The 288,358-nt window shown below is 40.7% G+C and overlaps 3 protein-coding genes and 1 non-coding gene across 8 annotated transcripts; 1 reads left to right on the forward strand and 3 right to left on the reverse strand.

Annotated features, from left to right (window-relative positions):
* The first annotated feature begins 22,175 nt into the window (after positions 1-22,175).
* Positions 22,176-233,562, forward strand: BRAF (B-Raf proto-oncogene, serine/threonine kinase). Of its 4 annotated transcripts, none has more exons than XR_004057859.1 (19): positions 22,176-22,505; positions 107,895-107,996; positions 123,809-124,069; positions 151,115-151,218; positions 152,057-152,159; positions 158,856-159,004; positions 159,921-160,040; positions 166,350-166,509; positions 174,142-174,178; positions 178,243-178,379; positions 179,044-179,161; positions 182,473-182,557; positions 183,461-183,637; positions 200,645-200,691; positions 201,482-201,600; positions 205,302-205,433; positions 207,589-207,670; positions 214,414-214,548; positions 220,242-220,491. XR_004057859.1 is itself a non-coding variant. In XM_010359812.2 (19 exons), the coding sequence occupies exons 1-19, from the start codon at positions 22,380-22,382 to the stop codon at positions 228,382-228,384; spliced, it is 2,289 nt and encodes a 762-aa protein (XP_010358114.1). In that variant the 5' UTR covers positions 22,176-22,379; the 3' UTR covers positions 228,385-233,562. The 4 variants fall into 4 exon arrangements, 3 of the variants coding, with proteins under 3 accessions (XP_010358114.1, XP_030787790.1, XP_030787791.1); XM_010359812.2 differs by lacking the exon at positions 207,589-207,670 and adding an exon at positions 228,362-233,562 and having other exon boundaries at positions 220,242-220,395; XM_030931930.1 differs by lacking the exon at positions 207,589-207,670 and adding an exon at positions 220,746-223,427 and having other exon boundaries at positions 220,242-220,395.
* On the reverse strand, positions 73,739-73,845 carry LOC115898549. Its single transcript, XR_004058259.1, has one exon. It is a non-coding gene; the product is annotated as a U6 spliceosomal RNA (small nuclear RNA).
* An 8,658-nt stretch (positions 233,563-242,220) lies between the features above and the next one.
* On the reverse strand, positions 242,221-252,024 carry NDUFB2 (NADH:ubiquinone oxidoreductase subunit B2). 2 transcript variants are annotated; one of them, XM_010359809.2, is made up of 4 exons: positions 251,861-252,024; positions 245,782-245,926; positions 243,836-243,939; positions 242,221-242,298 (listed from the first exon to the last, which is right to left on the reverse strand). In XM_010359809.2, the coding sequence occupies exons 1-3, from the start codon at positions 251,956-251,958 to the stop codon at positions 243,865-243,867; spliced, it is 318 nt and encodes a 105-aa protein (XP_010358111.1). In that variant the 5' UTR covers positions 251,959-252,024; the 3' UTR covers positions 242,221-242,298; positions 243,836-243,864. The 2 variants fall into 2 exon arrangements, with proteins under 2 accessions (XP_010358111.1, XP_030787792.1); XM_030931932.1 differs by lacking the exon at positions 251,861-252,024 and adding an exon at positions 250,248-250,320.
* A 2,640-nt stretch (positions 252,025-254,664) lies between these two features.
* Positions 254,665-277,541, reverse strand: ADCK2 (aarF domain containing kinase 2). Its single transcript, XM_010359808.2, has 8 exons — positions 276,224-277,541; positions 275,727-275,873; positions 271,242-271,370; positions 269,330-269,425; positions 263,296-263,547; positions 260,882-261,010; positions 259,790-259,843; positions 254,665-255,122 (listed from the first exon to the last, which is right to left on the reverse strand). The coding sequence occupies exons 1-8, from the start codon at positions 277,154-277,156 to the stop codon at positions 254,982-254,984; spliced, it is 1,881 nt and encodes a 626-aa protein (XP_010358110.1). The 5' UTR covers positions 277,157-277,541; the 3' UTR covers positions 254,665-254,981.
* Between the last annotated feature and the right edge of the window lie 10,817 nt (positions 277,542-288,358).

Raw genomic sequence — 288,358 nt, forward strand, 5'->3', positions numbered from 1 at the left:
TGCTGCTTCATCTTGAACTTTTATGTTATGCAGATGACTTTTTCCCTTAAATCTTATGAACCTCTGCCAGCCTGCAACTTTTCTTCTTCAGCATCCTCACCTCTCTCAGCCCTCATAGAATTAAAGGGAGTTAGGGCCTTTTCCCGGATTAGGCTTTGGCTTAAGAGAATGTTGTGCCTGATTTGATCTTCTGTCTAGACCACTAAATCTTTCTCCCTATCAACAATAAGGCTGTTTTGCTTTCTAATCATTCGTGTGTTCACTGGAGTCGCATTTTTAATTTCTTTCAAGAACTTTTCCTTCGTATTCACATTTTGGCTAAGTGTTTGGCACAAGAGGCCTGGCTTTCTGCCTGTCTCAACTTTTAACTTGCCTTCCTCTCTAAGCTTAATCATTTCTAGCTCTTGATTTAAATGACATACGCGTGACTCTTCCTTTTACTTAAACACTAAGAGGCTATTGTAGGGTTATTTTATGGTAGGGTTATTAATTGGCCTAATTTCAAAATTTTTAAGTCTCAGGAAATAGGAAATCCCAAGAAGAAGGAGAGAGACGGGGGAACAGCCAGCTGATGGAGCGGTCAGAACACACACATTTATCAGTTAAGTTCATCATCTTACATGAGCGTGGTTCATGGCACTCCAAAACAATTATAATGATGATGTCAAAGGTCACTGATCACAGATCACCATGACATACATCATAATAACACAGAAGTTTGAAATAGTGTGAGAATTGACAAAATGTGACGGGGAGACACAAAGAGAGAATATGCTATTGGAAAAACGGCACCAACAGAGTTGCTCGATGCAGGCTTGCCACAAACCTTCGATGTGAAAACAGCACTGTCTGTGGAGCACACTAAAGAGAAGTGCAATACAATGAGGTATGCCTGATACAAAACAGATGAAGATAAAATGACGGAAAATAAATATTCTAGCCAAATATTAACCGGAAGTAACCTAAGTGTCACAGCAAACAAAATAGATATTAAGGCAAAAAACAAAAAAACATTGTCAAGGATGGAAGGTTCAGTATGCTTTCTTGTCTTGGCACCCCTGACATTACACTTATTTAGTTTTCTACTGATTTATTCTTTCCTGTTTCTCAGTGCTTTTTATGAATACTTTTTGTTGCTGTGACTTCTAAATGTTAGAGTGTTTCAGTCCTTAGAACTTGACTCCCTTTTCTTTTTTTTTTTTTTTTTTTTTTTTTTTTTTTTTTTTTTTGAGACGGAGTCTCGCTCTGTCGCCCAGGCTGGAGTGCAGTGGCCGGATCTCAGCTCACTGCAAGCTCCGCCTCCCGGGTTCACGCCATTCTCCTGCCTCAGCCTCCCGAGTAGCTGGGACTACAGGCGCCCGCCAGGTCGCCCGGCTAGTTTTTTGTATTTTTAGTAGAGACGGGGTTTCACCATGTTAGCCAGGATGGTCTTGATCTCCTGACCTCGTGATCCGCCCGTCTCGGCCTCCCAAAGTGCTGGGATTACAGGCTTGAGCCACCGCGCCCGGCCTTGACTCCCTTTTCTTAACCATCTTTAGTCTCTCTCTCAGTAGTTTCATCCAGATCCAAGACTTTATAAGAAGCTGTCTGGCCGGGCACGGTGGCTCAAGCCTGTAATCCCAGCACTTTGGGAGGCTGAGATGGGCGGATCATGAGGTCAGGAGATCAAGACCATCCTGGCTAACACGGTGAAACCCCGTCTCAACTAAAAAATACAAAAAACTAGCCGGGCGAGGTGGCGGGCACCTGTAGTCCCAGCTACTCGGGAGGCTGAGGCAGGAGAATGGCATAAACCCGGGAGGCGGAGCTTGCAGTGAGCTGAGATCTGGCCACTGCACTCCAGCCTGGGCGACAGAGCCAGACTCTGTCTCAAAAACAAACAAACAAACAAAAAAAATAGAAGCTGTCAGACCCTTTTCCATAAATGTTATTTCATTTTACACATCAACCAACAATATATGAGAATTCAAGTTACGGTTGTTCAAATCCTTGCCAATATTTGGTGGGGCTGTTCTTCTCAAAATTAGCTATTTTGGTGGAAGTATAGTAGTATTTCATTGTGACTTTATATTACATTTTCCTCATGACTAGTTATGATGAAGACTTTTGTGTAGTTATTAATAACTTTCTTGTAAAGTCTCTGTTCAAATTTTTTGCCTGTTTAAAAAATTGAATCATTTGTCTTTGTATCATCAAGTTGTAGAAATTCTTTATTTCCTGGGTACCAGTCCTGTCAGAAAATGATTTTATGACCCTCTCTTTCCCTCTCTCTCTCTCCCTCTACACACACACACACACACACACACACACACACACACACTATTTTTTGTTTTTGAGACAGGGTCTCACTCTGTTGCTCAGGCTGGAATGCAGTGGAGCAATCTCTGCTCACTGCAACCTCCACTTCCCGGGTTCAAGCAATTCTCCTGCCTCAGCCTCCTGAGTAGCTGGGATTATAGGCAAGCACCACCACGCCCAGCTAATTTTTTGCATTTTTAGCAGAAATGGAGTTTTGCTATGTTGGGTAGGCTGGTCTTGAACTCCTGGTCTCAAGTGATCCACCTGCCTTGGCTTCCCAAAGTGCTGGGATTACAAGTGTGAGCCACTGCACCCAACCCTATGACTGTATTCTTCCAGTCTGTGACCTGCTTATTCATTTTCTTAAAAGAGTCTTTTGATGAGAAGTTTCTAATTTTCATTAAGTCTAATTCACTAATCTATTCTTTTATGGCAAGATAGTTCTATGTTCTGCAAACCTTACCTACAAGTCGTGAAGATATTCTCCTATATTTTCTTTTATATGTTTTGTAGTTTTCACCTTTACATTGAGGTCTTTAATCAATTTAGAATTAATTTTTGTGTATAGTGTGAGATAGGTCTTAAGGTTTGTTTTTTTCCATAGCAATATTCAATTGTTCTAGCATTTTATTGATTTTCAATTTATTTATTCATTTTATTTATTATTTATTTATTTTTTGAGATGGAGTTTCGCTCTTGTTGCCCAGGCTGGAGTGCAGTGGTGCAATCTTGGCTCACTGCAACCGCTGCCTCCAGGGTTCAAGTGATTCTCCTGCCTCAGCCTCCTGAGTAGCTGGGATTACAGGCATGCACCACCATGCCCGGCTAATTTTGTATTTTTAGTAGAGACAGGATTTCTCCATGTTGGTCAGACTGGTCTCGAACTCCTGACCTCCGATGATCCGCCTGCCTCAGCTTCCCAAAGTGCTGGGATTACAGGCATGAGCCACCGCACCCAGCCTGATTTTTATTTTTTATAAAGACAGGGTCCGTTGTTGTCCAGGCTGGCTTCAAATTCCTGGGCTCAAGCGATCCTCCTACCTCAGCCTCCCAAAGTGTTGGGATTACAGATGTGAGCCACCTCACCCAGCCCATAATTTGTTGCAAGATTTTCCTTTCTTCATTGTATTGCTTTGGCGTCTTTGTTGAAAATCAGATGATGATATATGTGATTCTGTTTCTCAGATTTCTCCTCAGTTCTAGTCACCTTTTCGTTGATCCTTATAGCCGTACCACAAAGCCTTACTTTAAACTTATAGTAAATATTGAATCAAGTAATGTTAGTCCTCCAACTTTGTTTTTCTTTTAAAAAATTCCTTTGGATATTCTAGGTCCTTTTATGCTTCCACGTAAATTTTAGAGTGAAGCTTTTAATCAAAGAAAAAAAAGCCTAGTGGGATATGATGGAGCTTGCATTGAATCTGTAGATGTATTTGGAGGAAAACTGACATCTTAACAATATTGACTCAGCCAAACCACAAATATGGTATTATTTCTTCATTTAGGTTTTCTTTAATTTATCTCAGCTATGTTTTATAATTTTCAGTATAGAGATTTTACATATATTTTGCTTAATTCATTTCTAAGTATGTTATATGCTTTTTATTATTATTATAAATGGAGTGCTTTTTAAAATTTTCCTTTCCAATTGTTTGATACAGTATACAAATACACAACTGATTTTTTATATGACCTTATTATATGCAGGGACCTTGCTAAATTCACTTACTTGTTCTAGCAGTTGCTTTATGGAGGTCATAGAATTTTCTTCACATTCAATCATATTATCAACAAATACAGACTCAGCATTTTACATACCATCAATATTTCAATCACCCCTAAATCTCTATTTCTATTGTGGCCTCTTCCCTGGGCTGCTGACTTGTATACATACCAAATTCTTGACATTTTCCCTAGGCATTTCTTTTTTTTTTTTTTTTTTTTTTTGAGGCGGAGTCTTGCTCTGTCGCCCAGGCTGGAGTGCAGTGGCCGGATCTCAGCTCACTGCAAGCTCCGCCTCCCGGGTTCCCGCCATTCTCCTGCCTCAGCCTCCCAAGTAGCTGGGACTACAGGCGCCCGCCACCTCGCCTGGCTAGCTTTTGTATTTTTAGTAGAGACGGGGTTTCACTGTGTTCGCCAGGATGGTCTCGATCTCCTGACGTTGTGATCCGCCCGTCTCGGCCTCCCAAAGTGCTGGGATTACAGGCTTGAGCCACCGCGCCCGGCCGGCATTTCTTTTTATTTTGAATTTTTAAGATAAAATTTACATAACTTTATCATTTTAACCATTTCAAAGTGTACAATTGAATGAATGGTTTTTAGTATATTCCCAAAGCTAAGCAACCATCACCGCTGTCTAACTCCAGAACATTTTCCTCATCCCAAAAAGATATCCTGTCCTCATTTGTGATCATTTTCTATTCCCTCTTCCCCTCAACCTCTGGCAACCATGAATCTACTTTCTGTCTCTATGTATTTGCCAATTCTGCACATTTTATACAAATGGAATCATAAAATATGTAGCCTTTTGTGTCTGACTTCTTTCATTTATTTTTCTAGGTTCATCCATGTTGTAGTATGTATCAGCACTTCCTTCCTTTTTATGACTGAATAGTATTCCATTATATGGATGTATGACATTCATCAGCTGATGGACATTTGGGTTGTTTTTTCTTTTTCGCTCTTATGAATAATACTGCTATGAACATTCACGTACAGGTTTTTGTGTGAGCACATATTTTCAGTTCTCTTGGGTATATACTTAGGCTTGGAATTGCTGGGTCATATGAAAACTTTATACTTTGCATTTTTAGGAATGGCCAAATTGCTTTCCACAGTGGCTGTACCATTTTACATCACCACCAGCAAGGTATGAGGGCTCCATTTTCTTCACATCCTTGTCAAAACTTGTTATTTTCTGGATTTTATTCTTGTTTTAACTGCAGTCATCCTAGTTGATATGAGTTAGTATGTCATTGCTGTTTTAATTTGCATTTTTCCAAATGGCTTGTGATGTTGAGCACCTTTTCATGTGTTTACTGGTCATTTGTTTATCTTCTCTAGAGAAATATCTGTTCAAATCCTTTGCTTATTTTAAGATTGTGTTGTTTTGGGGTTTTTTCCTTTCTTTCTTTCTTTCTTTTTTTTGGGGGGCGGGGACAGAGTCTCACTCTATCACCCAGGCTAGAGTACAGCAGTGGTGTGAACATAACTGTAACCTTGAATTCCTGGGCTCATGTTGTCCTCCTGACACAGCCTTCAGAGTAGCTAGGACCACAGGTGTGTGCCACCATGCCTAGCTATTTTAAAAATATATATTTTTTTGTAGTGCTGAGATCTTGCTATGTTGCCCAGGTTGGTCTTGAACTCCTGGCCTCAAGTGATGCTCCTGCCTCAGCCTCCTGAATCATTGAGATTACAGGTATGAGCCACCATACCTGACCCTGATTACCTATTTTTTCTTTAGTTGCCTGTATTTTTGGTGTCATATTTAAGAAACCATTGCCTAATCTAAGGTCATAAAGATTTACACCTTTGTTTCCTTCTAAGATTTATAGTTTCACATTTACCTTTAGATCTTTGATACATTTTGAGTTACTTTTGAATACGGTGTAAAGTAGGGGGTCCAAATTCATTCTTTTGCATGTGAATATACAGTTGTCCCAGGACCATTTGTTGAAAATACTATTCTTTTCCTATTGAATAATCTTGACACCTTTGTCCAAAGTGAATTGATCAGAGATGTATGGGTTTTCCCCAGGCTTTTAATAGGTCAAGTGTCCAAAGAAGAACTTCTGTTTTGCCCCTCTGTAATAAATATATACAGGTCATCTTCATTAGATGGTACACAAATCATAAAGCTCACACACATATTAGCATAAGCAAGAGAGTAACATGGGGGCGAGGCGCAGTGGCTCTTGCCTGTAATCCCAGCACTTTGGGAAGCCGAGGCAGGTGGATCACGAGGTCAAGAGTTTGAGACCATCCTGGCCAACATGGTGAAACCCCGTCTCTACTAAAAAATACAAAAAACTAGCCGGGCGAGGTGGCGGGCGCCTGTGGTCCCAGCTACTCGGGAGGCTGAGGCAGGAGAATGGCATAAACCCGGGAGGCAGAGCTTGCAGTGAGCTGAGATCCGGCCACTGCACTCCAGCCTGGGTGACAGGGCAAGACTCCGTCTCAAAAAAAAAAAAAAAAAAAAAAAAAAACAAAAATTAGCCGGGCATGGTGGTGTGTGCCTGTGATCCCAGCTACTCAGGAGGCTGAGGCAGGAGAATTGCTTGAACCCGGGAGGCAGAAGTTGCAGTGAGCCGAGATCGCGCCACTGCACTCCAGCATGGGTGACAGAGCAAGACTTCATCTAAAAAAAAAAAAAAAAGAAAAAAAGAAAAAAAAAGTAAGACGGAAGAAAAACAAACTATGAAGAAAATACACCAGAGAATTGGTTGGAAGGTGAGACAGGTAAGAAAGGAGGTCTGGTTCATATGGGGTCTTTTAGTCCAGGGTATGCAGTATGGGTTTTATTCTAAACGCAGTAGGAAGCCATTGGATAGGGTTGTTGTTTTTTAAAAACATTATTTATTTATTTATTTATTATGTATTTTTTTGTAGAGATGGAATCTTGCTCTGTGGCTCAGGCTGGTCTCAAACTCCTGGCCTCGAGTGATTCTCCTGTCTCAGCCTCTCACAAAGTGCTGGGATTACAGGTGTGAGCCACCACACCCAGTCCATTGGATAATTTTGAGCAGGAAAGTAAGATAAAAGGATTGATATTTTTAGAAAACCATCTGGCTGCCAGGTGAATTTTGGAGCATAAAGTGACAAGGGTGAAAGCAAGGAGACCATTAAGATGTTATCACAGTATCTAGGTAAGAGACGATGATCCTTTAGATAATGTGGCAGTAGTGACAGGATGGAGAAGTAAAAAGATTCAGGATATGTTTTAGGGGTAAAGATTTGGAGGGGCCAGGAGTGGTGGTGGCTTATGCCTATCATCCCAGCACTTTGGGAGGCCAAGGTGGGGGGATTGCTCGAGGTCAGGTGTTCCAGACCAGCCTGGCCAAAATAGCGAAACCCCATCTCTACTAAAAATACAAAAATTACCTGGGTGTGGTGGCGCACGCCTGTAATCCCAAAATCCCAACTACTCAGGAGGCTGAGGCATGAAAATCTCTTGAACCTGGGAGGCGGAAGTTGCAGTGAGCCAAGAGATTGCGCCACTGCACTCCAGCCTGGGCAACAGAGTGAGACTATATCAAAAAAAAAAAGATTTGGAGGTAGACATAATGGATGGAGTGCTGTGGAGAGTGAGAAAGAGGACTCAAGAGTGATTTTTAAGTTTATGGCTTGAATACCTGGGTAGGTGACTGCTCAGTTGCTTCACTTCGTTTGCCTGAATGTGTAAAACTAGAGGAGAGGAAACAGTTTGGGGGGGTTGGGCAAGCTGGGAATTCATGTAGAGGACAGGCCTGGACCCTGAACTCTGCAAGAGCAGTCAACACAGGGAAATTAAGTTGCATGTGTGCAGATGGGTCTTGTACGTTGATAAACATCCTATGTGACTCTTACACTGAGAAGATAAATAAAAAGTGACTTCAAGGATGTGATAACAAATTCTGAGAATGACAGGAGAGGAGGAGGTGGGGGAGGAGGGGAGAGGAAGGGACTGAGGGGGAAGGAGGATGTGTTGAAGGTAGAGGGGGTGGTATGGGTATGTGGATATGTGTAGAAAGGATTATGTACTTTTCTCAATTCTGCATTAGGGTTACTAGAAAAGCTCGCTGCTGCATTGTATCATCAAGCTAGTCTTTAGGAACAAATTATATTATATTTTGTGTTTCTTTGTGGGGTTTTTCTTTCTTTGTTTTTTTGAGACAGAGTCTTGCTCTGTCACCCAGGCTGCAGTGAAATAGCTCACTACAACCTCCGCCTCCAGGGTTCAAGCCATTCTCCTGCCTCAGTCTCCCAAGTAGCTGGGACTACAGGTATGTGTCACCACATCCGGCTAATTTTTGTATTTTTAGTAGAGTCAAGGTTTCACCATATTGGCCAGGCTGGTTTTGAACTCCTGACCTCAAGTGATCTAACCACCTTGGCCTCCCAAAGTGCTGGGATTACAGGCATGAGCCACCCACAGCCGGCCTTGTTTTGTTTTATGAGACAGGGTCTCACTCTGTCACCCAGGCTGGAGTGCAGTGGCATAATCTAGGTTCACTGCAGCCTTGACCTCCCTGGCTCAGGTAATCCTCCCACCTCAGCCTCCTATGCAGTTGGGACCACAGAAGCATGCCACAATGCCCAGCTAATTTTTTGTATTTTTGTAAAGATGGGGCTTCACCATGTTTCCCAGGCTGGTCTTGAACTCCTAAGCTCAAGTGATCCGCCTGCTTTTGCCTCCCAAAGTGCTGGGATTACATGTGCCACCGTGTCCAGCCAAATTATATATTTGGAATGTGAATGTACACTAAACTAGAACCACTAATTCACTGAAACTCATACTTGAGAAATGTTATAGGTATTATTATTATTATTATTATTATTATTGAGACAGGTTTTTGCTGCTGTGTTTCCCAGGTTAGGGTGCAGTGGTGTGATCATAGCTCACTGCAACCTCAATCTCCTGAGTAGCTGGGACTGGAGCACATCATCACCCTCAGCTGATTTATTATTATTATTATTATTATTATTCGTAGAAGAGGGGAGGTCTCGCTTTGTTGCCTAGGCTGGTCTTGAACACCTGGGCTCAAGGCATTCTCCCACCTTGGCCTCCCAAACTGCTGGGATTACAGGCATGAGACACCATGCCCAGATATGTAGGTATTCTGATCAATAATATCAATAAATTTTGGGCAAGATATGTAATAATACTTATTTACAGTGTTGTTTGGAAGATTAAATAAGATTATGATTTATTTTACTGCCTGGCAGATAGTAACCTCCTAATTAGTGATAACTATTATTGTTAAATGTAAAAAGTAAAAGATCAGAATCAGCAGAAATTGATGGTAATGATAGCAGTATGTTAAATGGTGTATTTAATTAATGTGGGGTTCTTTTATTATAGTTCCTCTCTATGAAATTCATGGTTTCTATATTTTTAAAAATAGCTTTGTTTTTAATGTATGTATGTGTGATTTTTTTTCTTGAGATTTTACCTCTCTTTTGTAAGGTTGCAACAACAAAGAATGCCAGATTTCTTAAATTCTAGCAGCTTGTAGTGTTGTTTGCAATAAAACCATAAATAGTTAATGAGGCTGGGCATGGTGGCTCACGCCTGTATTCCCAGCACTTTGGGAGGTCGAGTCAGGTGGATTACCTTAAGTCAGGAGTTTGAGACTAGCCTGGCCAACATGGTGAAACCCTATCTCTACTAAAAATACCAAAATTAGCCAGGCACGGTGGTGGGCTGTAATCCCAGCTACTTGGGAGGCTGAGGCATGAGAATCATTTAAACCTGGGAGGTGGAGGTTGCAGTGAGCTAAGATTGCACCACTGCACCAAGCCTGGGCAACAGAGGGAGACTCCATCTCAAAAAAACAAACAAAAAAGTTAATGAAATGGAATTATTTTAATGATACTTAAATTTCAGTATATCAAACATGATTGTTTTATAAATGATCATACATAATTTTTAATACTTTTAAATTAACAAAGAGACTACCTATATACACAGAGAGAGAGGCTGCGCACACACGTGCACACACACACACACACACACACATACCCTAAGCATTGCCTATGTGTGAATATGTGTGAATTACTCCTGGTTTCCTTTTTCTCCATATTCTTGCTACTTTTTGGTCAACAATGTTTTCAAACTTACTAGAAACTTTATGGGTTCATTATTTAATTTACAACAAAGGTGTTAGTAAATGCAATCTACTTATCTGCTGATGATAAAGATTAATTTTAGAACATCCTTTGACTACAAAATAAGAACTGAACACTGTTCCACACAATACTCTTAGACAAGATAGCTTGATAACTGAGGAAACATTTTCTTTCTCAGTACAGGTTTGACTCCATTTCTCCCCCACAGTAGTGTGCTCTTGGTGCATCGCCTAGGCTTATGTGAACATGCCTGTTTGCTAAAGGCGTGGCATTTATTTGAAAGTTCTTATTTTGAGTTCATAATTGACAATGAAGACTGAATTAAACATAACATATTTATTTCTTGTCTTTCACCCCATTATTTTCTACCTGGCATATAATTGCTTTCTTTGCATATTCTGTGGCTTTTTAAAGATGTTTCTTTGGTATTTCTTATGATGTCCTTCTCCATCATCAGAGACAATTCAGACATATATGATGCCTTGTAGCTTCAATTGTCCACTGTTAATAACATAAAACACATGTTCTTTGAAAATACAAATAATATTTTTAAACTCTTACAGGTCTAACTAAGGAGAAATAAAGAGAATAAACATATATAGGATTAGGAATGAGAAAAGAGACATACCAGAGATAAAGTGATTAAAATAATTATAAGAGATACCACATATACATATATACTTTTGTGTCAATAAATTTGAAAACAGAAGGATAAAGAGATGATTTCCTATATAAACAAAACTCACCCAAGAAAGACACTAAACCGAAATAGAACAATAACGGTTGATGATTTTGAAAAAGTGTTAAACTCTAACATTGCAAAAATCACCAGAGACAGATGGGTTCCCAGCTGAGTTTTATCTATTCTTTATAGAGCATAAAATCTCAATGTGATTTATACTATTCCAGGCTGTTCAAAAAAAGATAAAAAGCCCATCAATTTATTTTAAGAAGTCAGCAAACTGTAAATCTAAACCCAATAAAGACAATACAAACAAAACCAAACCAAACCAAACAGGAAACTGTAGCTCAGTCTCATTCATGTGTACAGATGCACATTTCTAAATTTATGGATATTTATGCATGATTCCACACAATTACACTGAATTCAGAAATGTAATCAAGATTTTTTAAAGGTGGTTGACTAACAGAAAACCTGTCAATATAATCCAATATATCAACAGATTTAAGAGGAAAACTATATGATCATGTCAAGTTACATGATATATATGATCATGAAAATATAATTGATATAACTCAATAGCCATTCCTAACAAAAATTTCTACATAAATTAGATATAGAAGAAAATTATTAATATAATAGACTATTTACCAAAACCCAACAGGAAATGTCCTAAATAGCAAAATACCAAAAATTGTTTAATTAAAATCAATAACTAGTTGAATAACTACAACAGCATGCTATATCAGCAGTGTTATTACTTAACACTGTCTTGAACAGTCTAGTACCTTCAGTAAGAGAGGAAAAACAGTATAAGTATTAGTGGCACGAGCCAAGATTGCGCCACTTCACTCCAGCCTGGGCAATAGAGCAAGACTCTGTATCAAAAAAGGAGAAAGAAAGAAAGAAAGAAAGGAAGGAAGGAAGGAAGGAAGGAAGGAAGGAAGGAAGGAAGGAAGGAAGGAAGGAAGGAAGGAAGGAAGGAAAGAGAGGGAAAGCATTCACGTGCTTGGATGAGAAGACTACTATTAAAACATAGGAGAGGAACTGAGGAGATGTAGATCAGAAGATACAAAGCGGTGGATATGCAGGATGAACAAGTTTCAAGATTTAATGTACATGAAGACTAAAGTTAATAAAATTGGTCAGGCATGGTGGCTCATGCCTGTAGTCCCAGCACGTTGAGGGGCCGAGGTGGGTGGATCATTTGAGGTCGCGAGTTCAAGACCAGCCTGGCCAACATGGTAAAATCCCATCTCTACTAAAAATACAAAAAAAAAAAAAAAAAAAAAATTAGCCGGGTGTGGTGGCAGGCACCTGTAATCCCAATTACTCAGTAGGCTAAGGCAGGAGAATTGCTAGAACCTGGGAGACGGAGGTTACAGTGAGCCGAGATTGTGCCACTGTACAACAGCCTGGGCGACAGAGTAAGACACCAACTCAAAAAAACACAAACAAAAAACAAATAAAGTTAATAAAATTGTATTAGGGATGTTTGTTTAAAACAACAAAGTAGACTTTAGCTGCTCTTGTCACCAAAAAAGAAACTATGTGACATTATAGATGTTAATCTGCTTCACTTTAGTAACCATTTTACTGTCTATTTGTACCTGATAACATCATGTTTAAACCTGAAATAGGTTATTAACAATAACATCTATTTGTAAAAACATCTATTTGTAAAAACTAGATAAGTCAATTTTCCCAAAATGATGTGTAAATGTAGTTAAATTGTAATTAGTACTCAAACAGGCAGTGAGTGATCTGGATTAAATATCTTTAAGAGTTACACAGACAGGCCGGGCACAGTGGCTCATGCCTGTAATCCTAGCACTTTGGGAGGCCGAGGTGGGTGGATCACTTGAGATCAGGATTCAAAAGCAGCCTGGCCAACATGGTAAAAACCACATCTACTAAAAATACAAAAAAGGTAGCCGGGTGTGGTGGCAGACACCTGTAATCCCAGCTACTCAGGAGACTGAGGCAGGAGAATTGCTTGAACCTGGGAGGTGGAGGTTCAATTTTTTGAAGGAGGAGCTATTTTTTTTGTATTTTTAGCAAAGATGGGGTTTCACCATGTTGGCCAGGCTGGTCTCAAACTCCTGACCTACACTGATCTTCCCACCTCGGCCTCCCAAAGTGCTGGGATTACAGACTTGAGCCACCACACCCAGCCTACATTCATGAAGAGAAATTCTTACATGAACAGTACCAGCTACAAAACCACACTAATTCTGAATAATGTAAGAGAGATACATACATATATATATATATATATGCATCTCTGAATAATTAGAATATTTGCCTCCCAAGCCATTAGGTTACTTTAATGTATAAAATACATAAACTGTGATTGACATATATACTAGCAATCTAAATCATATATATCTATAAAATGTTAAATTAATATTTGGCCTAAATCATCTAATAATGAGCTATTAAAATAAAAGTGTAAGGAAATGATGAAGGCAGATGTTGAAACCAGAACTTCAAACCCAGGAGCAACTGAGATAGCCAGACAAGTATCAAAGTAATAAATAAAAGGGAAATATTCATATTTTCCTTCAGTAGAGGACACCTCATGTGGAAAGATGTGAAAGTGAAGACATACACATTTACCAATCTGCTGTTGAAAAACTTCTGAAGTAGCTGAACTCAATTACTAAAAATGATTACAGGGATTCACTGAAATATTTATATTATATCTGCAACAGAGAATAAAGGATAGAATTAGTATTTGTCTTTAAATAACAAAGTCAAAAGGTGGTAACTAATTGAGATTTTTTTAAAATTACAGGTTAAGTAGCTGATGAAGCAGAAAGTGGGAATTGTAGAGCTCAGTTTGGGACTTGCCAGTTTGGCAGTGTTTGTAATATATTCAGGTGCAGACAACTAGTAAGTAGTTGGATACAACAGGTTGAGGCCAGGGATAAATAAAACCAGTGGAATGGGTAAGAGGGTAGAAGGAGTTCTGCAATGGACTAAATGTTTGTGTTCCCCCCCCAACAAGTTCATACGCTAACACCATAATCCCCAATATTAGGAGGCAAGAGCTTTGGAGGGTCATGAGGATGAAGCCCTCATGAATGGGACTAGTGACCTTATAAAAAGGGGCACCAGAGAGCTCTCATGTCCTCTTTCTGCCATGTGAGAACACAATAAGAAGACGGCAGAGTGTAACACAGAAGAGGGCCCTCACCAGAACCTGGCCATGCTGGCACCATGATCTCAGACTTCTATCCTCAAGAACTGTGAGAAATAATTTTTGTCGTTTTGAAGCCACCCAGCCAGTAGTACTTTGCTATAGTGGCCTGAACTGACTGAGACGAGTTCTGTAAGAAAAGAAATAGGCAAAGAATGGAGCCCTGTGTTACACAAAAAGTTAAACTGCAGATGGTCAAAACTGATCCCATTAAGGAAACCAAGAAAGAACTGGCCTTCAAGAAAAGAAGCAGGAGTATGTAGCGTCATGACATCTAAAGCAACAGATGTTTTCAAGAAAAAGGAAACAGTCAAAAACATCAAATGCAAAAAGAGGAGCAACACTTCATATTGTGAGGCAGGAAAGGAGGTAAGAATGAACAAAAATGCATAGAAGTTTATAGTTGCAATTTGAAGCTACAGAGTTCATATCTTAGAGCCTATATTTTCTCTGTGAAGTGGGAAGCAAGATCTCATAAAAACATATCTATACCTAAGGATCAAACACAAGAGCAAAGCACAGATTTGAAAATTGGCATCAGAGATATTAAACACACAAAAACAGGCCAGGCGCGGTGGCTCACGCCTATAATCCCAGCACTTTGGGAGGTCGAGGAGGGTGGATCACGAGGTCAAGAGTTCGAGACCAGCCTGACCAACATGGTGAAACCCTGTCTCCACTAAAACTACAAAAATCAGCCGGGCTTGGTGGTGTGCACCTGTAATCCCAGTTACTCAGGAGGCTGAGGCAGGAGAATCGCTTGAACCCGGGAGGCAGAGGTTGCAGTAAGCCAAGATTACACCACTGCACTCCAGCCTTGGTGACAGAGGGAGACTCCATCTCAAAAAAACAAACCAAAAAAAAAACAAAAACCAAAACCACACACACACACACACACACACAAACAGAAAGTCTGGTATCTATAAAAGTGGGGGTACTATTAGATATGGACTCTTTAACAGTGTAGTGTATTTAAAGCTATCCTACAGTAATGACAAATGTTAAAACAAACAAAAAAAATCAAAGACTGTCATTGTTCAGATTATACAAACAGTCTAGCACAGTGGCTGGCACACGGTAGTTACGCAATAAATATTTGTTGAATAACTGAAGAAATAAAAAAATGGAACTAGGGGACACCATAAAAATATTTTAAGAAACCAGGTAAGGTTTTGCTGTAAATGTTTATAATAAAAAACATATATTCCAAATAAACACTTAGAATAATATACCCATATTTAATATATGGGAAAATTCCTACTTGATAGGTAGAGATACATTACAAAGTCTTATTAAAACTTGTTCAAAACCCATAAAAAAATGTTGTCTTGGCTGGGCGTGGTGGCTTACACCTGTAATCCCAGCACTTTGGAGGCTGAGGCAGGCGGATCACCTGATGTCGGGAGTTCAAGACCAGCCTGACCAACATGGAGAAACCCCATCTCTACTAAAAATACAAAATTAGCCTGGCGTAGTGGTGCCTACCTGTAATCCCAGCTACTTGGGAGGCTGAGGCAGGAGAATTGCTTGAACCTGGGAGGCGGAGGTTGCAATGAGCTGAGATAGCGCCATTGCACTCCAACCTGGGCAATAAGAGTGAAACTCCATCTCAAAAAAAAAAAAAAAAAAAAGGTTGTCCTGCAGACTCTTATTGTGTATGAATCATGATGCAAAATGGTTTAATTCCAAAGTATCAGAAAACAAAAAGCATCTACAGAATAATTCATCAGGAATAGAGTTTAGGCAGATAATGCAAGAAGAAGGTAACAATACGACAGTAACAGTAATAGATACCTAACATGTTGTTAATTGTCTGCAAGGAACATTCCTTTAGAAACTCATCACAACATTTTATTACCATCAATGTATGTTATTTTTATGTTACAAAAGAAAAATTTCTTTCAGCTCTTTTTGAGAAAATTTCAAATGTACAGAAAACTTAAAAAATAGTATTACAGGGCCAGATGTCGTGGCTTGTGCCTATAATCCTAGCACTTCAGGAGGCTGAGGCAGGGGGATTGCTTGAGGCCAGGAGTTTGAGATGAGCTAGGGCAACACAGTGAAACCCTGTCTCCACAAAACGTTTTCAAAATTTAAAAAAGAATAGCATTACAATTACTATATCCTTCGTCTAGATTAATCAATTGTTTTTCTTCCCCAATTGTTATATATTTATCACATTTTCTTTATTTCTCTGTCTCTATCTTTTCTGAACTACTTAAAAATTGAAGACATGATATTTCATCCCTAAACACTACTTCCTCATAAAATAAGGAAAGAACATTAATTAAATTAATTACCATTAACTCAAAATTATAACTTGGTATACAGCCCATATTTAAATTTTCCCAATTGCCCCAAAAATATCCTTGCAGTTTATTTTCTTAGTCAGGATTCCGTTGTTTCATGCATTGTATCCTTAATCTCTTTTAATCTAGAATAATCCCCCGCTTGACTTTTTTGTTCCTCATCATATTGAATTTTTGAAGAGTTAAAGTGATTTGTCTTGTGCCACATTCTGGATTTGACTATTTCCTTATGATTATATTCAGGTTAAGCATCTTTTTGGCACAAATACCTGCACTACATAGGTGACGCTTGGCACAAGCACTTACATAATGTTGAATTGTATCCGTTTGTGATGCTAAATTTGTTAGCTTGAGGTGACTGCCACATCTCTCCATTTTAAAGGTAGCATCTCCCTTTGCAATTGATAAGATCTGCGTGATGGTACTATGAAGCCATGAGACTGTCCTAGACCTCAAAAATCTTTCACCCAGTAATACTTTTAGCAACTCTTGATGGTTCTGACCTGGAGTAGTTTTTATATTGGTGGTCGCAAAATAGTGACTTTTCTAAATCTGTCATTCATTTTCTCTATGGTAACTAGAATTCGTCCTTAAAAGAAACTTTACTTCCTACCTTTCTTTCAACACTTTTCTTTCACACACTCTGTCTCTCTTTCATTATCATGGACTTACGGATTTAAAAAAATTAAATATATTGCAACTCATTCCTGTCATTATTATTTCTTATCTTTCTATTGTCCCATTTTGTACCAATGGGGGTCTTGTAGTTGGCTCCTTTTGACATGACCTAGTAGTCTTTAATAAAGTCCTTGATCTCAAGCACACCAAGGCTCGTCATATGCAAGCTCAATTTATGAAGTTCCTGCCCTAGATCTGGAATCACCCATTTCTCAAAGGAGCCCTGGTTACTTTTAGTGGAGAACAGCATTTCAAAATCAAGATGCAGGTAGCAGGTATACTTATTGTTACTCCTAAGCACCCCTTTCAGTGGGCAGAGCTAAGAATACATGAATACACACACACACACACACACACACACACACACACACACACACACTCCTATGTTCACATTGCTACCTCAAATTCAAATACAACACCAAAGGGTTCTTCTTCAGTTTCCCTTGTTCTATATTTATTTCTCACTTTTTCCACAGTAAAAACCCTGATTCCCAACTTTAACATACGTACTCATTTGGTTCTATTACACAATAAACACAACATTGTTTCAGAATTACAAACCAATATTGCTATCAATAACAAACCTTCTAAATAAAGTTAAAGGTTTACTTGTAGTTTGTTTTGTCCAAATTTGGTTGCAAGAAACCAAATTTGCAAGGACCAAATTTGGAACAGTATTCAATTTATGGGTCTATGTTTTAAGAAGAACATTGAAGAGTACACAGCAAGAAGAGAAAATGCTTGGAAGAGAAAATGCTAAAGGAAACAGTTTCCCTCAAATACTTAAAAGAAGTTACATAGAATAAGAAATAGGCTCATCCTGTGTTCCTCTAGAAGGCAAAACTCAAACCAGAATATAGATGTCATAAAGAGGAGGATTTCAATTCAACTTCAGAAACTGTTAGAGTTGAATGTACTGTATTAGTAAGGTCCCCATCATTAAAGTATTTAGACAGAGTCTGGAATTCCACACAGGGGTTTCTGAGCATTTCTCAGTGGGAGAGTTGCGCTGAATCAACTCTATAATTCTATTTTCTGGTCACACCTAAATAGCTTCTGGAAGCAGACCTCCATTAAACAATACAGGAAGTGTTGTTATTCATAATAATTACCTTGATTCATAAAGAAAATATTGAACTATGATCAGTTATACATCATTGAATCTGGTTGGCACTGCAGAAGCTTCCTAGAGGCTGCTTGCTTGTTTTCCAGTAGTTGATTATATCAGTGTGGGATCAGACCTGGCTGGGCAGGCCTGGCTGGCTGGTGGGACTCTCCAGCATCTATTATAATAGAATGCAGGATTCGAGATAGAAATGCTGGTAGGAAATAAACTTGCATCCGGGGAAGAAAGGGTCAGACCTGGCAGTAAAGCTCTGAACAGTGTCTCAGTCATCAGCTGAAGCAATGCTCTGAGCAGTGCCTCTCACCTAGATTTGTTTTCCAACTTCCTGTGAATACATGAATGCCTTAGGGCGAAAGGGGATTCTGAATAAAACCTAAAAGAGCTGTGTTGATTAAAATGTCTCTAAGACTTTAGAATGCAAGATAATGCTGCTTTGATGCCCATATGGCACACTACAACACAAAAGGGAGGTGTTCGGTTTTGGTTCAGAACACACACTGGTTTAGCCCATTATGGGCTATGGGCTGCAGGAACATTGTTTTGTGTAAAGGGTTTCAGCACATCAACACTGCCTATGGTAGCACTGGGGGTTTGGGGGAGGTGCTCAGAAGACAGGCTGTGTCCAATGGCAAAGGACTTGTATCTATTTTTGCATGCAGTGGAGGCCTCAGAAGCTGAAAAAAGAAGGTAAGGGCTTGTTCATTAGCATACTGTATTAGTCCATTTTCATGCTGCTGATAAAGACATGCCCCAGACTGGGCAATTTACAAAAGAGGTTTAGCTGGACTTATAGTTCCACATGGCTGTGGCTGGGGAAGCTGCACAATCATGGCAGAAGGCAAGGAGGAGCAAGTCAACGTATTACATGGATGGTAGCAGGCAAAGAGACAGTTTGTGCAGGGAAACTCCCATTTTTAAAACCATCAGATCTTGTGAGACTCATTCACTATCATGAGAACAGCGCAGGGAAGACCTACTCCCTTAATTCAATCAGCTCCCACCGGGTCCCTCCCACAACACATGGGAATTCAAGATGAGATTTGGGTGGGGACACAGCCAAATACTGAGATGTATCTTGGTGATTACTAGTAATGAGGAGAGAAAGTTGACTGGTGTAGAACCCTTTGGAAGAAGGTGTGTGTGCGGCTACAGAGTAGCCAGTTTATTATTCTAAACACGACCTGTGGTGGTTTTAAAACATGGCTGTAAATTATTTGACACTTCATTGAGAAGTGGGCTCTAATATATCCCCTCTCCTTGAATTTCAGCCCGACTTAGTGACTCGCTCATAATATACAAGGATGCAGCAGAAGTCATGCTGTGTGGCTTTGGAGGCTAGATCATAAAATGCAATTCAGCTTTAACCTTGTTTACTGAAACACTAGCATTTGAAGCCCTGAGCTGCTTCGTAAGAAGTCTGACTACTCTGAGGCAGCCATGCTAGGAGGAAACTCAGGCCGCATGAAGAGTAGGTTTAGGTATTCTGGCTGACTGCCCTACCTGAGGTCCCAGCTTCAACCACCAGCCATGTCAGAAAATATGCCCCCAAAGGATTTCAGTCTTCCACCATTGAGACACTCCCAGGCATTGAGTCTTCCCAGATGAAGCCCCAGATATCAAGGAGCAGAGATAAGCCATCTTTGCTATGCCTTGTCTGAATTCTGAGAGGGTAATTTTATATTTTTCAGAGGGCGAAAGTATAATGTTTGATCCTCACAATGATACAGTTAGGCAGGTTGGACTAGCATTATTATAACCTTCATTTTATAGATTAAAAAACAAAATAACAGGGATTTAAGCTTACCTGCTTTGCAACTATATAGCTAAGGTGTGGAGTGCTGACACTAAAATCCTCATCTTTGGACTCCAAAGCTTATCCTTTCTCTCTTGTTTCCCACCTGGACACTGTAGGACTTTAGAATGGCCTAAGGAAGTAAAATAGGATATATCCAGAATTTTAAGACAAGGTCAGAAAATGTCGAATGAGTAGAACACTAAGAAGAATCAATATTAAATGGATGAGATCAGTCATCCTATGGAGAAATAGTCATGGAAAATCTGAACTACAGATTGATGCTGACAAATAAGACTAGAATTCAAAATGGAACCAATGCGAGGAAAAAAACCCTTAAGACTTTTAATGTTATAAGGAAGTGTTATAATGATATAACATTTTTAGCAGTTAATTTTTAAAAAATGAAATAGGATAGAGAATTAAAAAAACCTCTTGCCAGTTGTGTTTCTGATGAAACGGAGATGAAAGGGAAAAGGTGTCATGACTGGCTATTTCAGTCTGCTTCTAAGTATGTCCTTATAGTAAAGGGTGCTTCAGATTAGTTTAGCTTGATTACATCATCCCTTATGATCATTTACTCTACATTTGCCAAGCCACTTTTTGATTTAAATTTATTTCCTCATGGAAACTTTCCTACTTGGAGGAGAATGTACAATGAAGTTAACAAAGCATATCATGTTCATGTTTTTTTTTTTTTTTTTTTTTGAGAGAGTCTGGCTCTGTTGCCCAGGCTGGAGTTCAGTGGTGCAATCTCGGCTCCCTGCAACCTCTGCCTCCCAGGTTCAAGTGATTCTCCTGCCTCAGGCTCCTGAGTAGCTGGGATTACAAGTGCGGACCACCACAATAGGCTAATTTTTTGTACTTTTAATAGAGATGAGAGTCCACCATGTTGGCCAGGCTGGTCTCAAACTCCTGGCCTCAGGTGATCCACCCACGTTGGACTCCCAAAGTGTTGGGATTACAGGCGTGAGCCACTGCGCCCAGCCTACAATGTTCATCTTATAGGTTATATTTTTTCAATGCAGAAGAATGTTAGTATTACGATTCATCAAGCAGCCTCACACACCAACCTTCACCTGAGAGTAATCATCAGCTCCCAGGCTTTTTATGGTGACCCTAATCAATATGAAGATACCCTGTTTCAGAAGTCAGTAGGACACCTTTCTATTTCTTGAATCATCCAAAATACAGTAAGGAGGTCGTTGGTGACTTTCCCCGTGATGGGAAGTACTAAAAGGCAGAATCCACCTAGCTTTTCATGACTTCATGTGTAGGTTACTTTGGTGATTCACTCCAGGCCATTGGGAGCCCACAGTAATTGTTTCTCGTTCCCGTTTCTCTCTTCCTTAAACTTTTCTTTTCCAATTATTTATTCTTTTTATTAGATACATGTATTTTTAATAATGAATTTAATTTCATTCTGTAATTGGGCTTATCAAAGATAATTGACCTCTTCTCTCCGAATTGTTTTCATGCGTATTTTGCAGAGAATGCTTGGAATATTCCGTTCATGAAAGGCACAAAGTACATAAAATATTTTGAGTGATTCTCTTCAAAATAAAAATTAGTTTTGATGCTTCAGTTGTCTAGAATGCTATGTGCCTTGTACAGGCCCTATGGCACGGAAAGTGCTCAATTGATATTTGTTAAATGAATGAATCTGGAAAACGAAAAATACACGAAACATTTTATTCCTCAACAATGAAGAAAAAGCTTTTAGACTTCCATTTAGACTCATTTTAACTAGCTGAATTCTTCAATGAAAAGAAAACAAGCCTCGCACTGCTAATTTAGCTGTTCCTAAATATATTTCCATCAAATTCTGCTTGGCTGTTTCAACCTTGGGGTTGAAGTCCTTATTTTTACGACACAGAGACGTTCATTGCAGTGGAAATAGCAAATAGTATTGGCTTCCCCGCCTTTCTCCCTCTAGGATTTCAACTTCTCCTCGAACACCAGCCCTGCTCTTCTAGTAAATCCCACATTACAGAACAGGCTGAGGACGGACGAGACGAAAGGAAAGTAGGAAATCGGAGCCATGGAAACGGCGGAGCGGAGGCAAAGTGTGAGAGCGCGGGTGGTTGGAGGGGAAAGAACCCTCCTCTGACGACGGCGCGAGGGCGCTCCACAGATTACGTCACGCACCGGAGTGACGTCACGACCGTGACACGCGGGTGACGCCGTTGCCGCGGCGACTTCTCGTCGTCTCCGCCCCCTTCCCCCGCTCCCCCCACCCGCACCCCAGCGTAGCGTCCTTCCCCCAATCCCCTCAGGCTCGGCTGCGCCCGGGGCCGCGGGCCGGTACCTGAGGTGGCCCAGGCGCCCTCCGCCTGCGGCGCTGCCCGGGCCGCTCCTCCCCGCGCCCCCCGCGCCTCCGCCTCCGCCTCCCCCAGCTCTCCGCCTCCCTTCCCCCTCCCCGCCCGGCAGCGGCCGCTCGGGCCCCGGCTTTCGGTTATAAGATGGCGGCGCTGAGCGGTGGCGGTGGTGGCGGCGCGGAGCCGGGCCAGGCTCTGTTCAACGGGGACATGGAGCCCGAGGCCGGCGCCGCGGCCTCTTCGGCTGCGGACCCTGCCGTTCCGGAGGAGGTGAGTGCCGGCGCCACCCTGCCGCCCTCCCGACTCCGGGCTCGGCGGCTGGCTGGTGTTTATTTTGGAAAGAGGCAGCGGTGGGGGCTTGGTGCCCTCAGCCACCTTCTCGGGCCGGCTCCGCGAGCTGGGAGGTGGGCATCGCCCCCGCGTCCCTCTCCGTCATGCAGCGCCTTCCTACGTAAACACACACAATGGCCCAGGGGGTTTTCCTGGCCCCCACCCCAGATGTGGGGATTGGGGCAGCGGTAGTTGAGCGGGAGGTTATCAATAGGGGGCGAAACTCAGGGTTGGTCCGAGAAGGTCACGACTGGCTGAAGTATCGAGCTCTGCATCTCTTCGATGTTTTCGTTATTTGGGGGGTGGGGGCGGCGGCGGCCTCGAGGTGGAGGATATAGGTTAGTAGCTGGGGCTGGGACCACAACCCGAGTTACTGTCGCGTGCAATTCTTACATGGTCGTGGGGGTGATGGGGCTCATCATTTCCTCTCTCTCCTCTCCCGGACTGCCCCCCTTCTCAGGCCGCTGCCCTTTTTCACTTTTCTATTTGGGGGGTTTCTCTTCAGCTGTTTTACCCAGCAAATGATTTTGATTTAGTCTTTACTTTTTCAATCCTGAATCGCAGTTTCCTATGCCTTTTCTGGTGTCTGGTCCTCTATTCCTAATGTTTGTCGTGCTCTGTCGCTGAGTGGTAACCCCCATTCTATTCCCATCTACTGCCCGCTCATTTTCGAGTTGTCGGACCTGCGTGTCTTCTAACCCCACTTCCCACTTAAGAGCATTTTTGCACTTCTCTTACCCTGGTCCTCTGAGGCTCTATACTTCATCTCACCACTCCCTAACATTGTTGTCTATTGTTATCTTCACAAATCCTCCTGGACACTTTGGAGCTACTTATTTTCTGAGCCCAGAAGCTGTCAAGATTCCATCAGGTTTCACTTGGCTCTTTTCGCCCTTGCACTCACTATTGGCACTTTTTGGCTAGTCTTCCATTGTGCATTCACACCTCTTTATTCCTACCCAGTTTTATAGTTCTGATTGATTTCTTAGTGTTGTCCTCCTTTTTGTCCTATTTTTTTCTTTTACTTTTTACTCTCCAGTCCTTGCTTCTCTTAGCCTGTTTTTGCATTAGTCAGCCTCTTAGCACTGTGTCAAATTATTTACGTTTTGCTTTTTATTACATAAAATTTATTACAAATATTTGGTATTTTATTACATAAAATAATGCACTTTATTACTGCTTTATGAATAAGCTATGGTATAGTAATTGTGTTTACAATTATTGATTAGGTAATGTGACTTACTCTGTTAACTTTGCTCAAAGTTCTCTTTTCTACCTACTATTGACATCTAATTTCTCAATTCTCCTAACGTCCCGTTCTTCTCTCTGCAATTCTTTTTTTTTTTTCTTTGCATCATTATCTTTGGAAATTCATCCAGTATGCTTACTTTATTCAGCATCAGCTTGTTTATGATAATGTTTGTTTTCTACTCTTTTATATCATCTTTATCTACATGCCCAAAATGTATTCTGTATCATCATTTGATCTGTTCTAAAATTTCTCATTTTTAAGTTTCTTACAATCATTCCACTTTTCAGTTTTTATTTTTGCTTAGATCGGTTTCGTCTCATATCTGTTCCTTTCCCCCAGCTTCTTCGTTTCTAAGGAGAAAGCTTTTCTCTACTTCAATTTCCTAGTTTATTCTGTTTCCTTCGTCTCCAGTTACCATTCATTTTGCCTTGTTTCCTGGCTTTTGGTACTTAACTTTCTGAAGCTTCCTCTTTTCTTCTCCACACCTCCACGTTCCTTCTTATTTATAAACATCTTTGTTTCCGTTGACATGGAAATTTATTTTTAGGATACATTGTTTTTAATGGATAAATACTAGGGGTCACATCTGCTGTCTGTTTTCTCCAGGAATCGGATATGCCTTTGTCTTAACCAGGCACAGGTGCCTCTGGGCTTTATTTTACTCTGTAATAGATGTGTAGTTTTGTTGAATTGTATCTTGTTTGAAGGCTACTACAGAGTGGAACATTGAGTAAAGTAATGGGTAGGGGTTATGAAATTGTAATTCTCTGATTATAAAATTGTTTATATTGGGAACTTTGTTGCAGAGTTATTAGAACAGTTTGCAATTCTGTAAAGAAGGCTTTTGTGAAGTAAAATCTCTACCCTTCTATTTTATTTGAAAGGGCCAGATTGTTTGCAACGGTACCCCCTGAAGAGTCTGATTTAATAAGTGAGAGCGACGGCAATGGATTTCTGTATTTGGCACGTCTTGAGCAGTTCCCATGTACCAACCTTGAGAACCTCTAGGCTAGCTGAATTTAAGTATAAATTGCCAGTAATTGGAAAGCACACTTACATCTTCTGAAACTATGAGGATACTTTAATTTTATTTGATTGAAAGACAATTGTTTCCCACCGTCCCCTCTACCCAGGTTTTAATGTTTAGTGGTGAACAGTAGTTTTTCTTCTACGTTTTCTTCTGAACTGATAATAAATGTATTTGGCTGGGAGGGTGACATATGATTAAAAAATGTATGTCTTGAATGTAGATATCGGTATTACAGATGATAAGATAAATTCCTCCAAGAAATAATTTTAAATTTGAAGTTGATATTCAGTAGAAACTGAAATGTGCTGTGGTCTTTTATTTGAAGTCTCTTATACACACTTAAAGGCATCTCTTACTATAAATTACATGGAGAGAATGAAAAGGTTTGCTTGTGTGTAATGACACATTTTATTCTGAAGATTTATTGTACCTAATAGTAAAATGTAGGTTGTTTTTTTTTTTTTTTTTATAAAAATTTCCCAGGGGAAAATTTCAGCTAAATAAAAGGTCTAATTTCAAAGGGAAAGCAAGTTCATTGTCAAAAATTAGAAAAATATAAGTACAAAAAGTAAAAAACATCAGTAATTTTGCCACTAAGATATTATTACTATAGACATTTTGGTGTATTCCATCTGTTCTTTTTTCATGCTTGTATAACACTATGTAGTTTTGTATTTTTAAAAAACTTAAAGCAAAACTTTCTGTGTATTATTAGATGCACTGTGATTTATTTAACCGATCATCTTTTTGGGGTGTTAGGTTGTTTTTAATTTTTTACTGCTATCAAACATCTTGAACATAGGATGTAGATTTTAGTCTTTAAAATATGTTGGGGAATGAACAGATTTCATGTCCTGTATTTGTAGTATTAATACTTTGTAGGTGCTCAAAATAGAATATTCTGGTAAATGACAGGTGCTTATTAAATATTTATCAAATGAATGTACTTATACTTTTGGCATTAAACATTTACATCTGACCGTTTATAATTACCTGATGTTTTTTTCTATGGCCATATGGTATGATATAGTATATGGTATAAAATAACTGTATGGTGTAATAAATACTTTTTTTTTAAGTGTGATACCAGAGTGATATTTATTAACTATTTTTCTTGTGCTATTTCTGTAGAAGGGAGCTTCTTTTTTTTTTTTTTTTTTTTTTTTTTTGAGACGGAGTCTTGCTCTGTCGCCCAGGCTGGAGTGCAGTGGCCGGATCTCAGCTCACTGCAAGCTCCGCCTCCCGGGTTCACGCCATTCTCCTGCCTCAGCCTCCCGAGTAGCTGGGACTACAGGCGCCCGCCACCTCGCCCGGCTAGTTTTTTGTATTTTTAGTAGAGACGGGGTTTCACCGTGTTCGCCAGGGTGGTCTCGATCTCCTGACCTCGTGATCCGCCCGTCTCGGCCTCCCAAAGTGCTGGGATTACAGGCTTGAGCCACCGCGCCCGGCCAGAAGGGAGCTTCTTACAATTGCATTACAGTTATAATTTTATTACGTTCTATTTTCAAGATCTGTGATCATCAATCTTAAACTGTTTAATTATCATAATGTATTGACTAGGGAATATTCTGGGATGGAATCTCCTTTATAATGAGGTCCACTGCATTAAAAATACATCCTTGTGAACCACACCAGGTTGGATTGCATCATAACCCTGAAAAGTGATATTCTCATTAATGTAGGTGTTGTGCAGTTTTGGCTATTGCTGTTAATACTTATCCAGATACATTCACAGGTGCCCTTTTGGCAAAAATCATAAAATAGTTGTTTGTCTTTCGTATTTCTAGTGTTCCCTTTCTATATTCTTTTCTCTCTCATTATTTACTGAACTGCCTTCTTTAGACATCCACTCCTTTTTCTGTTTAGAATATTATCTGCCAGTCATTTTGTATGTTGGCCGTTAAAGGAATCAATTGTCAGTAAACAGCTAAGAAAGGAATGTTGGACTGGGTGCTTGAATCCTTGAATGTAGTAAATGTGAGTGAGTGCAAACTTGATTTAATTGTACATGTATTTGGATAATAGGCCAGAAAAATTACATTAGGTTAACAGGCTGGAACAGTCTCACTTTTCTTGTTTTTCTATCCCTTACTTTCTTGATTATAATGAATAGAAGGTGGATCTGGATATAGCACCTGGAAACCTATGTTCCATGAGTGATGGGGAAGAGAGGGAGGGAATAGGTTCCTTTGTTTTTTGGCATTTTCTAAGACCTGATGCCCACCTTGTCAGAGAATGCGATTACTACTTTTGTGTTCTTCCTTTTCCCTTTTTCTCCCAATTATGAAATTGTTTTCTCTTTCAGAACTGCAGAAGTGTGTTTTGTTTCTTTGACACTTTGATATTGTTAGTTTAGCTGAATACCTAGTGAACATTCTGTGTCATACTCCCCTTGTTTTGTGATATAAGTACAAAAAGTAAAAAACATCTAATCTTTACATTTCTGCCTCATATTGTCCTTAAGATAAGCCTTTTTTTGTCAGTAGCTCTTACTAGATTTTCTCTTCATCAGAAGTTAAATTGTTTTAAGTCCTTTACTCATTCTTTTTGTCTATTTTAATGTACATTGATTATTCTGTAAAGTCAGATGTGGCAGTAGGGCTGAGTGTGGTGGCTCACACCTGTAGTTCCAGCTACTTGGGAAGCTGAGATGGGAGGATCACTTGAGCCCCGAAGTTCAAGGCTGCAGTGAGCCATGATCGTGCCACTGCACTCTAGCCTGGCAACAGAGTAAGACCCTGCCTCAACAACAACAACAACAACAAAAGCTTGGTTGTAGAACTTCCGAATTCAAAATAGGTGGGCCTATTTGGGAGCTTTTCTGTTTTTAAGGTGTTAAGTAGTGCTTTTTAAAATCATAGGGTTATACATAACTTCATGTTAGTATTAGAAGAAAAATATAGCCTCATTTGTCCCATTTCTTTCTTAAATTTTTTGTTTTTATTGCCATGTTTTTATTTTTCAATTTCAATTTTTCCGACCTAAATCACTAACATAATTAATTAGCATGGTAATCAGAAGAAACTCTTTAATACAGTCTCCACCCGAACATTAAGCAATTTTTTTTTTCCCCTCTACCTTTTGAGATTACTTTTGTGTCCATGTTTTCTCTTGGGCTTAAAAAAAAAAAAAACAAAAAACAAAAAAACTATTATTCTTATTCCTTCCCATATCAAAACTATACATATAGAGGAAATTTGATGCCCAGTACTACTTTTTCTGGGCCCTGGTGATATAGAATATAAAAATTGATACAGAATATAAAAATTGCTGTGAACTCAGTTGACTTTATATCTTCTGGAAGCTCTGTAACATCAAATAAAACATCGTGTTCATTCTTGTAATGTAGCTGCAGTTTCTGACAGCCCTTCTGGGACAAATGTACTATGGGACGGTGGTTTTCAAATTACACCAGAGCTCTATGAGAAATTTTCAAAAGCATTTTATCGCTGTAAAGAATTTTTTTTTTTTTTTTTTTTTGAGACGGAGTCTCGCTCTGTCACCCAGGCTGCAGTGCAGTGGCGCTATCTCAGCTCACTGCAAGCTCTGCCTCCCGGGTTCATGCCATTCTCCTGCCTAGCTTGGACTACAGGCGCCTGCCACCATGCCCGGCTAATTTTTTGTATTTTTGGTAGTGGCGGGGTTTCACCATGTTAGCCAGGATGGTCTTGATCTCCTGACCTCGTGATCCGCCCGCCTCGGCCTCCCAAAGTGCTGGGATTACAGGCGTGAGCCGCTGCGCCCAGCGAGAATAAAAATTTTAAATTGCACCAATACATATGTGAAACTGTTTTTGTCTGTTTTGTACTTTTTACATCTTCATCTATAATAGTACCTGGCACATAGGTACTAAAATATTTGGTGAAAGAATTAGTGAATAAAGCCTTACTAGATATGAGGTGGTCTGATTTTCTATAATGTTCTCTTCTTTTTTTGTGTCAGTCATAAAATCAGCTTATTAAATTGACAACCAAATTGGCTGCAACAGGCAGTTTAAAAAACACTGTTTTGGGGTTTCAAGGACCTTCTTCAGAGGTTACCCCAGGGCTCTGTTTAGTGCCTCTATACCAGGGGTCCCCAACCCCTGGGCCACAGCCTTGTACCTACCAGTCCGTGACCTGTTAGGAACCTGACTGCACAGCAGGAGGTAAGTGGCAGGCAAGTGAGCATTACACCTCCTGTCAGATCAGCGGCAGGAGCGTGAACCCTATCAAACTGTGCATGTGAGGGATCTAGGTTGTGTGCTCCTTATGAGAATCTAATGCCTGATGATCTGAGGTAGAACAATTTCATCCTGAAACCCCCTGTGCCCCCATCCATGGAAAAATTGTCTCATGAAACTGGTCACTGGTCCCAAAAAGGTTGGGGAGTGCTGCTCTATACCATAACTATTGAAGTTCTTCATTTATCTGCTTTACATGTTCGTTTCCTTGAAAAAAGGGTTTTATGGCTGTAAAAATTTTAGAGCTACTATGTATGGAAGAGAGGTTTGTACTGGCATAAATCTTCCCAGGTATCATCTGTGTAGAAAATTTCAACAACTTGTATCTAAGGCAGAGGTCAGCAATCTTAAGGGTCAGATGGCAAATATTTTAGGCATTGTGGGACATACAGTCCCTCTCACAATTCCTCAACAATGCTGTTGTAGCTCAGAAGTAGCTAATAGACAATATTTAAACAAATGAGTTTGACTGGGTTCCAGTAGTCATTTTCAGGACACTGAAATTTTAATTTTATATCATTTTCATGTGTCATGAAAATCTTCTTTTGATTTTTTTTCAACCACTTAAACATGTAGAAATTTTTCTCAGCTTGTGAGCTATACAAAAGCAGATAGTGGGCCAGTTCATGAGCTGAACTGTTCTGACTCCTGGTCTAAGGGAGACTACATATATTATATTTGAAGTTCTGAAAGTAAAGTGTAGGTAAGAGGTCTACAGAGAGTTCATAATTGCTACACAAAATTTTTTTATTTGAGAGAGAGTGGTGGAGTTTCATTGTATTGCCCAGGCTGGACTTGAACTCTGGGCTCAAGCAATCTTCCATACTCAGCCTCCCAAGTAGCTAGGACTACAGACATGCACCAAGCCCAGCTCCTAGTTCCTCTTTGCACTCAATTTCATCTTCTACCCTCAGCCCCTGGCAAACACTGGTCTGATCTCTAGTTGTGCCCTTTCCAGAAAGTCATATACATGGAGTCATATAAAAGTCACATCAGTGGTTTGGGGCACAGTGGCTCAAGCCTGTAATCTCAGCACTTTGGGAGGCCGAGGAGGGCAGATCACCTGGGGTCAGGAGTTCAAGACTGGCCTGGCCAACATGGTGAAACTCCCTCTCTACTAAAAATATAAAAATTAGCCGAGCATGGTGGTGGGCACCTGCAATCCCAGCTACTCGGGAGGCTGAGGCAGGAGAATCACTTGAACCCATGAGAGGGAGGTTGTAGTGAGCCGAGATTGCGCCATTGCACTCCAGCAGTTGTGAAGCAGTGGTTAAGGTTCATTCATTATTTTACATATGGATGTCCAATTGTTTCACGTTTATCAGAAAGACTAACCTTTTTCTTTTGGATTATCTTGGCACTTTTATTGAAATCAATTGCTTATGCTTGTGAGTTTTGGATTCTACTGTTTTATTGATCTGTATGTCTTTTCTTAGGCTAATACCCTACTACCTTAATTACCATAGCTTTATAGTTAAATTTAAAATTAGGTAGGTCCAGTTGAGAAGATTTTTAGAACTTTGACTTTTTAATTTCTTGCATTATCATACTTTTGGAAGGAGAAGACCCATAATTTTAATCAGATTTTCAAAGGTGTCTTCTATCCCAAAATACTTAAGACTTCAGTATATAGTTAATATATTTTTATCTTGAACTATGTGATGGTGAGGTTCATGAAAAGTGGCAGGTAAAAGTTGCAACCAAAATTAATTTCCTTATAAGAAATAAAGGAGATATTCTAGTAGGTTGCACAGAAAAGTCAATCACGTCCTTTTTACCATGTTGCAAAATTATGAGATGTAATCAAAATGTTTATAGGGGAAAGTGAATATGTTAAGATGTTTATTCACCAAAAAAAGTCACCGGAAGTGTCAATTAAGCCGTGAAAGATACTAGTTTACAATGTGTTATTCTCCATCTTATTTAGAAGAGTTCTTTCATTTGAAACCTATGTCATGTTCTGTGATGTTTCAGAATTAGTATCTTTATTAATCTTGGAGGCATCATTAAATCATTATGTTTCTGCTAAGGAAAGGCATATGGAGTAGTTGGTCATATTTCTACCTTTTTCAGTGGGGCCCATAGGGCCCCTTTACTTTGTTTTAAATTGCACTGATGATAGTTGTTTACTGGTTAGCCCAGGGAATGTCCCCACAGTGTAAAATGATGTTTCTCATCATGATTTTCATTTAATAATTGAAAAACAAAGTATCAGGAAACACATGTTTCTAGAGAAGAAGTGTGGAATACCTGACCACTAGAGGGTCAGGTGACAATTGGGAAGGTAGAAACTGACCAAGCTTTTGATCATGTGACAAGGAGTATCATTCTGTTATGCCCAGACCTTTTATTCCCCGAAAAAGACCACCAGAGACCAGAGTCAAAGCCAAGCGGCAAGGATCTTTAATGCAAGTTCGAACTTGGTCCCTCCGTTTTACAACATACAAGAGGGCCCTGAACAATGCGTGCGCTTGCCTTTTATAGCCTAATGTAAACAGGACTTGTAAAGTTGCAGAGGAACGAGGGAATTTTCTAGGTTACAGCATTACAATTGGTTAACATTTTAAGTCTATACATTTAGCAGTTTTTTTATTGGTTTCCGCGCTCTCACAAACGACTGTGCTCTTATCGGGGACTTTCCAGGTGGTGTCTTTCTAAAGTTGAGATATATGGTAGTCTTTGAATTGAGAGATATATGGTGGGGAGACATGTAGTGGGATGAGCCCAGTAAGTTGAGAGATATATGGAGGGATATGTTTATACTGGGCTCAGGAAGTTTGAGAGATATATGGCAAGCACTAGTAATTTAGAACAGAAAAAGAACAAGACAGGGACTTTCACAATGCTTGTCTATACAACATCTGAAATCTATAGATAACATTATCGGTTGGGTCCGGGGTCAACTTGTTAACTAGGCTCAAGGCGCCGCCCGGGCTGTCTGCCTGTGGATTTCATTATTTCATTTGATCTCTTTTATTCCTCCCTTTCTCAAGTACCTCTGGAGCCAATCTTGGGTCTTATAAGTCTGATTCTGTTTCAGCGTCTACAGGTTGGTATTGGGCTCTGAGGACCATGAGCTGTATGGTGTCAAACCTTTCCCTGACAAATTTCAAAATTCTGTTAACAACACACAAGGTCCTACGGTAAACAGAAATAGCAGACTTAGTAGGGGTCTAAGGAAGGGGGCCAGCAGAGAGAACATATAGGAATTCCACCATTGATTTGTAGCTGAGGCAAACTGCTGTTTTTTCATTTCTGTGCTTAACTTGCGTAGCTGTTGGACCCCGTTTTCTACAAGCCTTGATTCATTTACGTAGAAGCAACAGTCCTCTTTCAGGAACATACATGTACCACCTTTTTCAGCAGTGAGTAGGTCTAGGGCCCTTCGGTTCTGCAAGGTCACCTGAGCTAGGGATGTGAGCTGTCGTTGAAGGGAGGCAAGGGACTCAGCTGACTCCTCCATAGCTACGGCAAATTGTTGGTACAATTTGTTACTTTCTATGAAGGTGTGACCTAGGGCTCCCCCTGCCAGTCCGGCCGCAATAAGGGATGATGTGAGGGAAATTCCCGCAATGAGGGGGAGAAATATTGCTCGTGTAAGTCTCGGTCCAGGGGCTGGGTGACTGGCAGTACTAGTCCAGTTACCGGTGTACCCCAGGAACTCGCCGGCAGTTAGTAGAGTTAGCCGGGGAACTAATGTGACAGGAAGACACAGTAGGTTGGTAACAGAGGGGCCAGGTAAATGCTTAGATAATGTTCCATTGCACCAAAAGAATATGCCCGGCGGGGCTCTTAGGGAGGTACTAGGGGGCGTTACAGTGATGTTACAGAGGCTGGAGTTAGTGCCTGAAAAACAGTAGGGAAACTTTTCCTGACTAGGGTTCAGGTACAGTGGCACATTAAGAATGGGGGCGTCCGTGAGATTCTGAAAGTCCCTAGCTTGGGTGGAGGATTCCCAGGGCAGAGGGACAGCGGTTAGTGGTGGATGCCCTAGGGTGGCACACAGAAAGCAGCCAGACAAGCTGTGAAGTCCTGTAAGGTTGGCAAGTTCTAATCCTTCTTGTAATACTTCTAGCCAGGAGAAAGGGCGTAATTCTTGTGCTAGTCTGTCTTCCTGTCGCTGGATATCCCCATGGACCAGGGGCAGTACTTGAACTAGGCCACGCCACAGATAGAGGTGACTACTAGGCCACGTGGAGGAAGAGGAATAGTATACAGTCCCATGTTGAGGCGTGGTCCAGCGGGGGTCCCAAGGGTCCTTAAGTATCCAAGTATAGATACCGCCTCTACCCTGCTGGTAGAAGTTCCACCCGGATTGCTCGTTCCACCCTCTGACTGAGTGCATTTTACAGTAATTGTAGGGGCAGCCTGCGTTTTGGTGCCACCAATAGTGTTTACAATTGTACTTAGTCTGATCAAACTCAAAACATATTATTGGTGCCACTGGTTTGGCTATCTGAAAACCAGTAAAATTCAGCAAAATTGGGGCGCTGCACCCTGAGGAGGGACAATCAGCACTGGCCAATAATTTCCCAGGCTTATGAGGTTGCCCAGGGTGGGTTCGGTTTTCATAAAGCCAGAATCTCCAGACAAAGGGATTAGAAACTGGTTTTGTGTTTGCCCCCAAGGCCACTAGGGCGACTAACATTAGGGTTAGACTACCTAGCTGCATGTTTGCAGTGAGCTAGGCTGCCGGCGCAGGGTGAGTTTTAAGGGGTTGTTCTTAGCTTTGTCCACAGTCCACGTGGTCGGTGCTTCAGTCGCTATCGTGACGGGTCCGAGAAGGTCGGAGGCTGGGTCCACCGGCTTGAGGTGGGTGTAGTGGATCCACAACGCGATGCCTTCTACCTTCAGGGCAGTGGGTGTGGTTAGGAGTACTTGAAGTGGTCCTTTCCACCGGGGGTCTAATGTCTCTTGCCGGTGTCGCTTGACCAGGACCCAGTCTCCCGGCTGGTACGGGTGGGGTGTCGGTGGAGGTCCGGTCTCATATAATTCCTGCAGCTTAGGCCAGATTTCCTGATGAATTTTCTGCAAGGCTTGTAGGGAAAACAAGAGTTCAGAGACATTTTCTGTTTCAGATTTGAGCAGATCATCTTTTAGGCTGGGAACTAGGGGTGGGGGTCTGCCATACATGATTTTATAAGGGGTAAGGCCCAGTCTGTAGGGGGTATTACGGGCCCGGAACAGAGCGTAGGGGAGAAGGACCACCCAATTAGCGCCAGTCTCCATAGTTAATTTAGTTAAGGTCTCCTTTAAGGTCCGATTCATCCTCTCTACCTGTCCTGAACTCTGGGGCCTGTAAGCGCAATGTAATTTCCAATTAGCCCCAAGAATGGAAGCCAAATCCTGACTCACCTTAGCAACGAAGGCCGGCCCATTATCTGACCCTATCTGGATGGGAAAGCCATACCTGGGGAGGATGTCTTCCAGAATTTTCTTTGCTACAACCTGAGTGGTTTCTCTTTTGGTTGGAAATGTTTCAGTCCACCCTGAAAAGGTATCTACAAAGACAAGTAAGTACTGATATCCGTATTTTCCTGGCTTTACCTCAGTGAAATCTTCCCAGTAGATACCGGGCCTGGTTCCCCTGAGCCTTGTACCCGTAGCAGCCTGGGGTTGGGGATAGGCGTTGCTAAGCTGGCAGACTTTGCAACTCGTCAAGATGTTGCTGGCCGTCTCCGCTATGCGTCTGATCTTGAGCTTGGAGCGTCTGATCAGGTCTATCATCCGCCGGGCACCCAGATGGGTGGATCGGTGGATGTGTTCTAACACTTGCTGTCCTGATTTTTCTGGTAGGATAATTTGATCATTAGTATCAGTCCACCACCCATTCTGGATCTGTTTCAGGGGAAGTTTGTCGATCCACTGGAGATCTTGTTCTGAATAATCAGGGTGATACGGCAGGTCCCGGGGGCCCGGATCAGGGAGCTGGAGTGCAAGGAGTTGACTGGGAGCCTTCGCTACACTCCTTGCAGTTTGGTCTGCCAGAAAGTTGCCTTGAGCAGTTGGAGTGGTTGGCTTCTGGTGCCCTGGGCAATGTACAATAGCCAACTTTTCTGGTTTCCACAGGGCTGTTAGCAGGGCTAGGATTTCTTGCTTATTTTTTATTTTTTTTTCTTTAGCCGTTAGCAACCCTCGCTCCCTGTAAATGGCCCCATGTATGTGTGCCGTAGCAAAAGCGTATCGGCTGTCTGTGTATACTGTCAGTTTTCTCCCTGCCCCCAAGGTAGGAGCTTGGGTGAGTGCTGTCAGTTCGGCCCTCTGGGCCGATGTCCCCGGGGGCAGGGGTTCCGCCCAGATTACCTCAGTCTCTGAAGTCACCGCTGCTCCAGCATATCTCTGGCCTTGGTGTACGAAGCTACTCCCATCGGTGAACTAAACGAGGTCGGCGTCAGGAAGTGGGCGGTCCTGCAGGTCCTCTCGAACTCCGTGCACCTGAGCTAATATCTCGGTGCAATTATGGAGCGGCGCATCCAGGTCCGGGTTGGGCAACAGCGAGGCAGGGTTTAAGGTTGTTGGGGGCAGGAAAGTTATTCTAAGGGGATTTAATAGTAGTCCTTGGTAGTGGGTAAGCCGGGCGTTGCTTATCCACCGGTTAGGCGGCTGTTTGAGTACCCCTTCGATGGCGTGTGAGGTAACAACCCGTAATTCTTGTCCCAAGACAAGTTTATCAGCATCTTGTACCATTAGGGCCGTGGCTGCGATCACTCGGAGGCAGGGGGGCCACCCGGCAGCCGCTGGGTCTAACTTTTTTGACAGGTAGGCGACTGGCCTCCGCCAGGGGCCTAAGTTCTTAGTTAACACCGCCTTGGCGACGCCCTTACTCTCGTCCACGTATAAGTGGAAGGGCTTAGTGACGTCAGGCAGTCCCAGTGCAGGCGCAGAGAGTAGGGCGGTTTTAATCTGTTGGAAAGCCGACTCGGCTTCTTCTGTCCAATTAAACGGCTGCTGTCCCCGTGTTGCCTGATATAGGGGCTTAGCCAGCTCTGCAAACCCAGGTATCCATAGTCTACAAAATCCTGCCGACCCCAGGAATTCCCTTACTTGTCGGGTGGATTGTGGCCTGGGGATCTGCAGAACTGTTTGCTTCCGGGCGTCTGTTAACCAGCGCTGCCCTCCTTTTAGCAGGTATCCCAAATATGTTACTTCTGGTTTACAGATTTGAGCTTTCTTTGCCGAGGCTCGATAGCCTAGACTCCCTAGAGCTTGTAAGAGACTCTTGGTCCCTTGGATGCAAGCTTCTCGGGTCTCGGCAGCAATCAGGAGGTCATCAACATACTGTAGTAAGGTTATGTTAGGGTGTTTGCGTCGGTACTCACCCAGGTCTTCATGGAGGGCCTCATCGAACAGGGTAGGAGAGTTTTTGAATCCCTGCGGCAGTCTGGTCCATGTCAGTTGGCCGCTTATGCCCCTTTCAGGGTCAGTCCACTCGAAGGCGAAAAGCTTTTGGCTCTGAGGGGCTAAAGGCAGACTGAAGAAGGCATCCTTCAAATCTAAAACAGTGTACCATTGGTGTTTAGGGTTTAGAGTACTCAGGAGGGTATATGGGTTAGGCACAGTTGGATGTATGTCCATAACCCTCTTATTGACTTCTCTTAAGTCCTGTACAGGTCTGTACTCCCCGCTATTAGGTTTCCGTATCGGCAACAGGGGAGTGTTCCAGGGTGAGTGGCAGGGCCGAAGGACCCCTTGGTCGAGGAGCCGACGGATGTGGGGCGTAATTCCTTCCTTGGCCTCTGGGGCATTGGGTATTGACGCACCCGAACGGGGTCTGCCCCAGGCTTGAGTTCGACAAACAAGGCAGGACGGTGCTTTGCTAGTCCTAAACCTCCCGTTTCTGCCCAGGCTCCTAGATATTGTTGAAGCCAGGTTGCTATGTCCTGGTCAGGGGCCGCCTGCTCCTGGTCGAGCCGGTACTCGTCTTTTAAGGTTATGGTCAGGACGGGCACGGGCTGATTTTGGGAATCGGTCACGATGGGCCCCTCAGGGAGGAAATGGATCTGTGCTCCCATTTTAGTCAGCAGGTCTCTCCCCAGTAGAGGACAGGGGCTCTCAGGGATAACCAAGAAGGAGTGGGTTACATTCTTGGCTCCGAGATTTACTGTTCTTTGTGTCGTCCAGGGGTACTTCTTAATTCCTGTGGCCCCTTGTACCCACGAGGACTTGGAGGATAATTTTCCTTCAGTTTCAACTAGGACTGAGTGCTGTGCTCCCGTATCGACCAAGAACTGAACTGGGGACCCCTCCACTTGCAAGGTTACCCTGGGTTCGGGGAGGGGGACCGAACCCCGTCTTCCCTAGTCCTCGTTTTGAGTGACTAGTACGGGTGTAGACCTAGGGGGTGGTCCCCGTCCTTGTTGTTTCTTTTTGGGGCAGTCTCTTGCCCAGTGGCCAGCTTTTTTACAGCAGGCACATTGGTCTTTGTTCAGGTTGTTATATCTGGGGGACCGCTTAGGTTGGGTGTTCTCTGGCTGTAGATGCTCTTTTTGTACAACCACTGCCAGGACCTTAGTCATTTTTTTATCTGGAGTATCTCTATTATTATAAACCCGCTGGGCTATCTGAAGAAGGTCCTGAAGCTGTTTTCCCTCTAAGCCCTCTAATTTCTGGAGCTTCTTTCTAATGTCTGGGGTTGCCTGATTTACAAAAGACATTATAACAGCTGCTTGGCTTCCCGGGGCCTCTGGGTCCATAGGGGTATATTGCCTAAAGGCCTCCATTAATCTTTCTAAGTAGCTAGCCGGGCTTTCTGTCTTTCCCTGCAGAACAGAGTATACTTTAGCCAAATTGGTGGGCTTGCGAGCAGCCACCCGGAGACCTGCCATTAGAGTCTGGCGATAAAGGTGTAGCCGTCCCCTACCTTCTGCCGTGTTGTAGTCCCACGCCGGTCTGGACAGAGGAAAAGTCGCATTTATAAGGTCGGGGTTGGCAGTCGGTTGACCGTCGTCCCCCGGGACCAGCTTTCTCGCTTCTACCTGTATTCTCTCTCACTCCTCCGTTGTGAACAAGATTCGGAGGAGCTGCTGACAATCATCCCAAGTGGGCTGGTGGGTGAACATAATACTATCCAGTAAAGCCATTAAATCCTTGGGATAGTCTGAAAACCGAGCACTCTGAGTCTTTCAATTATATAGATCACTGGTGGAGAATGGCCAGTACTGGAGCCTAGGACTTCCCGTGTCATCTGGGGGCCCTATCTCCCGAAGGGGTAACGCCACTGTGGAGTCGGGCGGCTGGGGAGGGGGAACCCGCAAAGTACGCCCTCGCGTCCGCCCCGCCGGCCCCTCGGAGTTGCTTTCACTTTCAGCGGGTATAGGCACGCCGGCCGCTTCCCGTTCGCCTGCTCCCTCCTGCGGTTCCTCCCGGGGGGCGGGGACCCGAGGACTGGAGGGGTATGGAGGGGGTTCTGTGGACAGAAGGTCCTCGCTATCCGGTAGAACAGGATGGGGGGGGCAGTTGGTTGCTTGGATTTTAGCGGCCGAGCAACCAGTGCCTTACAGGGTTCAGAGGCTAATTGGAAAGGGGACAGCCAAGGGGGCGGGTTCCCGGCTATATCCTGCCATATGGGGATATATGGGATATGATCCGGGTGGTTATCACGCCCAGGCTGGAAAACTTTGGACTTTAGTGATGACAGGGAGACGGAATGTCCCTTCGGGTGGCCACCCTACGTTAAGGGCGGGCCACTCGGAGCGGCACAGAGTAATTAGCTTTCCCTTCCTGATGTCCATACCAAGATCATGGCCCCTTGCCCTAACATCCTTGAAATTACTTGTAAGGAGAGATAGGGGAGTGCTCTGGGTATTACCCATCTTGAACAGTAGCGCCCAGAGTGGCGCCTGGAACAGGTCCTGCAAGGGAAAAGTGAGTTGCTGGAACAGGTCCTGCAAGGGAAAAGTGAGTTGCTGGAACAGGTCCTGCAAGGGAAAAGTGAGTTGCTGGAACAGGTCCTGCAAGGGAAAAGTGAGTTGCTGGAATATCAACAATAAGTTTACGTCAGTCGCAGGCGCGCACCAGAAATCTGGGTCAGAGTTCAGGCAAGAACCAGATGAGAGCCGGGGGACGTCTCCCACCGGTCTCCGCTGGCTGTCCTATAGCGCGTCCGCCAGGACCTATGCCAGTTTTCAGCTTCAGACCTCGCGAGTCACAGATTGATTCAGAGCGGACTTAGAGAGCCGCGAATTCAGACAGGCTAACAGCCTCAGGCGGACTTAGAGAGCCGCGAATTCAGACAGGACACAGACAGACAAACATAGACGAGCCGGCTCACCTATTAGCGGATCGATTCTAGTGGATCCATTGACCGGGGGTCTGGTGGGCTTGGGGGAATCCCGGACGAGCCCCCAGATGTTATGCCCAGACCTTTTATTCCCCGAAAAAGACCACCAGAGACCAGAGTCAAAGCCAAGCGGCAAGGATCTTTAATGCAAGTTCGAACTTGGTCCCTCCGTTTTACAACATACAAGAGGGCCCTGAACAATGCGTGCACTTGCCTTTTATAGCCTAATGTAAACAGGACTTGTAAAGTTGCAGAGGAATGAGGGAATTTTCTAGGTTACAGCATTACAATTGGTTAACATTTTAAGTCTATACATTTAGCAGTTTTTTTATTGGTTTCCGCGCTCTCACAAACGACTGTGCTCTTATCGGGGACTTTCCAGGTGGTGTCTTTCTAAAGTTGAGATATATGGTAGTCTTTGAATTGAGAGATATATGGTGGGGAGACATGTAGTGGGATGAGCCCAGTAAGTTGAGAGATATATGGAGGGATATGTTTATACTGGGCTCAGGAAGTTTGAGAGATATATGGCAAGCACTAGTAATTTAGAACAGAAAAAGAACAAGACAGGGACTTTCACAATGCTTGCCTATACAACATCTGAAATCTATAGATAACATTATCGGTTGGGTCCGGGGTCAACTTGCTAACTAGGCTCAAGGCGCCGCCCGGGCTGTCTGCCTGTGGATTTCATTATTTCATTTGATCTCTTTCAATTCCAGTTTGGTTGGGTCACCCTGCAGTTAATTTTTTTTTTTTTTTTTTTGATACAGAGTCTCGCTCTGTCGCCCAGGCTGGAGTGCAGTGGCCGGATCTCAGCTCACTGCAAGCTCTGCCTCCCAGGTTTACGCCATTCTCCTGCCTCAGCCTCCCGAGTAGCTGGGACTACAGGCACCCGACACCTAGCCCGGCTAGTTTTTTTGTATTTTTTAGTAGAGACGGGGTTTCACCGTGTTAGCCAGGATGGTCTCGATCTCCTGACCTCGTGATCCGCCCGTCTCGGCCTCCCAAAGTGCTGGTATTACAGGCTTGAGCCACCGCGCCCGGCCCGAGTTTTTTAAAAAAATCCTTGGGTTTTTTTTTTTTTTGGAAGAGATGCTGTGTTGCTCAGGCTGGGCTTGAACTCTTGGGCTCAAGCGATCCTTCTGGCCCAGCTTCCCAAAGGGCTGGGATTACAGGCATGAGTCACCACACCCAGCCTCACCTTGCCGATTTTGAAACTGCACTTCCAGGGAGAGTAATACAATGTCTTGGCAGACTATTTTTAACTATTGTTCCAAAATTAATGTGTTTTTAAAAAGTAAAAAAGTACAGATATCTTTAAAAGATACTTTAAGTAGGCCGGGCACTGTGGCTCACGCCTGTAATCCCACACTTTGGGAGGCCAGTACGGGCGGATCACCTGAGGTCGGGAGTTCAAGACCAACCTGACCAACATGGAGAAACCCCCATCTCTACTAAAAATGCAAAAAATTAGCTGGGCATGGTGGCGCATGTCTGTAATCCCAGCTGCGTGGGAGGCTGAGGCAGGAGAATCGCTTGAACCTGGGAGGTAGAGGTTACAGTGAGCCGAGATTGCACCATTACACTCCACCCTGGGCAGCAAGAGCGAGCGAAACTCCGTCTCAAAAACAAAAAACAAAAAAACCTTTAATTATGTTTAAATTGGGGAATACTTTTGTTTTACATATTTTCTTGCACTAAATATATAACCTTTAAGTTAATAACACCAGAAAATTTTCACTTTATGGTTTTAGAACTGCTTAATTAAAATAAAATGTTAGGATACATTGAATTAGTCACTTACTTTGGAGTATTTTAAACAGTTTAACGTACTGCTTGGGGTTCTCAGTTGACTTGATATTTTTAAACTGTATTTTGTACCTTGTACCATTTATTTTGCAAAATAAGTTTCTGTTTGGGCTTATAGATGTGCTTTTAATATTAAAGAGGATTATTAGTGTCAGCTGTAAAATTTTAATTAAATCTTAAGTAGGTATTTTTTTTTTTTTTCTTTTGAGATAGAGTCTCGCTCTGTCGTCCATGCTGGAGTGCAGTGGCGTGATCTCAGCTCACTGCAGCCTCCGCTCCACCCTGGGTTCAAGCGATTCTCCTGCCTCAGCCTCCTGAGTAGTTGGCACTACAGGCGCATGCTACTATGTCTGGCTAATTTTTTGTATTTTTGGTAGAGACGGGATTTCACCGTGTTAGCCAGGATGGTCTCGATCTCCTGACCTCGTGGTTTGTCCGCCTCGGCCTCCCAAAGTGCTGGGATTACAGGTGTGAGCCACCGTGCCTGGCTGATTATTTTTATAGAGCTCTTGTTAGCCTAATTTCTGGTAATGTTTTATGAAGGTGGCTTAATTCCCATCATGAAAATTTCCCATCCTTTCTGTGACTAGCAAGTAGTTATTGCTTTCATAACTTTTTTTTACTGTAAAAAGATAAAGTGTTATTGATAGTTACTCATAAACAACTCAAAACATTTTTTGTTTTACACACATTAATACGTACTTCCATGGGAATAGTGTCAGAGCACATCAAATAGGGAAGAGATTATGATTCAGAGTAGTCTTTCTATTCCTATTCTAGAGCCACAGAAAATGTTCATCTTCCTTTAGTTTCTACAAGATTGCCTCTAACATCGATTCTATTCCACTGATATTCTTCCTGCACATGCCTTCTCATACTAACAGTAAGTCACATATCGCAAGTAAGTTTCATTATACATGAGAACTCAGTTGAATGCTTGCCGTTCACTGGCATCTCTTGATCCTCCTCCCCCTCCTTGTGGTGTGCACTGAACTTCTGGTAGGCCACATGTGTTAAGTAGATCATAGGAGTGATATGAAAATAAAGTGAAATGATGAATATGTAAAAGCCTTCACAAAATTATAGTAGTGTTTTCTGTTGATTTTTAAGACAAAAGATAAATACTATATATATAAAAGTTTCCTTTCAGAAGTCTTTGTTCTTTTTTTTAGAATGTACAATAATATGCTTAGCACAGGGCTGTAGTTGACATTTTTGGCAGTTCTTAATGTCGGACTGATGATTGTCCTAGAACTGTTTCAGTGTTAACTACATTCTATTAATGTTACTTTAAAACATTACTTAATTAAAGAAACATGAAGTGGCAACGTATTGATTCATGTGTTCAGTAAGCAATTCATGGGAAAGAGGTAAACTTTCTTTTTTTTTTTTTTTTTTTTGAGATGGAGTCTCACTCTGTCGCCCAGGCTGGAGTGCGGTGGCCGGATCTCGGCTCACTGCAAGCTCTGCCTCCTGGGTTTACGCCATTCTCCTGCCTCAGCCTCCCAAGTAGCTGGGACTACAGGCGCTTGCCACCTCGCCCAGCTGTTTTTTTTTATATTTTTTTTTAGTAGAGACGGGGTTTCACCGTGTTAGCCAGGATGGTCTCGATCTCCTGACCTCGTGATCTGCCCGCCTTGGCCTCCCAAAGTGCTGGGATTACAGGCTTGAGCCACGGCGCCTGGCTATAAACTTTCTTAATAACAGTAGAAAGACCGTTCCATTTATAGGAAAACTGGTAATTATGACTTGTGTTTTGGTATTTTGAAGCTGTGGTTGGCTGTGCACAGTGGCTCATGCCTGTAATCCTAGCACTTTGGGAGGCCGAGGCGGGTGGATCATGAGGTCAGGAGATAGAGACCATCCTGGCCAACATGGTGAAACCCTGTCTCTACTAAAAATACAAAAAATTAGCTGGTCGTGGTGGCGCATCCCTGTAGTCCCAGCTACTCTGGAGGCTGAGGCAGGAGATTCACTTGAACCAGAGAGTCGGAGGTTGCAGTGAGCCAAGATCACGCCACTGCACTCCATCCTGGTGACAGAGTGAGACTCTGTCTCAAAAAAAAAAAAAAAAAAAAAAGCTGTGATTAACATTTGTTTTGTCATTCATGCAAAACTACATTGGTGACTTTTGTATTGAGTCATTTCATAGGACAACAGGTGTTCATGTATTCAGTAAATATTTGACTGCCTACTATATGCCAGGTAGTGATCTAGGTGCTTGGTAGTACACTTGAAAACAAAACAAAGGTCTCTACCCTTATGTAGCTACTGTCCAGTGGAGGGGGGTGTGTGTGTATATTGGGGAATGGGACTGAGAAACCTTAGACGTACAGAAAGGAAATTATATAGTATGTTCAAAGGTAATAAGTACTATGGAGCAATGAAAGTTAAACAGGTTAGGGCTGTGATGGGCGTAGGTAGCAATTTAAATAGGGAGGTCAGGGTAGGCCTCACCTGAGAAGGGGGCATTTGAGAAAGGAGGAGGAGGTATTTCAGATAAACCAATTAGTTCTAAGGTTCTGTGTCAGGAATGTGCCTTGCCTATTTAAGAAATAGCAGGAGGCCAAAGTTGCTGGGGCAAGGTAGAAATGAGGGGATCAGGAAAGGATCTCTTTCGGTTATCTAGGCTGTATTGGTGAGAGCAGAAATAATGAGAAGTAGTCAGATTTTGGATGTTTTGAAAGTAGATTCATCCGGGCGCAGTGGCTCACGCCTGTAATCCCAGCACTTTGGGAGCCAAGGTGGGCAGATTACCCGAAGTGAGGAGTTCGAGACCAACCTGGCCAACATGGTGAAACCTTGTCTCTACTAAAAATACAAAAATTAGCCGGGTGTGGTGGCAGGCACCTGTAATTCCAGCTACTCGGGAGGCTGAGGCAGTAGAATCACTTGAACCTGGGAGGCAGAGGTTGCAGTGAGCTGAGATTGTGCCACTGTACTCCAGCATGGACGACAGAGCAAGACTCCTTCTCAAAAAAAAAAAAAAAAAAAGAGAGAAAATAGATTCAACAGGATTTGTTGATAGACTGGATGTGAGATATGCAAGAAAATGGTGTGAAGGGGGTGGAAAGGGTGCAGATCAGGAATTAAGTTTTGGGCATTCTAAGTTTGAGATATCTATTAACTGTTGAAGATATTGAGTAAGTAGTTGAATGGATGAGTCAGGAGTTTGGGAGTGAGGCTTTGTGGCAGAGACTCTTCACAGTAATACATGTCTCATTTTCTTCTTTAGATACACATCTAGACACCATTTTCCCTTGAGTTAGGTGTGGTCATGTGATTGAGTGGAATGCGAGCTCATGGAATATGGGCACAAGTGATGTGTGCTAGTACTAGGTCTGGCCCGTGCAAACATCATCCTCTTTTCTCCTTCTGTCAGGCTGGCATCTGGAACTGAGATGATTACTGAAGTGTGCTGGAAGCCATGTGTCCAAAAAATGAGCCTAGGTTCCTGAATGACCATGTAAATAAGGACCACCCTGTTAACCTGTTCAGCCACCTAGTACTGTTAGATAACTAAGAAATACACTTTGTCATGTTTGAATCTTTTTACCTTTTGGGTGTTATAACCATTAGCCAGCCTTAAATTTGGGCATTTAGATGGTACTTAAAGCTGTGAAGCTAATGTGTGCTCATCAAGGGAATGAATGTGGATAGGAAAAAGAAAAGATCCAAAGCTGGAAAAAAGAGGAAGAACCTGAGAGGGAGCAACCAGTGAGGTAGGAAATAAAATGAAGAAAGTTTATTAATAGAGAGTGGTTAGTCGTATAAAATGCTACTGCTACATCAAGTAAGGTGAAAACTAAGAGTTTATCATTGGAGTTAACAAAGTGGAGGTCCTGGGATTTAGATAGGAGTAGAGCATTGAGGTGAAATATTGAAGGAGATGTTTTGATTGAAGTGATTTTAAGAGAGAAGAGGAGGGGAAGTAAAGTTGGTGAGGAATTATCCTGTAAAGAGGAACAGAGAAATGGGGCCAGAGCTAGTGAGGAGAGTGGAGTCAATAAATTTTTAATGATAAGAAAAATAAGGGCATATGATGATAGGAATAAGCCATTAGAGAGTAAAACATTTCAGGAGGGAGAGATAAGAATTGCTGAAGCACTGTCTTAGAAGAGGCAAGAGGGAAAGGGATTTAGTGTATAAATAGGAAGGATTGGCTTTCTATAGGAGCGTCTATACTTTATGATAATAGGCCATAAAGCAGAGTATGTGGATACAAATGCTGCTAGGAAGGTTGATGTGATTGGTGGAGTCTATACACATTCTCTTCCAGTTGCTTTGGGTTTTTTCAGTGAGGTAAGACTTGAGGTTATCAGTCGAGAATGAGGATTGGGGATATGTGAAAGTAGCTCCGCAGAAGTATGGGCGCATAAATGAACTGGAAACAAATAGTAAAATTAATGGGCAATTTTTTTTCTTTTAAGAGACGGGGGTCTCACTCTGCTACCCAGGCTGGAGTGCAGTGGCCCAGTCATAGCTCACTGCAGCCTCCAACTCCTGGGCTCAAGTGATTTTCTCACCTCAGCTTCCCGAGTAGCCAGGACTACAGGCTAATGGCAATATTAAGTTATTTTATGAGTTGTCTAGACAGCATTATGGGTCTCCTAACCTTCTGGTACTGATCTTCAGATCAGAGTTAAATGTAACTTGCCCAGGCAGTTTAAACGCTCAATGTGAGTCATTTTCATTTGGACTCAAACATGGAATCATTGGGAAATAGAATATTAATTATTACTCCTTCATGAAGTACCTGCAACTATCCTGCCATGAATGTAAGCTAAATTTGGAGCGATCTGGTAACTACTTTTCTTTTAAAAACATTTTCTTTTTAAAGATACTAAGTATCGAATACTTACTGGTTTTTCTATGTAGAATAACATAATCTCGTCATTACTTTCTTTCACTCTCCAAATTTGACTTGTCTTTGCTCATGTTTTTCCTACCACCTGAAATACAGATTTCCTCCCCCTTCCCACCCTCCAAACCTTCCAGACTTAGCTCACCTACCATTTATTGTAGGAACTTTTTCTTAACCTCTTTCCAAGCCCTAGTTGATGCCTCTGCTTTGTGCTTTTGTAGAAGCCCAGGGTTTACCTTGTTTTGCTCACTGTATTGTATTGTGTTTTTTTTTGTTGTTGTTGATAAGTATGTGTTTTTCCTCTAGACCTGGACTGTTCAATCATACTTTCTGTGATGATGGAAATGTTCAGTGTCGTGTTAAAATGGTAGACAGTAGCCATATCTATGTGGCTACTGTGCACTTAAAATTTGCATAGTAGGACTGAGGAACTAAATTTTATTTCATTTTAATTAATTTAAAATTAACTAGTCTCATGGCTAGTGACTGCTTTGATCAGTGCAGTTCCAGACCCCTTCAAAGTCAAGAGTGTGTGGGATTCATACTTATGTTCTCATTGCTTAACAATAGTACTGTCTACTACTTAAATGACCAAATTCTTTTTCAGTACTCTTAGCCTGCATAGTTATAACTCACCTGGAATATGGCAGTTTTCTTCTCTAGATTTCTGTCTTTAACCATAGCTTTTCATTTTGTTTTCAAGATTATGTTGATTTACACAGCACTGAGTTCTTCAGTCCTGTGAAGTTAGCATTTTGGTTGGATGTGGTGGCTGGCGTCTGTAATCCCAGCAATTTGGGAAGTTGAGGCGGGAGAATTGCTTGAAGCCAGGAGTTTGAGATCAGCCTGGGCAACATAGCGAGCCCCTGTCTTTACAAAAAATTAGCTGAGTGTGGTGGCATCCACATGTAGTCCCAGCTACTTGGGAGGCTGAGGGTGGGAGGATTGCTTGAGCACAGTTCATGGCTGCAGTGAGCTATGATCGCACCACTGCACTCCTGCCCGAGTGACAGAACGAGACCCTCTCAAAAAAAAAAAAAGGTGGCCGGGCGCGGTGGCTCAAGCCTGTAATCCCAGCACTTTGGGAGGCCGAGACGGGTGGATCACGAGGTCAGGAGATCGAGACCATCCTGGTCTACACGGTGAAACCCTGTCTCTACTAAAAAAAACAAAAAACTAGCCGGGCGAGATGGCGGGCGCCTGTAGTCCCAGCTACTCGGGAGGCTGAGGCAGGAGAATGGCGTAAACCCGGGAGGCGGAGCTTGCAGTGAGCCGAGATCGCGCCACTGCACTCCAGCCTGGGTGACAGAGCGAGACTCCGTCTCAAAAAAAAAAAAAAAAAGGTTATTTTTTTCCCCTTTAGGACTGAAAAATTGGGTGTTACAAGATTACCTCAAGGACTGATCTGAGAACTGGGCATGGTAAGGAAGAAACTCAAGAGGCCAGGCTCTGGTTTGTGGGGGTAGGTGGGCAATTTCTGTTTCAACCAAAGCAGTTCTGCTTCATAAATTAATATATTGGAATTGTGCTTGGGATTTAATTTGGAGGGGAAAAAAGCCTTCTAAACAATAACACTGTTAATTGAAGAGACAAATCATGCATATGGCAGCACGTGATTAAGCACCAAATTGGATGACAGATCAAGAAGACATGGGATGTTGTTATGGGCTAGTGAGGTCTTGATGGAAGTTAAGGTTTAATTTAGGTAGGTAGAAGGAAGACAAAAGGATGTAATAGGCAGTGGGAATAGAATTTGCAAAGAATTGGAGTTGGAAATACATATGTTAGTTTTGATTAAGAAACAAATGAGCTGTTTATAGTTGAGCCAATTGTATGAAATAAAATTTGATGAAATTAGATGGGACTGGATTGTAGAAAAAGATGATAGACTGACAAAAAAGTGCACTTTATATTGTATGCAGTGGGATGAAATCCTTGGAGGTATTTTGGTTGTTACAAAGATGGAGGAAGAGGACACTATTAGCATTTAATGAGAAAGGATCAGGGAAGTCAGCCATCCCACAATGTGTTCAGGACAGTTTGCATGTTTAAGAATTGTTCCGGCCGGGCGTGGTGGCTCAAGCCTGTAATCCCAGCACTTTGGGAGGCTGAGACGGGCGGATCAGGAGGTCAGGAGATCGAGACCATCCTGGCTAACACGGTGAAACCCCGTCTCTACTAAAAAATACAAAAAACTAGCTGGGCGACGTGGCGGGCGCCTGTAGTCCCAGCTACTTGGGAGGCTGAGGCAGGAAAATGGCTTAAACCCAGGAGGCGGAGCTTGCAGTGAGCTGAGATCCGGCCACTGCACTCACTGCAGCCGGGGTGGCAGAGCGAGACTCCGTCTCAAAAAAAAAAAAAAAAAAAAAAAAAAAGAATTGTTCCACATCACCACATGACCTAGAATGACTTGCTGGACTTTGATGATGTAGGTTTAAAAAAAAAAAATGATCATATTGATCTGGGCATAGATGGTAACTCCATTTTATGTATGAGGCACTTTGTTGTTGTTGTTTTGAGATGGAGTTTCGCTCTTGTTGCCCAGGCTGGAGTGCAGTGGCACCATCTCAGTTCACTGTAACTGAGGCACCTTTAATATACATTAAGATTTTCAGAAATTCAGTTACCACAATATTGGAGGAATGTTCAAGTTTTTGTTCAGAACTTTATCGGGGGTACTCCACTGCTTTAGAAAATCACGTAATTGATGGCAGTGTCACTTGTGTAGTATTGGTGACCCAAATACTCTTCAGTCTGCAGTTGTAACTGCTACAGTCACAGTGCTTATTATATATATGTATAAACAACCCTCAATATGTTATTTATTATAGTAATTGCCTAAATATTATAAAATCGCACTAAGGTAGATTATCTCTGAATTATATGTATTTATTTATTTATTTTTTGTTTATGAGACAGAGTTTTGCTCTTGTTGCCCAGGGTGAAGTACAATGGCACAATCTTGGCTCACCAAAACCTCTGCCTCCCAGGTTCAAGCGATTCTCCTGCCTCAACCTCCCAAGCAGCTGGGATTACAGGCATGCACCACTGTGCCCAGCTAATTTTGTATTTTTAGTAGAGACGGGGGTTTTCTATGTTGGTCAGGCTTGTCTCGAACTCCCGACCTCAGGTGATCTGCCTGCCTTGGCCTCCCAAAGTGCTGGGATTACAGGCGTGAACCACTGTGCCCAGCCTCTGAATTACATTTAAGGATAGTATGGAGAATGTACAAAATAGTTGTTGTAAAAAGGAGAAATTGATTTCTGTTTTCAGTATTGGAGGACTGGGTTATTCAGATTAATCCTTTCGATGAAAACAACTAAAATTCTTGGAAACAGTATTAAAAAAAAGAAAGAAAGAAAACTTAGAGCAATTACAGAGCTGAAAAGATAGTGGGGAGCTGCCAGGCCAAATTCTAGGAATAAACAATAATCCAAATAAATAAGTGGGTTAAGTAGCTTTTGCCCTAAGGGCAGTTGCAAATCTGTAGAAGTTGGGCTTTGGTTTTGGTGGACCATTGGGGTGAAGACAACAGAAATCAAGGCCTAGAGTTCATCTGAAGTGACAGTCAAAAAGAATAACCTCAGTTTTAGATGGGACCCCAATGACTCTATCGTTAGGTTAAGGATGAAACAACTAAACTGTCTACACACTCCCATATCCAGGTGATTGCAGGAGAGGTTGAATGGAGCAGGAAGAGGAAAAGGAAGTTAAGAAAAATAAACCTTTCAAGTTGTGACCACAGTTTTAGTCTTCACAGTGATTTGCCTTACAGATTTGCTGTGTCTGGGTGGTCCAGGGACCCTCCATGATAAATGACCCTCCAGCCAGTTTCAGACTAGTATTACTTCCATGGCCTGGCAGATGGAAAGGCAAATCATCTGTGGAGAAAGGCCCTTCATTCCAGGGAATTGCTACCAGTAATTTTTCAAGGACAGTGAACAGTACATTGTCGCAAGTAATCAAACATAGTAAAAATAAAAAAATTAGCAAGCAGAATTACCTGAGAGATATATAATATGTAATATATGTGTAGAATTCTTTCAGCAATGTAATTAAAATTTGTGTAGGTTTATGTACATATACCTAAAAGTAAGTTTTTAAAGAGGAAAAATAATAACCAAGCATGCATCCGGTTGGCACTGTGAATAAAAAGAGAGCAGAAATAGATCTATAAAATCTTCACATGTTGCAAATATCAGAGGGATTTAAAACAATCACGGTTAAATTTAAAGAATTGGAGACAAACTTGAAGAACAAAAGACTCTTATAAAGTGATTTAGGGCCAGGTGCGGTGGCTCACGCCTGTAATCCCAGCACTTTGGGAGGCCAAGGCAGGCGGATTACCTGAGGTCAGGAGTTGAAGACCAGCCTGGCCAACATGGTGAAACCTCATCTGTACTAAAAATACAAAAATTAATGATGTGTGGTGACGCATGCCTGTAATTCCAGCTGCTCAGGAGGCTGAGGCAGGAGAATCACTTGAACCTGGGAGGCAGAGGTTGCAGTGAGCTGAGATGGCATCATTGCACTCCAGCCTGGGCTACAAGAGTGAAACTCTGTCTCAAAAAAAAAAAGAAGTGACTTTGGTTCATGCCTGTAGTCTCAGTACTTTGGGAGACTGAGGTGGCAGGGTCCCTTGAGGCCAGGAATTTGGGACCAGCTTGAGCCCAGGAGTTTGAGGCTGCAGTGACCTATGATTGTGCCACACTGCACTCCAGCCTAGGCAACAGTATGAGAAACTGTCTTAAAAAAAGGAAAAAAAAAGGCCGGGCACAGTGGCTTACGCCTGTAATCCCAGCACTTTGGGAGGCCAAGGCAGACGGATCACAAGGTCAGGAGATCAAGACCATCCTGGCTAACACGGGGACACCCCGTCTCTACTAAAAGTACAAAAAATTAGCCGGGCGTGGTGGCAGGTACCTGTAGTCCCAGCTACTGGGGAGACTGAGGCAGGAGAATGGCGCGAACCTGGGAGGTGGAGCTTGTAATGAGCTGAGATCGCGCCACTGCACTCCAGCCTGGGTGACAGCGCAAGACTCTGTCTCAAGAAAAAAAAGGGGGGTAAAAAAATCCAACTTAATAGATTTGCAAAAAACCAAATAGAAATTCCAGAAGTGAACACTTTACCAAATATACCTAAGAGGAAGGTTTAACAGGTTATACCTAGCTAAAGAAAGAGTTCATTACCTGGAAGACAAGGCAGAAGAAACTGTTTAGAATGTGGCACAGAATAAAAAAGACAGAAAATATTGAAGAAAGGTAAAGAGACATGGAAGACAGAGTGAGGTCTAATTTCTTTAATCAGAGCTCTGGAAAGAGAGGAGAAAGAGAATGGTACAGAAGTAATATTTCAAAAGACATTTCTGGCTGAAAATTTTGTAGATCCAATGAGAAACCAGTTGATTGATTTAAGAAGCTTAATGAATTTCTAGCAATATAAATAGAAATCTACACCCAGACAAATCATAGGAAAACTGCATAAACCCAGATACAAGGAGAAAAGTCTTAAAAGTAGCCAGAGAGAAAAAAAGATGTTTTTCAAAGAAGCAACTATGGACTGATGGTTGACTTGTCAAGAGAAAATCATATGTATTCTCAAAATAACTCCCAGTCTAGAATTCTGTAATTAGCAAAAAATTATCCCTCAAGAATGAGGGTAAAATACTTAGATGGACAAACCAGCAGCTCTTTCTAAAGGAAGTTACGAAGTATACATTAATACTTAAGGTGAAGGATTCCAGATAAAAGTCTGAGGTACAAAATCGAATGAAGAGCAAAGAGAGTGGCAAATATGTGGATGTACTGAAAGAAACATTGGCTGTGTAAAGTACTAGTAAGACCTTAATTAAAATACGTGACAAGAAGCTGGGCATGGTACTTTGAGAGGCTGAGGCGGGCAGATTGCTTGAGCCCAGGAGTTTGAGACCAGCCTGGGCAACATAGTGAAATCCCATCTCTACAAATAATATAAAAATTAGCTGGGTTTGGTGGTGCATGCCCGTAGCCCCAGCTGCTCAGGTGACTGAGGTGAGATCGCTTGAGCCCAGGAGGTTGAGGCTACAGTGATCCTTGGTCATGCCACTGCACACCAGCCTGGGCGACAGAGTGAGACCCTGTCTCAAAATAATAAAATATATGAGACAAGTGAAGGCAGTGTTCTAAGACCTTTGTATTGTCAGAGAGAAAAGTAGAAAGTATTAATTGACTTGCCCTTGGTAAATTATATGTTTTAATTTCTAGTTTATTGTCTAAAAATGTAGAAACCAGACTTTTACCTTCTAAACCAACAGAAGAGAACAAACGATTAATAAAAATTAATCCCGAGGAAGTGAAGAAAAGAAAGAACCAGTAGGACAAATAGCACAAAGTAAGATGTGTAGATTTAAATCTAAACATATCACTGGCAACATTAAATACAAAATGGATTAAATTATTCAGTTAAAAGCCAAAGATTGTTACACTGCATTTCCAAAAAAATGCAATTATATGGTGTTTATAAGAAATATATTTGAAACCTAAGAATAAAGATCAAAAGTAATTATTGCAATAAGACATGCCCTGCATATTCTAAGAGACAGTATGGTACAGTTAATATCAAAGGTGGACAGTAAGGCAGAAAACATTATTGGCAGAAGTGTCACTTCAAATGATAAAACGACCGATTCACTGTGAAGATTTTATAGCCTTAGTAATATAGTATAACCTGAAATATAGCCTTAGAATATTTATAGCAAAAGTTAACAAAACTACAAGAAATAGACAAATTCACAGTCTTGTGAATGGGGTATTTTTAAACAGCTCTCTAAGTAACTGATATAAGAAGCAAACAGGTTAGTTAGGATATGGAATACTTGTATAACGCAATGAACAAGTTTAACCCAGTGGGTGTGTAGAACCCATTCTACCCAGCAGTGGCAGGCTACACATTATTTTCAAGCATGTAGGATTTTGGGGGGGAAAATTGACTGAGTAATATGTTGTAAAACAAGTTTCAACAATTTCAAAGGATTGAAACCAAAAAGGCATTTTTTTCTGTCCATAATGCATTTTCATTAAAGATCTCTATCAGGGTAATTTTTAAAGCCTCATATGTTAGAAATCAAGGAACTATTAATACTTTGAAATAATCTGGTCGGGCGCAGTGGCTCATACCTGTAATCCCAGCACTTTGGGAGGCCTAGGTGGGCGGATCACGAGGTCTGGAGTTTAAGACCAGCCTGGCCAACATGGTGAAACCCCGTCTCTACTAAAAATACAAAAATTAGCTGGACATGGTGGTGCACGCCTGTAGTCCCAGCTACTTGGGAGGCTGAGACAGAAGAATCGCTTGAACCCAGGAGGCAGAGGTTGCAGTAAGCCGAGATCGTGCCATTGCACTCCAATCTGAGAGAGCAAGACACCATCTAAAACATAGTAATCCATGCATCAAAGAAGAAATCACAATGGAAGTTGGAAAATACCTTGAACTGGATGATTAAAAATTTTTGATTGATCAAATTCCACAACTTAATGTATCTTAGACCATTGAAAGTGAGAGAATCAAATATTATGTCTTGAGATATGAAGGTTCTTGACACCCCTCCCCCACCCCCCCAAAAAAGAAATACCTACCACCTATGAAAGATTCTTGATTGAAAAAAAAAATAACTGAGTTGGAGTTTCATTAAGCTTCTAGATCTACTGGGAAATTCACAATCATTTGTTCACTCAATGAGTCATAATTGTTTTGCTGTGGATGGTCTTGCCTCAATGTTGATGGCTGCTGGCTCATCCCTGGTGGTTACTGAAGGGAATACCAATTTCTTAAGACAACAGTGAGGTTTGTGGCATCAATTGACTTCTTTTCACAAAAGATTTCTCTGTACCAGGTGATGCTGTCTGGTAGCATTTGAACCACAGTAGAACTACTTTTAAAATTGGAGTCAGTGCTCTCAAATCTGCCAGTGCTTCATCAACTAATTGTATGTAATATTCTAAATCCTTTGCTGTCATTTTAACAGTGCTTGCTCACAGCATCTTCAGCAAGAGTAGAGTTCATGTCAAGAAACCACTTTTTTGACTCATCCATATGAAGTAACTTCCCATTTGTTCAAATTTCATCATGATATTGTAGCAATTCAGTCACATCTTTAGGTTCCACTTCTAATTGTAGTTCTCTTGCTGCTTCTACCACACCTGCAGTTCCTTCCTCCATTGAAGTTTTGAACTCAAAGTCATCCATGAGGGTTGGAATCAACTTCTTCCAAACTCCTGTTAATGTTGCCAGTTTCACCTCCTCCCATGAATTATAGATGTTCTTAATGGCATCGAGAAATGTGAATTCTTTGCAGAAGGCTTTCAATTAATGTTGCCCAGATCCATCCGAGTAATAACGATACCTATGGCAGCTATAGCCCAATGAAAGGCACTTCTTAAATAAGAAGTGTTGAAAGTCAATTACTTCTTGATCCATGGGTTGCAAGATTTATGTGTTAGCAGGTGAGAAAACATTAATCTTCCTGTACCTCTCCATCAGAGCTCTTGGGTGACCAGGTACATTGTCAATGAGTAGTAATGTGTTAGAAGGAATCTTTTCTTCTGAGCAGTGGGTCTCAATAGTGGGCTTAAAATATTCGGCAAGCTATGCTGTAAAAGAATGTGCTGTCATCCAGGCTTCATTGTTCCACTTACAGAGCACAGACAGTAAATTTTGCAGAATTCCAAAGGGCCCTAGGATTTTTGGAATGATAAATGAGCATTGGCTTCAACTTAAAGTCACCAGCTGCATTAGCCTCTAACAAGAGTCATCCTGTCCTTTGAAGCTTTGAAGCCAAGCATTGACTTAGGGAAATGTTGTGGCTGGTTTGATCTATCCAGATCACTAAAACTTTCTTTGTATTAGCAATTAGGTTGTTTTGCTTGCTTAAACTATTTTTCTTTTAATTCTTAGAGGGTCTCGCTGTGTTGGCTAGGCTGGTCTCAAACTCCTGGCCTCAAGCACTCCTGCCACCTTGGCCACCGAAAGTGCTTGGATTACAAGCATGAACCATAGTGCCTGGCCTGTTCTGCTTTCTTATCATTCATGTATTCACTGGGGTAGTACTTGCAGTTTCCTCCAAAAACTCTGCCTTTGCATTTACAATCTGGCTGTTTGGTACCAGAGGCCTGCCTTTCAACATGCCTTCTTCACTAAGCTTAATCATTTCTAGCTTTTGATCTCAAGAGAGACATGTGACTCTTGGTTTCACTTGAACACTTAGAAGTCATTGTAGGGTTTTTAATTGGCCTAATTTCAATGTTGTGTCTCAGGGAATAGGAGGCCCAAGAAGGGTTAGGACAATAGCTGGTCAGTGGAGCAGTGAGAACACACACAACATTCATTGAATAAGTTCACTGCCTTATATGGGTGTGGTTTGTGGCACCCCAAAACAATTACAATAGTAACATTGCAGATCATAGAACACCAAAATAGACATCATAATATTGCAAAAGTTTGAAATACTGTGAGAATTACTGAAATGTGACAGAGATATGAAGTGAGCATATGCTGGTGGAAAAATGGTGCCAACAGACTTGCTCGATGCTGGGTTGCCATCAACCTTCAGTTTGTAAAAAACAAACAAAAACCATTATCTGCTCAGAGCAGTAAAGCAAAGCACAATAAAATGAAGCATGCCTATACAGTTTATACTTTACAGTCATTGGTTAAATTTACTCATTCCTTTTAAGCATAAAAAATAATTATTTAGCACCTTTGTGCTGAGTTGTATGCTAGGCACTGGGATATAGAAATGAATGATCAAGGAGCTTACAGTTTAGTGGTAGAAGCAGATAAATAAATAAAGAATTAAGGACCATGTACTGTGATGAAAGTGTGCCCCAGATGCAGAAGAGTCACAGAAAAGGAGCACAATTCAATATGCTTTTAGGGGATGGAAGACAGATTTCCTAGGAAAGGAGATACTTAAACTAAATTTTAAATACTTAAGATGTACAAAATCTTTATAAAGAAGAGTGATTAAACCTTATTTAGAGACAGACCACCTAAATAAATAGTACACACCATGTACTGAGTGTGGATTGAAAGACTGAGTATGTTAAAAATGTTAGTATTTCTCAAATTGATAGTGGATTTATTGAAATCCAAATGCACATTCCTGTAGGTTTTTCTATGGAACCTAACAACCTGATTCAACAATTTCCATGGAAGTTTTAAAGAGGCAAGAATAGCCAAAATATACTTTTAAAACAGTAAGGTAGAAAGACTTCTTTAATTCCTTTTTCTGTTTGGCAAATTTTGAATGCTATATGGTAGGCACTGCTCATCTTGGTTATTACCTTGGTGAATGTGAGATCTGGCTCCCACCCAAAGCTCGCATTCAGATCCACTTGTAGTGATATCTAGGGTTTTGAATAGAACACTTCCTGAAATACAGGTAAGTACTGGGACTACCAACAAACAAACTTACAACATTAATTTTATTATATGATATTTGTATTTAAAATTTTTCTTGATCATATTTTTTCATGCAAACTTTCATGAATTGCTATTAATTTCTTTTAACATAGGAAGCTTAGAAATAGGCTTTGCTTATAATAGATCTTTAATATTTGTGTCAGTTGGACTATGGCTTTGTTAGAAAGGGAGAGGAGAATCTACTGCTGAGTGCTGTCCAAAGAGCAGTTACCTGACTGAGGAGAGAGGGAGGATGACCTTGAGGGTCTGACAGGCATGGGTTTTTAGGCCCAGCCTGTGGAGTGTCTGAGGGACTTATAAAAAGAAAAGGGACCCAGGCGCAGTGGCTTGTGCCTGTAATCTCAGCACTTTGGGAGGCCAAGGTGGGTGGATCACTTGAGGCCAGGAGTTTGAGACCAGCCTGGCCAACATGATGAAAACCCGTCTTTACCAAAACTACCAAAATTAGTTGGCTGTGGTGGTGCACGCCTGTAATCCCAGGTACTCGGGAGGTTGAGGCCCAAAAATCACTTGAATCCGGGAGGTGAAGGTTGCAGTAAGCCGAGATTGTGCCATTGCCATCTAGCCTGGGCGACAGAGCGAGACTCAGTCTTAAAAACAAACAAGCAAACAAAAAACAGCAACAAAAAGAGGAGATGAATAACAAAATGGCAGGTAATACTAAATAATGTAGATGAATTTTATATTCTTACATAGGGGTAGGTGGATGGACACCTGCTCTATGGCAGATTAGTTGAGAAAGGATACACTTGCTGGAACAATGCCTACCATATTAAATAAATGAAGCTAGACTTCCCCATCTGTTATGCGTAAAAATCAATTTCTTGTAGGTTAATGATTAAATACAAAAGGGGCAACCTTGAAAGCTTTTAGAAAAATAAAGGGCCATTATTTAAGGCAGAGAAGGATTTCTTAAAACTCAAAACACAATTTGACTACATTGAAAATAGAAACTTCTATTCATTAAGCGCCATTAAGACACTGAAAAGACAAGGCAAGGAGTAGAAGGTATTTATAACACACACTATTAGTTATCTATTGTTGTGTGATTACCTAAATCTTAGCAGTATGAAATAACATTTATCTCATAGTTCTGTGGTTCAGGAATCTGAGAGTGGCTTAGTTGGATGGTTCTGGCTTAGGGCCTTGAGGCTGTAATCAGTCAATGGCTGCAGTCATTTGAAGGCTTGACTGCTTTGTGCTCCCTCATGTGGATGTAGCAGGCCTCAGAAGATCCACTTTCAAATTTATTCACATGAGCCTCTTCATAGGGTCACCTCACAGCCGGTAGCTGGCTTTCTAGAAGAGAGTAAGAGAGAACACCCAAGATGGAAACCACAGTATTTCAAGTCTTGGAAGTGGCATCCCATCACTTCTGCCATATTCTTTTTGTTAGAAGCAAGGCAGTAACTCCAGCTCACATTCATGGGGAGTTTGTACAAGGCACAAATACCAGGAGGTGAGGATCATTGGGAGCCATTTTAGAGGCTACCTACTACAACATATAAATAATGAACTAGTATGAAAAATATGCATAAAGAATTCCAATGGATTACTAAGACAAAGAACACCAAATTGAAAAAAGGGTAAAAAATCCTGAGCTGGCATTTGAATTAAAAAAAAAAATTTAAATGATTGATAAACATATGAAATGACCCTTAATCTTGTTAATAATTAGGGGACGGCCGGGGGCGGTGGCTCAAGCCTGTAATCCCAGCACTTTGGGAGGCCGAGACGGGCGGATCACGAGGTCAGGAGATCGAGACCATCCTGGCTAACCCGGTGAAACCCCGTCTCTACTAAAAAAGACAAAAAACTAGCCGGGCGAGGTGGCGGGCGCCTGTAGTACCAGCTACTCGGGAGGCTGAGGCAGGAGAATGGCATAAACCCGGGAGGCGGAGCTTGCAGTGAGCTGAGATCCGGCCACTGCACTCCAGCCCGGGAGACAGAGCAAGACTCCGTCTCAAAAAAAAAAAAAAAAAAATTAGGGGACTAGAAATTAAAACTACAGTGAGAGACCATGCCATATAAAGTAGATTGGCAGAAATGAAAACATCTGACAATATTAAGCATTGGTGAGGCTATGGAGCAGTCTGAACTTTCTTCCACTGATGGATGGGAATGTAAATTGGGGGGAAAATCCTTTGGAAAATAATAGGATATCCTATAACCAGCAATACCACTCACTCTTAGGCATTTACCCTGGACTAATGGTTCTTGAGTGTGCATCAGAGTCATCTGGAAGGCTTGTTAAACCCAACTGCTGGGGCCACCCTTAGAGTTCCTGATTAAGTAGGAATGGGGTGGAGCCTGATGGTTTGCATTGCATTTTTAACAAGTTACTGCAGGTGGTGGGCTGGGGAATGGGGGAGGGTGCTCGGGATGTTGGTGCTGCTTGTCCAGGAATCATACTTTGAGAGTCAGCCATTGCCTTAGACATAGAGAAATGTGTGGATATGTGAAGTAGGAAGCATGTATATAAGAATGCTCAGAACAGCATTATTCATTTAACCCCAAGATAGAAAAAAAGTTCAAGTATCCTCAGTAGTGCAGTAGATACCATTGTGTGTTTACTTATGAAACAAAAAACTAGTTCAAATAGCTGAGAAAAAAAAAAAACCACACTACAGACAGCTCCTGCATCAATATGTATGAATCTCACAAATATATTAGTCATACCTTAGAACCAAGTCACAAAAGATTACATGCAACATGATTCTATTCATAAACAGTTTAAAAACAAATGCAGTTTATTGTTTAGGAATACAAATATAGGAATACAAATATAGAATTTTAAGTAGAGATACTAGAATTATAAGAAAAATTAAGGGAATCGTGATGACAAGAGTGAGTGATAGTGACTACCTCAGGGAGGAGAGAAAGTGGATGTGATAGAGGAGGGACAAATGGGAGACTTTTAAGATAATTGGCAATGCTGTTTCTTACCTTGGGTTGTGGGGTTTGCTTTGCAGTTATGCTTTAATGGAACGATGTTTTGCAAACGCTTCTCTACGTAGTTTTATAATAAAAAAGGGAAAATTTATCTCATTTTAATTTTCATCTCTGATTACTAGTGAGGTTGAGTATATTTTCGTGTGTTAGCCTTTGGGTTTTTTCTTAAATTGTTTGTAGACATGCCGTTTGTAGATTATGCTATTTGTTTTAAACTTACTTTTAGGTGTTCTGTTATGGATAGTCTTCTTTATCCATCATATGTCAAATACTTCCTTCTAGTCCTTTTTTATTTTTATATTTATTTATTTATTTATTTATTTGGCAGGCTTCCCACTCTGTTGAGGCCCAGGCTGGTGTGCAGTAGTGTGATCATAGCTCACTGCAGCCTCCTGGGCTCAAGCAGTCTTACAGCCTCAGCCTCCTAAGTAGCTGGGACAAATGCACACCACTGTGCTCAACTAATCTGAAAAAAAAAATTTTTTTTGTAGAGATGGAGTCTCACTATGTTGCCCAGGCAGGTCTCGAACTCCTGGCTTCAAGTGATCCTCCTGCCTTGGCCTCCCAAAGTGTGGGATTACAGACTTGAGACACTGTTCCTGCCCTAGCCTTTCCTTACAAAGAAGTTTGTTGTTGTTACTGTTTATGTGGTCAGATTTAGCAGTCTGTTTATTTATTTATTTATTTATGAATGAATGAATGAATGAATGAAATCTTTCCTGGCCGGGGGCAGTGGCTCACTGTAATCCCAGCACTTTGGGAGGCCAAGGCGGGCAGATCACGAAGTCAAGAGATCGAGACCATCCTGGCCAACATGGTGAAACCCCGTCTCTACTAAAAATACAAAAATTAGCTGGATGTGGTGATGTGCGCCTGTAGTCCCAGCTACTCGTTAGACTGAGGCAGGAGAATTGCTTGAACCTGAGAAGCAGAGGTTGCAGTGAGCCAAGATAGCGCCACTGCACTCCAGCCTGGCGACAGAGTGAGACTCTGTCTCAAAAAAAAAAAAAGGAATCTTTCTTATCCAGAGTTAAAAGCATATTTGTCTTCTGATAAATTTGAAAAATTTTGTTTAGGTATTTAAGCAGTCTAGTATTTGTTTTATGAAGATATCTTGGGAGAAATTATTTTCCCAACACCATTTGTACGTATGTGCACTTTTTCTCACTTATTTGTAAAGCAACCTCTCATTTCTACCAGATTCCCATGAGCCGATTTCTGGGCTATTTCTTAACCTGCTTGTCCATAACTGTCCACATTACTGCTTTATATCTTTGGTTTTGGTAATGCCAGTCTCTTTTGTTTATTTGGTGCAAACATATGCTCATTCACTCTTCCATGCGACCATTAGAAGAATTAGATTGTCAGTGTCCTTGAAGTCTAGGTATTTGGTTAAAAAAAAGAAATAGGTTGTCAAATTCTGTAAAAAGTACTATCGAGATTTTCATTGTGATTGCATTAAGTTTATATGTTACTATAGGGACATGTATATTAGAGATTTATAATCACAATGTTGAGTTTTCCAGTTCATGAACATGGTTTTTATCTTAATTTGTTTAGGTCTCTTTTTTTTCCTTTTTTTTTTTTTTTAATGGACTCTCGCTCTGTCACCCGGGCTGGAGTGCAGTGGCACAATCTTGGCTTCTTGCGACCTCTGCCTCCCAGGTTCAAGCGATTTTCCTCTCAGCCTCCCTAGTAGCTGGGGCTATAGGTGCACACCACCATGCCTGGCTTATTTTTTGTATTTTTAGTAGAGATGAAGTTTCACCATATTGGTCAGGCTGGTCTCAAACTCCTGACCTCAGGTGATCCACCTGCCTCGGCATCCCAAAGTGCTGGGATTACAGGAGTGAGCCACCGCACCTGGCCCACGTGTTTGTATTTTTAGTAGAGACAGGATTTCACCATATTGGCCAGGATGGTCTCGAACTTCTGACCTCAGGTGATCCGCCTGCCTCAGCCTCCCAACGTGTTGGGATTATAGGCATGAACCCCCACTCCCAGCTCTGTTTTTTTTTTCCTTATGGTTTGTAGTTTTCTACATAACGTTTTCATCCTTTTGGATGTGGAGGATTGGTTTTATTTGTAGAATCTTTTAGTGCTATTGTGAATGAGATGTTTAGAAACATACATTTTTTTTTGCTGGATATTCATATACAGAAGAATGAAATTAGAACCCCACCTCTCACCCTATACAAAAATCAACTCAAAAATGGATCAAAGACCTACCTGTAAGACCCAGAAGTACAAGATGAAACCACAGTGTGGTATCATCTGGCCCCAGTTAGGATGGCTGCTATAAAACTGTTAGAGGAAAACTTGGGGGAATGCACATCAAAACCACAATGAGGTATCTTCTCACCCCAGTTAGAATGGCTGTTATAAAAAAGACAAAAAATTAAAAATGCTGGTGAAGATACAGAGGAAAGAGAACTCTTGCACGCTCTTTTTCTGGGAATGTAAACTAGTACAGCCACTATGGAGAACAGTATGGAGGTTCCTCAGAAAGCTACAAATATTAGAGTTAGTTACCTGTGATCTAGCAATCCCACTACTTGCCATTTACCCAAACAAAAGGAAGTCAGTACATTGAAGAGACATCTGCATCCCCATGTCTATTGCAGCGCGCTATTATTCACAGTAGCCAAGATATGGAATCAGCTTAGGTGTTCAGCAACAGAAGAGTGGGTAAAGAAAATGTGGTTATTTATCCAATGGAATGCTATTCGGCCATAAAAAGGAAAAATCCTGTCATTTGCAGCAGCATGATTGGAACTGGAGGACATCATGTTAAGTGAAATAAGCCAGCAAAAGAAACTTAAATCTTGCATGTTCTCACTCTTACGTGGAAGCTAAAAAGAGTTGATTTCATAGAAGTGAAAAGTAGAACAGAGGATACTCGGGCTGGGAGTAGTAGGGGTAGAGTGGAAGCTCTGGGAAGATTTATTAATTGATACAAAATTACAACTAGATAGGAGGAATAAGTTCTAGTGTTCTGTAGTAGGATAGGATAACTATAGTAATACATAGTTTCATATAGCTGGGAGGAGGATATTGAATGTTCCCAACACAAAGAAATGACAAATGTTTGAGATGATGGATATGTTAGTTACTGTGTATTACACATCAGTATGTGTACTTTGTAAATATGTACACTTATCAATTAAAATTTAAATTTTCTTATTGGTGGTGGTATATGGGAAATCTGTTGACTCTTTAGTACATGGATGTTGTATCTGATTGTTAACAGAACATTTATTACTTCTTAAGTTTATCAATGGATTGTCCTGGATTGTTAAGTAACACTCATAAGTACAAATAATGATTGTTTTATCTTTTTATTTTCCTATCTTCATTTGTCTTCCCCCCACCCCTTATTGTAAAGCACTGGCTAGGGCCTCCCATGTAAGATTTGATAATTGTAATGATAACAGGCATCTTTATTTCTCCTGTCCCTGTGTTTATAAGTGAGCTTAGTCTATAGCTCTCTGAGCTGTTCCATAGTTTTGGTATCAAGAGCTGCTTCGTTTTCTAGAGTTTTCTGTGATTTTGGCCAGTTTTTATATCAGACCAAAGAAAGTGTTTCTTGAAAGTAAGTTCATTAGGCTTTAAGTAACCTCTGGGCCCATCCTTTTACGTGAGTTTTAGATGTAGATGTTATATACAGCATTTGTTCAGGGCTTTGGTTTGTGAGCCAAATTTCTTTTTAAATTTTTTTAAATAGATGAGCTTATCTCATTTATATTTTGTTGATAAGGCAGTTCTTCCACATTATTAATTATATTTTTCTTTGGGGGCTTTGTCTTTTATGGATATGTGTGTGTTTCCCATCTGATAGTTTTTGATGGTTCATAAATCTTATTCTCTTACTACCTTTATACATTTAATATCCATTTCTTGATTTGTGAAAATAATCAGGACTATTTTAACTCCTTGCTAATAAAGATAAGAAAACCAGTGCACTTATACCTCCCTTTCCCCAGCTACCATTAACAAAAATTTTTTTCCATCCCTTCATGTGGGATATAAACCTTGTCAATGAAACAAATGCATTATTTTTTACTTTATCCTTAAGTCTCAGAGTTACATGTTTCAATGGGATTAATATTCACCTGTAATTCTTTAAAACCATGACTTCTTGATTTCTGATTCTGCTGTTTTATTGATGTTTTCATCAGCTCGATTTTCCTATCAAGTAGTTCTGTTTTTTCTGAAGAATGGCTTCCTTTTTTGTTCTTCAGCCATTTCTTTCTGTTTCCACTGTGGCCTTCATTTCTGAAGTGGTCTTTTTATTACCTTCCATTTCTTTCTTGAACCCTGCTAGCTGACTTTTCATTTCCTCTTTTATTTTTGAGACAGGGTCTGGGTCTGTCACCCAGGCTGGAGTTCAGTGTTGTGATCTTGGCTCACTGCAACCTCTGCCTCCTGGGCTTAAGCCATCCTCCCATCTCGGCCTCTCGCTTAGCTGGGACTACAGGCATGTGCTGCCACACCTGGCTAATTTTTTGTATTTTTTTGTAGAGGCATGGTTTCCTCATGTTGGCCAGACTGGTCTCAAATTCACCTTGGCCTCCCAAAGTGCTGGGATTACAGGAGTGAGCCACTGCCTCCTGCCTCATCTCCCATTTCATCTGTTCTTCAATTTAGTTTTTTCAGTCATTTTTTTCCTCCCTAAAATGCATTTGTTAGTGATAGATGGGGATATATCAGACAGTTCTTTTGTTTCCTTGACTGACTTTTGGTGTTTATCTGTCTTTGCCTATTATGTTTTTTCTGTCATCCCCTGCTCCGTTTTATTGGTGGTGTGGAGGGGTGGGGTTGTTAACATTTCTCCTCATAGGCCCTTTGCTGGGTTGTTTCTTTTTGTTACTCATCCTTGTTGTCTTTGAGCAGAGTACTTCTATTTGAGGTTGCCCTTTGCTTAAGAATGTTATGGGGGTCGGGCACGGTGGCTCACACCTGTAATCCCAACACTTTGGGAGGCTGAGGCGGGCGGATCACAAGGTCAGGAGATCGTGACCATCCTGGCTAACATGGTGAAACCCTGTATCTACTAAAAATACAAAAAATTAGCCGGGCGTGGTGGTGGGCGCCTGTAGTCCCAGCTACTCTGGAGGCTGAGGCAGGAGAATGGCATGAACCCTGGAGGCGGAGCTTGCGGTGAGCCGAGATCGCGCCACTGCCCTCCAGCCTGGGTGACAGAGCAAGACTCCGTCTCAAAAAAAAAAAAAAAAAGTTATGGGGAACAGCAGGGAGAATAAGCCTAAGCAGGCATATGACCTTTTTCTCAGACATGTTGTCTCAGAAAGCTCATTCACCAAATCTGTTGTGTTCTGTACCCTGGGAATCCTCCATTTTTAATGTCTTTTTTCCCCTTCCTGCCGTTTTGGGCCAAGCCCATCCGTTCAGTCAGGATGAAGACTCCATCCAGGCAGGAGATGGGTGAGGCTTATAGTGAAGTTGGACATCAAATAAATTCCTGTTTGATGATTTGATTTTTAACTTATTCTGCTCAGCTGCCTTTAGCTTTTAACCTTTTATATCTTATGTTCAATAGTTATTCTCAAAAAGGAACTGGTTCCCAACATAAATTTAAAATTAAAAATTATCAGTTCTGTCCTCTAGCAAAGTGTAACTGCTTTTATTTTATGTGACGTGATCTCATGTATTGTTTTGTTCCCTTGATCATTTGGGGGTGGGGAAGTAAAGACAGGGAGGTCTGTGTTTCACTTTAAAAACAAAATCTAAACCAGGTAAGAACTCGTAAAATGTCATATTTCAGGTCCTCTGTGATCTTGCCCTTTCCTACCTCTCTGCCCCTACCCACTTCTATCAACCATCCTTGCTGTGTACTAAATGCTCTAGCACAGTATTTCCTAAAGTTTATATTGTGGATACTGAATATTCAAAGTGTTCTCCCAAAGATGGTTTCCATAGTTTGCAATTTTGGGAAATTTTAAATGTTCCTCCTTGTCTAACCTGTTGAGTTTCTAAGCTCAAATGAGGGGGGATACTGTGTTATCTAAATCTTATTTGATTTCTGTATTTCACATGTTAAAGGATTCATCTAAAAAGTATCTGAGTTGATTTGGCAAGCAGGTGATACCCTGTACTATATTATATAGGTCCCCTTTTGGGATTTCATAATTGGATATTAGCATAGTAATAGTTGAGAAGAACTGTAGTAAAGAAACTTACCTTCGTTTGTTTGTTTGTTTGTTTGTTTATTTCACACAGAGTCTTGCTCTGTCATCTAGGCTGGAGTGCAGTGGAACGATCTCGGCTCACTGCAACCTCCACCTCCTGGGCTCGGGCAATTCTCTTGCCTCAGCCTTCCAAGTAGTTGAGATTACAGGTGCGTGCCATCACACCCGACTAATTGTTTTAAAATATTTTTAGTAGAGATGGGGTTTCACCATGTTGGACAGGCTGATCTTGAACTCCTGACCTCAAATGATCCACCTGCCTTGGCCTCCGAAAGTGCTGGGATTACAGCATGAGCCGCTGCACCTGGCCTTAACTTTGTCTAAATTAGAATTGTATAAACTTCCTTGACTATGGAACATTGCTTGTGTGTAGTATATGCTAATATTCTTTGAAACATTTTAGGGAAATGCTGTTTAATACCAATCAAACCCTTGCATTTTTCAGGATTTTTCCTGTTGTTTTCTGGCCCTTTGTCCTAGAATGCTCTCTTCCTTCATCTTCTCCCCACCACCCAATTTTTTTTCTATTGGTTTCTGAGGTGATAGATAACTTGCCCTGCCGAGAGGCATTTGGAAATATTTTGATTGTCATGACTGGAGGATGCTATTTAGGATTTAATGCCCACAGGTCAAGGAACACAATGCACTAAAAGTCCTACACAGCAAAGAATTGCCCCACCCTAAATGCCACTTTTACAGTGGCCCTCCATATCTGCAAGTTCTGCATCCTAGAATTCACACAACTGTGGATCAAAAGTACTAGGAAAACAGTAAAAAGTAATACAAATACAAGATAATACAGTATAACAACTATTTATATAACATTTACATTGTATTAGTCATTATAAGTAATCTAGAGATGATTAAAGTATATGGAGAGTAAGTTATATACAAATCCCTCCCATTTTATATAAGAGACTTCAGTATCCAAGGATCATTGTATTGTAGGGTAGAGTCCTGGAACCAATCCCTTGTGGATATGGAAGGATGACTGTATACTCCTTTGGAGAAAACTGAAAGATTTCATCAACTTTTACTCATCCTTCAGAATTTAGTCCTGGTTATCTTTTCCAGAAGCTTTCTCTAAGTACTTTTGTTTTCCCCTCTACCCCACACCCTCTCATTTTCTATGCGTGGTACTCTCATAGTATTTTAGGCACATCTTGATTATTTGAAGTAACCACTTTGTAGTGTAGGAGTCTATAACTGTATACCTCCACTGTACTGCGAGTTCAAATCTTTCAGGGCAAAGACATTTTGTATCCTTGGTACATGATATATAATTAGTCTTTTAAAAAATGCATGTTACATGAATACATTAATAAATTAAGTTGTACTTTTAAATCAGAATTGTGGTATGACTCTTAAAAAACTGTTGCTTAGATTGCATTAATAATCTTGTGCAATTGTGGGAAATTATCTCATTTTATTCCCATAATAGAAAATTAAAATATGCTTCCTTTTGTTCAGGTATGGGTGACAGATGTTAAAGTAGTGTTTTATTTGGGTTTTGACCTTGCCTGTGCATCAGAAGTACCTGGAGAACTTCAGAAGGTACAGATGGCTGGGGCCTTTCCTCAGAGGTTCTGGTTTTTGAGGTTGAGGCCTTGGCATCTGGATTTTTAAAAGCTTCCAAGGTGATTTTTAATCTGAAGTCAAGATTGAAATGTCATTTAGTGAGACACTGATACGTAGCATTTTGGGAAGTCAGTAAACTTAAGAGTGAGAAGTTACTAAGTCATTGAAGAACAGTGAAAGAAGTAGGGATTTTTAGCTTAGAAAAAAAAATGGAGTATGTGAGTTCTCTGAGGGCTATAGGAATGTGTCAGTCTTGCTCACCACTGTATCCTCAACTCTCAGTATGAACCTGAGCACATAGTAGAGATTTGGTAAATATTTATTGGCTGACAGAAGAATATCTATCATTAGGTGTTTAAAAGATAGTCATTGTAGAACTACAGAGATTATCCCCAAAAAAGTTTTATAGTAATAATGTGCCACTTAATTTTATGATTAAAAATAATGAACTGGATATTTAATTCATTTATTATTTCAGTTTATTATTTACTTTGTGCCAGGCACTGAGGATTCCATTTGATTCCCTGGTCAAATCTATGAAGTTTATGTCATTCAGATAATAGGGATATGTCAAGAAACTGACACTTGGGGGTTAAGTAATTTGCCTAAGGTTACATAGCTAAGTGACAAGAGCTGGAATTCTTATTTTAAAGTCTGTACTCTTAACTACTATGCCTGACCATAAATCTTCACCACAACCTTAAGAGTTAGATACTGTAATTCCCATTTTGTAGTGGAAATAGGTTTAGAAAGGTTATGCAGCTTGCCTAAGGGCACATTGCTTGAGTGGAAGATTTGGGACTTGGACTCAGACATTGTGACTCTAGAGTCCATGCTATTAACTACCATGCTATTAGAGCCCCCTGCTTCCTATCGTATAACGTCCAACCATGTATTTTCATGAGATTATTAACCACAGTTGACAGCTCATGTTGCTCTCCTTATACCTTTTGGCATCCTCACTGACTTTTGACTGATGGTTTGAATTTGGATTATTGTCTTGAATCTCCTTAGTACCCTGGGCTGTGGTAGTCCTAGAAAATAAAACATTTCTTTACTAGGTTCTTTTTCTTCTTCATTTCTTTTTTCTTTTAGTTAGGATTTTAAATTAGAATTTTCATAAACTCGCTTGCATTAATACACTGATATCTATTAGCTTCAGTTATTTGAGACAGTAGTCTCCAGACTTAAAAATTTTGTGCTGTATCATTAAAAAAAAAATTGACCACATTACCCCTAGTACATATCTGTTTTATTTACGCTATATGTGTACCACTGAAGAAAATGGTAATACTTTATGAAATATGAACTTGTTAAATGAATTTTTTTAAAGCTAAGCTAAAAATGATACAAGTTTAAAATTATGAAGGGTGTTTTGGTCTTTAGCTAATGTTTCCAGTTATAATATACCATTAGGCCAAGCTTCGTTATAATACTGTATACAAATTCATATTTTAAGTAACCTGAATAATTTTTTAAAAATAGCCAGTTTCTTATCAGAGATTAAGTAACCTGGATAATTTTTTAAAAGCCAGTTTCTTGTCAGAGATTATTAGATTAGGGTTTCTCAACATTGGTGCTGTTGATGTTTTGCAATGGATATGATTCTTGATTGTGGGGTTTTGATCTGCAGTTGGGTGAATCCTAGGATGCAGAACTTGCAGGTAGGGAGGGCCACTGTAAAAGTGGCATTTTGGGTGGGGCAATAATACTATGCATTGTAGGATGTTTAGCAGCTTCCTTGGCCTCTGCTCACAAGATGCCAGTAGTACCCCCCAGTAGAAACATCAAAAATGCCATGAGACATTTCCAAATGTCTTGAGGGGCAAAATTGCTTCTGGTTAAGAACCACTAGATTAGATCATTGTTTTTGTTTTTGTTTTGTTTTCTTTTTTTTTTTTTAAAGACAGTTTCGCTCTTGTTGCCCAGGCTAGAGTGCAGTGGCGCAGTCTTGGCTCTCTGCAACCTCCACCTCCCGGGTTCAAGCGATTCTCCTGCCATAGCCCCCTGAGTAGCTGGAATTACAGGTGCCCGCCACCACACCCTGCTAATTTTGTACTTCTTGTAGAGACAGGGTTTTTCCATGTTGGTCAGACTGGTCTCAAACTCCCGACCTCAGGTGATGTGCCCGCCTCAGCCTCCCAGAGTGCTGGGATTACAGGTGTGAGCCACCGTGCCTGCTAGATCATTGTTTTTATCCTGTATTATGGATGACAAACAGCTTGTACTAGAGTAGGGTAAGTGTTAACTTTGATTTTTTTTCCCTCTAGCAGCAATAATGTTTTCTTCAGTATGAAGTTTAACGTCTGTTTGTAGGAATTCTTTTTAAGTCACTTATTATTATATAAGGTTTAGTTTAAACTTGGTAACATAATCCATACATTTACTTAAATCAATATATGGGAGTCATAGTATGTCACAATGAGATAAATGCAAGAGGAGAGCCCCTGTCAAGTGTTCTGCCGTATGGAATGCCCAGTCTTCAGCAGACCTCTTGACTACATGTGTCACATCCCTGATACTAACCCTAAGTTAGGGTGCCTATGTAAATATTAAATGCCGAGGCCAGGCATAGTGGCTCATGCCTGTCATCCCAGCACTTTGGGAGGCCGAGGTGGATGGATCACAAGGTCAGGAGATTGAGACCATCCTGGCTAAACACAGTGAAACCCTGTCTCTACTAAAAATATAAAAAATTAGCCAGGCGTGGTGGCATGCGCTTGTAGTCCCAGCTACTTGGGTGGCTCAGGCAAGAGAATCGCTTGAACCCAGGAGGTTGCAGTGAGCTGAGATCATGCCACTGCACTCTAGCCTGGGTGACACAACGAGATTCTGTCTCAAAAAAAATGAAACGAACATGGTGGCATGTATCTGTAGTCCCAGCTACTTGGGAGGCAAAGGTGGGAGGATTGCTTGAGCCCAAAAGTTTGAGCCTGTAATGAGCTATGATCACACCACTGCACTCCAGCCTGGGTACAGAGTGAAACACTACATCTCAAAAAATAAATATTAAATGCTGACTTTTTCTAATTTTCTAGATGAACACGTTAACTAAATAATGTAGCCTACCTATATCCCCAACAAAGAGTTTTCCTATGGGCCCTCAGGTGTATGTGCATACCTATTTTGTAAATGACTTGTTTGGCCATCACATTGTAACTTACTGTTCAATTTATGTCACTGCAGCCATATTACTGAAAAGAGAAAAGGAATTTTAGCTCTCTGAACTGACCTCCACCTAACCAAGTCATCAGGTTAACTGATGTTCTCCATTTCAAAAAATATTTGTGGTCAGATTAGGTGTGAATCATATTTAAAGGAAGACTGTTGGTCCTATATCGAAGATTAGAGAGTGAATGTTCATTTTACAGTTTTAAGTTAAAATGTTTAAGGTCAGTGTTTACCATTGCTCATGATTCCCTGATTTAACTGACCTTTTCAGTTAACTAGCCACTAGGCATAATTACATTGACTGTAGGGGCTTCTTTTGTGCCACACCAGTGTTGGAATTGTATTGATTTACTTGTGGAGTTGGAACTACAGATTCTCTCAGCAGCCTACTTGCTTATCTGGTTGTCTCAACTTGTAGCTGAATTATTATACAAAGTTTTCAAACTTTCTGTTTTGAAATGGTCATTTACTCAAAACCAGTGGCTTCCTCCTTGCTACCTTACAGGGTTGTTGTGAGAGTATTCCTCAGCAGTAGTTCAGACTCTCATTACTTCTTGCCTATAATTGTAGCATGCTTTTAATGGGATTCCCTGCCTCCAGTACCTCTCTGGCTTGTTGGTTAACATAAACATTATTGCCAGATTAAACATCCTGAAATATAATGTCTAATCAGAACAAAAGCCATTTATAACAATAAAAACTACATTAAAAATTACTTATGTCCTGCGCTTAGATGTGGTCTCTGCAATCAGATGTTCATTAAACAAATTATTTTAAAAAATACATAACGTACACACACACACGAATTCTGAATTGTGATATGTGCCAAAAGAAAAAATACGGGGTGATGTGAGAGCTCAATGAGGATCAAATATAGATTGGCAGGAGGGTGATGAGGAAAGACTTCTTTGAGAAAGTTAGATTTAAACTATCTGAAGAAGCCATGCTTAGTTTAGGAAAGTGCTAGGCAAAGAGTGTTCCAGGAAGAAGGAATAGCATGTGTGAAGGCTCTGCTCTGCTTCTGAAATTGTGGGAGCTTATTGAGTATGGCATAGAGTGAATAGTGCCTGATGAGGCCAGAGGTAGGCTGGGATGAGATCTTTTCACATCTTGCACTCTATACTAAGAAGTTGAGGTTTTATTCTGAGTGACTGGGAAGCCATTAAAGGGTTTAGGGAAGGGGAGTGTTGTGAATCAGTTATGTGTTTTACAGATTCTACTCTGACTACAGAATGGATGAGACCAGAATGGGAGTTAGAGCAAAAGAAGTGAGGAAACCAGTTAGAATTCCTTTTTAAGTAGTAGGTCAGAGAGAAAGGATGATAATTTTAACTAGAGTCATGACAGTAAACAAGGTAACACATGAAGTGATTATGTCATAGACTATTACCATTACCCTGTGGAGGAAGTATGAGCAGAATAAGATTTAGAATAAACTTATCCAAGCCCATCTAATAAAGTGTGGTGTGAGGAACTGAAACAGTGGGTGTTTAAGGACATTTGGTCTTTGTCTCTAAAATAAAATCCAAACTCTGTTGAAGATTTTTCAGTCGACTCTTATTATCTTTATCCTCTCCCAAACTCTTACTCACCTATGCTATAACCATACCGAACTATTGCAGTGAGTATCATGAACATGCTCTGTACCCTGATGCCACTGATGATTGTTTACTATGGCTGGAATACTCTTACTCCCCCACACACTTAACAAAACCCTACTCATTGTTTAGGATCCAGATCAAATATGAATGAAGCCTTCCAAATTTGCCTCTAGATTGACACTGCCCATTTATCTTCTTTTAACCATAGTAGTTCTTATTAATATCACATTATAGTATATTATTCAGTAGATTTCTACATAATTGATTATGTGCCAGGTACTCTGTGTAGACATTATGGACATATCCACATATAAAAATAGACACAATTGCCACATTTGTGAAATCTACATTCTAACACAGACCTCGAAGGAAATCTGGATACAAATATGTAACTAAATGTTAATAAGAGGTATGAAGGGATAGTAAAGGGTGCCTGCAGGTTTCTGAAACCCTAATAAGGCCCTTGAGGTCAAAATTATTTTCATAATCCTACTAAGATACTATTTGCCTTTTCATTTTCGTTCTCGTGAGTATATAGTAGTAATAGGATTTATGATATTGCAACAAATTGAATACAGAAGGTGGGAGAATCCAGATATCTTTTGTTAAGGCAGACATTAAAGAAATTGGCAAAAAAAAAAAAAAATTTAAAAACAGCCACTTTGGGGCCGGACGCAGTGGCTCACACCTGTAATCCCAGCACTCTGGGAGTCCGAGGTGGACAGATCACTTGAGGTCAGGAGTTCAAGACCAGCCTGGCCAACATGATGAAACCCTGTCTCTACCAAAAATACGGTAGCCAGGTGTGGTGGCGCCGCCTTAATCCCTCCCTGTAATCGGAAGGCTCAGAGGCAGGAGAATCGCTTAAACTCAGGAAGTGGAGGTTGGAGTGAGCTGAGATTGTGCCATTGCACTCCAGCCTGGGTGACAAGAGCAAGACTGTGTCTCAAAATAAATAAATAAATAAAAATGAATAAGCCACTTTGCCTTCTCATTGTTTTTTGATGTTTTGGAAAATGTGGTTATTTTTTTCATTAAAAAATAGATCACTTTTGTTAATTCGTTTTCTTGTCATTTTAAAGTGAATTTTAAACATTTCTTGGTTATAATTTTTAATGTGGTAAATACTGATAGCAATAAACTACATAGATAAACGCTTTCTAGAATCCTCCATAATTTTTAGGAATATAAAAGGGCCAAGTGTGGTGGCTAACACCTATAATCCCAACACTTTGGGAGGCCAATGCAGGAAGATCCAACATAGCAAGACCCTATCTCTACAAAAGACTTAAAAATTAGCCAGGCATGATGGTGTGTGCCTGTAGTCCTGGTTACTTGGGAGGCTGAGGTGAGAGAACCACTTGAGCCCGGCCCAGAGTTTGAGATTATGGGGAGCTATGGTCATGCACTGCATTCCTGCCTGGGCTACAGAGTGAGACCCTATCTCAAAAAAAAAAAAAAAAATTATGTTTATATACACACACACACACACACACACACACACACACACACACACACAGATTGTGAAACCAAAATGAGAATCCCTGTAATGGGGATCTTATTTAAATTGGGGGCTTCTAGAAAAGTGAAAGATATCTTATGTCTCTGTGAAACACTTATGTTCTAAAAATTAGGAGTGTGGTTTTCTCCATATTTCCAAAAACTGCAATTCTTTTTATATAATGAGTTTGTTGGTTGTATCTGATTTTTTTAAAAAAAAATTTAATTTAAAAATTTTTTAATTTTTAAAAATGTGGAGTGCTTCATGAATTTACATGTCATCCTTAGGCAAGGGCCATGCTAATCTTCTCTTTATTATTCCAATTTTAGTATATGTGCTGCTGAAGCAAGCACCAAATTTCGTTATCAAAGTCTACTGTAGATGCCCGTTCTTTCTTTAATTTGTGGTTTGGTTGAAACCTTTGTTGGAAATACCGTCTTATTTCTGATTGGTGTAGGAAATAGATCTTGATTCAAATTCCTCTTTGGTATGAAGCTGGGAAGATTACCTATCCTGCTAAACCTTACCATTATTTATCTGTAACATGGAATACATTTTATCTTACTGTGGTGTAATGATTTAATGAACTAATGTATGTGACCTGATTAATAAGTGACCAGAACAGAGACAATCCATAAAATGGTATTTTTTTTTATTTTATATACACAGCACATATATACTGGGGTTAGTTTCAGTTAGTGAGCAGAGAGGTCTGTGGATAAATCAGGATATAACAATCGTCATTCAAGGACGTATTCACCATTCAAACAGTTTATCAGAAGGCAGACAGCCAGAATGATCTGCTGTATGGTTATTCATCTTTAGAAAAAGGAACAGAAAAGTTGGGCTTAGAATATTTTAAATAAGTAGCTCTATGTTACAGTGTAGATGATTTAGGGATGGGATAAAGTTTTATATGTCTGGCACTGCAAAAGTGCCTCACATTTACTAAATGAATAATATTAATTAACTAGAGATTCTTGAAAACACATTTTTAGAAGCCTTGAAAAAGATGTATGCTACACATTAAAGGCCAATCCTGAGAAAGCTTACATGGCTAACTGGAAAAATAAATAAAAGTACCATAGAGGAAAAAGAAAATTGCCCTGTAGGGAGAACATGTGGTGTCATATGGTGTGACTAAATAGGATCCAGTAAGATAAGACAAGGTAGAGCATCTTGGGAGTGATTCCATGTTCCAAGGTTGAAAAATATTAACTATATTAAAGATAGTAAGCCAGTGAAAGAATCCTCAAGATCCCAGTGCAGAATGTTTGCCAAGAGATAAGAAGATCAACTGACTGCTTTGGTATTCATAGCAGAAAGCCATAGGAAAATTATCCTTTTGATACTCTTTTTTTGAAGAAGATAGGTCTTTTTCTTTTTTTTTTTTGAGATGGAGTTTTGCTCTTGTTTCCTAGCTGGAGAGCAGTGGTGCAATCTCGGCTCACTGCAGCCTCCGCCTCCTGGGTTCAAGCAATTCTCCTGCCTCAGCCTCCTGAGTAGCTGGGATTACAGGCATGCACCACCATGCCCGGCTAATTTTGTATTTTTAGTAGAGACAGGGTTTCTCCATGTTGGGCAGGTTGGTCTTGAACTCCTGACCTCAGGTGATCCACCCGCCTCGGACTCCCAAAGTGCTGGGATTACAAGCATGAGTCACTGCACCCGGCCAAAGATAGGTCCTTTTTTAAGACATATACTTAGGGCCAGGTGCTGTGGCTTATGCCTGTAATCCCAGCACTTTGGGAGGCCGAGGCAGGTAGATCACCTAAGGTCTGGAGTTCGAGACCAGCCTAACCAACATGGTGAAACCCAGTCTCTACTAAAAATACAAAAATTAGCTGGGCGTGGTGACATGCGCCTATAGTCCCAACTACCTGGGCGACTGAGACAGGAGAATTGCTTGAACCCCTGGGAGGCAGAGGTTGCAGTGAGCCGAGATCACACCTCTGCCCTCTAGCCTGGGCGACAGAACAAGACTCCATCTCAAAAAAAAAAAAAAAGATACTTTGATAAAGAAATAATAATTATTTCTCATTTGAGATCTCAAAGTTGGCTAAAGCGACTCACAGGTTTGGACCTATAACTTGCTTTCATTTTAAATATTAGGTTGGTGCAAAAGTAATTTTGGTTTTTGCCACCCAATAGAGAGGATTGTAGGCATTTTTTTTCTTTGTATAACAACCGTAAAGCATTGCAGGAATTATATGTAGAATAATAGGCATACTTTGTTTTATTATGTTTCATTTTATTGTACTGTAGAGATAATGTGTTTTTTTGTTTGTTTGTTTTTAACAAATTGAAGATTGGTGGCAACCCCACGTCAAGGAAGTCTGTTAGCATCATTTTTCCAACAGCACATGCTCACTTTGTGTCTCTGTGTCACCTTTTAGGAATTCTTGAAATACTTCAAATTTTATACGTTTTGGTGTTTTGTGATCTTCCATGATACTATTGTAATTGTTTTGGGGTGCCACAAACCACACCCATGTAAGGCAGTGAACTTAATCAGTAAATGTGTGTGTTCTCACTGCTCCACTGACTGGCTGTTTCCCCGACTCTTCTCCAGCCTCCCCATGCCCTGAGACACAGCAATGTTGAAGTTAGGCCAATTAATAACCCTACAATGGCCTCTGAGTATTCAAGTGAAACCAAGAGTCACATGTCTCTTGAAATCAAAAGTTAGAAATGATTAAGCTTAGTGAAGAAGGCATGTCAAAAAGCTATGCCTTTTGTGCCAAACAGCCAGGTTGTAAATGTAAAGGCAGAGTTTTGCAAGGAAACTACAAGTGCTACTCCAGTGAATACATGAATGATAAGAAAGCAAAACATGCTCACGCCTGTAATCCCAGCACTTTAAGAGGCCAAGGTGGGAGGATCACTTGAAGCTAGGAGTTCGAGACCAGCCTGGCCATCATAGTGAGACCTCGTCTCTGTTAATTTAAAAAAAGCAAGCAAGCAGAACAGCCTAATTGCTGATATGGAGAAAGTTTTAGTGATCTGGATAGAAGATCAAACCAGCCACAACATTCCCTTAAGTCAATGACTGGCTTTAAAGCTTCAAAGGACAGGCTGACTCTATTATTAGAGGCTAATGCAGCTGGTGACTTTAAGTTGAAGCCAGTGCTCATTTATCATTCCAAAAATCCTAGGGCCCTTTGGAATTCTGCAAAATTTACTCTGTTTGTGCTTTGTAAGTGAAACAATGAAGCCTGGATGACAGCACATTCTTTTACAGCATGATTTACTGATTATTTTAAGCCCACTGTTGAGACCCACTGCTCAGAAGAAAAAAAGATCCCTTCCAACATATTACTACTCATTGACAATGTACTTGGTCACCCAGGTACACTCTGATGATGTACAAGGAAGATTAATGTTCTCTTTTGTTTTCTATGTTTGTGTGCTTTTTTTGTTTTGAGACAGGGTCTCACTCTGTTTGTTGCCCAGGCTGGTGTGCAGTGGTGTGATCATAGCTGTCTGCACCCTTGAACCCCTGAGCTCTAGTAATCCTCCTGCCTCAGCTTCCTGAGTAGGTGGGACTACAGGCACACACCACAATGCTCAGCTAATTTTTTTTTTTTTTTTTTAAGATAGAGACGGGGTCTGACTATGTTTCCCAGGCTAGTTTCACAAACTCCTGGTCTCAAATGATCCTCTTGCCTTACTAATGTTTTTCCCAACCACTAATACAACATTCATTCTGCAGCCCATGGATCAAGGAATAATTTTGACTTTCAATTCTTCTTATTTAAGAAGTATCTTTCATTAGGCTATAGCTACCATAGATAGTTATTCCTCTGATGCATCTGGGTGACATTAATTGAAAACCTTCTGCAAATTATTCACCTTTCTAGATGCCATTAAGAATGTTTGTGATTCATGAGAGGAGGTCAAAATAGCACCATTAATAGGAGTTTGGAAGACGTTGATTCTAATGCTTGTGGATGACTTTGAGGGGTTCAAAACTTCAGTGGAGGAAGGAATTACAGGTGTGGTAGAAATAGCAAAATAACTAGAATTAGAAGTGGAGCCTAGAGATGTGACCGAATTGCTACAATGTCATGGTAAAACTTGAACAAATGAGAAGTTGCTTCTTACAGATGAACAAAGAAAGTGATTTTTTGAGATGGGATTTACTCCTGCTGAAGATGCTGTGAACACTGATAAAATGACAGCAAAATATATAGAATTTTACATAAAATTAGTTGATGAAGCACTAGCACAGTTGAGAGGACTGACTCCAATTGAAAGTAGTTCTACTGTGGTTCAGATGCTATCAGACCATATTGCCTGGTTCAGATAAATCTTTTGTGAAAAGAAGTCAATCGGCACAGCAGACTTCATTGTTGTCTTGTTTTGAGAAATTGCTGGTCGGGCGTGGTGGCTCACGCCTGTAATCCCAGCACTTTGGGAGGCCAAGGCAGGCAGATCACCTGAGGTCAGGAGTTTAACACCAGCCTGACCAACCTGGTGAAACCCCATCTCTACTAAAAATACAAAAATTAGCCAGGCGTGGCAGGCACCTGTAATCCCAGCTACTCGGGAGGCAGAGGCAGGAGAATTGCTTGAACCCAGGAGGCAGAGATTGCAGTGAGCCAAAATTGCGCAACTGCACTTCCAGCCTGGGAGACAGAGCGAGACTCCCATCTTAAAAAAAAAAAAAAAGAAAGAAATTGCCACAGTCACCCTAACCTTTAGCAACCACTGACTTGATCAGGCAGCAGCCATCGACACTGAGGCAAGACCCTCCACCAACACAAAGATGATAACTCACTGAAGGCCCAGGTAATTGTTAGTGGTTTTTAACACTGTTTTAAAATGAAGATATGTACTTTCTTTTTTTAGAATAATGCTATTGGACATTACTAGACTACATTATAGTCTACACTTTTTTGTTGTTAATTTAAAAATTGTGGGCCGGATGCAGTGGCTCACATCTGTAATCCCAGCACTTTGGGGAGGCTGAGGGAGGCAGATCACAAGGTCGAGAGATCAAGACCATCCTGGCCAACATGGTGAAGCCCCATCTCTACTAAGAATACAAAAATTAGCTGGGTGTGGTGGCGCATGCCTGTAGTAGCAGCTACTCGGGAGGCTGAGACAACAGAGCAAGTCCCTGTCTCAAAAAAAAAAAAAAAAAAAATTTTTTTTTGGCCAGGCGTGGTATTTCACGCCTGTAATCCTGGCTCTTTGGGAGGCCGAGGCAGGTGGATCACTTGAGGTCAAGAGTTTGAGACTAGCCTGACCAACATGGTGAAACTGCGTCTCTACTAAAAATACAAAAAAATTAGTTGGACTTAGTGGCGCATGCCTGTAATCCCAGCTGCTCGGGATGCTAAGGCAGGAGAATCGCTTGAACCCGGGAGGCGGAGGTTACAGTGAGCTGAGATCGCGCCACTGCACTCCAGCCTGGGCGACAGAACAAGACTCCATCTCAAAGGGAAAAAAAAATGGATATGTATGGTTTTACATATTTCTGGGGTATGTGTGATATTTTCATATAGGTATACAGTGCGTGATGCTGAAGTCAAGGTGATTGGGATACCCATCACCTTAAACATTTATCTTTGTGCTGGGGACATTGCAGTTCTTCTTTTCTAGCTATTTTGAAATATACAATAAATTGTTAACTATAATGTCCCTACTATATCAAATACTAGAACTTATTCCTTCTATCCAACTGTATGTTTGTACCCATTAACCAACTTCCCTTTATCCCCTTCTCCCTCCTTTTCTTCCCAGACTCTGATAACCACTACACTACTGTTTACCTCCTTGAGATCCTTTATGTATTTTGGATATAGATCCTAATTAAATCCATGACTTGCAGCTATTTTCTTGCATTCTGTAGGTTTTTTTTCACTTTCTTGAGATTATTCATTGCACAAAAGGTTTTAATTTTATTGAAGTACAATTTGTCATTTTTTTGTTGTTGTTGCTCATACTTTTGGTGTCATATCTAAGAATCTACTGCTAAATCCAAGGTCATTAAGATTTACCCCTATGTTTTCTTCTAGGAGTTTTATTATTTTAGCTCCTATGTCATGTATTCATTTTGAGGGCTTTTGAAACATGGTGTGAGGTAGAGGTGGACTTTTCTAGCTACAAATTGTCCTCTGAGCATTGCTTTTGCTGTATTCCATCAGTTTTGATATGTGTGTTTTTTGTTTTCATTTGTCTAAAAGTATTTTCTAATTTCTCTTGTGATTTCTTTTTTGATCTTGTATCTATTCAAGAGGGATATTGTGTATAATTTTTTTTTGTACAATCTTTCATATTAGTGTAAAGGTGATGCTGGCATCATAAAGTGAGTTGGAAATTATTTACTCCTTTTCTTTTTCATGGAAGACATTTTATAGAGGTAGTCTTGTATCTTCTTTAAATATTTGATAGAACTTGCCACTAGAGATTTATTTTTAGAAAGGTTTTTAACTATGAGTTTAATTTCCTTAATAGTTACAAGATCATTCAGATTATCTGTTTTATCTTGTGAGAGTTTTGTTTTTCTTTGGTTTTTGAGGAATTGGTTCATTTTTTTCTAACATTTTGAATTTATGTAGAGTTTTTCATAGTATTAATCTTTAAATGTCTGTGTGTAGGGGAGTCTGTATTTCATTCTTTTTTTATTACTGATATTGTTAATTTGTGTCTTCCCTTTTTGTTTGTCAGTTTTGCTAGAGATGTATACATTGTATTGGTCTATTCAAGAAACAAGCTTTTGTTTTCATCATTTTTTTTCTGTTTTCAATCTCATGAATTTCTGCTTTTTATTATTTTTGTGTTGCTTTCTTTGGGTTTATTTTTTGTTCTTCATGTTTCTTAAGATAGATTTGCAACTGTTTTTCTTTGCTGATATAACAATATCAATTTAAGAGCAGGGCTTGGTGGCACATGCCTGTAATTCCAGCTATTTGGGAGGCTGAGGTGGTAGCATCATTTGAGCCTAGGAGTTTGAAACTAGACTGCAACATGCAAGACCCCCCCATCTCTTAAAAAAACCAAAAAAAAAAAAAAAAAATAATAGTGGCATAAGCTTAATGATATTAGTTCACTGTAGCACTACTGTAGTTGCATCCCACAGATATAGTATGTTGTATTTTCATTCAGTTAAATATTGAACTAGCCTTGTGATCCTGGAATTAACCTTATTGTCATGTTTATTATGCCTTTTATAATTGCTGGATTCAATATGCTAATATTTTGCTAATGATTATGAGGAATGTTAGTATGTAGTTTGGGGCTTCCATTTGACCCAAAGATTATTTAGAAATGTGCTGTTTAATTTCCAAGGGTTTAGAGATTTTCCTATTCGCTTTCTGTTTCTAGTTTAATTCTATTATGGTCAGAGAACAAACGTTTGTGTTTTTTTTTAAGCTTGTGAAAGTTTGTCTTATGACTCAAGAATATGGTCTGTTTTGGTGAGTGTTCCATGTGCATTTGACAAGAACATGTATTCAGCTGTTAAGTAGAATGTTATATAAATATCAATCAGATCAGGTGAGTTGATGATGTTCATTTCTTCTATATTACTAATTTTCTGTCTGCTAGTTCTATTAAAGGAGTGCTGAAGTCATCAAATATAATTAAGAATTTGTTTTCCTATTTGTAATGTTCTGTAAGTTTTTATTTCATGTTCTTTGAAGCTCCATTATTAGGTGCATATACATTAGTTATGCTTTGTATTATGTGAATTATATTTGAAGTGAATTACTCGTAGATTACATATAGTTGGGTCATTTTAAAAATTCATTCTAACAGTCTTGTCTTTTAATTTGTATCTATAGACTATTTACATTTAATGTAATTTGGGTATGTTTAGATTTGGGTTTACCAGTTTAGTAATTTGTTTTCTGTTAGCTGCTTCTGTTTTCCATTACTCTGTCTTTCCTGCATTCTTTTAGATTGTTTGAACAATTTTTAGCCATTCTGTTTTAATTTACCTATTGTGGCTTAAAAATTCTTAACTCTCCATATAGTTTTAGTGATCAATCCAGAGATTACATTATAAAAACTTAACATTTTCACCACCTGCTTTAAAATAAATTCATTTATTTTAAGTGGATTATGGTCCACTTAAAGAAATGTTAAAACTACATGGGTCTCCTTATTCAGTCTCCTCCTTTTCTCTTATTGTTAGCTGTATGTTACATTTCCATTAATTGAAAGCTTCATTGAGCAGTGCTGTTGTTTTTACTTTCAACCATTAAACATATTAAAGGAAACTAAGAGGAGAGGGTTAATGTATTTTTGTCTGCATGTTTACCATTTTCCTTACTCCTCAACCTACTCTTCCTGGGTTCCTTCTGGTATCATTTCCCTTCTGTGTGAGGAATTTCTTTTAGCAATTCTTTTAGAACAGGTCTGCTGGTAGCAAATTCTCTTAGTTCCCATTTATCTGAAAATATCTTTGTTTTATGATCATTCTGAAAGATACTTTAACTGGATATAGAATTTTAGCTTGACAGTTTTCTTCTCTTTCAGCACTTTAAAATGTGTAACTTCCTTCTGGCTTTCATGGTTTCTGCTGAAAAACCTGTTGTCATTTGAAGTGGTGTTCCCCTATATTTTATGGATTGTTTTTCTCTGTTTTCAAGATAATTTCTAGGCTGGGCGCAGTGGCTCACACCTGTAATCCCAGCACTTTGGAAGGCCGAGGGGGGTGGATCACCTGAGGTCGGGAGTTCGAGACCAGCCTGGCCAACATGGTGTAATCCTGTCTGTACTAAAAGTACAAAACTTAGCCAGGCATGGTCACAGGCACCTGTAATCCCAGCTTCTGGGGAGGCTGAGGCAGGAAAATTGCTTGAGCCCGGGAGGCAGAGGTTGCAGTGAGCTGAGATAACTTTTGCAGTCCAGCCTGGGTGACAGAGTACGATGCTATCTCAAAAAATAATAGTAATTTTTTGTGTTTCATTGTCACCACTTTATGATGTGTGAGAGTGTGAAATTCTATGTATTTATCCATTTTGGGATTCACTGACCTGTTTGAATCTGTAGTTTTATGTCGTTTGTCAGATTTGGGAAGGCTTTTGATATTATTTCTTCAGATATTTTTAATCATCCTATTATTTGCTTTTAGAAGTTCACTGAGAGAGATGTGAGATCTTTTTGTTACTGTCCCATAGATCCCTGATGTATTACTCTATTCTTAAATTGCTATAAAGAAATGCCTGAGACTAGGTAATTTATAAAGAAAAGAGTGGTTCAGTTGGCTCATGGTTCTACAGACTGTACAGGAAACATAGCAGATTCTGCTTCTGTGGAGGCCCCAGGAAACTTAAAATCATGGTGAAAGGTGTAAAGGGGAAGCAGGTATATCTCTCATGGCTGGAGCAGAAGCAAGAGATGGGAAGGGTACCACATACTTTTAAATGACCAGATCTTATAAAAACTCACTATCACAATGACAGCACTAAGGGGGATGGTGTTAAGCCATGAGAAACCACTTCCACGATCCAATTATCTCCCACCAGGCCCCACCTCCAATATCGGGGATTACATTTGAACATGAGATTTGGGCGGGGACCTAGATTCAAACCATATCACCTTGGTTCTGTTCATTTTGTTTTAATCCCCACAGCTACATCAAGTGGAGACCCTGGTTCTCTCCCCGCTCTCAGAATGTTGGCTCTTTTGAAGATGCTATTGTTGCTGCTGCCACCATAGGGTTACTTGAAGGTTAGGGTGAGAAAAGTGAAGGGAAAAAACTGAGACACTATCTTTGAATGTTATTTCTTTTTTTTTCTTTGAGCTAGAACTGGCGAGCTTCCCCCAGAGCTCTCTCTACCCCAGTGCCCCCTTCTGGGTTGGCTGAGAGATACTAGAATTTCTTTTAAAAAATAAACTTTTTTTACTTTTTTTTCTTTGCCTTTTTTTTTTTTTTTTTACTTTTTTTCTTTTAAAAAGTGAACCTTTTTTAGGCCAGTCGCAGTGGCTCACGCCTGTGATCCCAGCACTTTGGGAGGCCAAGGTGGGCAGATCACAAGGTCAGGAGATCGAGGCCATCCTGGCTAACATGGTGAAACCCCGTCTGTACCGAAAATACAAAAATTAGCTGGGCATGGTGGCACGTGCCTGTAATCCCAGCTACCCAGGAGGCTAAGGCAGGAGAATCGCTTGAACCAGGGAGTTGGAGGTTGCAGTGAGTCGAGATCATGCCACTGCACTGCAGCCTGGCGACAGAGCAAGACTCCGTCTCAAAAAAAAAAGTAAACTCACTGATGATTTTGTAATGATTCAGATTCTTGTCCTCTATCCCAATCTGTCTACTGCTATTTACTTCCAGCGTTCTCGATTAGCTGCTCTGTGTGTTCTCTCCAAGTTTTATAGTTGGACTACATCTTTGAAGTGTGTTCCCACCCCCCATAATGTGTGACTACTAATATATCTGCCCAATTTGTTTGGTTTTTTTTTTTCCCTTGTTTTTAGTTTTATTCTTGGCTTCCTAGGGGTTCCTCCTGTCTTTCCATAGCTTAATGTCAAGCTAAAGATGTGTCAGAGGTTTTGTTTAAATATTTCAAGGCCAGTAAGGTTTCTGTTCTTTGTGTGTCTATCTGTATCAGGGAGCATATTCAAACTTCAGGCCACCATGTTGCCTGACCTGGCTTTTGTTTTCCTTCAGACTCCTTTGTGTCTCCTGTGTGCATGAACATGCAGAGGCTCAGTCAGTCAAGGATGTGTGCAGTTGTGGGCCCTGTCCAGACTTTGTAGCACATACTTGCAGTGTCCATTCAACCAGTGGCGTGTAGAAAGTTCATGAAGCCCCCAACTTGCAGTGGAGATTATCACTTAAATTCACAGTACTCCAAATCTATTGACAACACCTTCATACACACAGTCTCTAGCTGAACACATAGCAACAGAGGGAGAGATTGGCCAGTCATCAGAAGAAGGGATGGCAGCAGCCTCAAGCAAGAATGCCACAGATGGCTGGGCATGGTGGCTCACACCTCTTATTTCAACACTTTCAGAGTCCAAGGTGGGTGGATCACCTGAGGTCGGGAGTTCGAGACCAGCCTGGCCAACATGATGAAACCCTGTCTGTACTACAGATACAAAAATTAGCCAGGCATGGTGGCGCATGCCTGTAATCCCAGCTACCTGGGAGGCTGAGACAGGAGAGTCGCTGGAACCTGGGAGGCGGAGGTTGCAGTTAGCTGAGATCGTACCATTGCACTCCAGCCTGGTCGACAAGAGCAGAACTCCATCTCCAAAAAAAAAGAAAGAAAAAGCCACAGACTGTGATGTTCTTACTCAGATTCAGCCTTTGGCTGAATTCCAGAGCACTGAAATGGTTGTTTTGACGGTTTTGTTCAGCTTTATAGTTGTTTTTGGGGGAGAGGATTTATCAACGTACTCATTTCATCATGCCAGAAGTAGTAGTGTTGATACGATTTTTTATATATATCTTAGAATTTTGAAGATACTGTTCCCTTATTTTCTAGTATACAACAATCTGATTCTTGTTTTTTATTCCTTAGAATTTTATTAGTACTTTCTTGTTTCCTTTTGAGTTTAATTTACCAAGATTTGTTTAATTTTGTATCTCTCCAAGCACCCAGGCTGGAGTGCAGTAGTACAATCATGGCTCACTGCAGCCTCCACTTCCTGGGCTCAAGTGATTCTCCCTCTTTGGCCTCCTGAATAGCTGGGACTACAGACACATGCCACCATACCTGGCTAATTTTTTTTTTTTTTTTTTGGTAGAGATGAAGTCTCGCTATGTTGCCCAGGTTGATCTCAAGCTCCTGAGCGCAAGCAGTCCTCCCGCCTCAACCTCCCAAAGTGCTGGGCTTATAGGCCTAAGCCACCATGCCCAGCTCTTATTCTTTCTTTGTTGAAAAAGGAACTTTGGTTCTGAAGACTCTTATTTGCCTTTTGGCTCAAGGAGAAATTCTTAAATTTTATTTGTTATTTCTTCTTTTTTTTAATTCTCATAAAATTTCTCTTAGATGTATGTAGGATAATTTAATCTGTATTCTGTGATATTAACTTTACTCTCATAATTTTAGCTTTCATTTTACTTCATATTTTTAATTTCTTTTTTACTTTTTGTTAAAGCACCATTTGGACTTTAGCTTTGTCCATTTTGCTAGTTAACTCCTCTTATAGGTTTATTTCAATAAAGATTTTAAATTTCAAGCTTGTTCTGTGCAATTTATTTATTTTGAGATGGAGTTTCACTCTTGTTGCCCAGGCTGGAGTGCAGTGGTGCGATCTCGGCTCACTGCAGCCTCTGCCTTCCAGGTTCAAATGATTCTCCTGCTTCAGCCTCCCAAGTAGCTGGGACTACCGGCATGTGCCACCACGACCGGCTAATTTTGTACTTTTAGTAGAGATGGGATTCGCCATGCTGTTCAGACTAGTCTCGAACTCCTGACCTCAAGTGATCCACCCTCCGCAGCCTCCCAAAGTGCTAGGATTACAGGCATGAGCCACCGTGCCTGACCTCTGTGCAATTTATTATTTTTGTTTTGTTTAATGAGTGCAGCTCATCCATAATAGGACTAGATACAATATAATTTTCTGTGCTCTTCAGTATATTAGCCAGTAGCTGCATGTGGCTGGGAATATGGCCTATGAGACAGAGAAACTAAATTTTATATTTTATTTAATGTTAGTTTCTATAAAATTAAATAGCCATACATGTCTAGTGACTACTAGATTGGACAGCACAGCTCTGCAATTTAAGAATCCTTATACTTTTTGGCTTCAGAATAATTCTCATGCCTTAGTTTATCTCCTCATTCAATTGCATGTCTGTTTTTTATGCTCTTGGTTTTTTTTAGGTGTCTAAAGGTTAATAAAGGTTAAAAATTATCAATATTGGAAGTTAGAGTAGGTTTCCTCAATACCTAAGTGAGTTTCTTCTGGAGAAAGTTAATATTGAATATAAAAATCCATTAATTTCTAGTTCTACTAAGTGAGCCTAGGCAGTCCTTGCTTTAGAGAATATGAGTACCTCTTCTCAATTTGTGTATGTGTGTAGCCTGTGTCCCTGTGGTCGCCAGAATTTACTATAATTCTGTCTCTGGCCATAGTGTCCAGACAGAAATCCCTGTAAACTGATTACCCTTTTCCACCAGGTTTAGACCAGATACAAATATTTGGGGGGCAAAGACTGAGTTACTCTTTTATTTTTATTTTTCTGTATGTGAGACGGAGTCTCGCTCTGTCCCTCAGGCTGGAGTAGTGGCACGATCTTGGCTCGCTGCAGGCTCCGCTTCCAGGGTTCACGCCATTCTCCCGCATCAGCCTCCCGAGTACCTGGGACTACAGGCGTGTGTCACCGCGCCTGCCAATTTTTTTTTTCTGGTATTTTTAGTAGAGACGGGATTTCACCATGTTAGCCAGGATAGTCTCGATCTCCTGACCTTGTGATCTGCCCACCTCAGCCTCCCAAAGTGTTGGAATTACAGGCGTGAGCCACCGCGCCTGGCCAGACTGAGTTACTCTTGAACATGTGATTTGCATGTAAACCAAATTTGTTAAAAGTCTTTTTTTTTTTTTTTTTTTAAGTAAGAAAAGGCAGTGGTTTTGATTTGTGATGTCTCTTGTTAAGAGAAGTAAAAGAAAAAAAGTTCTTGAAGAAAAGTGAGCCAGAATTACTGCCTAGAGAGTGATAGTCATATAGGTTCACAATGAAGCTTAGAAATGCTCTTTGTGGTTCTGTTTCCTCTTTTGCTTTAGTGTTCAGGAAACCAAAAACTGACAGTAGACTAGTTGGAAGATAGACTAAGGCCTTTTTTTTTTTTTTCTGGTTAACCTGTCTTAAGGGCGATATAACTAGAGACTTGGAAGTAAAGAGAGCTACCTGCAAAGACTTGAAGTACTAAGATTACTTAGAACCTGAATGCCCTGTGTTACTCTGCAGGTAGGGCATTTTACTGTTATGAAAAGATAAGAACTATTGTAAATAGTCTAAACTAATAATAATGAGTTAAGTATGGAATTGGCGTTTTTCCTTTAAAGTTTTAGCATTTAATTTTGAAATGTTTTAAAAATATTTTTGATATCTGTTTCTACTTTTGAATTTCTCTTTTAAAAGTCAATCTAGTCTCTTTTCCTTTCTCTGCCATCGTGGTGTGTTCTTGCCTCCACTTCTCGCCGTGTCTTCTCACAAGACTTTCAGGATTAAGTGATTCCTGGCCAAGAAACAAAAGCGAAATCGTCCCATTCCCCAGTGGATTTGGATGAAAACTGGAAATAAAACAAGGTACAACTCCAAAAGGAGACATTGGAGAAGAACCAAGCTAGGTCTATAAGGAATTGCACATGAGATGGCACATATATTTGTGCTGTCTGAAGGTCACGATCACATTACCATATCAAACCGAAAATGTCACCACTCTCTGGAGAGTTCGACGTATTTTCCTCTCTGAATCTATTATGAATGCGTTGGTTGGCTGGGTTCAGTAATAAATATGTGAGGCCTTTCATTTAAAAAAAAAAAAGTCAATCTAAAATAAGTGTGTATATCTTACATGTAAGGAATTATTAACTTCATTTTTTCATAAAAATAATCAGAGTAAGACTTTCAACACATGTCAGAATAGCTGAAGTTCTCCATCACTATCATATGTTTCCCCTGTGACAGGTTTGTAATTTCTGTTAGGGAATGAAAGAGTAATCATCATTGCATGTAAATCACATCTGAACATGGAAGGTAGTGGTGAACATGTGAATAGAGAGATAAGAGAAATAATCAAAGGCTTTTGATTATTTTGAAATTAGGCGCCCGGCCTAATTTTTGTATTTTTAATAGAGGTAGGATTTTGCCATGTTGGCCAGGTAGGTCTCGAACTCCTGACCTCAAGTGATCTGCCTGCCTTGGCCTCCCAAAGTGATGGGATTGCAGGCATGAGTCACTACGCCTAGCCAGAAAACAGTGATTTTTTAAGATGTCCTCAATTGTATGGTAGAGTCTGAATTCAAAGATGTTAAGAACAGGATGGGGGGAAGGTGTCTCTTAGAACATGTGAAAGAGGGCTGGGCTCGGTGGCTCAAGCCTGTAATCCCAGCACTTTGGGAGGCTGAGACGGGCGGATCACGAGGTCAGGAGATCGAGACCATCCTGGCTAACACGGTGAAACCCCGTCTCTACTAAAAAATACAAAAAACTAGCTGGGCGAGGTGGCGGGCGCCTGTAGTCCCAGCTACTCGGGAGGCTGAGGCAGGAGAATGGCGGGAACCCGGGAGGCGGAGCTTGCAGTGAGCTGAGATCCGGCCACTGCACTCCAGCCTGGGCGACACAGCGAGACTCCGTCTCAAAAAAAAAAAAAAAAGAACATGTGAAAGACATGTTATTTCTGTCAACTTCCAAATTTTATCTTCAGCCACATCTTTTACTTGATTCCAGATTTGTATATCCAGCTCCTGTTTTACATTTCCACTCTGATTGTTTAATCCACCTCCCAGGATATTTAAAATATAATTTTTAAATTCTGCATCCTGTGCCTTGTCCTCTCAACCTCAATGATCCTTCTTCATTCTTTTTGATTTTTGGCTCTTACATCCTTTGACTTAGGTTATAAACTGTAGAGTCAAGGATGACTCCCTTTTATGACACCTCACATCAGTTTACCAGCAAATCCTACTGACTGTACCTTTATAATATATTTAGCATCTGACACATCTTACCATCTCTTCCACTATCAGGCTGATAAAAGCCACCATCGTCTTTCACTTGGCCATCATTTCCCATCTAGTTTCTTGGCATTTACACTAGTATAGCCAAGTATAGCAGCCAGAGTAATACTTTAAAAATATAATTGATCATATTGTTGCCTTTTTTTCAAAAGTAACTTCATTGAGATTGAGTTCACCTACCATAGAAATCACTCATATAAAGTGTACAGTGCAGAAGTTTTAGTGTATTCAGTGTGTACAACAACCATTACCAAATTTAATTTTAGAATGTTTTCATTAGCCCTAAAAGAAACCCCACACCCATAGCCATTCTCCCCCAATCCTTATATTCCCCCCATTTCTAGACAATCTAATTTCTGTCTCTGTGGATTTTTCTATTCTGGACCATTTTATATACATGGAATCATACACTGTGTGGTCTTCTGTGACTGCTTCTTTTACTTAGTGTGACGTTTCCAAGATTTGGTCATGTTATAGAATGTATCAGCATTTTGTTTCTTTTTATTACCAAATAAAATTCCACTGAATGGATAGGCGACATTTAATTTGTTCATCAGCTGATGAGTGTTTGGACTGTTTTAACTTTTTGGCTATTGTGAATAATGCTGTTATGAACATTCACGAGTTGTTGTGTCTTCTCCTGTTGTGGACTACTGTTTCTCTAACAGAATGTATTAATTTTCTTTTGTATAAAAGCCATTCCAAAGCATAGTGCTTAAAACAACCACTGCTTGGGTCAGTGAGCATGCTCTATTCTGCGCTGTGCTAACTTTGACTGTGCTCATTCGTGTCTGTGACCAGTGGTGGTTTTAGGTAGATGGCTAGTCTAGGACGGTCTTGAGTGTACAACTTGGTTCTAGTAGACTAGTCCAGGTGTGTTCTCATAGAAAGGCACAGGTGAGAGAGTGAGCAAGTTCAATTGTACGAGAGGACAAGACTTGCATACTTGCATTTTAAGACTCTCTTTGGGTCATGTTTGCTAATACTGCATTGCAAGATGTCACAAGAACAAGGAGAAGCCCAGGGTCAGAGTGGAAAGGGGATTGCAGCGTTACGGGTAAAAGATGTGCCTACAGAGAAGCCATTAATTGGGGGTCATTAATGCGATGTCTGTTGCACATACCAATTGTGCTTCTACCTTAGTGCTTTTTGCATTTATTTCCCTTCTGTTTGAACTAGTTTTCTCTTACATACCTACGTGCTGAACTTGTTTCACTTCCTTCCTAACTCTGTTCATGTATCATCTTATCAATGAAACCTTCAAGTTTTACCATACTACAAAATGAATAGCCACCCACCCCCATCCTGCTCACAATCTCTATTTTTCTCTATAACTTTTTATGACCATCTGACATATTCCTTTTTTTTTTTTTTAGTGCTTATCTTCCCTCAATTGGAATGTATACTGTATGAGGTTAGGGACTTGAATTACACTGTCTTCATTGCCTGGAACCCTGGCATTCATTAAATGTTTGTTGAATGAAGAAATGAATCTACATTGATCCACTTTTACCTAAATTTGATTTATCTAAAAGTTCTAACCTGCCTTCATGCCATGGCATGTATAAAGTGTCAGCTTCTCTTGATTAGAGTACCTAATGATGGAATGTTTCTTCTACTTCTTATGCAGACATAGGCCATGCAATATATGAGCAGTTCTGCCACTTACTTAGCTGTCTGACTTGGGCCAAGTTTTTTTTAACCTCCCTGTTTCCTCATCTGTAAAATAGGAGTAATAATAATCCCAGCCTCATGGAACCTGGCACAAGGTAGGCACTGTATAAGGTTGGTACGATGTGATTGCATAATATTTTTTATCACCTACTTGTTATTGGAGTATATGACACAGGGAAAATGGAATTGAAAGCTGGAACAATCTTGTATTATGGAGAAGTTGCAAAATCTTTGAAAACTATTTTTTTCAGAAGGGACAAATCACATAAAACAAATGAAATAGGTGATTTTTTTTTTATTGAGTGTTTCATAACGTTATATCCTTAAAACACTCTCTTATAAAGTGCTCTCTGAAAAATACTGTTCTTTATTTCAGGGTTTACTAAAAAGTACATAAAACTAGCAAGCATACATCTTAACTCTCTGAGAGTCTTATAAGTACCATCCTAGATGCATGGAGAGAAGATAATTCATTACTTACACTAGGTCATGCCTTAGGTCATTAAGACTTAAGTCTGTCATGGAACCCCAGTTGAGAAAGAACAAAAATATAACATCTTGACTAAAGTGGCTACTGCTTCTCTGATCTTAACTATTATTTCTCTAGCCTCAGGTGAGCCTTCTTGAATGTGATTTCATCAGTCTGCTCTAAGCTTACCCAGAATACAGAATTTTTAATATTTTTTATAGCCAGCACTTATAAACTACCTGCTTCATGCTAGGTAGTATACTTAGGTGCTAGGAGTAAAACTGATCAAGGGGGGTAGGTTCCAAATTCACAGAGCTCACAGTCCTAACAGGCTGTCATGCGTCAGTTGTTTATTTGTGGCAATGTTTCCCACAGACTTTTAATTTTGGAATGATAGGATGTGGTGCTCTGGAATGGTGTCCCAGGGTTTTGGAGAACTGAGAGTAACTTGGGAAAGCAGGCTACAGTGAGAGAAAGTTATGACCAGGAGTTGTACCAAAATGCAGGAAACATGATATGTATGTTGTTATGGTGCATAAAAATATTTACAGTTAAAAGTCCTGAACCTGTACTGCATCTGTTGTTTCACATATTTCCCTTCAGTTTAAATCCTGCTCCAAATCCTGAAATTCAGTTCAGTTCTGTGTGACAGAAATTTGATCTGTTTCATTGAAAACCCATTTGAATAGTAATTGTGAGCAATTGTTGAATTTGTAAATGTTAAGTAAATTTAGTGAATGACTTTGTGGACAGTTTGACGTTATAGACAGTTATTCATGATACTGTTTCCCCTCCTCTCCCCTGCCATCCCTGAAACTTTAGGGTTTAATCTGCTCTTAATTAGCCAGAAAAAAAATGTTTGATCCTCTTACTCAGTTTTAGATTATTTTAGATGATTTCTAAGTTAAACTCTAAGTTAGAATAGTTTCTGCTTATTGATTTCATGAATATCACTTCTCTATTTCTGTTTCTCACCTTCTACCAGGCCAAAGGAATTGTGGAACTATGATCAACAAACTCCTAAATCATCAGCCTTTTCCTTAAACCTTGAAAGGGTTCTATCTATGTAGACACTTGTCTGGCTCCTGATTACAGTTTTCCTATTCTCAAGTGAAACTGTTTCATCACAACCCACATAATTCAGGGTCAAGATACTATTATGAAATGACTGTAAAAATTACTAATACCTTTGACTCTCTGATTCTTCTCTGTTTTCATTATATGGGCCTGACAAAATGCCCACTACCTGCCTGCACTTAGGCAGTTGAATGTAGTGTTTTAAATGTATACCAGAGTCCTCAACAGGGCATCATCAATGTCTGGCAGTGCAGCTGCTTCTGCTTCTTCACTTTCCGAATTAAGAATGCATTTGCTGGCTCGGCACAGTGACTCACGTGTGTAATCCCAGCACTTTGGGAGGCCAAGGTGGGTGGATCCCTTGAGGCCAGGAGTTCAAGACCAGGCTGGCCAACATGGTGAAACCCCGTTTCTGCTAAAAATACAAAAATTAGCTGGGTGTGGTGGCACATGCCTGTAATTCCAGCTACTTGGGAGACTGAGGCAGGAGAATCATTTGAGCCCGGGAAGCAAGAGTCTGCAGTGAGCCAAGATCGCACCACTACACTCTGACCTGGACAACAGAATGAGACCCAAAAAAAAAAAAAAAAAAATGCATTTCCTCCACTCATTGCAAACCTCTCACAGCTCCCACTCCTATCTGTGGAATTCACTTCAAACTTTTACTGAGAAATTACATGCAGCTCTTGTCATCTTTTCACCACCAATTCTACAGACTTATTTACATTGGTCCTCTTGTTCTGTCTTCCTTTCATTTGTTATCAAAGACCACTCCTGACAGTCTGATTTCTCTACTTGTGACTCAGATTTCATCTTTTCTGCATCTCTGTCTTCCGTATCATTTTTCTCCCCTCTATTGAATTCCCTTCAGCCACAAACATGCTCTATTATCTCCTAGCCCCACTACATCTGCAAATGTATGTAAATAGGAATGACCAAGTACGTACAGATATACAATTCCTACCTTTCCTAATGTCTTCTATCCACTATTATATGTTCCTATTCTTATCTAATAAATTTTCTTCACTTAATATTTTTTCCTTCTATCTCAGAGTCTCTTTCTTTTCAGCCATTTTTGGTTTCTCTTGTAAATGTTTATGACACCCAGAGCTGAGCCTTCTTAGCCTATACTCCCTTCTAGGTCTACCTCCCAGTATGCTAGTGACACCCAAATATATCTTCAACCTCATCTCTCCACCAGGGTTCTACACTTGCATAGCCAGCTGCCTTCTTGATTATTTAGTCAGCCTCTCCTGTTGGTGACATAATACTTGATTTCTTTCCCTCATGGCATCACTGTCCACCCGTTGCACACATCAAAATTTCAGAGTCAGCCTTAATTCTTAGTTTTTTCTCACTCCTCCTCCATGTCTAATCCAGTAGCCCTATTTCCACTGTCTTCCACCTTGGTCTACGCAATCATCTCTTGCTTAACTATGGTTGCTTAACACAACCATAGTCTCAACTAGTCTTCCTTCCTGCATTCATTCTTGGTCCGCCGTAATCCATTCTCCACTAGAGTGATAATTAGAGGTACTAGAATATATACTGCTCTAGAGTTACATTGTCTAGAATTAAATCCTGACTCTATCATTTACTAGCTGAGTGGCCTTTAGCAATATATTTAACACTTGTGCCACAATATGCTTATCTATAAAATGGGATGGTATATTTATCTATTCCCTGATTGCTGTAAAGGAATACCTGAGGCTGGGTAATTTATAAAGAAAAGAGGTTTAATTGGCTCATGGTTTCACTGGCTGTACAGGAAGCATGATGCTGACATCTGCTCAGCTTCTGGGGAGGCCTTAGGAAACTTACAGTCATGACAGAAGGCAAAGCAGGAGCAGGTGCATCTTACATGGCAGGAGCAAGGAGTAGGGGAAGGTGTTAAACACTTTTAAACAATCAGATCTTTTGAGAACTCACTCATCAAAAGGACAGCATCAAGAAGATGGTGCTAAACCATTCATGAAAAATCCACCCCCATGATCTAGTCACCTCCCACCAGGCCCTACCTCCAACGTTGGGGATTACAGTTTGACATGAGATTGGGTGAGGACACAGATCCAAACCATATCAGAAGTAAATTGTTAGTAATTAAAATATAAATCAGATTATGTCACAGGTACCTGTTTTTGAAACTTTAGATTCTCATTGGTTTTAGAATAAAAATAAAACTCTATTTTCCATGGCTTTCAGGACCCTTCACAACCTGGCATCTTGCCTAATTTTTCTGATATCCATCTTGTTTCTACTCTCCCCTTGCTTACCAGATAGCCACAATCACTATCTTTAACTTTCTAGTTGGAAACATGGCTTTTTGTGGGGTATATTTCCTATCATTTTTTATTGTTTTTGGACCAACTTATTCATGTCAGTTTTGTGTTTGTTTTGTTATATGTAAAAATAGTGCCTTAAAAAATCAGTTAATTTTTTTTTTTTACCTGGGGAATCATTTGTTTTATCTTTATAAATGCTGGGACGAGAGGCCTACTCTTTTTTGTGAGAGATTGGTAAAATTCCTAGGAGTTTAATTGATAGGTCAAAAGATAGAAGTGTTTTCAGATGGATGATTCCTATTGAAGTAAATTTTTTGAGAACTTAACATGTCCAAAAAGGTTTTCATTTGCCCTCATGCTTGCCTGGATGTAAAATTCCAGATTCATAGTCATTTTTGCCCAGATAGTGAAGACATTATTCCACTATCTTTTAAAAAATAACAGTTTTATTGAGGCATAAATCATATATCATACTATGTGCAATTTAGTGGTTTTTAATATATTCACAGAGTTGTATAGCCATCACCGCAGTCCATTGTAGAATATTATCACTCAGAAACGAAACCCCTGGATTTATTAGCAGTCATTCTCTGTTCCCACCAATTCACCTACCCCCCAACTTTAAGTCAACAAGTAATCTACTTTCCGTCTTCATTGTCTTTTAATGTTGCTGATGAAAAATCTGATGCCAAATTAATTCTAGTTATAGGAAGCTTTTAGAGTTTTCTGTTTTGAATTTCTGGAATTTAATTATGTAAACTAGGATTTATGTAGATATTAGTCTTTTAACTCATCTGCCTTAGCCTCACTGAGCCCTTTTACTCAGACCATTGGTGTTTTAACTCCAAATATTTTTAGCATCGTCTTTATTTCTTCTATTTTCTTCATTTAGAACTCTTATTAAATGTGTTTTGAACTTCCCAAGTGTATTCTTTATATCTCTTCAACTTTTTACTTGTATCACCCATTTCTTTCTCTCTCTCTTGCTCTCTCTTTTTTCACCTCTCTACCTTCTGGTACATTTCTTTGTATTACATATCACTACTATGATCTTTATCAATACTACTTCTGTTATTTACCCCTTCTCAAATGTTTTCTTAATAATAATATTTCAGTTCTCTCCTTGTCTGTTTATTCTGTTTGTTCATTGTGATCTCTTTCTTTCCTCCCGTTGGATATTCATAGTGTCTCGTGATTCTTGTTTTTGAATAAGGACTAAATTGTTAGAAGAACTTTGCAGTTTTATAGGTCTAGGATTCTTTTCTAAATGGGAAATGACTACAAGTGTTGTGTATTCACTGACTGGCTTTCCTCCAGGGTGCAGGGATTTTAAGAGGCAGACTTAAGGCCACCCCAGTTACAAAAGTAAGGACAGCTTTAGTATGTTTATTTCTGGAAGGAGCTAGCTAACTTACTTAGTATCCTCCTCCTTCAGTATCTTCCCTCTTTCCCTCTTTCCTTCCTACTTTTCCTTTCTACTTCAAGTATATAGGAAAGTGTAGGGAATAATATAATAACTGTGTACTTATTAACTCAGTTTTGTTGAATTGTCTTATATATGCTTCAGATTTTTAGAAACCAAAAAATTATAGACACAGCTATAGCACCTTACAGGCTTACTTTGATACTTTTCCCTGCCCTTTCTGCCTTTTCAGAAGTAACCATTGTCCTGAATTTACTGTTTATCGTGCCTATGCACATTTCAAATACTTTTGCTGTGGGTATATATCCACAAACAATCTAGAACATTGATTGCATGTTTTTGTGAACCCTGAAAGAACCAACCCTTTAATACAGATCCTGAGTGGCTAACAGTCCAAATTCAAAATAGAGCCATGTGATCATTTGCAGACATGTAGAGATCACATGTGTACTCTGCATTCCTGGAAAACCTACACACCCAGTAACTTTAGGACTTTCATAGCTGTCTGTTCCTATTTATGCCACCTGAAACACCAGCTACCAGAAAATACCATTTGGCCTTTCGGACCTAACATACACTGTGACCTGCCTCAGCCAATCAGAACTGAACAAGTTTGCACCCCCTCATTTGTATAGTGGACCAGAGTGGAAACCTGACTGTGAACTTTCTCTGTAAATGACAACCCCTTTTCTTTGTTCTCTCAGAAGCTGCCTTTATTTTATACCAAGGTACGTCTCCACGGTTTGCAAACTGTTTGCTGGGATAAAGCCTGTTTCCTTTTTTAAAAAGAAAATATTTTTCTGTAGATTGTTGACATTTTAAAGTTGTATGTATCCTGAAACTTGCTTTTTCATCAATACTATGTTTTTGCGATGTATTCATGTGATAAATATAGCGCTAGCTTTTTGTTTTGACTTAATATGTGGTATTTTGTTATACAGATATACCAGTTTGCCATTTTTTCTCTCTTAGGGCACATTTGAGTTGGTTCTAGTTTTTTGCTTTTACAAACATTGCTGCAGTGAAAATAGCTTGTACATATGTGAATGTAAGTAGCTACATGATAGGATATGTTTATCCTTAGCTTTACTCTAGATACTGCCAATTTACTCTCAAATATTTATATTATACCCCATGTAGAATATGGTAGTGTTTGTTGCTGCATGTACATGATTACCACTCTTTGTATTATTAGGCCCAATTTTTTTGCAGTCTCACTGATTTTTCATATGTATGTATGTATTTTTTTGAGACAAGGTCTTGCTCTGTCGCCCAAGTTGGAGTGCAATAATGCATTCCGGTCTTATTGTAGCCTCAAACTTCTGGACTTAGGCAATCCTCCCACCTCAGCCTCTCAGCCTCCTGGTAGCTGGGAGTACAGGCATGCGGTACCACATCCAACTGATTTTTAAAAATTTTTTCTAGAGATACAGTCTTGCCATGTTGCACAGGCTGGTCTTGAACTCCTGGCCTCAAGCATTTCTCCCACTTTGCCCTCCCAAAGTGCTGGGATTACAGGGATGAGCCATTGTACCAGGCCTGGTTTTTCATTGTATTTCTTTGATTACTAATGAGGTCATTTATTTTATGTGTTTATTAGATATTCTGAATTCCCTATAGTGAACTACCTATTCATAAGTATTTTGCCCATTTTCTTTTGGATTAGTTGACCTTTTCCAAAAGGATGGCCACTTACCCTGGCAATATTTATTATATAGTCCATTCTGTTCCCCACTAAATTATAATGCCAACGTGAACCGTATGCTGTGTAAATAAATACCTGTGCCTCTGTTTCTGAGCCCTCTATTCTGTCCCTTTGGTCTTTCTGTCTGTATGCTAGTATCATTTCTCTGTAAGTCTTGTTTTCCTGGTAACACCAGTCTTACCCTCCTTATTATTCAAAATAGTCAAAGGCTACTACTATACAGTGCTTTCATAAAAATTTTACAATCAGGCTGTGCGCGGTGGCTCACGCCTGTTATCCCAGCACTTTGGGAGGCTGAAGTGGGTGGATCACGAGGTCAAGAGATTGAGACCATCCTGGCCAACATGGTGAAATCCCGTCTGTATTAAAAATACAGAAAATTAGCTGGGCACGGTGGCATGCACCTGTATTCCCAGCTTCTCGGGAGGCTGAGGCAGGAGAATCACTTGAACCCAGGAGGTGGAGGTTGCAGTGAACCAAGATCATGTCACTGCACTCCAGCCTGGTGACAAAGCGAGATTCCATCTTAAAAAAAAAAAAAAAAAAAAAAAAAATTAGAATCAGTTTTTCAAGTTCCATGGAGGAAAAATTATTTTTGGAATTTTGTTTATTTCACTACACTGAATTTATTTGTGGAAAGTTGACGTCATTATAATATTGAATCTTCCCATAAAGGATATTTGTGTAGGTCTTGGTCAAGTGAAGGGGAACACATCTGCATGCACACATGCATGTCATTTGGTGTAATGTGAAATAAGGTTTAGTGGAGAAAAATAAAGTATTAAGGCACACACAATTCCCTAAGGTCTGTTGTCCCCATGTAGATGTGTGCATTGACCAGACACAGCTAGAACAATGTACTGTGGAAAGGGCTCCTATGTAATAATTGGAGCTTTGAGGTTGATGAAATGGCCTTATGAGGACGGGAAAGCCGTCGGTACTCTGTGGCTGATCAGCCTTTTCTTGCATTAAGTAAACTCAGACCTGCTGAGCCAGCTTTTTGATAAGCTACCAAAACAGGGTTGGAAACCTCTAGAGTCAACTGAATCTGTTTCTCTTCTTAGTAGTCTTTTATGCACCTGCACATTATTTTGTTGTTCCTGTCACAAAAGTCTTGGGAATCTTTTGTTAGACTTTTCTTCTAGATTCTTTATAGTGTTGCTATCATGAGAAGTATCTTTTTTTTGTTGACTCTGGCTAATGTGTTAGAACACCATGTAATTTTATGTCCTTGATTTTATATCCAACAAACCTTGCTAAACTCTTCCCTTAGTTTTTATAGTTAATAGGTATTAGCCCTCATGGTTTGTGGATTCTCTTGGATTTTTCTGTAGATAGCATGTTTCCTACAAATAAGTTTTTTGTCTCTACATTTCTGATTCTTATGCCTGTCTCTCTATATATTTATATAAACACTTATATGAACACTACCTATACTACCAAGATTCAATGATTGTTAACATTTTACTGTATATATATCTCCTAAGAAAAAGGAAATTATTTCATTTGACCAAAATAGCATATCTAGGAAGATTAACAACTCCATCATCTTACATCTGATATGTGTTCAAATTTCCGTGGTTGTCCCAAGAATGTCTCTTACAGCTATCTTCCATCCCTAAACTAAGATCCACTTGTGCATGCACTGAATTGTTTGTTGTCGTTTAGTAGTAGTTATCTTTTAGTCTTAAACTGGCCACCTACTGTTTTGTTCTCCCATGAAATGATTTATTAAAGAGTCCAGGACAATTGTCTTAGAATGTGCCACATTTTGGATTAGTCTGATTGCCAACACTTTGACTTTCAAAGAGAAGAAAAGTGTCTTATAGAATGTCCCACAATCTATTTTTGATTATTTCATTGTAGTAGTTTTAGCATGTTTCTCTATTCCCTGTATTTCTTCTAAACTAGAAGTTAAGTATAAAGGCTTGATTAGATTCAGTTTCAATGTTTTGCATGTATACTTCATGGGTGATGTCTCATGTTGCATCACATCCAGAGGCATATGTTGGTTTGTTCCACTATTAATGGTTCTAAGCCACTTGAAGGTATGTTTTCCCCTTCATCTTTAATATGTGGGAAAATACTTTGGCACTATGTAAGTATCCTGTTCTAAATCAGCTTTCCTCCTAATGATTTTAGCATCCTTTGATCCTTTTCTGAACCAATTATTTTATATTAGCTGGCATTCTTTTGTAAAGAAGCATTTCCCTATATCAAGTGGGAATAACTAATTTTTCCTAAAAAGGCAGGATACATGCATAATTTTTTTCATTTAAAGTTTGGTTTTCTAAGGGTGTAATAGTCACCTACAGTGTAAGCAAATGCTCTCCTACCTTTTTAATTTTTATGGAATTATGAATTTTTTTGTTTGTTTGTTTTTGTATACCATCTGTTATGGTCAATTACGGTACTTATTTTTTATTTTTATTTTTTTGCTGAAAATCTCCAAATTTGGTCAGTAGGAGTCCCTTCACCCTGGCCTCTGATGTTGTTCTGATATCTGGCACAAGATGTTCCTAGATCTCTCTTCTGGAATAATAATAGATAGGTTTTGAAATGCTGTAATGTGGGCCCTTTCCCCCATTCATGTAGTCATTGTTTTGTTGTTACTTTTATGTAAATCTAATATGCTTATTTTGTTAAGACCTAATATGCTTATTAATAAACTTATTAATAAAACCTAAATGCTTATTTAGGTTTGCTTTCATGTGTATTAGTCTCTAGATTCTCCATCTATGTTCATTTTCTATGTCTGCAATAATAAATAACAACAAACTTGGTCACTTACAACACCACAAATGTACTCTCTTACATTTCTAGAGGTCAGAAATCCGGAATGAGTTTGTTTTACTGGGCAAAAATCAAGGTATCAGCAAGGCTTTGCTCTCTCTAGAGGGAATAAGGAAAAATCTGATTTATTGCCTTTTCCGGCTTCTAGACCTGCACTCCTTGTATTTCTTGGCTTATGGCCACCTCCTCCATCTTCAAGGTCAGCAGTGTAGCATCTTCATATCTTTCTCTGCTGAGTTTTTATATCACCTAATCAACTATAGTAAAATTCCCCTTTATTTCCATCTTGTAAGTATGCTTGTCGATTACATTTAGGGCTTACCCAGATTTCCAGAATAATCTCCCTGTTTCACAATACTTAATCATGTCTTCAAAGTTCCTTTTGCCACATATGATAACATTTACAGGTTCTTCTGAGTCTTGGTATATGTTTAGTTATCTTGGTGGGGGAGCCACTATTCAGCCCTCTCATGCCATTCTTTCTTTGATACTACTTCTTGATTCAGTTTCCTTTTTCTAAGTTGTTAGTTATTTTCTTCTTGCATCTTAACATCAGTTCATTGTCTTCCTGCTTCTTTTACTGATGTTGAGAAGTATGCCATCAATCTAACTTGTCTTTTCTTTCTGGTTGACTTTAAGAACTGAATTTTTTTATTTTCACCTGTTTTGGAAAATTTATGGCCAGTTTCTGTTCAAATATCTCCCCTATTCCCTGTTTACCTCCCAGATTAACTCATTCTGTGCTTCATGTCTTTCATATTTTCCATCCATTTATCTCTGCCTTTTGGCTAATTTTCTGAGTCACCTTCTAGTTCTTTAATTCTCTCTTCAGCAGTAATCTGTTTTACATTACCTACGGTTTTAATTTGATGACTGTATGATTCAAAACTCAAGTCTTTATAATAGTTTCCTCATGCTTCCTTCTTATATGTGTTGTCTTTAAGCTTGCTCTTCTTCCAGAGTTATCTTAGTAGAAATTTACTTTTGTGTTTTGGTCTGCAGTTTATTAGCTTTGATTTCTTTGTCAAACTGATTATATTCGTTTTCTGTTTTTCAGGAATGTTCTGAATTTTTCCAACTAAATGGTTGATGGTTCTGGCCTCCTTGCTTTCAGTACTGTGATTCTTTCAACCATTTTCTTGAAATTTTGGGACCACTTCTGTCTCTTCCTTCCCTCCCTCTGTTCCTCCCCCCACTCTGTTCCTCCCCCAACCCCACCTTTTGTAACAATTATTTGTTTCTTGGAATCTTTTAGGCTGGTCCTGTAGTTTTCTCCTTTGACCTATTAAGTATTATGTTACTGGATTCCTAATTAATTAATCTTGCTTTTAATATATATATTTTTATATATACTGTTATATATGTTTATATATCATATATATGAATTTAAGAGTTTGATGCCTTTCTTCACAGTTTGGATTATTTTATGTTTGGTTTGTTTGTTTGTTTAGAGATAGTCTTGCTCTGTCACCCAAGCTGGAGTATAGTGGCGTGATCTCAGCTCACTGCAACCTCCGCCTCCCAAGTTCAGGAGATTCTCCTGCCTCAGCCTTCCAAGTAACTGGGAATACAGGTGCACACCCACACCCACCTAATTTTTGTACTTTTAGTAGAGAAAGGCTTTTGTCTTGTTGGCCAGGCTAGTCTCGAACTCCTGGCCTCGGCCTCCCAAAGTGCTGGGATTGTAGGCATGAGCCACTGCACCCGGCCTGGTTTTTTTGTTTTTTTTGTTTTGTTTTGTTTTTTTTATGTTATCTTTGTTGAGTTTTAACATCTAGGTTTTGCTAGCTTCTTAATTTAGAAGATATTCATATATATAAATATATATATATATATATAAAATCACCTATTACTAATTGTTATTTTAATTACATTTTCTTTAAGGGATGAGGGGAGCCAATGGCTGTAGGGTTTTTTTTGTGCCATAACTCCCCTTTATGTCCTTCCGTAGCAGTTTGTCTGCATTTATATTTTAACATGGGCATCTTCTAGGATTTTTTTTTTTTAATTCTCAGCCTTTTTTTTTTTTTGGAGAAGGAGTTTTGCCATTTGTAAAGTCACTAAAAATGATCAATTATTTACTGAGCTTGCTTGGCTGTAATAGCTGTGGTCTACTGAAGAGATTAAAACAGGAGAGGAGATCTTTTAGTAACTTTCTTGAAGTTTTTAGTTTTAATTTTTTCATCTCCCTTTTAGGATTGTGGCAACAGATTTTCGTTTTTTTCCCAAGAAGATGTTTTAACTATGTACCTACTGTTAGCTTTTCAGTATCGTATTCTATTTTTTAATGTATCTATTTTATAAGAGTCATCAAAGTTCTTTCTGTAACTCCTCTGGAGATTCTGAAAGACTTTTCTCTCCCAAACCGATTCTTTAAAATTCCAACAAGGGTCATTGTGACTTCTGTTTATTCTTTGGATATAAAATTACTCTTCTTTGGGGAGATAAAAAACCCAATTTCCAGACACTCACGGTCTGGCCTCACTATACCTAACCAATCTTATTTTCTTTTTCTCTTTTTTCTTTCTTTCTTTTTTTTTTTTTTTTTTTTCGAGACGGAGTCTTGCTCTTGTCACCCAGGCTGGAGTGCAATGGCGCGATCTCGGCTCACTGCAACCTCCGCCTCCCGGGTTCCAGTGATTCTCCTGCCTCAGCCTCCTGGGTAGCTGGGATTACAGGTGCACGCCCCCACGCCCGACTAATTTTTGTATTTTTAATAGAGACGGGGTTTCACCATGTTGGCCAGCTGGTCTGGAACTCCTGACCTCAAGTGATCCACCCACCTCAACCTCCCAAAGTGCTGGGATTACAGGTGTGAGCCACCACTGCCGGCCCAATCTTACCATTTTTTTATATCTCAGAAAGAAAATTTTATTCTAATCAACTCATTCTCTTCATTTCTCATCTCTGATTATTTTCCCCCACTTTCCCTCTCCCATCCCTTGGGAGAAATAGTTCTTTATGCTAACTACATATAAGTTTTTATTGAAAAAAAAAAAAAAAAAAGGGAGTGTGGGTAATACCGTCCTGAATTTACTGGACCTAAGAAAGGATCACTGAACTAGGATGACTTGTTTTCTTTCTTACTCTTTTCTGAAACCAGCTTAAATCTTCAGCTTTAATTGAGTACCTATTATGACTAAGACACCAAAATAAGTCATGAGGGGACATAAAAAGAAAATGTTTCTGATCTTAAAGTAGCTAATAGACATGGAAAACATAATCAACTCTGTGTTATCAAATTATGACTTAGAAAACAGTTTTGTCCAGTTGATCAGTGAGCACGTCATAGAGGGATGCCCTAAGGAAAGATCCATCCTGGACAATGTGGCAAAACCCCATCTCTACTAAAAATACAAAAATTAGCCAGGTGTGCTGGTGCACGCCTGTAGTCCCAACTACTTGGGAGTCTGGGGTGTGAGGATTGTTGCCAGGGAGGCTGAGGCTGCAGTGAACCAAGATTGTGCCACTGCACTCCAGCCTGGGAGACAGAGACCCTGTTTTAAAAATAAATAAAGTATTCATTTTTTTTAAACAAATATATGTTTGAGTGCTTATTGTATGCTAGGCACTGTTCTAGGCTCTGGGGATAAATCAGAAAAAATAAGACAAAAACCCATACTCTCCTGGACTTTCTGTTGGGGAGTGGGGAAGACACACACCACTAACAAAATAAACACATAAAATATATATAGTAAGGTGGTTGCATATGCTATGGAACAAATAAAATTAACAAAGGGTATAACTGACTCTGTGCCTCTAAGGAATGGGAGGGATAGAGGCTTTCTAAATGAGAAGGTAAGAGAATGCTTCATTGATAAGGTGACACTGGGATAAAGAGATGAATTAACTTGATAAGATAGCAAACCTTATAGAAATCTTAGGGGAAGAGCATTCCAGGCAGAAGGAATAGTAAATTCACAAGTCCTGCATTGGGAGTATACTTGGCTTGTTCAGTGAGGCCAAGTGTGATTGGAGAGGGATGAGTGACGGGAGAACAGTAAGAAATGAAGATAGACAAATAGCAAAGGGCCAGATCATGGCTTTGGTGATTTTTATTGGGGAAGCCAGTGGAGGGTTTTGAGCAAGGGAATGACATGTGATCTGCAGTTATAGTTTTGTTTTTGAGATGGGGTTCACTCTGTTGCCTAGGTTGGGGTGATGTGATCACAGCTCATTGCAGCCTCAACTTCCCAGGCTCAAGCGATCCTCCCACCTCAGCCTCTGGGACCACAGGCACACACCACCACGTCTGGCTAATTTTTTTTGTTTTGTTTTGTTTTGTAGAGACAGGGTCCTACTATGTTGCGATCCTCCCGTCTCAGCCTCCCAAAGTGCTGGGATTGCAGGCATGAGCCACCATGCATGGCCTGCAGTTATAGTTTTTGAAGAACAGCTACTGTTCCATTCTAGGTGTGAAACAGGAGAGGCCATTTCAGAAACTGTTGTAATAAACTAAGAGAGAAATGAAGATGGCTTAGACCAGGATGGTAGTGGTAGAGAAGGTGACTAATATCTACATATCTTTTGATCTGGAGATGGATTGAGATGGATTGTCAGATATGAGAAAAGAGTCAAGGATGATGCTGAAGTTTTGGGTTTACTCAAAGAATGGAGCTTAATCGTTTTTGAGGTAAAGAGACTAGGAAAAACAAGTTTTGTGGGGTTGATGGGGGAGATCAGAAGTTAGTCTTTGAACATGTTAAGTTTGAAATGCTTATTAGGTATGCTAGTAGACATATTCAGCAGGCAGTTAGGAATCTGGTGTTGAGAGGAAAAGATAGAGTTGGATTTTAAATTTTGGGCATCATCAGTTCATAGCTGGCATATAAAGATACAAGATTGGATGAGATCACCTAGGGAGTAAGTGTAGCTTGATAAAAGAAGCCATCTAACACTTTTTGGAGATACGAGAAATTAGCAAAGGCATCGTGAAAGAAAATATTGAAATACCTGACTGGAAAAACAATTTGGAACCTCTATCCTTGCTTCTCAGACTTTAATATGCATATGAATCATTTTGTTAAAGTTCTGTAGATCTGAGATGGAGCTTGAGCTTCTGCTGGTTTTTTTTTTTTTTTTTTTTTTTTTTGGCAGGTTGTGGGGCGGCGGTAGAAACTGAATCTCACTCTGTTGCCCAGGCTGGAGTGTAGTGGTGCAGTCACGGCTCCCTGCAGCCTCAACCTCCTGGGCTCAGGTAATCCTCCCACATCAGCCTTCTGAGTAGCTGGGACTACAGGCTGGTACCACCATGCCCAGCTAATATTTGTATTTTTTATAGAGATGGGGTTTTGCTATGTTGCCCAGGCTGGTTGTGAACTCCTGGGCTCAAGTGATCCACCTGCCCCGGCCTCCCAAAGTGTTGGGATTACAGATGTGAGCCACTGTGCCAGGCCAGCTTCTGCTGTTCTCACAATCTTTCAGAAGATGCTGCTGCTTCTGGTCTGTGGACCACACTTTGAGTAGCAAGACTTGATATGACAAGAGTCGTGAAAAACAATTGAAAGACCTTAACATTTGTAGAAGAATAAAGATTAATATCCAGAATAAAGACTATCTATAAATGAATATGGAAAAAACAACTCAATAGAATAAAAGGGAGTACAGTATAGGAAATTTTCCAAAATCTCAAATGGCCAGTAAGTATGAAAAGTGCTCAACTTTGTAAGAAATACAAATTAAAACATGTTTGCCTTTTCCCTTTCAGATTGGCAGAAGTTTAGAAGTGTGATTATGCTGGGTGTTGGTGAGATTGTGGGGAAAGGAGTGGACTTATACCCTGCAGATAGGGACTTGACTTGATACATTTCTTCTTTTGGAAGACCATTTGGCATGTATATTAAATTTTAAAATAGGTATATCCTTCAATCTTGGAATCCTGTACCTAGATGCCAAAAAATAAAACTTGCACCTTTACTCTGAAAAGCAGTTCTGAACTATTTTTTGAAGTATTGTTTGATGTTGAGGAAATCGAATAATCTAAATGTCCGTTATTAAGGCAATTATTAAATAAACCAAGAGATTTGGAACACTTTTTTTTTTCCATTTATTTTCCTGTACATTTAAAAATTGATATCTCACGTTTTTTCATTATAACTTTGAATAGTTCAAAAGGCCATAATTTCTATTGTGTATTACTTTGAATAGTTTAAAAGATCATAATTTCTACTGTGCATTATATTTATGTTAAATATATTTTTTGGACAAGCCTTTAAGCTGCAGATTTAGATCATTCAACTTAGAAATAGAATCTGCCATATAACCTGATAGCCAGTTCTCACTATCAAACCAGAGAGATTGGACTGTTTTTCTTTTTTGTTAAGAAAGAAAAAAACCTGATGACTTATTTATCTTAAAACAAATATGCTAATATGTGCCATTTAATAACCACTAAACTTCTGGATTTTAGTCTGGCTGGCTGGATAGATGGGTAAGGCTTGGAGCCTTACCACAGATTTGTTTCACTGATAAAATATGGTCCTGCTCTTAATTTTTTCCCCTTTTCTCTCAAGGAATTTCCCCCTTTTAATTGTCTATTTGTTAGGTACTTTGGAATTTATACATCTCAGAATGATGCATCTTAGTAGTATTTGAGGTGGAAAAGACCTTTGCCTTTCTTTTATAAAGTGGAAAATAATTATTTTAAAAGAGGAACTAGGGAAGGAGAACCAGTTCTTAAGCAGATCAATCAGGGAACATACAGATAAAACTTGAGGATCTGCAAATTCTCTTAAAATTGTCTATGCCCACGTAACCCCTGGATACCACTGAAGTTTAGAGACTGTTGAAATAAGCAGTGCAATGCTATGAAATGAATGCTATATAACCATTAGGGAGTAAAATATATACATATTTATGTGGAGAGACTTCTGAGGCATTATTATTACTCCGTGAAAAAAGCAAGTGTTAAAAGTATTTTATATATGGTATTTAATTATATTTGTACATTTCATATACGTATGTCTTTATGTTTTTTCCATGAGTAAAGGGGAGACATGGAAGGTTGCTCACCAAACCATAAACAGAACTTCACCTTTTTGAAAGGGGGCCTGAGAATGTGAGGAAGATGAAGAGAGATTTCATGGTTTATTCTGAATATTCATGTATTATTTGAATCTTTTATAGTTGAGAATACGTTGTATTACTAGTGTAGAAAAAAATTTAAAGATGTTTAATAATAAAAGAAAAACCACTATATTAAATGATCTCGAAGCTCAAAATTTGAGGAACACTGGCAGTTACTGTGATGTAGTTGTCTACGTTAAAATATTTCTAATTCATATCCTAAGTGATTTTTATTTGAATTCTTTTAAAATATTTTTTAGGTGTGGAATATCAAACAAATGATTAAGTTGACACAGGAACATATAGAGGCCCTATTGGACAAATTTGGTGGGGAGCATAATCCACCATCAATATATCTGGAGGTAAGCTTTTGAGTATCAATCATATCTGTAGTAATTTTGAAAAGAAAAAAATGAACTTGTAAAAACATTTGTACTGATAATCTTAATTATTTTAGGGGGTGGGATTAGGAATAGATTTGGGAAGAGAGAATTAGCTTTGCCTGTATTATACTTCTTAATCTTGTTTTGTGTCACTTGTTATAATAAACATGTATTTTATAATTTAGAAAACATCAGAACTAAGGGGGAAGTCATATCAATTTCAAGGTATTACTCTGTTTAATTAAAATTTAAAAAATTAATTTTTTTTTTTTTTTTTTTTTTTGAGACGAAGTCTCGCTCTGTCGCCCAGGCTGGAGTGTAGTGGCACAGTCTCGGCTTACTACAACCCCTACCTCCCAGCTTCAGGCGATTGTCCTGCCTCAGCTTCCTGAGCAGCTGGGACTACAGGTGCGCACTACCAGGCCCACCTAATTTTTGTGTTTTTAGCAGAGACGGGGTTTCACCATATTGGCCAGGCTGCTGTTGAACTCCTGACTTTGTGATCCACCCACCTCGGCCTCCCAAAGTGCTGGGATTTACAGTTGTGAACCACTGTGCCCGGCCAATTTTTTTTTTTTTTTTAAAGAGAAAGCACACTGTTTTGGAGCTCAGCAAACCAGTTTACCATATTGGAAAATGAAGCAATTTTGTAAAATATTTTTTCCAGAATGAGTCTCCCCAAAATTGGTTTCTGCTTCCTTATAGGTAAAATTTATAACTTTTAAATAGCTCAACATTGTTTAGGTTTACTATTTAATAGTGCCTTGAGGTTTGTGTCAAGCCTTGAGCATAATTGTAAATTTATATTCATTAATCCTATGAGTTAGTAGGTGCTGTTGTAATCACAGATGAGCTTTCTTAGCATTAGTTTTCTTATGTAGTCAGACTCCACAGCCAACAAGGTGTTACAGAATCTAGGTGGTAAGGCTCTAGAGCCCATACTACTCACCACTACCCTACACCCCCTTTGTCTATAAAAGCTGGCTCAGCTATCATCACTAGTGATGCAAGGAGATGAAGAACTCTAAATTAGAAATGATCAGGTTGCCATTTGGCTGCAAATACCAGAGGTTTTTAAGCACAGATTGAAAGACTTGTAAACTAAATCTCTAACTTAGTTATTTAATTACTTTTTGAAGGACAAGTTAAGTCTTAAGTATTTGATGAGAAAATAAGTTTATATTTCTAAAGTAAACTTGGAAGTTTGGAAATAACAGCTAATATGCTGTTTTTTTCTCCTCCTCTTCATATGGCTTATCCCAGATCACACTTGTAGTTAATATCAAAGCTAGGACTAGAATTCTTATTTCTCATTACCAGTTAGTGTACTTCCTAATGTCCTGTGCTGTCTTCTATACATATATTATTAGGAGGCTGATCAAAGGTGTCATAAGGAAGCAAGTACTCCTAATGAGAATGGCAATTTTTTATTAACCAGAATTAGACAATATAACCAGCAAATTTTCTTCCAACCATTTCTGTGTCTTGGAGCCTTTGAACCCATGCTGAGATGTAATTCATTTGCATCAGTAACTAGGTCCCACTATAGCAGTGAGTCACCGCCCCCTCCTCACATATATCTTCAGGCTTTTTACTATTTGAAGACTGATCACTAACAACAACAAACCTTAGAGCTTCTTATTCTGTGCCCAGTACTGTGTTAAATGCATTTTATTACTTAATTCATTTTTTATAGTTACTTTGAGCAACATACTAGGTACTAGATATTTTTGTTATTCCCATTTTACAAGTGAAAAAACAGAGAGAGGTTGAGTAACTTGATTCAGGTGACGCTGCTGGTTAGGGGAAGAAGGCAGATGTAAGTCAGATCTGTGCTCTTGATCTCTATCTTATTCTACCTTTATCTTGACGTTGTCCTGTCTTCCCCCACCCTCACCTCCCAGACAGCTTTTCTTATTTGGGCTATTTCTATTCCCTTCAGCCATAGCCATTCTTTGTAACATAATTTATGGACCTTTTATTAGATATAGTCTTTTTGGTTGGTTCTTTAGAATTAGACACACAAAATTGAACTACTTATTAAAATTAAATCTGACTAGGACAGCATACATCAGACCTTAACTCCCAGATTATATTATTAGCTTGTGGTAAAACAGATTTTTATTCTTGGGGGCTTGTGCTATACAGTGTGTGTGTATTATATGTATGTAGTATGCAAATGTATGCATATATGCATGTACATATACACACACTGAAGTTGGCAGTATAATATAATGATTACGATGAGCCGTGGAGTCATACAGACTTCATGTTTGAATCCCAACTGTGGCTTAGTTTCTGTACTCAAGATATCCAGCCTTCTTATATCCCACCTCATTAGTAAAGTGGGAATAATATCACACCTTGGGTAATTTAAGGATTAATTGAGTTTATAATTATGAAATAACATAGTTCCTGATACAGATACTAAGAATTCTATAAATAGTTGATTCATCTTGTTCTGTTCTAGGCCTTAGGGAATAGCAAATTTCTTTCTTTTTTTTTCCCCCTGAGATGGAGTCTTGCTGTCTCCCAGGCTGGAGTGCAGTGGCACGATCTCGGCTCACTGCAACCTCCACCTCCCAGGTTCAAGCAATTTTCCTACCTCAGTCTCCCAAATAGCTGTGATTACAGGCATGCACCACCATACCCAGCTAATTTTTGTATTTTTAATAGAGATGGGATTTCATCATGTTGGCCAGTCTGGTCTCAAACTCCTGACCTCAGGTGATCTGCCCACTTTGGCCTCTCACAGTGCTGGGATTATAGGCGTGAGCCACCGCGCCTGGCCGGGAATAGCAATTTTTTAAAAAATGGCCAACAATCTCCGCCTTTTTAAGCTTGTGTTTTATTGAGGGGAGGGAGATATAGACAATGAATATATAAATGATTTTTAGAACATTGCACTTATCACCATTTTAATTTTTTTATTTTTTGTTGAGATGGAGTCTCGTTTTTTTGCCCAGGCTGGAGTGCAGTAGCACAATTTCAGCTCACTGCAGCCTTCTGTCCTGGGTCCCCTGGGTCCAAGCAATTCTCCTGCCTCAGCATCCTGAGTAGCTGGGATTACAAGTGTGCGCCATGACTCCTGACTAATTTTTGTATTTTTAGTGGAGACAGGTGTTGGCATGTTGGCCAGACTTGTCTCAAACTCCTGAACTGAAGTCATACACCTGCCTCAGCCTCCCTAAGGGCTAAGGATTACAGGCGTGAGCCACCGTGCCTGGCCATCACTATTTCATATACTATGAATGGACTCTCACCAGCCCAAGAGAAAAGACCTGTACATACTGATATTTGAAGGCCCATCAGTGAAGAGCCAGATCTACTGATTACTCACTGAGACCCACCATTCTGCAGGTTTCTAATCTGCCATTTAAGATTCCTTAACACTTTTTATTTTTTCATTGGGGTAAAATATGCCTAACAAAATTTACCATTTTAACCATTTTTAAGTATATGGTTCTATGTCATTAAGTCCATTCATGTTTTTGTGTAACCTTCACCACCATCCGTCTCTAGAAATTTTATCCAAAACTGAAACTCTCTAGCCATTAAACACCAAATCTCTATTTCCTTCTTTCCCTAGTTCCTAACAACCACCGTTCTACTTTCTGTCTCTGATCTATGAATTGGACTACTCTAGGAACTTCATATTAATGGAATCATTTATTTGTCCTTTTGTGACTGGCTCATTTCATTTAGCTTAATGTCTTTGAGGTTTGTCCATGTTGCAACAAGGATAATGCATATAGCAAAATTTTTTTCCGTTTTAAGGCTGGGTAATAATCCATTGTATATATTTACCACATTTTGATTATCCATTCATCCATCAATGGACACTTGGGTTGCTTCCAAGTTTTGGCTATTATCAATAAAGCTGTGAACATGGGTGTACGAGTATCTGTTTGAGTTCCTTTTACTTCTTTGGGGTATATACCCAGGAGTAGAATTGCAGGATCACATGTTGATTTTATGATTATTTTTTCTGGAGTTGCCACACCTTTTTCTTTAGCACCTGCCCTGTTTTATATTCCTACTGGCATCGCACGGGGTTCTAATTTTTTACATCATTACCAACACTGTTTTCGGTTGATTAAAAAAACAGCCTTGGCCAAGCACGTTGGCTCACACCTGTAATCCCAGCACTTTGGGAGGCCGAGGTGGGTGGATCATGAGGTCAGGAGTTTGAGACCAGCCTGACCAACGTGATGAAATCCTGTCTCTACTAAAAAATACAAAAATTACAGGTGTGTGTAGTGGTGCGTGCCTGTAATCCCAGCAGTTCAGGAGGCTGAGGCAGGAGAATCGCTTGAACCCGGGAGAAGAGGTTGCAGTAAGCCAAGATCATGCCACTGCACTCCAACCTGGGAGACAGAATGAGACTGCGTCTCAAAACAAAACAAAACAAAACAAAAAAAAACATAGCCTAATGTGTGTGAAGTGATACCTTATTATGGTGCTGATTTGCGTTTTCCTGATGACTAATAATGTTGAGCCTTTTATTATGTGCTTATTGGCCATTTGTATATCTTTTTTGAGAAATGTCTGATTTAAGTTCTCTGTCCATTTTTTAATTGGATTGTTTGTTTTGTTGTTATTGAGCATAGTTCTTTATATATTCTAAATATCAGTTCTTATTGGATATTTAATTTGCAAACTTTTTCCCATTTTGTGGGTTCCCTTTTTGCTCTGCTTATAGTTTTTAAGTCCAAATTATCTGTTTTTGTTGCTCGTGCCTTTAATATCACATCCAAGAAAGCATCACCAAATCCAGTGTCATGACATTCTTCTCCCAAATGTTCTTGCGTTTGGGTCTTTGATCCATTTTGAGTTAATTTTTATATATGATGTAAGGTAAGGGTCCAACTTCATTCTTTTGCGTATGGATACCCAGTTTTCTCAGCATCATTTGTTGAAAAGACTGAATGGCCTTGGCACCCTTGTCGAAAACCATTTGACTGTATATGAAAGAGTTTATTTTTGTACTCTCTGTTCCATTGGTCTCTATATCTGTCTTTATGCTGTCATCTTACTGTTTTGATTACACTACCTTTGTAGTAAGTTTTGAAATCAAGAAATGTGAGTTCTCCAACTTTGTTCTTTTTCAAAATTGTTTTGGCTATTCAGGATCCCTTGAGATTCCATGTGTGTGGTTTTTGCTTTGTTTTGTTTTGTTTTTTTGAGATGGAGTCTCGCTTTGTCACTTAGGCTGGAGTGCAGTGGCATGATATTGGCTCACTGCGACCTCCACCTCCCAGGTTCAAGCAATTCTCCTACCTCAGCCTACTGAGTAGCTGGGATTACAGGCACCTGCCACCATGCCTAGCTTTTGTATTTTTAGTGGAGATGGGTTTTCACCTTGTTGACCAGGCCAGTGTTGAACTCCTGACCTCAAGTGATCCATCTGCCTTGGCTTCCCAAAGTGATGGAATTACAGGTACAAGCCACTGTGCTCGGCCTCCATGTGAATTTTAAAAAGGATGTTTCTGTTTTTACAAATAGGTCATCAGGATTTTGACAGGGATTGCATTGAATCTGGAGATTGCTTTGGTTGATACTGACATCTTAAGACTTCTTTTTTTTTTTTTTGAGACGGAGTCTCGCTCTGTCGCCCAGGCTGGAGTGCAGTGGCCGGATCTCAGCTCACTGCAAGCTCCGCCTCCTGGGTTTACGCCATTCTCCTGCCTCAGCCTCCCGAGTAGCTGGGACTACAGGCGCTGGCCACCACGCCCGGCTAATTTTTTTGTATTTTCAGTAGAGAGGGGGGTTTCACTGTGTTAGCCAGGATGGTCTCGATCTCCTGACCTCGTGATCCGCCCGTCTCGGCCTCCCAAAGTGCTGGGATTACAAGCTTGAGCCACTGCGCCCGGCCCATCTTAAGACTTCTTAACTCTAAAATACAAATGGACAGTTAAGAATAACCAGATATTTAAAGAAAGCTTTCAACAGGAAAGACAAGAGCAGAAATGGTCAACAGAAACTCAGAAATAGTGCAGAAAATAGAAGAAAACTTAAAAATAACTATAATTAACATCAGAGATAAGATCCATTAGTCCAGTCTTGCTTCATAGCAGTACTAAAGAAGCAAAAGTAACAGAGAACAAGAAAGACCTCTTAGAAATTAAAAATACAATAACCAGAAATTTATTTTTATTTTTTTAATTTTTAATTCTCAGCAAGGCAAGTTACTTCTGTAGAAGGGTGCGCCCTTATAGATGGAGCAATGGTGAGTGCACACTTGGACAAAGAAAGGGAAGGGGTTCTTATCCCTGATGCATATGGCCCCTGTTGCTGTGTCGTTCCCCTGTTGGCTAGTGTTAGAGCGCACAGGCTAAACTAACTCCGATTAATAGCCAGAATTTTTTCTTTTCTTTTCTTTTTTTTTTTTTTTTTTGACGGAGTCTAGCTCTGTCGCCCAGGCTGGAGTGCAGTGGCATGATCTCAGCTCACTTCAAGCTCAGCCTCCCGGGTTCACGCCATTCTCCTGCCTCAGCCTCCCTAGTAGCTGGGACTACAGGCGCCCGCCACCACGCCCGGCTAATTTTGTTTTTGTATTTTTAGTAGAGATGGGTTTCACCATGTTAGCCAGGATGGTCTCGATCCCCTGACCTCGTGATCCGCCCGCCTCTGCCTCCCACAGTGCTGGGATTACAGGTGTGAGCCACCGTACCCGACCCAGAAATTTTTAAAAATATATGTATATACAGACATACAGGTATGTATATGTGTATATATGTATCTGTTGTATATATATAAATAAATGTTGAAAAATAAATATTGGAAGATAAATGTTCTAGAAAGCAGAGTAAAAGCAGAGAGATGGGAAATTTTAGAGGAAACACAAGAAAAATGAAGGAATAAATCCAGTTCCATAAAAATTATAAATGCTTTTAACTGCAAGAAACAGAACCCTTCAAGAATAAGTTTCTGGAACAAATAGGGATTTTCATTTCCTTTCACATAGTAAGAAGCATAGAGGTAAGTTATTGTAAGACTGGTTCTACAGCTCAGTTGTCAGGTACTTGGTGGAATCTCTATAGTCCCTTTGGCTTTTCTGTCAAGACCACAGCAGAGTTTTAAGATCTTTCCCTCATACAACTCCTCAAAGCAGAAAGCAGAAAACAGAGAACTTCTCTTGTGTACTAAGCTCTTGCTAGGAGGAAAATCTTTCTCAAAAATCCTCTATAACTTCTTTTATCTCATTGACTAGAATGAGGTCACTTATCACCCCTAGACTGGTGACTATGCTTACACTTCCTGAAATAAGAGTCTAATAAGTCAAAAATTTCCAGTGTTCACAATTTTTCCTCAGATTAGTTTGTATGTTGTCAAATAGAAGTTGTGCTATGATTATTTTATTCTATAATGTTTCAACAGAATCCCCTTTTATGTTTCTATAGGAAGATAAATCTTCAACTACTTATTCTTGCTGCTTCTCTTCATTGTAGCAAAACAGAGACGTTGGTTATACCACCATCAGAAATCCTCTTGATTTTCTTTTTCCCACTCACTAATTTATTTAAAAGCCATCTTTTCAGTTCTAGATATTCTACTGGCAGATAACAGTCAACATTCTATTGATTCCCTTGATGATAACTACAGTGAAATATGAGATACAGTACTCTATAAAGAAGTTCAAATTTGGCCGGGCGCGGTGGCTCAAGCCTGTAATCCCAGCACTTTGGGAGGCCGAGACGGGTGGATCACGAGGTCAGGAGATCGAGACCATCCTGGCTAACACGGTGAAACCCCGTCTCTACTAAAAAAAAATACAAAAAATCTAGCTGGGCGAAGTGGCAGGCGCCTGTAGTCCCAGCTACTCCGGAGGCTGAGGCAGGAGAATGGCATAAACCTGGGAGGCGGAGCTTGCAGTGAGCTGAGATCTGGCCACTGCACTCCAGCCCGGGCGACAGAGCGAGACTCCGTCTCAAAAAAAAAAAAAAAAAAAAAAAAAAAAAAAAAGAATTTCAAATTTGTCTTCTCAGTCGATCTTTGGTTCCCTTTTTTCTACCATCATCCAAAGGAAGAAAAATAAGTTTACCCTGAAAAGTTGTTCGCAGAGTTTCTTCATTTCCTCTCAGTGTTTCTGTATTCATTTATCCAACAAATTATTGGAATGCCTTCTCTGTGTAAGATGTAATGCTAGATGCTTCTCTAGTAGTAGATTCTTTTTTTCTCTACTTGATTTATTGGAGCCAAGAGGTGAAGGGATATTGTCTCTGTAATCGCCCTACAGCTGAGTCCTAACTACTTCAGAATTTGTGGTTGAATCCTGGAGTCCCCTGTAGACTGATGAAGACAGTAACAGCTCCTGACATTTACTGAGTACTTACTATATATCAGGTACTAATCATATATTAGTTCATTTAATCTTCCACCTACCCTTTGAGTTACACTTAGGTACTCTCATTTTCATTTTATAAATGAAACAATTCAGGCACAGAGGGGTTTAATAATGTGGCCAAGGTTACACAGCTTGTAAATGGTAGCCAAAGTTTGAATCCTAGACGCTCTGAATTTGCAGCCCATGCGTTTAATCACTGTATCATTCTGACAGCCTTTCTGATTTTTAGTCTGTATAGAACCTAGAATAATATAGAAGCATTTTATCAAACCCTGCAGTGAAATGAATACTGGAAGCTGGATGCTTCCTGTGGAATGCAGGACAGTCCATTTATGGGCAGTTTATAAGATTTCATTGTATCTTGTGAGTAAGAATAATTAGACTAAATTTAATTAACTAAATGATAAAAAATAAAATTTTTATTTCACTGCTTTTTCTCGTTACATTGAAATTAAATAGATCCTTAGATTTTTCCCTTCTATTTTAATTAAGAATAATTCACACACTATATGATTAACTTTTTAAAACTGTGTGATTCAGTGGTTTTTACTATATTCACCATGTCTTATTCCAAAACATTTTTATCACTCCCCAGAAGAAACCCTTTATGCATTAGTAGTCATTCCCTGCAGACCCTGAGAACCAGTGATCTACTTTTTGCGTTTATGGATTTGCTGGTTGAAATATTTCATATAAATAGAATTACATTATGTGGCCTTTTGTGACTGGCTGCTTTTACTTAATGTAATGTTTCCAAAGTTTATTTACGTAGTATTATGTCTCAGTACTTCATTTCTTGTTATGGCGGAATATTTCATACACATATACCACGTTTTGTTTATCCGTTCGTCAACTGATGAACATTTGGACTACTTACATGTTTTGGCTATTATGAATAATGCCACCATGAACTTTCAAGTGCAAGTTTTTATGTAGATACATTTTCAGTTTTCCTGGCTGTATGCCTAGGAGTGGAATTGCTGAGTCTTGTGGTAACTCTGTTTTACACTTTGAGGAACTGCCAGACGGTTTTTCAAAGTTGCTGCACTATTTTATATTCCTAACAGCAATGTATGAGGGTTACAGTTTCTCTCCATCCTCATCAACACTTGTTATTATCCATTTGTTTTTTAATTAAAGCCATCTTAGTAGGTGTGAATTGGTATTTCATTTGGTTTTGATTTGCAGTTTCCTAATGACCAATAATAGAGAGCATCTTTTCATGTTCTTGTTCGCCATTTGTATATCTTCTTTGGAGAAATGTCTATTCAAATCCTCTGCCCACTTAAAAAAACTGGGTTTGTCCTTTTATTACTGAGTTGTAAGAGTTCTTTAGGCCAGGCATGGTGGCTCACACCTGTAATCCCAGCACTTTGGGAGGCCGAGGCAGGCGGATCGCGTAAGTCCAGGAGTTTGAGACGAGCCTGGGCAACATGGCAAAACCCCGTCTCTACAGAAAATACGAAAATTATCTGGGCGTGGTGGTGGATGCCTGTAGCCCCAGCTGCCCGGGAGGCTGAGGTAGGAGGATCGTTTGAGCCTGGGAGGCATAGGTTACAGTGAACCAAGATGGCAGGGTCACCCAGGCTGGAATGCAACCTCCACCTCCCAGGCTCAAGCCATCCTCCCACCTCAGCCTCCCGGGCAACCGGGACTACAGGCGTGCATCACTGCACCCAGACAATTTTTGTGTTTTTTGTAGAGATGGGGTTTTGCCATGTTGCCCAGGCTGGTCTCAAACACCTGGACTCAAGCGATCTGCCCACCTTGGCCTCCCAAAGTACTGGGATTACAGGTGTGAGCCACTGCACCTGACCAGGAGTTCTTTATATATTCTAGATAGTAGATCCATGACTTGCGAATACTTTCTCCCATTCTGTGCTATTTTTTCCTACTCTTTCATTTTTGTCTTTTGAAGTACAAAAGTTCAAATGTGGATGGAATTCCAATTTATTTTCTGTGGTTGCTGTGCTTTTGGTATATCATATATGAGAGATCATTGCCTAATCAAAGGTCAGGATAATTTACTCCTGTGTTTTTTCTTAAGAGTTTTATAGTATTGGTTATATAGCCAAAACAGGTTTAGTTGCTTGTGGCCTGCAGAGTCCAATTAATAAGAGCAAAGTCTAGTATAAAGTGACTTTTTTATTCCAAAGTTAGCTTAAGGAAAGAAGTACAGGCTTCCTGCCTTAAAGGTACTGCTTCCCTGTTGGAGCAGAAAGTGGGCACTTTTAAAGAAGGTGCCTACACGGGGGCAGAAATGAGCAGGTGGAAGATCCACATATACCCTTCGGTGCCTTCTCTCTCAGGCAGTCACGTTGGTGGCTTCATGGGCAAAAATACCTCACAGAGGTGGCTGAAAACTCTAGCAGGCATACTTTTGGTTGTAGATCAACTATTACCTCTTGAGGCAACCTCCTGGTGGGTGAGAGTTCCACTCTGGATTGTCTAAGCACATAGTTAGATCAGCTTGCCCTGTAGGGGGTGTCTGGTGAAAAGGAGATAAAAGGTCATAATTGCATTTCTTTTATTCCTTCATGTTTTTCTTTTTCTTTTTTCTTTTTTCTTTTTTTTGTAAACAGAGTCTCATTCTGTCACTCAGATTGGAGTGTAGTGGCATGATCTTGGCTCATTGCAGCCTCTACCTCCTGGGCTCGGGCGATCCTCCCACCTCAGCCTCCTGGGTGGCTGGGACTATATGTGCATGCCACCATGCCCAGACAAGTTTTTGTATTTTTTGTAGAGATAGAGTTTTACCATGTTGCGCAGGCTAGCCTCAAACTCCTGGGCTCAAGTGATCTGCCTGCCTTGGCTTCCCAAAGTGCTGGGATTACTGGTGTGAGCTACCACCCCTGGCGTATAATTGCATTTCTAAAGAGCTAAGTAGGAAGTAGGGGGGAGGAGGAAAGAAAAACATAATTTAACTATTTCTTAGGAAAATGGGGGTGCACAATTATGTAATAGGTATATGACCCATTTTGTTTTATTTTTAATTTTTGTAAAGATGGAGTCTATGTTGCCCAGTCAGATCTTGAACTCCTGGCCTCGAAAAGTGATCCTCCTGCCTTGGCTTCCCAAAGTGCTGGGATTACAGGCATGAGCCAACATGCCTGGCCTATTTCGAGTTAGTTTTTGGATATGTTGTGAGGTAGTAGCCCAGCTTCGTTCTTCTGCATGTGGATATTCAGTTGTATCAGCGCCAGTTGTTGAAAAGACCATTCTTTCTTCTTTGAATTGTCTTGCCGATGTTGTAAAAAAAAAAAAAAAATCAATTGACTGTAAATGTAAGATTTTATTTCGTGTTCTACTGAGAAATAATTCACATACTATATGATTCACTTTTTAAAAGTGTGTAATTCAGTGGTTCTTAGTGTATTTACACAATGGGCAACTGTCACCACTATCTGATTTTAAAATATTTTTATCACTCCCAAAAGAAACCCTTTATGCATTGGAAGTCATTCCCTCCAGCCCCTGACAACCACTGATCTACTTTTTGCCTTTATGGATTTACTAGTTGCACCTTGTTCTATTCTGTTCTATATGTGTGTCCTTATTCCAATATTATTACACTGCCTTGATTACTACAGTTTTATAGTAAGTTTTGGAATCAGGAAGTATAAGTCCTCCAACTTCTTTCTTCTTTTATAAGATTGTTTTGATAATTTCAAGTCCATTGTATTTCCATATGAATTTTAAGGTCAGCTTGTCAGTTTCTACAAAAAAAAAAAAAATTGAGATTTTAATAAGGATTACATTGAATCTGTAGATCAACTTGGGAAGTGTTGTCATTTTATGATATTAAGTCTTCTTAGATTCTGTTTTTTTTTTTTTTTTGAAATGGAGTCTTGCTCTTGTTGCCAGGCTGGAGTGCAGTGGCGTGATCTTGACTCACTGCAACCTCTGCCTCCCAGGTTATCAATTATTACTAATACAAATATTTATTGGATTTTTGCTATGTGGTAGTCTCTACAATAATTTGTTTTACTTGTATTATCTCATTTAATCCTCACAAAATTATTTTGAAGTTGAGAAAAATTTGCCATACAAAGAAGAGTATGATAAAATATTCTAAAGGAAATAAAGAGAAAGGATACCTCTTCTGGATTTTAGCAAAGAGAGCTTAGAATTAGACTTTTTGAAAAATAAGTAGAGTTTTGATGAGAAGGAATAGGGTTTTTGGAAAATTGTCTCCTGAAGAAGTGGTATCTGGTATCTGCAGCATCTTAAATAACCAAAAGAATTTTGGTGGTGGTGGTTGTGGCTGAGGTTTGCACATATGTTGGAGTGGCTTGCTCATATTAATAGAGTGAGAAAACAGAGGAAAAGGGAAAAGTAGATGATATGAGAGAAAACTGAGGGAATGGTAGACTAAGGCCCTAAACACCCAATGTTAGCACTGAAATGAGAGTAGAAGAAGAATGGGGAAAGATGTGGAGAATTATGTAGATAAAGAAGTAGAGTAAACTTTTCATTTGATGACGTTGATCTTCAGAGTGGATTTGAAGGTAATGTTATTTTCAGAGTGAATTAAAAGTTGAGGGATGAAGTTAAGATCCAGAGAAGAATTCGGAAGGTTAGAATAACTGTTGTGACTATAATATGATGTTAAAAACAAGCATGATTTTCAGGCAGTAGTGTGAAGGACTAGGCAAATCTAAGTTCCATGAATTGGTCATGGAATTAATTACACTAGTTTTATTATTTTCTCCAGCAGTGTGTGGTAACCTGACAGGAAAAAATGGAATAATTGAATGGTCAGATTTACCCAAAATTTGTATCTGGCAAACTAGTTGATAAAATAACAAGAATTAGCCAGAAAATCCAAGATATCACCAATGGCATTGTTGCAATTGTGAGCCACAAAGTAAGTGAAGGAAGACAACAGTGGCCAAATCTTAGCAACTGTTTGAGAGATTAATGTTGACCTTGAGCAGATTAATATAGTGAGATAGACATTTAAGAAGTTAGGATAAGTATGTGTGCCTCTGGGGTGTGTGAGGTTCTAAATTGAGATCTTTTCATCATTTTTATTTCTTTTGTAAAGACTGTGATGCTTCTCCGGGTCTTGGAGATAGAATGGAAATAAATGCTTTTAGAGGTGAGAGGTTAAGAGAAATCTATGGCAGAGTGTCAAAAGAGTAATTGGAGTTCATACTGAATGCAGCAAGGGTAGTAGGTAAAATGAGCCAGAGGCCTTAGTAGATTGCAGCTTTGAGGATGGGGAGAGATGGAATAAGTAGATGTTTTATACTTAACCAAAGGAAAAGCTGTTGATAAATGTGGTGAAGTGATAGTTTATAATCTGTCATGGAGGGATCAGTATACTTTCAAAAATTAAGGCTAACATTTTTGTAAGGAAATATGTTTGGAAAATTGTTCTGTTCATTACTTTTCCTAAGGTTTATTTTATATAGTAACTGTACTTGCTCAGGTGACAGTAAATAAGAATATTTTATCCATGCAGGAAGAACCGTTGTGTTCCAGACTGCGTTTATTTGATCTTCAAAGAGTGAGAACTGTGTTTGTCTTATTTGTGGTTGTAGTCTGAGCCTTAACAGTGCCAAGCACATATATTAGTATATATTTACTGAATGATTGAAGGCTCAATAAATAGATTGTATTGAGAGAAGTATGCTTAAGTAATTAGGCCTTGGTACTGAAAGCTAAACCAAATTGCAGCTCAGAAAATTTGGAATCTATTTGTTTATAATGCCCTGATCTGCTATGAAACGGTCTAGGTAGGGCAACTAGCAGGCTGTAAACAAAGAAGACCTTTTGATGAAGTTTAAATCTCTTACCTCAACAGCTCTTGTTACTATTCCCCACCCCCCTTATTTTCTTTGAAATTATGTGGTAAGATGCAGCATAGCGGGGTCCTGTGTCCTTTATTGAAATGAAATTTCTCTTTCATTCTCCTCTACATTTTGTAATTCTCTCTTGCTCCTTTATGTTCAGACTTCATAGCATGGTGTATATACTCTCTACAGTCTAATCCCTTTCACCTTTTCAGCCTTATTGTTTCTCTACCTGTTTTTCATTTAAATTTCTCTTTCTTTTTTTAAGAAAACAAGGATGCTGCTAAAGCTTCATTTAAATTTCACAAACATATATCGATCCTTTGCTATGTCCCAGGTATTGTATGACATTGAGCTATACCAATCTAGTTTTTCCTGTGTCTTAAACTTTCTCGCCTGTGTTTCAGAAAAAACAAACTTTGTTACAGAATTTTTCCTATATGTAGGACTCCCTCCTCCCTACTTTCTTCGTCTATCTAAATGCCAACCTTTCAAGGCCATCCTCCTTCCTCATTATTACCTTGTGTCAAGAATATTGTTTTTTTCTCATGTACAGCAGTTACACAAATAAAAATACAACTATCTCCTACTCCACTGCCCAATGGTAAACTCCTTAAGAGACGGGAAAGGCCATTTTAAAATCTTTGCTTCTCCCTTTCATAAATGTTTATAGTATTGCATCTATTTGAGATGACAGGTAGAAATAGTAGAGCATGGTGTGAGTGAGGGGATTACCAATGCCTAAAAGAACTATGGACTTGTATATTCCAATTCGTTCAGTGTCATTCTGTCCTTTTAAAATTTGATATCTTGTATGGTTGCTTAACTTTGTAGCCTTTGTCAAATGAAACTTCTAGGAAGATACCCTGATGGATAGTAGCCCCAGAATTTCTTGGCTATAGGGTATAATCCACATTTTCAAATACAATTCTGTTTTTGTTTTTGTTTTTTCACAAGGCTTACGGCTTTGCATACAAGTTCCAATCTCTAAGCAGCACTTGGTGGGGAAAGAAGTCATCAAAGAGCCATACTGAGAAGAATAAAGTATTTTAACTGATAGCCATTTCAGAAAGAATGTGGCAGTTACGCATTTTCTAAACCCTATTGAGGAGGTTTTGGTGCTAACAGTGAGATCTGGCTGGTACTGTGTCCTAAATTTTGGGGTTTTTTTGGACAAATCTTCTTTAATACCTCATATACTTTTCAACTTCTTTTTCTGTTGAGAGAGAGAACAAATGGAATTTATATGCCTACAACTTTTCTGGCACAAAATAATTTTTTTAATGGGAGGAACACTTATCCTTGATACAGTGTTTTATGTTAGACATGGTTTGGAAGGTAAATATAAGTCGACCAGAAAATTGGAAATACTGTGCTTTTTTATTATTCATGGACCATCTAGATATCACATATGCATAGGTCACGTTTATCAGGTGTAATATAGTGTAGTGTCTAATAACAAAGAATTTATCCATTTAAAGGTGAAAGTATTCATTTATAGTATTTCTGGGACTTATTTTGTAATTTGAAACTTAAAACCCTATCAGCTGGTAAAAGGATTATAAGCAAAGGCTAGAATTTTATATTATCTTTTGTTAATGTCAGGACAAAGTCCAGATTGAATATAAGTCTACTTTATTTTATAGGCCTATGAAGAATACACCAGCAAGCTAGATGCACTCCAACAAAGAGAACAACAGTTATTGGAATATCTGGGGAACGGAACTGATTTTTCTGTTTCTAGCTCTGCATCAATGGACACCGTTACATCTTCTTCCTCTTCTAGCCTTTCAGTGCTACAATCTCTTTCAGTTTTTCAAAATCCCACAGATGTGGCACGGAGCAACCCCAAGTCACCACAAAAACCTATCGTTAGAGTCTTCCTACCCAACAAACAGAGGACAGTGGTGAGTCAGTTTTAATATCACCATTTTGCTGTTTCTTTGTATTTTTCAGACAGATCAGTTGTTGAAAATTAATATATTATTACTTAATACTCAGAGGTCATGCAAATAGAGGCATCCATGTCATGCAAGAATGAAAAAGACATAATTATTTGGTGGCAAAGTGTATATTCCTTAACTGAAATACATTGTATTGTCTCTGGTGTTGGATTTGACATTTAAACCTGTCTGCCAAACTTGAACCACAGTCATGTCTAAGCACTAGTTTAAAATAAATCAGGATTTTAAGACTTGAGCTTGTTCGTTACCTAATGTGTGTCAGGTAAGATTCATTCTTCACCCTTGAGAAATCTCCTTTCTGAGTTATATTATCGGATGTTGAACTTTCAGTGTGATTGATATGTTTCCCCTCATCTACTTAACTTTTGGTTGTTGAAAATTAGTATTACCATTGGAACAGTGTACCCTGTAAGTAACTTTTAAAGCATTTAAAGAGAAATCTGTGGAATTATTGTGGATGGTCTATAATCCTTAAGTCAACAAATATTGTCAGTAGACTTAAGTAACCCATCTGTATACTTCACTACTTTTTAAATGTCTATGGTTACTTTTGACAATAAAAAAAATTTCATTTCCAAATACAACTGAAGTCAAAATTTTTCATTTTTTTCTCTGACATCAGAAATTAAAAGTGCAATTGGTCATTGTTTAATATTCCAAAAATTCCTTTCTGACTGAAGAAAAAAATGTTATTATAAAGGCATTTTACTCTCAGAAGTTAAGAATTCCTGCATATGAGTTTAGAAAACTAATGGAGTTATAAGTTATCAGCCTGTAAATTTTTATCTTAGGAAATATGGCTTTCTAAAGGTGTCGTTTATTGTCAGGGAATAAAAAGTATGACCATCAGACATACTTTTTCTGCCCTTTTTCCATGTACAGACAAAAGTTGGTTGTAAAAAATGGACTCTAATTTTTCATTGTACAGAATTACAAATCAATTTATAAAACAAATCCAGTTCTCCTACCCTTTCTCTTCTGTTGGGTAGAATGACATTAAAATTATTTTTCCCACGTTAAGATGGGGAATTACTAAGCATATCTTTCCAGGGATGCCCCATTTAAAGGGGAATGTCAACATATGAATTATCTGTGAACAGATATTCTATCTTTGAAGTAGCCTAACAAAACTGTGGCAAATATCCCATCCCCAGTAGATCTTAAATTAATTCTTTATTGTCTGTATTCATGAGGGGAAAGTAGGAAATGTGTTCTTCAGTCCTAGGCGTTTCCCTTCTCTTCATCATGGTATTCTTGTTCCTTCCAGGTTCCACTAAATTTAGTAATTGTGTGAGTTTCTATATACAGATGTAAAATTGGGGTTGTTGGAGCCTTTCAAATTTCTCAGCCTAATGATTAAGTTTAACTAGCCTCCGGCCAGGCGCCGTAGCTCATGCCTGTAATCCCAGCATTTTGGGAGGCCAAGGCAGGCGGATCACAAGGTCAGGAGATGAGACCATCCTGGTTAACACATGGTGAAACCCCCTCTCCACTAAAAATACAAAAAAATTAGCCAGACGTGGTGGCGGGCACCTGTGGTCCCAGCTAATTGGGAGTCTGAGGCAGGATAATGCCATGAACCTAGGAGGTGGAGCTTGCAGTGAGCCGAGATTGCACCACTGCACTCCATCCTGGGCAACAGAGCGAGACTCCATCTCAAAAAAAAAAAAAAAAAAAAAAAAAAAAAAAAAAAAAAAAAAAAAAAAAAAAGTTTAACTAGCCTCCTCATATTTATGAGAGAGGACAAGAGAAATTTACAAGTATCCCTAAAGCTTATAATTTCTGTTTTAAAAAGAAATGAAAACAACTGAGACTCTTCAAAGAAGTAAAATGATCATAAATGAATAACTATTGGGCAACTGACTAGGCTTACCTTAATTAGTCTGGCTAGGCTTAGATTAAATAAGTAACTTGTTCCTGTCCATCATACTCCCAATTTAACAATTCATATTCAATACTCAGAAAAACTGTATATCATGAACTTAAAAGGTATTATGAATCGTCAATAAATGGGTTTGTGGTAGTAAACTCTTTCAAGAAGATTATTTTGCCATTCTCTCTTTTATCTGAATCTGTTAACCCTTTACTTAGCTACCTCTTTTCCTCTCCTTTTCTCCCCTCAATTTTTATTGACATTAACAGTTACTGTTTGAGCATTTGCCATGCTGTGTTCCAAGTTCTGTGCTAAGGACTTTACATATATCTTCTCAGCCAGGATAATTCACATTCTAAGTAAAATTGTTTGTGGTAGTGAATGACCACTCCTCCATCAAAATACATACGCTTCTGTTTGTCCTGAACACTCAGGAACAAAGGTTAGTAGAACCTACTAGCAGCAAATGAAATCAAGTACGAAGAATGAGATTATATTTTTTAAAGTGGACTTAGATTTGTAGACCAAGATAGCACACTAAGCACTTGCCTTTATGTCTTTATTCCTCTCCAGAAATTTCATTGAAATGATAGTAAAGATACGTACAAAGAATAATAAAGCAGGATAGGATTTTGTCAGAGAACTAGAAATGTTTAAGAATTCCTGGAAGATGGAAACTATATGAGTGGTTACATAAATAAGCAAAATAGGAAACCAAACAAAATACTAGGAGCTAGAGTCTTACATGAAGGGAGCCATTCTTAGCAAAATCCTGATGACGCAGATAGCATAGTCAGCAGATTACAAAGAAGTGGATCTGCCTCTTGGGTAGTCATCAGACTAATTAGTCGAAGGTCTTGCTCTGGCAGGAAGACAAAGTCATGTGTCTTCATAAATCGAGCAGGTGATGTAAATATGAATATTTTGAAGGTGTGTATTAGGTATGAGTCCTGTGGAGAACCACAACAAACCAGATTCAACTAAAAACACTGAATTTCTGAATTAAAAAAAATTTTTAAAGGCCCTGGCCTGATATTTTGAGACATCTGATAATGGGTTGCTGAGTCCTGAGTCCCCGGTATAGCCTTACATTGCACATGTCCATAGAGATGTGAATACTGCCTTCTGGAATTGTACAACAGGGGGCTCCTGTTAGTTCCTCTTCTGTATATATGGAACAAATAATTTATAGCATTTATTCCATGAAAAAAGCTCTAAAAGTCATTTTCTAAACAAAATTTCTGCCTGGAGAGTTCTGTGTGACTGCTGTGTGTGTTTAAATGGTGGAACTGAACATCAGATGTCTCTGAACCTCAGAGAAATCCAGTGGGGTAAAAAGTAAAGGTTAATCTACCCAGGAGTAAAATAATACTCTGCTTCCGTCTGGAATATACCAGACTTCTCACCTCTGTACCCATTAGTAATCTGTCTGGAAAACAAACTGCTTTCTCCTAGTACACAACACGTTTTTGTGACTAGATGTGTGGGGTTGTTTTTCTCCTCCAAGCAATCTCCAGTTCTCTGTAGATAATCAACTGGGTGTCTCTACCCAGTTGTCTACAATTGTTGTTAAGTTGCCTTCAATTTAACTCAATTCTGACACTATCTACCCAGGGATAGCGTAGACCCCACAGGTTAAGAGCTCAGTCCCACAAGACTGTGCCCTCTTGAGATGCTAGTCACAAGTTCCAGGTTGTGACTTACACTTCTCACCAGCTGGCTATAAATCAAGGATTCCCACATCTTCTAATCTTTTATCGTTTGCTAGAATAGCTCACAAAACTTCGAGAAACACTTACGTTTACTGGTTTGCTATAAAGGATGTTACAAGAGGTAAAAGACGAACAGCCAGATGGAAGAAATGCATAGGGAAAGGTATGTGGGAAGGGATGCAGAGCTTCTGTGCTCTCTTTAGGAGCATCACCTTCCACTACCTCCAAATGTTCAGCACCCTGGAAGCTCTAGGAACCTTGCATTTCAGTGATTTTTATGGAAGCTTCATCATATAGGTGTGATATTTACTAGACCAATCTCCAGGACTTCCCACCTTCTCAGAGGTTGGTGGATGGGGCTGAAAGTTCCAGACTTCACATCATAGCTTGGCCTTTCTTTTGACCACCTTCCATTCAGGAACCCACCAAAAGTTACCTCATTAGAACAAAAGATACTCCTATCACTTAGGAAATTCCAAGGGATTCAGAGGTCTGTGTCAGGAACCGAAGTCAAAGACCAAATATGAGAACAAAAGATGCACCTGGCACCCTGATCACTCAGGAAATTACAAGTTTTAGGAGCTCTGTGCCTGGAACTGGGGTTGAAGGCCAAAGGGTTGAAGACCAAAATGTATATTATAAACCACAGTATCAGAGTTTGTCAACGTAACAAACCACTTGCCATTTGTTGGACCTCTACAACTGTGCAGGAGAAAGTCCCCACCAAATCAATCTACTTTTTATTTTATGAATATGACTAGAACACCAACAGCAACAGAGAAAACTCAAGAAATAAAGCAACTAGAAGATGTAAAAATATTATAGCTCAGGATGTACTTCATTCTCGAAGCCAAATCAGTTTGATACAGAAATTGAGTCAGAGGACCACAGAGTTTGAAAATTGAAAGTATGATTGTTGACTTTTGTTAAACAGAAAGGCCAAATGTTAGGATAGCTAGAGTTAATAAGTATTTTGGAAAGTAAAGCTAAAGACATACCTTTTAAGATACGCAATAAGGGGGCAAATAGGAGAGAAAAGATAAGAGACGTGAAGAGAGCAAACGTTCCAACTTCTGTTTAATAAACGAAGAAGCAAACAAAAATAGAGGGAAGATGTATTCACAGACATAATACAAGACAATTTTCCTGTGTTGAACAAAAACCAGCCTTCATATAGATAGGGGCAACTGACTGTCAACAGGAAAACAAAAACAGAGATTGACCTGGATGCTTGCTGTATAATTCGAAAGTTGAAGGAGAACATCTTAAGCCCTTTCAGAAAGATAAACTGGCAATCTACAGGAGAATGAAAATTGGATAGTTTTCTCATTGGCAAACTGAGGGCTAGAAGGCAGTGGATCGGGGCCGTTAAAGATCTAATGAAAGTTGATAGCCAAGCTAATATTAAAAGTAAAACACTTTGGGTATCTGGGGACTGAAAATTATTTCAGTAGAATATAATAGGTATCTAGAAATAGGTCCCAGATTTTCAGAAAATGTTATATGAAAAAATGGTTCAGTCAGTAAGAAGATGGTGCATTATTTAATTTTTGGTGCTGGCATATCTAGAAGAAGACAAAATTGGGCCCAACATCTTAGACTGCTTACAAAAGTAAATTCTGTCAGAATCAAGAGATTAAATACCAAAAAAAAAAAAAAAAAAAAAATGTAAATCTTTCAAGAAAAATCTAGTAGACTGAGTAGGCTGCGTGTAAAATCTAGGAGTTGAGGTCACTATCTTAATCAAAACTTAATTAGCTTAAAAGCTGTAAGAGACAGATTGATTAAATACAATTTCTAAATTATGTATGCCCCCCCACAAAAAAAAAAAAAAAAAAAAAAAAAAACCTTGACAAAGTCAATTGTCTGTATAAATTTGGAAACAGCATTGGTGCCCAGATAAGAGCAAGTAAATAGTCTTCTGTATATTCAAAGAACACTTCAAAATTGACAAGAAAAAGACAAAACCCAGTAGAAAAATAGGGAAAAGATATCAATAGGCAGTTCATATAAGATTAAATCCAAATGAACAGTCAAGCACATGAACACTGTTCAGATGCAGTCAGTCAGTTGTGAGTGTGCAAATTAAAACTATGAGATCATCATTTAATCTGTCTGGCAAAATAGAAATTATTATTGGCAGGGATTTAGTGAGAAAACTCCCTTAGTTAAGGATAGAAATGTGAAGTAGCACAGTTTATTGGAAGGCACTTTGATAGTATCTGTCAAAATTTACAAGAACTGTATCTTCCAAGTCAGTACTCCAACTATTGGGAATTTAGCACATAAAAGCACCAATATATAGGGACGTTTATACAAGGATATTTGTTAAATCATTGTAATGAGAAAAAAATATAGAATGTCATCAGTAGAGAAATGATTGTGTAAATCATGGTACAGACACACCATGTAGTACAAAGCAGCCTGTAAAAAGACTTGTACTTGAAGGTTTTTCTGAGAGGTATTATAATTGAGAAAAGGAAAGATGTAGGAAACTGTGATATTACTTACTTATTCTTTATGTGTACCACATTGCAGTATTCTAGTAGGTCTAGAAATATCTCTCACAACTAGAAATGCTGAATAAAATATGTTTATTTAAAGTGTAAAAACCTTTAGAGGGTGAAAACAAAAGGGAGTTGAAAAAACCAAAGAAGCCTAAGGGCTGATCTGTTAAGGTATTGCTGAACTATAGCCTTCAACAAATGTAACCCGCAGTCTATTTTTATATAGCTTGCAAACTAAGAATGGGTTTTACAGTTTTAAATGCTTGAAAAAAATTAAAGGAATAATAGTATTTCATAATCTATGAAAATTACATGAAATTCAAATTTTGGCCAGGTACAGTGGCTCATGCCTGTAATCCCAGCACGGGAGGCTGAGGGGAGTGGATCACCTCAGGTCAGGAGTTCTAGATCAGCCTGGCCAACATGGCGAAACCCCCATCTCTACTAAAAATACAAAATTAGCCGGGTGTGGTACCTCATGCCTGTAACCCAGCTACTTGGGAGGCTGAGGCAGGCGAATCGCTTGAACCTGGGAGGTGGAGGTTGCAGTGGGCCGAGATTGCGCCATTGCACTCCAGCCTGGGCAACAAAAGCGAAACTCCGTCTCAAAAAAAAAAAAAAAAATTAAAATTAAAATTTCAGTGTCCGTAGGTAAAATGTTATTGGAACACAGCAACGCTAATCTGTTTACATGTTGTCTGTGGCTGGTTTCATGCTTTAGCAGCGGTGTTGAGCAGTTGTACATCACGCTGTAATCTACAAAACCTCTGATTCTTTATGGAAGAAGTTTGCTGACCTCTGCTGTAGTGACCTCAGGGCCAGTTTGTCACTCTGTAACAAAGGATGTGAATGTCAGTGTGTGGGGATACAACACTGGGCCTTCAGTCTGTGTCACAAAGGTAACTGGAACCCAGATTCTCACATAAAACTGACCCTTTGAAGGACATTACCTTCAGTGAAAGGATGAAATCTATTCACCAGAATACATAAAGGTAACAATAAACTTGACTGTCTTTGACAGTACTCTAAAGTTTCTCCTGTGACTTCTTAACTATGGACCTATTCTAATCATTGTGTGGGATTCAAATTTATACTACCTACATTGTCTAGGAACCCTCAAGCCATGAAGTGGGCATAACAACTGGTCTTGAGTGGTAATAGCACTCAGGCACTGCACAGAAGCAGTGCAAACCCTCCTTTGGCCCATCTAGGTCTCATAGAATTCACAGAGATAATGCTTTACTGACGATCTCAAGATCTCAAGTTACAAGACATGCAAGGAAACAGTCTACCATCAGTGAGTTAGCAGACTTGAAAACAGCAGGGTTAGACTCCTAAGAAAGAACTAAGTAGAGCTTTTAGGTAGTCTTGATTTAAACCCCGTCATCTATGAAGTATTCTTGCTTGGATTAGGACTTTCTCCTGTGCCCCTTCCAATTCACTAAAAGTAACCACTATTTCATTTCTATCTCTGTCAGTTACTTTGAAACTTCAAATGGTGTGATGGAAATCAACATGCAGAGAAAGAGAAAAAGCAAATATGAAAAGATAATCTTAGAATCTAAGAAAGAATTTGGATGTTAATTGTACCATTTGTTCAGATTTTCCGTCTGAAATTTTTTTATAATAAGAGTTGGAAAACTTGAAACGACATAGAAAAAAAGAAATGTAGAAAGTTCAAAAGAAACAGTTGTCTCTAGGAAAAAAGAGTGAACATACTGATATTCATTTGAGGATGTAGCAAGTTAACACTTTAAGTTAAATTTCAGTGTATCAAGTTCGTTACAGCAAATTACAGAGGAAATGTTTAAATGTTATATAGAAATTCAAATATTTATTTAAAAAACTCAGTGAACAAGGTAAAGCTAGATTAAACCCAACCAAAGAATGAATTAGTGAACTCTGGAAAGCAAAGAGAGCTATAGAAAATATAAAAGAGAGGTTAAGCGATATGAAAAATGGAATGAGCATTATATATCTCAAAGGAGTTCCAAAAGGTAAGAATAGAAATAAATGAGTAGAGAAAAATTCAAATAAATTACGGCTAACATTTACAAGTGACATAAATCTAATGATTTAGGAAGCACAGTCTCTGAGTTGGACAAACAATTTGAATCTGGTGTAGACATAATAAAACCAAAGAATATTTTTTTAAAAGCACTCAGGGAAAAAATTATGTGGAAAATAATTATAATTAGTCTGGGAAATTTTTTTTATGGCAGCTGTAGAAATCAGAAGACACTAGAATAATATACCCAATGTACTGAGAGGTACCTGTAAATCTCTCAGCTAAGCTAAGCTATAAATTTAATTAGGTTAACTTGGGCAAATGCACCATAAAGTCCTTTCCAGAGAAAGAGTTTACTTTTCATAGGCTCTGCTTGAAGGAATTGTCCAAGAAGGTTTACTGTATAAAGGAAATTGAACTCAGAAGGAATGAAAAGTAAAAATTAAACCTAAAATTTGCAGAAGAAAACACGGCAGAAAACTTTTGTGACCTGGGGTTTGGCAAAGATTTCTTAAATATGACACCAGAAGCACAATCTATAATGAGCATATTTATTGGATTAATCAAAATGTAAAACTTCTGCTCTTCAAAAGACAGTGTTAAGAGAATAAAAAGAAAAACCATAGGTTGATAATCTTTGCAAGCCATATATCTGATCAAGGACATGTAAAATATATAAAGAACTCTGAAAACTCAATAATAAGAAAACAAATGGCCAGGTGTGGAGACTCACTTCTGTAATCCCAGCACTTTGGGAGGCTGAGGCAGGTGGATCACGAGGTCAGGAGTTCAAGACCAGCCTGGCCAAGATGGTGAAACCCCATCTCTACTAAAAATACAAAAATTAGCTGGGCACGGTGGCAGGTGCCTGTAACCCCAGCTGTTCGGGAGGCTGAGGCAGAAAATTGCTTGAACTCGGGAGGCAGAGGTTGCAGTGAGCCGAGATTGTACCACTGCTCTCCGGCCTGGGCAACAGAGCGAGACTCTGTCTCAAAAAAGAAAAGAAAAAACAACCCAATTAAAACTGGACAAAGGATTTGAACAATTTCATCAAAGAGATATATGAATGGTAATAAACACATGAGAAGATGATCAACATTAGTCATTAGGAAAATGCAGATTAAATAGGCACGTGATACCCTTCCATGCCTCCTAGAATGGCCAAAATTAGAGTGGCCACACCAAGTGTTAGTGGGGATGTTAAAGAACTAGAATTTCCATACACTGCTGATAGGAATGTTTAATTGGTACAACCACTTTGGAATAAAATTTGGCAGTTTTATTTAATGAAACCTTTTCAAAATCCAAACAGTGTTTTTTTGTTTGTTTTTGTTTTGTTTTGTTTTTTGCCAGAAATAGAAAATCCTTCCTAAAATTCATACGGTATCTCAAGGAATCCCATACAGCCAAAACAGTCTCAAAATGAAAGTACAAAGTTGGGGGCATCATGCTTCCTGATCTCAAAACTTACTACAAAGTTACAGTAATCAAAACTAAGTGGTACTGGCATACAGACAGATGAGAGTCCTGAGCTAAATCTTCACATTTATGGTCAAATGATCTTTGACAAGGTTCCCAAGACCACTTCATGAAGTAAGGAGAATCTCTTCAGCAAATGGTGTTGGAAACTGAATATCCACATGCAAAAGAAGGAAGTGGGACCCTTCCCTTATACCATGTACAAAAAGAATAACCCAAAATGAATCAAAGACTTGAACATAACAGTTAAAGTCATAAAACTTTTACAAGAAAACATAGGAGAAAAGCATCATAGCTTTGGATTTGTCAGTGATTATTGGCCGCGATGCCAAAAGCCCAGGGAACATAAGAAAAAATGGAAAAATTGTACTAGTATCAGAATTTAAAACTTATGATCATCAAATGATATAATCAACAGAGTGAAAAGCCAACCTGGAATGGGAGAAATATTTGCAAATCATATATCTGATAAGGAGTTAATATCCAAAATATAAAGAACTCCTATAGGAGCATACAACCCTGTTTAAAAATGGGCAGAGGACTTGAACAGACATTTCTTTAATGAAGATATCTGGATGGCCACCAGCATATGAAAAGATGCCCAACATTGCTAATTATTAGGAACACGCAAATCAAAACCACAATGAGATACCACCTGACACCCATTAGGATGTCGGCTCTCAGACAAAAGAGAAGATAGCAAGAGTTGGCAAGGGTGTGGAGAAATTGGACCCCTGATGCACTGTTGGTGGAAATGTAAAATGGAGGAACTGCTATGGAAAACATACAGAGGTTCCTCAAAAAACTGAAAATAGAATTACCATATAATCCAGCAATTCTCCTTCTGTGTATATACCCAAAATAATTGAAAGCAGGAACTCAAAGAGATATTCATACACTCATGTTCATAGCAGCATTATTCACTATAGTAGCCAAAGGCAGAAGCAACCCAGATTTCTGTTGATGGAGGAATGAATGAACAAAATATGGTATGTATATACATTGGAATATTCAGCCTTAGGACATTCTAACACATACTACAACATGAGTAAATCTCAAGGACATTATGTTAAGTGAAATGAGCCAGTCATAAAATGACAAATACTGTATGTTCCACTTATTGAAGTACCTAGAGTGTTCAGACTCATAGAGACACAGAGTAGAATGGTGCTTGCGAGGAGCTGGGGGAAGGGGTGCTGGAGAGTTGTTTAATGGTTATAGAGTTTTAGTTTTGCAGGATGAAAAGAGTTCTGGAGATTGGTTGCACAACATTGTGAATGTGCTTAACACTACTAAATTGTACACTTAAAAATGGTTGGCCGGGCGCGGTGGCTCAAGCCTGTAATCCCAGCACTTTGGGAGGCCGAGACGGGTGGATCATGAGGTCAGGAGATCAAGACCATCCTGGCTAACACTGTGAAACCCCGTCTCTACTAAAAAATACAAAAAACTAGCCGGGCGAGGTGGCGGGCGCCTGTAGTCCCAGCTACTCAGAGGCTGAGGCAGGAGAATGGCGTAAACCCGGGAGGTGGAGCTTGCAGTGAGCTGAGATCCGGCCACTGCACTCCAGCCTGGGCGACAGAGTGAGACTCCGTCTCAAAAAAAAAAAATGGTTGAAATGTTAAACTTTATGTTAGGTATATTTTACCATAGTTTTGTGAAATAATAATATGGTAGTTATGTAAAACATTAGGCTGGACATGGTGGCTCACACCTGTAATCCCAGTGCTTTGGGAGGTCAAGGCGAGAGAATCACTTGAGACCAGGAGTTCCATACCAGCCAGGGCAATATAGTGAGACCCCATGTCTACAAAAAATGTTTTTAATTAGCCAAGTGTGGTGGTGTACATCTGTAGTCCTAGCTACCTGGGAGGCTGAGGCAGGAGGATCACTTGTGCCCAGGAGTTAAAAGCTACATTGTGCTATGTGCACCATTGCACTCCAGCCTCGGTGAAAGAGCAAGACCCTGTCCACCCCCACAGAAAGTCAAACATACACTTAGCATATCACCCAGCCCTTCTACTCCTCTGTATTTACCCAAGAGAAAAGTGAGCATATGTTCATTCAAAGATTTGCATACAAATGTTCTTAGTTGCTTTGTCATAGCCCCAAACTGGAAATAACCCAAATGTCCATAAACAGGTGAATGGTTAAATTGTGCTATGTCTATAAAAGGGAATACTACTCAGTAGAAAGGAATGAACTGCTAATGCACACAACATAGATGAATCTCAAAATAATTATGCTGAGTGAAAGAAGTCAGACAAAAATTGATTACATGTTTAAAAATTCAATTTACATAAAATTCTAGAAAATGCAAACTCTTCTATAGTGACAACAGATTCTTATTTGCCTGGGCACAGTGTTATGGCAGGATGGAAGGTTTACATAGGAGCACAAGGAACCTTTCAGAAAGTGATGGGTATGTTCATTATCTTGAATGTGATGATGGTTGCATGGGCATATACATAATCTCAAAATATATCAAATTGTGTACTCTAAATCATTGCAGTTTATTATATGTTGTTGTACCTAGATAAATCTGTTTTTTTTTTTTTTAATAGCCTTTAAGAAAGCTGATAGTACTGTGGAAATATTATATGAAATAGACTTTGGGAAAAATAATTATTAAATTTTTTTTTCAACTTTTATTTTAGATTCAGGAGGTACATGTGCAGCTTTGTTATCTGGGTATATTGCATGATGCTGAGGCTTGATCCCATCATCCAAGTACTGAGCATAGTACCCAGTAGTTTTTCAACCTTTGCCCTCCCCCCTCTAGTAGCCTCCAGTTTTTGTTATTGCCGTCTTTATGTCCATAAGTACCCAAACTTTAGCTCCTACTTAGAAATGAGAACATTTGGTATTTGGTTTTCTCTTCCTGTGTTAATTTGCTTAGGATAATGGCTTCCAGCTGCATCCAGGTTGCTGCAAAAGACATGATTTCATTCATGTTTATGGCTGCATAGTATTTCATGGTGTGTATATACATTCTCTTTGTGCAAACCACCATTGATGGGCAACCAGATTCCATACCTTTGGTATTGTGAATAGTGCTGTGTTAAATATGTGGTATTTTTGTAGAATGATTCAGTTTGTTTTGGATATATACCCAGCAATGAGATTGCTAGATCGAATGGTAGTTCTATTTTAAGTTCTTTGAGAAATTTCCAAACTGCTTTCCGCAGTACCTAATTTGCATTCCCACCAACAGTGTGTAAACTTTCCCTTTTCTCTGCAGCTTTGCCAGCATCTGTTGTTTTTTGCCAGCACTTTGGGAGGTCGAGGCAGGAGGATCACTTGAGGTCAGGAGTTCGAGACCAGCCTGACCAACATGGCGAAACCTCATCTCTACTAAAAAAAAAAAAAAAAAAAAAATTAGCCAGGCATGGTGGCGTGCACCTGTAATCCCAGTTACTCAGGAGGCTGAGGCAGGAGAATTACTTGAACCTGGGAGACAGAGGTTGCAATGAGCTGAGATCCCACCACTGCTGGGTGACAGAGGAAGACTCTGTCTAAAAAAAAAAAAAAAATTCAGAGGCTGGGTGTAGTGGCTTGTGCCTGTAATCCCAACACTTTGGGAGGCCCAGGCAGGATTGCTTGAGCCCAGGAGTTCAAGACCAGCCTGGGCAATGTAACCAGACCCTGTCTCTACAGAAAATTAGCCAGGTGTGCTAGCATGAGTTTGTAGTCCCAGGTACTTGGGAGGCTGAGGCGGGAGAATCCAGGATTTTGAGGCTTCAGTAAGGTACAGTAAGGCTGCTGCACTCCAGCCTGAGCAACTGAGTGAGTCCCTGTCTTAAAAGGAAAAAAGATTTTCTAGATCCTAGAATATATGCAATAACTAAAAATAATAAACATATATGTCCTTTGAGATTTTTATTTTTAATTTTATTTTTTGAGAATGAGTCTTGCCCTGTTGCCCACAATGGAGTGCAGTGGTGTAATCACAGCTAACTGCAGTCTTGACTTCCCAGGCTCAGGTGATCCTCCCATCTCAGCCCTCAAGTAGCTAAGACCATAGGCATGTGCCGTGCCTAATTTTTAAATTTTTTTGTAGAGATAGGGCCTTGCTATATTGCCCAGGCTGGTCTCAAACTCTTGGGCTCAAGCAGTCCTCCCTCTGTGGCCTCCCAAAGTGCTGGGATTATAGGCATGAACCACTGCACCTGGCCCTGAGATATATTTGAATAAATTGTAAAAGTCTGTTAATTGTGGTTATCGGAGGGATGGGGATATTCCCTGGGACAAGAAAAAGGGACTGACCTTTTACTTTATACTTGATACCCTTATTTCGCATAATGCCAGGATGTCTGTTTTTTATGATTGTTCAGGATAATTATATATTTATTCATGTATTATTGTTTAGGGTGGTTATATCTCATTTAGCTATTTCTTTCTTGATAGATAATTAGGTAATGTTGCAGTATATATTTAAATACATATATCCTGAAACACCGTGGGAATATTTTTACTGGGGAAGATAAATACCTTGAAATAATTATTGGGTCATAGAATATAAACACTGAAAACTTTGCGATAACTTAATATAAGAAAATATTTTGATTCTCAACAAGTGTATGAGACTTCCTTTTCCCACAAGATCCTGGCCAACATAGAATGTTAACAGATTTTTTAAAGTATTACCAATCTAATAACACTTAAAGTATATTTGACTTGAGTCCTGTGTATATTGTCTGTATGACAGTTGTTTGTGTTATATGACAAAAAATTAACCAAGAAATATTAGACTCACCTGATTACCACTAAAGATGACTTGTGTTCTAAGCCTGTTTAGGTTTGTAAGTCAAAAGAAAATTTCTTTAAAAAAATTTTGTTTAATGGTTTATCGAGATATAATTCAAAAGCCATACAATTTACCCATTTAAAGTATAAAATGATTTTTGTATATTCACAAAGTTCTGCGGCCGTGATAATCTATTTAAAAATGTTGCTGGGCGCAGTGGCTCAAGCCTGTAATCCCAGCACTTTGGGAGGCCGAGACCGGCGGATCACGAGGTCAGGAGATCGAGACCATCCTGGCTAACATGGTGAAACCCCGTCTCTACTAAAAAATACAAAAAACGAGCCGGGCGAGGTGGTGGGCGCCTGTAGTCCCAGCTACTCGGGAGGCTGAGGCAGGAGAATGGCATAAACCCGGGAGGCAGAGCTTGCAGTGAGCTGAGATCCGGCCACTACACTCCAGCCTGGGTGACAGAGCCAGACTCTTTTCACCCCGAAAAGAAACACTAAACCCGTTAGCAGTCGCTTCCCATTCCTCTCATCCCTATGTAACCACCCATTTGCTCTCCGTCTCTATAGATTTGCCTATTCTCTGGCATTTCATATAAATGAAATCATACAATATGTGTTTGTGACTGACTTCTTTTACTTAGCATAATGTTTCCAGACTCTATCCACATTGTACCCTGTGTCAGTCCTTCATGCCTTCTTATGGCTCAATAATATTTCATTGGATGTATATGCCACATTTTGTTTACACATTTATCAGCTGATGGACATTTGTGTTGTTTCTACTTTTTAGCTATTATGAACATTGCTGCTGTAAACATTCATGTTCAAGGTTTTGTGTGGACATATGATTTCATTTATGCCTCTAGTAACCTTTTAAGAGACTGGCAGAATGTTTTTCAAAATGGCTACACCATTGTACTTTCCCTTGAGCATGAGGGTCCTGTTTTTTTCACATCGCTGCCAAACTTGTTTATTATTTGTCTTTTTTATTGTAGCCATCCTAATGGGTATGAAATGGTGTCTCATTTTGGGTTTTATTTGCATTTCCCTTCTATCCTAGTAATGTGAAGCGTTTTTGTGTGTGATTGTTGGCTTTTATATATCTTTGTGGAGAAAGGATTTGCTTTTATAAATAGTTTTACGTACAATTCATAGTTAAATACCAATGACCTGAGACAAGAAAAATTACAAAGATTTTTGAACAGTGCTCTAGTAATAGAAATCGGGCAGAAAAGAGAAAGTAGCCAAGATTATTTCCTCTAGAGATGGGAAGATGTACAAGTTCTCCAAGGATCTATGACACAACAGGAGAAAGAAGTGGAGATAACAAGAATAAAACTGAATGCTCTAGGGACACAAAAGGGAAATATTGAAGATAGGTAAGCTATCTTCAGTATCTTCTTCGTTTTTAACTTTATTCCTAGGTAAGCTGTCTTCAGTATAAGATAGACTACATAAGATAGGTAAGCTGTCTTCAGTATAAGATAGACTACATAAGATAGGTAAGCTGTCTTCAGTATAAGGTAGCCTAGGTAAGCTATCTTGAAAATAAGGTAGACTAAATGAAAGGATTGTAATATCAAGAAATGTGATAGTAGCAAGTCCCTGGATGTGGCCTTTTATATCACTAAATGAAAACCATACTTATAAGTTGTATATAGTGTTGTAAAGAAAGTTGCCTGTTTTGAAATTGGTGACTTTGGTTTAACATTTAGAAAATATTGTTCATAAGGTTTTTTAACTTTTTGTTTAGAAAATTTAAAATACTTGGCCGGTGCCAACGTGTTGGCTCATGCCTGTAATCCTAGCACTTTGGGAGGCCAAGGCGGGCGGATCACCTGAGGTCAGGAGTTTGAGACCAGCCTGGGCCAACATGGTGAAACCCTATTTCTACTAAAAATATAAAAATTGGCCGGGCGCGGTGGCTCAAGCCTGTAATCCCAGCACTTTGGGAGGCCGAGACGGGCGGATCACGAGGTTGCAGTGAGCTGAGATCCGGCCACTGTACTCCAGCCCGGGCGGCAGAGCGAGACTCCGTCTCAAATTTTTTTTTTTTTTTTTTTTTTTTTTTGCCTTCTTTTTTTTTTTTTTTTTTTTTTTTTTTTTTTTTTTTTTTTTATTATACTTTAAGTTCTAGGGTACATGTGCATAACGTGCAGGTTTGTTACATATGTATACTTATGCCATGTTGGTGTGCTGCACCCATCAACTCGTCAGCACCCATCAATTCATCATTTATATCATGTATAACTCCCCAATGCAATCCCTCCCTCCTCCCCCCTCCCCCCTCCCCATGATAGACCCCAGTGTGTGATGTTTCCCTTCCCGAGTCCAAGTGATCTCATTGTTCAGTTCCCACCTATGAGTGAGAACATGCGGTGTTTGGTTTTCTCTTCTTGTGATAGTTTGCTAAGAATGATGGTTTCCAGCTGCATCCATGTCCCTACAAAGGACGCAAACTCATCCTTTTTTATGGCTGCATAGTATTCCATGGTGTATATGTGCCACATTTTCTTAATCCAGTCTGTCACAGATGGACATTTGGGTTGATTCCAAGTCTTTGCTATTGTGAATAGTGCCGCAATAAACATACGTGTACATGTGTCTTTGTAGTAGACTAATTTATAATCCTTTGGGTATATACCCAGTAGTGGGATGGCTGGGTCATATGGTACATCTAGTTCTAGATCCTTGAGGAATTGCCATACTGTTTTCCATAATGGTTGAACTAGTTTACAATCCCACCAACAGTGTAAAAGTGTTCCTATTTCTCCACATCCTCTCCAACACCTGTTGTTTCCTGACTTCTTAATGATTGCCATTCTAACTGGTGTGAGATGGTATCTCATTGTGGTTTTGATTTGCATTTCTCTGATGGCCAGTGATGATGAGCATTTTTTCATGTGTCTGTTGGCTGTATGAATATCTTCTTTTGAGAAATGTCTGTTCATATCCTTTCCCCACTTTTTGATGGGGTTGTTTGTTTTTTAAAAAAAAAAAAAAAAAAAAATATATATATATATATATATATATATATATAAATTAGCCAGACGTTGTGGTGCACACCTGTAATCCCGCTACTTGGGAGAGTGAAGCAAGAAAATTGCTTGAACCTGGGAGGCAGAGGTTGCAGTGAGCCGAGATCGTGCCACTGCACTCCAGGCTGGGCAACAGAGCAAGACTTCATCTCAAAAATAAAAATAGGCCGGGCGCGGTGGCTCAAACCTGTAATCCCAGCACTTTGGGAGGCCGAGACGGACGGATCACAAGGTCAGGAGATCGAGACTATCCTGGCTAACCAGGTGAAACCCCGTCTCTACTAAAAAATACAAAAAACTAGCCGGGCGAGGTGGCAGGCGCCTGTAGTCCCAGCTACTCGGGAGGCTGAGGGAGGAGAGTGGCGTAAACCCGAAAGGCGGAGCTTGCAGTGAGCCGAGATCCGGCCACTGCACTCCAGTTTGGGCGACAAAGCGAGACTCCGTCTCCTAAAAATAAAATAAAATAAAATAAAATAAAATAAAATACTTATATGGAAAAGTATAAAGGACAATATATTAAACAGATGTGTTTAGTTACCTACAATGAACAAATACTATTTTTTTGTTATATTTGCTTCATATTATACATAGAAGTACAAATTTAGGTTCCTCTGCCAGTCCCATTCCTCTGCTGAACACCCGTCATCCCATCTTGTCCCCAAAAAGGCAGTCACTATGATAAGTGTGAGGTACCTTCAATCATATTTTTATATTTTATTATATATATATGTGTTCCATAAGCCAGTGTTTTTGTTTTTTTAATTTGTAAGGTGATATGATACTATATGTATGTAATGGTCAGCATCTTATCCTTTTTATTCAAAATTATGATTTCAAGGTGTATGTATTTATATGTTGATACATACAGATCTATTTCATTCAATGCTATTATCAAGTATTCCAGCTTCTTAATATACCACAGTTTTTCTCCATTGATGAGCATTTAGGTTATATTCGGATTTTTTTGTTATGACAAACAGTGATGTAATAAGAACATTCTTGTATTAGTCTCTTTGTACACATATAACAAGATGTCACAAACCTGAAAGTGGAATTCCTGGGACAGGGAGTATCATTTGAAGAGACTGTCCTTTCCCCAGTGTATGTTCTTGGCACCTTTGTCAAAAATGAGTTAACTGTAGAAGTATGGAATTATTTCATTGTTCTTTATTCTGTTTCATTGGTCTGTATGTCTGTTTTTATTCCAGTACCATGCTGTTTTGGTTACTATAACTTTGTAGTATAATTTGAAGTGAGGTAATGTGATTCTTCCAGTTTTGTTCACTTTGCTTAGAATGACTTTGGCTATTCTGGGCCTTCAGTAGTTCCATATAAAGTTTAGGATTATTTTTCTATTTCTGTGAGGAATGTCTTTGGTATTTTCATAGGGATTGCATTGAATGTGTAGATTGCTTTGGGCAGTATGGACATTTTAGCAATATTGATTCTTCCAGTGTCTTTCCATTTTTTCATGTGTTCTCTCCTATTTCTTGTATCAGTGTTTTATAGTTTTCATTGTAGAAATCTTTCACTTCTTTGTTTTTAAGTTTATTCCTAGGTATTTTATTTGTAGCTATTGTAAATGGAGTTACTTTCTTGATTTTTGTTTCGGATTGTTTGCTATTGGCATGTAGAAATGCTGCTGACTTTTGTATATTAATTTTGTATCCTGCAACTTTACTGAATTTGTCAGTTACAATTTTTTTTTTGGTGGAGTCTTTAGACTTTTTCAAATATAAGATCATATTATCCACAAACAAGAATAATTTGACTTATTCTTTCCAATTTGTATGCTCTTTATTTTTTTTCTCTTATCCAATTGCTCTAGCTAGGACTTCCAGTAGTATGTTGAATAACAGTGGTGAAAGTGGGCATCCTTGTCTTGTTCCAGGTCTTAGAAGAAAGACTTTCAGGTTTTTTTCATTAATTATGATTCTAGCTGTGGGTCTGTTGTCTGACTGATGAAAAGTCTGAAACAGTACCTAAAACTACTAAAAAAATTTTAACATCTATGGGATGATTTTAGTTCTGTGAGAACAGCTTATCTATTTTGGTTTACTCATTGAGTAGAGTAGTGTCTAATACTGAGTAAATGTACTGTAAGTATTTTTGAAAGAATGAGTGTTTGGGTTTACCATACCCTGGGGTTTGTAAACAAATGTCTGTTGATTGGCATTAATCCTGATGGCATCCAAGGTAAAGGAATGGCAAAGGGAAAAGATAGGGCAATACTGACTGATGCTTCAAAATCATGCCCCAGTTGTGCTATAATCAAGCAAGAAATGTTTATGGAATGGAAAGATTAAGGAAAAGATATGTTCTTATTTTAGCCAGTTTAGGAATAAAACTAATACCAGAAACTTTAACTTTCACCAGTACAAATAGTTTCAATGGAATATGTCGAAAGTAAAGGGACATCACTAGAGTAAATGCTAGACCTTCCCTCCCTTTTTTATTTTTAGCAACAACAAAGCAGAACTAAGTTCTACAAGTGATAAAAGAGGGTGATCCATTCAATTTCTGTGTAGACAGGAAGAATAATACTTTTTACATATTGGTACAGTTTGGAAAAACACTTCCACTTACTCTCATTTCATCTTCATAGCAACTTGATGAGGTTGAATACTATAGGAAGCAGTATTAGCTCAGGTTGATACTTAAATTACTGTGTTTAAATTTCAATAAAACAGCTATGGAATCGAGGACATTCTTGGCTCCTAATAAACTCTATTCTTTGCCAACAGTGAAAGTGCTTCTCTGTTGCTTGGTGGGTTTTTTCCCCTTAGAATACTAATAAGGTAATTGATTAACTTTCATTTTTATTTTGATTTGATTGGGACAGCAATTTAGCAGTAAAAGATGTCACCTTTATAAATCCTGTGGTTTCTGGTTCTTGGCCAGTTAAATTCAGCCTGACCAGGAGGCGTGCTTAATTCTAAAATTGCTTTTACCTTCTGAAGTTTTTGTGGTATAGACATCCTCTTTTTTCTACTTTAATGAAAGCATGTTATAAGCAGATCATAGCAATCTTTTTTCTTTAAAACAATATTGTAATTAGGCCAGGGGCAGTGACTCATGCCTGTAATCCCAGCACTTTGGGAGGCTGAGGCAGGTGGATCACTTGAGGTGAGGAGTTTGAGACCAGCCTGACGAACATAGTAAAACCCGTCTTTACTAACAATACAAAAAAATTAGCTGGGCATGCTGACACATGCCTGTAATCCCAGCTACTCTGGAAGCTGAGGCATGAGACTCACTTGAACCTGTGAGGCGGAGTTTGCAGTGATCCTAGGTCGCATCATTGCACCAGCCTGCGTGATAGAGCAAGACCCTGTCTCAAACAAAAAAAAAGGCTGGGCGCAGTGGCTTATGCCTGTAATCCCAGCACTTTGGGAGGCGGAGGTGGGCGGATCATGAGGTCAGGAGATTGAGACCATCCTGGCTAACACAGTGAAACCCCGTCTCTACTAAAAATACAAAAAAAAAAAAAAATAGTCGGGCGTGGTGGCAGACGCCTATAGTCCCAGCTACTTGGGAGTCTGAGACAGGAGAATGGCGTGAACCTGGGAGGCGGAGCTTGCAGTGAGCCGAGAGATCACGCCACTGCACTCCAGCCTGGGCAACAGAGCGAGACTCCATCTCAAAAAAAGAAAAAAAATGTAATTGATATAATAGTGCCAAAAAAGAACTTGGCGTTAAGTTAAATCATAAAATCAGAAAGCTATGTATTTAAATTTGTATTCAGAATCTGTATATTGGCATGTGTATTCTGTGCCAGTTTATTTAAGATGTTACTGTATCATGAAATTTACTTAAAGCATGTAATAGTCTGCACTGTAAAACAAATTACCAAATTAATGTTCTAGCTCAAAGAATTAAACATATAACAATTTCGATGACCACCTAAATTTTAGAACAACTATTTTTTTTAAAAGACTTTTTAACTATGGAAAATTTTATATATATATATTTTTTCCCTTTGAGATGGAGTATCACTCTGTCACCCAGGCTGGAGTGCAGTGGCACAGTCTTGGCTCACTACAGCCTCTGCCTCCTGGGTTCAAGTGGTTCTCCTGCCTCAGGCTCCCTAGTAGCCAGGATGACAGGAGCCTGCCACCATGCCTGGCTAATTATTGTATTAATAGAGATGGGGTTTCACCATGTTGGCCAGGCTGGTCTGGAACTCCAGACCTCAGGTGATCTGCCTGCTTTGGCCTCCCAAAATGCTGGGATCACAGGCATGAGCCACCATGTCCGGCCAACTATGGAAAAGTTTAAACATACACAAAAGTAGAGTAGTATGTGAATCATCGTGAGCTCATTAACAAAAAATAATTTCAATTCACTTTAAAAATTGACGTGAAAATTTGGACTCATAAATTTTGTTTTGGTCTAAAGTTTCCTTGGCAAATATTCACATGATTCCATTGACTCTGGCTCCTTTTTAAGGTAAGATGCTTTTTTATTTTTTTGAGAGAAAAATTATTGCTCTGACGAGCTAAACAAAGATATTTAATTTTAGATTTTGGAGGAAAGGCATAAACCTAGTTTATTACAAAAATACCTCTTTTTAGTTTTCCTCGTCTTAAAATGTGAGACAACGTCCCTCCTTTCACAGGTTGTACTTGCATATGGTATTTACGTAAAGAAATCTTGTTTTAACCCCAGCCTAAATATACATCCAATTTTCTCTGCACCTTAAGGAGGGGTGTGTGTGTGTGTGTGTGTGTGTGTGTGTGTGTGTGTGCGCGTGCACGCACACCTGCCTGTATGAATTTTCATGGTTTTAAAAATATAGACATAAATACAAATACATTTATTTCCCCACTCTTCATACATAAGATATACTGTATATATCATTCTGTATTTTGTTTTTAATGTTTATGTAGGCCATTGTGGAAATTTTGTTTCCATACATAATTTTTTTTTGTATCTATAACTACAGACAGTTCCATTGTATAGATGTACTATAGTTTATTTAACCAGTGATGTGTTTATGAACATTCAGGTTCTTTCTGGACTTTTAATGTACGATTAGTACTGTAGTGAATAATGTTGCAAATACATTATTCTTATATATTGCAGGCATATCTGTGAGATAGATTCCCAGAAGTACGCTTGAGTAGGTCAAAGAGAAATTTGCATTTGTGACTTTGATAGATACAAATTTTGCTTCATGGGTCTTGCTTAATTATGAGATGTCTGTTTATCTATAGCTTCGTACCAGTAGAATATGTTATCAAATTTTTGGATTTTTGCCAATCTGATAAATGAAAAATATCTTCACAAATTTGGATTTGCTTTCCTCTGAGAGTGAATACATTTTCATATGGATGAAGGCCATTTCCACTTCTCTTTCTGTGACCTGTCTCTCATATCTTTTTCCCTTTTTCTCTTGGGTTATTGGTCTTCATCTCAATTTTTCAGGAGCTCTTTGTGTATCAGGAAGCTAACATACCTGCTAAATGAGTTGCAAATGTATTTTTCACCGTTTGTACTCTTTTTACTTCACTTTTAATGTGTTTGTTTTGCCATCCAAAAGGTTTTTTTTAGTTTTATGTAGGTGAATTTAATATTTTTTCCTTTATGACTTGTAGATTTTGCATCAGAGTTGTAAAAGCCTTTTTCATTTGAAGATTTGAAGGTGCCATGGTTTCTTCTAATTCTTTTATGGTTTGTTTCACTCTCCTACCCTTCCTCCTTCCAGCATTTAAATATTTGATCTATTTGTAGTTTATTCTGGTATACAATATGAAGTATGGATGAACCTTTTTTTCTAGATTAGTTCCAGTTGTCCCAGCATCAGTTATTTAAAAGTTCATCTTTACCCCATTTCAGATGTTGCCTTTATCTTATTCGCACTTCCTTTATGTGTTAGGGTCTACTTTGGTCTTTCTGTTTTGTTCCATTGATGTCTTCATCTGTTGCACAGGTACTATCATGAAAGAACAAATGGTGTAAAAATTCAGCCTACAAGAGTGGAATTAAGAAGGACTGATAGATGGCTTGCCTTGGTAATAGAGCAGAAAACCAAATTTTTGCCTGTTGATGAAATATATATACAACTTAGGATCAGCATATGTAGAGAAGCATGAGGGAGCATAGCCATATTTGAAGTGCATTCCTGGAGTGCCTGAGGGAAATTACCAAAGAGGCTGAAGGATAGATAGCTCTAAGTCATTGGTGGCCTTTTATGAAACATTATGGAATTTGAATTTTGTCTCATAAATAATGGGAAAATTTTAAGCAGACTAGTGAAATGTAAGAGTATATTTTAGAATGGGTTAAATGCTGAGTTCAGTGCACTCAGCGTGGGCTTCAGATTGCACAAACCCTATGAAATTTTGTTTCAGAGAGCACATTTGAGGCTTTCATTAGTTTTTCACAAGTCTTTCTCCTCCTCCCACCCACCCACACACCCACCCACACACACACACACACGGGTGTGCATGCACATGCATGCGCAAAAGTTAAGAATCCCTTCTTAAAAGTAAAAAATTAAAAACAAAGATAAAAAAGAAAAAGAAAAAAAGAATGTCTTATTTAGAAAGATTTCTATGGTAACATAGGATAGGATACATTGGATGGGGTTTAAAACTAAAAATCGGTCACCAGTCAGGAAATTTTGGCATTAGGCAGAAGATGAGTGGCACAAGGAAAAGTGAGCTTTCACTTCAGTTCATTATTTCTGAAAGGTTACAACCAGTTCTCATTGTTTGTAGTAGTTACGTTCTATAAATTCACTACAAACAATTAGTGAACACTGAACCTTGCTCCTAGGGGAAATACAAGGATTATTATTATTTAAATGAGAAAAAAAAAAAAAAACTCTGTATATTGGCCTCTAGGTTGTTTCTTCCATTACAAAAGGTTGAGACCTATTGGCTTACAAGTGTGCTTGCAGCAAACTAAATTTTTTGTACATCTAATTGTTTTAAACATAATCCTGATAAGCAGATTTTTAGCCACTGAGAGCCTGCCTACTTTGCAGTTCCCACAAAACTACTTTGCAGTCCCCACAAAACTATTTTGTACTCAACATCTATTAGGTATAGATAAGATCAAATCCCAGGGCTGTGAAGATTCCAAGCTGCTGTTGCCCTTTGGAGCTCTTCGATACATAGACTCCCTCCTGGGTTGTCTAGCATTGTCAGCTAGACATATAAGCTCCCTCTCCTATTCCCCTCTCCCCTGAGAGTCCCCTACCCCTCCTCTTCTGGACGATAGCCACTCCGCCTCAGCTTCTGGCCAGTCCTGTTTGGGTAGTGGCCACTCTGCCTTAGCCTCTGGACAGTATGCTTTAAGCACATCCTCTGCATGTAGACCTGTCAGTGTCACCCATTAAAGCTATGCATGCTACTGCCACCTCATGGTCATATCTTTTTCCTTGATCAGACCCCAAATCCCTCAAACTGAAAATATAGTTAGGTTCCTACCAGCCTGTAGTCACATTTTCATCAATCAGTCAATACATAACCTTGTTTTGTGTGTGTTTCTGTTTAAAGACATATTGTTGATTCATTAACATTGAACTCATGGCTGACATTACTATACCTCATGCCCGAAGGAAGCTGGCCTAACACATGTACTTAGTCTACCAGGGATATTACAGCCTTCTTATGCTTACCAGCCCTAAACAGCACTTGAGCACTATGCTTAGAGATTATTTTAAACAGTAGAATCATCAACAAAAAGCACAAATGTGAGAAAAAAGTGGCACCAAATAGGCTCTGCCCAGGATACTTGTTTATAGTATGAAAATTGAAACAAGAAGGCGAGAGAGAGCTTCACTGTTCGACCTCAGATGGAGAGGCGCATGCGTTAGATGACTCAAATATCTCACTGCTCTGTGCATGCCTATGAAAGCACTGCGAGTATTGACTTTAGAGTTACAAATAAATTTTAGCAAGTAGAGAAATTTGCAAGTATGGACTCCACAAGCAATGAGGATCAACTGTACCAATCCAGTCTCCTCTTTAATATTTACAATGATAAGCCCACTCCCTCGTGACAAACTTTTACCTTGCTAGATAGGTAAAAGTTTAGGTTTTGTTTGTTTGTGGTAATGTCTCACTCTGTCACCCAGGGTGGAATGCAGTGGTACGATTTTGGCTCGCCGCAACTTCCGCCTCCTGGGTTCAAGTGATTATTGTGCCTCAGCCACCTGAGTAGCTGGGATTATAGGCACCCGCCACTACGCCTTGCTACTTTTTATGTTTTTTTGTAGAGATAATGTTTCACCATGTTGGCCAAGCTGGTCTCGAACTCCTGACCTCAAATGATCCGCTCACCTCAGCCTCGCAAAGTGTTGGGATTACAGGTGTCAGCCACCGCACGCAACCTGGATAGTTTTAATGGTTATATTGCACTACCTGCTGCATCCTGTTATTTCTGGTCATAGATCCTAATTAGACTTTCTGGACTCTTCCCCCTTCAATATATTATTTGAATTCAGCTGTCTTATATTTACCTTTACCCCCATTTTTTCCCCTCTAGCATAAATATTCCCAGTTTCTTTGGAAACTTTTGGTTTGCTAAGCACCTTAATTTAAACAAATGGAGCTTATTGTTGGAAACTAACACTTCCCCTTCTTCTTACACCTCCTCCCAATAAAAACTGTATCCTCTGTACTTACACTGCCTCACTTTAATCTACACCTTCAGTTCCAACTTATTCAGATTTGCCTGTGGGGGATGAGGCAAGGCAAAGGCTAGAGATATGGATAACTTTAAATATACAGAAAGATTGCTTTCTTTTTCCCTTTCCCTTTCCCTCCCCCCGCTTCCCATGTAATCTCTGCTTCTTTCATATGTTAGCTTCATTCTGTAACAGATTTTCTCAGTGTGTGGAGAGTATGTCCACTGAGGGCTCCAGATTTGTATCTTCTACAAATCTACAGAACTACAGTAGAAACAAGGACTTTTCTCAATCAGTGTCCATGTATCAATTTAGGGAAGAACTCAGCTGCTGTTTGGGTCGTATATATAGCCCTGGACCAGTTGCTCTTGCCAGGGGTATGGGAAACTGATTAGCCAGCTTCTGTCATCTGTAGTGACATAAAAGTTGTGACCCTTGATTGATAGCTTTTCTAGTACTATTTGGATTTCTAGAGAAGGGAATATTCCCAGGGGAAACAGGGCCACCAAACAACAAATATCAAGTATACACATTACATTTTTTTCTTCCTGCTATGTTTAGGGCCAGTAAGATGTCTCTTAAGGACAGTCAGTGTGATTGACGGGTTATATAGTTTTCAGTTCTGAACAATATTGGATCAAAATTGAGTTTGCTTTTAATATTGACATCTGTTATTTCTCAGTGATGGATATACTGTGTTGGTGGGTGTATTGTAGCAGATACTGTTATTTTTTCTTTTTATGTGTTTAAAATATTTCATAATTTTAATGAAAATTAATTTTGCTTTAAGTTGGTGAATAATAACACATATTTGGGTTATAATTTCCCTTTAGTATTAAGTTAGCTGTAGGAATGGTGTTGTGTCTGACCTAGTGACCCATTTGACTTTTTAAAGGTGAATTACTAAATTTTTTTAATGATATGAAAAAATGTAATTTGCTCCCTTTACCTCTTATCAATATATTTATGATACCATAGGTACCTGCAAGGTGTGGAGTTACAGTCCGAGACAGTCTAAAGAAAGCACTGATGATGAGAGGTCTAATCCCAGAGTGCTGTGCTGTTTACAGAATTCAGGATGGGTATGGTTTGTATGTGACGTGAAATTTTGTTTAAAAAGAAAATCACACATTAAATTTTGAAGTTTTCTTAGGATCTTTACCCAAACCTAGGGAATTTAAAGTCTACTTTAAGAAAAAGTATTAAATTAATACTGAGCCTGAAGAAATTTTGTAGGCCATATGAGGAGTTAAATAATTTTATATGACTGTAGTGTTTGTTACTTTGATCAAATGATTTTATTTGGAATTTGAGATTCTTACAATTTTTGAACCATTCAGAGTGTGATTTATTTGGATAATGGACTCTTACCCCCCTCCCATTTTTAATACAAATACATAGTTTCACAAAAGGTATATCAAAATTAACATTTTATGTTGACCTACTTTTCTTTCAGAAAGTATCTAACATTGTTCCAAGACCCTCACATTTTGAATACTCTTTTTAAAAAAAAAAAAAAAAAAAGAAATCATTTTGGGGGCATGTTGTCCCTGTCTCTTGAGTACTCTTTTTCCGTGAATGGATAGATAAGTCCGTACCTGTGAATTTTTTTTTTTTTTTTTTTTTTTTTTTGGGACCCCAGGAACAATCCATTTTCTGCTGTTGTAGGTCTTTTCTGGAGCTGACTTGAAGAAAAGAGTACATCTCTTTACCCTGCTGTTTGTCCAAGAGTGATACATTTATTTGGGGTAAACTTAAAATTAATTTATTGCCATTTAAATTTCTAACGATGGAATACTAGGGAGCCAAACCTCCCTCACTGTTACTAGCCCCTCGATAATGAATTTTTATATCTTCAGCATGAGGTATAAATATTTTTAGGTGTAATAACCAAGAAAGGCTTGTGTCTACATTTTTCAGAGAGAAGAAACCAATTGGCTGGGACACTGATATTTCCTGGCTTACTGGAGAAGAATTGCATGTGGAAGTGTTGGAGAATGTTCCACTTACAACACACAACTTTGTATGTATCTTTACATTTTTTTTGAAATGTCAAAAATCTTCAAATTTTATTGAATGAATTTTTATTTAAGGAATGTGAAATATGGATGAGTAATTTTGGAACTGACATTTTACCTGAGTTGAAATCAGTTGTTTTCTTTAAAAACTTATATTTAAACAAGAGTTTAATTTTAATCTTTATACTCTTTTTAATTTAAAAAAGTAATATGTATGCATTGTTAAAAGAAAATTTTGAATAGTGCAAAAGTATGTCAAGTAAAAAAAGTGAAAATACCCTCCTAGAGGCCAACATTTGTTTAGATTAACAAATTATTGTTCTGTCTTCCAAACTTTTTTCTGTGTATACAAACATGTGCTTGTACCTGTAAGCCCAAAATTTTTTCCTTTCTTTTTTTCTCCCTTTCTTTCATTACTTTCTTTTCTTTTCCCTTTCTTAAATCAAAAATTGAGCCATACTATGTGATATTCTTTGCTTTTTTTTTTTTTAATTCAACAGGATGTCATGGACATCTTTTCATGTCAGTATACCTGGCTTTATTTTAGTATGGTTATGTAGTAATTCATAAGAATAGGAATTCAGTATATTTAACCATTTCTCTATTGATAGACGTTTAAGTTTTTGTATTTTAAAAAATCTGTTACATACAGGGCTAAAGAGGTCTTTCTGCATATATCTTGACACACTTGTACACACCCTTGTGTTTCTGAAGGATAGGTTAATGGAAATAGAATGGCTGGATATTAAACTCTCCTTGAGGCTTCTTTCTTTGTCTGGTTTTTGCATTTGCTAGAACCTAGCATAAGCCTAAGTGTCACCAGCATAAGGCCCAGAATGTGGGACCTTTCGTCTTAGAGATGAAGATCTACATAGAACTTGAGAACCTAGCCTCTAAAATGGCAGGCAGAAGCCAAAAGTTGTCTGTGAGTCAGGAATACATTTCTTTATTTTTTCTATATATGGAATTTTGGCCAGAGTTTTTTCTAGGTGGATAGTTACTGCTACCCTTTAGGCGTCAAGTATTTTCCCATGTGTCTTGGTGATTAATCCAGCTGGGCTCTGAAAGCAGATCATTGATTAGATTATTTCATTTGGGGTTTATGCTTTCAAGCCTCCATTAGTAGTGAATAATCAAATCAGATTTATGTTTCTGTAAGGCATTTTTTTTGGACAAGTGTAAGATACACCTAATGTCAATCAAACTTTACTGTGCAGCAAATAATTTTAACATGTTGAATTTTGAGTGGATAAATTTTAAGATTTTTATTTAAGTTCTTAAGAATACAAATACAGTTGAGCGTACATTTCATAGTGATTACTACTCTGTTTCTTAATAATTCTTCTTAGCTAGCAATTGGATATGAGGAGATAAAAGAAGACCTAAGTTGCTAAGCATGAGAAAATAGCATTAAAATGATGCCTCAGGAAGGTCCTTGCCACAGAAGAATAGTGAAAGCAAACTGCAGATTGATTCCAGAGTATGGAAATTGTCACCACCTAGTTGGATACTTGCCAGTAAATTTTTATTGAGAACTTTCCATTTGCCAATACCATATCTTACCTAGGGATATGACAAATGAATAAGATAGTGTCATTGCCTTAGAGAGAAGATTTAATAAATTTTCATAAACATTCATAATTACTATGTTTGTATAAAGTTTTGTAGATGCACAGAGATTCCTAACCTGGCTTTTGAGGAGTCAGGAAGGTTTCTCAGAGACAGAAATATCTAAGCTTAGGCTTGATGGATGAGGAAATAAGTATCAAGTAAAGAGTACCCTAAACAGAGGGAACAGCAAGAAAGCACGTCACCTTTGAAAGTTTTGAAAGAAGTTCAGAATGGATGATACAAGGTTGAAGAGTGGGTTGTTAACAGTACTGTGGGTAGAATAAGAGTTATGGGTAGAATAAGCAGAGTCCAGCTCATGAAAATCCTTGTAAGCCGTATTAAAGATTTGGACTTTTCTGTAAAATAATTAGAAATGTAATAGTTGTAAGCATGGGGAGAAATGTGATTAGATTTGTGTGTTAGAATGATTGCTTTGAGTGCCATATAGAGGCAAGAGTAAAAAGCTGTGTTCCACTTAGAAAGGAAAAGTGTTCTTGGCTGTCTTGGGTTTTGCTTGGCTATTCAAGGAGTACTGCTTATGCCTCATGGTTTCATAGTCAGTTATAAAAGCAATCCCTTCAGAATTTCTCTATATCCCAAGAGTCCTTGGGAACTGGAAAGTGAGGAAACAAGATTTGAAACATATATTATGTATCCAGCCCTTCTCCTTTTTCTACAGACACTCAGTGTCTTCCTTCGCACAGCCCCACACCTTACAAATTAATGCATGCAAATTGCCAGGACAGTGCCTCTCACTAATTTGCCGTACATATTTATGTATACTCAGATACTAGATTAAGTGTAAGTTATGACCCAAAAGAAAGATGTATCTTCCAGTGCTCATCTTTATTGACAAAGGTATACTTACGGATATAGGCTTATATTGCTTAAAATTTATGATCAAATGCATATCCACATGTTTTCTTTCCTTCAGATGTTTTGGTCACCTCCCTGTTTGGTTTGGTAAATAATGGCCACATAAAAAATTGTAAAGATTTTAAAATTTCTTGTATATTCAGAGACAAATGGAAAAATAACACAACTAGAAATAGGCACTTACCTGTTTTATATCCCCTGGAAAGTGATACATAGGAAAAAAGGTGAAGAAAATAAGAGCCACTTTTAAAACTAAATGTCCTCGAAAAGCCAGAATGTATTATGTATCAGGATGAATTTTTTTTTTTTTTTGGGGGGGGGCAGACAAGAGTCTTGCTCTGTCGCCCAGGCTGGAGTGCAGTGGCGTGATCTCAGCTCACTGCAAGCTCCGCCTCCCAGATTCACGCCACTCTCCTGCCTTAGCCTCCCGAGTAGCTGGGACTACAGGTGCCTGCCACCACGCCAGGTTAATTTTTTGTATTTTTTTTTAGTAGAGACGGGTTTCGCCGTGTTGGCCAGGATGGTCTCTATCTCCTGACGTCGTGATCCGCCCACCTCAGCCTCCCAAGGTGCTGGGATTACAGGCATGAGCCACTGCGCCAGGCCAGGATGTAATTTTCTTGAAATATTTTCAATAACTTTCTATTCTTAATGGAACAGGATGTGTAAATAAATGTGTATTGAAAATGGAGTTCTGGCTGGGCACAGTGGCTCATGCCTCTAATCCTTTGAGAGGCTGAGGCAGGCAGATCGCTTGAGCCCAAGAGTTCAAGACCAGCCTGGGTAACATGGCAAAACCTCAACTCTACAAACAAATACAAAAATTAGGTGGGCGTGGTAGTGTGCGCCAATAACCTTGGCTATGCAGCCTGAAGTGTGAGGATAACTTGAGCCTGGGAGGCAAACTTTGTAGTGAGTCATGATTGTGCTACCATACTCCAGCCTGGTCAAAACAGCAATACCCTATCAAAAATAAATAAAATAAAATGAAAAATAGAATTTTGAAATCTATTTAATATATCATTTAAAAATTACATGTAGCAGAATAGATTAGAAAGTTCTAATTCATGTTGTATATTAGGGTAAGTATTGTTGTATGAATACAGTTATATATGGGATCATAATGTAAAATATATTTCTCACTATTGCTTGTGATTAAAACTCTGAAAAACTGGCCGGACACAGTGGCTCATACCTGTAATCGCAGCACTTTGGGAGGCTAAGGTGGTCAGCTCACAAGGTCAGGAGTTCAAGACCAGCCTGGTCACCATGGTAAAATCCTGTCTCATTTGAAAATCTTGTGAGTTGTAACTGGTTTTATACAAAATATCGAATAGTGGAAATTGTATAATTACAATCATGTAATTAAAAGTATTAACCCCCCCCAAATGAAAAAACCTGTCTCTACTAAAAATACAAAAATTAGCCAGGGGTGGTGATGTGCGCCCGTAGTCCTAGCTACTTGGGAGGCTGAGGCAGGAGAATCGCTTGAATCCAGGAGGTGGAGGTTGTAGTGAGCCAAGATCGTGCCACTACACTCCAGCCTGGGTGACAGCGAGACTCTGTCTCAAAAAAAAAAAATCTGAAAAACTGAAATGAATTAAGAATATAGAGGCTGAGTGTGTTGGCTCATGTCTGTAACACTCTGGGAGGACAAGGCGGGTGGATCACTTGAGGTCAGGAGTTCGAGACCAGCCTGGCCAACATGGTGAAACTCTGTCTCCACCAAAAAATACAAAAGTTAGCCAGGCATGGTGGTGCATGCCTGTAGTCCCCAGCTACTTGGGAGGCTGAGGCAGGAGAATCACTTGAAACCAGGAGGCAGAGGTTGCAGTGGGCCGAGATCCTACCACTGCACTCCAACCTAGGCGTCAGCGAGACTCCATCTCAAGAATATAGAGCAAAGAATAAATAATGAAATAGAAGGCACCCATGCTCTCGCCACTCTGAAATAGCCACTGTTAACGTTTTGATATTTATTCTTACGTTTTCTTATTATTATATACACTAAATAAATATATTTTAAGCAATTTCTGCCTTTCGTAGGATAGATTCTCCCTAGCACAGTTCTGTTATGTGACTGATGTTCTACATCATTTGTCTTTAACATGGAATTCTTACATGTCGCCTTCTAAGTTTCACCTAGAGAAGTGTTCACAAATAAGTTTATGAGGCCCAAACGTTCTAATCCTCTAAGAAATTGCTCATTTGTTAGAAAAAATAGATCTTATTGTCTTTTAGGTGATTTTTCTGTTCCTTATTTTTTTTAGTAAGATTAGGAAGAGCTGTTTCGATTTTCATATGATTGCTTACTAGTTTTATCTTTTATAAATAATTGTTTTTACATTTTTATCCAAAGTTAACCATTATGTTTTTGGACTGTAGATCGGGGGTTCTGATTCTGTCAGCTGTTTTGTTTTTGTTTTAGCTATTATTTAGATTATAGTCTCTCCCTCCCACCCCCAATTCTACTCTAGAGGAAATCACTGTTAATTTTTAATGGTTTTTGTTTTAAGCTCTTTGGTGGTTATTTTCATCTTAATAAATACAGTTACACATTGCCTAACGACTGGGATATGTTCTGAGAAATGCATCAATGGTGATTTTGTTATGCACTTACACAAGCCTACATGGTATAGCCTAACTGTGCAACTAGGCAATATGGTAGAGCCTGTTGCTTCTAGGTTAATAACCCGTACAGAATGTTACTGTACTGAATGCTGTAGGTAACCTTAACACAATGGCAAGTTTGTGTATCTAAATATAGAAAAGGTACAGTAAAAATACAGTATAAAAGATAAAAAATGGTGTATCTGTGTAGGATATCTACCATGAACAGAGCTTTTAGGACTGGAAATTGCTCTGGTGAGTGAGTGGTGAGTGAATGTGAAGGCGTAGGACATGACTATCTGTTACTGTAGACTTTATGATAAACATTGTACACTTAGGCTACACTACAGTTAGAAAAATTTTTCTTTTTAATAAGTTTATAAAGTAAAAAATTTACAGTAAACTAAGATTTAATTTTAACTTTTTGACTCTTTTGAAATAACAATTTCAAAAAATTTAAAAAACATTATATAGCTATACAAAAATATTTTCCTTATGTGCTTGTTCTATAAGCTTTCTTCTCTTTTTAAAATTTTTAATTTTTCTTTTTTACTTTTTAAACTTTTCTGTTAAAAATGGAGACACAACCTGCACACGGTGGCTTATGTTCATAATCCCAGCACTTTGGGAGGCCTAGGCAGACGTATCACCTGAGGTCAGGAGTTTGAGACCAGCCTGGCCAACTTCGTGAAACCCTTTCTCTACTTAGGGGAAAATTAGCCAGGCGTGGTGGCACGTGCCTGTGGTCCCAGCTGCTCAGGAGGCTGAGGCAGGAGAATCACTTGAACCCAAGAGGTGGAGGTTGCAGTGAGCCAAGATTGTGCCATGGCACTCCAGCCTGGGCAACAGAGCCAGACTCTGTCTCAAAAAAAAAAAGAAGAAGTCACAAACATACACATTAGCCTTGATCTACACGGGGTCAGGATCTTCAAGGTGTCACTAGGCAATAGGAATTAATTCAACCCCATTATAATCTTGTGGGACTACTGTGGTATAAAGTCCATGATTAACTGAAGTGTCATGTGGCACATGACTGTAATTATCTTTTAGCCATAATTTCTTGCTTTATTAACTTTAGATATCATATACTGATTACTGATCCTATAAGGAATTAGCTCATTTTTAGTTCTTCTTCTTCCTCCTCTCCCCCAATGTTTTTATTAGTAGTAGTTTTTTGGTTCTTCTATTGGATGCCTTTGTAACTTTAATATACACCTTTCTTGTTCCATCAACACCAGTCAGCATTTCTTAACCTCCCTCTTTGTATGATAAGTATACTCTTCTTCTTTTCACCTCTGTTTCCTCCTTTTCATCTCTACTTTTACTTTTATGTTGTCAAGCTTAAAATCAGTTGCCAGCCTTTTACTCATTTCTCATTTTTTAACTTCTGAGTTTTTAAGTTAGATACTGGGATGGGAAATAAATATGTGTAGTCCATCTACTATCATGAACCCCCTGGTTTTCATTTTGTAATAGTACTTTAGTGTGTGAATTTCATGATATAAATATATTACAATTTTATTTTAAACAAGAAAGTAGATATGTCAGTTTCTAGAAAGTTTTCTTGTGAGTTTTTGAAATCTGTATGATTTTTTACCTTGCAGGTACGAAAAACATTTTTCACCTTAGCATTTTGTGACTTTTGTCGAAAGCTGCTTTTCCAGGGTTTCCGCTGTCAAACATGTGGTTATAAATTTCACCAGCGTTGTAGTACAGAGGTTCCACTGATGTGTGTTAATTATGACCAACTTGAGTAAGTAATCCAAAAATATATCTTCTACCTACCATTTTACACTTAAATTTTCTTAACGTGAAGCTATGACATTTGAAGTCTGTGAGGGTTTTTTCTTCCGTACAGTTGTTACAGAGAATTTTTTTTTAAGTGTAGTTAGAGAATAATATGTAGAATAGGCAGTATTTCTCTCCAAAATTGTAATTCTGGTTCAGCTTATACAGTTAATTTATATTTTATATTATTGTTTAATTAATCAAGACCCCTAACCCATAGAAACCATTTTTGGATAGTTTCTAGGAGGAGAGGGAGAGTTGTTTCAATTAAATTAAGCATTATGATTTTGTACCACAGATCAGGTGGTCTGATTCTGTTAACTATTTTGTAAATTACGTTTATATTCTTCCTTTCTCTTATTCATCCGCATTCAACTCCCTTCCCCCAATTTATTTGAGTAAGATGTAAAATTTTTGTATCCAGTACATATCTCTTTCTAAAATTTCTCTTTGCTGTATGCCAGTTTTTTTTGTATCATTGTTGCTGCTGCTGTTAAAGTCTTATTTTTCTTGATCACCTGAGCAAATAAAACTTAACTCTGTACTTTAAGTAAATTTAATGTCACCTAATTTACAGTAGATACTTCTTCTTTAACCATAAAGCATGATTCTTTAACCATAAAGCATGATTTTCATCTTGTAGTATGTAGAAATTTGCTGAATAGAATGATTAGCTTTTGGTTATAAGCATGCCTTTGAAAGCACAGTATAATTTTTTTTTTTTTTAAAAAAGCCTTTAGACAAAAATACAACTAATTGAATTTTAACAGTTTTTTCTGAGAATAGAATTTGATCTCAGGTTTTTTTTGTTAACTATGTATTTTGGTCTACGAATCTTCTGGGTTTTACACAAGTTAGGTTTATTTTGTTTTGCCTCACAGTTTGCTGTTTGTCTCCAAGTTCTTTGAACACCACCCAATACCACAGGAAGAGGCCTCCTTAGCAGAGACTGCCCTAACATCTGGATCATCCCCTTCCGCACCCACCTCAGACTCTATTGGGTATGATTTGACTTCTGCTCTTCGGAGACATGCTATTTGAACCACTTCCTTTTGGATCTCCTGTTTAATTAGAAACCTTTCCAACATTTAAATGGTTAAATTAAGGATTTTTTTTCCCCAAATAACTTATCATACCACTCAGATATTTACATGCATTTGGTACAAATAAATGGGATTAAAGTTGACATAGACTACTTCAGAATCAGTCCTGAAAAAAATCAATATTGGTTATGATTTGACTTCTGCTCTTCAGTGACATACTTCTTGAACTGCTTTCTTTTGGATCTCTTGGTTAATTAGAAACATTTCCAAAATTTAAATGGTTAAATTAAGGATTTTTTCCCCAAATAATTTATTTTATCACACCAGTCAGATATTTACATGCATTTGGTACAAATAAATGGGATTAAAGCTGACATAGACTATTTCAGAACCAGTCCTGCAAAAACCATGCAACAGATCATTTTGAGTCTACAACTTGAGTTCATCTTTTATTAGGTATAGAATAAAGTCTGTACCTTTGTATGGAAGTCATAGGTATATGACTTCCACTTATGAAGAAGCATTGATATATGAGACAATGGCAAACAATGTAAAAATAGTATATAATTATAATCTACGATTTATGATGGAGTATATTAAACTATGTGATGAGGACATAAATGTTTTCCTGTTTACAGAAGGAAGAATAGTGAGAAAAAGAGAGTGCTCAGGAAAACTTAATGAAGAAGGTGGGATTTGAACTAGACTTTAAAGAATTACTACAGTCTGAATGGGCCTAGGGAATAGAAGCATGGTGAGAGGGGAATGGAAAAACAACAGATATAAAGGGAATGAGGATGTTAGGTTTAGGAGCTAGTGAAGAAAGATTTATCTAACTTAAGAAGTACCATATGTAAAACCAGATTATGGAGAGTCTTGGAATTGAGGCCAGAATTTAGACTTACAGGTCTTTAAGCAGATTACTAACTTGATGAAAATGGCCTTAAAGAAAAAATCAATTAGCAGTGAAATATAGATGGATTGACAGAAAATTTAGGGTGAGGAAGGCCAACCTAGGATATTGTTGGTAGTGAAGACTGAGAGAGGCAATGAAGACAAGTTCAGGTGCTAGAAGTATGGAAAAGGGATAGATATTCATAAAGCATAAAAGAAAAAAATTAATAGTATTATTAATCAGTTGTGGAGGATAAAGCTGAGAAGTGACTTTAAAAACAATGCAGGCCGGGCGCGGTGGCTCAAGCCTGTAATCCCAGCACTTTGGGAGGCCGAGGCGGGTGGATCACGAGGTCAGGAGATCGAGACCATCCTGGCTAACACGGTGAAACCCCGTCTCTACTAAAAAAATACAAAAAAAAAACTAGCCGGGCGAGGCGGCGGGTGCCTGTAGTCCCAGCTACTCGGGAGGCTGAGGCAGGAGAATGGCGTAAACCCGGGAGGCGGAGTTAGCAGTGAGCTGAGATCTGGCCACTGCACTCCAGCCTGGGTGACAGAGTGAGACTCCTTCTCAAAAAAAAAAATAAAAAATAAAAAATAAAAAAAATAAAAAAATAAAATAAAAACAATGCAAAGGCAGCCGGGCACAGTAGTTCATGCATGTAATCCCAGCACTTTGGGAGGCTGAGGCGGGCAGATCACGAGGTCAGGAGTTTTAGACCAGCCTGGCCAACATGGTGAAACCCTGTCTCTACTAAAGATACAAAAAAAAAAATTAGCTGGGCATGATGGCACACACCTGTAATCCCAGCCACTCAGGAGGCTGAGGCAGGAGAATCACTTGAACCTGGGAGGTGGAGGTTGCAGTGAGCCGAGATCACACCATTGAACTCCAGCCTGGGTGACAGGGCGAGAGTCCATCTCAAAAAAAGAAAAATAATGCCAAGGCATCGTATATTTAAGCTTCATAGCAGGAAATAAAAAGGAAGACACAATAAAGATGAGTTAAGTGAGTATCAGTTTACTTTGCAACATTTCTCAAACTCCTGGCCTCAGGTGATCTTCCTGCCTCAGCCTCCCAAAATGCTAGAATTACAGGTGTGAGACAGTGCACCTAACTAGCTTTGGAACATTTCTGACACAGGTCTGTGTACTCTTTCACATTGAATTTGGGGCAGCGTTATTTAGGCTGCATCTGGAAGCAAATGCTTTAAAAAAAAAAAAAGGCCAGGAGCGGTGGCTCACGCCTGTAATCCCAGCACTTTGGGAGGCCAGGCGGGCAGATCACGAGGTCAGGAGATCAAGACCATCCTGGCTAACACGGCGAAACCCCCGTCTGTACTAAAAATACAAAAACAAAAATAGCCGGGCGTGGTGGTGGGCGCCTATAGTCCCAGCTGCTCCAGAGGGCTGAGGCAGGAGAATGATGTGAATCCAGGAGGCGGAGCTTGCAGCAAGCCGAGATCGTGCCGCTGCATTCCAGCCTGGGCGATAGAGCGACACTCCGTCTCAAAAAAAAAAAAAAGGTCCCCATACAGCATTCTGTTCTAGAATATTCTTAAGATGTTACGATTAGAAATATTTATTGTCAGTTTGTAACCCTACTTCCTCCCACTCTTCACCATGTAATGCTATTTCTTTAGATTTCTACCTAGAGAAATCTTTTCAAAATCAGTTTACATTTTCAGTACGACTTTGTAATTTTTACAAAACCAGCCTTTCTGATGATCTCATAGGTTAGAAAATTTTGCAAAAGAATTTTGTGTTAAGCAGTGGGTATACTTACCTATTTGGAACACTGGAAAATGCAGTCATTGTGTTCTCTTGTCAGGTTGTAGCAGTTACCTTCTTTAGTGGAGTCATTTTATTCTTGTTGGCTCTATCATTACTTGTGTGCAGCTGTGTGTTTTTTAGATGGTCAAATCAAAATGTTCTTATTGTTTGGTTGGTTTTTAATTAATCTTTTGGTTATAACATTTTCTCCTGACAGATTCTATAGACCATGATGCCTTTCTAATGCCAGGTCCCAGTTCTGTGAGCAGTCACAAAACACCATAATGAAATTAGCTTGGCCTCTCTGAAGGTTTATAATGGTAATGATCCAGGACATTTGCCTTCCAGTGAAGGAATGCTATCTTAAAATTAAGAAACCATTTGCCTGTGCCATGAGTATTTTATTGGTAACTGAACTGAAATAGATTCTGATCTTGAGCAAATGATAAGAAAGATGTTCGAACTTATCTATAATCATTTTTCTGATGTTTTTATGACATAACTCTATATGGTTGTCTCTGTTAAAGATAGAAGGCAATCTTGTTCAGTATCAAAACTCTTTTGCAGTTTGTTACTAGTCCTGATAACAATAATAATGGTCATGAAACAAGTGTAATAATGGATGTAATCAAGAAATACTGGAGAAGCGATACATTGCCCAGTTTTGAGTACAAAGTGAGAGATACCTCCTTTTCTACTTTTTAAAAATGCTGTAGAATGTATAAATTTATGAGAGATCAACATTTAAAATGTACATATCGCCAAACCAAAGTTTTCAAAACTTTTAAATATTCTAGATTAAGAATAAGATCTAAACTAACTAGTAATTTGCTGAAGGGTATTTGAATTAAAATTCCTGTTATCCTTAATTTGGTACTGCTTTAATTTGGTACTATCTTTAATTTGGTACTGCAAGATAGGTACAGGTATCATTGGGAGAAAGCCAGTTTGCTGACTGCCAAGATACTTCATAGGGTATAAGTTACCTTGGTTAGTGGAAAGATTTCCCAGTATGGTAATGTAATTTTATTGATTCCCAGAAATGATGAGATTAGGAGTTATACTGGTTTATATTAACCGAAATCAGAAAAAAAATTGAATCAGGATACCAGGTAATATTTATCAGTGAAAAATATACCTGTTATGTAAATTAGACTTCCTGTATTGTGTGCACCAGCACTCACTCTTCTTTTGGAAGAGATTTATGGGAAATCAAATTATAATCAGAAGACTGTTTTCGTTAAGCATAGAATTAGGACATGGCTCAGATATTCAATGACATCAGAGTATGATCACTTCAAGTGTCCCCCTGTACTTGCCCTCAAAGCTAGAGAAGTTGACTTAGTGGACCAAGGCGTAACTATTAGATACCAACTACCAAATTGAGTTTCTCTGATTTTGTATAATATGCAGATGTCATCATTTTCTAATATATGCATTATTTAGATATGATAGTGAAGTCTCTTAGATTAAATTTAGTTTTTGTTTTTCTTCTGGTTATTTCTGATTGGTTATCTACTACATGTTTGTCATATTCCTAACTTGGTGAGTTTTAGAAGTGACTTACTGCCATCTCTGCCTATACCAGATCAATTATTACAATAGACTGTCATATAAAATTCTAGTTAATTCATACTTTTCCCAATTTTAAGCCTTGGTTTTGTTTTTTTGGGTTTTTTTTTTTTTTTTTTTTTTTTTTAAGATGGAATCTCACTTTGTCACCCAGGCGAGTGCAGAGACGTGATCTTGGCTCACTGCATTCTCTGCCTCCCAGGTTCAATTGATTCTTGTGCCTCAGCCTTCTGAGTAGCTGGGATTACAGGCCCTCAACACCACACCCAGCTAATTTTTATATTTTTGGTAGAGATGGGGTTTCACCATGTTGGCCAGGTTGGTCTTTAACTCCTTATCCACCTGCTTCGGCCTCCAAAAATGCTGGGATTACAGGCATGAGACACCGCACGCGGCCTGCCTGGAGACTTTATATCAGCCTGTAAATAGTTGTCTGGACAGTCAGTACCCTTTCTAAAATTTTATTGACTAATGTCATTTTTGCATTCCTTTTCCTGCTCCTAAAATTTTCTAGCTATGGACATATATTTGGCTGCCTAAAGCAAAAATAAAGACAGCTCTGTCACAAACCAAAAATTTCTCAATAATCAGAAAAAAGAAAAAGGACCTAGGTGGAACATGCTAGTTTTCCTAAAGGCTTTTTCTTGCCTATAATTCTCATTGGGCCGATACCAATTTTTTTTTAAGTACATAGTATTTTATTATTTGCATATCAAATAATATATAAAATACTAGTGGATTCATTTCGTTAATATAAACACATTGAAGTCAAAACTTCTTTCCCTGTCTTTAATAATGTGCTTCAAAGAAGTAAAATTGTGAACTGGTGTGGTTCAGGTTCTGACATGTTTTATTCAGAGGCTGACTTTCACTGTTAGGCTTCCTTTGCTCTTCAAACCTTTATCCATTCCTTTCCTACTATATATTTTTTCCCGTTCCTCACATCTCATGAAAGTGTCTTTTTATTCCCTCAACATTGTCCTTCTAGCTGTGTCTTAGTAACCAATAAATAATGCTATATATAATAATAATTTGCATAAAATAGGGTGGAATGATAACCAATATGTGAAGAGAGCTTATTGGCACTTAGCCATTCATTGGTCTTGATGGAGTTAAGTGAGACAGCTTACCTCATCTATCAAGTGACACTCATTTCCCCACTCCCAGGATAACCTTTCTGAGGGGCTAGATCCTTCCAAGTGTTTATAATCTAGGCTCAAAACTTTAGTATTCTCTGTGAGTGCCAGGTTCATTTTAGGGTGAGATATCATAGATTATGTTATTTTGCTACCATACCAAAAAAGGTATGTAACATATTTTGGTGGTTTTCCAAATAGCATACAAGTGTAACATTTTGGTGGTTTTCCAAATAGCAGTTTTAAAAAATATTTGCTTTAATGGTTAATATATGATTCTCTTGTGTCTTTGTTACCAATAATGGGCATGATAAAAAATCCAGAATATGAGAGATATTGGCATTCTGAGGACCATCTTCTGAATTTGGAAAGGATTTTTCAATATTGTTCTCGATTTTCATTCAACTCCCGTAAAGGAACAAGTACATCATTCAGGTCCTGAAATATGCATGTGTATTCTCAAAATATTTATAATTTCTTAATATGTGAAATTTTCATTTTAGTAAATTCAGATGTCAAGACAAAGTTAGAAAAAAATGGCAAATTATATTCAGTCATTCTCAGAGCATTTTTATATAACTTTAAAAGTTGAACTTCTTCAGTTGATGGCCACAGGTAATTTCTAGCCATTTGTAAATTTCCCTGGTGTTTTCTGGATAAAAATCAGTGTTCTTATCATTGATAGTTCCTGGAGGGCCTGCTTCAGCAAAGCAGCTTTGGCAGTATTGGATTTTTAAATTAATACTTTCGAAAGTCATTACTGCTAGGTTTTTAATGCTTTAATGGTTTTGAGAATATAAAAACAAGAAAATCCTTTTATCTTCCTTTTTAAATGTTGTTATCTTTATATAGTTACTCTGAATCTTATCTTCCAATGACTTCATTTTTCCAGGCCCCAAATTCTCACCAGTCCGTCTCCTTCAAAATCCATTCCAATTCCACAGCCCTTCCGACCAGCAGATGAAGATCATCGAAATCAATTTGGGCAACGAGACCGGTCCTCATCAGCTCCCAATGTGCATATAAACACAATAGAACCTGTCAATATTGATGTAAGTATCCAGCATTGCTGGAACTAAAAAAAATCAAGTATGTATCTTTGATGTTCTGCTGTAATTACAACTTAGATCAGAAATAAGTGCCCTTTTTCATTTATCACAGTTATTTTAAGTGATAAGCTTTTTGTGAATCACAAATCAGAAAAGCCTCTGGTTTCTCTCTGGTGGCATTAAATACTTCACTGACACCAAGTTATACAGTCACTCTGATTTTTTTCCCTTATGATACCATCTCTATAAAAGTCATCTTCAAATGAAAATGGTTTAAATATCAAAGGACTGATAGAAACCCTTGGCAGAATTGATTAAGTTCTTTAAAACTTTCATAAAAATGATTATGATTGTGCCTATAAGAGGTGAATATGAAATTAAGAATTTCAGGCCAGGCATGGTGGCTCATGCCTGTAATCCCAAAACTTTGGGAGGCCAAGATGGGAGGAATGCTTGACCTAGAAGTTAGAGACCAGCCTGGGCAACATAGTGAGACCCCCATCTCTACCAGAAAGAAAACAAATTAGCCATGCATGGTGAGGTCTCAGCTGTAGTCTCAGCTACTCAGGAGGCTGAGGTGGGAGGATTGCTTGAGCCCAGGAGGTCAAGGCTGCAGTGAGCTATGATTGCACCCCTGCACTCCAGCCTGAGCAACAGAGTGAGACCCTGTCTCAAAAAAAAAAGAATTTCAATTTGTGCTATCATAAGCTTATTAGCATTATGACCAACAAAAAATTCTTTCTGTTTTTATTTTAAAATTAGCATATAGTTAGAACTATAAATTTTATTAAATGTTAATATAAAAGAAAAACTATTGTAAATTTTTATTTTGTTATTTTAGATAAATTTGCAAATCATACTTTCTTCCCACTTTTTACTAAGAAACTTTTCTCTATTTTTATTGGATTCATTTTAAGTGACTTTTTTCTAGTATTAGTTTTCCTTAATTAGTAAGGTTCACCTCTATCTAGCAAGACCTAAAAACAAAGGAAGAAAGGGGAAAAGGAGAATGTGATACAAGAAATCAAACCATATGTCTAGGTTAGGGTTGTTCTCAGTCTGTCCAAAATTGCAACCTTCTTCTTTATTTTGAAAACTACCATCCTTTTAGACTATTCGCTTTTTCTCCAATTGTTACCACTGTTCCCTGGTCTGTTGGGCTTCATTTAGAGTGTCACCTTTATATCTTGCCTTTTCATCCTCTCTTATAACCAGTCAAAAGGTATCACCTTTTAATGTGCATCACAAACTGGTTTTTACTTGTTACTGCCGCCATTTCGGCCCATATTTTTTCACTTGAATTATATGCTACATTAATCTCCTAAATAGATTTTCTGCCATTGATTTTTCTCTGTCCATTTCCATTCTTTCTGCAACTGTCAGAATAATTTTTTTACACCTCTAGCATCATCTGTTCTCTTGTTCCAAAACTTTTAGTGACTTACCATTGATTATAAGATAAAGTGCAAACTCTTTAGCATTTTTATCCATGCTCAATCACTTATGATTCCATTTAAAAGATTTACTAATAACTGTGGGCTATGCATTGTGTTAGGCAATTGGGAATTATTTTTGATAGCACACGGTCTTGGCCCTTAAGGAAGTCACAGGCTAATGGGTGAATCAAACATTTAAATAGATAATTACAAAACATATAATGGTAGTTTAGAGAAGGGGTTTATAAACTCCATCTGGTTGGATCTAGGAATATTGAGCAGAGAAGGAATAATATTTAAGCCAGATTATGATGAATAAGTAGGAGTACACTGCATAGGGGGATGTGGAAAGTCATTTGTTAAGGAAATGAAAGGCATAGAAGTGCCTTTACATGGAATGTAATTACTAGTTGATATTGAAGTTTAGGGTCCAGGAGAAGGCTTGGGGAATGGTGGAAGGTGAAACTAGGTAGGTAAAATCTACAGTGAAAGGCTTTGTGTGTTACTCTAAAATCTAAAGTAGTCTTAGGGAATCTGAAGAATTTTGAGTGTGAGAGGAAGTGATCAGCTCTATATTTTAGAAAAATCTTTGATGGTAGTGTGGAGGATAGATGAAATGGGAAACACATAGAGGCAGCACTGTCAATAATGTGGCTTTTGCAGTATTTCAGACAAGAAATGATATTTAAACTCAAGTAATAGCATTGGTGATGTGAAAGAGTGTGTTGTGGTAAGGGAGACTATGAATTAGTGAATCAGTGTTGAGTCTTATGAATCATGTTGAAGATGGCTACTATTTATGAATACTTATATATCAGGTACTATGCTAAGTGCTTTACATAGACTTCCTTATTTCATCCTCATAAAAACTCATAGGTTATGTACCATTATTATCTTTATTTTACTGTTAAGATTTACAGAGGTTAAGAAACATACCCTAGATTACACCGCTGATAAATTTTTGAAGTGGGTTCAAACCTGGCCTTTCTCTCTTATACTTAACCACTATACAGTTTTGTAGTAGAGGAGAGGAGCGAAAAATATGAGAAGTAGAGGATAATGCCAGGTTTCTGGCTTATAGATACTTAGCTTATAGACCGAGTTTCTGGTAAATAGCACCGTTTGCTAAATACCAAAGAAAAACAAGGTTTGCAGAAGCAAAAATTTTAGCTTTTTGGAGGGATATATTGACTTTAAGATGCCTGTGGGACTTTCAGATTTAGAAATCCAGTAGTAGTTGGATATAAGGACCTTGAATAGAGATACAGGTTTAGGAGTAATTAGCATATTTATGTCAGTTAAAGCCATGGATGTAAATTACTCAAAGAGCATATGTAAATTGAAAAGGGGAGAAAATGTAACCCTGATAAACATTAACATTGTAGGTGCAGGCAGAGACTGTCTCCTTTATGGGCTGTCTCTTCCTAAGTCTAGCTCCAGAAAACTTAGAAAAAGTGTTACAGAAGCCAAAGGAAGAAAAGGGGTTTCAAGAACACTGAAGTAGTTGGTGTCAGTTGCCGTAAAGATTCAAATGAGATAAAGACTGAAATGACTTATCAATTTTGGCAATTGAAATGTCATCTTCACTTCATTGAGAGTTGTTTTAGAGGGCCAGTAAGAGGAGAAGGCAGCAGGTGAGGAGGTAGGATTACGTGTTAATTTTGAGAAGCTTGGCTGTGAAGGAATGACAAAAGAGGATAGCTTGATTCAGGGTTGAGGAACAATTTTTTGTTTGTTTGTTTTTCCGTTGTTTTTTTTTGTTTGTTTTTTATGTTTTGAGTGGAGTCTCGCTCTGTCACCCAGGCTGGAGTGCAGTGGTGTGATCTCTGCTCACTGCAGCTTCCACCTCCCAGGTTCAAGCAATTCTCCCGCCTCAGCCTCTCAAGTCGCTGCGATTACAGGCTCCCGCCATCATGCACAGCTAATTTTTGTATTTTTAGTAGGGTTTCGCCATGTTGGCCAGATTGGTCCTGAACTCCTGACCTCAAGTGATCCGCCCACCTCAGTCTCCCAGAGTGTTGGGATTACAGGCGTGAGCGACTGCGCCCAGCCAAGAGACAATTGTTTTTAATGTAAGAGACATTAGTATATTTGTAATTGGAGAAGAAGCCAGTGAAGAGAAATTGAAGATAACAGGAGAGGGAATAATTGATGTAATAAAATTCCTTGAACTTGGAAATTATGTCTCTCAGAGACTATGAAGAATTAAAGATGGACATAGCCAGCTCTGTAATTCTTTACAGACTGTGTGATGTTGGGTAAATTATTTAATCCTGGAGCCAGTAGTGTTTACCTTCTATAGGGGTTTGAATTGCTTATTATGCCTGGTACATAATAATTCAGAAATTATAGCTAATATTAATATGCAAATAGTTACAGATATTAGAGCAGAAAAGTTGTTTGATGGCTTTTGTTTTCTCTATTATGATGAAGGGTAGGGATGTAAGTAAGAGAAGGAACTACAAAAGAGTGGGGAAAAAAGTTGAAATATCCAGTTTTCAAATGCTAGAAGAACCTTTGAAACCTAGAATGAGTAGAAAAGATTGTCAAGGAGCTTTAAGAACACATTCAGAGGCCGGGCGCGGTGGCTCAAGCCTGTAATCCCAGCACTTTGGGAGGCCGAGACGGGTGGATCACAAGGTCAGGAGATCGAGACCATCCTGGCTAACACGGTGAAACCCCGTCTCTACTAAAAAATGCAAAAAACTAGCCGGGCGAGGGTGGTGGGCGCCTGTAGTCCCAGCTACTCGGGAGGCTGAGGCAGGAGAATGGCGTAAACCCGGGAGGCGGAGCTTGCAGTGAGCTGAGATCCAGCCACTGCACTCCAGCCTGGGCGACAGAGCGAGACTCCGTCTCAAAAAAAAAAAAAAAGAACGCATTCGGAATTAAAGATAAACGGAACTAAGTTTATGTTGTTACTAGCAGTAACTTGTAAGAGCAGAGAAAGCAAAATTTGGTGAATCCATAGTTGTGGGGAGTTGTGGGGATGCAACAAAAAAAGAAAAGGATATGGCCTTTGTCTTGTTCCTTCCATCTAAAAGACTCTTTGCTCTTCTGCATGCCTCTCTATCTCTGAAACCCTAACTCAGAGTAAATTCCTTGACTGCTTTACCAGTGACCAAGTCCTATAGTTATCATACATAGCACTAAAAATCTTATTGGCCGGGTGCAGTGGCTCACGCCTGTAATCCCAGCACTTTGGGAGGCTGAGGCAGGTGGATTGCCTAAGGTCAGGAGTTCAAGACCAGCCTGGCCAACATGATGAAACCCCGTCTCTACCAAAAATAAAAAATTAGCGGGGCATGGTGGCAGACACCTGTAATCCTAGCTACTCGGGAGGCTGAGGCAGGAGAATCGCTTGAACCCAGGAGGTGGAGGTTGCAGTGAGCTAAGATCGTGCCATTGCACTCCAGCCTGGGTGACAAGAGCGAGACTTCATCTCAAAAAAAAAAATCTTATCACCCGTATCACTTAGTTGGCAGTCAACTAAGCAACAAACTTTGGCATCTCCTTTATTATATTCTTACGCAATTATTCTTAAATTATTTGATTTTCATTTACTTCCTTCTTACTTCCAATGTGTGCATCTTACTTCCAATGAGATTGTAAGCTCTCAAGAATGGAAAGTTAATGACATCACTAGAATTTTTGTATTTTTTGGTAGCCACATAACTCCTATCACCTTGTTTTCAGGTATGTATTTGATTATTCTGTAGAAAATGTTGAAGGCTTTTTATGATACATTAAACATAATAGAAATACATCTTTAAAGAATTTGTTTTAGCCTCTAAACAAAAAGTTGTCTATTTGCAGAGACTATTTAGAGATATTTGGGGCCATTCAATCCCTCATATTTAAGTTAAACTAAATAAACAGACTAATGGAAGTTCTACCTATCAAGGCCCAAATTACATTACCCATAGCGACTGTCCCCACTACCAATGTTGTTATAAAGAGCTGTATATATATATATAAGTTTTTGTTTTTGTTTTTTCTGTGACAGAGTCTCACTCTGTCACCCAGGCTGGAGTGCAGTGGCATAATCTCAGCTCACTGGAACCTTCGCCTCCCAGATTCAAGCAATTCTCCTGCTTCCGCCTCCTGAGTATCTACGATTACAGGCATGTGCCACCATGCCTGGCTAATTTTTGCATTTTTAGTAGAGGTGGTGTTTCACCATGTTGGCCAGGCTGGTTTCGAACTCCTAACCTCGTGATCCACCTGCCTTGACCTCCGAAAGTGCTGGTATTACAGGCTTGAGCCACTGCGCCCGGCGCATGAAGAGCTGTATTTTAATAATAAAGACAGATTTTAGCAGCCAAGCGCGGTGACTCATGCCTGTAATCCCAGCACTTTAGGACACTGAGGTGGACGGATCACCTGAGGTCGGGAGTTCAAGACCAGCCTGGCCAACATGGTGAACCCGTCTCTACTAAAAATACAAAAATTAACTGGGCATGGTGGCGCATGCCTGTAGTCCCAGGTACTCAGGAGGCTGAGGCAGGAGGATCACTTGAACCCAGGAGGCAGAGGTTGCAATGAGCCAAGATCACACCACTGCACTGCATCCTGGGCGAGAGAACAACTCAGTCTCAAAAACAGGACAAATTTTAGCAAAACCTTTCATTTTTTTTGAGACAGAGTCTCGCTCTGTCACCCAGGCTGGACTGCAGTGGCATGATCTCAGCTCACTGCAACCTCCGCCTCCCGGGCTCACACCATTCTCCTGCCTCAGCCTCCCGAGCAGCTGGGACTAGAGGCGCCCGCCACCACGCCCGGCTAGTTTTTTTGTATTTTTAGTAGAGACGGGGTTTCACAGTGTTAGCCAGGATGGTCTTGATCTCCTGACCTCGTGATCCACCCACCTCGGCCTCCCAAAGAGCAAAACCTTTCTATGAGCCATTTTGTTCCTTCCCTCTTCTAGTGTGCCCTTATCCATCCATATTTTTATGATTGTAATCAGTGTACTTTTACTTTTGTATTTTTTTTTTTTTTTTTTTTTTGAGACGGAGTCTCGCTCTGTCGCCCAGGCTGGAGTGCAGTGGCCGGATCTCAGCTCACTGCAAGCTCCGCCTCCCGGGTTTACGCCATTCTCCCGCCTCAGCCTCCCGAGTAGCTGGGACTACAGGCGCCCGCCACCTCGCCCGGCTAGTTTTTTGTATTTTTTAGTAGAGACGGGGTTTCACCGTGTTCGCCAGGATGGTCTCGATCTCTTGACCTCGTGATCCGCCCGTCTCGGCCTCCCAAAGTGCTGGGATTACAGGCTTGAGCCACCGCACCCGGCCTACTTTTGTATTTTTTAATTACACTGTAAACATGTTTCGTGATTCAAGCTTCATAATTATTTTGGTAGCTGCATAATACTTCATTAAATTGATACACTAAAATTTTCTTAACCAAAGTGTGTCGAAATGCCTATAATAGAGAAATAATTATTTCTAACTTTTTAGTATGATAGATAATGTTGCACTAAACATCTTTGTGCATATCACTTTTTCTTCTGAATTATTTCCTTAAGAAAAGTTCCCAGAAGTGGAATTACAAGATCAAAGACTATGAACACTTTTATCGCTCTTAATATGCACCAGTATAATTTTTTTTAAGGATTGATGAAGCCATTTTAAAAAAAATTTATTTATTTCCAAAGTTCAGGGGTACATGTGCAGGATGTACCGGTTTGTTACATAGCTCAACATGTGCCACAACGGTTTGCACACAGATTATTCCATTACCTAGGTATGAAGCACAGCATCCATTAGTTATTCTTTCTGATGCTCTCCCTCCTTTTACCACCCACCCTCCGACAGGCCCCAGTGTGTGTTGTTTCCCCCATGTGTCCACTTGTTCTCATCATTCAGCTCCCACTTACAAGTGAGAAAACGCAGTATTTGGTTTTCTGCTCCTGCGTTGGATTGTTGAGGATAATGGAAGCCATTGGTTTTGAATGGCCTGAAATGGATTTCAACATTTGATTAGGACTAATAATTCTTTCATTATAGGCTTACATTGACAAGTACTTCAAAATTTAGATTTTATTATGTTCACTAGATAATTCCAAATTGTTTTGTGTAATAGTTATAAGATGTATTGTTTTAATTAATAAAATAATTCTTTTAATGTTAGTGGAAAAATCAGTATTATCACTACTTTCTGATTATATGCTTGCTTGGAATAAATATACATTACTGTTTATTTGTAGGACTTGATTAGAGACCAAGGATTTCGTGGTGATGGAGGTAAGTAGTGATTTCAGTTTTTTTTAAAAACTCAAGGAAACTGCAGTTGCTTTGCTGCTTATCTCCTTTATACTTGCCTCTTGCATGAAACAGACACAGAGAAAAATGTGTAGAGAAACCCAAAATTTTTTTGTTTTTCTATAGTATTTGTCATTTATCTCTAATAAAATGTTAACTAATTTATAACATGAGTAGAAAAGATGACTGGACATAAAAGGAAGTCTTAAAATGTACTATCTACATTTATTCTGAGATCAGACAAGATCGGACATGTTCAGGATGGTATGGCCGTAGACTACAGTTTTAAAATATCTTACCAAGGAAAGATCCTTAATTATTATACCTGCTTTATTAATTTGTAACTGTCTTGAAAGCTATTGTTGATAAATTTCCTTTGTGGGTCTTCACTGATACTTAAAGATTGACCTTAGAATCAGATAAAACTTTGCTAAATCATTCTGAAGAGGGGGTTTGTCAGACATTATCAACCACTTTCCTTCAACTTTCTACAGGTGTTTTAAATGTACATTTTATAGAACAGACCCATAATGGCAAAGCCCATTTGTCCTCTTCTTAGTTCAGTAAATACACAAATGAGAAACTGAATTGAGATTTCTAACTGAATTTTCATCTAGTATTCACTTTAGCACATAAGACAACATTACTTAAGAAAATACTTTTTGTAAGCATTACCCTATATGTTTTATAAGAGGTGACATTTGAGACTATCTTGAAGTTTTCTTCCAGGAGGTCCTTTACACTTACCTTCCCTGCTGTCTTCTGTCTAGTAAGGAAGACCTGTAATAACTGCATATCATACTTAGAGTTGACCTCTTCACTGTGACCTTCTTTATCTTCACAATATCTAAGCCCAGACTCAACAATATTTTACATTGAGTAAACATTGTTATAAACCTTCTTTTGTTATGTTTCTGTATACCCGTGAAGCAACCAAAATAATAATAAGCCTGCATTCTATACTCTGGACTTGGTATTGATGATAGCACATAGTTACACGAGCATTTTTTTTTTCCTGTTTGTTATTTCATGAACCTGCCAATTAATGTTGCTGCCAGTTTGACTTTCATATGTCTTAATAGCTGTGGCTTTTGATAATTTTGCCTAATACATCCAGCATTTAAATGTTGCCATCATGTTAGCATCACAAAATTAACTTAGTCATAAGCACAGCCTGCTTAGTACCTAAAATCAAATGGCATTTCTTGTCCTTTTCATGAGTCACTTTTTAAAAAATCATTGGGATTTTATGAAAATGAGCAGATTTTTGGTCCAGAATTATTTTATGAAGCAGGCTTCGATTCATCTTATTTATTCCCCATGACTTCTTTCATTTCTTCTGTGTGTCTGTCTTCCTGTGTTTGCCTGCCCCTCTCTTTCTCTTCTGACAGCCCCTTTGAACCAGCTGATGCGCTGTCTTCGGAAATACCAATCCCGGACTCCCAGTCCCCTCCTACATTCTGTCCCCAGTGAAATAGTGTTTGATTTTGAGCCTGGCCCAGTGTTCAGAGGTAGTTGGGCTCTTCTTTCTTGTTTTCACCCAAAGCAAACTAAATATAAAACTACAGATGCTGTTTGTGCCTCACCCTCACAGCGTGTGTTTGTAAGTGTGAAAGTTTTCAGTACTAAATTTCTGCTTGGCCTGGCTGGAATGCTCTGAATGTGCTTCTCACACATACTCACTGCCACAAGCTTTCTGTATGCTGTCTGTCATAAATTTTTAAAAGCAAGAAAATCCTGACCTGAGATTTCCATCTTGTTTTTTGTTATTTTATTACTTCCTGGTCTTGATAATTTCTTAAACTTAGTGGGTGGGAATAAATAAGGTGGGTGGGGAAGAGCTTACTGGATACCTTTGATTTTAATGCATTTAAGTGATTATTCTTGATGATCTATATTTGTTAATAATTTTTGTGGTTTTTAAGAAAATTGAAATGTCAATGGAAACTTCTATTATGAGGCTTTTGGCCTTTTTTCAGATTCTGGAACACTAGCTGTGTTTTTTGGGTTTTTCTTTCCTCCAATATGGGATGTGTGTATTTTTGTCAAAGGTAGGGAGGGAGCTGTTAAAAAAGGGAAAAAAAAAAGATTTATAACATATTTTAGATATTTCAGTGTACTTCAGAAGTTTGATGATTTATCCTTTTAATTATGTCCTAATAGAAGAAAGTGTACAGTATAATTTCATTCTCCCATTTCATCTTGCTGTTTTATTTAGTGGTTAAACTGATTTGTAAAAACTTAAGTTGAGCTAGGCGCGGTGGCTCATGCCTGTAGTTCCAGCACTTTGGAAGGCCGAGGTGGATGGATCAGCTGAGGTCAGGAGTTCGAGACCAGCCTGGTCAATATGGTGAAAACCCATCTCTACAAAAATACCAAAAAAATTAGCCGGGCATGATGGTGGGTGCCTGTAATCCCAGCTACTTGGGAGGCTGAGGCTGGAGAATCTCTTGAACCCAGGAGGCGGAGGCTGCAGTGAGCCAAGATCACACCATTGTACTCCAGCCTGGGTGACAGAGTGAGACTCCATCTGAAAAAAAAAACAAAAAAACAAAAAACTTAAGTCAAAGCTGGGAAAGATGTCTTGCTATAAATATTTTTAAAGATTTATATTTACTGATTCTTGCTAGTTAGTATCTGTTATATATTCTGAATGTAGTAATGGTGCTTTAGATATTTGCTCTCTCAGCCCTGCTGTTTCTCAGAAAATCCATAGAATGGGATGGAAGTCATACAGTAGTGAGTAATACAATTAAGTGATACAATAAAACTACTTAGTAGATCATAACTGTGAAGCCTGGTCAAGCAGTTAAGGCTTTATAATGTTGAAAATTATCAATGGGAGGTAGAAAATGGATTGTGCTCTACTTAATAGACATTCTGGACACCATTTTATTTTAGAAAATTGCATATGAGATCATGAAAATTCTACATGGTGATATAATATGATATAATAATAGTAAATATTTTCTACAGATTTAACATTTAAATGTGGTTATTGGTATCCTTGTTATCTGAAAGATAGTGACTCTTTTTTTCCTTAAGAGTAGCAGTCATTTTTTAAAAAGAATCTATTTTCTTGAGGTCATTTTGTTCTTCCGTATATAGAACTATTACCTGGACATCTGAGTTCTACTCAGCTGTATTCAGGCCCCAGTAAGATTCACTGCCCTGAACCCTTCTGAACCTGGTGCTACTGTACCTTATCTCAGGATGTTGGCCATGAGAAAGGTATGCAACCCTGCCAACGGAGATCACTTCCAAAGAGTATACTCCTCAGGCTCACTTGACCTATAGAATATTTGTATTTATAGTAGCTTGGCTGAGAGGCCATAGCGCTTACTTACAAAGCTCTCACTTACAAAGGCAGAGATTTTTCAGAAAGTCTTGAGAAATATGCCTGGCTTTATTTACATTAACTCTGTTTTGTAGGTAACAAATAATCTTTGTTTAATAATGTCAGCCTCTAGGAACCAGTGATACTGATCAATATCTCTTAAATAGTAGAGCATGTAGTTTAGGATTGTATTTGAGTTTAGTGATTAATATGAATAAGTCAGATATTTTCAACATTATGGCCATTATTAGAAAATGTTTCCATTTGGGGGTTTCCTTTTTTTTTTATATTGATTGGCTGTTGAGGTAATATTAAATAATTAATTAAAAGTGTACTTGTTATATAGGCATTTACACTGATTTTGCTTTTTGATTTTTTTTCATCAAAGAAACAGAAACTTGGGAGTATTTTTAGTATTTCTATCTTGTTTTAGAGAGATTGTTTTTCTCCTAGATTTTGCACCAGTAAACAAAGTATGTATCTATCGTCAGATATCTTAAAGGTCATTAAATTGGCCGGAAAACTAAAAGAAATTATAGTTGTAATCACCAAATGAGGCCCCTTTTTGGCCCATCCTTTCCAAAAGGTCTATATTTAAATATGCACTACATTTTAAAATTAAGTCTAAATATCCCCCAACCTTCTACCCCTGATAAATTAACATACTTGCTCCTCCTTAATGTATACATTTTTCTTATCACTAATTCAGGATCAACCACAGGTTTGTCTGCCACCCCCCCTGCCTCATTACCTGGCTCACTCACTAACGTGAAAGCCTTACAGAAATCTCCAGGACCTCAGCGAGAAAGGAAGTCATCTTCATCCTCAGAAGACAGGAATCGGATGGTAAGAGTATATGATATCTTTTTTTCTCTTTCTTCTTAGAAGTCATAGCCAAATGTAATATTATCCTTTAGATATATTATGTCCATATGTGACACAGAACTCCCATAATTAAATAAATTTCAGAGCTGATAGTTCTTTGCTTAAAGCATATTTCCACAGCACTGCTTTTTGCTGTCATCTGTAATATAATTTAGTAGAAGGCAGTTTTGGAAGAGTAACAGTGTTCTGCTTCTAAAATAAGGAAAAAGAGAGAAAACTAGTATTAGAAGGCATGAAAAGGCTGGTCCAGAATTCAGATATCTACCGAAGGACATTCTTCCCTATTTAAAAAATCAACTTTCTTCTGCAAAATAAATCCACCATGGCACATGTATACCTATGTAACAAACCTGCACATTCTGCACATGTATCCCAGAACTTAAAGTAAAATTTAAAAATAAAATTAAAAACTAACACTTTTTAGCCATAGTATTGTTACTAATTGTTGAATAAGTGGATCTTTTACCCTACCAAAATACTTTTGTATGTTGATTTTTTTTTTTTTTTTGGAAAGACTGAATTATCAGATAAGATACATGAATTTAGCACCAATTAAAAAAGAGTGAAACATAAGGTTTTCTTTTTTTGTTTGGTTTGACTTGACTTTTGTACTATTTTTATCAAGAAAACACTTGGTAGACGGGACTCGAGTGATGATTGGGAGATTCCTGATGGGCAGATTACAGTGGGACAAAGAATTGGATCTGGGTCATTTGGAACAGTCTACAAGGGAAAGTGGCATGGTAAGTATGTAATGTGGTGACATTGTGACAAGTCATAATAGGATATGTTTAACAACTTTTATTTTGTAAAAACAATCATCAAAGGAAATATTCACTCTTTGCATCAGTAAACTATATTAGTTTCAGGATTCCTCCAAAAGTTTCTAACAAAAATTATGGGAAATAAAAACCGTTCACAGCAATCAGGACTCCTGTCATTATATTATAGTAATAATTTTTAAAGGAGAATTCCTCCAGGTTAACTAGTCCTCAAAAGGATTTTTTTTTCTTTTAGAGTCTTTCAGCTGATAATTTTATTTGTATTGTAAGTCACAAGTAAACATATTAAAAATGTACTTACTGACTGGGCACAGTGGCTTACGCCTGTAATCCCAGCTCTTTGGGAGGCCGAGGCTGGCAGATTACGAGGTCAGGAGATCAAGACCTTACTGGCCGTGGTGAAACCCCATCTCTACTAAAAATACCAAAATTAGCTGGGTGTGGTAGTGCGTGCCTGTAGTCCCAGCTACTTGGGAGGCTGAGGCAGGAAAATCACTTGAACCTAGGAGGCAAAGGTTGCAGTGAGCTGAGATCGTGCCACTGCACTCCAGCCTGGCGACCGTGAGACTTTGTCTCAAAAAAAAAAAAATTAACAAAGAAATATAAGTGGCCAGTAAACATATACAAAATGTTCAGCCTCACTAGTTATCAAAGAATTGCAAATTCAAAAATAGAAATCATCATTTGCCTCTTAGTTGGACAAAATATTTTTAAATTGGATTATATTTAGAGTAGTGGATGTATTTTCATCAAAGGTTTAATATTAATGAAAAATGAAAATGAACATCAACTATTAGAGAACTGGATAAATTTGTACCTTCATATATGATTATATAGGAGTTAAAATGGCATAGTAGAGCTATATTTATTGATATAGAAAGGTGTCTTTGGCATATGAAATTTGACAAAGCAGTATGTATAATATACCATATTATGGAGCTCATGGAAATATATAACATAATTTTTTATATGACAGTATTTTAGGCCACGCACAGTGGCTCACACCTGTAATCCCAGCACTTTGGGAGGCCAAGGCAGGTGGATCACCTAAGGTAAGGAGTTCGAGACCAGCCTGGCCAATATGGTGAAACCTCGTCTCTACTAAAAATACAAAAAATTAGCCAGCCTTGGTGGCAGGTACCTGTAATCTCAGCTACTCAGGAGGCTGAGGCAGGAGAATTGCTTGAACCTGGGAGGTGGAGGTTGCAGTGAGCCAAGATCCCACCATTGCACTCCAGCCTGGGTAACAGAGCGAGACTCTGTCTAAAAAAAAAAAGACTTTGTATTTTAGTATATATCTCCTTAAGCTATCTTTTCACAGGTGTTCATATTCACACTACATTCATGTAAAAGCCTAATAACATATAATGTCACTTTTGAGTGACATAATTAAGGGAATTTTTTTATACCTTCAAAATGTCTTTAAACATTTTTTTAAGTGCTATGCAGTATTTTATGATATGAACAATAGAATAAGCACTGTATTACTTTGATAATTGAGAAAAATCAATGTTGATTTAACTTATTAAAATATAGATACAAGTTGAGTATCTTTATTTATTTATTTTTGTTTGTTTTGTTTTATTTTGTTTTGTTTTAAGACAAGGTCTCACTCTGTCGCCCAGGCTGGAGTGCAGTGGCACAATCTCGGCTCACTACAATGTCTGCCTCCCAGATTCAAGCAATTCTTCTACCTCAGCCTCCTGAGTAGCTAGGATTACAGGCGCGTACCACCACACCTAGCTAATTTTCATGTTTTGAGTAGAGACAAGGTTTTGCCATGTTGGCCAGGCTGTTCTCAAACTCCTGACCTCAAGTGAGCCACTCACCTTGGCCTTCCGAAGTGCTGGGATTACAGGTGTGAACCAGCGCACCCAGTCAGGTTGGGTATCTTTAATCCAAAATCCAAAACCCAAAGTGCTCCAAAATCAGACTTTCTGAGCGCTGACATGATGCTCAAAGGAAATACTTATTGGAGGATTTCAGATGTTTGGATTAGGGATGCTAAACTGATAAGTATAATCAAAGTATTCCAAAATCAGAAAAAAATTGAAATTTGAGACCTTCTGGTCCAAGGCATTTCGGATAAGGGATACTCAGCCTGTGTATAAAAGTACCCATAAATTAGCCAGGCATGGTGGCACATGCCTGTACTCCCAGCTATTGAGGAGGCTGAGGTGGGAGAATGGCTTGAGCCCAGGAGTTCAAGGCTGCAGTGAGCCATGATCATACCACTGCACTCCATCCAGCCTGGGTGACAGAGCAAGACTCTTGTCTCTAAAAAAAGTTAAATAAGCAGAACATTAACTAGCACTCTAGAAACACCCCCCCACAACTATGTCCTCTTCCAGCCAATCACCTCTCTCCTAAGGTTAACCACCATTGTGATCACAACAGGAAGTGCATAGTGTGTGCTCTTTTGTGTCGGCCCCTTTCACTCAACATTGTTTATAAGATTCATCTATATTGTTGTGTGTAGTTGGAAGTCATTCATTCTCTTTATGGTATTTCATTGTGTGACTATAACATGATTTCTTCTTTCATCTATTGCAATTGGATCGTTTCCAGTTTGGGGCTTTGATTGATGCTGGTGCTATAAACATTTTTAGTATATGTCTTTTGGTGAACAGAATTGTGAGACCACAGGGTATGCATACGTCCAGTTTTAGTAATGCTGCCAACAGTGTTACAAAGTAGTTGTACCAATTTCAACACCTACTGGCAGTGTTGAGAGTTACAGCTGTTTCACATAAAGTTTTTTTTTAAATTTTAGTGACAATGTTAGTCATTTTACTAATCAAAGTATCATAAGTAATCCATAAATTTGAAAAAAATATTAACTACTCTGATAAACTTTTATAGTTTCCTAGTTTTAAGCAAAATTCCATAGGGCCTGTTAATTGTAGTTTCAACATTACTTGTAGTTTCAATTAGTAAATAAATATTAAGCCTAGTAAGTATAATTTAATATTGTCAAATAATTTGGAAAATACCATGGGTACTTAATTGATTTCACCAAATTTCCATGGAACAAACAAGGTTGGCTATTTTTTGGATTGATGTTTTGAAATACTAGTACAGGAATATCATTGTTAGTTGAGTGTTTAGCCTTAGAAAACAAATGGAGTTTAGATAGCTAAAGTATAATTTATCTGTGATTTAATAATGGTGTGGAGTTAGGGCTATGATAATTAGTGAAAACACTCACGAATGTTCTATACTTTTAAATTTTAAAAATTGAAATGACACTTGGAATAACAATTGCCTTTTAGGTGATGTGGCAGTGAAAATGTTGAATGTGACAGCACCTACACCTCAGCAGTTACAAGCCTTCAAAAATGAAGTAGGAGTACTCAGGTGAGCTTGTGTGGATTACTATTTTCCAGAGAAAGAAGTTATTTTTATTAGCTCCTGGTTCCCAGTGGTAGCGACTATTAGCTTTACAGATTTACTCAAAATGGATAAATTTGTAGAAACAGAGTATGTCTGAGTATATTTTTGTCTTTAACCACATTCTTTTAAGTAGTATGCAATGTTATATGGTACAGTTGATAGAATACTTAATCCTAGACAGAATTAATGGAAGAATAGTATTCTGATAGTGTAAAATAATAGTTCTACTTATGAAAATAATGCTCTCCAATGTTTAAGCTTATCAGAATACATTTAGAGATGGTATTTAGTCCTGGGCTCTGAAATTTTAGAAACATTGACAAACTAGAATATGTCCAGCGAGGACCACCTAAATAGGGAAGATTCTAGAGGTGTAACGGGGGAAAATAATCAACAGAACTGAGGATATTTAGTTCAGAGAAGGCTGTTATGTTCAAGAGAGTGCACAGTTATTCCAGAGTGCAGGAAAAAAGTTATTCCAGAGAGCAGACCAGGGAAGCAAGCCAGAGGTGAAAGTTGTAGGAAAATGATTTTGTCTCAACACTTGGAAACTTTATAATACCAGAACCACTTAAATAAAAATAAGAGAGTCAGCTACATACTGAGTGATGAACTTCCCATAGTTGAAGGTATTTAAGCAACCTCTAGTTACCTGTCAGATATATTTAAAAAGATATTTTTGCATAAAGTAGGAGGTTAGACTTGGCAATTCCCAGTCTCTTCTAAATTTATCCTTTTGTTGCCTTTTTAAAAAAACAGCTTTTTCTGACAACATTTTACCGATAGGTAGACTACTTTGATTCTCTTTTGTAAGAATTGCTACAGTTTGTCGACATTTAATATTTACTGTCACATTTCTTTGTACAGGAAAACACGACACGTGAATATCCTACTCTTCATGGGCTATTCCACAAAGCCACAACTAGCTATTGTTACCCAGTGGTGCGAGGGCTCCAGCTTGTATCACCATCTCCATATCATTGAGACCAAATTTGAGATGATCAAACTTATAGATATTGCACGACAGACTGCACAGGGCATGGAGTAAGTTCCATTCTGTTAAATGTCTTATAAATTATTTTTGAAGACCATTGAGGATGTTTTAAAGGTTTTGCCTGCTATTCTTTTGGATTGCATTTTAAATTACTGTCCAGGAACATAATATAGATGCTAACTAATGGCTAGTAAATAATAGGATACTAAAAAATAAATGTCTGTCTAGTGCAGCCTTCAGAACATATATCAAGTATTTGATAATAAATACATGACTGCAAACTTAGGCTCAGCACTCAGTTATTGAGCTAAGCAAGAGAGGTTCAGAAGATAGAAACAGCAAAAACCTACTAAAAAGTTGTTAACGGTTGTTGAAGTAAACAGAATGGTTGTTAATTAGTTACTTTTTCAAATCATTTTCTCTGAGTGCCCATATTTTTTTGTTGCAAAATGGTCAGTTAATAAAGTGGAAAATCTGCATTCTGACCCTTTTTGAGGATTTCAAAGTGAGTTCATATCTGTTGAATTTTGCTATGCAATTTAAAGAGTTATTTTATAAAGTTTATCATAAGCTAATATGGGGAACTGACTTTGAAGGATAAATTTTAAATTTTGTATGCAACTCTTAAGTGCAAATGAATACGTAAATTAAAAAGTAAAATTAAATTTTGAAAGCGCTTAGATGAAAATTATAAACTCAGTAAAATATGAATTTGAAAGCTCTATGAGAAGTTTAAAAATAGGTATGATCTTAATTATTTTGTTTTTTACAAATTGCTTTCACTTACATAAATTATTATGTCATTTAATCTTCATAATGTTATGAAGTAGATCTTTTTTCTTTTTACAGATAAGGAAATTGAGGCTTTTAAGTGCCTTGTCTAAGGGCACACATTTAATAAGTGGCACCAAAGATGTTTAACTCAGGATTTCTGAATCCCAATCCAGTATTCTTTCCCTATAACCACTAAGCTACTTTTACATTATAAAATTAGAATAAAAGAGTAAAAGGGTATATATGTACTAACACCTACAACTCTAGCAAGTAAGTGTAGAGCCAAGACTCAAAACCAGATCTGGCTCTTAGATCTTCCAACTGTACCACCTTCTCTTTCTCAAAACTTGGCAATATATCTATAATTTAGATTGTTTACAAGCCTATATTCAGCCAAAATACTTATTACAGCAAATTATTACCTTATTCAGTAACACTCCCACTTGCCCCTAGACTTGAAACAATCTCAACCTTTCAAATAAGTTAGAATCTCTGAATCTGTTCGAATCTAAAGGCTTTTAAAGAATTAAAATCTTGACCAGGCACGGTGGCTCACACCCGTAATCCCAGCACTATGGAAGGCTGAGGCAGGCGGATCACCTGAGGCTGGGAGTTCAAGACCAGCCTGACCAACATGGAGAAACCCCGTCTCTACTAAAAATACAAAATTAGCCAGGCTTGGTGGCACATGCCCATAATCCCAGCTACTTGGGAGGCTAAGGCAGGAGAATCACTTGAACCCGGGAGGCGGAGGTTGCGGTGAGCCAAGATCACACCATTGCACTCCAGCCTGGGTGACAAGAGCGAAATTCCATCTCAAAAAAAAAAAAAAAAAATAGAATTTAAAATCTTGTGAAGAGTAAACCATGGCACAAATTGTAAACATTCAGTGAGAAACAAAGCTTATTCTCTTCCCACACCACTGGTCTCTTTGCAGTTTCTTCAGCAGGCCAAGCATGTTCCTTCTTTAGGACCTTTATGTTTGTTACATTCTCTTTAGGATACACATGCCACAAATATCCTTATGTCTCTGTTCATATGTCCCCTTTTAACTGAAACTCTTGCTTACCTTATATAACTAACATGTCCCCACATCACCCTGTCACTCTCTATACCCATAGGCTTGATGTTCTTTATAACGCACAGCTCCATCTGACCTGTTTGTTGTCTTTCATCCCCACTAGAATGCAGGCTGTATGAGAGCAGGGGCTTTTTTTTTTTTTTTTTTTTTTTTCATTATTTTATGCCTAATGCCTAGAATGGGACCTGGCATACTCAGTACATAACTGTCAAATGAAAATGATTACACATATTAAATGAAATACACAATAACTGCATATTATTGATAGATTTACCTTTCAGAAGAAAGAGATGCCAAATCCTTCTCACATCGCAACTGAGAAATGTGGCTGGGCATACTGGCTCACACCTATAATCCCAGCACTTTAGAAGGCCAAGGTGGGATGATTGCTTGAGCCTAAGAGTTCAAGACCAGCCAGGAAACATAGGGAGACCCTTGTCTCTGTAAAAAATAAAAAATTTAGCCAGGTGTGGTGGCACTTGCCTGTAGTCCTGGCTACTCAGTACGCTGAGGTGGGAGGATCACTTGAGCCCAGGAGTGTAAGGATGCAAGGAGTCGTGATTGTGCCACTGCACTCCAACCTGGGCAACAGAGCAAGACCCTGTCCCAAAACAAACAGGCTGGGTGTAGTGGCTCATTCCTGTAAATCCAGCACTTTGGGAGGCCGAGGTGAGCGGATTAAGACAAGAAGTGACAGTAAAGAAGTACATTATCAAATTGGAATAGTGCTGCAGTCTGAAGGTCAGTGAAGAGGTGATATATTTTGAAAATACAGTTTGAGATTATCAGTGTAAATTTGACAGTCATCTACTCTGGAACACTTTGTGTTTTTAAATAGATCTCACAGTTTAACATGATGCAATGAGTGTACGATAGTATGAACATAGATCATTCCATTCAGTTTATCCTAGGTTTTAGTAACTGAAAAAGTATTAATTCCAAGTTTTAAGCCCTCCAGCAGAGTATACGTTTTAGTACCGGTTTAAAATTAACGAAGGAAGATATAGTTTCTTTTCCCTTTTAGTTTTGTCTTGTAAGATGATAACATACAACTGGTTAAATGTACTGACACATCTTCAGTTTCTGAAGGATTTGGCAAGTTGAAACTCCTCTTATTAACAGGGCTATGTGAGTTTCAGATTAAGGTGACAGATTTTTGCTCCTTCCTGGAACTCCACTAAAACTATAATAAAGGAATTTTTTTTAAAGCATAGACGCGTAAGGATGGGGATAACAGAGAGGAAGGAGACAGTATCAGCAACATTTTGAAAGCTGGAAAGCAAGTGGAGAAGTGATCATGGACTTAGACCCCAAAAGGCTAAATGATCAGTTGACAGTGGGGAAATTAAAGCCAACCTGGTTTATACCATAGAATCCTCAATTCTCAGGAATTGGCAATATCACTATCTCAGGGGACGAAAGGGTTAAAATGAAAGGCCTGTTTGAAAAGCTGTTATTTCTCTAAATCTGTTCTCTTACTCACCAGGTAACTGCTCCATCCCTATCCTAGCAGTAGACTGGAAGTTTCTTCTCTAGGGAGGGGAAAGTAAACATCTCTGGACTGGGAGACCCTAATCTATGTCTAGGACATGGATATCTTTCCCAAAACATGGAGATTTGATGACTATGTGCTTACTAAATGATGAAGGGAGATTTCCCCAGCCCTCTCTTTTTATTTGATTCCCAACATGCTAGCAGCCAAACCTTACTCTTCCTGCAGGAGATTCGAAGAGTCTTGGGTGAATTTTACCAGCTCAAGAGGAAAGACCCAAAGAAAGTGACATCAGAGATTCCACCTAGATTACTGTATAGTTCAAAAATAACAAACAAATCTGTATGTTCAAAGCCTCCAAGCAGCTTGTAAGTCCCTCACTTAGTCTGAATAAGAGTATCGCTGGATAACTAGATATTGGTGGGGAAGTCTTACGCAAATAAGGAGATTGTAAAACACATAGAGAAAAGTAGGCACTGGGAGAAACACATACAATGCAAGATTCTCTCTCCCCCACCTCATCCCACCTCCAAAAAGCCTATCAGTTTTCTCAGAGGGAGAGAAGATAACTTTATATCCATTAAACAGAAACAGAGGTTTTCTAAGGAACATTCATGTAATAGCAACAAAATGCTAAAATATTGATATTTACAGTACACTGGAAATTATATCCTTTGCAGTTATTTAAACGTAACTTTTAAATGTTAATTTAAAAGGAGTTATGTAGTTTCTCAGAATTCTTTTAAGGGGTGTTCAGCAAAAAAAGTTTTAAAACTATTATTTTAAACACTATATGGTTTAATATTAAATTTCTATATTATGCAACGTAATTCAGAAGGGACACTTAGATAAACTTTTTATAAACTGAGTTACATAAAATGTATATAATTAATTGGAACACATAACCAGATTGCATCAATGAGTCTTGAAGTGGATATTCCTGTTTTCTTCTCTACTGTCAATGACTAAAGTACGCTATTTTCACTACTTTTTTAAAATTTTGAGACAGTCTCCCTCCTCTGTCACCCAGGCTGGACAGGCTGGAGTGCAGCGACACAATCTCAGCTCACTGCAACCTCTGCCTCAAGTGATCCTCCCACCTCAGTCTCCCTAGTAGCTGGGACTACAAGGGTACACCATCATACCCGGCTCATGTTTTTGTATTTTTTGTGGAGACGGAGTTTCGCCATGTTGCCCAGGCTGGTCTCAAACTCCTGGGCTCAAGAGAGCCACTGCCTCCGCCTCCCACAGTGCTGGGACTACAGATGTAAGCCACCAGGCCCGGCCTATTTTTAGTACATTTGATTGAACTTTGTTGTTGTTGTTGTTGTTGTAGAACAGTCTGTTCTAAGGTATCAGGCTGACAGATGTTAGAACAAACAGAATGGTCCTAGGGGTCATGAACTGGTTCTTCAAGTCCTAACTGTTGCTGCTGATTTTGTAACAGATTTTAACATGTCTTTTGACTTCTGGTCATCCATTTCAGCCTCATGTTTGATTCTCTGTTTTAATTTCCCCCTATATATTCCCATGGATCAAATGACACAGATGGAATTCCTTACATACCTCATTTTTCCTCCCTGTTTCCGATACTTGTTCATCTAGAATGCCAACCATAGTTTCATCCTGAGGGCTTTGTTTTGGAATTATCCCAGAAGTTACTCCCAGTTAGAAGCCTGCTTGGATAATTAATATTGCTTCTTAGCTCCCTCCAGCTCTCTTTCTTCCTGTCCCCTGGCTCTACCCTGAGCACAGATGATAATTCTCTGTGGCCATCACAGCCACCATCTTACTGTGCCTCCTTTCAACTCTTCATGTCTATATCCTCTTCCCTGACCAGCATCATCTCACAAAGGACAGACCAAGCCAGATACAGTCTATAGCTAGACAATAAAGCTATAGGGTATTTAAATAGCCTCTTAATAATGTACTTTTGCAAAGCCTTTATTTCAGAATAGCCTGCCCTGTGTTGAAAGTGATCTTTTCTGACTACTCACCAAAATTAATTCTAAAGTCTCTGGATATAAGCAGAATAGGAACAAACGGATTCATTTTATAAAGTGCTAGGGTTGCAGTTAACTCATAATATAAAACCTTTAATAATTAGAAAAGTTAGTCTGGGCACCGTGTCTCACACCTGTAATCCTAGCACTTTGTGAGGCCAAGGCAGGAGTATTGTCCAAGGCCAGGAGTTTAAGACCAGCCTGGATAACACGACAAAACCCCATCTCAATACAAAATACAAAAATTAGCCGGATGTGGTGGTGTGTGCCTGTGTTCTCAGCTACTTGGGAGGCTGAGGTGGGAGGATCACTTGAGCCCAGGAAGTCGAGGCTGCAGTGAGCCATGATCATGTCACTACACTCCACCCTGGATGACAGAGCAAGACCCTGTCTCAAAAATAAATAAGAATACTTAGAAAATTTGAATCATTAGGACTTTCAAATGTGTCACCTTTATTGGATTACATACTATAAGCAAAAAGTGGATAGGTAACATTTTTCCTGTGTGGTTCTGTCTTCCATTTGTACCCCAGTGAAAAACTATTTCTGATTCCTGGGTTTACCTGAAAAGGAGCAGAGCTATTCTAATGGTAGATAATTATAAACTCACTCTGAGGAATAAGGGTTGGTAAAGTATGTTTCATCATCATCTTTTTTGTTTTTTGTTTTTTTTTGAGATGGAGTCTCTGTCACCCAGGCTGTAGTACAACAGCACAGTCTTGGCTCACTGAAACCTACACCTCACAGGTTCAAGCGATTCTCCTGCCTCAGCCTCCCGAGTACAACTGGGATTACAGACGCCCACCACCATGCCCTGCTCGATTTGTATTTTTAGTAAACGGGGTTTCACCATGTTGGCCAGGCTGGTTCAGGAGTTCAAGTGATCCGCCTGCCTCGGCCGCCCAAAGTGGCCGCCCAAAGTGCTGGGATTATAGGTGTGAGTCACTGCACCTGGCCTATCGTCTTTTCACCTGCCAGTCATTGATTCATCCCAAGGACCCAGGTATATTAAGAATACTGTTACTAAAGAAATTCCAGGAATGGTCAGTACATCATGCCTTTTTTTCTTTTTCTTTTTTTTTTTTTTTTTTTTGCTAGCCTTATAATTTCAGTATAATATTCATGGTATAATTTTGAATTTAACTTTATCAGAAAATTAAGTATTAAAGAGGCACAGACTGGGCACGGTGGCTCAAGCCTGTAATCCCAGCACTTTGGGAGGCCAAGACGGGCGGATCACGAGGTCAGGAGATCGAGACCATCCTGGCTAACACGGTGAAACCCCGTCTCTACTAAAAAAATAGCTGGGCATTGTGGCAGGCGCCTGTAGTCCCAGCTACTCGGGAGGCTGAGGCAGGAGAATGGTGTGAGCCCGGGAGGCGGAGCTTGCAGTGAGCTGAGATCTGGCCACTGCACTCCAGCCCAGGCGACAGAGCGAGACTCTGTCTCAAAAAAAAATAAAAATAAAAATAAAGAGGCACATAGAAAAAGTTGCAGCCTATTGATATATTTACAGAAGCATTATATTCTCAAAATAAGATGATTAAAAATAATTTGGAGATAAATCCTCACAATTTACTTTGTTTTAAATAATGATGAGCATGCACCTTTTACTCATAAGTGAACCCAGTTGAAGATAGAAGGATTAATTAAAGCTGAAAAAATGGTGAACATGCATTAGTGATTGATAATAATTCTAAGTGACCAAAGAATATTTAATTATAGTGAACATAATTTTCTGGTGGGTAAAAATAACATAATTTTCTGGTGGGTGCTGATAATAATAATAATCAGAAAATGCAAGGTAAAACAAAAAAGTACCACTTTCCACCCACTGGAATTGGCAAAATGCCTGAGTTCTGATAAGATCAAATGTTCATAGGATTAGAGGAATTGCCTTCCGGGACATTTCTGATGCAACCAACCACCTTAAGGGCGTTCTGGAAGTATCTGTTAAAATAGAAAAATGCTTGTTCTAACCCCAGGAAATACTAGCTTTTGTTCCAAGTCACGTATACAGAAGGAGATGTATTATAGGAAACCATATAATAGTGAAAAATAGGTCTGGATGCAGTGGCTTATGCGTCTAATCCCAGCACTTTGGAAGACTAGGGTAATAGGATCATTTGAGACCAGGAGTTTGAGACCAGCCTGGACGACACTATGAGACCCTGACTGTACATAAAACTTAAAACATTATTTTAAGAAAATTTTTTTTAAAAAGAAAAACTTACTGAAAAATTGGAAACATGTTCATCAGGAGAAGACTTGATAAATAACATATTGGCACTTATGTGCAGTAGAATCATATATAGTATGAATTATATAGGTATATATCCATATAAAATGGATTATATAGGTATCAACATAAAGCTTTAAAATATTAATGTTAAGTGAGAAAAGCAAGCTGCAGCATGAGACCACTTTAAAAATTTTAAGCAGAACATTTTTTATATTTGGGCTTTAAAAAGTGGTATATATGTATGTATGTAAAAGTACTGAAATAAGGATTAGAAAGCAAAGATCAAGTAACATAGTGATTATCTCCAGGAATCAAGTATAAACTTTGAAAAAAGACTGAAGGTGGCCGAGCGCAGTGGCTCACGCCTGTAATTCCAGCACCTTGGGAAGCCGAGGCGAATGGAATCACTTGAGATCAGGAGTTCAAGACCAGCCTGGCCAACATGGTGAAACACCACCTCTACTAAAAATACAAAAAATTAGCTGGGCATGGTGGCAGGTGCCTGTAATCCCAGTTACTCTGGAGGCTGAGGCAGCAGTATTGCTTGAACCTGGGAGGCGGAGGTTGCAGTGAGCCAAGATGGCACCACTGCACTCCAGCCTGGGCGACAGAGGGAGATTCTGTCTCAAAGAAAAAAAAAAAAGACTGGAAGTGTTTCAGTCCATTTTCTGTTGCTATAACAATACCTGAGGCGGGGTAATTTATTCTTTTCTGCAAAAAGAAACTTATTTCTCATAGTCCTAGAGGCTGGGAAGTCCAAGGGCATTGGTGCTAACATCTGCTGGGCTTCTGGTGAGGGCTTTCCTACTGCATGGTAACATAGTGGAGAAGCAGAAGGGGAAGTAGGCACACGCAAAAGGGGCAGAACACAAGGAAGGACCTCTCTCTATAACAACTCCCTCTCACAGTAACTGTAGAACTCATTCCTGGCCAGGTGTGGTGGCTCATGCCTGTAATACTAGCATATTGGCAGGCTGAGGAGGGAGGATTGCCTGAGCCCAGGAGTTTGAGACCAGCCTGGGCAACATAGTAAGACCTCATCTCTACAAAAAAAAAGGTTTTTAATTAGCCAGGCATGGTAGCACACTCCTGTAGCCCCAGGTACTCTGGAGGCTGAGGCAGGAGGATCACTTGAGCCCAGGATTTTGAGGCTACAGTGAGCCATGGTTGAGTCCACTGCACTCCAGCCTGGGTGACAGAGACCCTGACTCAAAGAAGAAAAGAAGTCAGTGACTCCTGCTTTCAGGAGGGCATCCCTCATGACCCAGACCCAAATGCCTCTTGAAGGTCCCACCAACTCTCAACACCATTACACTGGGGCCAAGCCTCCACATGAGTTTGTGGGGACACACCATATTCAAACTGTAGCAGGAGACAAATGTATAAAAGTTGTAACGGGTCAGATTATGAGTGACATTATCCTTTGCTACTGCAGTTTTTTAATATTTCAAAATAAAACGTTACGAGGAAATATGTAATCGTTATAGGAAATTCAGAAAATGTTAACATAAATGAAAAGCACCAGTAATCCACCATCAAGAGATAACTGCCATTAATATTTTGATGTTTATTGTGTATCCTTTCAGAATGATGTGTTTTAATAGTATACACAATGGTTTCTTGTTGTTTTAAATCATACTGGGTTTGCTTTTTTTACTCTTAAATATCTCTACTGGTCAATAAATATTCTGATACCAGCTTTGCTACATACTGTTAACTCACTGTCTCCCCCTTTCCTTTATACCAACTGTGTTCTGTGGGTTTTTTAAAAAATATACTCTAATGTATTTAGCAATGATAGGCACTTACTATGTGTCAGACATTCTGTGTACTTTATATACATTACCTCATTTACTCCTCAACAACCCTGTGAAGTTGCAGCTTTTATTATATCCTTGTTTTATGGATGAAGAAACCTGGTTGTGGAAGGGGCAAGTAACTTGCCCCAGGTACTTTGGCTCCAGAGTGTTTTCCTTTAACAATTAAAGCATGTTGCTTCCCCAACTTATTCAGTCCCTTTGAAAACCTCAAGTAGACCCTTAGTGTTATAGAGCAGTTATACTTTCAGTTTCCTAGTTCATTCACTGTCCTCTTTTAGACACTGGCATACCTCCTCAAAACCTCATATCCTTAAGCCTCTAAAACCTCTTCTTCAAGAAGTCAGCGATAACATTGCTTGCTGTCTCTTTCAGAAAGTTGGAAGTAACCATTATGACATCTACCCACCTGCCTGCATTCATTACCGGGTTCTTCTGCCTTATCGCTAGTAAAAGGCAGTCCCTCCATTTGTACACTAGATTCCATCCCCTTACCCCTAACCCAGTGACAACTTTTGAGTAAATCTCCTATCTTGTTCATCATCAGTTTTTCCTTTCCTACCGAATTGTCTCCTATTTTAAAACATATTTTGGCTGGGCGTGGTGGTTCACGCCTGTAATCCCAATACTTTGAGAAGCTGAGGCGGGTGGATTGCTGGAGCTCAGGAGTTCAGGATCAGCCTGGGCAACATAGTGGAACCCACCTCTACCAAAAAATACAAAAATTAGCCAGACGTGGTGGTCTGTGCCTGTGGTCCCAGCTACTATGGAGGCTGAGACAGGAGGATCTCTAGAACCTAGGAAGACGAGGCTGCAGAGAGTCAAGATCGTGCCACTGCATTCCAGCTTGGATGACAGAACAAAACTCTGTCTCAAAAATAAATAAATAAAACATCTTTCAGTGAGTGCAGTGGTTCACGCCTGTAATCCCAGCACTTTGGGAACCTGAGGTGGGAAGATCACTTGAGCCCAGGAGTTGGAGACCAGCCTGGGTAACAGAGTGAGTCCTTGTCTCAAAAAACTAAAGTAAAATTTAAAAACAGGCCAGGTGTGGTAGCTCACGCTCGTAATCCAAGCATTTTAGGAGACTGAGGCGGGTGGATCACTTGAGCCCAGGAGTTTGAGACCACCCTAGGCAACATGGCAAAACCCTGTCTCTACAAAAAGTACAAAAATTATCCAGATGTGGTGGTGTATGTCGGTGGTCCCAGCTACTTGAGAGGCTGAGGTTGCAGTGAGCAGAGATTGTACCACTGCACTACAGCTTGGGCGACAGAGTGAAACCCTGTCTCAAAAATTAAAAAATAAATAAAACATCTTTCTTATGCACATTTGACAGAATGTTGACAGTTGTGGATTCTACGTGGAAGATGTATGGGTATTCTTTCAGTTTTTCTGTATGTTTATTATTTTCATTAAAAAAAATTGTGGGGTCCCTCCCTTAATCCTGCTTCCCTCTTCAGTTATTACTTCCTTCCTCTTCTTCCTTCGACAGTAAAACTTCTCAAAAGACTTATTGGTATTCACTCTCTAATTGCTCTCCTTCCTTTTTGTCTTGGACCCCACTTAAGCCAGGCTTTTGCCCCTGCTGCTCCAGGAAACATCTTTTTTTTTTTCCCCTCAAGACAGAGTTTCAGTCTGTCGCTCAGGCTGGAGTACAATGGTGTGATCTTGGCTTACTACAACCTCTGCCTCCCGGGTTCAAGTGATTCTCCTGCCTTAGTCTCCCAAGTAGCTGGGATTATAGGTGCACATCACCACACGTAGCTAATTTTTGTATGTTTAGTAGAGACAGGGTTTCACTATGTTGGCCAGGCTGGTCTGAAACTCCTGACCTCAAGTGGTCTACCCATCTCGTCATTCTAAAGTGGATCATGGTTGCCTAGCCAGGAAACAGCATCTTAATACAATAGTTACTGATGGCCTCCATGTTGCTAGATCCAGCAGTAAAATTCTCAGTCCACAGTTTATTTGACCTGTCAGAAACATCTGATACAGTTGATCACTCTTCTTCATGAAACAGGTTCTTAATGCCTTGTTTGTGTTCTTAGTTTCTTGCTGCTCAGAATGTGGTCTGAATAGCATCTGGACTACCTGGAAGCCTTTTAGAAATGCTAAGTTTTAGATACCACCCTAGACCTGAATCAAAGACTGCATTTTAACAAGATCCCCAAATGATTTGTGTCCGTATTAAAGTGTGAGAAACACTGCTTTCAAGCATATTCTCCTGATTACCCTTCTACTCACTCTCTACTCCTCAGCTGGTTCCTCCTCTACTTTGGCGTTTCATGGTTTGACAAGTCATTTAAAATACCTATAATCAGGGCCGGGCGCGGTGGCTCACGCCTCTTAGTCCCAGCAGTTTGGGAGGCCAAGGCAGATGGATCACTTGAGGTCAGGAGTTCAAGACCAGCCTAACCAAAATGGTAACGCCTCATCTCTACTAAAAATACAAAATTAGCCGGGTTTGGTGGTACATGCCTGTAATCCCAGCTACTTGGGAGGCTGAGGCAGGAGAATCACTTGAACCCGGGAGGCAGAGGTTGCAGTGAGCCAAGATTGTGCCATTGCACTCTAGCCTGGGCGACAAGGGCAAAACTCCGTCTTAAATAAATAAAAAAATAAATAATCTATAATCAGAACCAGCAATACAAAGTATTTTCAAGGATGAAGAACAACTGGAACTCTCATACATTGCTGGTAAAGTTTTTAAATGATACAGCCATTTTAGGGATCAGGTTGGCAGTTTCTTTTAAAGTTAAATTTACCATTTGTGCAATTCTAATCCTACCTAATTACCCAAAAGAAATGAAACCATCAGTCACCAACAAAGACTTGTGTATGAATACAGCATCTTCTTCATATTTGCCACAAACTAGGAACAACACAATGTCCAGTAAGTAAATAGATAGGTTGTGATATACCCATACCCTGTAACACTGCATGCAGCCAGTGTGTGAATCTCAGAATTGTTATGCTGAGCAAAAGAAGTCAGGTGATTCTGTTTATGTGAAATTTGAGAAAAGGCAAAATTAATCTGTAGTGACAGAAGTCATTATCAATGGTTGCCCAAGCCTAAGGGGATGTTATTAATTGCAAAAATGTATGAAGAAACTTTCTGGGGTGATGGATATTTTTTATGTTGATTGTGACTGGTCATTACACAAGTGTGTGTGTGTGTTGAAACTTTTTAAACTGTTCATGTAAAATGGGTGCATCTTGTATGTAAATTGTACCTCAGTAAATTTCAGTTTTTAAAAGTGAAAAATACCTGATGGCTTACACCTGTAATTCCATCACTTTGGGAGGCCAAGGTGGGAGGATGGCTTGAGCCCAGGAGTTCAAGACCAGCCTGGGCAACATAGTGAGACCCATCTATACAAAACAGTTTTTTAATTATCCACGCATGGTGGTGCCCACCTGTAGTCCCAGCTACACAAGATGCTGAGTTGGGTAGATCTCTTGAGCCCAGGAGGTTGAGGCTGCAGTGAGCTGTGATGATGCCACTGTACTCCTACCTAGGCAGGAGAGCAACACCCTGTCTCAATAAAAAAAAAGAAGGAAACAAAAAAATCAGGGTAAAAATAGAATTTAGGCCACTATGGAGCACAACTTTAAAATATGTGAACTTTACCTATTGGAGAGTTTAATTATTTTTAAATTGATAAATGATTACTGACTACAGAGAAGTAACAGAATGCCATTCTCATTAATCTTACTTTCCAGGGTTGTAATAAGGGAGCAGAGGGCATCAAAGTATAAGGAAGACCGTAATTTGACACTGTCACCACTGTCACACCTACCAGTCCAGGTGGTCACCCAAGGAGAGACTCATCTTGCTGCCTAAAGTCTGATGAACCTTTGTAAAATTGTGCAGTATTAGGTGAAAGAGGGCTGACATGCAAATGTCTAAGTAGGTCAGTTCTGTGTTTTACCAATAGTTTAAAATACTTGAAAATAGCAGTAGACTTAAGTGAGAGGCACTGGTGGCTTTTACAAATAAGCTAAGCTGATAAATTAGCCAAATGGCATAGCAATATTATCAATAGGCCTTTTAATGATAATCTCTCGTGGTTTTCTAAAGGATAAGATCAAGAGATGTAACATGAATGACAGGATTTGACTGGGTTCATACTGGATGAATGATCATACCTGAAGACAGCAAACTAGAATGAGATTCCTATCCTCAGTCCTCTCTTGAATATAATTACATATTTAGAAGTAACTTATGTGAGGAATTATTAGCATGCTGATCTTTAAAAATCTCCCCTTTTTCACTTCTCACGTAAGACTCTTGAAACAAGAAAATAAAAATAACCTGTGTTTTATTAAAGAAAAATGAAGCAGCCAAGAAAAAACTGATTTTTTTAGTGAAAGCTAAAGTTATAGTCTGAAATTATAGACCATGTCTACAAAATTAAAAATCCTAAGGCCGGGCATGGTGGCTCAAGCCTGTAATCCCAGCACTTTGGGAGGCTGATGCAGGCAGATCACGAGGTCAAGAGATCAAGCCCATCCTAGCCAACATGGTGAAACTCCATCTCTACTAAAAATACTAAAATTAACTGGGCATGGTGGCGAGTGCCTGTAGTCCCAGCTAAAGTATAAGATGAGGAAAATGTTTTATAGGAGCAATTCAAAAATAATTATTCTAGGATTGTAATTGAATATAATTCTTTTTCTGCCCTTTTTTTTTATTCTATTGTCATAAATTTTGACCCATTCGCAGGAAGCATGTAATTGAATATATTTTAATTGGACTCAGTAGCATGACTTTGGCTGCCGTAACAATCACAATAATGTCTGATTTAATGTTGTATGCCCACCATGAGGGAGATGAAGACGAGGATCTCACCATAGTTTGTGTTGGTTAGATCCAATCTGAAGTACTGCTTTTAATTTGGGGCACCACGTTATGCTCTGTAAGAATGTGGAAAAGCTGAATCTTGGATAAGAGCTTGAAGTAGTGTGAGAAGAAATTTTACCAGATGATTTTGTAGCTCTAAGATTAAATGGTTCTGTAGCTGGACACTTTTTCTTCAAGGAATGAGACTGTTAAGAGAAACCTATCAAGAGAATGTGTTGTTCCTTTGGTTGATAGCATATTTGTTCTTTCCTAGTACTTTTGTAAACCTGTAATGCTCTCCTTAACATCTTACCAAGGAAAGAGGGAGGTCCAATCTAATTATCTTAATTAAGGGATTGACTTCTGTGTCATCTATGGCAAAGTTAATATATTCTTGTTCCCTTCCTTACCCCACAAACGGTTTTGTGAGATTTTTATTTTCTGTGTGTGTGTGTGTGTGTGTGTGTGTGTGTGTGTGTGTGTGTGGGCATTTTCCATTGAACTGGGTGGTGCTTAGGAAATGATGTTTTAGTGTCCGCCTATTTAGAATTATCTGGGGTAGTGATTACTGTGAAACATTATCTTATGTAGGGATTGGGTTGTCTCATCCCATTTCTCTAGCTGGAGAATTAGACTCCCTTTTCCTTCCAGCCTTTCATTCTACAGACCTGGACTTCTACTCTTTGCTGCTTTTATTACAGAAGGATTACAGAAAGAGAATTATTCAATGAGATAAAAATTTAAAAAGCAGTTTGTAAGTTATAAAGGATCACACAGGTATAAAGTGGTGTTATTTCAGGTTGTATTTTTATGCAACTTGGCCTATAACAGGTTTATGCTATACAACTTCTGTGCTGGTTATATCACTAGTTCCCCAATTACATTTGTATCTTGTTAATTATCCAGTACTTTCATGGTCAGAAAATTTCTCTCCTCACTCTCCCCAATTACATTTCTATCTACTTTATTCTTGCTATATTCCTTCACATCAAATTTGTTGAAAGGATTAACACCATCCCATGGAGAACACCTTTATCTTCCCCTCTTTTAACTTCAGCATGCCTCTCTGTTTTCATATGGTTAAATCCCATTTGTTTTTGTTTTTAAGTCTTGCAGGAAAAAGAACCTCCTTTCAAAGACCAACACCTTTGTTGTATACTAGATCCCAAGGTCTCTCTGAGTGCAGGACCTAGCTCTACCAACCAACACCATCATCTTTTATCCCCCTTTCTTTCTAATGGAGATAAGATCTCACCATCTTAAAGCTTTGATTGAGGCCCATTTATTTCCACCAGTTTTTAACTTTGTATGTCACTGCAGAATTTTGTAAGCAGTGAGACCTATAACTGACATCACATTTTCTTTCAATGAAAGAGTGACAATGTGATATAGAATACTGAGCCTAAAGTCATGACAAGATAATTTTCAATTGTAGCAAATGCTATGAAGAACATAAACTGTAATATGAAATAGTAATTGGAGAAGGGATTACTTTAGATAAATAGTAATTTGAAATGAAAATTTTATCTAGAAAATACTTTTAAAATTTTGATGTTGGGAAGAATGAGGAAGTTTAAATGAAGATGAGAAAGCATAAATAATTGTGGTTATTTGCAAATCTTCCATTTTTAACAGTGTTCATTGCATGATTTTGATTATACCATTTGGATTTTAAATTCTCATTTTAAGGTAAAACTGTCTAATGATCATTGTCAGATTTCAGAAGTATCATATATCTATTCTCTCCAGTATTCAATTAAGAAAAATAACCTTGACTAGCACATTATATGCATCTTGTTGTAGTTGATTCAATAGACATGTATTGAATACTTACCACACATACCAGGCACTGTTCTAGGCACTGGGTATACAAAGAAATAAACAAGACACAGCCCTTCTGAGACAGGAGGATCGCTTGAGCCCAGGAGGTGGAGATTGCAGTGAGCCAAGGTCATGCCACTACACTCCAGCCTGGTGATACAGCAAGACTTTGTCTCCAAAAGAAAAAACAAAATGACAACAACGCTGCCTTTTACTTCAATGAATGTAGCTAAAGCAGTTTTTAGGGGTAACATAGATGATTTTAAAGTTATCATTGACTCTAAAACAGACTCACTATGGCCATTTTAGAGAAAGTTTGCTCCTCACTATTTTAAGAAGATTAAGAGTATATGACAACTACCTTTAAAAATAGTTTTAATTGCCAAACTGCATGTTCTAGTTCTAGTAGTTTACATTCCAAATAGAAGTGAACATAGGCACATTGAAAAAACACGTGAATCAAGCCATTATTGTGATAATTACTGTATAAGTTGAACAGTGAAAGATCACTTTCAGTTGGGTTAGTCATGGGAAAGCTTCACTCAGGAGTTACAATTTGTATTCAGTTTTAAAGGATGGATACGAATAGGTGGAAAATAGAACGAAAGCTAACTTGGAGGGTTGGGTGTAGGAGGGGAGCATTGAACACAGTGATGGAATTAAATATCAAGGTATATTTAAGGGACATGGATAAATAGGCTTGACTGGAGTGAAAGGTTTGTATTGGTAACTAGTAAAAGATAAAGCAAAGTCTTCTAATAGAAAACAAGATTTCGACTGTACCATTATAGTGATATGTTTCCATAATCTTCAATTCATTTACAGTCTATTTTGATATTCTGTAAAGGGTTTATCACAATGTACAATTTTCAATTGTATCATGATTCTAAATAAGTCTTTACACCCCTAAGTATGTTCTATAGATTTTGAGGCCAGAGTCCTTTAGCCCTACTCAGGTTAAAATGATGTTTTGTTTTTCAGTTACTTACACGCCAAGTCAATCATCCACAGAGACCTCAAGAGTAATAGTATCCTTCCTGAAATTTGTCTGCGAAGTTTGAAAACATCCTGACTTTTTCTTCTGCATTTTGTCTTCACATTATGTAAAAACAGTTTTCATGCTAAGTTCGATATACTGTAAAGAGAATTAACAAAGAATTATGCATGCGTGTATAGGAGAGCAGGATACCACAGCCTGCTTTTGGTTTCTCGACAACTGAACTTTACAAGAAAATCTGTCAGAAGTCTTTACAATAGTAGGATTTTTTTATTGCTTGCTTACATTTTATCAGCACTATAAAACTGATAGTTTTGTAACTTTGAGTCCCTTTCAGACCTCTGACCTTGCTCAGTGGTAGTTGAGATATAACTGAAGGCTCTAAATTATATAACAACGAGGTGAGAAAAACATAGTATTTCTTCTTCCCCAAGTGCAGACTAAGATACTGTCTGCAGCATCTTCATTCCAATGAAGAGCCTGTACAGCTTGCCCAGGAGTGCCAAGAGAATATCTGGTCCTACATTGCTAAAATCTAATGGGAAAGTTTCAGGTTCTCCCGTAAACTTAGGAAAGCATCTCACCTCATCCTAGCACATTTCAAGCCCCCAAAATCTTAAAAGCAGGTTGTATAAGCTAAATAGAACTAATCATTGTTTTAGACATACTTATTGACTTTAAGAGGAAAGATGAAGTACTGTGTTTTAAAGAATATTGTATTACAGAATTATAGAAATTAGATCTCTTACCTAAAATCTTCATAATGCTTGCTCTGATAGGAAAATGAGATCTACTGTTTTCCTTTACTTACTACACCTCAGATATATTTCTTCATGAAGACCTCACAGTAAAAATAGGTGATTTTGGTCTAGCTACAGTGAAATCTCGATGGAGTGGGTCCCATCAGTTTGAACAGTTGTCTGGATCCATTTTGTGGATGGTAAGAATTGAGGCTATTTTTCCACTGATTAAATTTTTGGCCCTGAGATGCTGCTGAGTTACTAGAAAGTCACTGAAGGTTTCAACTATAGTATTTTCATAGTCCCCAGTATTCACAAAAATCAATGTTCTTATTTTTCATGTAAATAGATTTTTTAACTTTTTTCTTTACCCTTAAAAAGAGTATTTTGAAACCAGTTTCAGTGTATCTCAAACAAAAATATATGTCTTATAAACAGTGTTTTATATTTTATTCAAAATTGTTTAAAGTATTTTGTGTTCAAAATGTTCTGTGTATCCTGTTGAAAAAAAACAGGTATGCAATTTAAGGCAGGTGTGATCTACAGCCATTATTATGGTTTTGCTAAGAAAACTACTCCTTTTAACAGAGAAGCTGTTTCACAGTCTTATTTAAGCCTAATTTGGAAAGTTACTCCTTTAGACTAGAAAGAGTCTCCTAATTATGGGGCAGCTAGAAGAGGAAAGACAAAAAAAAAGAGAGGTAGATTAACAGCCTTGTGCTGTCTTGCATAGCTCTTTCTTTCTTCCTGTTTTTTGCTTTGTGAAAAAGAAGAAAGAGAAGTTCTAAAAGAAGGGAACTAAAACTTCTGTGCAGTTGCAGCAAGCTGTGGAAAGCTCAGTCATTATGAATCATTCCCTAAAACAGCATTCTTAAAAGGGTCCCTCACAGCGTTTTAGAGGGCCCACAAGATCTTTCCTTTGTGAGACAAGATTTTCTTTATATCATTCAACCAAAACAACACATCGCAACAGATTGCGTGCAAAAGCAAATATGAGAATCCAGCTGGCTTCTGTTAAGTCAGACATTGAAGAGAATCACAGGCCAGGCATGGTGGCTCAAGCCCATAGTTCCAGCTATTTGGGAGGCTGGGGCAGGAGGATCATTTGATCCCAGGAGTTGACTGGCCTGCTCAACAAAGTGAGACCCCATCTCTAAACCATAAAAGGAGGATAATTGTACTACTATTCTTACTAAACTTTGTTTTTGATAATAGTTACTTTTCATTTAAAATGAATGATCTGTGTTAACATCTGCTGGTTATTATTTTAACAGTTAAATGAATTAATAGTTTAATTTCTCCATTAAATTTTAATGATAAATATCCACAGATACAATCCACATAAAGAAAAGTGCTTTAGCGTCCTCAATAATTTTTAAGAGTGAAAAAGAGTCCCGAGACCAAAAAGTTAGAAAACTACAGCTCTAAGCTGAATACAGCCTTTCCCAAAAGTCTTAGTGTAATTCTAAGCTTTAAATAACTTAATCTGCCCTAAGACTTTCGGGCACCCTGCTGGAAACAGAAAAGTTGTAAAGGCTTTCAAAGCAGCAAACTGTATGTAGCAGTCTCCAAAAAGGGAAGTCCAAGGTAGGACTCCCAAGTTTGTCCGAATAAACCTAGAGTTAAATTGAGCTATGATTTCTTATGACAGTAAGTAGAATTAGGGCAAGTGGCAAGGTAGAAGAGTATTCTAGTACCCTAACCTCCTCTAAGTCTCTTGATCTGAAATGTTGAGTTGGACTAGTAGATTTCTAATGCCCCTTCTGTTTCTAAGATTCAGTGATTGGAGTTAGCTAGATTTTTTTCATTATTTAACATGTTTAACTGTTTTAATTTATAATTATAAGTGATAGAAAAATTAATAACTATAATCTGATGTCAGGCACCTTTATTAAGGCATACACACCTTGTGAAAACAATGGCATTGTATCCTAAAACGATGAGGGAAAACAGATTGTAAGTGCTGAAATTGCAAAACCTAAAACTATAAACAATAGTCACGTGCTTCTAAAGTATATTAATTTTTAACTTTGTGGGAGAGTTAGGCTCAATCAAGTCTCCAGTTTTGTCCTTACTTTTTCAAAAACCTTCGTTAATACAGTTTGTAGATTATTATACATAAAGTTTTATATTTTCTTACAATTAATTTTTTGTTGATACCTGTATTCTTCCATGCTGAGTTTTACGACAAGAGAATAATAGCCAACAGCACCCTTCATTGTTAAACCCATCCTGGGTTGGTACTGCCCTCAGAAACAAATATGGAACATTCATATCATAGGAGAGAAGAATTTGGTTATAACTAAGGCTGTGTGGTCCTCTGAATTATATACAATGTTCTTCTCAACTTTGTTTTATTTATATCTTAGGAGAGAAAGAAACCTTTGTGAGAGTTTTTACAAATTAAATTGCTAAATTGAAGATTCGTCATGCATTTCTTAAAATAGGTGACATGCAACTTTTCATCAAACTACCACCAACAGTGTGAGATAAAACTAAATTAAAAGAAAAAAGCAGTTCATCTGATTTCTACTTCATCTCTCACAAAAATTGGTTTAGGCTTTGAAAATTGTACCTTTGCCATACCAACCTCTCAGTATTCTGGCTTGCTCATTACATCACAGTTATATGTGGTTTATTTTGTACTGTATTACTAAAAGCAACTATGAACAAAATGTATGACAAAGCGAAGTAGATCAACTTTCTCCTTCACTTCCATCCTCTCGTGCTCTTCAGGACATCCCACAGATCTTCCATCAGTGGTTCTCAACTTTGGTTGGACATTAGAATCATCTGGGGAGCTTTAAAGACTAATTAATGTTTGGGTCCCACCCCCAGACTCTGATATGTTCTGTGATTGGACTGGAGTGTAGTCTGGACGTTGAGGGGTTTAAGGCTCCACGGGTCATTCTCATTTGCAGCTGTTGCTGAGTGCCATTATTGCCTCTCCCTGTGAGATGCCTGCCTTACCCAGACCAATAACCAGGAATTTTGTCCCAGGTCTTTCAGCCATTTTTGCAGAGTTAGTACCACTTTTGCTGTCAAATTGACATTGTCATAAACTTTTCATTAATATACTGCCATTTCGATTCCTTCCAAATGAAACAATACAGAAGACACAAGGTGAAAGAATAACTCTTTTAAGCTCATATTTAACCAACTGTTTATTGTATTTCATGTAAATAAGAAACCTAATTGTGCAATACAATGACTAAAATGTGTAAAACTGTAGCAAATAGGATTGTTTCATTGCCCAAGAAGCAGCAGCCAAAAGATTCTTTATACCATCTTTTACTAAATCTACCCGCTGTCTTGCTTTTGTTAATAAAGCATCCATGGCATGTTTATAACATATGCTGATTCCATAGTTTGAAAGGGGATTTGAGTTTATCAGTCTTGAAATTCTACCATTATTTTCTAAGGTGTCCTCAGATGAGAAAAGTTGTTTGTACCAATGGGAAAACTTAAATTCTAGGACAGTTACTACAGTAGTTATGCTGCTCCTAAGCATCTTATAACCACAAATCTAGTATTTCTTTGCTGAATCAAGAATGGGAAGTGGGAACTGATTCTAATAGGGTAAATCGTGGGAAGAATTCAAATGGCAGTGATGGTATTTTGTGCAGAAAGAGGTTGCCTGAATAATTACCAAATTATAAAACCTTAGTAATACAATAACAAAATCTCTGCTAATACTGTCTCTTTTCTGAGTTTATAGAGCAGAGGGTTTTTTCTTCATCTTAATTTTATTTCTTTGACTATTAAGAGAATTGATTACATATTAGACAGATGTTTTAACGGTAAAAGCATTACCCTAGGAATTATAATAGCTTGTTTTTCAGTCTTTGGTCAGTTGAAGTGAAGAATTAACTAGAATATTTTTCTTTGTATGTTCTAACAGGCACCAGAAGTCATCAGAATGCAAGATAAAAATCCATACAGCTTTCAGTCGGATGTATATGCCTTTGGGATTGTTCTGTATGAATTGATGACTGGACAGTTACCTTATTCAAACATCAATAACAGGGACCAGGTAAATATTTACCACCTCTTGGTGTTTATTTTGCCATCTGTATACAAGGCTCCAGGTAGTTGTAGAAAATAAGTGTTAACTTCTGGGTAAGCATGAAGGATAGAATTCTTGATTTTTGTTACCAGTTTTAGAAATCGTTTGTATACTTTTGGCAGTAATAGCAACAGGTAAGTCCTTTCCTTCGAATATCAGTCATAAATGTTACAATGGAATAAAATTCCTGATTTTCTGACTAGAAACTACAGATACAACAATGGATACTTCTTGACCATAGCACAGTTAGAAGAATGAGCTCTGCTACTGTAGCATCTGGGCATTATGCTATTCACTGTATCACAGTTGTGCTGTCAGAACAGGCACTCAGCTGTGAGCTTCTTTATATTAAATTCTTTTAGAATTACTAAGATTTCTTGAAATCTTTAATTTTTAAAACTAGGTAAATGGAAGGAATCACGCTTTGATTTTTCTATAATGAGAATTCTAGTAGGAGGGTAATTTTTTACTTATTTCCTTCCTCAGCTCCTGTTCCCTGTCCCTTACCTTCCAGAAGGTACTAATATAGCCTCATGGAGCTCTTAGCCTTTTCTATCTCTGCCTCAGTAAGCTTGCTTAGACTTTTAAAATTGGCCAAGAAAAGTGAATTGTCTTTACTAAAATTACCTTGAATGACTACATTTTAAAAGGTTTGTGAAGGTGTGTGGAGAGAGATTACAACAGTTACCCTGTTAGTATATTAAAAACACTAGTTGACCACATCAACTCTAATTAAAGAATATTTAGACTTTATGCTGTGATTTGCCTCAGAATCACCTGGGAATTTTGTTTAAAAAAGGGGATACTGGCCGGGCGCGGTGGCTCAAGCCTGTAATCCCAGCACTTTGGGAGGCCGAGACGGGCGGATCACGAGGTCAGGAGATCGAGACCATCCTGGCTAACACGGTGAAACCCCGTCTCTACTAAAAAAACTACAAAAATCTAGCCGGGCGAGGTGGCGGGCGCCTGTAGTCCCAGCTACTCGGGAGGCTGAGGCAGGAGAATGGCGGGAACCCGGGAGGCGGAGCTTGCAGTGAGCTGAGATCCGGCCACTGCACTCCAGCCCCGGCGATAGAGCGAGACTCCGTCTCAAAAAAAAAAAAAAAAAAAAGATACTGGTGCAGATTCTAAAAATGGGGAGGAGCCAATCACCTACATTTTTTTCTGTTTCCCAGGTGATTCCAATACAGACCAAAGTTGAGAATCACCAGTCTAAATAATTTTTTTAATAAGAGTGCAAGCTTTTTAGGTATTTCATCATAACTTCCCAACCTAATGAGATGGTAGTTCTTGTATATAAATGTTACTGCTTCATTTAAGTGATTTGGTCTGTTTTGTCAAGAGCTCAACTCTCTCTTTTTGGTGCTAACTCTGAGTAGCTTTCTCACTTCACCTATTGTGATATCGGAGAAATAATCTCTTAAGTTACCATGTACTTTGTGTGTGTACTTATCGAATCACCATATGCCCCTTACACAACAGTGGTCTTGACTATGTTTGATGGTTTTTAAAAAAGGCTACATTTCTACCCAGTTCATTATAAAACTAAATTTTAGTTGGTGTTGGCCTTTCTAACTACTTCATAGCTTTAGAATGTTGAGTCTTAGTTTTGAGTGTGAAACAACATGACTTTGGATCTGATGTTTTAAGCCTGCATGAAACTTAGATTCAGGGTGGACTGAAATTTCAGCTAAAGAACATAATTGAAACATTGTTCTTACTGTACTTGTGATAGATAGATCTATATCACTGAAATGATTGATTTGACAGTGGCAGTCAGGGTAGCGAAATGGTCTCTAATTTACAAGCTTCATGTCATCTGCCTTTTATAGTCTTATTAATTCGATCATAGAGCATAACATCCTGTACCATGTTCACTTTTCCTGTACATAATATTTTTCTGGAGGAATTAGGGATTTTTATTTTAGTTTCAGTTGATTTATCATATAGACTACAAATTAATAAAAATTTATGAACCTAAGATCTGGATGAAATTCATTTGTCAGTGAATATGTTTATCTTAATACAGTAATAAAATTATAATATAGAAACAAGTATTATCTCCAAAATACGGATAAAAGCATCCCAGAGTTCTGCACTCATCCACTTCTTGGCATTTTAGGTGCTTTGTCCTCCATGGGAGTATAATAAATGATGTGGCAAGGGCTTACTCTCCATGAGAGGAATGTGTGACCAACAGAAGGGTAAGGCCTTTACTAGTTAATTCTTTCTAATAGTATAGTTAGAACCTTCTGGAATTTGCTAGTCTGAAACCAAGTTAAGTATTTAATGGAGAAGGAGGAGGTAAAAGAATGATGTCCTCTTACAACTACCCCCATTCTGCTTCATTACCCTCTAGTCTACTTTTGTCAAATAGTACTTTCTATGAAACTCCACATTTTGAAGAGTTAACTCTGGCCATCCTCAATGAAGTTGTCCTAGGTACTGTTCCATTCATCCTTTGATTTTTCTTTTGCTGTCTGTAATACTTGGATCTCCATGGCTCTCAGATTAGTCTTCTGTTTAAGAATCCAGGAATATTCTTTACTATGCAATGTGAATACCATTCCCCTAGACTCTCATGCCCATAGTCTGAGGTGGCAGATTTTGCCTGTAAATTCAGAGCACAGCTGGTAAAACAGTGTGATGTAATGGCAGGTCTTGGACTCAGGTAGATAGACTGGTCTACCTACCTCTCTGGGTATCTTTTTTTTCCTTTTTTCTTTTTTCTTTTTTTTTTTTTTCCCCAAGACGGAGTCTTGCTCTGTTGCCCAGGCTGGAATGCAGTGGCCTGATCTCGGCTCACTGCGACCTCTGCCTCCTGGGTTCAGTGATTCTTCTGTCTCATCCTCTCGAGTAGCTGGGATTACAGGCGTGCACCACTATGCCCAACTAATTTTTTTTTTTTTTTTTTTTTTTTTTTTTTTTTTTTTTTTTTTTTTTTTTTTGAGACGGAGTCTCGCTCTGTCACCCAGGCTGGAGTGCTGTGGCCGGATCTCAGCTCACTGCAAGCTCCGCCTCCCGGGTTTACACCATTCTCCTGCCTCAGCCTCCCGAGTAGCTGGGACTACAGGCGCTGCCACCTCGCCCGGCTAGTTTTTTGTAGTTTTTAGTAGAGACGGGGTTTCACCATGTTAGCCAGGATGGTCTCGATCTCCTGACCTCGTGATCCGCCCATCTCGGCCTCCCAAAGTGCTGGGATTACAGGGTTGAGCCACCGCGCCCGGCCGCCCAACTAATTTTTTTGTATTTTTGGTAGAGACGGAGGTTTCACCATGCTGGTCAGGCTGGTCTCGAACTCCCGACCTGATGATCTGCCTGCGTTGGCCTCCCAAAGTGCTGGGATTACAGGCGTGAGCCACTGCACCTGGCCTTTTTTCTTTTTTCAGTTACCCCCAAAATAAGGGAATTTGGCTAAAGAATTTCTTCCAGCTTCAAAAATCAGATTCTTTTCTAAAATAGGTATCTTAGCTCTTTGCAAAGCGGTATGCCTTTTTACCTTTATTCACCCTAGTACTAAAAGTCTGGGATATCACTTTGTCATCCCCCAACTCTTCTTTATCATTCCAACATTCTTCTCTCTAATCACCCTGTTCTTCCCTCCTTCAGTGCACTTTCTCTTTTAAGTTGGGATTAATAATGTGCTCACTTAAGCTAGGTATATTGACTATACCTTTATGGCTTTCTTTTCTTGGAGCAGAAGTGCTATGTCTTCTTAGAAGAATAGATAGTATATATCCGTTATTTCAAGTGTATTCCAGTTATAATTGCTGCATAACAAACCACCCAGAATGTAGTAGCTTAAAATATGAATCTGTAGGTTGGGCTGTTCTCAGTGAGGAAAGTTCTTACCAGTTTCACACCATATTGACTAGAGTAGATTTACTGGGTGTTAAAAGGATCTACTCGAAAGTGGCTCATTCACGTATCTGGCAAGTTGGTGCTAGCTAGAAGCCAGAAGCTCAGTTATTCTCCACATGAGCCTTTCCTTGCGGACCTCTTCGCAGGTCTTCGAGGACCTCTTCATTGGTCTTTCTCACAGCATGGTGGCTAGGTTCTAAGCACAAGATCTGAAGAAACAGGAACTAAGTACTAGTCTCTTATCAACAGGCAAATTATTTTAATAGAAAATGTTTTCAATACCAACTATATACAAAGCACTGTGGAATATAGAAGGATTCAAAATGAATAAAACAAAACACAGGCTGTGCTCTCAATGGCATGTGCAGTTCTTTTGAGGCCCTGCTGGGGGTGATACTGAAAATGAGCAGACATGAGCTCCAGTAATACCATGGAGTGAATGACAGGGTCGAGACACCAGGAGTACTGAGTGTGGATTGAAAGTATGAAGAATCAGTCCCAGAATTTCAAGCCAAAGTATTGGTTTCGTTGTGTATGTGCCACATGAATCTTCTGTCCATGAATAACATCCAGGAAAAACTTTCCCTTTTTTCTTCTTTCTGTTTCTTCATCAGTCAGCCTCTGCACCGCACCCCAGCAGATACTGAAAGCTGCCTGCTTTGTGCTCTGCACTAACTAAATTCTGTGGGATGTATAAAAACATGAGAGTTGTCTTTGATTTTTTTTTCTCACATTCCTCCTGAAAGACTCTTGAAAAACTATGTATCTCCTTGTGTATTTTTTAAGTTGGCATCTAAAAGTTTTTATCTTAAGTTTAAATAATTGCAAAGAATGTAATTTCCAGTATATTCTATTAACATTTTAAAATAAGACTACTATCTTAGATATACATATACATATATATATATATATATATATATCCCTCTTTTTGAAATATATGCATCAGAATCTAAAAACCATACTGATTTTATGCCTATTAAAAATACTGAAGCTCTTCATTAATTTCTGGAAGTTTTACTTGGTTCCTTTTTTCTCTTCAAACTATTTGTATTGTTTCTCACAGAAATTCATCCTAATGTAACATCTGTATGTTTTAAAGCCTTTTATTGATTACCTAAATTACATCTCTGCAATAAAAATATGTATATAAGTTTAAATTTAGAATTTTACAAAATTGTTACTTCAAGATCTGATTAGTAATTTTTTTAATTCTGAATTACGTTTTTGTTGCAAGTAATATATAACTGATGAAAGTAGCATTTAAGTTTTGATATATGGAAACATAGAAGGTAAAATTATATTGGAAATATGAATCTTAATGACATGGGGCTTTTCTTTTCCCTTCAATTAATGTATGTATCTGTGGATAAATACAGCTTTTTTGCTAGGACACTAGATACTAAGACTTAGTATTGATTCTTTCCATATTTCATTTTTAAAGAGGTAAATACTGAGAAATTTTATCTAAATTATAAGAAGATGACAAAGGCAGGAGTTTTGTTGTAGCCACATGCAGAGTTTAGTGGTCCCCAAGACCAGCTTCAGGTTTGTTAAAAGGACTCACTGAAAACTCACTGAAAGCTGCTCAAGACTCACTGACAGCTGTTAAATTCACAGTTACAGTTTATTACAATGAAAGAATACAGATTAAAATTAACAAGGGAAGAGACCCATAGGACAGAATTCAGGAGCGTTCTTGTTGGAGCTTCCTGTCACCCTCTCCCAGTGGAGTTGTGGACAGATCTTCCAGTAGCAATGTATGACAACACACATGGATTGTTGCCAACCAGGGAAGCTCACCTGAGCCTTGGAGTCTAGAGTTTTTATTGGGGTTCAGTCACATAGATATGATTAATCACCTGGGGGCTGACCTTAGTTTCCAGCTCCTGCAGAGGTCAAGCTGATGCCACATGACCCAGAGCCCTCTATAAATCACATTGTTAGCATAGACTATCTGGCATGGCCCATGGCCCCCAAATAAACAGACACTCTTATCAGGCAGGACATTTCAAGGGCTTAGTGATTACCTCCCAGGAGCCAGGAGGAAAGGCTAGCTCTCTTTGAGCACGGTTAATTCTTTACCACATACTATATCATTCAATCATTTGAGCTCATTCCTATAATGTACCAAAATGTACTTAGTAACTTGTCATTAAAAAATGTTTTAAAAGCTCAGCTGACATTTCAATTAATATTTTTGAAAGTAAAGAGTTGAAAACCAACAGACTTGTTTCCCATTCGTTGGAGCCCAGTTCGACACCAGTATTTAGAAATGTTTCTTTGTTGCCCCAGAGGTTTTTATACCCTGGGACAATGTATACTATAGTTAGGTTACATATGCGTAAAAGGTGTGCCTTTTGTAAAGTGGTAGAAGGGCAGTTATAACAGGAAAATGAGAAAGGAAGATAAGTGTTACACTTCCACTTGAGTGGTTCTCTGGCAAATCACTTTTTTCAAAGGGGATGCCAGTAAGTTGATAGTTGTAGAAATTAATTCCCTTAAAATGACCACGTTGGCTGGGCGTGGTGGCTCACGCCTGTAACCCCAGCACTTTGGGAGGCTGAGGCAGGTGGATCACATAAGGTCTGGAGTTCAAGACTAGCCTGGCCAACATGGTGAAACCCCATCTCTACTAAAAAAATACAAACATTAGTTGGGCATGGTGGTGTGTACCTATAATCCAGCTCCTGGGGAGGCTGAGGCAGGAGAATCTCTTGAACCCAGGAGAGGGAGGTTGCAGTGAGCTGAGATCATACCACTGCACTCCAGCCTGGGCAACAGAGCAAGACTCTGTCTCAAATTAAAAAAAAAAAAAAAAACCCACCATGTGTATATACCTTTGACAAAGCCTTCCTGTAACCCCAGGGATACTTGACCCTAATTTAAAGTCTACGGACATATGACATGGCTAATCAACTAGCAAAAAGTTATCACGCACTTAATGAATAGTTAACTTAAACATTGAAAACCTCTTGTGTCCACAAGGTTATGTTAAATACTGGAGGTAGTGGTGTTATAGATATTTTTTGAGGTTTTTTTTTTTTTTTTTTTTTTTTTTTGAGACAGTCTGGCTCTGTTGCCCAGGCTGGAGTGCAGTGGCACAATCTCAGCTCACTGCAACCTCTGCCTTTTGGGTTCAAGCAGTTCCTGGCCTCAGCCTCCCACGGAGCTGGGACTACAGGCACACGCTGCCATGCCCAGCTAATTTTTATATTTTTAGTAGAGACAAGGTTACATCATCTTGGCCAGGCTGGTCTTGAACTCCTAGACCTCATGATCCACCCTCCTCGGCCTCCCAAAGTGCTGGGATTACAGGTGTGAGCCACCAAGCCTGGCTTCTTTAAGAATTTTTTAGAAATACATATGTATGAGTCACAATCTCTCTGCCCGAGCACCTATAGTCTCATTGGAGAACTTAGATAAGAAACATATCACAAAAAGATTAATAACCACACAAGGCAGTAAATGATCATCACAGCTAGTGGTGGGAAGAAGGACCATTATTACTTCTAGGTGTGTAAAGAAAGGTATGATAAGCATGGTTACCTTTCAGTTAGGCCTTGATTCATCTGGATTTCAGGTAGATGGCGAAGGGGTGAGGGAGGGCATTACGAGCACAGTAGGAGCAGCGGCAATAAAAAAGTTAAAAGTGGCGTCGTGTTGGGATAGTCTTCTCTACAAATCCTCTGTTACTTACTTAACTATATTATCTCGGGCAAGTTACTTAATTTATTTGAGCTTTGGATTCCTTATCTGTAAAACGGGGTCAACACCACCCTTGTAGAATTCATTTTTGAGTATTAAATTAGATGATTTAATACTATCCAAGTTTTTTGGCCTTTCGGGGCTACCTTTTCCATTGATAGCCAGGTAAGAATACCTGAATTGCTGTCCATAATATATGACTATAAGCACTCCAGATCCTTTCTCTCAACTTTGAAGACCCCTGTTTGAAGTGCTTTACATTCTCCTGGCTGTTGCTTATCACCTGTTGCTCCAAGGTATTACTCCAGGTTACCCCCAGTATTCTAAGACTGCTGTCTTCCATTAAAATGATGATGTTATGATGGTGTAGCTTCAGTAGGGGGCATTGTGAAAGAAAACTGTACTCCCTTCAATTCAGTATCTCTTTCCAAGGTTCATCCTTTAACCTCTACTGTATAGAGACCACATTGCAATCAAAGCTTTACTAATGCCTGGCAGTTAAACAAGGGTCATTACAGCACCAAACAGGAAATAATACAATGTATCAAGCTTGGCCATTTTTAAATTCATCAGCTCTGCAGCTCTCCCCTGTAGCAGAGATCTCTTACGGGCTTTCAATCCACTTTACCCTCTACTCTGCACCTGTTGCACCTATTCCCTCTAAGACCAAAAGCCCTTCTCTCAGGCTGTCCTCCCTAAGTCCCAAGACTCCTAATATCTATCCCTGCCTGCCCTCAAAAGAGGCAAAATATTAGGAAATTAAGAAATTAGAAAAAATTGTAAATCTCCGAATCCAGAGAAGACAAGCCTTTTTTATTTCATTAAACAGATTTTAGCTCCTGCTGGCTTCCCCTTCTCTCCTCTGGGGGAGGCTCTGGTTTGTATAACCAAGTGGTCCATTAGCATTTCCACAATAAAAGGGCTTAAGATACAGATGCCAAAAAAACTGCTAAAATGTTAGCCTTTTTGGTTTTCCCTACACATATGTAAAGGACTTACCACAATATCCAACAACAAGATGTGCTGAATAATTTTTTTTCTTTTTTAAAGTAAAGAAGAGACACTGTCAGATCTGTTTTAGATGGTTACCCTGTGATTGGGAAAATGGACTAGATAAGGAGAGACCGAAAGCAGGGGAGCAATTAGAGAACCTTTGCCACAGTCCAGGGATCATAAAGATTTGAGCTTGCAGCTCCTTTTGTGGGTTCCCTACAATCTATGATGTAGCATTGGTTTTTTAAAACTTTTTATTGAGGTGTAGTACATACATCATACATCATAAGATGTAAATGTACAGCTTATTGTGTTTTCAGTGAATATGAAGTATATTTTTCAACATATCTACAAGGTTGAATTATTTCCCTTTTTTTTCTCTCTCCAGATAATTTTTATGGTGGGACGAGGATACCTATCTCCAGATCTCAGTAAGGTACGGAGTAACTGTCCAAAAGCCATGAAGAGATTAATGGCAGAGTGCCTCAAAAAGAAAAGAGATGAAAGACCACTCTTTCCCCAAGTAAGAAAAAGCTTCATACTATCCAAAAGAACAGACTAACATTCATAGACAGATTTCTGAGTACTTTTTTGGGCACACAGTCTGTATTTCGTGAGTTTGGATTCTATGTGCAGACTCCAGACAAGTAAACATCTTAAGATGGTTTCGGCCGGGCGCGGTGGCTCACGCCTGTAATCCCAGCACTTTGGGAGGCCGAGACGGGCGGATCACGAGGTCAGGAGATTGAGACCATCCTGGCTAACACGGTGAAACCCCGTCTCTACTAAAAATACAAAAAACTAGCCGGGCAAGGTGGCGGGCGCCTGTAGTCCCAGCTACTCGGGAGGCTGAGGCAGGAGAATGGCGTGAACCCGGGAGGCGGAGCTTGCAGTGAGCTGAGATCTGGCCACTGCACTCCAGTCCGGGTGACAGAGTGAGACTCCACCTCAAAAAAAAAAAAAAAAAAAAAAAAAAAAAGATGGTTTCATGAGGGTTGAGCAGTGGTACACCTAGAAATTTCGGGTCCCAATACAAAATATTCAGAAAGACTTTGCATTTGTCCATCAGTTCTCAGACTTCTCTGTCTTTGAATTCTTTTACATGTTTAAAAATTATCGAAGACTGCCCCTGCCCCCGCAAATAGCTTTTGTTTATGTAAGTTTTAATTACCTTATTACAAATTAAAACTATGTTTTTAAAAATTTATGAATTAAACATAATAAACCAGTATCTTAAATAATATTTAGGAAAAAACAGTTCTATTATCTAAGAGAAAAAAATTAGTGAGGAGTTGCATTGTTTTACTTTTTTTGCAAATCCCTTTGCAAAAAGAAGATAGCTGGATTCTCAGCTTTTGCACTCACATTGCAATATCTCACATCATGTCATCCATAAAAACTCTACTTAACGCTTGTAAAACAGTTGACAGTAAAAAAGGCAAATGATATCTTATTGTTATTACAAAAATAGTGTTGACCTCATGGGTCCCCTGGTGGTCCACAGACCACATTTTGTGAAGCACTGCTTTATTTCCTCTTGGTGGTAAACAGATTGAAGCTTTCCTTTAATACTAGGTCTTTTTGAGGGGCATTTCTGCCTGGTGCAGAGAAAAGAAGAGGCAATAAGGCAGTTGTCAGCTCAGCCTGCCTTCACCTCATTCTTGATAACTCATTGCTTTTTTTTTTCTCTCCATGTTGGATAAAGCCTTAAATTAATAAGTCTTAGAAAGAACTGTAACTAAGGCCAGGCGTGGTGACTCATGCCTGTAATCCCAACATTTTTGGAGGCCAAGGCAGGCAGATCACTTGAGGTCAGGAGTTCAAGACCAGCCTGGCCAATGTGGCGAAACCCCGTCTCTACTAAAAATACAAAAATTAGTTAGGGATGGTGGCAGGAGCCTGTGATCCCAGCCACTCAGGAGACTAAGACATGAGAGTCGCCTGAACCCAGGAGGTGGAGATTGCAATGAGCTGAGATGATGCTACTGCACTCCAGCCAGGGTGACAGAATGAGACTGTCTCAAAAAAAAAAAAAATCTAAATACCTCAACTAGCTTACAAGAGTTTAGCTGTAGTAGATATTGTAATATAAATGCAATGTTTTCTGATACTTAGGGAGCTCCTGATAACACTGGATAAATATGCCTTCATGAATCAGTACAGTTTCAAGTGGGAAGTGCTGTTTCCCATAGTAACCCTGCTACCCTAATTACTGGAGTGTTCATTTATGAACTCTCAGGCCTTCGAATACCCAGTCCTAGCTAGGTAACTCAGAAGTCACTGTTACTGGAATGAGATTCACTCGTCCTTTATTTTTAAATCTAAAAAACGTTGTTCTTCTCTAAAGAATGAAAGAAGGTAAAATTGATGGTTTTTAACAAGTCTCTCAGGGTGTTGCCTAAGAGAAGAAAGGGAAAGCTAAGTGGTTCGGTGGGTAGATATAAGTTTCATTTTTCAGGGTTCAAAGTTACTGTTCCTTTGAGGAAGAGTTTTTTTTTTTGTTGTTGTTTCTCTAAGTCAGGAAACCTCTGAGTTGAGACTGTCCTGGTGAGAGACCAGTGCTGCTGACCAGCTTCAGCATGACCCTCTCCCATGTTCCCTTTTTCACATCACGGTGCTCGGGTTTTTACTTAGCATGTTTGATTGACATTAATAATGCAAAGTACATCCTTAGGCCTACTTTTAAAATGATATTAAAAGGGGCAAAATGCTTAGCTCATACTTCTGAATATAACATTTCATTAATTACATGGTTTCAAAAACTGAAGTACATATGTGAACTTTTCAGATTATTGGAGGCTGTCCCTTTTAAGTGTTATTTTAAAATTTTTGTTACAGGATATCTTTTCACACCATAGTGTTATGTGCCACATAAATTTTAGATGGCTAAAGATCTATATATTTTAAAAAATATAAAATATGAAATCATTTTTATAGTTTTGAGGTAGGAAAGCCTTCCTTAATAGACAAAATTCAGAAGGAAAAAATTAGCAGATGTGAGTACATTAAAAATGTTTAAACTTCTATATAGAAAAATAACATTGAAAGCTAAAGAGAATAATTGTAGCATATATAACAAAAGTAAATGTTTATAATATACAAAGACTCCTTCAAATCAATAAGTAAAAAACAATAGAAAATGGGCAAAGGGAATATGAACAGGTGATTCACATAATAAATACAAATGGTGAATGAATTTAGGGAAAGGTGTAAAGATGTCCATAGAGGTCAGTAAAATGCAAAGACACACAGCAGTGAAATATATTTTAATTTTGCCTCTCAGGTTGGTAATATCCAGCACTGGGAACAATGTTGGGAAGTGAGGAAGAGCATTCTTTCTAAAATTTTAAAGGTTTGGTGGGAGGCACCATTTTGGAAGAACTTGGTAGAATCCATAAATTAAAAGTACTTCTAAAAATCTGTGCTATGTAACCTATTTCATAAGTATTCAGATATATATAAGAATGTTTACTGTAATAAGAAAAAGACATTAAGATTAAGTTAGTTTTGTATTGATGACAAAGATATTGGTGAGAGAAAAAGAAAACAAGACAGAAAACAAAATGTAGTATGATACTCTTTTTTTTTTTTTTTTTAAATAGGCAGAGCCTGTTCTGTTGCCCAGGCTGGAGTGCAGTAATATGATCATAGCCCACTGCAGCCTCAAACTCCTGGGCTCAAGCGATCCTCTCACCTCAGCCTCCTAAGTAGCTGGGACTGCAGGTGCCCATCACCACACCCAGCTAATTTCTGGTGGTGGTGGTGGTGGTGGTGGTGGTGGTGGTGGTGGTGGTGGTGGTGGTTGTAGAGATGGATTCTCACTATGTTGCCTAGGCTGGTCTTTAACTCCTGGACTCAGGCGATCCTCTGCCCTCAGCCTCCCAAAGTGCTGGGATTACAGGCATGAGCCCCAGTGCCCAGGCTGATAACCACTTTAAAAGGTTGTACAGAGGCCAGGCGCGGTGGCTCACACCTGTAATCCCAGCTCTTTGGGAGGCCAAAGCAGGCGGATCACCTAAGGTTGGGAGTTCGAGACCAGCCTGACCAACATGGAGAAACCCTGACTCTACTAAGAATACAAAATTAGCCGGGCATGGTGGCACATGCCTGTAATCCCAGCTACTCGGGAGACTGGGGCAGGAAAATCATTTGAACCCAGGAGGTGGAGGTTGTGGTGAGCCGAGATTGCGCCATTGCACTCCAGCCTGGGCAACGAGAGTGAAATTCTGTCTCAAAAAAAAAAAAAAAATGTTGTACAGGTGGGCTCTGTTTTCATATATGTATTTTTATACATAAAAAAAGAAGGCCGGGCGTGGTGGCTCAAGCCTGTAATCCCAGTACTTTGGGAGGCCGAGACGGGCGGATCACAAGGTCAGGAGATCGAGACCATCCTGGCTAACACGGTGAAACCCCGTCTCTACTAAAAATACAAAATAGCCGGGCGAGGTGGCGGGCGCCTGTAGTCCCAGCTACTCGGGAGGCTGAGGCAGGAGAATGGCATAAACCTGGGAGGCGGAGCTTGCAGTGAGCTGAGATCCGGCCACTGCACTCCAGCCCGGGCGACAGAGCAAGACTCCGTCTCAAATAAGAAAAAAAAAAAAAAAAAGGTGCTGAAGAGGCCAGGTGCAAGTGACTCACACCTGTAATCCCAGCACTTTGGGAGGCCAAGGTGGGTGGATCACTTGAGGTCAGGAGTTCGAGACCAGCCTGGGCAACATGGTGAAACCTGTCTCTACTAAAAATACAAAATTAGCCGGGCTTGGTGGCACATGCCTGTGATCCCAGCTACTCGGGAGGCTGAGACAGGAGAATCGCTTAAACCTGGGAGGCAGAGGTTGCAGTGAGCTGCGACTGTGCCACTGCACTCCAGCCTGGACAACAGAGTGAGACTCAGTCTCAAAAAAAACGGTACAGAAGAAAGTATAGATTCTAACAGTGGTTATCCCTGGAGAGCAGGATTTGAGAGCCTTATACTCTTAATTCTCTAGTATTTTAATTCTTATTTGCACGTTATACTTGGGATTTAAAATTTTTTGCAACTGCTTACTTCTTTGTCTTACATTAATCATCATAAAGATTACTTTTTTAAAAATAAAAGTTTAACTTTTAAAAACAATTTTCAGCCAGGTGTGATGGCTGTTGTCTGTAATCCCCGCCCTTTGGGAGGCTGAGGCAGGCAGATCACCTGAGATCAGGAGTTTGAGACCAACCTGGCCAACATGGTGAAACGCTGTCTCTACTGAAAATACAAAAATTTAGCTGGGCGTGGTGGTGGACACCTGTAATCCCAGCTACTCGGGAGGTGGAGGCAGGAGAATCGCTTGAACCCAGGAGGCGGAGGTTGCAGTGAGCTGAGATTGTGCCACTGCACTCCAGCCTGGGCAACAAGAGCGAGACTCCCTCTCAAAAAAAAAAAAAAAAAAAAATTGATACCTCAGGACAATAACAAAAGTAATAATAATAGCTGCTAAAGTTTTATTGAGTGCTTATTATAGGCCAGACTTTATGCCAAGCCCTTTAAACACATATTTCATGATTACGAACGTGCATTATCATGCTGTATGCCTTCAAGGATTATAACCTGTTTCTTTGTACCTTAAAATTGTGAATTTCTGCATTTTATGTATTGGGGTCTATTTGTCGAGTTCTCCTCTCTTTGCTCTTGGGTTGTCACCTGTCATTTCTCATGTGCTACTAGCACTCTGGGTCCATGGGGTTCTGCTTTTCATTAGGTGTATGTAAAACATTTCCCATTGCTAGGTTTCTTTAAAGGGCAAGTAGCTGTGATAGTTCTGTTAGGAGATAGTCATATAGTGCTTTACTTATTTATACTCCATCTTCTTCCCAACAGAGACTTGTGATCTGTAACAAAAAGGTGTAAAATTGGTTTTAAATTTTTATTATTTACTGTTTCAAGACTAACAAATGATCTAAAATATAAATAAAAGCTGACTAAGAATTCTTCTCCCCATTTAATTTACAGTGATAGTTTCTTCTTAAGAAAAAATACCAGTTCTTTACAAATATTTTCCCAAGCATTTATGACAATACTGAAAACAATGTAAGATTTCAGGTGCTTTCTTGTAAAGTGTGATGGGACTCTTAAAAGATTTATACCACACAGATTTTCATTCTTCTTTCTGTTTTTTCTTTTCCTTTTTTTCTTTTTTTCTTTCTTTTTTCTTTTTTCTTTTTTTTTTTTTTTTTTTTTTGTAGATTCTCGCCTCTATTGAGCTGCTGGCCCGCTCATTGCCAAAAATTCACCGCAGTGCATCAGAACCCTCCTTGAATCGGGCTGGTTTCCAAACAGAGGATTTTAGTCTATATGCTTGTGCTTCTCCAAAAACACCCATCCAGGCAGGGGGATATGGTGCGTTTCCTGTCCACTGAAATAAATGAATGAGAGAGTTCAGGAGAGTAGCAACAAAAGGAAAATAAATGAACATATGTTTGCTTATATGTTAAATTGAATAAAACATTCTTTTTTTTTAAGGTGAACCAAAGAACACTTGTGTGGTTAAAGACTAGGTATAATTTTTCCCCAAACTAAAATTTATACTTAACGTTGGATTTTTAACATCCAAGGGTTAAAATATATAGACATTGCTAAAAATTGGCAGAGCCTCTTCTAGAGGCTTTACTTTCTGTTCCGGGTTTGTTTCGTTCACTTGATCATTTTAAGTATTAAACTTCAGTTTCTCATGCAACTTTTGTTACCAGCTACCACATGTCCACTAGGTACTCCAGAAGAAGACCCTACCAGTGCCTGTGTTTGCAGGTGAGAAGTTGGCAGTCGGTTAGCCTAGGTTAGATAAGGCAAACTGAGCAGATCTAATTTAGGAAGTCAGTAGAATTTAATAATAATTATTATTAATACTGTAACTTATAACAATTCGGAAAATGTGGATGTCCTTTATTTCCTTGAAGCAATAAACTAAGTTTCTTTTTATAAATTTTGAGTGCAGGTGACCAAAAATATTGCTAAGGAGTGGTATGTTTGACATGAGTAAAATGTCTTAACTTTGGATTTTTAGCAGGAAAATGTTATAAATTGGAGTTTCTTTTAAATAGCTTTTTTTTTTTTTAATACATTAAGGATGTCTTGCTCATGTAGAAGTCAAATTTCATTGCAAATGCATTGCTCCCTTCATACCCAGTCCCTCCCCTACAAAAAATCTTCACAGAATTCTGTGAGAACTTTTAGGTGTGTTTTTCTTTGAGATACCTCTGGTTGCCAAACACCAGGTAATAGATTTTTTTAAGTTGTTATTAGATTATTCTTACCTCTCAATGATACGTATTTTAGCAATCACTTTATCATTATGTCTCATGTTCTGTCCTCCTTATATTCTTTGCCCAGCAAGATTCTACTTATGATGAATGAATGCTTTTCTCCTTTTTGCATTCCATGGTATGAAGTATTTGTTAGGGTTCTTTAATACTTATAGATTGTTGTGTAGAAAATGACTGTAATGTGGTGGTCAGTGTATTCTTACTGTGATTCAGAGGGAATCCTTTATAGAAAGCAACAGCACGTGGTCTTGTCAAAGATTTGGCCATCTCTACTTACTGTCAGCCTCTTAACTATATCTTCACTTACTCAATTTGGTTTTGTCATGATTTTTAAATGTAGCCAGTAATTCAAGGTTCTTCCAGTAAACAGACATCTGTGTGAATGCCTCCTTGAAGTCAATAAAGAAGTAAATTGAGAAGACTTTAAATTAATGATAATTTAGTTTTTAAGTGCCCATAAATAAATTTTTGAAACATTTTCTTTGTTTGAATAGTTAGATGTCATCCAGGAAACCACTCAATAATAATTATGGCAAACCTTTAGCCCCTCATTTGGGTAGCTTAAGATAAGTAATGCCATTATGATTTCAGAATTGATTCATGACTTTAGTTAAGAAAATGAAAAGGAACATTTCTCATATTTTAAAAAAATGATACTAAGGAATAAAGAAATGTAACTATTAGAAAATATCTAAGTATATGATTTTTAAATCCTCCAGTGGCACTAAAAATATGATTATTAGTAATTGTAAGATAGAGTTTTATTCATTCACAAATAGAAGACTACAAGCATGTAACTAACCAAGTTTTTATAAAATTGACTTTATGGAATGCTCCAAAGGTTTGGCCATTTTGAGGCACAAGGTCAAGGGATATCTTTATTGATAGAGCTCCTTCTAGAATTTCCCAGCATATCTGCCTCACTGTTCTTCCTTTCATTCTTCACTCTCTTTTTCTTCTTGGTGCCATCCTGCCTAGGCTCCCATCGTCTGCATCTGACGCTTTTCCTTTCTTTCTTTACTAGTCTCCTTTGCAATGGGGCATGGCTAAGCTCTGTAGAACCACTCAGAAATTCATTGTTCCATTCTGTAGCCAGTAAAACACGCCTCCAAAGGAACACAGAGTAATTCTACTCTGTCTTTTAAATTAGGTCCACCGGAAATGTTAGTGAAAGGACATTAAAAATGTGGCAGGTGACGTGTTTAGCTAATACGGATACGGAGAAATAGGAAGCAGTAGAATTAAATGTTTCCCTTTCAGGTTTAATTGTATTTGTTCTTGGGTTTTGTTTTATACTGAGTTTTAAATATATTCTCCAAATAAAAACATTATTTTTTCTAACCATATGTAGAGTTAATCTCTTTGACTAAGTAGCTGAAACAAAAGAACATTTGTTCTTTTGTGACTGCTTTTTTCCTGAAACCTGAGCCCTCATTTTTTTTTTAAATTAAAGTTGATTTCCTTCTTCAGTAAGGAAAACTTTTTAAAGTTATTAATCAGTGATAGGGAAAAAGATTTGTCTTCTTGATTTTAAGTAGTTTCAGGATCACAGGATGTAATCAAGTGCTTCCTGTGAATAAATAAATGTATTTATTTTCAGGCATTATACTAGCCATTTAATCTTTTTTATTTATTTTCTTCCTGCCCCTTGGATGGCATATACCAGCCATTTAGATACTAAACTCTAATAGTTAAACCAATAGTTAAAATTGTCCTCTCTAAAACATTGGCTATTTAATATACCAGCTTAAATAACCTTTCTCTCAAGTGAGTCACTCTTAGTTTAAGAACATTATGTGCCTTTTTAAAAAATACTATGAAATGGTGCTTCATGACAGAAACATTTTATCAGTTATAGTCTTACTTGATTGAAAATTTTGGGACATTTCTGTAGAACTTTTTACTTTATTAAATATTTCATCTCTCCTGTGACTGTTTTCTCAAAGAATTTAAAAGACCCAATGTGTCTATGCCAGAATGTTTCCCATCCTTTTGAAACTGCCTGGGCCAGGCGTAGTGGCTCATGCTGTAATCCCAGCACTTTTGGAGGCCAAGGTGGGCAGATCACATGAGCCCAGGAGTTTGAAACAGTCTGGACAACATGGCAAAACCCTGTCTCTACAAAAAAATTTAAAAATTAGCCAAGTATAGTGGTGCACAACTGTAGCCCCAGCCACTTGGGAGGCTGACCTGGGAGGATCGCTTGAACCTGGGAGGCGGAGGCTGCTGTGAGCCTTCATCATGCCACTGCACTCCAGCCTGGGCAACAAAGCAAAACCCTGTCGAAAAAAAAGAAAAGGAAAAAAGAAACTGTTTGAAAGTCATGACAGAGTGTCAGGAGGGGATTTACTCTGGCTGCGGTTGACTTTCTCCTTAAATGTCAAGTAGTGATTAATTTGGGTAAGAAGTAACCTGTTACATTTTTTATAACATACTTTAAGGAATGTATCAAATTCTGTGTATAATGCCCATTAAAATGTACTCCATTCTGGAATAAAGGGTAATGAGTAATATTTTTAAACTAGTTAATAAAGTCCTTAGCTTTCACATAAACCATGACATTTGAGGTGTCTAAAATCACAGGGTCTTTTTTTTTTTTTTTTTTTTTTCACTCTTCCCAGTTGTTCTCTGCTGTATTCCTAAATAAAGTTAAATTGAAAATGCATTGCCAGTTGTGGTGGCTCACACCTGTAATCCCAGCACTTTGGGAGGCTGAGGCAGATAGATCACTTGAGGCCAGTTCGAGACCAGCCTGGCCAACATGGCGAAACCCCCATCTCTACTAAAAATACAAAAAGCTGGGCATAGTAGTGTGCACCTGTAATCTAGCTGCTTGGGAGGCTAAAGCACAAGAATTGCTTGAACCCAGGAGGCGGAGGTTGCAGTGAGCCAAGACTGCACCACTGCACTCCAGCCTGGGTAATAGAGCAAGACTCTCTCAAAAAAAGAAATTGAAAATGCAGCTTAAGTTATCCTCAGCCTGAAAGAAGGGGAAAGAAAATGCTTCAATTTGGCCTCGAATTGATTTTTTTATTAATTAATATACCAAGATATTTTTTAAGACACAGAGTATCTAAGTATTTCACTTCAAATAACTTCACGCAAGCAGAGTTGGCTCTTCAGATAAAATTGGGTAGGAAGTAGAATAGTAGAGATTTCCAGATCGGCAAGAAGGAATCATTAAGAAAAGATACTTTTTCTGAAAGCAGATTCATCACCTGTTACTGCCATGTTTTCCTTAAATTCTCCATGATTTTAGGAACATTTTAAGAGTCTTATTTTATTGATTCCTAAACTATGGATTGTTTTCTTTTTTTCCCCTCAATCCCAAGTGTGACTATAAAAAGGACTGCATTCTGTTAGAAGCACTACACTTTCGATAGAGTGATAGTGTTTGCTTTGTTCTTTGTGCGGTTGTTTGGTTTTAATTTTTTTTTGGAGACAGAGTCTCACTCTGTCATTCAGTCTGGAGTGTAGTGGTGCAGTACCACCACGCCCTGGTAATTTTTGTTTTTGTTTTTGAGACAGAGTCTCATTCTGTTGCCCAGACTGGAGTGCAGTGGTGTGATCTCAGCTAACTGCAGCCTCTGCCTCCCGGGTTCAAGTGATTCTCCTGCCTCAACTTCCTGAGTAGCTGGAATTACAGGTATGTGGCACCACACCTGACTATAATTTTTTTTTTTTTTTTTTTTCCAGTAGAAACAGAGTTTCACCATGTTGGCCAGGCTGGTCTTGAACTCTTGACCTCAGGTGATCCACCCACCTCAGCCTCCCAAAGTGCTGGGATTACAGGCATGAGCAACCTTGCCGGCCTGGTTTTTATTTTTAAGACTAATATTTAAGTTTGTGGAGTATGACACTTCAACAAAATGAAATTTCTAATTATTATAATGAATAGGAAACATTATCTGAAGTTGTGTGTGTGTTTTGTTTTGTTTTCGAGACAGGGTTTCGTTACTCAGGCTGGAGTGCAGTGGTATAATCCTGGCTCACTGCAGCCTCAACCTGCTGGTCTCAAGTGATCCTCCCACTTCAGCCTCCTAGGTAGCTGGGACTACATGCATTTGCCACCACATCCAACTAATTTTTTTTAAATATTTATTTATTTATTTATGTATTTATTTATTTATTTATTTATTTATTTTTTGTAGAGACAGGGTCTCACTATGTTGCCCTACCTGGTCTCAAAGTCCTGGGCTCAAGCAGTCCTCCTGCCTCGGCCTCCTGAAGTGCTGGGATTACAGGCGTGAACCACCATGCCCAACCTTAGCTGAAGATTTTTTAAAGTATTTTTTAATGTGGTATACTAAGATTTGGCTTAGATATTATCATTTTCTGATTTTTTTTATTTAGTAGATTAATTCTAGGCATTTTTATAAAGATTTCTTTTCTGTAAATCTTATGTTTACATTGACCTTAATGAAATTTGGATTCGGCTAGATACATGATTACTCATAAGAATGTTGCAAGTCACTTTATTATTATTATTTTTTTTTTTTTTTTGAGACAGAGTCTCGCTCTGTTGCCCAGGCTGGAGTGCAGTGGCACGATCTCGGCTCACTGCAAGCTCCGCCTCCTGGGTTCACGCCATTCTCCTGCCTCAGCCTCCCGAGTAGCTGGGACTACAGGCGCCCGCCATCTCGCCCGGCTAGTTTTTTGTATTTTTTTAGTAGAGATGGGGTTTCACCGTGTAGACCAGGATGGTCTCGATCTCCTGACCTCGTGATCCGCCCGTCTTGGCCTCCCAAAGTGCTGGGATTACAGGCTTGAGCCACCGCGCCCAGCCAAGTCACTTTAAAGAAACATTAAAACACTAAAAATAGCAGCCTTAAAATTGTAAGTACTCAAACTGTAAGCAACAAAATAAGAATGTTTGTATATTTCTGGAGTGTGTTACCGTAATAGCCTCCTATGATTATACTCCAAATGTTTTACTCTAAGGTCTTCGTCATTTAATTTAGCCTTTAAAAAAAAAAAAAATCAGTGCCAGATTCCCCAAACCTTTTAACTTTAAATATGAGACAATAATTCTTTTACCCTTTCTTGATCTTTGGACTCACAATACCTTAGTTAATTGCTTGTTAAAAGGCATCCATGCATAGAAAGAGGTACTATGACTATCTACAGTTCATTAGTAGTGGTATTCAGATTGGGAAACAAAGTGTTAATTGTTGAAAGTTGTTTAGGGACTACTGGGTCTTGGAGTCAGCACCTAGGTTTGCATTCCATCTCTGCAATTTTTTGCATATGATCTCAGGCAAGTTGCTTGACCACTCTAAACCCTGGCTTCCTCATCAATATAATATAGGTAATAGCATCTGCCTCACACTGTTATTATGAGGATTGGATGCAGATGTGTACAAAGTGTTCAGTGAGGCATCAGGCACTCAGTCAGTCACTAGTACCATCAGCTTACAAAGCTAAGGATTCAGTCATCCAGTCATTAGCAATCTCTTTGTTGGGATGTGCCAACGTTAGCTAGCAACCAGTTGGAATCTGATAGCAATCAGAAATTAGATAGGTTAATTCCTGGATTACTTAAACGGTATATTCATATAAGTGATTGCTTGGAACCTCACCAGAAGCTGCTATTGAAAAATAGTGGCCTGGCTGGCCAGGCGCGGTGGCTCACACTTGTAATCCCAGCACTGTGGGAGGCCGAGGCGGGCGGATCACGAGGTCGGGAGATCGAGACCATCCTGGCTAACACGGTGAAACCCCCGTCTCTACTAAAAATACAAAAAAATTAGCCGGGCGTGGTGGCGGGCGCCTGTAGTCCCAGCTGCTGGGGAGGCTGAGGCAGGAGAATGGCGTGAACCCAGGAGGCGGAGCTTGCAGTGAGCCGAGATCACGCCACTGCACTCCAGCCTGGGTGACAGAGTGAGACTCCGTCTCAAAAAAAAAAAAGAAAAATAGTGGTATGGCTGACTGAATTTTGATAATTGTCAGTTATTAACTAATCCCTAGAAATTATCTATAGTGTGTATAACAGGAACTGGCCTTTAGTTACAAGTAGAAACTATGGACAAAATGGTCGATGAAATACAATGGCGGCCGGGTGCAGTAACTCACACCTGTAATCCCAACACTTTGGGAAGCCAAGGCAGGCAGATTACCTAGAGTTTGAGACCCAGCCTGGCCAACATGGTGAAACCCCATCTCTACTAAAAATACAAAAATTAGCCAGGCCTGGTGGCGGGTGCCTATAATCCCAGCTACTTGGGAGGCTGAGGCAGGAGAATCACTTGAACCCAGGAGGCAGAGGTTGCAGTGAGCCGAGATCGCACCATTGCACTCCAGCCTGGGCGACAAAAGCAAAACTCCATCTCAAAAAAAAAAAAAAAAAAAAAAAAAAAGAAGAAGAAAGAAAAGAAAAATAATGGCATGAAGCCCCCAGATTCATTAAGCTATAGGAGCATGATATCACAAAGGTACTTTGTGGTTTAAAGAATCCCTTATACTGATAATTATGTTCGGTGACATGTGCCTATATTTAATTTTTTGTTAGTTTGAAGGTGAAATTAAATAGAAAACGGGAGGTCTGGATTTTCTCTCTCTGTCAAACGTGTGATGTGAATAAATCATTTGACCTCTTAATTGTATCTTTCGCAAAATGAGGATAATTACTGCCTCTCTTTTCCTAATAGTGGCATTATAATAATATGATAGGTGAAAATGAGTTGATAATTCAGGGGTGGAAGTATTCTACAAATTAACATTGCTACTTTACATTCAGTTTCTGAGAAATTTTGTTCATTGGAACTGTTTTCAGCTTGATCAGAACCATGATACATAAAACCCAACTGGGAAACTCTCTGCAGACTTGCTATTTAATTGATATAGCTGAACCATGTTCTGCATACTATATATGTTGTGTTCTTCCATGGGTTTCAGCCATTTTAGCTTTTAAATTAGCAATGCTGTTGCTTGACTTGAAATATATAACTAGTCACTTTTCAGTGAAGCTCAAATGAGGCTTTTTCTGTGTCTCTAGGTTATTTGAGATGACTTTTTTAAAATTAGCTCTTGTCCTCCCTCTACAGGAGAATTTGCAGCCTTCAAGTAGCCACCATCATGGCAGCATCTGCTCTTATTTCTTAAGTCTTGTGTTCGTACAATTTGTTAACATCAAAACACAGTTCTGTTCCTCAAATTTTTTTTTAAAGATACAAAATTTCCAATGCATAAGCTGATGTGGAACAGAATGGAATTTCCCATCCAACAAAAGAGGAAAGAATGTTTTAGGAACCAGAATTCTCTGCTGCCAATGTTTCTTCAACAAAAATACCACAAGCGTACAAGTCTGCCCAGTCCCGGGAAGAAAGAGGAGAGACCCTGAATTCTGACCTTTTGATGGTCAGGCATGATGGAAAGAAACTGCTGCTACAGCTTGGGAGATTTGCTATGGAAAGTCTGCCAGTCAACTTTGCCCTTCTAACCACCAGATCAATTTGTGGCTGATCATCTGATGGGGCAGTTTCAATCACCAAGCATCGTTCTCTTTCCTGTTCTGGAATTTTGTTGTGGAGCTTTTTCCTCTAGTGACCACCAGTTAATTTCTGAGGGATGGAACAAAAATGCAGCTTGCCCTTTCTGTGTGGTGTGTGTTCAGGCCTTGACAAATTTTATCAAAAGGAAACTATTTTATTTAAATGGAGGCTGAGCAGTGAGGAGTAGATGCATCTTGGTATGGAGGAAAAGGGCATGCTGCATCTTCTTCCTGACCTCCGGGGTCTCTGGCCTTTTGTTTCCTTGCTCACTGAGGTATCTGCCTAACCAAGCAGGCTAGATAGTGCTGGCACACATTGCCTTCCTTCTCATTGGGTCCAGCAATGAAGATAAGTATTTGGGGATTTTTGTTTCCTCCACAATGTAGCAAATTCTCAGGAAATACAGTTTATATCTTCCTCCTATGCTCTTCCAGTCACCAACTACTTATGCGGCTACTTTGTCCAAGGCACAAAATGCCATGGCAGTATCTAACTAAAACCCCACAAAACTGCTTAATAACAGTTTTGAATGTGAGAAATTTAGATAATTTAAATATAAGGTACAGGTTTTAATTTCTGAGTTTCTTTTATATTTTTATTAAAAAGAAAATTTTCAGATTTAATTGAATTGGAAAAAAAATACTTCCCACCAGAATTATATATCCTGAAAATTGTATTTTTGTTATATAAACAACTTTTAAGAAAGATCATTATCCTTTTCTCTACCTAAATATAAGGAATCTTAGCATAATGACAAATATTTATAATTTTTCAATTAATGGTACTTGCTGGATCCACACTAACATCTTTGCTAATAATCTCATTGTTTCTTCCAACTGATTCCTAACACTACATCCCACATCTTCTTTCTAGTCTTTTATCTAGAATATGCAACAAAATAAAAATGGTGGCGTCTCCATTCATTCTCCTCCTTCCTTTTTTCCCAAGCCTGGTCTTCAAAAGGTTGGGCAGTTTGGCAGCTGAATTCCCAGACAGAGAATAGAGCAATTTTAGGGATATTAGGACTGAGGGAGGGTGTGGGAAACCTGTCATCGGTGGTTTTTATAGAAGGAGCTGGCGTTCATTAAGAACCTAAATCTTTATCTTTGCACAAATGGAAAATATAACCTAGTTATAGCTTCCATTGGCCTTTATTAAAGGGTAATATCAATCACAGTCATAGCAAAGAAAGCAGTTGTATTAATGGCAAATTAATGGAAAACCTCCCTTATCAGGAATCTAGACTCAGAATTTAGGAACGTAAATCAAATCAGACCAACCAAGCTATAGCCAAGGACTTGAAAGAAACGAGACCCAGAATAAATCAAGGAATTATAAATTGTTATTTAAAATTTTCAGATTGTAACTCCAGGCCCTGCTCTCTGTATTTCAGCTTACTAAAAGCTCACTACCATTAGATTTTTGCTAACATACATGTATTCAGAAGAAAACCTATTGAAATGTTCATTGTCTTGTAAAAGATTGTGCTAGGAAAATGGAAAAGATCCTTAAGTTATTCATCAGTTTGAAAAGCAAATTGTTTTTAAGTTTTACATCAACAGGGCAGTGTCTTACAAAATTCAGAAACTGCAAAGGTGAAAATAATTCACGCTGATTTAAAGAACATTGTGCATAATACTGCCTCTCTTGAAAAGCATTAGCTATTTTTTTCTTTTTAAATATATCTCTAGATGCTTTTAAATGTGGCTGTGTTCCCTTTACCAAGATTGGCTTCAAGTTTCTGCAGGTAGAGAGACCTGGGCTTGAACAAGAGGATGTGTTTCATATCCTGCCAAGGAGGCAGAACGTGTGCAGCCTGGATCCAGGACTGCCTCCGCGGGGCAGGGGCAGTACCATTAGGGAGGAAGCTTAGCATTTCAGTTTCCTAAACAACATTCAGGGTGATACACTTTTTCTTCCCTTGCATTTTAGAATAGGCTGGTATCTCATTTGAACAGGGGAGCAGACTTGATCTCAAATGAAGCTGTGCCCAGGAGCCAGGCTCAGTATATTGAGATTTTTATAGAGACCTTTAAAAATAAAATACTTAAACTTCTCTTTTCTTCCTTTTTCTACGAAGTAGGTTTTGTCTCTAGTTTACAAATGACATGAAAATAGGTTTTATTTGTGTTTTATCTGCTTTATTTGTTGATGCCTAGACAACAGATAGACTTACTGAGCTCCTAAAAATGAGGAAGAAGTCCTTATTTGTGAAAAGCACTTTATGAGTAATTGTATAGACAGTATGTGGCTGCGTCACTGATCATCTTGTAAGGGTGTAACAGTCTGGTCTGTAAAGTGGCTGCAGTGCCTTCTGTAGTGTGTTTTATTTTTGGTAGGGAGAGGTAAAGCCTTCTGAAAAATTTGAGAGCAACTATAGAGGACTATTTGTAACTGTGTAGTATTCCTGATGGACTTTTTTCATCGTTAGAGTCTAGGACCTAGACTTTTGCCACTGAAATAATATTGACCAAAAAAAGTAGTTTATAAAACGGATTTGTGAATAGAAAATTCAATGTGATCATTTGTTGTTAATGTGCACCTTAAAAGAAGATTGTGTCTAGCTGTCACATTCTGGTTCCTGAATATCCCACCCCTGACTGTATTTGAGATCTAGTAGGGCATACTGGGGCATTCTAGAAGATAAAATCCCATACAAATGATATATGCTATATTTATGTTGGTGTTGGAGAAGAAGGAGCAGTATATAAAGAAATAATTCAAGACTGCAGCACTGTCAACCTGAAACTTTGTAAATATTTCCTAGCTTCTGGTTTGGTGCAGTGACAGCACTTTCATCGCAGGATGTTACCTTGTATTCATCAGGTGGAGTGCGAGCTGCTGCACACCCTCCTCAGATCTCACCTGTCCCCACTGTACATCCACCTGCCAGCCGCTTGCAAACCTCATCTCTAGCTTTAGTTTGAAACCACATTGCAGGGTTCAGGTGACCTCTTCAAAAACTACCTCCTCAGAATGAGGTAATGAATAGTTATTTATTTTAAAATATGAAAAGTCAGGAGCTGTAGAACATGACGATGATTTAAGATTTTAACTTTTTTGTGTACTTGTATTTGAGCACTCTCATTTTGTCCTAAAGGGCATTATACATTTAAGCAGTAATACTGTAAAAAAATGTGTTGCTCAGAATATCTGAATGTTGTTGAAAGTGGTGCCAGAACCGGTTTAGGGGTACGTTTCAGAATCTTAACCTTGAGTCAGTTGCATGAAATTAAATAGCTGTGGTATCACTTCACTAACAGTGATGTAATTTTAATTTTCAGTAGGCTTGGCAAGACAGTACGTCCTCATAATGAGCTTGCTGCAGCTTTGTCACATGCACAGGCATTCATAGAGACTGCCCAGCTGAGAGGGTAGAATGTTACTCTCTTTGCAAGATTGTCTTCTTTGTCCAAGTTGGCATTGTTAGTGCTAGAATACCAGCACCTTGAGACTAGCAGATTCCAACCATTAGGCTATAAACACCATAGCCAGAGATGGAAGGTTTACTGTGAGTATGAAGAGCAAATAGCTTACAGGTCATGTGTCGAAATGGTGTAGGTGAGGCTCTAGAAAAATACCTTGACAATTTGCCAAATGATCTTACTGTGCCTTCATGATGCAATAAAAAAGCTAAAATTTTAGCAGAAATCAGTGATTTGTGAAGAGAGCAGCCACTCTGGTTTAACTCAGCTGTGTTAATAATTTTTAGAGTGCAATTTAGACTGCATAGGTAAATGCACTAAAGAGTTTATAGCCAAAATCACATTTAACAATGAGAAAACACACAGGTAAATTTTCAGTGAACAAAATTATTTTTTTAAAGCACATAATCCCTAGTATAGTCAGATATATTTAGCACATAGAGCAACTAGGTTGAAAATATAGTTCAGTGACATTTCTAGAGAAACTTTTTCTACTCCCATAAGCTCTTCAAAGCATGGAACTTTTATACAACAGAAATGTTGACAGAAATTTCAAGAAATTGCTGTAGTTTAGGGTTGAAGTACTGTATGATGGGCAGCAATCATATATTAACTTAGAAGGGGAAATTGAAATACAGGACCAAATTTGGTTTTATCAGTTTCCAGAGTACTGCTGCCAACCTAGACACTGATTTTTCAGAGTTTGAAATGTAAATTTCTTCCCAGGACTTGCTTGCACATGAAGCTGGACTGCGTTAGTCATCCTGTCCCAAAGCACTGTCGGGGCCAGGGTGGAGGTCTCAAGGCGTCCTTTTATGACCTGGCCGTTGGATGTAAAAGAAAACATATTCCATGGTGTGGTTCTTGTATCTTGTTTCATTCCTCACCATTGAAAGAGGAAGTCCATGTATTGTCTCCAGCACATCCTTGAAATGTTGTACTGGGATGGATTACTGATGCCCATTGGTAGATGAACCCCAGAGGAGGGTTGTAGCATGTCTGCCCCAGGCGATGATTTGTGGCTTGGCCAGAGGAGAGCGGAGTCACCAGTGTATCTGTGGTCCATGTTGCTAGCTCTGATAAAAATATTGGTAAGATGTTTATTAGTACACTAGACAGTAAGCTCTGTTTTGTTTTCAAATAACCTATTTTCACTTTTGTTTAGGCAAAGACATTTAAATTGAAATTCAATTCTAATTTTTGTTAATTGTGGAAAGGGTAATTAACAGTTCCTATCAGGTATTTTTAAGGTAGAAAAGGACAGAAACCCAACACCTAAATTAAATTAAGGTAACAGTGCTTTAAAAAAAAAAAAAAATGCAGGCCGGGCGCGGTGGCTCAAGCCTGTAATCCCAGCACTTTGGGAGGCCGAGACGGGCGGATCACGAGGTCAGGAGATCGAGACCATCTTGGCTAACACGGTGAAACCCTGTCTCTACTAAAAAAATACAAAAATCTAGCCGGGCGAGGTGGCGGGCGCCTGTAGTCCCAGCTACTCAGGAGGCTGAGGCAGGAGAATGGCGTAAACCCGGGAGGCGGAGCTTGCAGTGAGCTGAGATCCGGCCACTGCACTCCAGCCCGGGCGACAGAGCGAGACTCCGTCTCAAAAAAAAAAAAAAAAAAAAAAAAAAAATATGCATGGGGCAGTTAGTCCCCAACTCAATGAGTGATTAAAGTACTTTTATTTAACATCCACAACTTCAACTGTTAGGTTTTATGAATTACTAAATCAGCTTTATTAAAATGTTGACGTTTATTTAGCTGTTTTGAATAATTACAGTGACTTGACCAGTTGTGTATGAGGACACAGCCAATGTAAGCCAGTGTATCCATTTTTTAGAGGTGCATTTTTTTAAAAAGAATTCTGTAGATGGAAGTGGTCTGAAAACAACTAAAATATGTTTCTTCATGTTAGTATCAAAAAATGTTTTGTACAAACCGTCTGCTTCTCCCGGCCGGCCGAGTTCATTCTCCAGCATCATGACCGCTGGTTCTCACGTACAGCACATATGCAGGAGAGTTGGCAGAAAATTTATGAAGAGATGCCACAAAGGAAGGGTCTGTTTACAGGGGTGGGATTGGGGGTTTTGATGAAGTTGCTTAGTCCTGGTTTTGTTTTGAAAATTACTGCATTGCATTTTTGTGTTAAGTTTTTGAACCCACGTGTGTTTTGGTGGAGTATGAGTTGGAAGTAAACAACAAAGCTCACAGAGTAGGCACAGATGTAGAGAACAGAGACCAAAATGGAGTGAGGTGGCAGTAAATCTAGGATAGGGAACAATTAACGTGAGGGTGGGAAATAAACTGTAATTACCTGAAATCAAATGTAAGAGTGCAATAAGTATGCTTTTTATTCTAAGCTGTGAACGGTTAAGAATCATTCCTTCCTAATACATTTGTGTATGTTCCATAGCTGATTAAAACCAGCTATATCAACATATAATGCCTTTTTATTCATGTTAATGACCAACATAAGTGGCTAGCCTTTATGTCTTATTTATCTTCATGTTATGTTAGTTTACATACAGGGTTGTGTGTCTCTGTGCTGTCCCCTTCTTCCGCCTTCGTTTTAAAGTACGTCCATGGGTCCTCCGTGTTTCCTTTGGCCATGCCACATAGTATAGACTCAGTTTGGCCTTCATGGTATCGCCTGATTTTTGAGGACTGTATCACAGTGATATATATTTGTGGTAATCTCATTTGTTGGTTGTACATCTGATCCTTTCCTCAACACGGCAATTGCTGCTTTTCCTAAGATAGGATCATACAGCTGATCAGGGGATTGAATTTGATCATTCATCAACATGTGTCTCTCTGAATTTTATTCAGTAGTTGTGATTGCTCTTTGGTTTAGACCAAGAAAAAGGAAATCCCCCCTTTTCATGTATTCCTTGGTTTGAGGACATGTCTCCTATAAGGGAGAGGAAAGGGAGATGCTTCCTGTTTGAACTGCAGTGAATTCACGGTTCCTGTTTCACCACTCCAAACCTTATGGCAACTCACACACACATTCCTCTTTTCTGTTGCTGCCAAAGGTTCGGGTTTAGTACACTTCAGTTCCACTCAAGCATTGAAAAGGTTCTCATGGAGTCTGGGGTGTGCCCAGTGAAAAAATGGGGACTTTTTAATTGTCCACAGACCTCTCTATACCTGCTTTGCAAAAATTACAATGGAGTAACTATTTTTAAAGCTTATTTTTCAATTCATAAAAAAAAGACATTTATTTTCAGTCAAATGGATGACGTCTCCCTCTTTTCCCCTATTCTCAATGTTCGCTGGAATCTTTTAGTATTTTTTAATTCTCCCCATACCCACTTCCTGATCCTTTGGTTCTCTTTCCTGCTCAGGTCCCTTCATTTGTACTTCGGAGTTTTTCTCATGTAAATTTGTATAACAGAAAATATTGTTCAGTTTGGATAGAAAGCATGGAGAATAAAAAAAGATAGCTGAAATTCAGATTGAAGAAATTTATTTCTGTGTAAAGTTATTTAAAAACTCTGTATTATATAAAAGGCAAAAAAAGTTCTATGTACTTGATGTGAATATGCGAATCCTGCTATAATAAAGATTGACTGCATGGAGAAGTCTTCATCAAGACTGTTTTTCTAACACGATTACATTCAGTAACAAAAGTAGTCAGCAGTTTTAACAGTTTTTCTAGACAATGGAGAGACGGAGAAATGTACGTTTTGTTTCATACATAATGTCAGTTACTGTTTAGTGGGTAGAAAGTTAAGTTGTCAAGATTCATGCATGGTACTTTATAGATGCTATACAACTTGTAGTGGCAACAGTCTTGTCAGGTGTTGGTGATGACCCTTAAATATTTCAGATGTTGTAACCTGATGTGTCTTTAGTTCAAATGACTGCTCTCCTCCATGTGATTCCGTTGGAGTATGTGCTCTACTTTAGTAATGTTTAAAGTTTATCTGCAGAAACTCACCTTAGAATTGTATTTTTTCAAACTTTTGACACAGCTTACATTTTCCATAGCAACACAGCACATGCACACTAACATTTACTTGAAACTATGCGGCCGGGCGCGATGGCTCAAGCCTGTAATCCCAGCACTTTGGGAGGCCGAGACGGGCGGATCACGAGGTCAGGAGATCGAGACCATCCTGGCTAACACGGTGAAACCCCATCTCTACTAAAAAATACAAAAAACTAGCCGGGCGAGGTGGTGGGTGCCTGTAGTCCCAGCTACTCTGGAGGCTGAGGCAGGAGAATGGCGTAAACCCGGGAGGCGGAGCTTGCAGTGAGCTGAGATCCGGCCACTGCACTCCAGCCCGGGAGACAGAGCGAGACTCCTTCTCAAAAAAAAAAAAAAAAAAAAAAAAAGAAACTATGCACTCATGTTTTCTACTTCATTTTTTTTATGCTGGTTACCTCAGTGAGTTGATTTTGTGCATTTGATTTCATGACCCTCCCCCAAATAAAATTCACTGAAATCTGAAAAACACCTAGAGTATCTTCAGACAAAATATATCAAATTACTGGGCAAAGTTTCCAGAAAAGAAGTAAACAGTTTTAAAACTCACCTGCGGCCAGGCACGGTGGCTCACACCTGTAATCCCAGCACTTTGGGAGGCCGAGGCGGACGGATCACCTGAGGTCAGGAGTTCGAGACCAGCCTGACCAACATGGAGAAACCCCGTCTCTACTAAAAATACAAAATTATCCGGGCATGGTGGCACATGAGTAATTCCTGAGTAATTCCAGCTACTCAGGAGGCTGAGGCAGGAGAAACACTTGAACCCAGGAGGCAGAGGTTGTGGTGAGCCAACCGAAATCATGCCATTGCACTCCAGCCTGGGCAACAAGAGCAAAACTCCATCTCAAAAAAAAGAAGCCGGACATGGTGGCCAGCACTTGTAATCCCAGCTACTCGGGAGGCTGAGGCAGGAGAATCGCTTGAACCTGGGAGGTGGAGGTTGCAGTGAGCCGAGATCACGCCATTGCACTCCAGCCTGGGCAACAGAGCAAGACTCCATCTCAAAAAAAAAAAAAAAAAAAAAAAAAACACTTCACCTGCAATCCTTATGTCTGAGAATAGTATGAAGGAACAGAAAAGCCTCAAGTGGGTTTGTGCCTGAGAAATCTGGTTTCACCCCTCCTCCCAAACAATAAAATGCTATCAAGACTGAAAAGGTTAAGGCAGGAGGATTGCTTGAGCCCGGGAGTTTGAGGCAAGCCAGGGCAATATGGCAAGATGCCCACGCTAAAAATAAAAATAAATGTCAAGACTTAATTTCCTATGAACTGCAGTTTTCTCATCTTGAAAACTAATTCTATAATATAAACATTGTAGAAATTCATTTTCTAAACCTTCATGCATGATTACAACAGAGTAGTTGTGGCTTTAAGAACATATTATACCATATATATGAGGTTTTCCTTAAAATTTAGCCCAGAACTATGGACACTTTGGTTATTAAAAAGTTCTATTTTAAAGAACTCTACCACACTAGCTCTTCTGAAATTTTATCAAGAGCTGTGACAATCAGACCTACTGTCTTTTAAAAGAGTTTTATAGTTCTCTTAGACTCAAAATGTTAGGGCAAAAAGTGTTCTTAAAGAACACTGAGTTGGGTTCAGTGGCTCATGCCTACAATCCCAGCACTTTGGGAGGCTAAAGTGGGAGGATCACTAGAGGCCAGGAGTTCCAGACCAGCCTGGCCAAAAACAAATTTTAATTAGCTGGGCATGGTGGCACGCACCTGTGATCCCAGCTGAGGTGGGAAAAGACAGCCTGGGAGGTCAAGGCTGCAGTGAGCTGTGATAGCACCACTGCACTCCAGCCTGGGCAGCAGAGCAAGATCCTGTCTCAGAGGGAAAAAAAAAACTGGTCCAACTCCTCTCATATCAGTTGCTGAATATGCAGCACTGAACGATATGACTCTGCTAGGCTTATGTAGCCAGGACCCGAAATCTGTAGCATGCATTTTATGTGGGTATATATTACATAGATATAATTTTGACACGATGGCTGTTAACAAGATTTGGATAGAAATGAGTATTGACTCCATGACAGTGAGTTCGTAGCCAGAAATGGATGTTGTGTTAGGCATGCTCCACTTGTCCCTACTGTTGTCATCACCAATCTGGGAAGACACTGCTAGTGTAAACAAAAGGCACCTGCTGAAGCAGGTCCACACACCACCTCAGGGAGCTCCACTTCCCTGACACTGCACAGTGGTGTCCTGCCATTGCTCCTGGTGAAATGGTTGCAGCAGGTGACAGGGTCAACCTCTTCTATAAAATAGTTCTAGGGGCAATTGGAACCAAGATGACTTGTGTATCTTCCTGTAACATGCATATAAACAGCTGTTCCTTCTGTAACACCTCTCGTCTCAGGTGTTATTAGACAGCTAATTGTGGTCTTTACATTAAAGCTTCCCTGGGAAACTAACAAAGTTACAAAGGTGAGTGCTAAATTTAACACTTGACCTCCGTTGCCATTTTAGGCCATACCCTAAAACTTACTTTGAATGTACTCATAGCTGCCCATCAGGAAGAGAGGAACAGATACCGTAAATGTGTTTGTTTTGCTTCGGCAAATTTTTGACGGAGGGGAGGGTGGCACTGCCTCTGTTGGAATATGTTTACGATCTGGCCTATCTGGAATTTTTTCTATAAAAATCAAACTGGGATTCCAGGGTCACTACGCTTAGCTTAGGTCCAATGGTCTAGAAATAACAACTGATTCCATGTAGAGGGTATTTCATTCAGGCCGGGCCTAGTTCTAAGAGCTTCACCTGACTCATTTAACCTTTTTAATCCATTCTACAAATTAGGACATTAAGGTACAGATCAAAGTTAATTTGCCCAAACTCACAGCAAGCAAATGGTAGAACTGCTAGTCAGATCCAGCAAGTCGGACTCCAGCAGCCTGAGATCTGGAAGCATTACGCCAGCTTTTCAAATGTCAGATTGAGACAATTTAGTAGGCTGTAAAATCAGTTAGGAGGTCTCAATTGGCCATTCTTTCTTTAGTATGTAGAATAAAATGAAAATAGTGTGCGTAACAGATAAATACTGTTTCGTGAACTTTTGGTTTAATATGTGTGTACACAAGCCTATTTATACGCTAGGTAACATGAAATGAATTCTTAAACTGTGATCAAAAAGGCTGACCCCATGCTGTGTTGACTCAGATCATCTGACTCCGCCTAGAACAAGACAGCAGGATCTGAATCTCAGGTATGAGCTTGGCAAAGCACCTAACCCATCTATAGCTCAACGTCTTCACCTATAAAGTGGAAATAATAACATGAGGATTTGACAAACGTAAGTGCTAACAACAGTGCCTGACCCATAGTAAGTTTTCACTATTATTTCCTGTAACTGTATATTGCCATCAATCAAATGTTGTACCTAAAATCCTTCTGGGACGCCTCCCACATATTTTCCCATATGCTATACAGCGGGTGGAGGTCCCTTCCTTTGAGAAGGCTTGGAACAATTCCCTGCATGGCCCACATGTGGAAAAGAAGATTCCAATATGGCCTCCTTATTCTTTAAACAAAAGAATGCTCTTTTTAGAGTTATCTTTTTAAGTCAAGCAACTGATTTCTAAGGAATGGGGCTAATGAGATTATTCTCTTGAGTTCACTGTTGTAGATTATATTCTTTCCAAAAAAATCTTTATTGATATTGGGGAGTGAGCACGTCATGAGGGGTGGGGTGGGGATGAGTGGAGGACAAGAAAAAATGAAACCTAAAAAGTACAAAGAGATTGGATAGTTTTTAAAGTAAAGACCTTAAACATGGCTTCATCAGCTCTGGCAGCTCACACACAGGTGAGTAAACACAAAACTGGGGAAGTGTCCCCAGCACCCCTTGCAAGAGGGACAGACTGCTGAAGCTGTCAGCAGGGGAGGGTGCAACTGTTCCACTTGCTTCAGCTTTTCCTGCCACGGTGCCTGCTCTGTGACATCCAAAGAGAACCAAAGTGGGACTGGAAACCCGGCTACTAGGAAAGCATATCATACCACACCCCAGCTTAAAAAGCCTGCCAGAGGCTGCTTGCTGCATTCAACCCAAAATCTAAACCTGTGACCCTGATCTGCTCACGAGATCTCGTCCCATCCTCTCCTCACCCGCTGGCGGTGCCCTGGACTTTCTGTGCTTTAAACACAGGAGTGACTGTGGTCCCATGCGAGACCGTGATTCCTGCTGTTCCTTACTCCCAGAACATTCTTTGCCCTCATACAACTGACGACTCCTACTTGTTCCATTTTCAGCTCAAATGCCTTCCCTGACCAGTCAGAAGTTCAAGATGCCTTCTTCGCCCATCTCTAGCACCTCACCCAGTGCCATTTCCTCCACAGCACTTGGTAAATCTCACTTGGGTTAGTGACTATCCGTCTACCCTTTCTAAAATCTTAAGTTCTCTGAGAACAGAACCTTTTCTTCTTTAGCACCAGATTCTCAATGCCTGGGTAGTCAAAAACCTAAACTGTAAAAAAGGGAGTCCACGCACGGTGGCTCACACCTGTAATCTCAGCACTTTGGGAAGCCAAGGCAGGAAGATCACCTGAGGCCTCGAGTTCAAGCAACATAGACTCTCTGTCAACACACACACACATTAGCCACGTGTGGTGGCACACACTTGTAGTCCCAGCTACTGGGGAAGCTGAGGCGGATCACTTGGGCCCAGAAGTCTGAGGCTGCAGTGAGCTAGGATCGCACCACTCCACTCCAGCTGGGGCGACCGAGACAGACCCTGTCTCTACAAAATAGATATACAGATACAGATTTAGATCTGTGGGTAGAGGAGAATTCTGTCCGGTCTCAGAGAGTTGGAAAGTGCTTTGCAACAAATTTTAGAAAAAGCAAAAACTCCAGCTTCACCCTTGTCTCCCATTCCTCTGGCCCTAAAAACTCCTAGTTAGAAGTATGCCTTAAGAATTGCACAACGGCCCCTCAACACAACTGCCCAGTCCACAGGAGCTACTTCATAAATCGACTGCATTGACCTCTAACCTTTGTCCACTCAGAGCAAGAATCCACTGCAATGGACAAAGGACAAGAGTTTTCACAGGAACTGCTGACACACAGCTAAGACACCAGCTGAGGAGGCAGCGGTACAGCACTGCAGCTAAGGGTGAGCTCTGGAGTCCTCACCTTGCTGCCTACCAGCGTGTGATACTAAGCAAGTAACTTCATCTCTGTGAGCCTCACAGTCTTTATTGATAAATGGAGCTAATGCCTATCTATGTCAGTGGGGTGCCCAAGAGGATCAGCTGAAAGGCACTAAACCACTTAGCGCAGGAGTTGGAAAAAATAATAATCCATAACGGGTAGTTGCCATTATCAGACAGATCCAGGCCAGGCGAGGTGGCTCACACTTGTAATCCCAGCACTTTGGGAGGCCGAGGCAGGTCAATCACCTGAGGTCAGGAGTTTGACACCAGCCTGACCAGTATGGTGAAACCCCATCTCTACTAAAAATACAAAAATTAGGCCAGGCGCAGTGGCTCACGCCTGCAGTCCCAGCACTTTGGGAGGCCGAGGCAGGCAGATCACTTGAGTTCAGGAGTTCAAGACCAGCCTGGCTAACTCGGTGAAACCCCATCTCTAGTAAAAATAGCAAAAAATTAGCCAGGCGTGGTGGCGGGCACCTGTAGTCCCAGCTACTCAGGAGGCTGAGGCAGGAGAATGGAGTGAACCCGGGAGGCGGAGCTTGCAGTGAGCCGAGATCGCGCCACTGCACTCCAGCCTGGGCCATAGAGCTAGACTCCGTCTCAAAAAAAAAAAAAAAAAAAAAAAACACACACACACACAAAAATTAGCCGGCCGTGGTGGCAGGCGCCTGTAGTCTCAGCTACTTGGGAGGCTGAGACAGGATAATTGCTTGAACCCAGGAGGTGGAGGCTGCAGTGAGCCGAGATCGCACCACTGAACTCCAGCATGACAGAGTGAGACTTGTCCCCCACCCCGCTCCCACCTCCCCACCTCCCCAAAAAAAGATCCATAACGCCATTCTCATTCTTGACCAAGCCACTTTAATTTGTAACTTTAAATATGAAGTCGATAATCCTCGAAATTCTCACCCGGCTCCTGCAGGAAAACAAAAGTAGAAAGCTTTAAGTACTTTTATATTCACTAATTCAAATCCATAATTCATTTATTCAATTATTCAAGTCTTTGTTGAGCACTGATCATGTGATAGCCTTGTAGAGGAGAGAAGCAAAATCACCCTTCAGGGTTTACAGTCCAGTCATTAAAACAAACTTGTTGGCCAGGCACAGTGGCTCACGCCTGTAATCCCAACTCACTGGGAGGCTGAGGCAGGTGGATCACTTGAGTCCAGGAGTTTGAGATCAGCCTGGACAACATGGCGAAACCTCATCTCTATAAAATACGCAAAAATTAGCCAAGAGTGGTAGTCCCAGCTACTAAGAAGGCTGAGGCGGGAGAATCACTTGAGCTCAGGAGGTTGAGGTTACAGTGAGCCATGATCACACCGCTGCACTCTAGCCTGGATGACAGAATGAGACCCCATCTCAAAATAAAATAAAAAAATAAATAAATGTAATTTAATTTAAAAAATAAATATAATTAAAATAAAAGCATGTTAAATAAGAACATCTTAACCCCTAGGGGCCTATGGGGAAAGGGAAGCTTCTTAGTACCTCCCTTCTTAAAGAAAAACTCTTGACTTCCTGACCTGGAAAATGAAAAAGCCATAACCCTTTACTGTTTAAAGAGTTAATTTTCATATAGTTCTATATAGTAATATTCCCATATGCTGGATCTATTTAAATGTTGAAAGCAGGACACTGTAGTTTTGCAGCTACATACTGTAGGCTCCATCTGTCCTGTTCACCACTGTAGGCCTGTGCTTGGCACAGAACTGGCCTTAATATATCGTTGATCAGTGGATAGATAAATGAAACCCTAAAATTATAACCTAACTTAGAAAAAAAAAAAATTTATTATACAATGGGCCAGGTGTGGTGGCACACGCCTATAATCCCAGCACTTTGGGAGACCGAGGCAAGAGAATCATCTGAGCCCAGGAGTTCGAGACCAGCCTGGGCAACATAGTGACACCCTGGTCTCTACGAAATAAAAAACGTAAATAAAATAAAACATACAATGAAAAGAAGAAGAGACCAAAGCAAATGTGAAAACTTAAGACAGAAATCAGATACGTGGCCAGGCACAGTGGCTCACACCTGTAATCCCAGCACTTTGGGAGTCTGAGGCGGGCAGATCACTTGAGGTCAGGAGTTCGAGACCAGCCTGGCCAATGTGGCAAAACCCTGTCTCTACTAAAAATACAAAAATTAGCTGGGTGTGGTGGCGTGTGCCTGTGATCCCAGCTAATCACTTGAACGTGGAAGGCAGAGGTTGCAGTGAGCCAAGATCATGCCACTGCACTACAGCCTGGGCGACAGAGCAACTCTGTCTCCAAAAAAAAAAACAAAACAAACAAACAAACAAAAAAAACAAAAAGCAGATACAGGATTTGGTTAATTCTGCTTCATGCTGTTAGAATATGCAGTTTTTTCAAGTCCATCATAGGCATACAGTAAAAACTAATGTTTATGAAAAAAGGTAAATATGACAAAGAAATCTGGAGCACACCCACTTGTACAGAGTGAGTCTGAGTCTACATCTTCAGTCTGCATCATCAGGAGGGATACCTAGTTCTTCATCTGTCCACTGGAAAGGATCAGGATACGGAAAGTGACCCTGGTGACAACCATTTAAAAGAAAGAAAAGTCAAGAATTTACATTCCATGCAACTAATTAAATTGTGAAATAAATCTTGGAAAGAAAAAAAAACCAATATGGCTCAGCCCCTGACCACAGGAACAAATTCTACTTCAATTATTCAATGGCCCACCTGTTCTTTAGTTTGTTCATTATATGGGCTCTGGCCTGAATTTTAAAAGTTTCCCCATTTGGAGGTACCAGCCTAAGCCATTGGTACGTGTTTGTGATGGAGGGAGGATGGGGGAAGTGGACGCAACAGGTCTCAAAGGTTCCTGACATCCTGGCAGTCCTGGCAAAATATGTTTCCACCTCTCCTAACATTACTGCTGTGAAATAGAGAAGCCTCGGGAGACGCCTCAGGCGGGCTTCCTCATCTTCAATCCTGATCTAAGGGCTTATCTGGCTGCATCATCATCATCTCAGACCTCACAGCTATATACACTATACCCACTCCGGACAACTGACCGACAGTGAGGCAGGGGCACCTCAAATATTAAATGTGCTGCCCGTTCACAGACACCCAGGCAGCTCCTTACTGAAGGACAACAGCACAGAGAAGTTCTAAGAGAAATGGGATATGAAGCCACTTGATGCTTCTAAAACTTACATACTTAAGATTTTTTTCCTATCCTGGAAACAAACCCAAATTTACTAAAATTCAAAGTATTCTGGATCAACAAGCACAGATTTCAATGTCTTAAAGGTGTCATTTCCTAAAGAACAATCTGCCAATGTGGTAAAACCTCAGTTGAGGTTAACGATATGTTAGAAAATCACTAAAACTAACTTCCCTTCTCAAGACAAAAATTCACTCATATCCATCCCACCCAAACCTGGCTGCCCTGGGCCTCTGGACAGACTAGAAGACATTCGTCATTTAACGGAATCTAAGTGTGAAACCTAACCTACCAATGAACCGCTAGTTCAGAAGTTAAAAGAATTCATTTCTGGCCAGGGGCGGTGGCTCACGCCTGTGATCCCAACACTTTGGGAGGCCGAGGCAGGTGGATCACTTGAGGTCAGGAGTTTGACAGCAGCCTGGCCAACATGGTGAAACCCTGTCTCTACTAATAACAAAAAAAATTAGCCGGTGTGGTGGTACACAACTGTAGTCCCAGCTACTCAAGGGACTGAGGTACCAGAGTCACTTGAACCCAGGAGGCAGAGGTTGCAACGAGCCGAGATCGTGCCACTGCACTCCAGCCTGGTGACAGAGTGAAACTGTCTCAAAAAAAAAGTTAGCTTCTAGTCTCCCTAGGATGGCAACCTAACAGAAACCTTAAGAAACGGACCACCTAACTATACATCCTCGTGTAAAAAAAAGGTGAGAAGATAACATGTTTCATTCAATAATAGGATTCTCACATATACATATGGACAACGTGGTGGCAAAGGGCTATGTCCAGACAGAGAAATGGTCTACAACAGGCCGGGCGCGGTGGCTCAAGCCTGTAATCCCAGCACTTTGGGAGGCCGAGACGGGCGGATCACGAGGTCAGGAGATCGAGACCATCCTGGCTAACATGGTGAAACCCCGTCTCTACTAAAAAATACAAAAAACTAGCCGGGCGAGGTGGCAGGCGCCTGTAGTCCCAGCTACTCGGGAGGCTGAGGCAGGAGAATGGCGTAAACCCAGGAGGCGCAGCTTGCAGTGAGCTGAGATCCAGCCACTGCACTCCAGCCTGGGTGACAGAGCGAGACTCCGTCTCAAAAAAAAAAAAGAAATGGTCTACAACAGAAAAATAAACCAGTTAAGCTATTAATACATCCTCCCTCCCCCTACCCAAAAAACGACCAGAGCTCTTCTCCTGCACTTACCAGCACCTCTTCTGAGTCATGCCAAAAGCGCCAGAGGATCCAGAACCACATGAATCCACTTAAGAACTCGCCCTGGAACACCTGGGATCTGGTCAGCTGGGGGAACTGTCTATACCGGGGCTCAATGTGCACACCCCCACCGGCACTGCAAAACAAAACAACAAGGCTAACAGCGCGCCATGTTCTCAAAGCATGAAGTCATCCAGAACTCCTCTGAGTTACCTCCTAGAACCAAAGCTAATGTTTCTCATCTCCAATGAAATACAGACAGTTCACAATCCCTTGAAATACTCATTTTTTACTAAGCTTGCTTCATGTGTAGCAGCAAAAACTGACCAAAACTGACAAGAGGCTCATTTTGGTTTTCAATTAGTGAAGATTCATTCTTTTGCACTAGAAATTTGAATGTGTTGATTCTGGGGTTCCAGCCCCAAAGGTTTCAGTTAAGAGACTGTGAACTTGTTAGTAGGTCACTAACTTACTCAGAAAAATAAGTTAATTTTGTTTAGCTATCTATCTGAGAGGCAAATTATGTCCTCTGCCTATCACAATCTTTATTAAAAGGCAACCACATGGGAAAGAGGACTCGCAAACCCTATTAAATATGCTAACGGCTCTGAACAAAGAACTTTAAACAGTAAGTTTGATTACGTGTTTCTTTTTACTTCATTTAGACTTTTGACAAGTTGTGGCACAGAGTCCATAAGAGTTATAGTCAATGGATTCAGTTGGAGTATAAATACTATACGTTGCATCTAATTTAAATTATTTGCACCTACTGGGGCTATTCCTAAAACCTATTCAGCAGCCATACATACGCTAATACACAGAAGTGGATAAAAAAAATTTTAAAGAATTCCTATATAAAATATGTTTACCAATTTCATCTAGGTAGGAATCAGCTTATAAACCATATTCTCTTTTGTGCAGCACAGAAATTAGTACCTGTACAAAAAGTGCACTGAAATTTCTTGTCTTCATCATGCACAGATTCGTGAACAGTAACATGGCAGTGGTTCTTGATATATGGTAGCTAGGACTGTTGGTTTTGTTTGTTTGTTTGACAGACTCTCCCTCTGTCACCCAGGCTGAAGTGCCGTGGAACAATCTTGGCTCACTGCAACCTCCGCCTCCCGGGTTCAAGCAATCCTCCCGCCTCAGCCTCCCACATAGCTGGGACTACAGGTGTACGCCTCCATGCCCAGCTAATTTTCGTTTTTTAGTAGAGACGGGGTTTTACCATGTTGGCCAGACTGGTCTCGAACTCCTGACCTCAGGTGATCCACCCACCTTGGCCTCCCAAAGTGCTGGGATTACAATACAAGCGTGAGCCACGCTCCCGGCTGTTTTGTTTTTTTAAAGATAGGCTCTGTCGCCCAGGCTAGAGTGCACTGGTGTGACCTTAGCTCAAGCGATCCTTCTGCTGACTGAGCACCTCCTGGGCTCAAGCAGTCCTCCTGCCTCAGCCTCCCTCCCAAGTAGCTGGGACTACATACAAGTGTACACCCCCAGACCTGGCTAATTTTTATATTTTTTGTAGAGACAGGGTTTCCCTATGTTGCCAGGCTGGTAGACTGTTTTTATCCTCTCCCACTCTAAAAGATAACTGGCAGTTATCGAGTGTTTACCATGTGCCAGATACCACACTAAGCATTTTATAAGTTTTAACTCACTTAATTTTCGTAACCTTACGATAGGGCCTGTAATTATTAATGATTTACCAATGAGGTGCTATGTGATGGCAACGCCCAAGCTCTTGCCCACAAACACATACCATTAACAATTTTCTCCTTTTATTAATCAAAGACATAACTTTTAACTAGAATTCCAACCAGCATAAAACCAACGTTACCACATTGAAATGATAAATTCCATTTTTTTTTCTAAATAGTCATCCAAAATTTAGCACTTTTATTTGGAAGCCTCTATGTAGAGTACTGATAACTAGTTATGAATAAGGTGATGTTTATTTTTTGCAGATGTGTGTATATATGTACTTTTTAAGTATGTTTAAAAAGGTCCTACCAAATATCGCCACTTTACAACTTGAATGACATAGCATACTGTTTCCATAATGTCCTCATATACCATATTATTTATTCAAGATATTACATTATGTAAATAAACCATGCAGGATCATTCAATGTGGTGTAACATGAGCCTTTTTTTTTTTTTTTTTTTTTGAGACAGAGTCGCACTCTGCCTCCCAGTTCAACCAATTCTCCTGCGTCAGCCTCCCAAGTAGCTGGGATTACAGGCGTGCGCCACCATGCCCAGCTAATTTTTGTATTTTTAATAGAGACAGGGATTCCTTATGTTGGCCAGGCTGATCTCGAACTCCTGACCTCAGGTGATCCGCCTGCCTTGGCCTCCCAAAGTGCTGGGATTACAGACGTGAGCCACTGTGTCTGGCCAACAAGATCCTTATTCTTTGATAGCTTTTTGATACAATGTAGGTATAAGTGCCCAGCAGTAAAACTGATTAAAACAAGATTTGAAGGCCGGGCCCGGTGGCTCACGCCTGAAATCCCAGCACTTTGGGACACCAAGGCAGGTGGATCACCTGAGGTCGGGAGTTCAAGACCAGCCTGACCAACATGGAGAAACCCCATCTCTACTAAAAATACAAAATTACCCGGGCGTGGTGGCACATGCCTGTAGTCCCAGCTACTCAGGAGGCTGAAGCAGGAGAATCACCTGAACCTGGGAGGCAGAGATTGCAGTGAGCCGAGATCGCGCCATTGCACTCCAGCCTGGGCAACAAGAGCGAAACTCAGTCTCCAAAAAAAAAAAAAGACTTGGGTAATGCCGATGCCAGCATTATAGTTCAAACCCATCTTAGCAGCTCCCCACGCTTCGTTATTGCTAGAGTGACATGTTGTTTTAATTGCAACCTGAAGTAGGCACTGCAAGGTGGAAACCTTTTGGAACAAAGATTTGAAAGACTGCAATTATACCACAGGAACAATGACAACGGCTGCCGTGACTAAGGAATGTAGAGACTCAACACCTACTTCACGATGTTATGTTCCAAACCAGGTTGTGGACTGCACTGTGGCAAACTGGATACCCTGAACAACTCTCCAAATTAAACAACTGCGCTTCTAGATGAGATTTTTAAGATTTTTACAAACATCACTGACCAGGCACAAAAGGAAGGAATCCACCAAGGGCAAAATCCAAGTAAAAACAAGGCCCGGAAGCTAAGCAATCACTGACGCTGCCTTCACCGGGAGCCCTTGAACCTCCCCCAGCATAGCTACATGAGGTGTGGGGACAAGAGACGCAGCCTGGAGCCCACCCAAGGTGGGAGGGCTAATGACGAGATCGCTGAATAAAGCTGCGGCCCCATATGGTAAAAGGGTGAAGAAGAAATAAACCTTCCATGGACAAGGGAACACGAATTTGTTCTCAGAAGCCAGTCCTCAGGCAGATTTGCACCCAAATTCACACTACCTGCGTTGGGCCTGTGTAGACCAAAAACCCCAAGCCAAGAATTTCATGTGAGCTTGAATTGGGGCAGCGCCCTCAAGAGACTGAGAAGCAAGATCTCAAAGAAGTTCCAGGGAAAACAAGTTCAAGATCAAAAACCGTAAGGGAGTAAGACACTATGCGCAAGTCCTGTAAGAAGGAAAGAGAACAGAGAAAAAACAACATCCAAGGAAATAATGGCTGTTCCAACTTCGAATGTTTGAGAGTCAAGTTTAAAAACAAAAATGCACCATAACTGTTAGTTACTTTTTTATTTTTATTTTTTTGAGATGGGGTCTCACTCTGTCACCCAAGCTGGAGTGCAGTGGCGCGATCTCGGCTCACTGCAACCTCCGCCTCCTGGGCTCAAGCAATTCTCCTGCCTCAGCCTCCGCAGTAGCTGGGATTACAGGCGCGCACCATCATGCCCAGCTAATTTTTGTGTTTTTAGTAGAGATGGGGTTTCACTGTGTTGGCCAGGCTGGTCTGGAACTCCTGACCTCAGGTGATCTGCCTGCCTCAGCCTCCCCAAAGTGCTGGGATTACAGGCGTGAGCCACCGCGCCTGGCCAAAGTTACATTTTTAACACATAAATCAGACCACATTACTTTCCTGCTTTAAAACTCCAATGGCTCCCCGTGATTCTTAGAATAAAATCCCGAGTCCTCCAAAGCCCTCTCTAATCTGACCCCACACTTGTCCCTGTGACCTGGTGTCTCCCACTCTTCGCCTGCGCTCCACTCCAGCCTGGCCTCCTGCCAACCCTGCGGGCTCCGGCCTCTCCACCTGATGCCTCCTCTGCCCTCTTATGTCCACCGGGCTCTTCCCTTGAGGTCTCTGCATGGCTGACTTCTCATCCCTCAGGTCCCGCTTCAAACCACACTCCCAGGCATCCCCACGCCATCCCCAAATACAATATCCCTTCTACTTTCACACCACGCATTCTCCACATTAATCCCCAGCTGTATTCTTCTCTTCGTAATCCTTGATAGTACCTAAAAACGTCCTTCTTTTCTACTTGTGTCTCTCCTGTCCAGAATGTACGCTTCATTCTCTCTCGCGTATTCTGCTATATCCTCAGCACCTACACAGGAGCGGGCATAGAGAAGACGCTCCATAAATACGTACGCACTTAATTATCACCCTCTGAAATCAGCGTGTGCTACGAACAAGCCAATACCTCAGGGAGGAGCAGCATCCCCCCATCTCCTCACGCAGGACCAAGGGCCGTCGCTCGTGACTCTCCATCACTCTCTTTGCCCAAGTCTCAGAGGGCTTTGCCTTCTGCCCACCCCACACCTGCCCCAGCTCCAGTTTCTTAATCCATGTGGGACTTCACGCAAGTCACTCCTTTCATTTCCTGGACCTCAGTTCCTTAATAACAAAAATAGTTAAAGAATACTTGTATGGTCCTTGGCAGGCACCAGCAATTGTTTTAAACACTTTAGTGAGGCCAGGCGCAGTGGCTCACGCCTGTATTCCCAACACTTTGGGAGGCCAAGGCTGGAGGATCACCTGAGCCCAGGAGTTACAGGCTGCAGTGAGCTGGGATCGCGCCACTGCACTCCAGCCTGCGCGACAGAGTTAGACTCCATCTCTTAAAACACACACACACATACACACAAAACAAAACACGCTTTAGACAACAGTGACTCATTTAGTTCCTTACAAATGGACGCTAAATGGGTGAGAAACTGAGGCATTAAGAGAATAAGAAACTCTTCCAAGGTTCCGCTGCTGGAGTGTGGCAGAGGTGGGATTTGAACCCAGCCACTGTGGGGCCAGAACCCCGCTTGGAATCACGACCCCACAATGCCTCTTGGTAAAGTGTAGCTGATGATCTAAGGGATCCGAAATCATCCATTACTCTTTTCCAGCCCTGCTCTTACGGAATCTCTGCACACCACCAACTCGGCTTCGGCAGCTGCTCCCGGCCTCGACCCCCGGCCCTCAGCCCTCCGGTCAGCGTCTCGGGCCACCTCGCGGGCGGCTCTGCCCGTCACTCTCCTAAACGCCACAGCTGCCCCAGCGTGGGCTTCCGGCTTTCTTTCCTCTCACCCGACAGCGCTCTCTCTGGGCGGTCGCCTCCACTCCCTGCAGTCGGAGTGATGCTTCAGCATTAAAAAGCCGTCACGTGACGTCTCTGATTAAAGGCTGCCCAACCGACTCTACCCTAAATTCCACAGCCAGGTACCAGGACCCTGGACCGCGCCCTCCCTAGGCGTCACCGCCGCCGCCCTCCGCCTCGCTCCAGCAGCGTCCACAAACGCCGCGCAGGCTGCTGCCTCCGCCTGGACAGCCCGCGCCGGCGCCCACTAGCTCAGCCGCTCTGCATTCACGCGTGCGTCTCCCGAGGGCAGGTAGCCCCTACGAACAGGACAGCCCCGCACACGGTGTCCCATCTGGCCAACGAAGTTTCTCCCTGTCTCCCTCCGCCCAGTTGGGTCCCTCTCCCCGAGCCGCGGCGTCAGGGGACGGGCGGACTACATGTCCCAGCATGCCTCAGGATGCGGCCTCTCCAGGCGCCCCAGTCAAGGTGAGAGCGTCCCAGGGACCCGCGCTGTCCGCTACAGGCCGGCGAGGCCCCCATCCCCAGCCGGACACTCACTGACGGACTCCACCATCTCCAGCCGTCCGTGCGCGGCCGCTTCTGAAAAGGCGGCCTCCAACGCGAGCGAAAGACGCCAGCCGAGTCAGGGCGTACATACTCGCCTGCGTCAGTCCCGCAGTCCCCAGCCGCCTCGCCCCAGCCTACTTCACTTCCTCGGCGCCCCGCCTTCCGTGACGTCACGGAGTCGCCCATCTCCAGGAGTGGGGGAGCCGGCAGTTGCTCCCGACCCAAATTAGCTGTGGGTCCTTTAGCTGCAGGAAGCCTCTCTCCTGAGAGCAAAGCCCACGCATAGCTTATGGTTGCTGAGCTGCCCCGTGCCTGTAGGGCTCTCCCCCTGTTCTCCTGCCCCTCCTAAAACTGAGTGGTGTATAATTTTTTTTTTTTTTTTTTTTTTTTTTGGAGACAAGGCCTTCCTCTGTCGCCCAGGCTGGAATGCAATGACACCATCTCGGCTCACTGCAACCTCTGCCTCCCAGGTTCAAGCGATTCCCTTGCCTCAGCTTCCCGAGTAGCTGGGATTACAGGCGCGCGCCACTGCGCCAGGCTAATTTTTGTATTTTTAGTAGAGACGCGTTTTCACCATGTTTGCCAGGCTGGTCTCGAACTCCTGAGCTTAGGTGATTTGCCCGCCTCAGCCTCCCAAAGTGCTGGGGTTACAGACGTAAGCCACCGCTCCCGGAACGGTGTATAAATTAGAGGAGATCATCCGCTATCTTCTGGATGAAAGTTGACTTTCCAGTCGACATGGAATAGTGTGGCTTTAATACTGAAGCATACTTATTTGTTTTCCAGATATTCGCTAAGAACTCTAAGGGCAAATATCCCTTTCTGCGTTTTGCAGGCCGCATCGTGGCCCTCTTCTGGTTATCAGATGAACACCCTATTTGAACGGATGTATTTCAGAAAGTGAGGGAAGGGATGCCAAGCGCTACCACCGAGCACTCAGCTTCTAAATGCAAATAAGATTCCCATTCAAATTTTAACTAACTGTGAGGACAGACTCTAGGTGACCTAACATACAGCATCTAAGTAAGCCCAAATCAAGAAGCTACTCTGGAGCTGGAAGTAGAAAACAAAGAGATGAGGAAAAAAAGTTGTTCACAAAATTTTATGTTAACTTAATTCCCTACTCTGAAAGGTTCACTTGATTTCCCCCTCCCTATAGGTTTTGTTGAGACCAAGTCTCACTCTGTTGCCCAGGCTGGATTCAGTAGTACGATCTGGGCTCACTGCGACCTCCGCCTCCCGGGTCCAAGCGATTCTCCTGCCTCAGCCTCCCAATTAGCTGGGACTACAGGCACCCGCCACCACACCCGGCTAATTTTTGTATTTTTAGTAGAGACAGGGTTTCACCATGTTGGCCAGGCTGGTCTCAAACTCCTGACCTCAGGTAATCTGCCTGCCTCAACCTCCCAAAGTGCTGGATAACAGGCATAAGCCACTGCGCTGGCCCATGTGCCCCTTTTCTATTGCTGCTGTAACAGCTCCTAGGAACTGAGGCCCTGGGCCCAACACCCCCCAAGCTCACCTGGCATCAGATCCACCCAGTGAAGCCTGGAGATGCAGCCGCCTTAGGAAAGACCCTGAGCCAGAGGACCCAGCTGCACCCAGATTTCTGACCCACAGAAACTGGGAGACAATAAATGCTGTTGTTTTAAGCCACTATATTTTGGGATGGTTCGTACACAGCAATAGATAATACAGGCCACAAATGGCTTGATTCGATTCACTGGCTTTAAGGCTGTGTTGCCATAGGCTCGGGGAGGAGACTGCTGTCTTTTTGTCCCCCTCCCGCCTCCACACTGTACCTGAATGTGCACTGGCACAAGGAGCTGTGTGACCAGCTGGTGTGCTCTCTCCCAGCCATCTGGAGCTATCCCAACCCCTCTCTGCCTGCCTTGAACGCCCCAAGACCTGGGAAGGAAAAAATAACATCACCTCCCTAGAAAAAAACTGCACCAAAGGAATCTCTGTCCACCTAAACCATACTGCTCCCTGAAAGACAGGAATGAGGAACTTTATCCTGGAGAAGGAAAAAATGGAAGAAACTAGTCCTGTGGTCAGGGCAGGGCTTTTGGAGAGCACAAGGGCTTGACTCCATTCGCTGCCTAGTGGTTTCTAAGACGAGCAATATAATCTATGAAGGTGCAGGGATAAAATGTGATTTTACCTAAAAAAAAAAAGAGAGATATTAAGCTTTACAAATATCCCCCCTCCAGGCTGACCCCCAGGCCCCTCCTAGTCTGCCAGCCGGCCACATCAGCTCAGCTCTGAGAAGAAAGCCCATGGTTGGGCCTGGTGGAGAGGGGCAGGCAGTGGTCACTGCAGGTATGTCCCCGGGCACTGCCATGGAGAAGAGGACATACTGGTTATATTAACTCTGTTCCTATTCACCAAAATTAATGCCTGCAAGTGGACAGGCGCAGACACTGTGGCAGAGAAACTGTAGTTCCAGACTAGCGTGTGAACCCGGGACCCTGTTAAGGAAGTAGCCAAGCTGTTCTGCTCATGTGCCCAGTATGTCAGCCACTTTCATCAGTTTTGTTTTACCTCATAATAAAAGTTAGCAAGATAATTTGAAGTACAATGAAATTTGCCCTAAGTGTATATTTATGCTGGCAGGTAGCACCTGCAGGAAATTTATACATAAATTGTGTGTGTGTGGGTGGGGGTGGGGGTGTGTGTGTGCGCGCGCGCACTATGGATCAATAGGACTTGATGGCATTTTCTAACCTGAATATCAAAGTCTGGGAACTACCAGCAGGACCCACCTGACCAGGGAGTACAGCGGGTCAAGAAAAGAGAAAAACAGGAAAACAAAATAAATTTATTCGTCCGCCTACACAGAACATTTTCCCTGAAGAAGAGTGTCCCTGGCACCTGGCCCAGCTTCCACAATGGAATGGATAGGCCCCTTCCCTCCTTTTACTCCCTAATTGGCCCAAAGCTTTTGAACAGACCCTCAAACCAAGCGGAGGAAGCCATGATGTGCCTTCTACCCCTGGAGGGTCACATTTGAAATTGGTGTCCCAATTTTAAAACATCCCAGCTGCCATAGGAGAGGCTCTTGGAAGTAGCCTCCAGCTCTTGACAAGGGCCCACACAGGCCACTGCCCAATCACGGGGGGCACACTGGGCCTGTGAGGAGGAAGGGCCTCGCTGCCTCCAGGATGTCCAGTTTGGGGTCCAGCGAGCGGCCAAGCCCCTCCAACACCATGATGGCAAATACAATGGAGGCAAAGTTGCTCTCAAGCTTTACCTGGAACAGAAAAACAGAACAGTTCATCTCGGAACCTACTGATACAGGGACATGTGTCCTGGATAATCACCTTGCTGTCCACTCTCAGCCTCCCTCAGACCTGCCCACGGGATGTTTACCATCTACCTGACATTCTCTTCTCTACGGCATCATCTCCCCAACCATCTCATCTACTCGCCCAGCCTCCCATCTACTGGAAACACTAAGGAAAAATCTAGGGGTGTGGAATATACTTTTCTAGGTTTGTGTCCATTTGTGCGTATGAATGAATGACCAAATAAATCTTTCACACATATCCCAGACTCTGTACATTTAAATACAGGTCATTCTTCAAAACCTATGGTAACCTGTATGTATGTAGGTATATATGTATTTTTAGACAGGGTCTCACTGTCACCTAGGCTGGAGTGCATTGGCAAGATCACAGCTCACTGCAGCCTTGAGCCCCTGGACTTAATGGATCCTTCTGCCTCAGCCTCCTGAGACTGGGACTCTTTTGTAAACAGAGGGTCTTGCAATGTTGACGAGGCTGATTTCGAACTCCTAGCCCCAAGGAATCCTCCCACCTTGGCCGCCCCAAGTGCTGAGATTACAGGCAGGAGCCACGTCAGCTGGTCTACAATAGCCTTTTTAAGAGACAACACACAGGCTAGGCGCGGTGGCTCATGCCTGTGATCCCAGCACTTTGGGAGGCCGAGGTGAGTGGATCACGAGGTCAGGAGATCAAGACCATCCTGGCTAACACAGTGAAACCCTGTCTCTACTAAAAATACAAAAAAATTAGCTGGGCATGGTGGCAGGCACCTGTGGTCCCAGCTACTCGGGAAGCTGAGGCAGGAGAATGGCGTGAACCCAGGAGGTGGAGCTTGCAGTGAGCCGAGATTGCACCACTGCACTCCAGTCTGGGCAACAGAGTGAAACTGCATCTCAAAAAATAATAATAATAATAAGAGACAATACACAATTGACTGCTCAAACAGGGTACAGCTATCCCTTTGGAGCCAGATTAGTAGCAATAGCAATTGACATGGATTATTCAACTGTTCTTCAAAAGTATCATCATTATCCCCATTCTATAGAGAAAGAAGCTGTGGCTCAGAGAGGTTCAATGACTTGCTCAAGGCCACTAAGTGAGGAGGAATAGAGCCAGATTTAAACCTAGAAGAACAGGAATCTGCTTTTTAAGTGGACAGAAGGTCAGGAAATGGAAGGTTGAATCATGGGAAATATTCTTTGTTAGAAATTAAAAAGTATTTGTCTCCATTAAGGGCTGGAAGGTTGTCAGGGGTTGGGCTGATCTAGAAGCAGCAATATGTGAAGCCCAGGAGCAGCTTGTGGAGTTCCAGCCTGGCAGACTGGCCACACAGGCTCCGGTCCAGGTGGGAACCCAGGGCTCCAACACCTCTGGGAATGCTTTCATTCTGAAGCTGGGTAGTGGGTTCTTGGTGTGGATTGGATTCCTTTACCTCTATGTTACTGTCAAATACTTTATTTTTAAAAATTAAGTGCTACCTGAATAGATATTTCTTCTAAGGAAGATATATAAATGGCCAACTGGCATATGAAAAGATGTTCAACATCATGAATCAGTAGAGAAATGCAATCAAAACCACAATGAGACATCACCTCACATCATTAGGATGGCCACAAAAAACAAAACAAAATGACAACTGTTGGTGAGGATGAGAAAAACGACCCCTTCTGTACTGTTGGTGGGCATATAAAATGGTACAGCTCCTATGGAAGTCCCTCAAAAACTAAAAACATACCATAGGATCCAGAAAACCCATTTTGGGGTATATGTTTAAAAATTGGAAAGCCAGAATACAATTTATAGACCTTACTGGCTACATTAAACATTTTTAAAACTTTTCTAAAATTTGAAAGTAGGATCTTGGAAAGGTATTTACACGTTCATGTTCACTGCAGCATTATTCACTATAACCGAGAAGTGGAAACAACCCAGTGAACATCAACAGAGTAACAGGCCGGGCGCGGCGGCTCACACCTGTAATCCCAGCACTTCGGGAGGCTGAGGCGGGCGGGTCACCTGAGTTCAGGAGTTCGAGACCAGCCTGGCCAACATGGCAAAACCCCATCTCTACTAAAAATACAAAAATTAGCTGGGCATGGTGGCGGGTGCCTGTAATCCCAGTTACTTGGGAGGCTAAGGCACGAGAATCGTTTGAATCCGGGAAGCAGAGGTTGCAGTGAGCCAAGATTGCACCACTGCACTCCAGCCTGGGCGAAAGAGTGAGACCCTGTCTCAAAAGGAAATCCTGTCACATGTTACAACATGGATGAAACCTGGGGACACTATATTGAGTAAAACAAGCCAATCACAAAAGGACAATATACTGTATAATTCCGTTTATATGAAATATCTAGAGTAGCCAAAATCATGGAAACATAAAACAGCATGGTGGTTCCCAGGGCTGGGTGGAGAGGGGAATGGGGAGCTAGTCAATTTGCACAATGCTATACTATGCATCTGGAGAGGGTTGGGGGGTAAATTTTTTGTGTTTTTCATCACAATGAAAAATTTGTAAATGTTTTCAAACTTAAGTGCCTAGTGAAGTGCTTAGAATGCAGTAGCTGCCCTAGACCCTCTGTCTGCTCTTCCATCCTAGGAATAGCAGCAGCAAACACTCAAGGCCCCTCACCCACCATGCCCCAAACTATGTGGGGAGCAGATGTTCAGAGTGACCCACGGAGGCAGGAGGACCCAGCAGCAGGTGGGGGCTCGGCCCACATGGCCACAAGTGAGCTGCTGGGCCTCTCAGCTTTGGTGCCTGCCTCTTGGAACACTGAGGGGATAAACTGGATACTAATAGATGACATATAGCTAAGCGAGGTACCACAGGGCAAGCAGAGGGGGCCACAGCACAGCACTGTAAGTACAATCACCATGGCCTCTGCGGGCTGAGAACTGCTGGCACAGGTCAGCACTGCTGGGCGAAGGGGCTGACGGAAGCCTTTCCGCCTGCTCCAGGCCCCGTGCTCTCAGCTCCCAAGAGTGCACATCCATTCCTGTTCCTCTCTGAGCTACTCGCTAGCAACGGTTGAGGCTCTCCCCTAAGACTAAGGCAACACTTAAGCTGTTTTTACAACAGAACTTTGCCAAAGTTTTAGAAAGCATGAAAAAGTTTTTCACCAAAAACTAAAAACAAAAAACCCCACCAACAAAGCCAACCCAAGCTCTGGAGTTAGAGAGACAGGGGTCCAGACTGTGGCTTCACCATGCACAGGACATGGATAATTACTTAACCTCTGTCCTCCATCTCCTGATGGGGACAAAACAGTGGGGCTACTACCCGCCTGTGGGACTGTCCTGACATTGAGCTGAGGTGTGTGGAAAGCACCTGGCCTCTCCCAGATGGTGAGCTTCACACAAACACCAGTGGCAGCCCTAACTGCTCCCATCACTCCTGGGGGCCCTAACTGCTCCCGTCAGTCCTGAGGGACCCTTCGGTCTGTATCTCAGTTGAGTCCCAAGCGCATGGCTATTGCAGAGCACTGTGGGAGCAGCAGAGCCAGCACCTGGCCTGGGTCCTGGGTCCTATGACAAACCCTGGCTCTGCTGTGAGGTCGACCAGATGAGCTGCCCGCCTGTCCTCCAGCATACCCACTACAGGATGAAGGGGCCAGAGCAGACAGGAAGCTCCTTTCTGGCTCTTACTTCTATGTTATTATTCTTGCCAGCTGCTGCCATTTCCACGTAATGTTTCCTTCTTAGATTGTAGACCCTCAACAGATGCAATGGAAAAGGCCATCTTCCGACAAGGTCCTCCCTTCTCCACCTTCAACACTGCTTGCCCCTGGCCAGCAGCCTTAAAGAGTGCCCGAGACTAGGCTCCATGACAAGGCAACAGAGGCAGCGCACAGGCTAAGATGAACCATGAGGCCAGCTCCCTCTAATGGACTGCAGCAGCCAGGCAGGGGCCATAACAGTCCCGCTAGGGTCTCTGAAAGCACCAGAACACGAGGCATGACCCTCTCGAGTGGACCCTGGACCCCAGGACTTCATTCCACCAGGAAAGAGCTAAGCATGACTTACATTAACACAAGCATCAAGAATGTGAACCAAGGAGGGAAAGACATGAAAAGCCAGAGGTAGAGGCTGTTTCTACATTTTAAAATACACTTTTCTACATTTAAATGTCACAGATACTTAGACTGCACTGACTTGACAGATACACAGACTAACTGTGCTACAAAGCACTTGTTACAAATGGCTTGTTACTAAAAATGCCTTCAAAATATATAATAGGCCGGGCGCAGTGGCTCATGCCTGTAATCCCAACACTTTGGGAGGCTGAGAAGGGTGGATCACCTGAGGTCAGGAGTTCGAGACCAGCCTGGCCAACATGGTGAAATCCCGTCTCTACTAAAAATACAAAAATTAGCCAGGCATGGAGGTGCGTGCCTGTAATCCCAGCTACTCAGGAGACTGAGACAAGAGACTCACTGGAACCCAGGAAGCAGAGGCTGCAGTCAGCCGAGATTGTGCCACTGCACTCCAGCCTGGGCAACAGAGTGAGACTGTGTCTCAAAAAAAAAAAAAAAAAAAACATATAATAGAAGCACCTCCCACCACCCTGTGTCCTCCCATCCCGCCCTGCCCCATCCCACCTTCCCCAGAGACCTCCCCTCTGACTGGCCCTCACCTTGTGAGTCATCAGCAACTTAAAGACACTGGAGAGAAGGCTGGACACATGAAGCTGGAAAAACAAAATAAAGGCTAATGCAGACCACAGAGGCTTCCAGAACCAATTCTTTCCTACCACCCACACACTCTCAGCCCCAGGATCCCACCCCACTCCCCTGCCAGGGCACACATACACCAGTGAGCGCAAAAGGGACCATCTGACAAACTTGGAAAGGACTCCTCCAGCACAAGCCCAACTCCCACCTCAAGACTCGGTCACAGAGCCTTTGGAGGACAAGCCTTTGAGCCCCACCCACCCCATCCCTGAAGCAACCACAAAAATCACACCTGCCTGTAATCCTAGCACTTTGGGAGGCCAAAGCGGGCGGATCACTTGAGGTCAGGAGTTCGAGACCAGCCTGGCCAACATGGTGAAACCCCATTTCTACTAAAAATATAAAAATTAGCCGGACGTGGTGGCGGATGCCTGTAATCCCAGCTACTCAGGAGCCAGAGGCAGGAGAATTTGCTTGAACCCGGGAGGTGGAGGTTGCAGTGAGCCGAGATTGCACCACTACACTCCAACTTGGGTGACACAGCAAGACTCCGTCTCAAAAAAATTTAAAAAAATAATCACACCTGGATAGACTAGATCAGCAGGGCCAGCGTGCCAGTGGCTACTCCTTGTCTGACCCATTCCTGTTAATGTGGCCATGAACTTGGGGATAAAACAGTCACATTTGCTAGAACTGTGTGTAAAATACAAAGCAGGCTCTGGCTTGGGTTTAAATAAGGGACATGTGCATTGGGCACATCATTTGGCTGCTTGGAGACCACAGTCCTCCCTCCCTGTGTGCTTGGCTGTCCCCAAATGAACAGCGACCCTGGATGAGGAAGGAGCTGCAGCCTCCTAAGTGGCACTGCACAAGGAGGCCCCCTTGAGCACCAGGAACTTCACCGGGCCTCCGCATGCCTGGAAGATGTGAGGTGGTTCTTTTTTTGCTTTAACACTCACACCCCTCATAAAGAGGTCTCCCTTAGACCCAGGATCTGCTCTGCCCCAGGCCAGGTATGGACACCCCGGCCCCTGTTCCGCAAGTGACCTGCCCACCTTCTCCAGGGTGATGGTGTTCTTCCTGGCCTGGGTCACCAGCGTGGCCATCTCGGTTTTGAACCCCTCCACGTCCCTGCACTCGCTGGCCCGGGCATGATGCAGGATCAGCTCAGCCACTCTCTGGCCCTGAAAGATGCAACAGAAAAGGGTCTTGGAGTGGAGCGGGCATAAACCTGGATGCGGTGCCCAGGCGTCTTTCTCATCTCAGCAGCTCCACCCTGACTTTTCTGGCATCTTGCTTTTGGCTCTTCCTCCTCGGGCTGTGACTTTTTCCCTTTGCCCAAACCCACAGGGAGGAATGCCCCCACCCCTGCTGCACTGCACCTCAGTGCTTAACCTTGGCCCAGGGGACACTTTCAAACCAACTTCAGGCCCCAGCTTTGGATTTGCCCTCTCAGAGGCAGGGACTGCCCTGCATTTTGCTGTTTTAATCCCAGCATTTTGGGAGGCCGAGGCAGGTGGATCACCTGCAGTCAGGAGTTCAAGGCCAGCCTGACCAACATGGTGAAACCCCATCTCTGCTAAAAATACAAAAGTTAGCCGGGCGTGGTGGTAGACGCCTGTAATCCCAGCTACCTGGGAGGCTGAGGCAGGAGAATTACTTGAACCTGGGAGGTAGAGGTTGCAGTGAGCTGAGATTGTGCCACTGCACTCCAGTCCGGGCGACAGAGTGAGATTCCATCTCAAAAAAGTAATTAATTAATTAATTTTTTTTAAAAAAAGTTATCTTTTTTCCAGCATTTTTCTTGCTGAAGAATTCTTTGCCAGCCGGCCAGAGCGTCTCCTCATAGTCACCCTCGATGCAGTGCTTTCACTTGACTCTGCAGAGGCCTTGCCGAATGCCTTTTCTCTAAATAATCATTCTCAACCACTGCAGCCCCTCAGAATTACAGGGGAGGCTGCAAAAACTACTCAGGTCCCCACATCGGACGTGCCAGCATGCTGTGCCCCACGTAGAGGCTGTGTTCTCTATGCTGTTGCATCTCACCAGCCTGCCACCTTGAAGCAGGTAGCATACACCAAGGGCAGCCATAATCTGGTCAAGAAGCCAGCGTTCCTGGTGACCAGCTGGATGTTTGCTGGAGAAGGACCAGAAATTACTAACACGAAACAGCACTTGTTTATTCCCATGGTCCCAAACCATTTGCCACTCAGAACTGGCCTGATTCACACCCAACACCTGCTAACAGAAAGCCCCGTAAGGGCAGCCTAGCCTCCTGTCCTCCTGCCTCCCTCCACTCGTTTCCGGCAGGCTGGCAAGTGTGAGCATTGATAAGAATGACTGGGCTAATGAGACCTGTCCTGTGTCAAGACAGTGACATTCCGGCCAGGTGCAGTGGCTCACACCTGTAATCCCAGCACTTTGGGAAGCTGAGGCAGGCAGATCACCTGAGGTCAGGAGTTCGAGATCAGCCTGGCCAACATGGTGAAACCCCATCTCTACTAAAAATACAAAAAGTAGCCAGGCATGGTGGCATGTGCCTGTAATCCCTGCTACTCAGGAGGCATGGCAGGAGAATTGCTTGAATCCAGGAAGTAAAGGTTGCAGTGAGCCGAGATCACGCCACAGCACTCCAGCCTGGGTGACAGAGCGAGACTCTGTCTCAAAAAAAAAAAAAAAAAGACAGAGACAGAGGCATTCCCCAGAGTAAAAAGATTTGCCCTCCACCCAGCCTATAGTCCTGGCTACTCAGGAGGCTGAGATGGGAGGATGGCTTGAGCCCAAGGCAGCCTGCGCAATATAGCAAGACCCCATCTCCATTAATTTTTTGAAACTTTAAAATAAAAACAAGGTCTCTCTCTGTCACCCTGGCTGGAGAGCAGTGCAATCCTAGTTCACCACAGCCTCGAACTCCTGAGCTCAAGCGATTGATTCTCCCACCTCAGCCTCCCAAGTAGCTGGGACCACAGGCGCCCACCACCAAGCCTGGCTTTTTCTTTTTTTTTTTGAAATGGAGTCTTGCTCTTTCACCCAGGCTGGAGTGCAGTGGCCGGATCTCAGCTCACTGCAACCTCTGCCCCCTGGAGTTCAAGCGATTCTCCTGCCTCAGCCTCCTAAGTAGCTGGGATTACAGGCGCACGCCACCATGCCCGGCTAATTTTGTATTTTTGTAGAGACCATGTTGGCCAGGCTGGTCTCGAACTCCTGACCTCAGGTGATCCACCCGCCCTGGCCTCCCAAAGTGCTGAGATTACAGGCATGAGCCACTGTGCCCGGCCTATTTTCTTATTTTTTATAGAGACAGGGTCTCACTATGTTGCTCAGGCTGGCCTTGAACTCCTGAGCTCAAGCAATCCTCCCGCCTCAGGCTTCCAGAGTGCTGGGATTACAGGTCTGAGCCACCATGCCTCACCAACTTTTTTAATTTAAAAAAATTCACCCCAACTTCTGTGGTCCCAGTGAGTCTCACCTGCCCCATTACCACAGCCATGAAAACTGCCCGGAAATTCCTCAGGTCGGAGGCCTGCAGCTCCGCCACAATGCCAGCATCCAGCAGCACCAGTCGCAGTGGGCACAGGGAAGATGGCACGGCCACCACCAGAGTGTCACAGATGTCCGCCTGCTGCAGCTGCGCCTCCTGACTCGAGGACAAGCTGTCGGCACCCTGGACCAGGATGTTTCCAGGGTGAAGGTCTGCATGCACAAAGTTATCCACAAATATCTGGAAGGAGATCACACTGCTCATGAGTGAGTCACCCCTACAGCACCACCAAGCCACACAGCAAGAAAGTTGCTGGGTGACAATAAATTCCCAGCAATCTATCAGCCATAAAGAGGTACACTTCCTAAAGACCTTTCTTGTTTAGATGTCAACTCAGAATTTGTACAGGATGAGCTAAGTTAAAGTTTTCAAAAGAAAAATTATTTTCAAAGCATTTTATATTATAAACGGGCTGGTCTCAGTGGCTTTACACCTATAATCCCAGCACTTTGGGGGGCCAATGAAGGAGGGTCACTTGAGCCCAGGAGTTCAAGATTACAGAGAGCTATGATCATGCCACTGCAATCCAGCCTGGGTGACACAGCAAGACCCTGTCTTGTAAAAATAAATAAATAAGGCCGGGTGTGGTGGCTCACGCCTGTAATCCCAGCACTTTGGGAGGCTGAGGTGGGTGGATCACTTGAGGTGAGGAGTTAAAGACCAGCCTGGCCAACAAGGTGAAACCTCGCCTCTACTAAAAATACAAAAATTAGCTGGGCATGGTGGCACATGCCTGTAAATCCCAGCTACCAAGTAGAGGCAGGGCAGGAGAATGGCTTGAACCTGGGAGGCAGAAGTTGGAGTGAGCCGAGATCGTGCCACTGCACTCCAGTCCGGGCAACAGAGCGAGACTCCGTCTCAAAAAATATATAATAAAAATAAATAAAATAAAAAGCCTAAGGCCAAACTGCATTTGAAATGCCTTATTTTTACCTTATGAGTTGAATCATTAATATTCTAACTAAAATAATTAGCTACTTATTAAAGACTTTCGGCCGGGCGCGGTGGCTCATGCCTGTAATCCCAGCACTTTGGGAGGCTGAGGTGGGTAGATCACGAGGTCAGGAGATTGAGACCATCCTGGCTAACATGGTGAAACCCCATCTCTACTAAAAATACAAAAAAAAATTAGCCGGGCGCGGTGGCGGGTGCCTGTGGTCCCAGCTACTCGGGAGGCTGAGGCAGGAGAATGGCGTGAACCCGGGAGGCAGAGCTTGCAGTGAGCCAAGATCACGCCACTGCACTCCAGCCTGGGCGACTGAGCAAGACTCCATCTCAAAAAAAAAAAAAAAGATTTTCCCCAAACCTCTATGTTCTTAAAACTCATAGAACTGCATTTATTTAAAAACAGCTCATAAATCAGACTTTCCCTCCATTACTTCAACCTGTCCACATCAGTGAGGTGTGAGAGCGAGTGCCACTAGCAGCCACATGCACACAGAACCCTTCTGTGGAGGAGGACACAGTTCTCAGGACATACTGGCATGCAGAATTGGAAGGGCAGGAAGGACACAGCTTTGAACCTGCTAAACTGGACAGCAACCCCCAGGGATTGTGTTGGATTCAGGCATGGCTTGTGGAACAGGAATCAGCCTCCAATAATCAGTCATCTCGGAGGTCAGAGAAACCCCAGCAATCCTTCCACAGGAGATGAGAGGAGAGACCAAGGCAGGAGCAGAACAGCTGCTGGTGGACGGGCTCTCGGGACTGCTTCCAGCTGACACAGGGCCCCAAGCACCGTGGATCCCTCCTCCCTGTAGATCCAGGCCATAGACCCCATCCCTCATGGAGGCAGACCATGAAGGGACTGTCCTAATCCTGACTGTAGCTTTGGTAGGGATAAGGGAAGCTGCTACCCATGTGAAAATCCTGGGACCTAGGGGGCTGGAACCTGCACACCTGCAGGACATGGTCACCAAAGGCTTGGCTGAGCCTCCAGCAAGGCTAGCGCCTCCTAAGTAGGTCACTAATCTTGGCCCTGGCATACTTTTTTTTTTCTTTCTGAGACTGAGTCTCACTCTGTTGCCCAAGCTAGAGTATAATAGTCTGATCTCGGCTCACTGCAACCTCCACTTCTTGGGTTCAAGCGATTCTCCTGCCTCAGCCTCCCAGGTAGCTGGGACTACAGGCAGGCACCACCACACCTGGCTAATTTTTTGTAGTTTTAGTAGAGACGGGTTTCACCACGTTGGCCAGGCAGGTCTCAACTCCTGACCCCAAGTGATCTGCCCGCCTCAGCCTCCCAAAGTGCTGGGATTATAGGAGTGAGCCATCATGCCTGGCCTGGCCTGGTATACTTTTAAAAATTCACTGAGCATAATTTAAGATCTATGCACTTTATAGAATGTTGCTGTAATTCAGTTTGTTTGTTTTTTTTTTTTAAGTTTCTGAATCTTCTGGAACCTTGCCTTCAGCTCCACCCAGGGTCTCATGCCCCGATCCTGACCCCAAAACTGGAGGCCTCTCATCCTCTCTCCTCTCCTGGTGCTGCTTCGTGCCGCTTCTCCCCTGGCTACATCCCTCTTGTGCCCCTTGGAGCCCTGTTCCTGTGGACAAAGTCCTCTTGCCACTAGGTTCTAACTGCAACTACTGAATTGAAACCTGGGTGTGCCTCAACAATCCTGCTTCTCCAGGAGCCAGAGGGGTGGGAGCTGCTGACTCCCCATCTCACAGGCCCTGGGATGGAGTGGAGTTGGGGTTGGACAGGAGTCACCTGAGCCTATCCCTGCAATGGCTCTCAGCCTTCTGCACGTGCGTGTGTGCTGTCAGCCTGCAGGACTCCACCAGTTCTGAGCGCCCCTGCTGCAGGGACTCCAAATGTGCCACCACCCACAGCTCCATCTCTGACTCCTCAATTCATTCTCCAGCTCTCACCACATGCCTGGGTCCTCGCTACCATGATTCCTTGCCTCTGAGACCTAGGTATTCTTCCTCCCTATCCACCTCGACCCTGTCGCCCATTCCTGTCATCCATCCCTTCAACCACTGTCCTCCGTCCCAACCACCAGAAAGACCAGACCCCCAACAATCTAAGATCTCCTTCCTTTGCTCCTGCATGGGGGCTGCTAACAATGCTGGGTCACAATTACTACCAATAAAGGCACCATAACTAGCGTAGCTTAGGACTCACAGCAGCTTCTTAGGAATTTCCACTCCTTTAACCATCATGCGGACCCTATGAGGAAGGCACTTATCCTCTTTTGAAAGATAAGAAGCCTGAGGACAAAGGTTAAGTAACTTGCCCCAGACACTCCTCTCTGCCCCCAGCTAGTAAGCTGGAAGCTGAGATTTGAACTCAAAACAAATCCTGCTCTGGGCTCCAGCTCCTAACCCCCAGGCTACACTGCAGATAGGCAAAATACCCCTGTGCCTCTCCAACACCAACATGGCTTGCCCCTCCTGACGACCATCCACATTTTCCAAGTAGCTCTTTCTAGTCCCAGGGCAGCAGTTTCAAACCTCTCTATTCTCTTTAAACCTCCTCTCCCACAACCCTCTGCATCCTACTCTCAGCAGAGAACAATGGCCCCTCTTAGTTCACAAGGAAATAGGTTTCCCATGGACGCACCATCAAATCCTGTCCCTGTGCCTGTAAGTTTCTCCATCCCTCCAGCCCAGGGTTTCTCAGTCTATTGCTGGGGGTGGGGACGGCCGTCCCTGCACTCTGGGGTGGTAAGCTCCTGGCTTCTTCCCAACAGGTGCCAGTAGCACCCCCGACCCCCAACTATAACAACCAAGAATGTCTCCAGACATCGCCAGGTGTCCCCTGGTAGACAAAACCACCCTGTTGTAAACCACGGCTCTGGCCTTTGTGAAACAAAGAATGCCCTCCTGATGCAGCCAGGCCCTTCTTCAGCTGGGGGGCCTTCAGAATCCTCACTGGTAGATACAGGAAAGACAAAACCTACCAAGAGTTCTTAGGAGGTGGAAACACTTGAACATGTTCAAATGCCAAGAATCAAAATCTACCTTCTGGCTACCCTGACTCTCGTCTCACCCTCCCGCTCCAACTCCATGAAGCGGACATGAGGTTGTGACATTAGGGCATTCCTCAGCATAAAAACCTCCTATGTCTTTTTATGGTTTTTTGTTTTTGTTTTTGTTTTTTTAGATGGAGCTCTGTCGCCAGGCTGCAGTGCAGTGCCGTGATCTCGGCTCACTGCAGTCTCTGCCTCCTGGGTTCAAGCAATTCCCCTGCCTCAGTCTCCCGAGTAGCTGGGACTACAGGCGTGCACCACCACGCCTGGCTAATTTTTTGTATTTTAGTAGAGACGGGGTTTCACCATGTTGGCCAGGATGATCTCTATCTCCTGACCTCGTGATCCACCTGCCTCAGCCTCCCAAAGTGCTGGGATTACAGGCTTGAGCCACTATGTCCAGCCTTTTTTTTTTTTTTTTTTTGAGACAGAGTCTCACTGTGTCTCTGAGGTTGGAGTGCAGTGGCATGATTTTGGCTCACTACAACCTCCACCTCCTGGGCTCAGGTGATCGCACCTCAGCCTCCCGAGCAGCTGGGACTAAAGGCATGCTGCTATCACGCCCGGCTAATTTTTTTTTTTTTTTTTTTTTTTTTCTAGTGACAGGGTTTCGAAATGTTGCTCAGGCTGGTCTCAAACCCCTGGGCTCAAGCAATCTCTCCGCCTCAGCCTCCTGAAGTGCTGGGATTACAGGCATGAGCCACTGCACCCACCCAAAACTCTCCTATGTCCTAATCTGGGCACTGGGATGCTTTTTAAAAATTCACTAAGCATCATTTAAGATCTGAGTACCTTCTATTTAAATATTATTGGAATTCAATTTTTTAAAGTCAAGGGTAAAAAGCTTCAAAATGAACTTATCTGCCCTTGGATTAAAGTCCAAACTCTTTCATATATTTACTAGACCCTTCGTGATCAGGCCCCTTTCACCTCCTCAGCCTCAGCAATCACTGCCCCCTCCTTCAAACTCTCTTCCAAGCCATACTAAGTGTTTTCGTCTCTCCAAAGGCATCATGCAGTAGCTCACCCCAGGTCTCGGCAAAGGCTGTTCTCTCTGGACAACTCCCTGCCGCCTGTCCTTATGCAGTGACACCTAGACCTTCACACTGCAGCCGAGATGGAGCCACTTCCTGAGTGAATCCCTGGGTTAGCACAAACCCCTCCAAAATGACCCTTTGGCACCCTGCACCTATCCCTATAAATTAGTGACTTAGTCGTAGCCTGTCTTCCCAAGGAACAGTATGTCATGAGCATTGTGATTGTGTCTATTTTGCTCACTACTGTAATCCCAGCCCTTAATTCAGTGCTTGGCACCTAGCAGGTGCTCAATAAACATGTGCTGAACAAATGAGCAAAGCAGCATTTAAAATATGATATTGTCTCAGCTGTTCGCTAAACTACAGGCAATGCTGGCAGAACTGGGTCATGGTCACCCTTCTTCCCACAGCACACAGAGCCTGAGCCACTGACAAAGTACTTAAGAGGCTGGGCACAGTGGCTCATGCCTGTAATCCCAACATTTTGGGAGGGAGGCCAAGGTGGGAGAATAGCTTGAGCCCAGGAGTTTAAGACTCCCCTGGACAACATAGTGAGACCCTGCCCCTACAAAACAATTTTTAAAATTAGCCAGGCTTGGTGGCTCATGTTTGTAGTCCCAGCTACTCAGGAGGCTGAGGAGTGAGGAGGGAGGATCACCTGAGCCCAAGAGGTTGAGGCTGTAGTGCGTGGAGATCTTGCCACTGCACTCCAGCCTGGGCAACAGAACGAGACCCTATCTTAAAAAAGGAAAAAAAAAAAGTGCTTCACAGACACCATGGACATATGGCCATTTATGTTAGCCTCCACTCTTTCTAGACCAGACTTTCTCAACCTGGTGGCTTGCTGCTTGGCTCTCCTTCCCACCCAGATAGCCAGAGTCCCAGCCCACTCCCCATCTGCAAGCTGAACACATGCTGGGCCTGAGACCGCTCCAACCATGAGCTCACCATCTTCAGGAGCATGTTGATCCCCAGCCGTGCGATCTTCTTCTTCAAGTCCACAGGAATTCCTGCCTGCTGGTAACTGGACACAGGCACACTCTCCTTCAGAAAGACCAGAGAGAGAACAGCTTAATCCCAGCCAGCTTGTGATGCCAGCTCCTCCTCCCACGTGGCACTATAGCACTGACTTCTCACTGATTAGGAAGTAACCCAAAGAGTTCTTCCTTTCCTAGAACCCATCTGTCATTCAGCCATGTGCAGTGGCTCACACCTGTAATCCTAGCACCTTGGGAGGCCAACATGGGTGGATCGCTTGAGCCCAGGGGTTCAAGACCAGCCTGGACAACATGGTAAAACCCCATCTCTACAAAAAATACAAAAATTAGCCATGTGTGGTGGTGCACAACTGTGGTCCTAGCTACTCAAGAGGCTGAGGTGGAAGAATCACCTCCGCTCGGAAAGTCACAGCTTCAGTGAGCTGAGATTGCGCCACTGCACTCTAGCCGGAGTGACAGGGACTCTGTCTCAAACAAAACAAAACAAAAATCTGTCATCGACACATTGATTTGAACTTCTTTACATTCCTTCCTATAACAGCTATCAGAAGGAAGACAAGTCACATAGGTTTATTGGAAAGGAAACCTATTAACTCTGCTACTGAAGATAAGAGATGTGATGTCCTGAAAAGATAGGGGTGGGCACCAGAGAATTGGTTTCTGGGCAAGAATCAGCCAGTAGGGATCTGGGCAACATAAGGAGACCCCATCTCTACAAAAAAAAAAAAAAAAAAAAAAAAAAAAAGTAGCCAGGTGTGGTGGCTAACACCTATAATCCTAGCACTTTGGGAAACCAAGGCAGGAGGATCGCTTGAACTCGGGAGTTTGAGACCAGCCTAGGCAACAGGGTGAAACCCAGGCTCTACAAAAAGATACAAAAGTTAGTCAGACATGGTGGCTCATGCCTATGGTCCCAGCTACTTGGGAGGCTGAGGTGGAAGGATCACCTGAGCCCAGGAGGTGGAGGCTGCAGTGAGCCAAGATCATGCCACTGTACCACAGCCTGGGCAACAGAGCAAACCTTGTCTCAAAAAAATAAAAAATTTTCAAAACAATCCATGGAGATAGATCTTGTTATCCCTAATTAACAAATAAAAGAATCAAAGCCCAGAGAAGTTAAGCAGCTTGCTCAAGTTTACACAGCTAGGAACACTGCGTGGTTCACGTCATGTTCATGAGATTCCCTGAATCTCATATCACCATCTATAAAGAGGAGGCTGGGCTGGGTGCAGTGGCTCATGCCTGTAATCCCAGCACTTTGGGAGGCCGAGGCGGGCAGATCACTTGAGGTCAGGAGTTCGAGACCAGCCTGGCCAACGAGGCAAAACTCCATCTCTACTAAAAAATACAAAAATTAGCCAGGTGTGGTGGCACGCACCTGTAATCCCAGCTACTTGGGAGGCTGAGGCACGAGAATCACTTGAACCTGGGAAGTGGAGGTTGCAGTGAGCTGAGACTATGCCACTGCACTCTAGCCTGGGCTTCAGAGAGAAGGCTGAACTAGAGTAGAGGATAGCTAGGGCAAGTGAGATGACACAAGGTTGTTCAGCACTTTCTCTGTGCCCAGCTCCCCATTTTGCATTCAGTGTGTCATTTACTCCTGAGACAATCCTCTAAGGCAGGTCACTAGCTAATAAAACGGGAGAGTAGATTTTCAAATCTAGGAGGTCGGGCCACACCCAGTGCTCTCAGCTACCTCACTACAACACTACCTCCCCCCGAGGCCAACACATCCCAGCTCCTCACAATTTTACCACACAAATCCCATCCTCTCTCCAGACTGAAGCCTTTCTGTGGGCTGGAGACAACCCCACTGCAAGTGGCAAGCGAAAGGTATGGCCCGGCAAAGCCACCACTCTTACTTCATACGTTTCCACCAAGACTTCCCTGGTGACAAAGGGGCGCAGAGGGGTGGGGAACTTGACGGCTTTCACATTCTGGAAGTTGACCTGGAAGTGTTCTAGATTCTGAGCTTCGTAACGCAGGTCAATCTACAGAGAAATGAACAGAAAGGATGAGGGCTAGTCTGGGCACAGTCACACTGACATCTGCAGTGCCAAGGAGCTGGCAAGTCATGAGATCCACTGCACCTTCCCCACCAGCTTGCCCCACAGGACTTGTCCAGAAACTCAGGAGGCAACATCCGTGGGCTACAGCCTGCCCCAACAATCCCAGATCTCTGTGTGAACTCCTGGAGGCTGCAGACAGCAGGTGCCCTGGTGGGCTTTGGGCTGCACTGCTTCTCCACTACTCTCACCCTTACCACCCATCTGCCTCACACCAGCCCATGGGTCCCTTCTCCGTCTCCCTGGGATCTGGCTTCTCTAGGCCCAGCCCCCAGCCCTCTCTTTCCATGAGGGCCAGCATGCTATAGCCACTTCCACACATGGCTCCCCATTTCACAGCAGCTCTCCACCCACCGCATCAACATTGCCACTGCTACTCTCCCCAACCACCACTCAACAGACCGAAAGGACCAGTTCCAGGTTTATCATCAACCTCTGTGGGCATCTGGGGCTGGTGCTGCTGCTGACCTGGCTCTTCGTGGTGGCTCTTCCTCTGGCACCTGCCCTTCACTCTCCCGGCGTCCCTGCTGCCTCTCACTGTCCTGTCTTGGCCGTGTCTCCTGTACCCCCAGGAGCTGATGTCCTTTCTCCTGACTGAAGTCAGCATGTGTGCCCCCTTGACATCTACCAAGCCCTCAGCCGGTGTCTCTGACAGCACCTTGATCCCCAGGTCAGACCTCAATGGCAGCCTCCAGAGTGACATATCCAACGACACCTGGATGTGGCCCGGTGGGAGCCCAGAGACCCAATGGAATTTCCCTTCACCATCCCCACACATTCAGTCACCTTTCAGTCCCCAGATCACGCCTTCTCTCTTCCCCTCCATGCACAGCAATGGCCCAGTGCCATCAAGTCTACAGACCTCACCGCCCTCAGATCAGTCCCTCTCCCACAATGCCACTCCCAAGGCACATGCCCTCAGGTCCCATCACCTGAGCACAAACAGAGGTGCCTCGGGTGTGCTCCTTGACCCATCCTTCCTCTCCAATCCATCACCTGCATGGTGAAGTCTGCACTCCTTAGAATGGCATCCAGGTGGGTCATGATTTGGCCCCTACTTCTCTGTCCAGGTCTATCTCTCATGGCACTTTCCCCTTCCTTTTACCACCCAAGACCTGGCCTCACCCAACTCCACAGAGTGCTCGACATCCCAGAGTGGCTAACACCCCCAGCTCTCCTCTGGCTTCTTTACTGCCTCTAATTGGAATGTTATTCCCCAACTTGGTCCAACTGCAAACATGAGTCACCTTTCAATACGCAGCTCAAGCCAAGGACACCAACCACATCCTCCTCTGAGCCCTGCTGAACCATGCTCAGGTTCAGCCAGGCTCAGGTTCATTGCTTCCAGGGCCTCCCTCAGATAGCAGATGGCTCAATCCCTGACTTAAAATTGCATAGTATTTGCATATAACCTATGCATACCCTCCCACATACTTTACATCATCTCTAGATTATTTATAATACCTAACACAATCTAAACGCTCTGTAAATCATTGTTAAACTGCATTAAGGGAATAATGCAAGAAAAAAAAGTCTGTACATGTTCAATACAGATGCAACTATCATATACCTAACTACGTTTTTTTTATTGAATCCAGGGATACACAACCCATGGACAGAGGGCTAATTGTCTTTCTTTTTTTTTTTTTAGAAGGAGTCTTGCTCTGTTGCCCAGCCTGGAGTGCAAAGCGTGATCTTGGCTCACTGCAACCTCCGCCTCCTGGGTTCAAGTGATTCTCCTGCCTCAGCCTCTCGAGTAGCTGGGATTACAGGTGTGTGCCACCATGCCCAGCTAATTTTTGTGTTTTTAGTAGAGACAGTGTTTCGTCATGTTGGCCAGGCTGGTCTTGAACTCCTGACTTCAAGTGATCCACCTGCCACTGCCTCCCAAAGTGCTAGGATTACAGGTGTGAGCCACTGTGCCTGGCCCTGACTGTCTTTCTTAAGGATAGGAAAGCTCACTTGTTTTCTTTGTTTACCAGCTTCTAACAGAGTTTGTTTTTTGTTTTTTTTTAGATGGGGTCTCACTCTGTCACCCAGGCTGGAGTGCAGTGGCGTGATCATGGTTCACTGCAAACTCTGCCTCCCAGATTCAAGCGATTCTCCCACCTCAGCCTCCCGAGTAGCTGGGCTACAGGCAAGCGCCGCCTGGCTAATTTTTTGTATTTTTGGTAGAGATGAGGTTTCACCATGTTGCCCAAACTGGTCTCAAACTCCTAACCTCAAGCAATCCAGCCACCTCAGCCTCCCAAAGTCCTGAGATTACAGGCATGAGCCACCGCACCCAGCCCTAACAGAGATTTTAGTCACTATTACATAAACTTATAAATGAATGGAGAGACACTCACACACTATATCCAGACCCACAACTCTAAGGTTTCCATCCTGGGAACGTGATGGGACTACTGAGAGATGGAGAGAGGCTTAGTAGGAAGAGCTGATTTTTAAGGCAAATGGGGTGTAATTCAGAGACGTGAGTTTGAAGTGATGGAACCACATGATGTCTGTCAGACTTCTGCAAGGGGAGCTAAAACTCCAATGAGTGGGAGGACTGAGAGGAATTAATGCAGAGATGGTTGTTGGAATTGATGCCATTTTCTCTGTTTTAATTTGCTTTTATTATCAAATTACATTGCTCTGTAGCTATGAATGTTTGTGTCCTCCCAAAATTCCTGTGTTGAAATGCTAAGCCCTAAGGTGATGGTATTAGGAGATGGGGCCTTTAGGAGGTGATTAGGTCATGAGAGCAGACCCTGCATGAATGGATTAGCGCCTTTACACAAGGGACCCAAGACAGACCCCTTACCCCTTCCACCGTGTGATGACACAGAAGGTGCCAATTATGAACCAGAAAGTGAGGCCTCACCAGACACCAAATCTGCAGATGCTTTGATCTAGAATTTTCAGCCTCTAGAACCTCGAGAAATACATTTCTGTTGTTTGTAAGCTACTCAGTTTATGGCATTCTGTCCGAACAGACTGAGACTTTCTAAACATTAGAATGAATCCCTAGGACTTGAAATCTTAACTCAGAGGCTCTAAACAAAGACTTGGCAGGTTGCTTCTGAAAACCTGCCAATTTCTGCACTACCCAACAAGGAGCCAACAGGTGCCTATGTGGAGCCCTGACCCTCAGTGTGTTTGCTAAGTCTGTATCCTTATACAAATGTCCCAAGGGCCCTGAGCATGAAGGAGGCCCTTGTTGACTCAATTTGCCCTGGAATCAAAGCAGAACAAAGGCACAGTGTGTGACTTTGCTAATTATTTTCTCACTCTGGAGTCAGTGATTATGGCAGAAATAATGCTAGATGCTCTCTACCAGAATCATTTCCTTTTCCTCCCTGGCACAAAGGAAGACTGTGTTTCCCAAGCTCACAGTTACACTGGGCCCATGCGGTTAAAGCTCTGATCAGTGAACAGGGAAGAAGCGATGTTTGCCACTTCCAGGCCTGGCCACAAAATCTCTTATGTGACCCTGCATGGCCTCTCCCTTCAATCCACACTAACCCCAGATGACACATGTTGAAGGAGGCAGTGCCAAACTTGGGAAGAAATTGAGTCCCCTGAAACTAGGGAGTAGAGATTCCTCTCTTGACCGGGCACGGTGGCTTAGGTCTGTTATCTCAGCACTTTGGAAGGCGGAGGAGGGAGAATGGCTTGAGCCCAGGAGTTCGAGATCAGTCTGGGCAACATGGCAAGACCCTGTCTCTATTTTTAAAATAATAAAATAAAGAGCCCCCTTTCTCTGCCTCAGTTCACCTGCATAGAACTTTGTTTTTTGTTTTTATTTTTCTTTTGAGATGGAGTCTCGCTCTGTTGCCCAGGCTGGAAGTGCAGTGGCGTGATCTCAGCTCCCTGCAACCTCCGTCTCAGGTTCAAGCAATTCTCATGCCTCAGTCTCCTGAGTAGCTGGTACAGGCATGCACCACCACGCCCAGCTAGTTTTTGTATTTTTTGGTAGAGACAGTGTTACACCATATTGGCCAGGTTGATCTCGAACTCCTGGCCTCAAGTGATCAACCCGCCTCAGCCTCCCAAAGTGCTAGGATTACACGCATGAGCCACTACTCTCGGCTAGAACTTTGATATGAGCAAAAAATTAACTCGTTGCATTAAGCCACTGAGATTTGGGTGTTCTCTGTTTTATCAGCTAGTGTTACCAGCTCTAACACATCATATGAGCTATGACATACCGGAAAATTATTCATTCATTTACTAAGCAGCAGCTAATGGCAAGAACTATGTTAGGTGCTATTTACAGCTGAGGGGAGGAGAACTCACCTGTTGGACCATCAGCTTCTCAAATTCCTCCACAATCTCAGGCAAGCTAAGCCACTTGATGCCTGGCAAAAGTCCGAGGACTCGGCTGCCAATCTTCATTAGCAGCAGGTCCATATGCACCTGAGCAAGTAGGCCAGGGTGTAACACCTGTCGGAAAGAGGAACCATGAGACAGGAGGAGAAATCTGCTGGACACATTTTACCCAGCCAGGGCTGGGTCCCACCATCCAAGGAAGAGCCAGGTGGCTTCTCATCAAAGGAAAGAGAATGTGGTCCTGACTTCCAAGCAGCTAGTTCACTCCAGACCCAGTTCATTTTCCTGTATCTGATTATTCACAGCGCCACTTCAAGCCAATAAATGAAACAGCTTGCATGAAATAAGCTCTCAGATATTGGTAAGGCAAAAAGAAATAAACGTGGGGGCCATTTGCATGGCGGGTGTTTCTGATCTGGGAAAGCTCAGTGGAGAGGTGAGCTGTGAGCTCTCAGAGCACTTACTTTCACTGCCACCGGGATGAGGTGACCTGGCTCAAGTTGGTGGCCAGGGACCTGAGCCTGAGACACCCCTGCATTTGATCCAACCAGGTCAGCTTTAGGGAGGAGCAGCCTTTCTAGAAACGACTGGTCTGCGAGATTTCCTGGAGGTTTCCGGCCATTTCCAAGGTATCCAAAGAGCTCTCTCAGGCCCCCGACTGCCCCAGCATCTGGGAGGGTGGGCAGACAGGAGGCCCTGCCAAGTCTCCGGACGCTGTCAGTCTCCAGGAAGGCAATGTTGGCGTATGCTTTGTACACCTGGGCCACGCAGCCTGAGCCCACAGGTTCCCGGTTCTCAAAAGAGAGGATGCTCCCCCAGTCCTCCCCAAAAGCCTGCCGAAGGAAGCGGTCGGTGTGAGCCCACGGGTGGGGGGTCACTCGGACATGCAGCTTGGAAAACTGGGCACAGAAAGCCTCGGAAAATAGATCGCGCCGGGTGCTGGCCCACTGGCCCAGTTTGATGTAGGTTGGGCCTGAGGTCTCGGTGGCTTTCAGAAGCAGGTGGAGCCAGAGGGTGGAGACGCTGGGAGCCAGGTAGGTGAGGGGGTAGAGGAGAAGGAGGGGGAAGAATTTCACCAACAGAGCGCCGGCGCGAAGCCAGAGGCGGAGATGCAGGAAGACGCCGCCCAGAGGTCCTGCTCGGGGGAGGCTCTCAGCGAGCCCCGCGCCGGCCGCTGCGCTGCAGCGGACCCTTTGCCGACCCACGACGTCAGTGGCCCCCTCACCCACGTCCCCGCACACGGAGACGACCTTGGGCAAAGTACCCAGCAGAAGCCAGCAGAGCCTGGCATCGCGAGGGCACTCGGAGGGCCTCAGGAGGTTGAGTCCCTGTCTAAGCTCGAAGCACCTCAGGTGCGACAGGCAAACCCTGACGGAGACGCGCCAGGGCGCCACCATCCTCCCGAGGCCCGCGGCCCAAGCAGCCCGCCCTCCACTTCAGGGGCGCCCGCTCAGGCGAGGCTGCGGTGAAGCCGAAGCCCGGCCCTGCACCCGCGGGCGGAGCTGCCCATCCGAGCCGGCTCCGCGCCCCGCTCCCGCCCGCACCTCGCCGGGCCTCAGGCCGGAGGCCCGCGCCCCGCCTGACACCCGCCGGCCGCGCCAAGCCGCACGGAAGGGGCTGTCAGAAGGCACCAACTGCGGAACGGGAGGAGCCAGGACCCACGCGAAGCCAGGCCCCCGGCGCGCGCGACCTGAGCGAGGGGGCCGCGCGGGCGGAGGCAGGGGCCGGGCAGCCGCAGGGTCACCTCGCGTCCAGGCGCCAGTGCGAGATAACTGGGGAGGCGGGCACCAGCCCACGGCGCGGGCGCAGCGTTGGGGGCGGAGCGTGGAGAGCGGGAGGCGCGTCGGGGGCGGAGCCTCGGGGGCGGGCGGGGGTGCAGGTGAAGGGAACTGAGGCACCGAGGGCTGTGGTGGAGGGGAGGGGCGCGGGAGACGGGTGGGACGGGTTCGGCCACTGGGTTGAAACCGCCATTGCTGGCCGGGCGCGGTGGCTCAAGCCTGTAATCCCAGCACTTTGGGAGGCCGAGACGGGCGGATCACGAGGTCAGGAGATCAAGACCATCCTGGCTAACATGGTGAAACCCCGTCTCTGCTAAAAATACAAAAAGCTAGCCGGGCGACCTGGCGGGCGCCTGTAGTCCCAGCTACTCGGGAGGCTGAGGCAGGAGAATGGCGTGAACCCAGGAGGCGGAGCTTGCAGTGAGCTGAGATCCGGCCACTGCACTGCAGCCTGGGCGACAGAGCGAGACTCCGTCTCAAAAAAAAAAAAAAAAAAAAAAAAAAAAAAAAAAAAAAAAAAAAGAAACCGCCATTGCAAAATTACAACAGATAATGAAAGAGAGCTGACCTAACCAACTCCATCTTCCTTCTTTTTTTTTTTTTTTTTTTTTTTTTTTTTTTTTTTTTTTTTTTTTTGAGACGGAGTCTCGCTCTGTTGCCCAGGCTGGAGTGCAGTGGCGCAATCTCGGCTCACTGCAAGCTCCATCTCCCGGGTTCCCGCCATTCTCCTGCCTCAGCCTCCCGAGTAGCTGGGACTACAGGCGCCCGCCACCACGCCCGGCTAGTTTTTTTTTTTTTTTGTATTTTTAGTAGAGACGGGGTTTCACCGTGTTAGCCAGGATGGTCTCGATCTCCTGACCTCGTGATCCGCCCGTCTCGGCCTCCCAAAGTGCTGGGATTACAGGCTTGAGCCACCGCGCCCGGCCTCCATCTTCCTTCTAACCTCCAAGCTGTCCTTGTTCATTCCTGGGCGTAGGCTGAACTAACTTTGGGAGGAACTTAGTTTATACTTTATAGTTTAAAACAAAGACTATAACAGCCCTTTCTTAAAACAAACCTCCTTCTTGCCTGGGGAATAGACTGTCTTTGTAGGACTAACAAATTAACCACAAGATTAGAAAGTATGGTTTAGGAGTCCGGCAGCTGGAGGCTGCAAGATTCTGACCCTCCCTAAACTGCTCATAAGATCAGCGCTCAAGATATTTTGCAGACCCTGCCCTTGATGGATCAATGACACCTCCCAGATAGATAAACCGGGTCATCTGATCTTGGGCCCCCACTCGGGAACTAACTTAGCGCAAGAAGACAGCTTCAATTCCCTAAGATTTCATCTCTGACCCAACCAGTCAGCACTCTCCACTCATTGGCCTTCCCCACCCACCAAGTTGTCCTTAAAAACTCTGCTCCCCGAATGCTCGGGGAGACTGACTTGAGTAAGAATAAAACTCCAGTCTCCTGTGCAGCCGGATCTGTGTGAATTACTCCTTCTCTATTGCAATTCCCCTGTCTTGATAAATCGGCTCTGTCTAGGCAGCGAGCAAGGTGAACCCGCTGGGCTGTTACAGGGTGGCCTGTGGGGGCAGAGGGCTGGGTGCTGGGCGGTGAGGGTCGCAGGGAGCAGAGGGTCGGTGACAGAGGCCTGGGCAGCCAGGGTCTTCCGGGAGCGCCCCGGACCCGCCCCTTAAAGAGGACGGCGACCCCAGGCCAAGACCGCCCTGCGCTTGAGTCCTGGGTCCCTGGTAATAAAACGCAAAGGCATCCTCTATGTCCCCCTCCCCACGTCTGTCTCCCCACTGACTTCTTCTATCTTTCATTATTCCAAAGAGCCGGCTGAAAAGTATGAAGGCAGGTTCTGAACACAGGTCCGCTTTTCAGCGGGGGTTTGGGGGGCGGTGTTGGATGGGGGAATTGGATGCTGCGTCCTCGGCTGCATTAATTTAGCAATTGTGTTGGACCTTGGGGAAAGGCTCCGGAAAGGCCGTATTCATTCATTCAACAATACTCATTGAGCCCAGTAAATATTTATTGAGCCCAATCTCATATTTGTCGAGCCTCAATAATATGTACTGATCAAGTTAGGTAATGTGCTGGACCCTGGGAAAGTGGACACAAATATCCTGCCCTTACTGGCTGAATAGGTAATGATGGGGGACCCAACATGGGAACACATAAATGTGCAATTTCGATTTTTTAAAAAAAACACCCTCGATAACAAATCAAAATGTGCAATTTCAAAGTGTGGCAAAGCCGTGCAAGAAATGACAGGGCGTGGTGGCTCACGCCTGTAATCCCAGCATTTTGGGAGGCCGAGGCGGGGGGATCACTTGAGGTCAGGCATTTAAGACCAGCCTGGCCAATGTGGTAAAACCCCATCTCTACTAAAAATACAAAAATCAGCTGGGTGTGGTGGTGCACGCCTGTAGTCCCAGCTTACTCAGCAGGCTGAGGCAGAAGAACGGTTTGAATCCAGGAGGCGGAGGTTACAGTGGTGCCGGGATCGCACCACTGCACTCCAGCCTGGGCGACAGAGGGTGACTCTGAAAAAAACAAAAAACAAAAACAAAAAAAAAACCATGAAATAAAAAAATTACCAGGGGCACACATAGCATGTGGCTACCCTGGAGAGGAAGGGAAGGCCAGATAAGGCCTTAGAGGAGGGGGTCAAATAAAGCCCTAAACATAGGAGGGAGTTTGGTGTGAGGTTTGGGAGGCGGGGATGTTGTGTAACCTTGAAGAACCAAAGGGAAGTCAGGTGGCCCTGTGACCAAGGGGAGAGGGGTGGAGCTTGGAAATCAGCCCGCAGAGACCTCGAAGGGTCCCATGGTACTGCTTCTACAACCATCTTCTCTGTCCTTTGAGATATTTGCAGCTGCCTGCCTTGAGGGACCACAGTCACCTCTACATACAGACAGGCTTTATCCCCATGTGAGTGACAGGCTTCCACAGAAATCTGCCCAATGGTGGGTCTGTGGGCATCATAAGGGGAAGGGGCACTAAGGAAAGAGAAGCAAGGGGCCGGGCGCGGTGGCTCACGCCTGTAATCCCAGCACTTTGGGAGGCGGAGGCGTGCGGATCACGAGGTCTGGAGATGCAGACCATCCTGGCTAACACGGTGAAACCCCGTCTCTACTAAAAACACACAAAATTAGCCGGGCTTGGTGGCAGGCGCCTGTAGTCCCAGCTACTCGGGAGGCTGAGACAGGAGAATGGCGTGAACCCAAGAGGCGGAGGTTGCAGTGAGGCGCCATGGCACCACTGCACTCCAGCCTGAGCAACAGTGCGAGACTCCGTCTCAAAAAAAAAAAAAATAGAGAAGCGAAAACAGGCCTATGACCCCGGTTCCCACTGCTGGAAGTGTGACGGCCATTCCTTAAGGAGGTCCCAAACTGTGGGACCTAGGCTGTTGCTACAGACAGGAATGGGGGGATGACCAATGGCTCCTCTTGCCTTGATAACTAACAATCCACTCTCCAGAAGTCAAACCTACCACCACTAGTTTGCAATAGCGCCAGTCATTAATTGACCCCTTCCCTAACTTCCTCCTGATTTATTTACCCACTATTTAGGACAAAAAAAAAAAAAAAAAAAAAAGATGTATAGAATATTCTTGTGTGTCTCTGATTCACCAAGGGATTAATTGAGGACTTAATTTGAAACCAGGAGCCCTAGGTTCTAGCCCCTTTATTAGGAGGTAACAATATGATTCTAGTACTGTTCTCTTCAAAGCACAAAAACAACAATAACAGCAACAAAACAATATGATTCCAGGTATGTCTCTCTGGACCTTTGTTTCTCCTTAAGCAAAACGTTGGGGGGAGTTTAATGAAAGCTATCCAAATTCAACTAAAAGCTCCAGGCTGGGCTCAGTGGCTCAGGGGCTGGGCACCATGGCTCAGGCTGGGTGCAGTGGCTCACGCCTGTAATCCCAGCACTTTGGGAGGCCAAGGCAGGTGGATCACCTGAGGTCGGGAGTTCAGGACCAGCCTGACCAACAGGAGAAACCCCACCTCCACTAAAAATACAAAATTAGCTGGGCGTGGTGATGTATGCCTGTAATCCCAGCTACTCAGGAGGCTGAGGCAGGAGAATTGCTTGAACCCAAGAGGCGAAGGTTGCAGCGAGCTGAGATCATGCCATTGCACTCCAGCCTGGGTAACAAGAGCGAAACTCTATCCCCCCACCCCCCCGCCAAAAAAAAAAGCTCTACAAGTCCTCCAGACGTGCATTTATGATTCTGGGAGTTAGTACATTTTTTGTTTGTTTGTTTTTTGGGGTTTTTTTGTTTTTTGTTTGAGAAGGAGTCTTGCTCTGTCACCCAGGCTGGAGTGCCGTGGCGTGATCTCGGCTCGCCCGTGGCGTGATCTCGGCTCACCGCAAGCTCCACCTACCAGGTTCATGCCATTCTCCTGCCTCAGCCTCCTGAGTAGCTGGGACACAGGTGCCCGCCACCATGCCTGGCTAATTTTTTGCATTTTTAGTACAGATGGGGTTTCACCATGTTAGCCAGGATGGTCTTGATCAATTCTGGGAATTAGTACATTTAACAGTAGTTAAGAACGGCAAATTATGGAGCTAAATAGGTATGGCCTCAATTCCTAGTTACTTAACCTCTCTGAGCCTCTGTTCCCCATCTGTAACCACTGGAGGCTGTGGTAAGGAGTAAGCCAGCTGTCTGTGATGTGCTTAGCACCATGATTCAATAAACGGTAGCAAATGTTGTCACTTATATTGTTGGGGGATGCAGAGGACTAGAGAGACAAGTATCTGTAAATATAGGAGGATATTTATTTTAAGGTGAGCACTAGCTCAGTGGATTCACATTTAAGAAGTTGAGCCCCAAACAAAGACAGAGTTTAGCTTATACAGGCTAGTATACAAGAGCAAAACAAAGGCAGTAAATTATAAAGTGACAAGTCACGTAATTTATGGCATAACTATTGACTTGGCATAACTTATGGCCGTGTATAGCTAGTGGCCTTCCAGTTGCGTTGAAAGAAAAACAGGAGCTTATAAATTTTACTAAATATAAGCATTGGCAAACATAGTCATAACTAATAGTTCAGTACAGGAGAGACAGTAAAGGAATTTTTGTTTTTTCTTTTAACCTTGCTCAGGGTGTCTCGAGCTTATTTTTGCAGGCTAGTCACCACAACCTGTCTATAGCCTTGTTTGCAGTAGAGGAAAACTTGTGTTTCTCACTTAACCCTTACTTTTCTTGGAGTGAATAAATGCGGTATTTATTTTTCCTTAAATTTCTGCCTCGGTTTCCCCCTTTGATGCTTTTTATAAACAAGATTTTAATAGAAAGCATCCCTATTCTTTGATTTTTTTATGAAAGAGCAGGTCTTCTTTTTTAGGCACAGGCTGATATTCACAGAGCCATTAGCTGACTGGTAGTTTGCCTAGTTACGATTGCTTTTTATAGTTGATTGGATGCTTTTAATAAGGAGGGGTAAGAGGCAAGAGAGTATTAACCAAATTCCTAGTAGGGCTAGAACTACTCCTATTAAGGTTTTGAATCCACTGAAGGAGGAAAACCAACCTCCAAAGAGGGAATTAGAAGTCCACCCCTTCCAAGTTTGGACTGGAACATGGGCCAATTTTTTTATTTTTGCAGTTATTTTCATAATAGCTTTCCCACAGTTATTAATTTTTAGGCAGTAATTAGTTAGATTAAACTTTTTACATACTTCTTCCTGGGCTAGGAGGTAGTTTAAAGCTAATCTATTTTGGTAGATAGCATTTTTTATTTTTGTGGCTTGCTGGGCAGTAAATCCAGTGCATTTGCTGTTTCATTAGTGATGATTTTAAGTACTGCTTGCAACCTTATGATGCAGCTAAGCATGTAAATCGGGGTGCGGTATCCCCATGACCCATCTTGTGCCTAGCTGGCCCATAGTATTGAATTATGCTTTCAGGGGGCCAATCTGTGTCTTTTTAATGTTATATTTTTATATCTTTTTTATGTCTATATTTCTTTTGTGGGTTTTTTTTTTTTTATTATTATAGACACGATACCCTAAAGTTCTTCCTTGTTGCAGTGGGAGTAAGAAGAAAGATGGCCTAATTGTTCCAAGTACACAAACCCCTGTCCATTTGGCTGGCAACTGTCGGTAGGCCCTTGGCCCACAGAGCCAGTAGAGACCAGAAGGTGCTTGCTAGGCATTTGGAGCTTTAGGCTGATACTAGGTGTGGTTTAGAGAAGAGAAATGAATGAATGGATTTGGATGAGGGGATTTGGAGTTATCTTTGCCCCGCCACAAAGTTTTCCTTAGTGTTTCATTATAATATTGCTGTTCTAAGCAGGTTAGTTCTCCTACCAGGTCTGTAAAAGCCTTTCCCCAGTGAGTGACACAGTATCTTTCAATAATAGAAGTTTTTAGGATCCAGACAGTTGAACTTATGGGCGTCAGTTCAGGGTCAGAGTAAAATTATTTTGTGGCATTAACTTTTGTGCTTCCTAAGGCCATTGGTCTCCCATGTCAGTTCCTCCACAAACATAACATGAGGAAATGCCTAGGCTGCCAGCAATGTTTTCAGCCAGCTGAGCAAACAGGTTTTTGGCTAAAGGACAAGGCTCTGGTAACTTTTGGTCTATATGCTTCTAGAATGATTTAAAGACTCAGAACTGTTGCTGGGCCGGACGGGTCCGGGTTTCTGTGTTGATAACATGTAGGTAAGTTGCTGGGTATGTGTGTGTAGACATGTGTGGGGTAACCTGCAGACATGTAGGTAGGTTGCTGGGTAGGTGTCTATGTAGACATATGTGGGGTAACCTGCAGACATATAGGTAGGTCTGGCCTTAGAATGGTGAAATTTACAGGATTACAGGTTTTTGTTTTACAATCTGGTTTTACCAGCATTTCGGTTAGCATAATTGGCCTTTGTTGTGTGCTAGGGCGCCATGATATGCAATACCAACAATCTTTTTCAGGGGGACAAGGTGACATGCATACATATTTGTTGTCATTTGTATAGTATCTTTTTAAAGGTAGGTTACCACAGACGGGTGAGTCTAGGTATGCTACCTGACAAGCATCCAAATAGAGAGAAATAGGCCCTAGGTAAAAGAGAGAGACCTTGGTTTGGTTTAAGAGAGGACCATCCTTTGACGCTGCATGGATTTCAAACCATTTACCAGGTGAAAACTTGGGGTCATAACATACCTAGATTGGTTATTTCCTAGGTCACAAATTGATTAGGTGGTCTGATTATAAGTAGAAGTTCCTAAGCGAGTTCATAATAAGTGTGGTACAATAGAGTTTTAGTTACACTGTTTCCTGACCAGGTAGTATGTGTACAGTGGGGACACCCTTCTATAGGTGCTTCTTCTACCATGGTTAAGGTGGGGTAACAACAGCAAAACAATGTACAGAATATTTATATTCAGCAAGGACAGAAGAGGTCTTTACCTGGGGGAGGAGATTGAGCAGAGCGACAGAACAATAGGAAAACAGTTAGTATTACAAGGAAAGCTATTAGTTCTAAGGTTTCTAACCACATTTACTTGCTTGATGAGTCCTCAAGCTTCGGCCGTGCATAGACTAGTCAGCTTCCTGAGTGACCACAGCAGGGCAGTCATCTTTAGCAGCAGCATGGTCTCATCTCAGGATCAGCCAGGTTGGATGATCTGGGTCCTGCTGACTGGTCCACTTGTCCTGAGCTGCTGGTTTTAGCCAACTGTGGTGGATCCAAGGTACAACACCTGCAACTTTAACAGCAGTGGGAGTGGACAAGATTACAGTATACAGCCCATGCCATTTGGGTCCTAGAGAAGTTGGATTCCACTTTTTAACCCAAACAGAGTCTCCAGGTTTAAAGGGGTATACTGGGTCTGCCAGCCTTATAGGCATTCTTTCTCGTAGCCAGCCATGGACCTCTTGCATGGCTATTTCTAACGCCTGCATTTGCTTTCTTAAAGTTAATTTCCCTAGTTCCTGAAGATTACCTTGTATTTGACTTGTGACTGGGGGAGGTCAACCGAACAAAATTTCATAGTGTAAATACCCAGTTTGTTTGGTAGGGTGCACCTGACTCGGAGGACGACCATAGGCAAGACCTGATCCCATCTTAGATGAGTTTCTTGGCAATACCTCTTCAGTACCTGCTTGAGTGTCCGGTTCACGCATTTTACTTTTCCTGAACTTTGTGGCCGATAGGCTGTGTGTAACTTCCATTTTATTTTTAACAGTCTTACTAAATCTTGCATTATTTCAGCTACAAATGCCGGCCCATTGTCTGATCCTAAAGTTAGAGGCAGTCCAAACCTGGAGATAATGTCTGTTTTTTTCTGAGACGGAGTCTCTCTCTGTCGCCCAGGCTGGAGTACAGTGGCGTGATCTCAGCTCACTGAAAGCTCCGCCTCTCAGGTTCACACCATTCTCCTGTCTCAGCCTCCCGAGTAGCTGGGACTACAAGCACCTGACAACACGCCTGGCTAATTTTTTTGTATTTTTAGTAGAGACAGGGTTTCACCGTGTTAGCCAGGATGGTCTCAATCTCCTGACCTTGTGATCCACCCGTCTCGGCCTCCCAAAGTGCTGGGATTACAGGCGTGAGCCACCGTACTTGACTGATAATGTCTTTTAACAGTACTTTAGTCACTTCTCGTGGTTTTTCTGTCCTGGTGGGGAAAGCCTCAACCCATCCTGGAAAGGTGCAAATAAGCACTAGCATATACCGATAGCCTCCGGCATGGGGCAGTTCGGTAAAGTCTATAAGTAAGTTTTTACAAGGCATGGCTCCTATTTCCTGAATTCCTGGGGGCCATGTGGGCACAGGTTAAACATTGTTTACAGATGGCTCGAGTGATGGCAGAGAGCCGTGGCACATAGAAATGACATTTTAATAACATTTTTAGTGCCGTTTTTTTCATATGAGTTCCTTGATGAATTTGTTTCACAAACTTATGAGCTAACATCTCCAAAATGACTGACTTTCCACTGAAGAATTTTCACCACCCTCCTTTAATATATTTTCCCGCTTCCTGGGCAAACCAGGCTCTTTCATTTGGAGTATAACGTGGGTCCTCTTGGAAAGGAGGTTCTGGGAGGAGAGGCATAGCTAAGGCTTTCTCTTTGAAATGTGGCATAATCATTGCTGCCTGCTTTGCCCCTCCGCCTTGCCTTTTGTTTCCTTTGGCTTCTGGCGTCCCTGCCTTTTGGTGCCCTCTGCAGTGCATTACAGTTACTTTTTCTGGAGCCCATGCAGCCTCTAAGAGCTGTAGAATTTTTTCCTCGTACTTTATTTCTTTGCCTCCAGCTGTTAAAAGTCCTCTCTTTTTGTACATGGCTCCATGTACATGCAATGTAGTAAAAGCATATTTAGAATCAGTATGAATATTGACTTTTTTTTTTTTTTTTGAGATGGAGTTTCATTCTTATCGCCCAGGCTGGAGTGCAGTGACGTGATCTCGGCTCACTGCAACCTCCACCTCCTAGGTTCAAGAGATTCCCCTGCCTCAGCCTCCCAAGTAGCTGGGATTGCAGGCATCCGCCACCATACCCAGCTCATTTTTTGTATTTTTAGTAGAGATGAGTTTTCGCCACATTGGCCAGGCTGGTCTCGAACTCCTGACCTCGTGATCCGCCCACCTCGGCCTCCCAAAGTACTGGGATTACAGGCGTGAGCCACTGTGCTCTGCCAATATTGACCTTTTTGTCTTTTGCCAGCAACAGTGCTCTTGTCAGGGTTATTAATTCTGCCTTTTAAGCTGATGTTCCAGCAGGCAGAGACTGAGCTTCTACTACTGAGTCTAACATTACCACTGCATACCCGGCATGTCAAACCGCTTCTAGCACAAAACTGCTTCCATCCGTGAAGTACTCAACATCTGGGTCTCTGAGGGGTTGGTCCATAAGATCTTTTCAACTAGAGAATACCTCATCTACTGTTTTGACACAATCATGGAGGGGAGCTCCTGGTTCAACTGGGAGCAGAGTAGCTGGGTTTAAGGTGTTCACTGTTTCTAAAATAATGTACGTGTTGTCACATAGAAGCCCTTGGTACTGAGTCATCCTCAGGTTTGACAACCAATGGTGTCTTCTTTGATCTGTCAAAGTTATAATTGAGTGCAGCACCCAGATGGTTAGCTGCTGTCCCAGAGTTAATTTACTAGCCTCTTGTACCAACAAGATGGTGGCAGCTAATGCTTTAAAGCAAGGAGGCCATCCTAGCACCACAGAGTCCAGTTGTTTGGATAAATATGCCACTGGGCGATGCCATGATCCTATAACTTGAGTCAGAACTCCTATAGCCATTCCCTTTTGTTCATGAACATACAGACAGAAAGGCTTAGTTATGTCTGGTAGTCCCAAGGCTGGGGACCGAGTTAAAGCTTCCTTGATCTGTTTGAATGCTATTTCCTGATTAGTTTCCCAAAGGAAGGGCTCTTTTTTCCCCACTTTGTGGCTTCATATAACGGCTTAGACATCAGTGAAAAATTTGGAATCCAGATGCAGCAGAATCCTGCCGCCCCTAAAAATTCTCTTATTTGACATCAGGTGGTCAGGGTTGGAAGTGCACAAATGGCTTGCTTCTGCTCATTGCCAAGCCGGCATTCCCCATGGCTCACTATGAAACCTAGATATTTAACCTCTGCATGGCAGATTTGGGCTGTTTTGTTTTGTTTTGTTTTGTTTTGTTTTGTTTGTTTTGAGATGGAGTCTCACTCTGTCGCCCAGGCTGGAGTGCTGTGGCGTGATCTCAGCTCACTGCAACCTCCGCCTTCCGAGTTCAGGCAATTCTCCTCCCTCAGCCTCCTGAGTAGCTGGGATTACAGGCGCCTGCCACCACACTTGGCTAATTTTGTGTATGTTTAGT

Source organism: Rhinopithecus roxellana, chromosome 6 (assembly GCF_007565055.1).
Source record: "Rhinopithecus roxellana isolate Shanxi Qingling chromosome 6, ASM756505v1, whole genome shotgun sequence".
In the NCBI taxonomy this organism is placed as follows: Eukaryota; Metazoa; Chordata; class Mammalia; order Primates; family Cercopithecidae; genus Rhinopithecus; species Rhinopithecus roxellana.

Bases quoted from the DNA above. Each gene is read 5' to 3' on its own strand.
- BRAF (XM_030931930.1), top strand. From the start codon at position 22,380: ATGGCGGCGCTGAGCGGTGGCGGTGGTGGCGGCGCGGAGCCGGGCCAG. The intron at 152,160-158,855 runs GTATGTATCTTT...TTTACCTTGCAG, and splicing joins CACTTACAACACACAACTTT to GTACGAAAAACATTTTTCAC. The intron at 178,380-179,043 runs GTAAGAGTATAT...ATTTTTATCAAG, and splicing joins CAGAAGACAGGAATCGGATG to AAAACACTTGGTAGACGGGA.
- ADCK2 (XM_010359808.2), bottom strand. From the start codon at position 277,156: ATGGTGGCGCCCTGGCGCGTCTCCGTCAGGGTTTGCCTGTCGCACCTG. The intron at 269,426-271,241 runs GTAAGAGTGGTG...GTCTTTCTGAAG, and splicing joins TCTTGGTGGAAACGTATGAA to GAGAGTGTGCCTGTGTCCAG. The intron at 259,844-260,881 runs GTGGGCAGGTCA...TTGTTTTTCCAG, and splicing joins ACACCATCACCCTGGAGAAG to CTTCATGTGTCCAGCCTTCT.
- NDUFB2 (XM_010359809.2), bottom strand. From the start codon at position 251,958: ATGTACGCCCTGACTCGGCTGGCGTCTTTCGCTCGCGTTGGAGGCCGC. The intron at 245,927-251,860 runs GTGAGTGTCCGG...TTTGTTTTGCAG, and splicing joins GGAGATGGTGGAGTCCGTCA to TGCCGGTGGGGGTGTGCACA. The intron at 243,940-245,781 runs GTAAGTGCAGGA...GGTTGTCACCAG, and splicing joins ATGACTCAGAAGAGGTGCTG to GGTCACTTTCCGTATCCTGA.